At 51.5% G+C, this 285,449-nt stretch overlaps 2 protein-coding genes across 7 annotated transcripts in view; one reads left to right on the top strand and one right to left on the bottom strand.

The window, feature by feature from the left end:
• On the top strand, positions 66,264 to 269,331 carry TSPAN18 (tetraspanin 18). Of its 4 annotated transcripts, none has more exons than XM_018059206.1 (11): positions 66,264 to 66,559; positions 106,607 to 106,685; positions 201,496 to 201,636; positions 239,221 to 239,289; positions 244,427 to 244,499; positions 246,724 to 246,918; positions 253,196 to 253,270; positions 254,293 to 254,391; positions 254,929 to 255,111; positions 265,598 to 265,681; positions 268,075 to 269,331. In XM_018059206.1, the coding sequence occupies exons 5-11, from the start codon at positions 244,437 to 244,439 to the stop codon at positions 268,120 to 268,122; spliced, it is 747 nt and encodes a 248-aa protein (XP_017914695.1). In that variant the 5' UTR covers positions 66,264 to 66,559; positions 106,607 to 106,685; positions 201,496 to 201,636; positions 239,221 to 239,289; positions 244,427 to 244,436; the 3' UTR covers positions 268,123 to 269,331. The 4 variants fall into 4 exon arrangements, with proteins under 4 accessions (XP_017914695.1, XP_017914693.1, XP_017914696.1 ...); XM_018059204.1 differs by having other exon boundaries at positions 239,221 to 239,300; XM_018059207.1 differs by lacking the exon at positions 201,496 to 201,636.
• The window catches only part of TP53I11 (tumor protein p53 inducible protein 11), a 17,613-nt gene continuing 3,496 nt past the window's right edge, over positions 271,333 to 285,449 (bottom strand). The window contains exons 2-8 of one of the 3 annotated variants that reach the window (XM_018059209.1): positions 277,072 to 277,143; positions 276,116 to 276,275; positions 275,420 to 275,478; positions 275,191 to 275,239; positions 274,752 to 274,848; positions 273,935 to 274,036; positions 271,333 to 273,458 (exon numbers count right to left, since the gene is read on the bottom strand). In XM_018059209.1, the coding sequence (XP_017914698.1) occupies positions 273,325 to 273,458; positions 273,935 to 274,036; positions 274,752 to 274,848; positions 275,191 to 275,239; positions 275,420 to 275,478; positions 276,116 to 276,244 (570 nt within the window). In that variant the 5' untranslated portion in view covers positions 276,245 to 276,275; positions 277,072 to 277,143 and the 3' untranslated portion in view covers positions 271,333 to 273,324. Of the gene's footprint in view, positions 273,459 to 273,934; positions 274,061 to 274,419; positions 274,425 to 274,751; positions 274,849 to 275,190; positions 275,240 to 275,419; positions 275,479 to 276,115; positions 276,276 to 277,071; positions 277,144 to 285,449 lie in introns of those variants that run through there. The other 2 variants (XM_018059208.1, XM_018059210.1) reach the window with 2 other exon arrangements.

Below are 285,449 nucleotides of genomic sequence, written 5' to 3'. Positions count from 1 at the left end.
ACCATTTTGAAAGCAGTGATGGTTTCACAAATATATATCTCTGTAAAAACTCATCCAATTGTATGCTTTGTATGTGTAAAAGTTAATGGAGGTTATACCTCAATTAAGTTGCCCAAATAATCAGAAGACATTATGAACTTTCTTCAAATACATTTTTAAAATTATGTGACATGAATGAATTCTTAGAAAAATAAAACGAAAAAAATTGGAACCGGCAGAAATGCAAGGTACAATGATATCTCAAAAATTGTAAACACAGGATCCCCACCCCCTCCTCCTATCTGAATAGTTTTAGAACCACAGAAGACATGGAATCTGAAGTTTCAGACTTTCCAAATGCGAGACACCAGGCTAAGGCAACTTTATAGGCAAATTCTACCAAACAATCAAGTTTCAGATAATTCTAATTCCACACAAAATATTTCAGGGGACAGGAAAACAGAAGATAATCTCCAACTTGTCTTTATAAGGCAAGTTAAACATGATACCCAGGCCAGACACAGCACAGTGGAAAAGGAAGCTACTTCATTTGTGAACACAGAGATAAAATCCTGGACCAAACGTTAGCAAACGAGTCTTCTAAAGAATAAAAATGGCAGCACATCATGCCTTGTCAATTTATCCCAGGAATGCAAAGTTGGTTTGACTTTGGAAAATAGGTTAATGTAATTTGCTGCATCAGACAAGTCAAAGGACAGATGCTATATAATAATCTCAACAGATGCAGAAAAACTGCAGTAAACATCTCTTCATGACAAAAACTCTTAGAAACCTGGAAAGAGAAGAAATATTTCTTTAGCCTAATAAGTAGTATCTCAGAAACTCTAGTGCAGATTTCATAAAACATGAGAAGTGATGGAAAACATCCCCTTTAAAATGGGGTATAAGACAAACATACCTGCTAATGCCACTTCTAGCGCTTCCCTGAGGGCTCAGCAGGTAAAGAATCTGCCTGCAATGCAGGAGACATAAGAGATGTGGGTTCAAGCCCTGGGTCGGGAAGATCCCCTGGAGGAGGAAATGGCAACCCATTCCGGTATTCTTGCCTGAAAAATCCCATGGACATAGGAGCCTGGCAGGCTATAGGCCAAAGGGTTGCAAAGAATTGGATACAACTGAACAACTCAGCACACAATGCCACTTCTAGTTAGTATTGTATTGGAAGTTCCACTCAGCCCAGTAAGACAGACAAAAAGATAAAGTTAAGCTTCTCAAAGATTAAAGGATATAAATATTAGAAAGAAAAAATAATAACTCCTTGCAAACAATGTGATTATTTCATGGACAACCCAAAAGAATGCGTGGATATAGTATTAGGTTTGGTAAAGTGTCTACCTGCAGTGCGGGAGACCCGGGTTTGATCCCTGGGTTGGGAAGATCCCCTGGAGAACGAAATGGCAACCCACTCCAGTACTCTTGCCTGGAAAATTCCACGGACTGAGAAGCCTGTTAGGCTACAGTCCATGGGGTCACAAAGAGTCAGACACGACTGAGCGACTTTACTTAACAAGAAAATTTAGCAAGGCTGCCAGATACAAAATCAACACAGAAAAGAATCTATCCTGCTTATGTGTCTCAGTACATTGGAAAATGTAAATAATAAAAAAATATTTTTTACAATAGTTGCCATACCTGTAAAATGTGGATGGTAGTATCCACCTCACCATGTTTGTGTGGGGATTATTGAGGAAAGTAAGAAGTACCAGCAAGTGAAAAGTTACTAGGTTAATAAATGTCAGCTCCTCCTGTTCATCTCCAAGGCAGTGGATTAGGCACCCTTTGGGGACTCCATGGCAGGACTCAGCTCACATTTGGTCTCAAGAATTGCAGGAAGGCAGGGATGACCTTCACCCAAATTTCTATCAGGTACGACAGAAAATGACCAGAGCCACAGAGGCAAGGTGCCATGGGGTCAGAGGATGGAGGGAGGTGCTTTCTACCTGGGAAGCCCTTTACTGGGGGATTTGAAAGTGGACAGAATTTAGATACTCAGAGAGGAACCCAAAGGAGAGGACGGTGTGGTCAATAGCTAGAGGTGGGAACACGGGAAGAGACACGGGGTCAGTGTGGGCTGCAGCAAAGATGGGTGGAGAGGAATTCTGTGCACTGAGATGGATCCATCACCAATGGTGGAAACTGTGGTGTCATGTGAATGTCTGTGGGAGAACGGGCAAAAGGCAAGAAGACCTGGATGCAGCCAACCCTTGGGGTCACTCACCTCCTCCCCTGCCCTTTCCTGCACCCACTGCCGAGCTCAGCATGGCCCTCTGTCCCATTCCCGGGGCAGTTGTCCAGAGCTGGTGGCCTTCTGGCCCCAGGAGGAAATCTCTGCCAGGTGTTTACTGCAGGGACCCAGGGTGACCGCAAGTCAGGTCGAGTGCTGACCAGGGACACTGGAAGGAAGAGGGAAGGGGGCTTGGATGTTTGAACAGCTGGGGCAGATCAAGGGCTGCCACCCCCGGCCCTCCCCCCAACCAGTTTCCCAGGCTCAGGTCCCTTCCTAGCTGGGGTCTGGCTGGCACAGTCCACTAATGAGGCTTTGTGGCTGGAAGGTGCTCTCTGCCCTCAAAGAGACAGGCTACTGGGGGAAAGGAGTTTGTGCTTGGGTAGTGGGTAAGTAGTGAAAAAAAAAAAGTGAAGTCACTCAGTCGTGTCCAACTCTTCGTGACCCCAGGACTCACCAACACACAGGTGGAATTGTTCGCGGGGTTCCACGGAGCTTGGGTTGGAGACCCAATCCAAAGCAATCACACAGATATGTAAATTCGTCAGGGGTTACAGCAAACCTGGGCTCCATGGACGAGACCTCTCAGGAAAGTATACGGGAGCTATCAGGCCCCCTATCTCTCCTCATGGAGATGGGCCTGAAAGGGTGGTAATGGGGCTAGAGCTTGTGGGGGGCCCTGGAGAGAGCTTCCCCAGCCCTCTTTGATCTCCTTTCATACTTCCCCCCAAAGCCAGCATGAATCCCTTGTACAGCTGCAAGGACAGACTTCTACCAGGCAGATCTCTGGACTCTGACATCTACCGCCTGGCACTTTTCACCTTGCACGTCCTTCGCAGGGTGTATCATCAGGACTGGGCATCCCCATGGAGGGTCACTCTGCAGCCACGGTCAGTGACCACAGGCCCTGAGTTTTCTCCCATGTGACCAAGCCTGGGAGGGCTGACCTGAGAAGTTCTGTGTTCAGCCCATGGACACTGAATCCCCTGCGGTGACCAGTCACTCGAGCTGAGAGCCCTCCAGGAGCTGAGAGCCCTCCAGGAGCTGAGATGGAATTCTCCAGGAAACCTCAGAGGGGGTCCAGCAGATCCACTCAGGCCTCCCCTGGGGGCAAAGAGCTTGCCTCCAAGGTGGCCCAGAGCAAAGCAGCAGGATCACTTAGAAGGTTGTGACAGGGACTTCCCTGGTGGCCCAGTGGTGAAGAATCCCCCTGCCGATGCAGGAGACCCAGGGTCAATCCCCGGCCCGGGGAAGATCCCACATGCTGCGGAGCAAGTAAGCCCTAAGCCCACGCACCACAACTAATGAGCCCGTGACTGCAACGGGAAGTCTGCACACCGCAACGAGAGCGTAGCACTGGCCTGCTGCCGCTAGAGAGGGAAAGCCCATGAGCAGCAACGAAGACCCAGCGCAGCCACAGATAAAACAATTTTCAAAAAACTACTTAAAAGGTGAGTCATTCAAAAAGGAAGTAGTGACAGAGAAAACCTTGCAGCCACCCCTGGCTGGGTGGGCAGACTCGGAAGGAATACGAGTTTAAGCTCAGATCCCAACCACGGTTCTCCCCAGCTGCAAGCTCTCAGAACCTCTGTGCTTCCATCTGCAAAGCGGGGGGTAGCGACTCCCACCCACGAGGTTGCTGTGACAATCGCAGGAGACGAAAGGGTCCCACTGAATGACCAGTTCCCTTTCGCCCCTGTCCCCCCACCCCGACCCCCTGCACAGCTTTCAGTGAAGAAGCAGCTTTGGAGATTCCAAAGCTTGGTCCTGGCCCAGGAGCTGGGTTTTACTGCCTCCCAGTCAATGGCATCCTTGCCACTATTTTTCCAGGGCTTTCCAGCTTGGTAACTGCCCTGGGGCATGGGGAGGGGAAGGGTGGCTGGGGGCCCAGGCTGGTGAGTGGGGTGGGGGGGTGGATTTCGCTGACTTTGCCTTTCTCCTCCAGCCAGCCGGGAACGGATCACAGTGGGAGGAGGCTCCAGAGGAAGGAAAAGGGCCTCGTTCCCAGCCGGTCTAGCTTCCTCTCTCTTCACCTGCCAGAGGCCGCGGGATCCCAGGGACAGAAAACGGCTCAGAGGTGGAGGCCGTGAAATACAGGGGCAGGCGGGTGGCACCCCTCCCACCCAGATCAAGTTTCTGGGCCCTCAAAGAAGAAACTTAAAAAAGCTGGGCTCTGAATTGTTTCTCTCTGTGGCTGCTTCCCATCCCATCACCCTGTCCCCCTTCGCTCCCCTCTTCCCCATTCACTCTGCAGAGGGGCACCACCACAGGGAGGGGGGCCTACTTTCCCGCACCCACTCTGCATAGGCCCTGGGCACATGATGCTGGTGAGGCTGGGGGGTTCCCGACTCCCTTATGCCCTCCTGCTGAAGGCGCCACTGAAGTAGGTGTCCCTCTCATCAGGCAAGTTGGGATCCAAAGCTGGGGAGGGACTCCCACTTGGAAGCCTGGATAAGGAGGTCCCAGGGCAGGGGCTCCCGTGAAGCCAGGGTCTCTCCTGGGGGCCCTTAAGGCCAAAGAGGTGGTGGTCCTCATCTCTACGGAAGCCCTCTGTTTCTCTCCTACTCTGTCTGACCCACACGGCCCTCCTGGCCAGCGCCCTGGGGCCCAGACCTCGTCCCGTGACGGTTGAACTGTGCCTGTGGATGCCGGGCACTGCCACTCATGCAAGAACCGGACGGTGAGGGGAGCCGCATGGCTGGGGCTGGCCTCGGCCTGACCACTGCCCCGGGTGTACCATCTGGGACAAAGTGGTTAGCCTGTCTGGGCCTCAGCTGTTCCATTTGTCAAACGGCCCTGAAAATAGCTTGTGAAGTGAGAGCACAGGTATTTAGGCAGTGAGCCTCACAGCCTGGCACTGAGGAAGCGGCCCTATTGTCATGGCCTCAGCCCTCATCCTGGGTGTCTCAGGCACTGGGGAGGGGCATCTGAGAAAGCACTGCCATCCCCCAGGGAGAGCGCCCCAGGCTGGCCGGGCTATAGTTGGTCCTGGCTGCTGATTATATGTGGCCCGTCTTTTGGCCAACAAGGGACCTGCAGTATGCTTGGCCAAGACAGCTGCACTGACGGGCCATGTGAGCCAAAGAGGGGACCTCGGCTGTGGCAGAAGCCCTCCCACACTCCCACCCCCATCCGCGCCGAGCCTGGATACCCAGGTACAGGCCAGGGGCCAGAGGAACGAGGGGACGAAGGTGACTGCTTGCAACAGACCAGGCAAGTGCCTGTCACGTCCTCCCAATCAGCCTGCGATGTAAATATTATGGCACCTATTTTATGGATAAAAGCTAAGAGTTCAATGACACCTCCTCGGTCCCGCAGATTGCCTTGCCATGCTGGTGGCAAAGCCGGGCTTGCATCAGAGCTGGCGCAGGAGGCCCTGCCAGCACACAGCAGCCTCTTTTCCAGATGGTCTTTGCAGGCTCAGCTCCCACATATGAGACAACCGGGGGTGAATGGCACAGACCTGGTAACCCAGCTCCAACCGTCTTCTTGTCCAAAAGGGCCCCACCTGCCACCTACGCCCAGGCTCCCTCTTGGCTCACTCCATCCCAGGGTAGGGGAGCAGGTCATCTGGATGGCTCTGAGCCCTGGGTGTCCCACTACTTGAATTCCTCCCCTGGCCACATGCTTACTAGCTGGGAAGTCTTGGGGGAAATCATCTCATCTTCTTGATGTTTGCTTGGCTGCATCGGGTCTTAGCTGCAGCACCTGAGAGCTTCATGGCATCACGAAGGGTCTTTTGTTGGGGTGCATGGACCCTCTAGTTGGACTCACTAGTTGCGGCATGCAGCTTCAGCAGTTGGCAGCCGGCAGGCTCAGTTGCTCTGCAACTTGTGGGATCTTAGTTCCCCAACCAGGGATCGAACCCATGTCCTCTGCTTTGCAGGGAAGGTTTTTAACCACTGGACCACCAGGGAAGTCTCTCATCTCATCTTCTTGAGCTTCACTTTTCCGTCTGCAAAATGAGGATAAGCAAGGTGTGCCCCTGAGAGAGTGGTAGGGGTTAAATGAGATGGGGCATGTCAAGTTTCAGCCCCCAGAGCATGTTACATGTTCGCTCTGATTATCTGATTCCCAGATTCTCCTCCTCCCTTCCCAGATGCTCTATGGCCTGGACAGGGCTGGTCTAGGGCTGGGAAGGCAAAAGAAGGAGGTGTCCAGTGTGGCCTCCTTGGGCCTGGGCTTCCCAAGCTCACAGCTGGGGTCCTCCAGCCTTCCCAGAGGCTGACCACCTCTCGGCCTCTCTCCTGTTCTGAAGTAGAGATCAGGCCAGGAGGGGCTGAGTGAAAGCCTGAAGCTCTTTGGAAACGATAGACAAGGACGATGCCCTGTTAGTTCTCAGCTTTCTGGTGGGTCAGTGTCCACAAGCCAGTGGCTGGCAAATATTCTTTGTATCAGCCCTGGTAATAAATCTGGTCCAGGTACGTATATTGTTTCCCATTGTGTGTGTTCCGGTGTTAGGTTATGTGTGGGGATAAGAGGCGGGGGTAACAACCAAGGTAACTGAGAGAGCAGGCCCCTCACCCCACTTGAGGAGCCTAGAGGAAGACGATGGACAGACAGACTTGCAACCCTCTCCCTCAACACATCTTCAGACAAGGCAGAGTATGTGATATGTAAACGGGGAGCAAACACAGTTGTGTGGGAACAAAGGAAATAGTTTCCTCTTGCAGAAGGTGGTAGAGGTGGAGGCAATCTCAGAAGACCTCCAGAGGGAGGCATTCATGGAGATTGGTGTTGGCAAGTAGGTAGGATTTCTTCTGGTGGAGAAGAAGACCAGGGGTATTCCAGACTGGGGGAACAAACAGGAGTAAGTAAATCAGCCTTGAGGTGGAGGCTGTGTTTGATGGCATGCTGGGTGTGCCGGAGGAGGAATTTATAGGGAAGCCAGAAAAGGCACCACCATCTGATCCCCCGAGTGGAGCTAACGGCAGGGCAGAGACTCATTTCCTTCCCATGCCAGGGCCTCTGGCCCAGTTCCTCACTCATGCATAAAATGGGGGTAAATCACATTTTCCTCACAGCACTGCTGCTAGGAGCTTAAAAGAGAGAGAATAAGTAAGGCTCCTGGCTCACCGTAGGTATGCAGGAAAGCTGAGTCCTTCTAAGGTTTCTCTTCTGTCCACCTTCTCTGCAAGCACAGAATTAGTCCTGACCACCAACTTAGGAGACTCAGAGTTAGTTATGGAGTTCATTCTCAGGCTAGGGTAAGCTCCAAAGGCAGGAGCACCATCAGGTCCTGTCAACAAACACTGAGAGAGTGTCAAATCCTAACCTAGACCACCAGGGAGCAAACATTTCTTGAAAGACTAGGGCGTGCAGCATGCTGGCCCCCTGAGGGAACATGGCAGTAATGCCTGGTTCATGGAGAGCTCTCCAAAGCCGGAGAGATGGATGGAGAAACGGACAAATGGAAGGAGGGGTGGAGGAGGGCTGGAGAGGAAGAAGGGCGATGGAGAGAGGGCTGATGGTTAGAAAAAGGGTCAAGAGGGGCAGGAATGGGTGGGGGGAGAAGGGAAGACTAGAAGGAGAGGGGTAAAGGGATGAGTGGCGGGCTGGAGGAAGCGATGAAGGGATGGAAGGGTGGGCAGTGGATGGGAGAACGGAGGGCTGGAGAGGGAGGGATTGAGAGGTCAATGGATGGACGGGTGACTTGATGGGTGGGTGGGCGGATGCTTGGATGGATGGATGGTTGATAGGATGGAGAGAGAGAGAGGGAAAGATGATTGATTGGCTGGAATAAGCGATGGAAGTCTGAGTGGAGGAATCTGGGAGGGGTGAAGAGCAGAAAGAGGGAAATGACAGATGGAAAGACAGAACAGTAGAAAGGGACTGAGGAAGGAATCGAGAGGTAGAGAGAAAAGTGAATGGAGGGAAGGATAGCGAAAGGGAGGGAGGGAATGAATGGAAAAATGAAGAGATGGGTGTGTGGATGGACGATGGCGTGGAGAATGGATGCAGAGATGGAGGGCTGGTCATCCCCTAAGGAGCTCCCATTTACCTGTCTCTGCAGATCCTGACACTAGCTAGGCACCTGTTTGATTCCAGGCTCTGTAGATTTGTAACTGAAACCAATGCAGCTGACCGTGCTTTGGAAAGTACGCAGACCCTGTAAACACTGAAACTTCCCATTTTGTCTCCTCCATAGTCAGCAGTGGGAGGTCCTTCGAGGAAGGAAAAGGGAAGAGAGGCAGGGAAGTCTGCTGCGGGGAGGAGGAGGAGGAGGAGGAGGAGGAGAGGGTAGCTCAGCTGTTCAGTGGAAACGACCCATCCTGGTGGCATATGGGGAACATGTGGCCCCCCTCCCTCCTGGCACCGGAGACGCGTCATGCCAGGAGAGCTGGCAGCCAAGGGCATGGAGCGTTCCCAGAGGGAAATGCTGGCAGCCGGGCAGGAAGCAAAACTTGAAGCTACAGCCTGGAGCGGGCGCTGGAGTGGGCCCCAGGGGACCGTGGGAGGTTGGGAGGGGTGGGCTCCAGGCTGCTTGTCCCCTGGGGCTCTGAGGACAGTCGTCCTGCCAGGCCTCCAGTGGGGTGCAGGCCATCAGAGCCCCCGCTGCTCCCAGGAACCTGTGCTGTGGAATGAGCCCCGAACTCTGGGTCTGCTCTGCCCCTCACTCACCGTGGGATCCCAAACATATCCTTCTTTCTGGCCCTCGGCGTCCACTTTGTTCCAAACACCATCCTGCTCACAGCAGCGAGTCAGTGAGAAGGTTTTTATCCCCAAGGAAGAAATAAAAACACTGCATATTGAGATTTCCAAGAAGCCCAGCGTTTTCTGTATGAAGGACCGTCCATCATCTTGAAATCACACCTGCCCTTCCTCCTACATTTTGGAGGTTAAGTATTGCCATTTCTTTTATAAAATAAGGGCTGGTAATGGTAATTTTGTCAGACAACTCTCATTTATCTTTGTAATTTTTAACAGAGTACACAAAGATCCCAGATTGTGAACCACTGGACAAGATCATCCCTAAAGGGCCGTCCAGAGTGGAGTAGATTCTGTCTCAGATGTGCCCTCTCCCCGCACGTGCCGCCCCCCTGCCCTGCCTCCTGCTTCCTTCTCCCACCAGGGCCTGAGTTTGGAACCTCAATGCCTACAGTTTCCTTCCTGAACCTTCCACCTGCCCCTGGGGGCAGCAGTGTCCTTGGGGTTCTGATGTAGGAAAGGGATGCTCTCTGGGGCCAGAACACGGCCTCACTTTCAACAAGCCAGCTCAGCTCTGTTGGATGCTCAGTTCACTGGCCACCACCCACCCCCCACTCTACACCAGACACCCAGCTGAACTGGGACCAGTCCATTCCTCCGGTGATCCTGAGGGCAGACTCCCTAGAGGCACCCCAGGACAACTCCAGACAGGACACATGTGGGCTGACCAAGCCTCCCTGTGAACCGCACTGCATCCGGAAAGAGTCAAGTTCAAGTTCAGCAGGGGAGCAGCCAGTTAGGCTGGGTGGACCAGACCACAGGAGACATACTTGAGGGCTCGTGAGCCTCAGCACATGTGGACTGGCTGGTCCGCACCCTCCATGCTCACGGGCCCTGCCAGACGTGGGGGTGGGGAATTCATCAGAGGCGTCCACGTTGGGAGTGCGGGATTCAGGAACATTCCCAGGCCAGGCCAGAGCCTCGCTTCCAAAAGCCCTTCCTAGGACCCAGAGCCCCTTTCATCTTCTCTTCCTCCCGAGGTGCCCCCACCAGTGCCAGCTTTCCCAGTCTCAAGAATCACGAAAGAAGCATTCGGGCCAGCCTCCGTGGGACAGGCCAGCTCAGCGGTTTCTCCCTCTGAGCTGACTGCAGGCAGCTTGGAAGCCAGTGGAGCTGCAGACAGGCAGGGCCCAGCAGGCTCTCTGGTTTCCTGGATCTGAGAGCTTGAGCTCATTTATTATTTAGCAAATACGTCTTAATCACTAAGGGATGGGTAAGCACCCCAGAGGGCGCTGGTCGTATATGTGTCTGCGTGTATATCTGTGTGTGTCTGTGTGTCTGTCTGTGTGTCGGGGTGGCAGGGTAGGAGATGGGTGGAGAGGGGGTTTCCCAGATGAACCAACTGGGCTTCGGTGCCCAGGGGCCCTACTCTAGCAGGTGTGCCCCTGGGGAGGGCAGCACACCCACATTCGCAGGGACAAGTGCAGAGGGTGTTGGTTGAAGCTCCTGCTGCAACGGGTCCTGAGATGTTGTGTCACCAGCCAGGTGGCCCCAAGGTCAAGTCAGGAGGCTGTCCTTTCCTAAACAGACTCTGGCTCCTGGAAGAGGAGGAAATGGATTTCTAGAAAGGCTTACATTTAAAGTTCAGTTGTTTGGTTTTGTTGTTGTTGTTGTTGTTGTTCTTTTAATTGGTAATACAGGCACCAATCTCATTTTGAAAATTGAGATGCTTTGAAAGGATGTTGAACTAGCCTCCCACCCTCCCCAGCTGCTAGAGTCACGGGCTCCCCCGAATCAGCAGGAGAGGCTGTCACGCACCTGCCCCAGTGTGGTCCAGTAAGAGCATCCCGTCCAGAGGAAACTGTGCTGTGGACCCTGCAGAGCCGCAGGGGTCATCTCAACCAACTCCTTGCTTTCACTGACAAGGAGAGAGACAGAGAGAGTGGGAAAGTCACCTCAAATTCACAAGGCAGGTGAGGCCAGAGCAGGCCCGGACTCCTGTTACTTCCATCCAGCACTCTTTCTCTGACCCCGCTGCTTCCCCAGCTGTGACCAGGGGCAGGTGGGACTCCCAGGAGGACTGACCACATGAGCCACACACTTAGCAAGGCCTCTGATCCCTGAAGGCCTGAGTCTGAGCCAAAGCAGGAGCTGATGGCTGGGGCCCCCAGTCAGTCCTCCTTGAGGGTGGAGACTGGGGCGCAGCCCTGTTCCAACTGGCTCGTCAATGCTGGCCAGTGCGGCACCCTCTCTGGGGGCCTCTCTGTGGTCACTTCCGATATCAGGATAATCGCAGAACTGACTCACAGACCTGGAGCTGGGCCCAGATGCTCCTCTCAGCATTAAAAGGAGGAGGAACAGCATGGCCCCTACAGCAGTTACTACACCTACACCTGGGCCGTGTTTTCTCCACAGCACCGTCGGAATCTGATGGTCGGTGTAGTTTACTCACTTCTTTATCATTTCCATCCACAAGATGTGCCATGAGGAGAGAGATTTTTAATTGTTTTTGTTCCCTGCAAATTCCAGCACCCAGGGGTGGCCCGGCACAGAGGAGATGTCCCATAGAGATTGTGGAGTGAATGAAACAATGAGTGAATGAGCCAAGGAATGAAGTCTTTCGGTTCAGAACGTGAACACCCCATCACAGCTCCGGGAAGAGTTGCGAGGGGACTCCCCTGGCAGTCCAGAGGCTAAGACTCCCCGCTCACAGTGCGGGGGGCCTGGGTTCGATCCCCAGGGAGGGAACTAGATCCCAAATGCTGCGGCTAAGAGTTTGCCTGCCTCAACTAAAAGTCCTCTACGAGGGGAACTGAAAAAGAGCTGTGCACTGAATGAGGGAGTGAGCAGGAGGGAGGAGAGTGAGCTATCCCTGAGACGCTGAGAAGGTCTGGGTCCATGAAGGATGACAGGGACCCACCTGAGCGGAGGAGCTGGGGGAGGGCCTCCCGGTGTCCAGTTAGGTATCCAGGCACTGAGAAGGTAGCAGCCCCCAGGTCACTGCCAGGAGGTGAGGACAAGCCCCAGTGTGCCCCTGCAGCAGGACCCTGGCTCCCAAATGGTGGGGCTTCCCTGGGAAGGCTTTGGGCCCTGTGCCCCTGGGCCTCCTTGTGCTCCCAAACCTCCTGCACTTCCCGCTGCCGCAGCGCTTGAGCCACCAAGATCACTGCAGAGCACCTAGCTGCAGGTCTCCCCCATTGCCTGAGGGCAGGGTCCAGGGATGATTGGCTCTTGTTTATCCAGCCCTTAGCGTGGAGCTGGGCTTCCCGGGTGGCTCAGGTGGTAAAGAGGCTGCCTGCAATGTGGTAGACCCAAGTTCGATCCTTGGGTCAAGAAGATCCCCTGGAGAAGGAAATGGCAACCCACTCCAGTATTCTTGCTTGGAGAGGCGCATGGACAGGGGTGCCTGGCGGGCTGCGGTCCACGGGGTCGCAAAGAGTTGGACACGACTGACTAACACACACAGACAGCATGGAGTCAAGGTGTCGTCAGTACCCAAGGGATGTGGAAGGTGTGAGTGAAGGAGGGTGGGAATAAATCCCACCCTCCTTCACTCACCCCCACACTTCCGGCCCCCACCCGTCCCCCAACCAAGACGGCTGCCTCCACTCCGGTGCCATGCCGTCCGCCTCTAGTATCTCGGCCACTTACTCACTTGATGCGCAGCCTTCAGGAAGCTCAGATAGGCCCCTGTGTGAGCACAGACCCTGCATCTTCTCCCCTCCCTCCCTCCTCTGCACCTTTCAGGGTGGGTTTCAGCCCTTCTCCCTTCAGCTTCATTAAAATAAACATCCATTTGACGGGATTTCCTTAGGGCACCTCCTCCTCCCAGGGAAGCCCCAATCCTGGGCTTGGAAAGCTGGTTTCCCCTCTCTGGGTTTCCTTATAATTGTCCTTTCCCCTTTACTTGCTGAGGGGTGTTGAGGGTGGAGCTACGGGCCATTCCAGCTGTTTCCCCAGCAGCTTGAAATGAGGTGACAGCCAGCCCGCCCCCAGCCCCCACCCCCTGCAGGCAGGCAAGGATTAGGTTAACAGGCTGCCAAATGTTCTGGGGCAGCCACCCCTGACCCCTGGGCTGGGGTGCTTCCTGCAGCCAGCTGGTGAAGGGAGGGAGATGTGAGGGGGGCGCGGTCTCCCCCTGTCCAGAGAAGTGCTGAAACACCGCAGAGCAGGGATTTGGGGGCTTCCTTCCAGCTGTTTCCCACCACTACCTCTCCCTTGATCTTGTTTCTGCTGCAGTTTCAACCGCCCCCGGGGCTGTTCTGCTGGGTGACCTGAGCAGACCTCTAACCTCTCTGGCTTCCCATTTACCTTCTGGAAGGTGGGGCAGAAATAATGAGGCTGAGAGGGTGTTGGACTTCCTCCATTGTCAAAGTCCCTTTGGACTCTGAGTCCCATCCATCAGTCCTGCCTTCGGGCATTGATTCACTTAGCAAACATTTTCTGGGCTTCAGCGTGTGCCAGGCCAGGTGCTGGGGATGCAGGGGTGAATGAAACACAGAGCCAGTCTTCAGGGAGGCAGAGGGGGAGAAAACAAAGAGAATTCAGGGTGATCAGAGCTCCTGACAAAGGGGAGGCAGAGCCCCATGGGACACAGAGAAGGGTATCTGCTCCTGGTGCTGAGACCAGGGAAGGCTGAAAGACAACCAGCAGTAGCCAGGAGGAGAAAGTCCTCATCAGACTGAAAGCTGCCTTGTCCTCCGGCCAGCTCTGCTCCTGCACCTCTCAGCGGGGGCCCAGGCTTCCTGGTCTCCATTTTGCTGGATAATGGTTGTATTTCCGTGACAACCATCTGTCAGCTTCACTGGGGTCTTGAGTGTCCTGACTCCTAGTGTTAGTCGGGGTTCTCTGGAGAAACAGAACTAGTAAAAGACACACAGATAGATAGATGTTAGATTTATTATAAGAAATTGGTTTGTGCGAGGCTGAGAAGTCCCACGATATGTCATCAGCAACCTGGAGACCCAAGGAAGTCAATGTTCATTCAGTCCAGGTTTGAGGGCCTGAGCACCGGAAGCACTGAAGTCAGGAAAGGATGGGCATTCCATCTGAGCAATCAGGTAGGAAAGGCTGAATTAATCCTTCCTTTGCCTTTTTGCTCCATTCGGGCCGCGTGAACTGGATGCTGCCACTCACATAGGGGAGGGCAAACTGCTTTACTGAATCTCCTGATTTAAATGTTTATTCCATCCAGAAACACCCTCACAGACACACTCAGACATAATGTTTAGCCAAATATCTGGGAACCCTGTGATCCAGTCAAGTTGACACATGAAATGAACCATTATACCCTGGTATGTACTTCCTTTCTGTCAAGCACCTTCTCCCCCCCTTTCTTCTGTATCCAACGTGGGATCCGTGGTGATCTACCATGTCAATGATCCTCCGGCCAGCTACTGAATCCCCCTTTTCCATCTACATTTTGCACCCACCTACAAAACTCCAACCCTAGACAAGTTGACGCTCATCTTTCTCTTTACCCGCACTAGGACAGAAGGAGAAAATCGCCACCATGCCCGAGCCCCCGACTAGGGTGGGCTGTGCCCGTGAAAATGCAAGAGCATCCTAATACCCACAGTGCTTAGGTATCTCCGGCCCGCTCATCTCCCGAGCTCTGCAGCAGCTAGCTCAGTTCCTGTTGCTGCATAACGAAACACCCCAAAACTCAATGGTTTAAAACAACAACAGTTATTTAATTCACAAGTCTGTGACTTGGGGCAAGGCTTGATTCCAACTCCATCTGGCCTCAGATGGGGCAGCTCAGTGGAGACTGGGAAACATACTTCTAAGGCTGTTAAGTTGGTCCTGTTCTCAGTTGAGAACTTGGGAAAAATTGTGTGTGTACGTGTTGGGGTCAGGAGGTTGTGGAAGGGAGGTGCGTGCATGCTAAGTTGTTTTGGTTGTGTTCGACTTTTTGTGACCCAGACTCCTCTGTCCATGGGATTCTCCAGGCAAGAACACTGGAGCAGGTTGCCATGCCCTCCTCCAGAGGATCTTCCTCACCCAGGGATCGAACCGGCTTCTCTTGGGTCTCCTGCATTGGCAGGAGGGTTCTTTACCATTAGCACCACCTGGAAGCCCAGGTTTGGGTGAAGAATATTTAAATGTTCTTTGTACTATTTTTATTTTTTGTAAATTTGAAATTACTTCTAAATAAAAGGTTAAGAAAATAGAAGTGTATTACATAACTTCTAAACAGTTAAAAATTTTGTGGTTATTATCATAATTGATTTCACAATGGTCAAACACCAGCCTGTACTCTGTATTATTTCAATCTTTGGAAATTTTCTGAAACTTATTTTATGGCCTCAGCAGAATGCTTTTGGCAAATTCCATGTGCCTTGAAAATAATTCTGTCATTATTTGATATATACGTCAGGCATTGCTTAATTAAGTTATTCATATCATCTATATACTTGATTTTTTGCCACCTTGCTCTAAAGCTACTGAGGGAGATGTGTTAGAATCTCCCACTAAGGTTATTGATTTGTCATTTTCTGTTTGTAATTCTCTGTGTTTTATCTATGATTCAGTTCAGTTCAGTTCAGTCGCTCAGTTGTGTTTGACTCTTTGCAACCCCCTGAACTGCAGCATGCCAGGCTTCCCCGTCCATCACCAACTCCCAGAGCTTGCTCAAACTCATGTTGGATGGTGATGCCATCCTCTGTCATCCCTTCTCCTCTTACCTTCAGTCTTTCCCAGCATCAGGGTCTTTTCCAGTGAGTCCATTCTTCGCATCAGGTGGCCTAAGTATTAGAGCTTCAACTTCAGCATCAGTCCTTCCAATGAATATTCAGGACTGATTTCCTTTAGGATTGACTGGTTTGATCTCCCTGCAGTCCAAGAGACTCTCAGGAGCCTTCTCCAATGCCACAGTTCAAAAGCATCAATTTTTCAGCACTCAGCTTTCTTTATGGTCCAACTCTCACATCCATACATGACTACTGGAAAAACCATAGCTTTGACTAGACGGACCCTTGTTGGCAAAGTAATGTCTCTGCTTTTGAATATGCTGTCTAGGTTTGTCATAGCTTTTCTTATTTTAACTTCATGGCTCCACTCACCATCTGCAGTGATTTTGGAGCCCTCCAAAATATAGTCTGTCACTGTTTCCATTGTTTCACCATCTATTTGCCATGAAGAGATGGGACTGGATGCCATGATCTTAGTTTTCTGAATATTGAGTTTTAAGTCAGCTTTTTCACTCTCTTCCTTCACCTTCATCAAGAGGTGCTTTAGTTTCCTCTTGACTTCCTCCCATTAGGGTGGTGTCATTTGGATATCTTAGGTTATTGATATTTCTCCTGGCAATCTTGATTGCAGTTTGTGCTTCATCCAGTCTGGCATTTCGCATGATGTACTCTATATATAAGTTAATAAGCAGTTAATAAGCTTATCTATGACTAGGTACATGTAAAAAAAACAAACCGATATCAACATCAAAAATAATCCAGACAAAGCACCCTCCCACCAGTGTCCTCTCCTGCCTCCCTCACAGCCAATCGTCTCAAAAGACACCTACTTTCCTGCAGCTCAGTGTAGTCCGAAGACCATCCGCATTTGCATCACTTGGGAGTCTGATGGAGAAGCAAGTTCTCTGATCCAGCCAAGATCCGCTGAATCAACCCCCCTGGGGGTGGGGCCCAGAAATATGTCTGGACAAGCTCCGGCTGGTTCCCAGGCATGTTACACCTCGGGAAGCATTCAGCGTCATCGCTCCCCGTGTCCGCGTGGGGTGAATGCACATGTGCTCAGTCAAAGGAAGAATAGCGGAGTGGGTTCCATGCTGGCCTCCAGGCTCACCTTCTAGACCCAGGGATCAGGCTTGCCTCTCTTGCCTCTCCTGCATTGTCAGCTGGGTTCTTTACCAGCTGGGCCACTGGGGAAGCCCCTTGTGCACGCCTTCCATTTATTCCTCTGCCCATCCAATCTGGCTCCTGCCCCTCATTCTTCCAAAGTGACGGCCCCCAAATGGTCTCCTAGCTGCTGAATCCTAAGGATTTTATTCCTCGGCGGTGTTCCATGGGTTGACCATTTCCTCTTTGATTTTACAGAACAACTCCTTGTTTTCTGTAAAAATAACAAAATTCGTATTATAAAAATGAGGTACAGAATATAGACCTGAATAATGTTAAAAATCACCCCAAATCCCATCACCTAGAAGCAACTGTTATTAACATTTAATACAATTCCAGACATTGCTTTATGTGTTCTTATGGAGAGAGGGATGGACACACAGATAATAGAAAAATAGAGAGGTGTATTGCAATCATACGGGATGACAAAAATCCTATTTTAAAATAAAAAGTATTGCCTGTAATTTTACTTGACTCTAAAAGTATGAAAGCAAATTTAGTGGGGAAAAGGAGCTGACCTAATTAACTATGAAAACAGTTTTGCTTTTTTTCCTTTTTTTACTCAATACTAGAAAAAGGAGACACAGTGATCAAACACTATACTGTCACTGATCTGTTCCCAGGGATCCAGGGTAGTCATTCTCTGCACTAAAGCTATGCACATATATACATATACACTAGATAATGAGGGCCAGGTTTCTCACTGTCAAAGAAAGGTATTACAAACAAGTAAGGAGAGGCTAGAATGAATGCTGTAACGCTGGATTACGACCAAGACACCATGCTTACTGCGACATACATACCGAAGTAAACGCAGACACGAATATAGTTTTGTGTGTATACACACATTTCCTAGCTCTGTCTGCTGAGAGGATCTGGAAGCCAGTAACACTCCCATAACAGCAAGCACATTTAGCACTCAGATCTTGATTTCTAATAAAGGGAACTAGGACTCCCTGAAGAAGTGGCTGATTCTGGGACTGAGTTCTAAAAAAAAAAAAATACACACATATATAAGATGAGCCTGGAGCATCTTGTACTGTCAGAAAGAAGTAAGGAAGTGCTTCAGTTCAGTTCAGCCGCTCAGCCGTGTCTGACTCTTTGCAACCACATGGACTGCAGCGCGCCAGGCCTCCCTGTCCATCACCAACTCCTGGAGTTCACTCAAACTCACGTCCATCGAGTCGGTGATGCCATCCAACCATCTCATCCTCTGTCATCCCCTTCTCCTCCTGCCCTCAATCTTTCCCAGCATCAGGGTCTTTTCAAATGAGTCAGCTTTTTGCATCAGGTGGCCAAAGTATCGGAGCTTCAGCTTCAACACCAGTCCTTCCAATGAATATTCAGGACTGATCTCCTTTAGGATGGCCTGGTTGGATCTCTTTACTTACAAAGACAAAAAAAAAGGATGGAGATATATCAGTGACACAGGAGGATATCCATAATAAGTCATTAGGGAAATTCAAGTTAAAGCAACATGTAGACACCACTACACACCTGTTGCTGCTGTTGCTGCTGCTGCTAAGTCACTTCAGTCGTGTCCGACTCTGTGCGACCCCATAGACGGCAGCCCACCAGGCTCCCCCGTCCCTGGGACTCTCCAGGCAGGAACACTGGAGTGGGTGCCATCAACTTCTCCTTAGAAAAGTGAAAATCTGCAACATCAGCACCACCAAGCACTAGTGAGGATGTGGAACATCAGGAGCATCCACTCCCTCTAGTGAACGTGCAAAATGTTACAACCGTTTTGGAAGACAATTTGGCAATTTCTTACAGACCTAAACATAGTTTATCCAGCAATTGCGCTCCTAAGCATGTGTGCAATTTATCTGAAAGCTGTGTCCACACAAAACTTATACATGAATGTTCATGGCAGCTTTACTGACAACTGCCAAAACTTGGAAGCAAAGAAGATGTTCCAATAGGTGAACAGATAAGTGGATGGATAAACAAACTGCGGAACATTCATACAATGGAATATTATGTAGCAATAAAAAGAGATGAGCTCTCAAGCCACAAAGAGATGCAGGAATATTAAATGCATATAAGAGAAGCCAAGCTGAAAAGGCTAGGCACTCTAATTCCAGCTATGTGGCATTCTGAAAGAGGCAAAACCATGCAGACAATAAAAAGACCAATGGTTAAAAATATCAATTGCCTGGGGTTAGTGGGGAGGAAGGATGAAGAGATAGTACAGAAGGGACTTTTAGAGCAGTGAAACTACTCTGCATGTTACTACACTGGTGGATACATGTCACCATACATTGGTCAAAGCCCATAAAAAGTACAAAATAAAGAGGGAACCCTAGGACTTCCCTGGTAGTCCAGGGGCTAAACTTTGCACTCCCAGTGCAGGAGGCCTGGGTATGATCTCTGCTCAAGGAACTAGATCCTGCATGCCACAGCTGAGACCATGCGTAGCCAAATAAATAAAAATAAATAAATAGAAAAAAAAAAATTTGTTAAGAGTGAACACTTCTGTGAGCTATGAACTATGGACTTCAGTTAGTAATAATGTGTCAGTATTGGCTCATCAGTTGTAACAAATCATGCAAGATATTAGTAATGGAGAAAAGTGTGTGTGGAGCAGTGAAGAAGGGGAACTTTTTGCATTTTCCACCCAATTTTTATATGAACCCCAAACTGTTCCAAAACATAAAGTTTATTCAGTGAAAATTTAAAAAAAGTCGGGGAGGGGAGTACACTGGCCCCAACCTGATGAAGCTCTCAATGGCCAATGCTGGAATAATTTAGATAACAAAACAAATAATGATAGCATTGGTTATAACCCAAAGAATAAAAATGAATATTCATGAGTCCATACTGCTACAAACAAATGATTAACTAAATAAATAAATGAAAGGGACACATCTTCCTTAGAGGGAATTCCAAATAATAAATGAAGAAGGAATGGGGGGCAGTAGAAAATCATTTATTTGAACACAAGAGCAATAATTACTACAGGCAAGATGCACTGAATGATGTCCTCAAAGTCTCTCTCCAAATATGTCTATTCATTGCTGTGGTGGTTTTAATAAATATTCACAAATTCTTTCATACTCCTCCCTCTAGGAAGTGGGGATTAATTCTTTTCCCCTTGAGTAAGACTGGACTTACTGACTCACTTCTGTCCAATGGACATGAATTTGAGCAAACTCCAGGAAATAGTGAAGAACAGGGGAGCCTGGTGTGTTGCAGTCCATGGAACCGTGAAGAGTCAGACTTGACTTAGCAACTGAACGGCAACAGCAATCTATCTAATAGAGTATGGGAGGGGAGAGAGTTTCTTTTCACAGAAGAACCTGGGAGACACCACCATAACTGAGTGAAACCAAGTCAGTAGGGATCAGTAATAAGTCATGTTGATTTCATGTACTTCATGATATGATATGAGAAGGGGATTTCCACTTTTCTGATATCCTTCTCCAAAAACTAAACTCTCAGTCTAGCCATGAGGAAACATCAGATAAACTCAAACTGAGGCACGTTCTCCAAATGCCCAACCAGGACTTTCCAAAAGCGTCACTCGTGAAAGACAGAAAGACTGAGAAATTGTCACAGATGGGAGGAGATGAAGGAGGCAAGACAACTAAATGTAATATGCTGCCCTGGACTGGATCCTGGAACAGAAAATGGATGGAATCTGTGTAAAATCTGTACTTTAGAGAATGAAAGTGAAAGTCACTCTCATGTCCGACTCTTTATGACCCCATGGATGATACAGCCCATGGAATTCTCCAGGCCAGAATACTGGAGTGGGTAGCCTCTCCATTCTCCCGGGGATCTTCCCAACACAGGGAAGACCAGGGATCAAACCCAGGTCTCTGGCATTGCTGCTGCTGCTGCTGCTGCTGCTAAGTCACCTCAGTTGTATCCGACTCTGTGCGACCCCATAGACGGCAGATTCTTTACCAGCTGAGCTACCAGGGAAACCCAAGAATACGGGAGTGGGTAGCCTGCGCCTTCTCCAGCAGATCTTCTTGACCTAGAAATCCAACCAGGGTCTCCAGCATTGCAGGTGGATTCATTTCCCGCTGAGCCACCAGGGAAGCCTAGTACTGCTCCAATGTCAGTACTAGGTCCTATGTATTTCAGTGTCCTATGGTTGCTGATATTTACAACGTTATACTGTGTCCTATATTCCAAATTCCCAAAGATTTTTCTTTTGTTATTGAATTATGGATGAATTTTTATTTTTATATTTAAATGGGTTCAGTGTCGATGACCAGTGTGCTTTCTCTGGCTTCTCCACTCTGAGCCATTTATTTTGATAAATCCCTTTGTTGACTACATCTCACTGCACAGTAGTTTGTGGTTTTCAAGAAGGACTAAGAGGGAACTGTCATCCCCTATGTTCTTGGATGTTTGGGAATGTCTGTCTGAGGGCTTTCTTTGAAGGAAATTTATCTGGGTAAAATTCCTTGGGTCACAGTTTCTGTTCTTCAGCCCCTTGTCAATGGTATCGCCTGACCCTGGCACAGAACAGCTATAGAGAGATGTCTGCAGCCAGTCGGATTTCCCCTACTCGTGTGACTTGAGGTTTGCACCTTGATGCCCATAAGATTCTTTAGCCTTGATGTTCAGTAGCTTCATTAGAATATCGTACTTGATGCTGATGATCCTGAATCAGTGTTGTATCTCCACATTCGTATTTTTATTTCAGGAAAGTTTGGGCCTGTTGTCTGAATATTTCTCATCATTGTTCCATTTCTTCTATTTTTCTTTTCAGGAACCCTAAACTGTGCAAGTGTTTTATCTCTTGGGTTTGTCCTCCACATTTTTAGTCTTTCTGATAATTATTTGTTGGGCTTACCAGTTGGCTCAGTGGTAAAGAATCTGTCTGCCCATGCAGGAGACTTGGATTCAATAGCTGGGTGGGGAAGATCCCCAGGAGAAGGAAATGGCAACCCACTCCAATACTCTTGCATGGAAAATCCCATGGACAGAGGAGCCTGGCAGGCTACAGTCCATAGGGTCACTAAAGAGTCGGACAAAACTTAGCAACTAAATGACAACAAATAACTATTTGTTATGGGCTGAGTTGTATCCCCTCAAAAAGATATAATGAAGTCCCCGCAGCCAGTACCTCAGAAGGTGACCTTGTTGAGAAACAGAATTATTGGTATAATGAATTAAGATGAGGTGGGACTGGATTAGAGTGGGCCCTTTGTCCAGGTGACTCAGATGGTAAAGGCCTCCCTGCAGTGCAGAAGAACCAGGTTTGATCCCTGGGTTGGGAGGATCCCCTGGAGAAGGGAATGGCAACCTCTCCAAGATTCTCGCCTGGAGAATCCCAAGGACAGAGGAGCCTGGTGGGCTGCAGTCCATGGGGTCGCAAAGAGTCGGACACAACTGAGGGACTAACGCTCTCACTTGCACTTTCCGTTCAGCAGGACTAGTGCCCTTATAAGAAGACCATGTTATTTGTGATGATGAAGGCTGAGATGGGAGTGAGTTACAGCCACAAACCAGAGAATGCCAGCATGGCCTGCGGTCCCCAGGAGTTAGGGGACAGCTGTGACACAGACTTCCCCCCGCCCCCCAGAGTCCACAGAAAGAGCCAACTCTGCTGACACCTGGATTTCAGACTTCTGGTCTGCAGCACTGCGGTAGTAGGGAAAGTCGCTCAGGCATGTCCGACCCTGCGACCCCGTGTGGGAGAATACATTTCTGTTGAGGCACCCCATTGGTGTGTGTTTGATACAGCAGCCCTAAGGAAGCAACACGCTCCATCTGTATGCTTGTTCGTTCTTTCCTATTTACTTTTGTGTGTTTTTGTTCAGGTGCTTCATTCCGTGCCTTTTCTCGACTCCAGGCTTCTGTTCATTCTCAGTTGTTTTCCTTCTTTCCAATGTCTTTCATTTCTAAACGTTTGTACTTGTGGCTTCCACTTCTCTCCTGAGGGCTGCCAACTCACTCTCTATCTGTCTGCTGCCTTACAATCCCTTAAAAACCTTGACATCTTAGCTCATTCAGAGAGGTCCGACCGCCTGCAATCCGAGTCGGTGGAGAGCTGGGCCTGAACCCTCCCTCTGTTTTTGTCTGTTAAATAATTCCTCTTGTGCTGTAAGCTCTTTTGCTTTTTGCTTACTTCCATTTCCTCTTTTCCACCGCCAGTCCCAGGATGTTTCTTTGTGATTATCATTCATCTTGGAACAGGCCGGCCGTTTGTCAAAGGAGGATGTTGAAAGAAACAGCGTAGGTAATCCGGGAGTGATGAGGGTTTGTGTTTTCCGACTTGTTCTTACTAAATCCTTCATTTCCTTGTCTGGGAGCTCACAGGCCTTCAGTCTCAGACCTCAGGACTCGCTGACTCTCAGGAAAAGCCTCCGGGCTGCCAAGCTTCAGAGTTGCAATCTGCAGTTTCCGCTGTCTCCCTCCTTCCCCATCTCAGCCTAGCAGCCTCCTTGTGCTGGGAGGCGTTGGGTGCTGGGCAGGGAGAGGTGCTGGGTCTGCAAGCTGCCTGCCCACCCCACACCGTCCTGTGATATTGAGCTGGATCTGATCCAGAAGTGTCTGGTGCCTCCATGCTCTGTACTCAGCCCAGACCTTGTCATCCGCTGAGCAGACCTCACAACTGTGCCAGCTGGAGAGACAACCACTACCTCCTCAGACCTCTGTCTCCCCTCTTGTTTGAGGTCATCTTTTGTAGCATTCAGCGATGTACTTTCTGTTTAGTAAAAGAAAGAGGTGCACAGCAGAGGAAACCATCAGCAAAATGCAAGGAAACCTACTGAACGAGAGACATTATTTGCTAATTATATATCAGATAAGGGATAAATAATTAGCATTATTATTTTTATTAATTAGTTCGAATTAATGAACTCCAGGAGTTGGTATGGACAGAGAGGCCTGGCGTGCTGCGATTCATGGGGTTGCAAAGAGTCGGACACGACTGAGCGACTGAATTGAACTGAACTGAACTGAATGTCCAAAATCTATAAACAAATACAACTCAATAGCAAAAAAAAAAAGACAAAACCCAGACCGTCCCACAAAAAAAAAATCCAGTTGAAAAATGAGCAGATGATCTGAATAGACATTTTTCCAAAGAAAACATCTATACAGATGGCCAACGGACACATGAAAAGATGCTCAACATCACTAACTATTAGTGCCAATCACTCAGTCATGCCTGACTCTGTGCAACCCCACGGACTGTAGCCCACCAGGCTCTTCTATCCATGAGATTTCCCAAGGAAGAATACTGGAGTGGGTTGCCATTTCCTTCTCCAGGCCACTGACTATTAGGAAAATGCAAATTAAAACCACAGTGATTTATCACCTCACACCTGTTAGAATGTGTATTATCAAAAAAAAATAATGATAAGTGTTGGCAAGGATGTAGAGAAAAGAGAATCCTTGCGCAGTGTTGATGGAAATGTGAATTGATTGGTACAGCCACTATGGAAAACAGTATGGAGATTCTTCAAGAAATTTAAAATAGAGTTATCATTTGATCCAGCTATTCTGCTTCTGGATGTTTATCTGAAGAAAAGGAAAATACTAGTTTGAAGATACTATGTTCATTGCAGCGTTATTTACAACAGCCAAGATATGGAAGCTACTTAGGTATCAGTCAATAAACACACATACAATGGAAAGCTACTCAGCTATTAAAAAAAAAATGGAATCTTCCTATTTTCAACAACATGGATGGAACTTGAAGGTATTGAAAGTGAAAGTCTCTCAGTCATGTCCGACTCTTTGCAACCCCATGGACTGTATGGTCTATGAAATTCTCCAGTCCAGAATACTGGAGTGGGTAGCCTGTCCCTTCCCCAGAGGACCTTCCCAACCCAGGGATCGAACCTAGATCTCCTGCAATGCAGGAGGACTGTTTATCAGCTGAACCACAAGGGAAGCCCTGAAGGTATTATGCTAAGTGAAATAAATCAGAGAGAAAGACAAAGACTACATGACTTCACTTATATGTGGAATCTAAAAAACAAAAACAAAACAAAACTCATAGATACAGAGTGGTGGTTTCAGAGGTGAAGGGGCTGGGGGAGTGGGTGAAATGGGTTAAGGGAGTTAAGAGGTAGAAGCTATCTGATAAATCACTTATCTGATAAAACACTCATGGGACTACAAAGTAAAGCGCGGTGACTATAGTCAATAATATTGTATCACATATTTGAAAGTGGCTAAGAGCAAATCTCAGAGAAGGCAATGGCACCCCACTCCAGTACTCTTGCCTGGAAAATCCCATGGACGGAAGAGCCTGGTAGGCTGCAGTCCACGGGGTCGCTAAGAGTTGGGCATGACTGAGGCGACTTAGCAGCAGCAAGAGCAAATCTGTTCTGGGTGTTCATCACGGACTGATGCTGAAGCTGAAACTCCAATATTTGGCCACCTCATGCGAAGAGTTGACTCATTGGAAAAGACCCTGATGCTGGGAAAGATTGAGGGCAGGAGGAGAAGGGGAAGACAGAGGATGAGATGGCTGGATGGCATCACCGACTCGATGGACGTGAGTTTGAGTGAACTCCGGGAGTTTGTGATGGACAGGGAGGCCTGGCGTGCTGCAATTCATAGGGTCACAAAGAGTCGGACACGACTGAGCGACTGAACTGAATTGAAAAGCAAATCTCAATGGCACCCCACTCCAATATTCTTGCCTGGAGAATCCCAGGGACGGGGGAGCCTGGTGGGCTGCTGTCCATAGGGTCGTATAGAGTCGCAGAGAGTCGGACACAACTGAAGTGACTTAGCAGCAGCAGCAAGAGCAAATCTTAAAAGTTCATTTCACAGTGTACAAATATTAAATCATATTGTATACCTGAAAGTAAAATAATATGTCAATTACATCTCATTTTTTTAATTGTTAAAAAAAAAAGAGAGAGCGCGCTTGCTTTTTCCACCCCCCTTCTCCAAATTAACTGTTGCTTTTAGTGGTTTTGGGTACACAAAACAGAGTCAATCAGCCCTCGATCTGCCATTTTAGGCTCCTGCATTCTTTGAAAACCCTTCCCTTAGCTTCCAGGACCTGAAATACATGCCTAATATTCCTCTTTTCTTGCAGACCACTCCTTCTTTGTGGGCCTTGCTCCATCCTCCTGTATCCATGCGATGTGGGCAGGATGGAGGTGCCTCTGCAGGCCACACCACTGCTAAGGGGAGGAGCTGGGGTTCCAGTGTCAGGCACCCCTCCACCACTACGGGGCAGGGCTTCTTGGGTGTGAGCTCATGGCCACTGGGCACGGTCTCCCCTGTAGCTCCTGAGGAACCGCCATGCCATCCTTGCTCCCTTCTCAGGCCAGAGTCCCCGAAAAAACAACCAGAGGCACTCACGGGAAGAGGGATTTTTCCCACCTCCTTGCATCAGCCACAGGTCTGGGAGAGGGGTCTATCAGCGTCTGAGAATCCTGGATACGGACTCACCTGAAACGTCATGGAGATTGTAGTGACAGGAACAGCAGTTTCCAACTATAAACAAGCCCTCAGAAGCTGTCCCCAGCCACCTGGTGTCATGTATTGGGCTAAGCAATGGATAGTAGGGCCTCTCAGCAGTGAGGATGGGGGTGAACCCTAGACTCTACCATTGACTGATTTAGGGAGCACCTTGAGAATGGCCCCCCTCTTTTACCTCTGAGTCTCCATTTGTCCAGTGGGTGTGGTGGTCTGGAGGATTTCTGTGTCTTTGCCGCCGCTGAGGCTCCTGGATTTTGGACCCCCTCCAAGCCATCTCCCAGGGGCTCATCTTGCTCCTCATTCCTCCTGCAATTCAGCTTGGGCACCTGTCAGTCCATCAGTTCAGTCGTTCAGTCGTGTCCAACTCTCTCAACCCCATGGACTGCAGCACGCCAGGCCTCCCTGTCCATCAGCAACTCCCGGAGTTTACTCAAACTCATGTCTGTTGAGTCGGTGATGCCAGCTGAGTGGCGATCCTTCTCTGAGACTTCTCAAGGGTGTATCTGAGACTAGGGCCAGTGGGGCAACACTGGGATGCTCATTTCTGAGGTCCTCGGGGCACCACGATATTCACTCTTTCTTGTCAGTGGAAGGGGAGCTCAGGGCTTCTCTTCCTCAAGGAGCAACTTCATGGCTGGTCGGGCGGGATTCCGCTGGACCCAGGGAGCTGGTGAACTGGAGGTTGCCGGGGCTCTGAGGGAAACTTTCTGACCAAGGGCAGTTTTCTGGTTCAGCATTTGGCCCTCTACACTCCAAAGGAAGTCTCTACTTACTCCAGGGACACGGTCTCAAGTTCTGGGGGAGGCTACATTAGAGGGCATAGTTGAGAACTGGGCTGGGGTCAAAGGTTGGGTGACAAGTCGACTTTGAGTCTTGTTTCCAGTTGCTAAGACCTTTTGATCTTCCTGCCGTCCTGTCATTTCCTTTCTTCTAGCCTCAGGTTATGAAAGGAGAGAATAGACCTTCCATCCATCCTTCTATCCATCTATCCATTCAGTGTCCATCCGTCCATCCGAAGGCCATCTGTGCATTCTCTGTATATCACCCATCATTCTCCGTCTTCTCATCTTTTCAGTCTTTACCCATCTATCCATCCATCATCTATTGATTCAGCCTCTCCTCCCTCACTCTGAAAACTCCTTGTTCAAGAAACCATAGGCTTAATAACAATAGCAACAGCAGTATTGCTGTGGACAGTAATGGTCCCCATCTATTGAGAGCTGACAATGTGTTAGATACTGTGTTCACTGAATGATCTGTTAGATGCTGTGATCACTGAATGATCTCATTTAATCTATGCCTATCTAGTATCCACATTCAGTCTACTAATGCATTCAATGTTACACTGAGGAAAATAAGATAAATAATCAACGAAGTACTCCCTGAGGATATGAGGATGAAGATGCCAGATCTCTAACTTCCAGTTCTCACTGTGGCCTGAAGGAGACTGATCAGTGAAAATATAGGGTCTCCATAATGTCTAGAAGATAAAAATATACATTTATAACATTATAATTTTAAATTAATAAATTTAATTTTAAATTAATAAAGTTATAAATTATGAATTAAAATCAATAAATTTAAATTAATTAATAATTTTAAATCAATTAATAAATTTAAATTAATAAATTTAAATTAGTTATTAAATTTAAATGAATAAAATCATAAATTTACATAGGTAGTAATTATATATTTATACATACATGTGTGCTTTATATATTGAAGATGTCCTTGACAATCTTACATATAGTAAGATATATATTAAGGGTTCCATCTGGTGGTCCAGTGGTTAAGAGTCTGCCTTACAATGCCAGGAACACCAGTTGGATCCCTGGTCCCGGAAGATTCCATATACCCTGGTGGGCTGCAGTCTGTGGGGTTGCACAGAGTCGGACATGACTGAAGAGACTTAGCAGCAGCAGCAACAGGGCAAGTAAGTGCGTGGACCACAGCTAATGAGCCCTGCACGCCTAGAGCCCGTGCTCTCCAAGAGAAGCCGCCAAAATGAGAAGCCTGTGCACTGCCACGAAAGAGCAGCCCTGGTTCCCTGGTGGCTCAGATGATAAAGAATCTGCCTATAATGCAGGAGACCCAGGTTCCACCCCTGGGTCAGGAAGCGCCTCTGGAGAAGGAAATGGCAACCCACTCCAGTATTCTTGCCTGGAGAATTCCATGGACAGAGGAGCCTGGTGGGCTATAGTCCATGGGGTCACAAAGAGTCAGACATGACTTAGTGACTGACACTTTCACCATCTGGCTTGCCACAATAGAGAAAACCCATGCAAAGCAATGAAAATCCAGTGCAGCCAAAAATAAAAAAAATTAAAAAATAAGATATATATTATATCATATATTATACTATATATTATAGTTACAGACACTGTACTGTAGAAAGGCATTCTATGATAATTTTCAAAAAAATGTATGAATGCTTTCATTTTGATGATAAAATCTAAGAAATGAGTTCCAACACATAAAATATTAAGAATTATGGCTGATGCATAGTAAACCCTCCTTTCATGGGAGTTACTTTTAAGAAAAAAAAAAAAAGGCTATTGCCTTTTATCAAGGCAATGCCTCTCTTTCTAAATGATAAATTTGCAACAGAAAGACATTTTCCTAGGCAGACACTTTGGTTCTTGGGCCAGTATAAGTCAAATCAGGATCTGTGGACTTTACAGTCCTCAAGACATGATTTTTTCCCATCACAGGGCCTACATGCGAGTCTAGTTGGAATGAGAAACACAGATTCCAGGGCCCCGGGGAGCTGGGAATGTGGGCTCAGGGTATCTCTCATCCCTCCTCTCACCGCTTCCTCACAGTCTGGATGACTTGCCTTTTCCAGAGGCTGGCGGAGACCTTGGAAACACTCATACCTTTCCCAGGAAAATGAGTCCCCAGGGAGACCTCCCGGCCCACGGGCGCACTCCAGCACCTGTGTTTTGTAACGTAGCCCTAATTGAAATCACATTAACATTATGATTCCATTACAGGGAACAAGAGGCTGGCTGCAGGAACGTGCCCCGTGGGGCCTAATCAGCTGGACTGGATCATTTATAAAGGGCTGTACATCTGCTTGGAGTTCAGTGTTAAGTAAGGCAGACGGGGGCCTATTCATTATTAACAAGGCTTGATGCGTTCGGCCAGGCAGGACTGCAAAGCCAAGGGGCAGGTCTGACAGAGAAGCACTGAGGCACTGACTGCAAGCTCGCTGTCTGCCTGGCCCATCAGTGGAGCCCAAATGCCTTCACCCAGACACAGGTGATTCCTACTCCCAAAGCCCTGGCTGTGGCAACCCCTCCTGCCAATGGGAGAGATGAAGCAACTTGCTTGCGGTCCCAGATCTACAGTGTGCTGGGGTCACAATTTGAACACAGGCAAGCTGGGTCCAGAGCCTACAGGCTTAGCCAACCTGCCGTACACAGTCCAGGCCTTGGCAGCTCACTCCTATCCTGGGTTGTGGCATTGCACACTGGTGTTCTGGCAGTTCCAGGTCTCTGAGGCTGTGATGTAAAGGAAGGAGCCCCGAAAATCAACAAAGGAAAGCGGCAAATTGTGGCCAGAATTTGCTTATTTTATTCATGGCTCAAAGTTTCCACCTATTTTATTCATTATTTCAGTTTCAGTGCTACGATGGGCGCTGCGTTCATGCCACCATTGAAAAGGTGAGTGACATCTCGTCTTGCTCCAGGGGAGCTGAGAGCAAATTATAGTACAATGTGTAGAAACCGTGGCCAGAGAGACTCATGAACTCGAAGTATTCTACTGTAAGTGTATAAAATTAAATACTAAATTAACTAGATATGATTGGAGGTGATCTGTATCATGGTTAGGAGGAGAGTCTCTGGAATCTGACAAACCTCAAATCTAACCCTGGATTGGTGGCTTAACTGCTGCATTGAGCCTGATCGTGCTATTTCAGCTCTCTGGGTTCACCCCTGCCTGTTCCTTCTGCCTTGCCTCATCCTGGGTATGGGGGATGAGGTGGAAGGACAAGCAATATTGACCTCGTATAGGAATATTGACACAGGAAGAGGTTCGCATAGTGTTTACAGCGTTTGAGCTGGGGAAGGAAATTTTGGCCAGTAGAGTGTGGGGGTTGAGGGTACAGGCTCTGAAGGGTCTGGAAGGCTCTGAAGAATGGATCTGTTTCCCCATCACAGCTCTGCTCCAAAGGCTGTGTGACCCCAAGGCTGTCCTGCATTAGGAATCTCAGTTTCCGCACCTGTAAAATGGGGCACAATAGCAGCGCCTGCCTTGCCAGCTATGAGGAGGACTGGACGAGGTGACAGATGTGAAGCCCAGAGCGCCTGCTCTGAGGCACCGTACGGATTCAAGAGGGAACAAGCACTTCGGTTACCCTTTTAGAGGACTGCTGGGGTGTGAAGGGAGCATCCTTAGACTTCCACCAGCTGTGTGACTTAGGCAAGTCCCCTGGTCCACTTGAGCTGGTAAAACAGGGGTGAATGTGTTCTGTAGACAGTACTGTATGTGCGTATTAATCACTCAGTCAGGTGTGACTCTTTGCAACCCCCATGAACTGTAGCCTGCCATGCTCCTCTGTCCATGAGATTCTCCAGGCAAGAATACTGGAATGGGTAGCCATTCCCTTCTCCAGGGGATCTTCCCCACCCAGGGACTGAACCCGGGTCTCGTGCATGGCAGGCGAATTCTTTACCATCTGAGCCACCAGGGAAGCCCAGATGGTAACATGATGCACAGATGTGTATTTCTCCTTATTGAGCACCCATTGTATACCAGGGTAGAATGCAGATATGGGGGCCAGAGGAAGGGAGACCAAGTCTCCCTGCTCTCCGGCAATACCCAGGTGGTGGTGGGAGGCATCATGAAAACTCACACATGTGTGGGGTGTGGTACCCATATCTGTGATATCAACTGAACACACAGGCCCTTGGAAGGGATGCCCCACATGTTTACCCGTGTTGTCACAAATAACATGATTTCTTTCTTTTTAAAGGCTAAATAATATTCTATTGTGTGCATATGTGTATCTATTTTATTATATATCATATATTCTTGATTCATCATCCATGGCAGACACTGAGGTTGTCTCCACATCTTGGCTGTTGTGGCTAATGCTGCAGAGAGTACGGGAGTACAGGTCTGTTTTGCGATAATAGTTTTATCTCCTTTGTATAAATACCCGGAAGTCGAATTGCTGGGTCATATGGTAGTTCTATGTTTAATTTCTTGAGGAACCTCCGTACTGTTCCCCATGGCAGCTATATCCGTTTGCATTCCCACCAGCAGTGTATAAGCTCCCCACCACCTGCTATCCTTGCCCTAACAGGTGTGAGGTGGTAACTCCTTGGGGTTGAGGCTGCAGCCCTTGACGATTGCTGATGTTGATTGTGTCCCCCTCCACATTCCAGGGAACAGCTAGGTTGCCTTCCCTCCGGGATGCTAAGGACCCTAATCCTGTCCAAGGAATAACTTTTCTGAAAGCAACCACCCTTTACTACGAACCGAGCCCTACGTGTTTGCATTCAACTGTAACAGCTGTGCTGGGAGGATTCTTACGGATGAAGAAACCGAGGCTTAGAGAGGGGATATGACTTGTTCCAGTTTTCACAGCCTGTTAGCACAGCCTGTGTGATGCTGGAGCTCCAGCTCTTTTTCACGATGCTGAACTGACCAGCACCCCTTCTCTACCCCAAGGATGCACTTTGTGACCATAAGGGGCATCTTTCCATGCCATTTCTTACTCTGATGATGAGAGATGAAGGACCAACTTGGAAGGCCTTCAGCCTACAAGAGCCCCCTCCCCAGGTATATAGTCTAGACTCCATCCTATAGCAGCGACTTTGGGTTATTTGTTCTTTCATCCCAATCTTCTCATGAAATAACAACAGCAATCATCACAACAGCCGCCATCTAGCTGCTGCTGCTGCTGCAAAGTCGCGTCAGTCGTGTCCAACTCTGTGCGACCCCATAGACGGCAGCCCACCAGGCTCCCCCGTCCCTGGGATTCTCCAGGCAAGAACAGTGGAGTGGGTTGCCATGCTCACTATTTCCTCTGGCGCCGTCACTCTGCTAACCATCACATTAACCATAGGAGGTGGATGTCTCTCCTACAGATGTGAATGCTGAAGCTTAGAGAGGCTAAGTAAGCCTGAACCGGAATCCAGGCAGCCTTTCCCCGGGAGTTCACCTCCATCCCCTTTAATGCTCATCAAACACGTCTTCTGCAAGTGTCACTTGTGTTAAGCTTTGCACACACGGTTGCACTGAATCCTCAAAATGTCCCTGCCAGGTGGTATTATTGTTATCCCATTTCACAGATGAGGCATTTGAGGTTCTACAAGATTAAATTAGGCCTTCCCAGGTAGCACTAGTGGTAAAGAACTGGTTTGCCAATGCAGGAGCCTTAAGAAACACTGGTTCGATCCCTAGGTGGGGAAGATCCCCTGGCGAAGGAAATGGCAACCCACTCCAGTATTCTTGCCTGGAGAATCCTGTGGAGAGAGGAGCCTGGCTGGCTGTAGTCCATAGGGTCACAAAGAGTCAGACACAACTGAAGTGACTTTATGTCACATGTCAAGATTAAATTAAATATACAATTTAAGTGGCAGAGCTGTAGCTTGGACGTGCTGTTTTCTGAGGCCTCCACCTCCCCTGTCTACGTGGGAAGGGCTTCCGGTGACCTTTCTCATGCTGCGGCTGCAGTGGATGACAAGGCGAAGGCAGCCCCACGGGGAAGACCGAGGCAGAGCCTCCTTTCAAAGCCACCCAAAGCAACCAGTTGTCTCCACCCAACTGGCCCTGAATAAAAATAGAGTCTGCCAGCCTGGCTGCCCAGCAGCCATCCGAGATCAGAAAACATTTCCAGCAAGCTTGGGTCTTTTAAGTTATTTATCTGCCTGCATTTTTCATCATTTGCCATTGATTTGCAAGGGCCCTTCCCGAGAGCTCCTCTGGTGTCTGCCTGGCAGGGCAGCTGGCTCTTTTCCTCCCTCACCCCTGGGCTTCTCCCCATTTCCTGTAAAACAGCGCAGCACCAGCTGCCTGCTCAGTGGCCTCTGGGCTTGGCTCCTCTGCCACCAGAACTGTCTGACCCAAGGGTCTTTGTCTCCCCCGTTTCCTCACCTGCACCTCCTGACAACATGAAGCTGGGAAGCTCTAGAGCAAGCGGATCTGATCCAAAGTCCCCCTGCCCTCCTCTCACATACCCGCCCCTACTCCCACTCCACACTCTGCCCTTCCCTGACTGCCCCAGGGAGTTGATCTCTAAGGTTTGTATCCCTCAGGTTCCCTTATTCGCTCCATCACGGTTGGCCTCAGGTACTAGGAGATACTGATGGGAGATCAGAGAGTGGGGAGAGAGGGGGATATTTCCCTCGTGGTCTTGGCTGCACCCCTCATCAGGGGACGCTCCTGTGGAGGGTGCCTCCCAATTGCAGCCCTTGCCAGGCACTGGTGGGTGGGTCAGAATTCCCTCAGTCCTGCACACACCTCTGTAAAGTCCCTTCATTAAATCCTCCTCCAAATCCTCTTTGATGTGACTTCTGTTTCCTTCCAACATCCTAAGTGATCCACAGAATTCTTGGCTCCACAAAATGGGAATTGTAGACAGAAATAAAAGCTTTCAGGGTAAAGCTTCCAGGGACCCAGGAGAGACTCACGTTTACTCCCAGTTGGAGGACACGAGTTATGCACCCCCACCACATATCTTAGGTGGAATGTCTTCACCCCTTTCTCTCTCTTTCTTCATGGTGGATAAACGGAAAGTTTCTGTTTTCTCAATGCTCTTTTGATAGCTGCTTTGGCTAGGCAAGTCTGGAGGCTGGATTTGCACATCCTAGATGGAAAGGGCAGAACCTCCTGAGAGTGCAGTGGGCTTGGGTCACAAAGCCCCAATTTTCTGTGGCCTTCCGCTGTCCCTGGCCAGTGTGTGACTTTAGGCAGCTCTACCACAGATCTCTTGGAGTACCTCAATAGGCATGCTTTGCCTGCAAGTGATAGAAAGACCAATGAAAATAGCACAAATAATAAGAAATGCGTTGTCTTACTGAATAAGGTGTCTGGAATGAGTGGCTGCAGAGGTGGAAAGTTCAGCAACTCAGTGGAAGTGGGACTCTCACTTGCTTTCTCAATTACCTTCTTTGTTTTTCCTCATGGTCACAATATGGCTGCCACAGCTCCCAACAGCACAACAGGATCTAAAACAAGAAAATCCTGAGTCAGGCAGGTCAGTGCTATTACAAGACCCCAAATAGCAGTGTATTAAACAACATGGAGTTCTATTTTCTTGTCTCTTTATGGTCCAACACCAGTTCATCATTAACATGGCAACCAGTGGAATTGAGGACTAGATTTCTCTATCTTACAGCCCTTACCTGCACAGATGAAAATGATTCATCATCATGTAAGTATTCTAGTCTCAGGAAAGAAGAGACGAGGGAGGAGAGACCATATACCTCCTCTGGGCACAACCACAGAAGTCACACACATCGCTTGTACTTATATCATTGGTTAGAACTTTGCTTTGAGGCTGTTGTTCGGTTGCTCATTTGTATCTGACTCTTTGTGACCCCATAGACTGCAGCATGCCAGGCTTTCTTGTCCTGCACTATCTTCCAGTGCTCAAACTCATGTCCATTGAGTCAGTGATGGCCATCCAACCATCTCATCCTCTGTCACACTCTTCTCCTCTTTCCCTCAGTCTTTGCCAGCATCAGGGTCTTTTCCAATGAGCCGGCTCTTCATATCAGAACTTGGCTACATGGCCATATCCAGCTGCAAGGGAGTCTGGGAAATACAGTCTTTGGCTGGACAACCATGAGTCAGCTAAAAACTCCTCCTATATGGAAAACGGATAAAATAGTTGCATGCTACAAACTGTCTCCTCACAGGCTCTGTCCTTTGTCCCCTTTGAATAATAAGGAAAATCTTCCCAGGTACCCTCTGCCACTGCCATCAAACTCTCCCTCCATCTCACTGGCAAAGGTTCATACTGGATCAATCCCTGTCTTTAAAGAAGCCTGACTGAGATCCAGATTCTGCCAGGATGAAAGAAAGGCAAGAATGGCTGGAAAGCAGCTTCGATCTCATATTCTTCTCCCCTCCTCCCCCCTCCCCTCCTCCCCCCATCCTCCTCCTTTCCCTTTTACTCCTTCTCCTTTTTCTTCATCTTCGTGGCCAGCAGCAGAAACTGGTTCCCCTTAGCTAGGCCAATAAACATAAGTAGGGATGAATAAGCAAACAGTGAGAAGGCGGAGATGTCCCTGGTTCTCAGGGACAGAAAGCAGAAAATCAAATGCCAAGGGGCTCTCTGTCTTCTCTGCAGGCTATGCTTCTCCCCTCTCCTTGCAGACAGAGCCCTCCATGGGTAGACGACGTGGTCAGTTAGATCTCTGGGATCATATCCTGAAGTCCTCGCACCAGGCAGAACCGCTTCCTCCATTCCAGAGTGGAGGCACTCTGATTGGCCCAACAGAGATCAAATCCCCACCAATCAGCTGTGATCTTGGGATGAGGTCCTTTAAGAATAGGACCGCCCCTTCTCCAAGGACAGATGGAGTCGGGAGAGGGCAGTACCACCAGAAAGAAGGGTCAGGGTGGAGCCTGGGCGGACAAAACAATAGATGAGCATTTCCATTCTTGGGGAAGATCCGCTAGAAAGGTCTCTTGCCTGACCCCTGGGAGAGACAAGGAGCCGTCCATCTGCCACCCTCCCTTCAGGCCTCACCCCGGGGCCTACAGACCCCATTCATTGACTTGGCCCCAAGCCCCACCTGTCAGAGCCTTTTAGATGAGGCCTTTGACCTCGCATTCTGTCCAGGCTGCCAGACAAGGAGGGCGCAGGAAAGGGAAGCAGGGCTACGATGGGCCCAGACCTCCACCAGCCTCGGCAGCCACCGATCCTCCCCTCTGAGATGACATGGGTCAAGGGGAGGCCCCGCTTCTCTCCTCCACAAGCTGCAGCCTCAGAAACCTGACACTGCCATCTGGGTACTTTCTAGCTTTCTCTGAGTAGGTTCCTTTGACAGCCTAGTGCAGGATTTTACAAAGAAGAATCACCTGGGGCGCTTGTCAAAATTACAGCTTCCAGGGCCTCACTCCCTGGGCATTCTGACTTAGTGAGTCAAGGCAAGGCTCAAGAATCTGCATTTTACCAGCAACAAAGTTGGAGAGCCACATAACCATCGAGAATAAGAGGGCCAGTCCCATGTCAGGCTATGGATCCCTTCTGACCTGGGTTAGATGCTGTGTAAGTTTCAGTTCAGTTCAGTTCAGTCGCTCAGTCGTGTCCGACTCTGCGACCCCATGAATCACAGCATACCAGGCCTCCCTGTCCATCACCGACTCCCGGAGTTCACTCAGACTCACGTCCATCGAGTCTGTGATGCCATCCAGCCATCTCATCCTCTGTCATCCCCTTCTCCTCCTGCCCCCAATCCCTCCCAGCATCAGAGTCTTTTCCAGTGAGTCAACTCTTCCAATGAGGTGGCCAAAGTACTGGAGTTTCAGCTTTAGCATCATTCCCTCCAAAGAAATCCCAGGGCTGATCTCCTTCAGAATGGACTGGTTGCATCTCCTTGCAGTCCAAGGGACTCTCAAGAGTCTTCTCCAGCACCACAGTTCAAAAGCATCAATTCTTCGGCACTCAGCCTTCTTCACAGTCCAACTCTCACATCCATACATGACCACTGGAAAAACCATAGCCTTGACTAGACGGACCTTAGTCGGCAAAGTAATGTCTCTGCTTTTGAATATGCTATCTAGGTTGGTCATAACTTTTCTTCCAAGGAGTAAGCGTCTTTTAATTTCATGGCTGCAGTCACCATCTGCAGTGATTTTGGAGCCCCCAAAAATAAAGTCTGCCACTGTTTCCACTGTTTCCCCATCTGACAAATGACTTAACCTCTCTGGTTTCATCTGAGACAAAAAGGAAACAACAGAGTACCTGCCTCGGGGGAGCACTGTGAAGCCTGAGACCAAGCAGAGGCCTCTCGGGATCTGCTTGGTAAGCATCAGCCATTGGTAGTGACCATTATTCTTTTTGTTATTTTATTGCTAACCCCGGCCTGCACTAGTCCTTTGTGCTCCTTAAGTGAAGGGGGTGAGGGCCCAGAGGGCACCTGTACCAGCATCTACTCCTGTGTTTTGTCCCTTCCCAGGGCTCCAGGATGAGACTCAGCCCTGCCTGCCCATAGGGTCTGTTAATACCATCAGCTCTCTGGCCACACTCCCTCCTGCCACACTCAACACCTCCCCTCCCTGGAGCCCCATCAGGCAGCCCGCCTGTTTCTCCCATCAAGACTGCCCCCCCAGGCTGTGCCCTTGAGGGTGAAGGGAAGTCAGACCCACTTCAGGTGATGAGTGGAGAGCTGCTGCAGGCTCCTGCTGGGGGCTGGGGAGGGGATGTGGGCGGGGCAGAGAGTATGTGGGTGAGTGGGGGTCTGCCTGGATGGTCTCCAGTTCAGGGTCCGCCCTTCGTTCTGGGCCAGCGCTGAGTCCCAGACTCTCACCTGGGTGGTATGGAGGTTGGGAAGAGTTGCCTGAGTGGAGAGGAGCAAGATGGGGGGTGTCTAAGGAGTCCCACATGGGCCTGCCTCTCTTTCGCTCAGCCTGAGTGTGTGGGGTCTGAAGATCCGAAAACCAGATGTCTTTGCTGGCTCCACGGTTCAGTCTGGGTCCACAGAAGCATTGCCTCCACCAACTTCTCATCTCAATAGGATTTCCTTGGGAAGGATAGTTGCAGGCGGGCAGGTCTGAACAGTCCTGGCAATTGCTTTACTCCCACAGCCTCTAGGAACTATATTTCCCTGGTGGCTCAGTTGGTAAAGAATCCCTGTGCAATGCAGGAGACACCTGGGTTTGATCCTTGGGTCGACAAGATCCCCTGGAGAAGGGAATGGCAACCCACTCCAATATTCTTACCTGGGAAATCCCATGGACAGAGGAGCCTGGCGGGCTTCAGTCCACGGGGTCACAAAAAGTCAGACAAACTGAAATGATTTAGCACACAGGCGCAGCCTCCAGCCTCTTGTCCCCACCTCAGCCAATGGAATGGGAAAAGGAGGATACCCCCAGAGGAACTTGTAGAGGGGAGGGCTGCAGGCTGGGTGTTCAGGGGTCCTGGGTTCCAGTTCTGACTCCTCCTCCCCTCCCTCCTTTTCGTGTGTTCCGGGCATTGCCCACATCATCTGATTTAATCCTTGCATCGACTTTGTGTGGGAAGCTGGCTACTGCCCTCTCTCACAGCCAAGACAGCCAAAGGCTCAGGCAAGAGAAGAGACCTTCCCAAGGTCACATTAAGTGGGGTCAGGCAGGAGGGCTGCAGGATTCTAGAACCAGGGCCACTAAGAGTCAACTTGACTGACATGTTGACATTACGTTGGGGAATTCGAAGCCCAAGGAGGTTAGATTCCCTGCCCCAGGTAACAGCCCAGGACCGGCTCCAGGATGCCTGCCCTGCACACTCAGGCAGACCGAAGCCCCTCCGCCTCCGGTTTCTTTACCTATTTCCCTTCATGTCCTCATCTCACATGTAGACAGACATAGGATCCGCTTAGGAGCACGTGATGAGGCAGATGAGGTCTCACTGGCCGATGCTGAACACAGAGACTGGCGCAGGGAACATCTGGTAAAGCCCTCAGCAAATGAAGATTCTCTTTTTTAAAGATTATAATCTAGGGATGTGTTTCTCCATCTGTGACATGAGAAGAAGTGAAGCTCAGATGAGCTAAGGTGTATATCCATGCTCTGGAAATCCTAAGATTGAAAGAGTCACAGAAAGGGGCTTACTGCAAACCAGTGTTAGGGACACTGACCAGATGGGGCTCCACTCCCCATTCTGTCACACAGTAGCCTCTTGGGTGAATCCCTCAACTTTTCTGTGCCTCAATTCCCTCATCTGTAAAATGGGTGCAATAAAGTTGACATCTCCTATGGTTGTCGTGAGGATTTAGCAAGTTCACGTCTATGTGAAAGGCTTTGAATGGTGTCAGAAGCAGGTTAAGGATTTTATATGTATTGCTGCTGCTAAGTCGCTTCAGTCATGTCTGACTCTGTGCAGCCCCATAGACGGCAGCCCACCAGGCTCCTCTGTCCCTGGGATTCTCCAGGCAAGAACACTGGAGTGTGTTGCCATGTCCTTCTCCAATGCATGAAAGTGAAGAGTGAAAGTGAAGTCGCTCAGTCGTGTCCAACTCTTAGCGACCCCATGGACTGCAGCCTATCAGGCTCCTCCACCCATGGGATTTTCCAGGCAAGAATACTGGAGTGGGTCGCCATTGTCTTATATGTGTTAACTGTTACTAAACATGTGGTTATTAGCCTTCAATCTCTCCAGTCAATTGCAATTACAGTGTTAAAATAGAATGTGAATGCTATCCACCTTGCCAATGTAAAAACAAAATCATACCACCAACACAGATGAGGGATTACTCATTAGCTTCCTCACTTTCCTTGAAAGGTCATCAGGACAAAGGATGAAGTGCGAGTGTATCTTAACTTTATTTAGGCTGTCCTGGGCCTTCAGCGTGGCACACAGCCTCCTTCTCTAGTTGTGGTGCCAAGGTTTAGTTGCCCCAAAGCATCCAGGGTGTTAGTTCCCCAACCAGGGATTGAACCCACATCCCCTGCACTGGAAGACAAATTCTTAACCACTGGACCACCAGGGAAGTCCCAGGGGAGTGTATTTTTAAAAGTTTAGTTTGGACAAACAAAAAGCAAATGTAGAATGTTTAGGAAGGTAGAGAAATTCATTTTTTAATTATTTTTTAACCATATCATGTATTCCTTCCATGAGAGAAAAATAGTTTAACAAAATTTTAGGGCCATATAAATTAAATACATCCACAAAATGACAAGCAGTCTCGCTGCATGTGCTGTCTTGGAAAGAGTCCTCCAGACAATATTTAGTGGAAAAACAAACTGCAGAAGATCTGAGTCAAGGGGATCTGGGTTTTGTAGAGGAAACACAAAACTTAAGTGAGTGTATTGGGTGTTCAGCAAAAATGGGGAGCAGGGCACACACTCAGTGATTAATGATGCCAGCCTGCCTCTGGTTGGCAACAGAGAGTAGATGCCAGAAAGAATCCCACACTCCCATACCACTTGAATCGCTCAGCCTGCCTCTGGTTGGTTAACAGAGAGTAGATGCCAGAAAGAATCCCATACTCCCATACCATTTGAATTGCTCTGTCAGCAAGCATGAATTACCTGTAAAGAGAGAAATGTGGAAACGAAGACAATTGAGGCAAATGTGACAATTTTTGTTGTTGGAGGAAAGAGTGTGATACTCAGAACCACGACTCTCGCTTCCCCTCACCTCTGGCCAGACCCAGGAAGCCCCACTAGCATCGCTGGACATCGAAAAGGTCCGGAAGGTTGGACAATGTGCCTGGTTTTCTGGCTGGGCCTTCAAACCCAGGTGGCCTCTGCTCAGGGACCCTGTAGGCAGGACTAAATGCCTACTGAGCAACTTCCTGACCCAGCGAGTAGCTGGCCACCAGGACCAAGAACGTCTGTGCTTAGCTGCCCTCACAGAAGGTTCCGGGGGCTTCCTCGTGGTTCAGTGATTAAGGATCCACTTGCCAAACAGGAGACACAGGTTCAATCCCTGATCCAGGAGGATCCCACTTGCCTCAGAGCAACTCATGAGCCACAGCAATTGAGACTGGGCTCTGGAAACCAGGAGTCAGAACTCAAGCCCTCACCCCCTGGGGTCCATGCTCTGCAAAAAGAGAAGCCACCACAATGAGAAGCCGGCGCCCCACACTAGAGAGGAGCCCCTGCTCTCCACAGCTGATGGAAGCCCACGCAGGAACAAAGACACAGAGCAGCCGAAAATTAAAAATAAGCACATCAAATAGAATTATACAAAAGAGAAGCTTTGGAGAGCAGGCAGCCCAAGCAGGCGGTAACGTAAGGAGCGTCAGAGAGCCTCCTTCAGCAACAGGCCTCCAGTCACCTATTCCTTCTCCCACCAGACAGGCGCTGCGTTCTGACAATACTGTCTGAATTCTGACGGCTCCGTAAGTCTCTGTGTCACTGAGCCTCAACCTTCTCACACTCGACACCTCATTATGTTCAGATAGGTAACATCCTCTTTAATACTCTGAAATGAACCTCATATATCCTGTAACCTACCTACACACTCCTTTTTTTTAAAGTATCCATCTATAAGGTCCCCACTGTAATGCAAAGTGGAAATACAAAGAACGTTGTGCAAAAATCCACAGCTGCTCAAGAAGATGTAATGAAGTTGTCAGGAGCTCACGGTCCCTGCAGAACCACCGAGACAGTGGCTGGTCCAGATGTGGGGTTCAGAGCAGAGATTCCAACCCTTCAGAAGGGTCACCATCTGAAACTGCGAGCCGCTCCTGGCAAGTTCTGAATAAAACGAAATATAGACTTCTCTTGTCGTTGTCTTTAGTTAGTCGCACCGGTGGAGAATTCAGTGCGTATTCACACTGCGAAAAAATGCTTTATATTTATATGTAAAGCAAAGTTAAAGTCTAGACTCATAAAATCATAAACATCTTTCCTCCCTACAGGAAGGTCCAGCAGGACACGTGAAAGCCAAGTGGATCCTGAGACCATTCTCACGGGGCCTGGCTGTCCTGCTTTTTGCTCATAACCTGGCCTTACCCACCTACCAATTAGAATGGTGCTCCCTCCCCGTCCCCAGGTTTGTGACCATCCTAGATGCCCGAGGTCCTGCACCCCCTTTCCCCTCCCAACAGGGCTCCTCAGAAGGATCTCTGTCTTCATGATAGAAGTTAAACACCCTCAGTTGCCCTGTGATGTCCGCTGTCTGCCTTGAGTCCCAGCAGGCCCTGGAGACGAGCTGTCACCAGCTCCATCTCAACAGACAGGGAACCCGAGACAGAGGACGGCTGCGACTCAGCAAGCACAGAGCTGGGCAGAGGCCAAACCACGTGCTGTTAGCCCCCGCAGCCCCACGGGCGGGCGGCCCACACATCTGGGTGCCCTGTGCTGGCGGGGGGACCTGAACAGGGGTCCACACATCTGGGTGCCCTATGCTGGCAGGGGGGAACTGATTAGGGGTGTGGGGCCCTCCGGCCCTGAGCAGTCCACCTGTCCCTGGAGCCTCTGAGAGCCTAGCTCTCTCTCTCATACAAACACTCACGATGGGTGGGGGGCGAGCCTCTGCCTCTCTCTCTCTCTCTCTATCTCCTGGGGCAGGAAATGTGTCAGGAGAGATAAGAAGACAAGAGAGGAGGGGAGAGGCCTCTGAAAGGAGCAGGGATGGGGGCGAGGGCGCCACTGCCTCCCCGTGATCAGGGCAGAAGAATGGAAGGAAATGACCAGAGAGGCAAAAGTCGGCCTGGAGGTTATCAGCTATAAATAGCCCTTTCTCTAGGCTCCCCAGGAGCAGAGGGAAGGGGTCGAGACCAGAGGGTCTGGTCTCTGTGGCTGGCGGTGGGGGCAGTGGTCATTAGCGGCTGCCTGGGATTCAGATCAAAGAGCCAAGCGGCAGATAAGAGGCTGGACTCAGGACCCTCCCCCTCGCCTCTTGCTAGAGGTCGGTGCTCTGAACCTATAGCTGGCCAAGCACGTCCTGTATTGTTGCATCTTCCTTGTATTCCTGATCTGCGCATCCACCCACCCATTCAATCAGCCACCCATTCACCCCACCTGCTCATCCGTCTGTCTACACATCCTGCCCCCCTCCCTGTCTCTAAGCTTCCTACTAGCTGTTCCTTCTATCCACACACTCTTCCTTCCCTTTTGACTTCCCTAACTTGTCCCTTAGGTCCCAGCTGAGACACAACACCCCTCATGAAGTCTTCTCAGATCTCCAAGTTCAAGGTAAGGTATGTATCCCATTGACTCCTACAGTTCTGGTCTTCTGTTTCATACGGCGCTCATCACAATTATTTCATTCTTGCTTCCAGCTCCCCAGCTCTCTGAGGGGGCTTGCAGTTCCGCAGCATCTAGGATGATGCCTGGCACATAGTAGACGCTCAAGAAATTCACTGGGTGCATTTATGCCCATATCTGTCCCCTCTCTCTTCCCTCCCTCCTTCCTCCCTTGAAGGCTTCTGGAGCTCTGATCTGAGTCAGGTCTGATGGTTGTCACTGCCCCTGAGGATAGCTGAGCCTGGTGGGAGTAGAGGAAGCAGAGGAGAAGGGAGTGAGGCCCATTCACAAATCACATGACCCAGGTAGAAAGAGAGATGGACTTCTTAGACATCACGGGGGTGAGCTATCAGTTGGGGTCAGCGGATGAGGAGGTAATGAAGGTGGGCTTCAAGGAGGAGGTGGCCCTTGAGCCGGGACTTGACTGTGCAGACATGGCGGCAGGATGAAGGGTAGGCTCTGCTGGCTCAGGAGACACACAGGCAGGAGAGTGCAAGGTAGTGAAGGGAGTGGGAGGTGTCTGGAGGGCGTCTGCCTGAAGCAAGCAGGGCAGAAGGGGAGTGATGGAGCAGAAAAGAGGTGGGGGGCAGGGAGAGATTTGGGGGACATTTTGGAGAGACACAGAGGCAGAACGAGAGCTGTACCAGGACCCCCTAACATGCCAGGGGATGTGCTGAGAGGGAGGCCGGAGGATGGTCCAGGTGCCTGGATGTGGTGTGTCCTGCTTACGCCTCTGAGAGAGTGGACAGACAGCTGGCTCCTAATCTCTTCTAGAGAAGTGGTTACGGGCCAAAGGCCTCGATGGAGCCGATGACTCACAGCTAGAGACTGCGGCCTTGTCTGCCTGAGGTGTGGGATTCAGCCCATGCAGAGGACGTCAGGACAGCTCCAAGGATGGAATGCTGGAGCCAAGGCCAGGTCCCCCAAGGCCTGCTTACTGTCTGGGCACCCCTGGTGGGGACAGGCTGGCCCCCCAAAGAGAGGCCAGGCTGAGCCCATGTCTGAGCCTCTGGCTGGGCTGTGCCCTCCTCCCATGCCCGAACCCCTTCAGCTCTGGGACGGAGGAGGGAGGTCCCTTCCCCAAGAAGGGTGGGTTTCTGGGGGTGGGGAGGCAGGAGCAAGAATCCTGGGGTCACTCTGGGTGCAAACCGGTCCAGGACCCAGCATGTGATCAGCCACATCGTGAGCATCAACATGACCAGCAGGCCCTGGAAGGGGCAAAGTGAATCAGCCAGGGATATTCCTGTCCTCCAAGCAGGAAGGCCAATCCTGGTCTTTCAAGACCTAGATCTTAGCAAACCCATGTGTCCTTCGTGCTCAAAGTCCAGGGAATACAGCTTTCTCATTTGCCCTCTGGGAGGGCTTAATTATTAAAGTGAAAACAGCTACTGCTCTTTATTGAGAACTCACTTTGTGCCAGGCTCCAGGCTACATACTTTCTAGGAAACATTGTGTTTAATCCTCGGAAATGCCTATCAGTGGTATGACAAGTATTCTCTCCTGTATTAGTTATCTGCTTCTGGGTAATTAATTACCCCAAATCTCAACCTCTTAAGATTAGACACACTTATATCTTGAGGTTTCTGTGGGTCAGGAAGCTGGGCAGGACTTAGCTGGACTCTGCTTCAGGGTCTCTCCTAGGCTTCAGTCGAGCCATCTGCCATGGCCTCAGTCTCATCTGAAGGCTCAGCTGGGAGAGGGCCCACTTCCCAGCTCACTCGGAGGTTGCTGGCACAGTTCAGCTCCTTGTGGGCTGCACAGGGACTGCCTCCTTACACACGGGCCTCTCTTCATCGGAGTCTGCGTGTGTGTGCTCAGTCTTGTCCGACTCTTTGCAACCCCACGGACTCTAGCCTGCCGGGATCCTCTGTCCGTAGGACTTTCCAGGCAAGAATACTGAAGTGGGTAGCCATTTCCTCCTCCAGAGGATCTTCCCAAGCCAGGGATCAAACCCACGTCTCCTGCATTGCAGGTGGATTCTTCACCGCTGAGCCACCGGGGAAGCCCCAGAAAGCAGTAGAGAGAGCCTCCCAGCGAGATGGAAGTCGTGATCTCTTCTCACCAAATCGGGGACGCAGCAGCCTCAGCACTGCTGCGTTCTGTCGGTGAGAAGCAATCTGCTGGGTGGAGAGGATCACACAAGGCTGTGAACACCGGAGGCAGGACCCCGGATGCCGGGTCTGAGCCCATCTGCCGCCCCTTCGTGTTATAGAGGCAGAAATGGGGCCATGGGAATGTAGTCACCCAGGGTCATAGCTAACAAGTGGCAGGGCCAAGGCTGGGGTGTGGGTCTGTGGACCTCCAGTCTACAGGGAGGCCAAGCCCAGTCTCTGGTAAAAGCCTGGCTCCACCACTTGCTAGCGGTTTTCTTGCGCAAGTGAGTTACCACCCAAGCCTCAGTTTCTTCTTCTGTAAAATGGAAAAGCAACAATCCTTGTAATAGAAAATATGTAGCACTCCTACGAGGTGTATGAAGACTTCTGGGGGATTAAGGTACCTTATTCTTGCAAGCAGGCTTCCCTGGTGGATCAGTGGTGAAGAATCTGCCTGCAGCGCAGGACACCCGGGTTTGATCCCTGAGTGGGGAAGATCCCCTGGAGGAGGGCATGGCAGCCCACTCCAGTACTCTTGCCTGGAGAATCCCCATGGACAGAGGAGTCTGGCGGGCTACAGTCCATGGGGTCGCACAAAGTCGGACATGGCTGCAGCAGCAGCAGCATTCTTGCAAGCACTGTGCAGCGTGAGCCCTCCTGTCTGCCCACGGCAAATCACACCGTGTCTTCCCGCCACTCACACTCGTCAGTGGTTTCCCTTTCCACCTGAAGCGAAAGCCAACATCCTCTCCATGGCCTCCGAGGGCCCACAGGATCCTCGCTCACCCACCTCCAGCCACACTGGCTTCTGGCTGCTTCTCAAACCCGCCAAGCCCGTTCTTCTCCAGGGCCTCCTGCAGGCACAGTTCTGTCAGGCTGGAGTCCTGTTCCCGTGGACACGGCCCCTCTCCTTGGGCGCGCAGCTCCTCACCTGAGTGTCACCTCTCAGAAGGCCCTCCAGGACCCCTGTTCTCAGTACCACTCTGTCTCAAAGTCCATCCCCTGCCCTGCTTCTCTTTTCATCACAGCACCTGACATGACATTCCTAGAAGCACTGGTTGGTTTCTTTATTGTCATTCTTCCTCCCTAGATTATAAGCTCCCTGTGGCCAGGAACCACTGTATCACTGGAGCCCAGAATATCTCCTGCCCTGCCTAAAGGCGCTTGACACATGTTTGTTGAATGGATGAGTGAAGGATGGCTGGCTGAATGAAAGCATTCGGCCTTGAAGGGCATGGCCACGGAGGCACCTGTGACCCTCTGTTCATCCTGGCTGTCATCCCTCCTCCAGTCTTTGCCCTCTCCCTCCCAGAAACCAGCCTGTGAGAAGGAATCCTCTGGCAAAAGCTGAAAAGCAGCTCGGAGTAGGGATGCAGTCCATCCCCAGAGGGCCAGGACTGCTCAGGGACCTCCCACTCATCAGCCATTAGCTGCCATGCCTGATGCCCTGCCCAGAATCTGGTCTCTCCCACTGCCAGGACTGCCGATTCCCTTGCTGTCAAGTGGTCCCACTCAGCTATGACCACTCCAGGCAGAACCAGAAGGCCAGGGACAACAGGAAATCACGATGAGGTGGTCCTCAGGAGCAAATCGGGCAGGAGCCAGGGGCCAAGAACGCATCCCTGTCCCCTCGAGGATGCTAGCCCTGAATCCTACTAGCAGTGATTCCTCCCTGAGTTAGGATTTTGTCTGCAACGTAATATTTCTTATGCCTGTGTGCTAAGGCGCTTCAGTCGTGTCTGATTCTTTGCAACCCTATGGACTGTAGCCCACCAGGCCTCTTTGTCCATTGGGGTTCTCCAGGCAAGAATACCAGAGTGCGTTGCCATGCCCTCCTCCAGAGGATCTTCCCCACCCAGGGATCGAACCCACATCTCTTACGTCTCCTGCATTGGCAGGTGGATTCTCTACCACCAGCGCCACCTGGGAAGTCCAACATCTGTAACGTCTCTTACAGATGTTTGGTTTTGAACAGTTCAGCCAGAGTAGCCTTCACTTTGCGTTACAGAGATGCAGAATGCAATTGGAAAAAAAAAAGAAAAAAAAAAACCCAAACAAGTGTGAATGCAAATGCAAAAACACACACGAATAGCTCTTATTTTCTGAACTATTACCAGGTGTTATGAGCCGTCGTGTGTTTTCTCAAAATTTACACTGAAACCCTAACATATCCAGTACCTCAAACTGTAAAGTAAAAGTAAAGTCGGTCAGTCATGTCCGACTCTTTGTGGGTCCCATGAACTGTAGCCTACCAGGCTCCTCCATCCATGGGATTTTCCAGGCAAGAGTGCTGGAGTGGATTGCCATTTCCTTCTCCAGGGGATCTTCCCGACCCAGGAAACGAACCCTGGTCTCCCGCATTGCGGGCAGATGCTTTACCGTCTGAGCCACCAGGGAAGCCCCCTCAAACTGTGATCTTTCTCATCTTAAGGAGCAGAATTAGGCCATTAGGATGGGTCCTAACCCAATATGACTGGTGTCCTTATAAGAGGTGATTAACTGCTATATTTAAAACAGATAGCCAACAAAGGCCTACTGTATAGCACGTGAAACTCTGCTCAGTGTTATGTGGCATCCTGGCTGGGAGGGGGTTTGGGGGAGATTGGGTACATGTATATGTATGGCTGAGTCCCTTTGCTATTCACCTGAGACTATCACAGCATTGTTCACCAGCTATACACCAATACGAAATAAAAAGTTTTTTTAAAAATCCAAAGGGGAAAAAAAAAAAGGTTGGTTAGGACACAAACATGCACAAAGAGAATAGCAGGTAAGGACTCAGGGAGAAGACGGCCATCTCCACGCCAAGGAGACAGACTTCAGAGGAAACCCTGCCAGCACCTTGCTCTTGGACTTGTAGCCTCTAGAATTATGAGAAAACACATCTCTGTTGTTTAAGTCACCCAGTCTACGGTGCTTTATTATGGCAGCCCCAGCAATCTAAGCCACCAGGCCTGGAGCTAGAACATATGTGTAATTCTGGCCAATAGGATGCAAAGGGAAGTCTGATCATGTGCTTCTAGAAGGCTTTCCTCCTTCTTAAAAAAGGAACGGGAGGAGGAAGGAGCCCACTGTCTTCAGGTCTGTAGATGCTGTTCGAACATGTTATTCCTGGAGCTGCTGCAGCCATTTTGCATCATGAGGCAGGCATGAATGGCTGAGCAGAAAAATGGAGGAAAATGGGTCTTTGATGCCATCACAGAGCGTAAATTATGCACTCTCGTTCTAGACTCTGTTTATCTGAGAAAATGACATGTCCTTCCTCTTTAGGCTACTTTGAGTTGGGTTTCATATTATTTGCATGTGCACTGATGTAGCACCATAGCGATTGCAGAGGACCCTGGGCAGATCTGAGGCACACTGAATCTGTCTCAGGCAGCAGAGCCGCTCTGTGATGTTGTATATTGAGCTCCACAGGCATTTGGGATTCAGGGAAATGTCTGGGGGAAGGGATGGCTGGTGTTGAGTGATTGTTGCAGCAACCTCAGAGCTGCCAGCTCTCTGTGAGATGGGGGCTGGGCATGACTTGGGAAAGTTAACCAGCAGTGTCTGCCATAAGACACTCAGGAGTCAGAAAGAGATTAGGAAATTTGGAAACGTCTTCTATCTTTACCTTCAGCAGCTTCTTTAAATTAATAATCATCAAAGAGCTGCAAACTCCTGTCCATTTTAACTCCATCGTGTCCTCTTAGTTTGTCCCCTTCTTGTCCTCCCTTCTGTGTGGACTTGGGGCTGCAAAGGCCTGGGAACCTCACCAGCTCCGAAGCAGTCTCTCAGGTTCCTGCCCATTCCCCTTCATACAACAAAACTCATCCCGCACCTGCAATGTGTCAGGCACTGATCTAGGCATTTGGGGTATTTCAGTGAGCAAAACAAACAATCCCTGCCCTCATGGAGCTTACATCGTTACAGGCAGAGAAAGTGTTGAAAGTGTTAAACCTTCAGGCATGTCTGACTCTTTTACGACACCATGGAGAGTAGCCCACCAGGCTCCATGGGATTTCCCCAGGCAAGAATATTGGAGTGGCTTCCCATTTCCTTTTCCGGGGGGTCTTCCCAACCCAGGGATTGAATCCAGGTCTCTTGAATTGCAGGCAGATTCTTTACCATCTGAGCCACCAGGGAAGCCAGCAAGATTCTCAACAAACAAGTAGGTGTGACAGGGACCATACAGGATAAAACAAATGTAGATCCCGACGAGGAAGCTCAGAGGCAGGGCTGCAATTTAAAATCTGTGGACTGCTGGGAATTGCCTAGCGGCTCAGTGGTTGGAACTCTGAGCTCTCACTGCCAAGGGCCAGCGTTCAGTACCTGATTGGGGAACTAAGATACCGCAAGCCATGAGACACGGTTAAAAAAAAAATTTTTTTTTTCGGTGACTGTTATGGATTGAACTGTGTCCCCCTAGTTCAATTTGTTGACGTACATATCTTCCTCAGTACCTCAGAATGTGACCTTGTTGCAGATGTAATTAGTTTAGTTAAAGTGAAGTCAGGCTGGGTAGAACAGGCTCCTATCAGGTCCTTATAAAAAGAAGAAATTTGGACACACACATGCTCATAAGGTATTGAAGGCAAAAGGAGAAGGGGGTAGCAGTGGATGAGATGGTTAGATGGCATCCCTGACTCAAAAGACAGGAATCTGAGCAAACTCCGGGGGATAGTGAAGGGCGGAGGGGCCTGGTGTGCTGCAGTCCATGGGGTCACAAAGACCCGGACACGACTTAGTCACCGAACAACAACAACAATGAAGATATGGAGAACACCCCATGAAGAGGGAGGCTGAGATCTACAAGTCCAGGAATATGAAAGACTGTCATCCAACCACCCAGGCTAGAGGAGACCGTAGACGGGATTCTCCCTCGAAAACGATCAAGCCTGCTAACACCTCAGTGCTAAACTTCCAGCCTTCGGAGCCGTGAGACAATGAATTTCTAGATTGCATTGCTCTGTTACGCAGCCCTAGAAAGCCAATACAGTGGTCATGTAGACCTCATGAAGAAGGTGACCTCTGAATGAAGATGTGAAGGATGTGGGTGGGAAGATAGTGAGAGTGTCTGGGGGAATGGCACACAGGCAGAGGGAACAGCCCGTGCAAAGACCCTGAGGCAAGCACTTACCCGAAGTCTTTGAAGAAAAGTAAGGAGACCAGAAAGTAGTGAGTGAGGAGTGCAGTGTTTCAGGAGAGGAGATGAGATAAAGGGTCGATCCTGCAGGGCCCTGAGGCCATTGCACAGACTATGGTCTTTACTCAGCATGAGATGGAACCACAGCGGAATTCTCAGCCAAAGAGTGATGCAATCTGACTTACATTATAATAGAATCACTCTGGCTCCTGTGCAAGAAGCAACTTGGTAGGGGGAAGGGGGAGATGGAAGAGAAGAGGGGAGGGGAGACAGAAAGTTAGTGGGCATTGCAACAACCCAGGGAAGAGATGATGGTGTCTGGAAAAGGGATGGTGGTAGCGGAGGCGGGGAGAAGTGGATGGAGTCCAGGTACTTTTTTGAAAGTGCAACAGACAGGATTTCCTGAATGATCAGATGTAAGGGGGCAGAGAAGGAGCTGAGTCATGGATGATGCCAGATTTTAGCCGGAGCAACTGCAAGGGTGGAGTTGCCATCAACGAGGGGCAGAGAAAACCATGGTATACTTCCTGCTTCCTGCAGGTTTGAGAGAAGCTGGGATGGGGAAAATCACGAGTTTGGTTCTGGATCTGTCAACCTTACAAGTCCCAACCCTGGTTCATCTTCAAAATAGCTGCCAAAGTGATGGCTCTTTAAAAAACCAAAAAACAGGACTTCTCCAGGGGTTCAGTGGTTAAGAATCTGCCTGTTAATGCAGGGGATACGGACTCGATCCCTGGTCCAGGAAGATTTTAATGCCACAGAGCAACCGAGCCCGCAAGTCACAACCACTGAAGCCCACACATCCCGCAGTCTGTGCTGCAATGAGAGAAACCTGCAAAGAGAAGCCTGCAGGCCACAACTAGAGAGAGCCCCTGCTCACCGCAGTGAGAGGAAGCGCTTGCAGCAGCAAAGACCCAGCTCAGACCCAGATAAATAAACAAGCAAACAAGCAAATGAGCAAATGAACGAACAAGCAAAAAAAACAAACTCTAGGTGGTTAAGGCATGAAGTCCTAACTCTAGCATGGACGGGAAAGTCATTAATAGTGTAACGCTATATCCTCACTGATGTCCGACTCTTTGTGACCCCATGGACTACAGCCCGCCAAGCCCCTCTGGCCATGGAATTCTCCAGGCAAGAATGCTGGAGTGGGCTGCCATTCATAAAACCTGCCAAACGTATCTTTCCAGCTCTTCTTCCTCAACCTCCTCCACGCTCCTTATGTCTTCAGCCCCACTGAGCTTCTAGCAGCTCATTCATTCATTCAGCTCGTTCACTCACTCACTCAGCATGAGCATCCACTATGCGGGGCAGTGAATTAGACATCAAGGCTGCAGCCCTCGTGGAGCTCGCAGTAACTGCCACGACCACATTTTACACACTCAAGCTGTGTCATTTGCCTCAAATCCAGTCACCTTTCTCCTACCCCTATTCACCTCTTTTCCCCAAGGCCCAGCCATTTTCCTCTCCTCTGGTGACCTTTCCGATGCCCCAGACTCAAAGAGATGGGTGCTTCCAGAGCCTTCTACCCTGTTATCTGCAGGGTTTCCTCAAAGGCAGGGACCTGTCTTTATTCATCCCTCTATCTCCAAGTATTTGAATAACTGACTGAATGAATGCGGGTTAGTAAGGATTCCCCAGCTTTGATTAAAGTTGGCCCCCCCTTGGCTGATGGTAACTGGTCATGAGCTCAGCTGAGATGAGCTGGCCGTGGGTCTAACATCTCTTTGCAAATGAACTGTCAGCAGTTTTCTCTGGAGAACGGTATGGCCTCCTAGAGAATTATGGAGGGGTCTCCAGCCTGGAGTCTCCTGGACTGGAGGAGAGAGGTCTGTTGAGGAGGGGCACGGGAGCCAGGGAGGTGTTTCTGGTCCCAGCTAGTTCAAGCCACCAGCGCCAGCTGTCCCCTGTGGCCTCTGAGGAGAGCTGAGGTAACCATGGCAACCAGGCACCGGAGCCAGGAATGGATGGAGCCAGATCCATGGAGAGGCCTGCGGGCCAGGCCGGGCTCCAGGGTCACCGTGTGTGCGTGTGTGTGTGTGTGTGTGTGTGTGTGTGTGTGCACGCGTGTGTGTGTGTGAGGCACAGGAGGAAATGAAGGGGTGCTCCAGGACTGGCTGTGGGAAAGGGGCAACCGTAAGGCAGAGATTCAGGGCTCTGAGTTGGTTAACCATCATTATGCATCATATGGTACACAGTTCCCTGGGTCCCAGCCCCCTTCTCTGAGAACAGGAAAGAAAGATGGAGTGAGGAATATGGGGGGAGAAACTGATACTGGGAAGAGAGAGGCAGGAGGCAGAGAGGGAGGGAGAAAGAGAGATTATTAGGAGGAGAGAGAAAGAGGAACAGGGCAGATTCCCGCATAAAGTACCAACAGAGGACAGACAGACAGAAAGGGACACGGAGGCTGAGAGACACAGAGCTGCAGAGACGCGCGGAAAGATGAAGGAATAAAGCTAATAAGAGATGGAGAATGAAAGGGGAAAAAAAAGAAAAGGTGAGACAGAGCTAGAGGAAGGATTAAACAGAGAGAAGCAGAGGGAGGCTGGAGAACACTGGGGCATGAAATCAGAACCAACAAGAGGGTAACAGAGAGAAGGCAGGCGAGAGAGACCAGCAGAGGATAGAAAGGGACTTGGAAGAAACAGCGAGTGGCTTATGAGGAAAAGAAAAAGGAACCAGAAATAGAGAGATGAGCAGGAAAGGGGGCAGGAGATAGAGGCTGAAAGATGATCAGATTGGCAGTGGGTGTCCAGCCCCACCCCACTGGGATCTGAGCCCCAGCCATGGGACGGACCCGGGAGAACCTCGATCTGCCCTAGGAAAGGTCACGAGCGCTGTGCCCCTTGCTTCCCCAGGAGAACAGCCAATGTCCCATCAGTGCCCCCGGGCCCAGACACAAGGGGCCCGGCTGCTCAGTGGGGACCACTGGGAACAGCGGCGGTGACGATGCCGCAGGAGGCTGGCTGCTGAAGTGTTTCCTGGTGGAGGCTGTGTTCCCCAGTCTCCATATGTCCCGCGCATATGTTTAGCAACCTGCCTCCAAACTGGGAGCTGTATTTATGCCCAGGGCGGGTGACAGTCTATTGTCGGAGAAAGGAAGTTGGCAGTGTTTTACATTTCAAGGTGTTACTGCCATCTTTGCAGGTTGGGATTCCCGGGCAACCTGCAGCTCTTGCCTAGTGGAAAAATAAGAGCTACTGTGTTGCCGCCAAGAGATAAATTCCTCCCAGACAGCGGTGCCAGCAAGGAGATTTTTCTCTTTCAAAGAACTTAAGACGCCTTTTCCCCTCTGAAGATAAATGAGAGCTACACAACCTGGTTATCACGTTTTTGCCTTGGCTGCTGGGAAGCTCGAATCTAAATGGTCATAATTCATGCGTGTATAACCAGTTTCCAAGTTGGTGATTCTTGACTCCTTTGGATCACAAGGGCTTTCTACAGCCCCTGGTACTGTGCGTGAAATGATTTCATCTGCTCCATCACAAAGCACCATAGATTGGATGGCTTTAACCACAAACATATATTTTTCACAGTTTTGGAGGCTGGGAAATTTAAGATCAAGGTGCCAGCAGATTCAGTGACTGGTGAAGACCCTCTTTCTGGCTTACAGATGGTGCTCTCTCTCTCTATATATATATATAGATAGATAGATATAGATGTATTTTTTTTCTTCTGCATCCTCATATGACAAAGAAAGGAGGCTCTGGTGTTTCTTCCTCATACCGGGGCACTGATCCCATCATGGGGGTCTATATAACAAGCCTAATAATCTCCCAAAGATCCTACCTCCAAACACCATCACGCTGTGGGTAGGAATTCCACATGTGAATCTGGGGGGACATGTTCAATCTATACTGATTCCACTAATGTACATTTTTCTGCAGAGGAATTTTCAGCTTCTCAACATTCTCAAAGCTGTTCATGACCTTTAAAGAGTTAAGGAAAAGGGAGCAGGGACTAGCCTGGTGGTCCAGTGATTGAGACTCTGTGCTTTCACTGCAGAGGGCACGGGTTCGATCCCTGGTTGGGAAACTAAAATGGTGCATGCTGCAAGGCGTGGCCAAAAGAAAAAAAAAAGGGAGGGGGCAGTCAGGGTTCGGCTTATACCATCCCTTGGCTAACTAACCCTTTCTTTGAAGCCACACCTTCTGTGAGGTGGGGGCAACATGGTGGGAGTAGCTGATAATTGCTGTCATGAAGATGAAGCCAGCTGACACACACACAGCCCGGGGTAGAGCCGACAGCAGGACTTGATCACGGTTGGTTGTCCCGATTGTTTTACCAAGTTACCCGCTGGTGTGACTTCTAGCATGGTGCCTTGTATACAGCAGGCACTCAATAAACACGTACCTGCCTGCCTAATTTGCTATCTGAGCTTCTCAGTGTCCCTAGTGCCTCTACTGGGCCTCTGTAAATGTGGCCTGAACTAGAGGGATCTGAGAAGAAAGGGCATGTGCCAGAAGACTTGCAATAAATCCCGTTTCTGAGGCTTCTCTAGCTGTCCAGGGGGCGCAGGTTCAGTTCCTGTTGGTGAGCTAGGATGCTACATGCCACGTGGAAAAAATAGAAAGGAAGATAAACCCTGTTTCTGTCCAGGCCCCTCTCACAAAAGGACTCTCCCCTTCCCCCACTCCCATTTAGGCTAAGCAAGCTCACCTGTCTGTCTTTTCTGTCTTTGCATTAACTGTGCTGGCGGGACTTGAGCCCAGGTGGGGAGAAGAGGCTCCCAGAGGGCTGCCTCCTTCTGCTGGAAGTACCAGAGCAAATGATGAAGACAAGAGGGGCAGACGCATTAGTGCTTAGCAGCGTCCCTTTCCCGGGTAGAGGGAACAGCCGGTGCAAAGGCCCTGGGGTGGGAATATGTCTGGCATGCCGCTGTTGGAGCCAGTGTGACTGGGGCAGGATAAGTGAGGTAGGGAATGGAAGGAGAGGAGATAAGGCTGTAGCGGGGAGAACGGGTAAGCCTGCTGTTTCATTGTCAGAACTTCAGCTCTTACTCTGAGAAGCAGCGTGGACATGCTGGGCTGCCCTTTAATCTGTCCTCCACCTTGGTTCTCAGAGGGCTGCACTGGGCTGGGGATGATCTGCGGGAAAAGCCCTAGCAGAAGTGAACGCCCCTGTGGATGAGAGAAAGGCCTGGATCACGGGCTCTGGTAAGCCACAGGAAGGCCATGTGTGCAGAGCCCCGAGCCCGGATAGTCCCTGTGTCCCTGGACCACTGGCATGGGCATCTTCGGCCTTTGATTTCTGAGCCCAGTGGTGAAGGCTGGAGCTCCCTCCCAGAACCGAGGTTGGCTGAGTCTTTGGGGCTGGCTGTTGTGGCCAGTGGTTCCCTGGGGAGCTTGCTTTTGAGAGTGAGAGTACATGATGGAGAGAGACACAGGACAATCCGGGCAAAAGCAGGATCCTGAGTCAGGGGAAACAGGTAAAAGGCGTGGACAGCGCAGGGAACTAGAGGTATTTATACAGACACCAAGGTCTGAGCTGGAAGGGAATTCACAGCCCATTTTATCCAACCTGTACAAGTCAGAGAGGGCAAGGCCGTCTCCAGCTCACAAGCCTATCACTAATTCCAGCTAGAATCTTCATCTACTGATGACCAGGGTGACCAGACCCCTCCACCCCAACTCCCGTTGCCTCCAAGTTTTGAGCGTATTCAGGGCTCCATGGAGCCCTCTTTGGGCTTAATTATTCCCTTGAATTGTCAGTTTGTTTTAGAGGGTAGTGGTTCTGGGCTCTAGAAAGTGAAGTATGAATTGTACAGTGAGTTTTATCTCTATTAATAAAGTGGTAAGGCTCAGCTAAGGGTTGGACACGACTGAGCGAATTCACTTTCACTTTTTACTTTCATGCATTGGAGAAGGAAATGGCAGCCTACTCCAGTGTTCTTGCCTGGAGAATCCCAGGGACGGCAGAGTCTGGTGGGCTGCCTGCCGTCTACGGGGTCGCACAGAGTCGGACAAGACTGAAGCAACTTAGCAGCAGCAGCAGCAGCAAGGCTCAGCTTGGCCTCATAGGAAGTATGGGAGGGTCACCCCCTATTCCCAGAAGTGGCCTTGGGGTCTTTCCCTGCCGTGGACCATGAGGAGGGACTGGGCCACTTCTGCCTTCACTGGGCAGTCTCATGTCTAGTGAGTCCCAAGGTGGATAGCTTTTGCTATGGTCTGGGAGCATCTCAAAAGCAGGGGCTGCCTCTGTCAGGCTCACCTTTAAACGCCCAGTGTTTAGCCAGCTGCTGGCCCACGGGCGGAACTCTAAAATACTGACCGGATAAAGGAAACCTCTGAACTGAAGGATCTTTCCCCAGAATGCAGCACACTCTCTCTAAATACACGGGGCTCAAAGGCAGAGATTATCAGAACAAGATTTTTTTTTTTTGCCAGGATGAATATGCTATTTGTTATTTTCCCTTTAGGGGAATTTATCTTCTAATTCTGCTTTGCTAAAGCTAACACTTATTGATTTATTTGATTCACTCCTTCATTCACTAGGTATTTATCGATTCCTTACCAGGTGCCAGATGCTGAGAATTAGACAGTGGAAGTGAATGGTTTGCGAATCCTCGGTCGTGAGCCTCTGTGATCTGCTCTGGGGTAATTGTCTGAGTGGACCCAGGGTCTTGTTGCAAAGGCTGGCCTCGAAAAGAGGGAGCCAAAAAAAAAAAAAAAAGAAAAGAGGGAGCCAGAATGCAGACCTTCTGGGGGCACTTTATGGAGTGAAGCTGTTTATGCTGGGGAAGCATTTCTATAAACTGCACATGGAGCCTTTTATCCACCTTATAATTGGCTCGGGCTCCTCTGTAACTGGGGATAAATCAGACATAAGCCTGTCTCTAAGTTTATTAGAGGTTTACATATTTGGAGTAAAAAGTAAGGGATCTGGCAGGCAGTAGCAGAGAAAGAGAAAAACCTGGGTAGAAGGAAAAAACAGGAGAGAAGCTGGACCAATAGGGTTGACCCTCATCTGCAAGTCAGCAGATGAACTTGGCTTCCATGGACCTGCTGCGTTCTGTGAGGTTCCACAGCTGCACAGCAAGTCAGCTGGCTAAAATCACTTTTGATAAACCAGGAAATACTCCCCTTTACCTCTCCTCCGGGAGTTTTTATTCCCTATCTTCCTTTGCTAGCCTCTCAAACTTCCTCTTTTGTCAGAATGCTAGACGGAGGTCAGTAGACATCGCTGTGCAAAACAAGACAAAGTCAGAGAAAAGCTGACGGTTGCCTAATGCTTGTTAACTCAGGAATGAGAGCCACTCCATATTTTGTTGGTGGAAGGGTCTCGAAGGTCAGTTCGCTTATTGGCACATGGACTAGCTGTTCCCAGTAAATGAGTCAGTCACCATGTGAACATTAATTTGAGTAAATGAATCAGCCTCTCTCCGAGAAAGAAAAAAGATGCCATTAAGCAGTGTGGACGTGCACCAACACACACACTTACATAAGCACAAACATGTACTATCACACACACATACACAGATACATACCATTACATGTAACATATATATACACCGTAAGCATAGACGTGTCCCCCATACACACACACACACACACAAGCATGGACATGTACACACACAAGCACAGACAGATAGACACACACACACACTCAAGCGGAAGGCTAGCCAACCATCCCAGTTCCTTCCATCTCTGAGGTCCTGGGAGCTCACAAGTCCTGTCACTGTGACAGCCACGTGTGGATCTGTCCTTGGAGCTGGCCCGGCAGGGAGCCAGGTTTCTGAGCCCTACTCTCTGTAGCTATCTGGCACCTGAGCACATGGAATGAACATCAAAATCAAGGACCACAAGGCGGCTTCACCTTCTTGTCATCACACCCAGTACACAACCCGGAGGCCTGGGAGCCCTGCATGACCCCTGAAGGGTCACTTAGCTTCACACAGGCAGCCCTTCCTGGGTAGATGGAACTTGTAGGCCAGTCACCGGCCTGTGTCACAGAAGTCAAGGCCACTGCAGTCAGAACATTTCGAGGACTCTTTCTAGTTGGGCTGCTGCTCTGCTCAGTGAGTTACCCTACCTCCCTGACTTTCACTTTGCTCATCTGTAAAATGGGGATAATTCTAAAACCACAGGGTTATCAGAAGAACGGAGAGACAATGTGTGTGAAAGAGTGAGTCAGGATATAGAAACTGGACTCGGAATACGGCTGACTGCCTGGGTTCAAATTCCAACCCACCAGCCAGGGCGTCAAGGACATGCAACTTAATCCCTCTAAGCCTTAGCTTTCCCCTCTGTAAAAGGGGGACACTAATAGACTCTTGCATGCAGGTCAGGAAGCAACAGTTAGAACTGGACATGGAACAACAGACTGGTTCCAAATAGGAAAAGGAGTACGTCAAGGCTGTATATTGTCACCCTGCTTATTTAACTGATATGCAGAGTACATCATGAGAGAAGCTGGACTGGAAGAAACACAAGCTGGAATCAAGATTGCCGGGAGAAATATCAATAACCTCAGATACGCAGATGACACCACCCTTATGGCAGAAAGTGAAGAGGAGCTAAAAAGCCTCTTGATCAAAGTGAAACAGGAGGGCAAAAAAGTTGGCTTAAAGCTCAACATTCAGAAAACGAAGATCATGGCACCTGGTCCCATCACTTCATGGGAAATAGATGGGGAAACAGAAGAAACAGTGTCAGACTTTATTTTTTGGGCTCCAAAATCACAGCAGACAGTGACTGCAGCCATGAAATTAAAAGACATTTACTCCTTGGAAGAAAAGTTATGACCAACCTAGACAGCATATTCAAAAGCAGAGACATTACTTTGCCGACTAAGGTCCGTCTAGTCAAGGCTATGGTTTTTCCAGTGGTCATGTATGAATGTGAGAGTTGGACTGTGAAGAAGGCTGAGCGCCGAAGAATTGATGCTTTTGAACTGTGGTGTTGGAGAAGACTCTTGAGAGTCCCTTGGACTGCAAGGAGATCCAACCAGTCCATTCTGAAGGAGATCAGTCCTGGGTGTTCTTTGGAAGGAATGATGCTAAGGCTGAAGCTCCAGTACTTTGGCCACCTCATGCGAAGAGTTGACTGTTTGGAAAAGATTCTGATGCTGAGAGGGATTGGGGGCAGGAGGAGAAGGGGACGACCGAGGATGAGACAGCTGGATGGCATCACAGCTGCGATTCATGGGGTCGCAAAGAGTCGGACACGACTGAGCGACTGAACTGAACTGAACTGTAGGATTTGGGGAGGAACAGAGTTGCAGTGTTAAGTGAGATTCCTGGGCTTCAGTAAGAGCTCAATAAAGTTCTTGTCTGTGGCCTTTGCAGCTTGCCCTCCTTCTAAGCACATAGTAGGCTCAAAACACTTAGTGTATCAATGAGACTTGGTCTGCAAGGAAAATAAGTAGAACAGTCTTGAATACTTACCCTGTGCCTTCTAGAAACACTTTCCATGTACTATTTCAATGAATCTTGCAGAGGAGGAAACTGAGCTTTGGGGAGGTTAAGTCACAGCCCCCTTCTAATCTGTCTCGGAGTCCAAGAGTTGCAACATGCTGTCACTGCAAGGAAATTGACCTTAATCCCCATGACTTTCCTGTTGGCTTGAGTGTCCCAGATGAGAGGTCCAGGGCCCATGGGCAGAACTGCCCTTGGCCAAAGCCTGCAGTCTATCCTGGATATTGCCTCAGGCCCCCGGCTGACCAAGAATGTGCGTGGCCACATCCTTCTTCAGAAGTTGTTTCCATCAGCGGGCAGAAAGGGTGGACACAGGCTCTTCGTTTAGGGGGTAGAGGTGTGGGGGCCTGCTATTAGGTCAGAATGGGAACATGGTAGCCACTAGCAACTTAGGCGCTGAGAGCAGAAAATGAGGCAGGTGGTTTGGTCAAAAGAACACCAATTTGGAAACAGGACTCAAATTCGCCTAAACTCTGAAATCAACTTGCTGGCAGATGGATAAATGGTTGCTACCCACCCTGGGCTTAACGTCAGTGTTTTCATCTGTGAAGTGAGAAGTCTGTTTTACGGGTGAGTCTTAACTTTAAAACTTTTCTGATTGCATTGATGTTTCAATCATCTACGGAGAGGTAGGGACCACATACATTCTCTGTTCTTACTCAGGTTTGGATGTCCACGTATGGAGTCACTTCCTTGTTCATAGTTGCATCTTCAGGAATACTTATTGGATTGACTGAATTGTACCAGGAGGACTCTGAGTCCTAAACACGGATGATGAAGATGATTTAAAAAACCAAAACTTGGAGTTGTTACGTGCTTTCGGATTTTCAAAGCCGCTTTGCAGATGTCATTTTCTTCCATATTCACAACTGCCCCGTGGTGCAGAGCCTATCATCTTCCTTTACAAAACCACAGGGAGGCTCAGAGAAGTTAGGCCACTTGACCAAGGTCACACAGCCAGAATACTCAGCGCCACGACGACCCTCTTTCTGACCTCTTCCCTGCCTACCACTCTCTCCCTGTCTTCTGAGTATATGCCCCCAAAGGTGGTGAAAAGAGAAAGGTTTGAATTCTTGTGCATTTTTTTGCTGGGCAACTTATGGGAAGTCTTTGAGCTTTTCTCTCTAGCCGTCCCCATCTAATGGAATTGCTTGGAGGCTTCAGCGAGCTGGTGCTTTAACAGCCTTATCACAATGCCTGTCATACGGTGTACATTCCTCCTGTTAAAGATTAGGAGTCTAAAGCAGTTTCCCCATCTCTCTTTAGTCTACTCTAAAGAGAGGGAAAGTAACTTGCTCAAAGCCACACAGCTGGTACACAAAAGAGCCAGCTTTCGAACCTGGGTTTATCCAACTTTAAAACCCGAGCTTCTACTCAAGTAAGCACTCATGAATGGTAGCTACTATTGGGCTGGCCAAAAAGTTATTTCGGGTGTTTTACCCTGAGATCTTCTGGAAAAACCTGAGCCAACTTTTTGGCCGACCCAGTAGTATTGTATTACTTACTATCAGTTGATAAAGAAAATGCAGGTAATGCTGAAGGTTCAGAAGTATCTTTATCTGGCAGGATCTAGTCAAGGAGCTGCTTTCTGGAAAATTGGGCTACAAAATACCCAAAGGAAACTCAACCCTGGGCCCTTCCCAGTGCAACTATCCAGCGTGAGTGTTAGTCTCTAAGTTGTGTCCAGACTCTTTGCGACCCCATGGGCTGTAACCCGCCAGCCTCCTCTGTCCTTGAAGTTGCCCAGGCAATTCAGTGGGTAGCTGTTCCCTTCTCCAGGGGATCCTCCTGACCCAGGGACCGAACCCCGGTCTCCTGCGTTGCAGGCAGATTCTTTACCATCTGAGCCACCAGGGAAGCCCAGCTGCTAAGAATCCACCTCTTTCCCTGCAGAGGGTGGGGGAGGGGGCACAGGCCATCCCCTTTCTCCCAGCTCCCAGCCAGCAGCATTCCTAGGGGTGGAGGAAGACCTTGGCAGGCAGGCCCTCGGGCCTGGTGCTGAAAACTCTTAGAAAGACTGGCCAGTGTCTTGTGGGTAAGCTAGTTGGAGGCAGAAAAAGAGAGAAGGAATGGGGGTGGGGCGATCCTGTAACTGGTCCAGGCTCTGGAGGGTCAAAATCATATTCATCAAAGCTCTAAAGAGTGTTCCAAGGATGTGCAAATTCATTTCTATGAAGATCATTGCAAAGATAAACAAATTCAATCAGACTCAGTTGTACATTTAATGAACTGTCATTTTGGGGGAAATGATTGCAAATTACATATAAAAAGAGACAATTCAGGAAAAAAAAAATCAGGGAGGCAATAATTAAATATTTATAATGCAGACTGCCTTGGAAAGGCTGGGTTGGAAGGTCAAGATGTCTTCTGGGAAAAGGATCTAACCTGACTAGCGTTGGCTCAGCCAGCCATTCATACGTGAGGTACGCCTTGACTGAGCATTTGTTATATGCCAAGGGTTTTCCAGGAGACTCCCACAGCTACCCCAATTTACAACTGTGAATTGTATTTACAATTCCCATCTAGAAATGCATCAGTTCACTGAGGCTCAGAGAGTCCTGAAGTGGCCAGTTTAGGTGGCACAGGTAGAAAGTGGCATCCATGTCCCCTGAGCACTGATGCTGCCAGGTGCCAAGGGCCCGCAGATGAGCAAGGCAGGGCCCCAGTACTTGAGAAGCTCGCAGTCTAATCAGCCAAACATTTACAAGTGTCAGGAGCAAAAGGTCATCTCTTCTAGTGATTTCGAATTCTTTTCAAGTGAAGGACACTTTCTCCTTGAAATCTTAATGTGAGACACCAGCGTGCAAAACAGAGGAAAAGGGACCTTGCTTCTGGCTAAAGCCTGGAGGGAGATGTCCTTCCCTCTTCCACGGTCTTTAGGAGCAGGAACTGCCAGCCTGAACTGAAGCCCGCTGAGTCCCCCTAAACAGCTCATGTTACAGATGGGAACACTGAGGCCTAGAGAGGGAAGGGAACTGTCAAGATGGGCAGGACTGGAACTTGGCTCCATGGACTCATGTTCTGGGGCTCCTGGCTCTGCCTGAGTGCCCCCAGGATGTCAGTGTGTGGCTGCTCACTCCAGGTGTCCCATGCCCAGTGACTGGAGCACAATACTCAGGTTGCCCAACTGGCGACACTCCATGAGTTTGGGGCTTTCATGCCAATTCAACATTGTTTACAATGACAGAGAAAAAGAACATCTAAGAACCCTTTGGAGGAGAGGTGAGTATTTTCAGAAGAACCATTTGTACTAGACCCTCAAACACCAGGAGTGTAGAAAGGGCCCTGACCTCGAAGTCAGGAGGCTTCGTTCAGTGCCCAGTTCTCTGACCACGAGTGGCAGCTGGTCTGTGCTTCCTCCTCACTTTTCCCATCTATAAAATGAGTGGTTAGATTACAGGGAATTCTCCACAAGATTGCTGCCAGGGTGGGCAAACGAGAAATCTAGAACCTTTGGGGCCAGGCCACTTCTGGGTTTATAACAAGCACAGATGTGAGAATGGACCATAAAGAAGGCTGAGAGCCGAAGAATTGATGCTTTTGAACTGTGGTGTTGGAGAAGACTCTTGAGAGTCCCTTGGACTGCAAGATCAAACCCATCAATCCTAAAGGAAATCAACCCTGAATATTCTTTGGAAGGATTGATGCTGAAGCTGAAGCTCTAATACTTTGGCCACTTGATGTGAACAGCCGGCCCGTTAGAAAAGACCCTGATGCTGGGAAAGATTGAGGCCAGGAAGAGAAGGGGACAGCAGAGGATGAGATGGTTAGATAGTATCACTGACTCAGCAGATGTGAATTTGAGGAAACTCTGGGAGACAGTGAAGGGCAGGGAAGCCTGGTGTGCTGCAATCCGCCGTGTGAGAGTCAAACCCAACTTAGTAACTGAACAACAACAGGCTCCAGTCGGTCTGCAGTGGCCTTAACACCACCTTCACTCCTTCCTGGGGACTACTAACCCTTCTTCACAACCCCCCACCCCACACACATTTTCTCCCTTATTGGCCTCACCCCAACCCACTCCCTCTTCTTGGTGAAGCCATCTCTGTCTTCCAACAAGCCACAATCTCAGCTCCTCCCTTGCTTTCATCAAAGGATGATCTCAAAAGGGATCCTAGAAGCCATTTGCTCTGGCCCCTTGGGGTGCAGGTGGCGACCCTGAGGCCAGACAAGGCAGGACATCCCAAGGCCATCCTGTGAGAAGGAGCGAGCCCGGCTCTCTGGAACCCAGATCACTTTCTCTTGTCCAAGACTAAACTCTTGAGGTTCCTGACTTTTGCCAAAAAGTACTTTTTGCCTAATACATTTAGAATTGGGTTTCCTGATTATGGGACATCAGAGATTCTCAAGGAAACTTTACGGGGGCCTTTAATACCCCAATGGACCTCCCGGGGAGGAGGGGTGGACGTCCCTTTCCAACTCTCAGTCCTTTTGATCTGGAGTCTTGGTTTATTACTGCTGTGTCCTTAACACTTTTTTTTTTTTCCTTGTTAAGCTTTCTTTTTCAGAGACAGAGGGGCCTCTGGCTCCACACCTTCCCTAGGCATCAGTATCTTGTTGGAATTTTTTTTTTTTTTACTGTGGTTAAATATACATTGCTAGAATTTAATAACACTATTTTATTTTCACTGTATTCATTTTTATGGTTACCTCCTATTTATAGTAGCATGATGCCCGTTTTCCATTTATGGTAATGATATAACATTTCTTTGTAAAAACAAGCACATTTAAGTTTAAAAAAAAAGGGAGAGAGTGATAAAACAAACAAACAAAAAACCCAAGAGTTGATTTAAAGAAAGCTATTAAGCAAATGGTTCTGTCTAGTGTGCAGATATGGCCAGATTATCCATGGAGGCAGGAGAAGGGCTGAGGTCTGGGAAACTCTGACTTGGAACCAGAGCTCTCCTCCCAGCTGGGTGTCCGAATGTCCAAATGGCCTGCTCGGTCCTCCTCTCACCCCTCCCTTCTCCTGCTTAGCCCTGCCTGCTTCTGCCAATCCCCCCGGACCCTCAGAAACTCCATCCCTCCCTCCTGGTGCCTCTGGCCCCCACCTCCCAGGCCCCCAGCACCCTCATGGTAGGTTCACGCTTTCTTCCTCTTTAAATTTATGTGGCGCCTCGCATCCAAGGAGGCCCACACAGCCGGCCTCTTCCAAGAGCATTCCAGAAACACAGAGCCTATGGGGTTTCTCAGTGCAAAGGGTCAGCCTCTCCCCCAACCCTGTTTTGGCAGCTGAAGGGGTGAATGTGGAGCCTGAAGCCCTTTCAAGTGTTCTTTGTCCTTGTTTTACAGAAACTGCACTGAAGATTTTTCTTCCCTTGGGTTAGGCGTTGCTCACTCTGGGTCCATTTAAAAACTGTGGATCCAGGTTTGTTTATTTTTCCCCCCAGTCATTCCTCTAAGGTATTACCCTCCCCACGATTTACTCAGTGAAACAGTTTTAAGGACCAGACATCTTCGAAGTCCTTAGAAGGATGTATCCTTTTCCTGGAATGTGGGCAAGGAAAGGCAGTGACTTCCTGCCCCTTGCAAACATTGCCCGGTGGCCTGACATCATCTTGGACATTCCTGTCCAGGACTGGAGTAGGTTCAACTCCTATCAGTCACTCACTCCTTAGTGCGAATCAGTTGACCAAGGGGCCTCCCGCAGAGCTTGAGCGTTTTTGAATGTCCAGGCAGCCAGGCACTGGGTGTGGAAGCTTCTGAACTGGGACTCAAAAAATTGTTGCCCAGGGAAAAAGAGTTGGGCAACCCAGGCCCCCTCTCCTCTCGGGGGTTAGGGGGCACTTTCACTTGGGCTGTCTGCTTTGGTCGGCTTGCTTGCCCATTTTGTCCGGGCAGGGGGGGCCTTAGCTACTTCACAGAAAAGGTTCAGAGGTTAAATGTCTCGGTGAAGTCACGTGTCAGTGGCTGGAGCGGGGGCTGTGGCTGAGGCAGTTGTACAAAGATGAACAGATAAGCCCGGAGATGGAGACACAGGTCTGGCCTCTTGAAATCTAGTCATTTGCCTCTCGTCTGGGGGCCGCACCCCCACAGCCCCCCTGGACCAACCCCTCCCTCCTGCTGCACTCCCTCCAGGTGTCTCTGTTAGGGACAGTAGTCCAAAGCAGCCCAGGGACAGTGAATCCCCCTGGCTTTCAACAGGTCCTTCCAGGGCAGCGGGAAGCCGACGAGCGAGGTCCCCACGAAGGATCAGCCCACCCCCAGCCCTGAGGTCCGGTCAGGGACGTGGAGGGGGCAGCGTGGACGTTTCCCTGGAACACATCCCCTGACTAGGGTACCCCTCTCTCCACACTCCCAGCGGATCTCCTGAATTCAGACGAACCAAGGGCGGGGAGGCGGGCAAGAGGGAAGGAAGGGGAGAAGAGCAGGGAGAGGCCCCAGGGGCCCCCGGGGCGAGGCCGGGATGCCGTCCAGAAGGCAGGGACCGAGGCCGGGAGGGAGCGAGGGGGGCCGGGCCGCCGGCGGAGACGTGCCTTCGCGGCGGCGGTGGCGGCGGCTGCGGCGGCGGCGGCGGCTGGAGACTGAAGGGGAGGAGGTTCGGGGAGGGGAGGGCGCGCGGGCGAGAGCGAGGGAGGGACGGAGCGGCGGCGGGGAGGTGGGGCCAGCGGGCGGGCGGGCGGCTGCAGCTGCCGCCGGCGACTCCGGGGCTCCAGGCTGCGGGGCGGACGCAGCGCCGAGCGATCCACCGCGGAGCCGCGCGAGGCCGCCCGAGCCCCGAGCCCCGAGCCCCGAGCCCCGAGCGAGCGCCGCGGCCGCCGCGGCCGCCTCGCGCCAGTCTGTCCCTGGACGCGCTGCCGCCGCCGCCACCGCCGGGAAGGCAGCGGGCGCCAAGCAAGTTGCGAGCGCGCCTCTCCGCCCGGGGGAAAGTTTCCCCCGCGGCCGCCGACGCGAGTTGGCACGGGGTCCGGCCGCTGCGGCTGGAAGGTAGGGGCCCCGCACCTCTGTGCCCTCCGCGCGCCCCGCCGCCGCGCCCCCCAGGGGACTTGGGGACCCACGCGCGCCCCCCACCCCCACCCCGGCGTGGTGGGGGTGGAGGGTGGAATGGGGGGGCCCTCCCAGGATGGTCCTGGGGAAGCCCGGGAACCGAGTTCTACTTCGGCTATAGGCTGGGGAAGGGGCGGGGAAGACGTGCTCGCCTGCATCCGCGCTCCGAACCCGCCGAGGGCCGGCGGCGTCCCCCGGGGACAGGTGCACCACGGCCCCGCGCTCCGGGCCGGGTGAGTGGGGGGCGCCTGCAGAACGGCGCGGGGAGGGGGGCAGGTGTGGTTACGAGGTCTGGGGGCTCGGCGAGGGCTGAGTCCGGAGGGGAGGGGGTGCGCGCCACGCCGCTCTGTGAGGGGATGGGGAGGGGGCGCAGGTAGGGACTAGGGATTAGGAGCTAGGATCAGGGCTGTGGGGATAGCCCGGCCCAGCGGGGCCACTGAGGGCCGGCCGCCTTCGGGGTCCCTGGGAGCGGGCCGGGGCGGGGGCGCCACGCTTTCCTTCGGGGAGGGGGGTGGTTCCCCCTTTATTCCGAACGCGGTGTGTGCGGTTTGGGGAAGCCGAGACTCCGAGGTGCTCGGTGGATCCGAAACTCGAGCACATCCAGATTTAGGGGCGCAGCGGAAGAACGCTTGGAGGGTTGGCGGGCACGGGTGGGTTCGCGCCGGCTTGGCGTCCCGGCCGTATTGAGGGGAGTTGGCTCCCGCCAGGGGGCGCCCCTCTCTGGCCCTTTCACCCCTAGAAAGGCGAGTTCTGGTTTCAGCGAGACAAACGCACGGAAATCCAGGAGCGACAGACCGCAACCACAGACCACTCCTCAACACACGAGGGACCCCCCCTGAGGAGCACCGCACCCCGGCGGAAAGGGGGAGAGGGTCGGAGTGTGAAGCTGGGGTGCCCTCAGTTATAACTGTGCATAGGAAAGCTTGGCTTTCAAAAGCTGGTTTTTCTTGGGCGACCTGGCAGGATGTCTGGGTGAATAAAAAAAATTTTACCCCCAGAAAAACAAAAAGGAGGGGAACTTTACATTAACAGCAGATCGGTGTGAAATGATTGGATGGGAGAATTAACTTTCTGAGGTTTCTATGAAGCCTGAAACCTAACTGGCTGAATGCACCCTTTTTGTGAAAGTTGTACCTCTGTTCCAGGGATCTGGCCAGAGCCTTTTCTTGTGTGGGTGGGTTGAGAGTCTTGGGGTGGATCCTTTCTCTGGGCACAGGGTGGGGTTGATGGGGGCGCCTAAAAGACTTTAGCAGTCCAGTGGTAAATTTCTCAAACAAGAGCCCCTCCTCTTGGGGTCTGGAGTCCACAGGCCACATTCATCAGCTCATTTCACAATTATTGGTGGAAACCTGCTGTGTGTCCCACTGTGGGACTAAATTTAGGGCCCCTGTGTGTTGAACCTGTGAGTCTGTGCTAAGGCCTTGGAAAGGAGAAAACTGCTGGCTTCTATGAAGAGCATCCTCTTTGTCACGGGTGGGGCTGTTCGACATTGAAGGGACACTAAAGGGACTGTGGTCTCATCTTTCTCTAATTCTCTCCCTCCTCCCAGCGCCCCGAGTGAGTACAACTGAGCAAACCTAAGAATGCGCAGTGGCCTCGTAGCGGCCCGTGCAAGTTTTCATCTTTCTCTCGGCTCCAAACAGTGGCTCATGGGGCAGCCCTCCACCCACCCACCCCCAGCCCCCCTCCTCCTTCCTCTCATGTCCCCAGAGTCCCTTGCAAAGGTGATGAAAACAGGGTGGTCCTTGAAAGAGAGCTGAGGTTCTTGCTTTCGGTGTAGCAAATGTGTGTGTGTGTGTTTTTTTTAATTGGATGCTCTCAAATTGCTGTAGGACAGAGTTGCCCTGAAGAAAGAGCAGCATGGTTTTTATTTTGAATAGAAGAGGACATGAAGGGAGGAGACAGAGGAAAGGGTGGAGAGGCCTGCTGTCTCTGGGTTTGTCTTCAAGACATTCCACGGGGCCAGAAAACAAAAGGAGTTGTTTTGTTTGTGTTCAGTTTTGGTTTTTGACTCGTTTTTCGGTGGAGGGAAGCCTGCCCAGAATAGCCCTCCTTGGAACCTGGGAGTGAGCAGGGGGCCCCCAGAGGGCTGGCAGGTCTGCGTTCTACCTGTCTTCCCTGCCCACCCCCTTCACACCCAACCTGCCCCGGAAAGAGGAGGGGACTGAGACTCTGAGGCAGCGGACATCCATGTTTGAGTACCATGTGTGGGCTCAGCGTGCTCCCTGGGAAACCCTAAGATCTCTGATCCAGTAGAATTTCAGGTCTCCTGGTCCAACAGGCCCCAGATGCATTCAGATGGCAGACCTCTGGGGTGTCTTTACCCAGCCCAAGGCTGAAATGGCAGTATATGGACGAAAGTTCCAGACCACTTTTTAGAGGCATCAGTTCATCTGGAATAGGAATTAGGACATCTTGGGTTGGTCCAGCAAAAACTGCCCCCCGCCTCCTTTCAAAACTGCCTCGTCAGCCGGGAAAAAGCTCCCTGAATTACGGAATGAATTTTTAATGGTCTGGGGCCGGGCTGGGGTTGGAGGAGGCAGAATGGAGATAGAGCACAGGGTAAACCTGTAAGATGAGGGTGTCGGCCCAGGAGATTCCGAGGGGGGCCTTTGCAACTGACATTTCAGGGTGCTAGGCAACCGTCTGTCTTCCGTCCAGTGAGGGGCACCTCTTCTGGCCATGTCTTGCTCTGCTCTGCCCCTGCAAAGCAACGTGAACCAGGAGCCTGTCAGCCATCAGACTGTGGCTTGGGGACAGAGAGGGTGGTGTTGGTGACCAGTTCCTGCTGGGCTCCACATTTCTGCCTGCAAGCTTGTACACTACCTTTCTCTGGATGTCTGTCCAGCTTTCACTGTCTCCGTTTTCCTGGGAAGAGCAAATGGTGGCCCCTGTTAGGGACCCCTCTTTCCAGAGGGCTGCTTTCCTGGTCTATTTCATCAGCCATTGAGAAGGAAAACCAGGAACATTTGTTCATGCTCAGCTGGGACACAGCAAAGGGAGGGGGCCCTTTGGAAGCCAGCACTTTGGTCCCCCAGAGCAGATGATGGGTTGATGGGTATTTTCACAATCTGATGCTGTTAAGTAACCCACCAGCCCGGGCTCCTCCTGCTGCACGGGCTGCCACCTTGGACCCGCATCAGCGCTCTGCCCTGGGTGGTTGGGGGATAGAGTGTGCAGATAATGAAACGCTGATTAAGAAGAGAGGGAGAGAGACATGAGCCCCAGTGTTTGCAGCTGGCAAAGCAGATCTTTCATCTCGGCACTTGTTATCTTAAGGTCCAGCCCTTGCCCCTTGTTGGTACCCAAGACTACTGGTTTAATTAGTAATTAAACCACTTGGAGATGAGCAAAATCACGTGCACTAGTCGTATGTGTGTGTGTACTTACTGATTGGCAACAGGATGCAGTGGAAAGGGCACTGGACCAGCTGAATCAGAAGTAAGGAGACCTGTGGTCTAGCCCCAATTCTGTTACAGCTGGAGCTGTGGGACCTTGAATGAGTCACTACCCCTCTCTGAGCCTCAGTTTCCCCATCTTTCTAGATGCAGCATGGTGAGGTAGTTAGGCTGCTTAGGTTTGAATGTCAGCTTTCTTCTACTTATTAGCTGTGTGACCTGAGGCCATTCAACCTCTGGTGCCTCAGTTTCCTGATCTGTAAAATGGGACTAATAATACTCCCTCAGATTGTTGTGAAATGTCAACAGGATAAAACATGTGAAACAGCACGGTGCCAGGCAGGTAGTAAATGCTCAACAAACCTCCAGTATCATCACCGTCATTATTATTACTTCTGCTATTACTGTTATTGTGAAATGGGGGGCGGGGATCAACGTTGATCCTTTCCAGCTCTTATATTTTGGGGCATGGTATACGTGTGTGTGTGTGTGTGTGTCTACTTTTGAGATGGAAGACTAGGGTGAATATTTTTGTTGCTTGTTTTCTTTTCCTTCCTTTCCCTGCCTCACTGGAGGGACTCCTGAGTTAAAATCTTGTGCATGTTCTCATGATAGCCCCATCCTTGTGGCAGGAAGCCCAATGTGACGTCACTGAAAATATCCTTCTTTCTGGCACTTGAGGGATGATATTTCATCAGCTAGTAGATGCCCATCCTTTGTCTCCCACCCTTAACCATAGTACGAAGACCATATGTGCAGATAATGAGTTTAAGCTGATAAACAACTCCCAGATTCACCCAAATAAAAGGCCATCCTCCTAGAAGACACTTTCGACTTTAAAATAAATAATCTGGCTCCTTAGCTGCATTGCACTATGTCTGGCTGGCCCTGTTTCCCTCTCAGCGTTCTGCCCCTCGGTCTGTTGCAGGGACGTGGGCCGGGCCAGACCCGTGGTCTGGGCTATGTCAGCCATCCTGGCGGGGCAGCCTCTAGCGGCACTGCGGCCTCATCTCCCTCCAGCAGAGGCTGTTCTCTGAGCCATTCCAGCGATGATCAGATGGCAGATGTTTGGGGAGTGCTTACTGTTGGCCAGGACCTGGACAATGCTTCATCTCACCGCCAACCCTGAAAGCTGGTCCAGATATTGCACCCATTTCACAGATTAGAATGTAGGGCTCAGAAAAAGCAAGTCAGTAAGTTGTTGAGGGGGGGGCTGGAATTAGATCCTAGGTCGATCTGTTTCTCCCTTTTGTGCTTGAAACCATTCTGTGATGTTTCTCTCCCATCAAAACCGCCTGTGGAGCCCCAAAGCCCAGGAAAGATTTCCCTGAGATATAATCAGGCCCCTTTCTCCCTGCTTTTGCTCATCTTCCAGGCTCAGAGTGCTTTATGAGATGCTCTTTTTTCACCCTGTGTTGATTACTCAGCCATCCTGGGGACGCTGAGAGGTAGGAGTTTTTTGGGACAAGGCTGCTTATAGGAAGGGGATGATCTCATTCAGCCGCAGAAAGCTGTAGCTGACAGAGGATGCGTGTTGGAGTCACCGACGTGAACTTGCTTCTTCTGCCTGCCGTTTACGGGCTATGTGGCCTTGGTTTCCACTACCAAGTGAAGTAACACCAGCAACCACAGCAGATGACTCCAAACTCTCAGTGGCGTAACCCGTGGGAGCAATTCTCACTCATGCTACTCGTCTAGCATGGATCTCTGCTCCACACGGTCTCTTAGGGACCCAGGCGGATGGTGGCTACACTGTCGTTGTAGCTGCACATCCTGGGTGATGCGGCATCCGCAGTTACTGCAGGAGGAGAGGAGAGTGATGGAGAAGGAAGAGGCCCGGGAAGACTCCACGGCCTCAGCTGGAGGAGACACAGTCACCTCAGCTCTGGTGCACCAGGCAAAACTGTCACCTGGCCCCAAACCAGCTGCAAGGGAGGCTGCTATTTACCAGGCACTAACTCCTTGCGTTTCTATTTCCTGGATAGAATACTTTGAGGATTCACTGAGATGATGCATTTGAAGCTTCTAGCATAGACCTGGCACATAGTCAGTCCTTAAAACATGGACGCTTCCTTTCCTTACTGATCCTTGATGTGCATTGCTCTCGGAGAAGGCACCGGCGACCCACTCCAGTACTCTTGCCTGGAAACTCCCATGGACGGAGGAGCCTGGTGGGCTGCAGTCCATGGGGTCGCTAAGATTCGGACACTACCGAGTGACTTAACTTTCACTCTTTGCTTTCATGCACTGGAGAAGGAAATGGCAACCCACTCCAGTGTTCTTGCCTGGAGAATCCCAGGGATGGGGGAGCCTGGTGGGCTGCCGTCTATGGGGTCGCACAGAGTCGGACACTACTGAAGCGACTTGGCAGCAGCAGTGCCTTGCTCTTAGGAGATTACAGACCTGGAAACGAAGTGTTCCAGACGTGTACCTGGAAACGATCTCTGGGCAGATGATGTAGTGCCCATAATACACGGCAGAGAGGCAGGGCTCAGATAGGCCCAGGGACTGGCCCGTGAACACACAGCACGGGCGCGGAGCCAGGCCCTTGACCTCAGCCCCAGAGCACCCATGGCCTCCTTTGCCCTGCTGAAATTTGCTACTCTGAGGACTTCTTCCAAGACCCTCCAGAACCTACTTCTTCTTGTTTCCTCTTCCCACTCCCTAATGGGGAAGAGCTCTGTGTTCATCTTCTGTGTGTGCAGGGGCAGGGGGAGAGGAGGCTGGGGGAGACTGCAGGAACTATCTGGAAGCTGAGGCAGTAGCGCTGGGGCTTGAGAAGGCTTGGTTGTAAACACTCACAGTGAAAGCCTTAGGCATTTGGGCCCTGCATACACTGCTTTGGGAACTGCTGTGCATTCAAGCTTTGGGGTGCCCCCCGAATGACACAGAAAGTTACCTGGGCTTCCTGTCCCATCTCTGCAGCCTCCTGCTTCCCCTTTCACTCCTTGTGGGACTGAGCAAGTAAAGAGAGGGAGTCTAATGAGGCTTCCCAGCCCTGTTTTTCTGAGAACAGTAAGATGGTCAAACTTAGATTCGAATCCTGACTCCTCTGCTTTAGCATGAGTGCATCTTTCTAAGGCTCAGTTTTCTTCTCTGTAAAATGGAAAGAATGTAGAAAGCTATAAAGCTAATTAAGCGCCTGGCACTTAGTAGGTGTCAGGATGTTTGCGCATTGCTTCTCACCCACTTAAGTTAGAAGGGAGCGAAGCCTCTGGCCAGGGGCCAGCATCTGAGGCGAGGCTCCAAGTGCTCACCCCTCCCCAATGTCCCCCCCACCCCCCAACACACCCATCTTTCACTCCCGTCTCTTGAATGGAGAGACTCTGGGCTCCCATCCTGGGTGGCCTCGGGCTGGGCTCTTGTGTTGAACTAATACAGCTTCCATTTGAAATGGGAGAAGAATTTGGAGCCCCAGCCCTTGGATTTAGGCCCATCTTTTCATGTCTAATTACCACTGTGGGCGCAGGGCCTGGGGGTACTGCTGAGAGAGGCCCCCTTCCTTGGTGCTGCCTCTCCGGTTGGGACAGATTGCCGCGTTCTCGCTGGCCAAGAGTGCCTCAGCCTCCTGGGGGTGCGGTAGCCCGCCACCACCTGGTTCCTGGCACACAGGGCTCCCTCCCCAGGGCGAGCCCAGGGTACTCACTTTGTCTGCACTTTTAGCTCCCAGGGTGATGATGGGCTCCTCTAGCCAAAATATAAACACCCCTAGGATAATGGGGATTTACTGTCCCCTCCCTTGCAAAAGACATCCCAGGAATAGCTGGTGGACTGGACACTGGGGTGGAAGGGTCTTTGGGAAGGTTTGGCTCCTCAAGACAGGATTCAGAGGTGGCCTGTGTACCCCTGAGTAGAGGAGACAATTGTTCTGGGGGCACAGAGAGACTGGCTTTCCACTGCGGCTGCCACCAAGATGCTCACAGCTTCTCTGAGAAGCAGTGGGGTGTGGGGTGGGGAGCAAGCCAGTTAGGTTATGAGTCAGGCACTGTGAGGTCCCTAAAACACATCTCATTCACTCCTGCCCCCAGAGGTCAGCTGCTGCAGCCCCTCCCCACTAAACCCTGGGGCAGAGCTTTGGACCAGCTTTAAGAGCCCGACGAGGCTGTATTGGTTTCCCAGGGCTGCAGTGATAAATACCCTAAACTGGGAGCTTCAGACCACAGACATTCATGCTCTCCCAGTTCTGGGGGCTGGAAGGCCAACGTCAAGGTGTCAGCAGGGCTTCAGGGCAGGGTCGGTGTCAGCAGGGCTCCAGGGGAGATCCCTTGCTCCAGGGGAGAGTCGGTGTCAGCAGGGCTCCGGGGGAGGGTCCCTTGCTCCTGGGCTGTTGGCGGCTCTTGCTCGTCCTTGGTTTGTAGACGTGTCGCTCCAGTCTCCTCTTCTGTCGTCACAAGATGTTCTCCCTGGGTCTGTCCTTCCTCTTCTTATGAGGGCTCCAGTCACATTGGATTAGAGCCTAAGGACCTCATCTGAACTTGATGACATCGGCAAAGACCCTGTTTTCAACTAAGGTCACGGACCAGCGGGTTAGGATGGCAACACAGCTTTGGGGGGCACACAGTTCACTCCATAACAGGTGGGTATGTTATCACTCAAGGTCATTCAACTATACAATTAGTAACGGGTAATCTCTGTACATTTCAGTCTCTTTATCAATAAAGTGAGGATTTGCACCCACTTTGCCTAGTTAAAAGCATCGGAAGAGTCAGTGTCTGCATCAGACACACTCTTTCCACTGCTGACATTTGTCAGATGCTGCTTTCCATATTTGTTCCCTCCCAACAATCTTGGAGGGGCTTCCCAGGTGGCGCTATTGGTAAAGACCCTGCCTGCCAGTTCAGGAGATGTAACAGACATGGTCTCAATCCCTGGGTCGGGAAGATCCCCTAGACAAGGAAATGGCAACCCACTCCAGTATTCTTGCTTGGAGAATCCCATGGACAGAGGAGCCTGGTGGGCTACAGTTCATGGGGTCACAAAGAGTTGGAGGCGACTGAAGCAACTTAGCACACAGCACACAATAGGCTTGGAAGGGTGTTAGGTGTTCAATATGGGCTTAAGAAGCATCAATGCCTGTGGATTGCAACTAATTGCAGAAAGGATGTTTTCTACAAAGAATGATTTGAAAGGACTGCAAGAAAGGCACCCTTTACTTTTTTTTTTTTTTTTTTTGGTTTGTCTTTCTGGGGGGTGGGGTGCCTGTTGTCTCTATCTCCTCTCAGGCTAAGAATGTCTGGTCCTGATGAATTATCCTTGCTGTTTATCCTAGGTTCACCTTCAGCACCAGAGATCACTATGATGTTGGCAAGTTGGGTTCTTCTCCCCTGGGGGTGGTGTCCCAACTTCTCTGCATGAGAAGGGGGCCTAGGACGGACTAGCTGAGGCTCCCAGCCCCCGAGCCCATCCCACAGGGACCCTGGAGGGTTTGGAGGCTCAGCTGCGGAGGCCGAAGTTCAGATACACAGCTCTATCCTATGCATTGAAAGCAGAAGAGGCAACATGCCACGCAGGGTTAGGCGTTCTGAGCGTAAGGGCCCTGGCTCAAGTCCCAGTTCAGCCACAGTCCATGACTTTCAGTGGCCTTTAACCAAATACTTAAGTTCTCTGTACCACCATAAGGATTTTTTTGTTTAAATTGAGGTCTAATTGACATAAACCATTATATTAGTTTCAGATGTACAACATAATTACCCAATTTTTGTATGTTTTGTGAAATGATCATCATTTTATCTTTTATGAAGATAAAATAAGATTAAAATGCATAAATGTATCTTGTAGGATTGAGCGTGGCACCTCAAAAGTGTTCAATGAATGTTGGAATTATTCTAATTACTTTATTTATGATGTGTTTTCCTCAGTGGGATGAGGGCAGAGACTTGTCTGTCTCATTCTTCATGGTGCCCACAGCGTGTGTAACTCAGTGCCGGGGACAGAATAGATGGATGTTCATAGGTGTTCATACATGCTGAATGAATGAATGACTGAAATTCTTAGAGCTGTTTGGGATCTCATCTTTCTTTGCTGTGCACCGAGGCCTCTACCGGTAACCCCCTTAGGTGGGGGCACTGAGGATAGTATGGGGACAAACCCAGGCGGGTGGCAGGGGTGCCAGGAAAAACTCATGAAAGACAGATACATCTGGGGGCTTGGGCAGCAAAGGCCTCCCCATGGAAGTAAGTACAAGTTAAAGCTTGAGGGATGAGGAGGAGCTGGGGAAGAGGAGCCTGGAAGGTTGCGGGTGCCAGGAAGCAGGCTGTGTGGTGGCCGCTGGGGAGAGCCATGCTCACAAGCTTCCAGTGCCCCGAGACCCATGAGGGAGCAGACGGCCACCCCCAGCAGAGACACTGGCCCACACGCTGCCACACGGACGGCCAGTCCTCCTCCAGTATTGTTACCTAGCAGGGGTGCCTCACTCGAGGTGGCCGGATCTATGAGATGCCAGCTGGATCAGAGGCTCCTCATCCCATTTATAGACCGTTAACTCTCAGATTCTCATTCTTCCCTATCGCCTTAAAAATAAAATTCAATTTACTGACGTTCAACCTGCTTGCTTTGTTAGAGGAAACATCTGTTGTGTAATGTGATCGTGCTAGCCGTGTTGAACTCTTTTGGAAACCCTTTCCATAGATTCTCACTTGCGTTTATTTTAGCGTATGTGCTGCCGAAGCGAGCACCTCAGTTGCGTTTCTAAGACTTTCTGGCAACTTTTGCCCCTTCTGCCACCCAAGCCTACCACCCTCTGCTCCAGCCTACAACCACCTGGCTTCCTTCTCTTGCCCTTACCTGCTTTAGTCCCTCAGTTGTGTTCAATTCTTTACGACCCCATGGACTATATAGCCCAGCAGGCTCCTCTGTCCTGGGGAATTCTCTAGGCAAGTATACTGGAGTGGGTTGCCATGCTTCCTCCAGGGAATCTTCCCAACCTAGGGATTGAACCCAGGTATTCCTCACTGCAGGCAGATTATTTACCATCTGAGCCACCAGGGAAGCCCATGAATACTGGGGTGGGTAGCCTATCCCTTCTCCAGGGGATATTCCTGACCCAGGGATCGAACCAGGGTCTCCTGCATTGCAGGTGGATTCTTCACCAGCTGGGCTACCGGGGAAGCCCCGATGGCTCCACTATCCTCTTCTTAACAGGAAGTTGGTCAAAACTGGGTGATTGTTGACTTGTGTGTGTGTAATTATTTAACTTCCATCTCCCCATTCTAGTGTAACCCCTGGAGGGCAGGCACCCTGTCAGCCTTGGCCCATGCCTGGATTCCAGGCACCTGGCAGGTGCCCACAAAATGCCTTCCTCCATTCTTACCCTTTGCAGACTGGTCTTTTTCAGGTGGTTTCGGGTAATGAGTGTAGCTAGTGTGTATTGATCAGTTTCAGTGTGCCAGGCACTTACGAGCCCTATCTCATCCAAAGGGGTGGTTTACAGTCCCAACTCTGCCACTCACCAGCTCTGCAGGGCTGGGCAAGTTACTCAACCTCTCTGTTCGTTACTTTCTTGTCCATAAAATGGGACTAAAAATAATACCTTATTTATTGGGTTGTTGTGAACACTAAGTAAGTTAATTGCTATCTAATTTATTTTTTCGCAGTTTTAGGTAGAAGGATAGAAGTTCATGGTCAAGGTGTTGGCAGATTCAGTTTCTTCTGACGTCTCTCTCCTAGGCTTGCAGCAGGCTGTCTTCTCCCTGGATCCTCTGTGCTCATGTACCTCTGGTGTCTCCTGGGGATCCAATCTGGTGTCCCCTGGGGGTCCAAATCTCTTTTTATAAGGGCATTAGTTGGACTGGATTACGACCCACCCTAAAAGCCTCGTTTTAATTACAGCAGTACATGGTCTGTTCCCTGGCTCTGCTCCTCTGTGGGACACCGAGGTCTTCTCTTTTGGAGCCAGTTCGTGTCTTATCAGCCAGAGTGGGAGGAAATCAGGATCCAGGGGTCTGAGAGGCCTCTCACCCTGGCCCTTTGCTCCCCTCTGTTCCTTAATTCCTTTGTTTTGACAGCAGCTGCCAAACCTCTAAGGGAACTGGGGCCCATGGTACTGCAGGTGGGCTGAGAGGGAGGTGAGAAGGAAGTGGGAGGGTCCTAGGAAGTCAGGGGGATCATTGATTCTGGGTTTTTCCTCGCTCTCTATAGTTCGGAGAAGGCAATAGCACCCCACTCCAGTACTCTTGCCTGGAAAATCCCATGGACAGAGGAGCCTGGAAGGCTGCAGTCCGTGGGGTCGCTGAGGGTCGGACACGATGAGTGACTTCACTTTCGCTCTTCACTTTCATGCATTGGAGAACGAAATGGCAACCCACTCCAGTGTTCTTGCCTGGAGAATCCCAGGGACGGGGGAGCCTGGTGGGCTGCCGTCTATGGGGTCGCAAAGAGTCGGACACGACTGAAGCGACTCAGCAGCAGCAGCAGCAGCATAGTTCTTTTTCTTTTCTTTTCTTTTTTTTTTTTTACTTTTCAGAAGCTCTTTGAAATGAATCACTTTTTATTGGTAAAAGACCAGAGAAAAAATAATCAGAATAAACACAGTAAGAGAGTATAGAAATAGGACAAAAGCAGATTCATTGGAAACCGAGTTTTAAGCCCATCTCCTTACCCAGACCTGTTGTGAGCAACCCCCAATCCTGCTGAATTGTTTGCCCAGTAAATGAGCCCAGCTGTGTATATGGTGCCCGTTATTCCTATATACAGTAGGTCCCTTATGTATGAAGGAGTTCCATTTCCAAGAACACGTTCGTAAGTCCAGTTTGTAAGTCTAACAGTTAGCCTAGGTACCCAACTGTGTGTATATATGTCCTATATACAGTATAGTGAAGTGAAGTCGTTCAGTCGTGTCCAACTCTGCGGCCCCATGGACTGTAGCCCACCAGGCTCCTCCACCCATGGCATTTTCCAGGCAAGGGTAGGAGCCTCCAGAGTGGACTGCGGGGTAGGGAAGAGGCACGGCTCCCATGTCAGTGACTTGCCGCGTTTCCTTGGGATGGGTGCCTGGATACGCCTGTGTGGACAGCGTGATGCCTTTGCTGGATTCCCTCCTGCTGAACTGAATTGCTTTTCTGGGACACACCTCTTTCTCGCTGCTCCTCCATGCAGACAGTCTGTGGTGACCTCCTCCTGTGGAGTGGCCAGCCTGGGTCAGTGGCCATCTTCTCATTCCATGGTTCCTGGATCCTCTCTGGCCTCTTCCTGGCCCCTGCCCATCCCCACTTAGTCCCTACAGATGTCATTTTGACCCTTTCATCTCATGGGGCCGGGAGCCTGCCCTGGTGGGGTCTCTGAAAGACCCTGGGGCCCTTTGGAGAGCATTTGTGAGAGAGGGGTTAGCAGGTCACTCCAGAGAGTGGTTTCCACCTTCCCCCAGGGTTGGACGAGGACGTCCGCTGGCAGATCAAAAGGCTTTTTGTTGTTGTTTTATTTTCCTTTCCAGCGGCTTCTTGCTGGGGAAGCAGGCTGCGGAGCCAAGGCAAACAGAGCGACCTCTGAGGCTGCTGCTGCTGGTTCTGTGAGGCTGAGGAGATAGAGGTCAGGTTGCAGGGGCTGCGGAGGGGTTAGAGTGGGGGCCACAGGTGGTGGCTCTCCCCGGGGGAGGGGCCCTTCCCTCTTCTGATCCCAGAGACCAAATGGGGACTACGGGGGCCAGGGTCAGAACCTGGGATGGGCTCACGAAAGCCTGGGAATTGGGTGGGGGCACCAAGAGGACTGAGGACGCATGGCAACCCACTCCAGTATTCTTGCCTGGAGAATCACCACGGACAGAGGAGCCATGGGGTCGCGGAGTCAGACATGACTGAAGCGACTTAACATGCACGCACCAAGAGGGCTGGACTAGATCCAACACCTGAATTGCCGTCCTTACCGTTGTCCCCAACTGAAGAGGTGGGGCGAGCGCTGGACTGGGAGTCCAGATAGTCAGAACCTAGACCTAACCCTGTTTGGGCTGCAACCAGCGCTCGAGTCTGCTGCGGACCTCTGACATCACACCCACAGCCTGGGGAGCGCGACTGCTCCTCCTCCACGTGTCCTCTGACTCCAGAACCGCCCCTCAGTGTCTCCATCAGGGACTACAACCGAAAGGCCTCGAATCCCCTGGAGAAAAGCGCTCAGGAAGCCAAGGCGTGGTTGTTGATGGAAGCGGGGGTGTTGTTTAAATAAATTAAAAGTGCAAGAGGAAAATCCATCAGCAATATTCTCAATAGCGGGGATGATATGCCTAACATTTCCTCCCTTTCATTTGATCATTTTCTCTTCTCAAAATAGTTTGGAGAAAGAAAATGTCTGATGATTCGCCACACAATAAGCTCAAATAAATATAGTCTTTAAAAAAAAAAAGTGGTTGCTATGTAATTGAATTGAAATAATAGGCAATTTTTGTTTCTAAGTAGCCCTACCATTCACAAAGCTCTATTCAAACCTGTTGGAGAGGTGCATGTGTGTGTATTTGTGGGCAAAGAAAAATAAAGATCTCTGTTAAGGAATCTTTAGGCAAAGCAATAATAATGATAACAATATATTTAAATAAGGTTCGGTGCATGTCTGCTGGGGAGAAACGTACAGGATTAAAATTAAATGCTTTTCTAGAAGGAAGAGTTCCGAAGGCAGCTGTAGAACCCAGGTGGTATTTGAGTGGGGATGTAAAATAAGTAAGGGAGAGTTCCGGCTTCTGAATTCCACACTTCAGATCCTGACAGTTCAAATCCTCACCAGCTACCTGGCCTTGGCAAGTTTTTAATCCTAACTGAACCTCAGTTTCCTCATCTGGAAAAGAAGGGGACAGTACAAGCTGGATCCACCTGCTGCTGCGTGTGGCGTGACCTTCTACACTGGTCCTCTTTCCTCCCCTTTCCATCCCAGAAGCACAGCAGAAATTTTCCATGTTTCCAGTAGACACCCATGTATATGATCTCATTTGATGCCCAACAGTCCGATTGGGGTGAGATTTTTAATCCTTGTTTTATGGAAGGGAAACTGGAGGTGCTAAGATAATGGAATGCCATACATCACCCAGTTGTTTGGAGTGGTATGAGAAACTGGAAGGGTTTCTCTGAACCATTGCAAGGCCCAGCCTTTTCCATTGCAAGAGGATCCTTGCCTGGGAGGTCTGTTGAATGCAGAAAAGGGTTCCTGGTGTTGCCTGGTGTAGACACTCTTTCTTTCTTTCTTCCGCTGCGTGTCCAGTCAGCTCTCCACATCCGCAGATTTTGCATCCGTGGATTCAACCAACTGTGGATTGAAAATATTCAAAAGTAAAAATTTCAGAAAGTTCCACAACAAGCAAAATGTGAATTTGCCACACTCCAGCAACTATCTGGGCTGCCCCAGTGGCTCAGCGGTAAAGAATCCACCTGCAAATGCGGAAGATGCAAGAGACGTGGTTTCAATCCCTGGGTTGGGAAGATCCCCTGGAGTAGGAGGTGGTAACCCACTCCACTATTCTTGCTTGGAAAATTCCATGGAACTTGGAGCCCAGTGGACTACTCCACGGGATGGCAAAGAGTCGGACAGGACTGAGCAACTGAGAGAGAGAGAGAGAGAAAGAGCAACTATTTACATAGCATTTACATTTGGTGGTTCAGATGGTAAAGAATCTGCCTATAGTGCAGGACACTGAGATTCCATCCCTGGGTCGGGAAGATTCCCTGGCAACCCACTCCAGTATTCTTGCCTAAAGAATTCCATGGACAGAGGAACCTGTGCGTCTATGGAAATGCAAAAACTCGAACATGCCTGAGCAACTGATACTTTCACTTTTCCCTTCGGGTATTATAAGCAATAAGATGATGTCCAGGATACAGAAGGATGGTGTAGGTTGTATGTAAATGCTACACCATTTATATGCATGATCAGTGGATTTTGCTATCCATGGAGGCCCTGCAACCAATCTTGAGGGATGACTGTACTAGACTTTTGCTGAAGATTTGAGGTGGAGGGGGCTACATCCAGAGGTGTATAATCACCCAGTCCAACACTGGTCTTGAAGCCCCTGAACCACACCCACTGTGAGGAATTCTCTCCTGGGTCCCTGACTCAGGCTGCACCCTCTTGCCTACCCCTCTCCCCTGTCTCAGGTCCCCTCTGTCCCTCCCTCTGAGGACATGGAGTTTCTGGTCTCCTGGAAGATCCCCTGTTGCTTACGTGGATGACTCAGGCTTGGTACTGCTCTCACTTGGAGAATGATGGGGACTCAGCCTCTCCAGCACCCACCTCATCCTCCTTCCCTCCTGCACAAAGTTGCCCTTTGTCAGAGATTTTTTTTTACCAGTCCTGGCTGGGCTCCTGATGCTCTTGATTTTCTGAGACTATCTGTGCCTTGGTACCTAAAGGTTCTTGAGAGAATATTTTTCTTAAGTGTCCTCCCATGGGGAGCGGCAGGTCATCTCCCTTGCTCACATCTGTAGTCTTATCTCTCCTGCCAGTTAACAGGATGGTGTGAACAGAGGTAGTATTTATTCCCCCAAAGGAGAATTAAGGAGCTGATGTCACACCAATGCGTACACATGTGTGCACTTGGGTGGGTTTTTCTGGGCCCTGAACCTGGGCCTTGGGCTTCCCAGGTGGTGCTAGTGGTAAAGAACCTGTCTGCCAGTTCAGGAGACGTAAGACATGCAGGTTCAATCCCTGGATCAGGGAGACCCCCTGAAGGAGGGCACGGTAACCCATTCCAGTATTCTTGCCTGGAGAATTGCATGGACAGAGGAGCCTGGAGAACTACAATCCATGGGGTCACAAGCAGTCAGACATGCCTGAAGACACTTACCACACACACAAGAACCTGGGCCTTAAGGCATCACCAAGGGCCACATTGGAAATCAGTGCGATGATGAAGGCAGCAGATGACTGTGCCTTTGGGATGGGGACAGGATTAGGGCAAGGTCCATTCCAGCCAGTTCAGTAGTAATGGGATGAGAACCTTGTGGGGCAGCGGTCAGAGCTTGGGCCTGGGGTCAGGCCATCATGGGTAGATTCTGACCCTGTCACTTTCTGGTGTGTGTGTGTGTGTGTGTGTGAGAGAGAGAGAGAGAGAGAGAGAGAGAGAGAGCAAGAGAGAGAGAGCAACCTCGAGTTGGTTTCTTTTCATTCCATGTGAGACTAGATAACAGCAGTGCAGGTTGGTGGGAAGCTGAGTAACTCCATCAGGTCCTGCCATGAACACGAGTCCTCAGAAGTTTGGGGAGAGGTGTGTGCAAGGGCAGGAATTCCCCACACTTTGAGCTGGACGTCTCCCAAGCGCTGCAGGCATTCCGGGTCTCGCCTTCAGTCTCCGATGCAGATATGGGCGTGGACGGGCATGCTGGGTGCCTGCCTCCGCCCCGGGAGCCCCAAAGCTCTATAGAAGGTGAAGACTTTGCAGGTGAAGGTACAGCTGTTCCCAAGGGGGGAGATGCTGTTTTGAGACAATCCAAGGACTCAGTTTTTGGCACCTTTGGCTAAAAATGACCTGGAAAGGCAGATCTGCAGATGTGAGGGATCTTTTAGTATTTTTGAGCTTAAAAAAAAAAATTCTAGCATGAGCAAGGGGAGAAGAGCGAGAAGGAGCCATCTGGCCTGGTTGAGGGGAGAAAATGAAATTGCTTGGTTTTCATTTGCAGCAAAGCACACTGTGAGTTTTTCTGCAAATGTTAATAAAGACAGAAAGCGGTGGGACCACAGAGGTCCCCCCCCCACCCCCCCGGCTGCTGCTGGAAGCTTCTCCATCTTGGAGTCCCTCCCTGGGTTTGTGTGGATTATCGCATTGGAAAAGGACAATTTTCAGCCATGTTGGGTCACCGAACTCAGCTGCATTAGGGAAAATCTCTTTCTTGGAGCCCAGGGATCAGCGTGAGAATGACTTCTCGCCGGCTCTGGGCCGAGGCCTTGCCTCTGAGCTGAGATCCCAGCCCGCGGCCAGCCTGGACGCTGTCTCCACTGTTTACTGCTTAGCGGGGAAGAAGTGAACCAGATGTGACTGGTGCGGGATGAATGAGGTTACCATTGTTTTTCTGGCTTTTTCAGTAGTTCCTAATTGGTTCTGAGAGGTCCCCTGGAGAGAGTGAAAGAGCCCTGGATTAGCAATGGGAAGATGGTTCAAGTTCCCCTTGGGCAAGGCACTAGCCCCCTCTGGGCTTGTTTGCCACCCATAGAACCCGTAGCCAAAACCCCAAACAAACAAAAATCCCAGGGCAGAGATAAATTATCTTCATGGCAAGCTTCTTGGGTTGGCGTGGGAATCAGAATCAAAGCAGTTGAAGAATGGGGCCAGGCTTGGGTTTAGTCCGGATGTAAAAAAAGCTGAGCCACTTAAGTAAGGAGCAAGCATTTCCAGAGGCCAACACTGAAGAGCAGGAGCGTGTGCGTGCTAAGTCGCTCCAGCCGTGTCCGACTCTTTGCAAACCTATGGACCATAGCCTGCCCGGCTCTTCTGTCCATGGGATTCTACAGGCAAGAATCCTGAGTGGGTTGCCATACCCTCATCCAGGGGATCTTCCCCACCTAGGCATCTAACCCACGTCTCCGAAGTCTCCTGTACTAGGAGACGGGTTCTTAACCACTAGTGCCAACTGGGAGGGCCCAGTGGCAAATACATTTAATCTCAAATGCCAAGTCTGATCGATTAGTAGGGCCTGCTGAAGGGTAGATCAGGCTGGGTTACTTGGGCTCAGCAGGAAGGAGGGCCGAGATCAATTATTGATGTCTGCTATGGTTGGAGGAAGGTGGAGTGCTAGCCCACAGGGTAGATTTAGGAACCCTAGGGTGCTGGGTGGGCTTCCCAGGTGGCGCTAGTGGTAAAGAACCCGCCTGCCAATGCAGGAGACACAAGAGATGTGGGTTCAATGCCTGGGTCGGGAAGATCCCCTGGAGGAGGGCATGGCAAGCCACTCCAATATTCTTGCCTGGAGAATCCCATGGACAGAGGAGCCTGGTGGGCTATAGTCCAGAGGGTCACACAGAGTCGGACAAGACTGAAGTGACGTAGCACCTCCAGGGTGCTAGAGACGAGCTGCTGGGAAGCTGGGCGCTCTGGCTTCGTGCTCTATGTCCTCACACAAAGGTTCTTAATTAGGATACATTCCAAAATAATCATGCCTGGGTGTCTGTAGTCTCAGGAAGTCTGATCGGTACTAGCGCAGTGCTGGGCACGTGTAGTTTGAAAAGATTGCTCAAATGATTGCAATGTGTTGGGCTGGCCAAAAATTCTTTTGGGTTTTTCTATAAGATGTTACAGAAACACCCAAACAAATTTTTAGGCCAACCCAATAATTTTATCCTCATAGAGAACTATGGGTGGAGGTTCGTGACATTGTACAGGAGACAGGGATCAAGATCATCCCCAAGAAAAAGAAATGCAAAAAGCAAAATGGCTGTCTGAAGAGGCCTTACAAATAGCTGTGAAAAGAAGGGAAGCAAAAAGCAAAGGAGAAAAGGAAAGATATACCCATTTGAATGCAGATTTCCAAAGAAGAGCAAGCAGAGATAAGAAAGCCTTCCTCAGCGATCAATGCAAAGAAATAGAGGAAAACAATAGAATGGGAAAGACTAGAGATCTCTTCAAGAAAATTAGAGATACCAAGGGAACATTTCATGCAAAGATGGCCACAATAAAGGACAGAAATGGTATGGACCTAACAAGCAGACGATATTAAGAAGAGGTGGCAAGAATACGCAGAAGAACTGTACAAAAAATAGCTTCACGACCAAGATAATCATGATGGTGTGATCACTCACCTAGAGCCAGGCATCCTGGAATGTGAAGTCAAGTGGGCTTTAGGAAGCATCACTATGAACCAAGCTAGTGGAGGTGATGGAATTCCAGTTGAGCTATTTCAAATCCCAAAAGATGATGCTGTGAAAGTGCTGCACTCAATACACTAACAAATTTGGAAAACTCAGCAATGGCCACGGGACTGGAAAAGGTCAGTTTTCATTCCAATCGCAAAGAAAGGCAATGCCAAAGAATGCTCAAAATTGCACTCATCTCACACGCTAGTAAAGTAATGCTCAAAATTCTCCAAGCCAGGCTTCAGCAATACATGAACCGTGAACTTCCAGATGTTCAAGCTGGTTTTAGAAAAGGCAGAGGAACCAGAGATCAAATTGCCAACATCTACTGGATCACGGAAAAAGGAAGAGAGTTCCAGAAAAACATCTATTTTTGTTTTATTGACTATGCCAAAGCCTTTGACTGTGTGGATCACAATAAACTGTGGAAAATGAAAGAGATGGGAATACCAGACCACCTGACCTGCCTCTTGAGAAACCTCTATGCAGGTCAGGAAGCAACAGTTAGAACTGGACATGGAACAATAGACTGGTTCCAAATAGGAAAAGGAGTACATCAAGGCTATATATTGTCACCCTGCTTATTTAACTTATATGCAGAGCACATCATGAGAAACGCTGGGCTGGAAGAAGCACAAGCTGGAATCAAGATTGCTGGGAGAAATATCAATAACTTCAGATATGCAGATGACACCGCCCTTATGGCAGAAAGTAAAGAAGAACTAAAGAGCCTCTAGATGAAAGTGAAAGAGGAGAGTGAAAAAGTTGGCTTACAGCTCAACATTCAGGAAACTAAGATCATGGCATCCAGTCCCATCACTTCATGGCAAATAGATGGGGAAGCAGTGACAGACTTTATTTTTCTGGGCTCCAAAATCACTGCAGATGGTGATCGCAGCCATGAAATTAAAAGATGCTTACTCCTTGGAAGGAAAATTATGACTAACCTAGATAGCATATTCAAAAGCAGAGACATTACTTTGCCAACAAAGGTCCGTCTAGTCAAGGCTATGGTTTTTCCAGTTGTCATATATAGATGTGAGAGTTGGACTATAAAGAAAGCTGAGTGCTGAAGAATTAATGCTTTTGAACTGTGGTGTTGGAGAAGACCCTTGAGAGTCCCTTGGACGGCAAGGAGGTCCAACCAGTCCATCCTAAAGGCGATCAGTCCTGGGTGTTCATTGGAAGGACTGATGTTGAAGCTGAAACTCCAATACTTTGGCCATCTGATGCAAAGAGCTGACTCATTTGAAAAGACCCTGATGCTGGGAAAGATTCAGGGCAGGAGGAGAAGGGGATGACAGAGGATGAGATGGTTGGATGGCATCACCGACTCAATGGACATGGGTTTGGGTGAACTCCAGGAGTTGGTGATGGACAGGGAGGCCAGGTGTGCTGCAGTTCATGGGGTCGCAAAGTCGGACACGACTGAGCGAGTAAAATGAACTGAGCTGAAATGAGAGAAATACTCACTGAAGGACAGCCTTTGACGGCTAACTGAGGTCTCAGTCACTCATCAGTGTGAGTGAGTGAGGGGGAATGTTAGAATCTTCCCTACTGTATCCCATTAACTTGTGAGGCATGGCAGAAGATGGTTTGGCTGGTGGCCACAATGAATGAAGAGCAGAGGCCAAAGGTGCAACGTGAACATGGTGGCCTGCAGGCCAGATCCTAGCTGGAGATGTATTTCGTTTAAGGTGCACAATGTTTAAGACCTAAAACCGACTCAACGTTAAAATATTGGGTGTGCGTGCGTGCTTAGTTGCTTCAGTCATGTCCGACTCTTTGTGACCCAATAGACCGTAGTCCACCAGAATCCTCTGTCCATGGGATTCTCCAGGCAAGAAGATTGGAGTGGGTTGCCATTTCCTTCTCCAGGAGATCTTCCGGACCTGGGGATCGAACCTGTGTCTGCTGGCATCTCCTGCATTGCAGGTGGATTCTTTACCCACTGAGCCACGTAGGAAGCCCAGCTGAAGCATGCCTAGACCATGCATGCAGAGATCATATGACCCACCAATTCCACTCTTAAGTATGATTCCAATAGGAAGGCGTACATGTGCTCCTAAAAGGCATGTATAAGAATGTCCGTGGCCTCATTCTCCATGAGATGTGATACCTGGAAACAACTCAATTTTCATCAGTTCTAGAATGGATCTAGGAGTACGACACAGCAGAGAATGAATGAACTCTTGCCGCTGATGGCAATTTGGGGGGACATCTCGGAAAACTGATATTGAGCAAAAGACCTCAGAGGTGAAAACGAATACACAGAAGGATTCTGTTTATATAAAGTTCAAAGTCAGCAAAATGAAGCTGTGGTGTTAAGTCAAGCCATGATAGTGGTTCCATGTGGGCATAAGTCGGGGAGAGCCTGGAAGAGGGAACCGGGGCCTTCTGGGAGCTGGTTTGTTTCTTTTCGTGTTCTGCCTGCTGGTTTTACAGGTGTGTCCAGTTTGGGACTGTTCATGGAGCTGTGCATTTCAGATCCAGGTACTTTTCTGCTTATAGGTTATATTTCAATATATTGCATTGTTAACAAAACAGAAAACAGAATTCTAGCCAGTTGAAAAAGACGTAGCATAGAACTCTAGGTTTCTGCTTTCCTTGACAAAGGGGCGCCTTCAGGGCAAGAGCAGGCTGGGGGTGAGCAGGGGCTGCCCCCTCAGGGAATGTTGTCTGTTTCAGGTTGTATGTTGGGATTTTCCTTTGAAACGCTGCCCTTGGGGACGGACTCCCAGCCTTCTTCAGAGAGAAAGGCTTTGGGGGTGAGTGATGGGTGATGTAGAACGGGCAAAGTCTCTAGGTCAGGCTGGCTTCGGTCCTGACCATGCGGACACTTAAAATTTTGTAGACATTGGGGGAGTTATTTAGTCTCTCTGAGCCTCAGTTAACCTGTTTGCAAAGCCAGAAGAGTAACACCCACTTCAAAGGATTGTTCGGGGGTCGGGACAAGATTAAGATGAGAAAATGCGTGGTGTGCGTCGTGGCTGGGTCTGCCTGGCAGAGCGACATTTGCCTGGTGCTGTCCCTTCGTGTCCACTGGGGGCACGAGACGCTATGGTCCCTGAGATGTGGCCACCTGGACCCACGTCCCTTTGCTGAGGTCGATGAGGGAGATGGGAGACCTTCTCTCTGGTCCAGTCCTGTGCACCAGGGCCTGAGTTGCATGGAAGGGCAGGGCCTTCCTCTGGCTGGTCAGGGCCAGGCGCCCAGGCAAAGTGATGCCCACAGCTCCTAATAGCTAATACTGCCCATCACGGTGCCAGGCACTCCTGCAGAGGCGGGCATCTGCTTTGCCCTGTGGACAGCTGGGAACCTGCCATCTTCTCTCCCTTCTTGCTCCTGGTGCCTGCTTCTCCATCCTGCTTGCAGTGGCCAGAGCAGCCCTCCTTAAGGGGAGGGACCTCAGGAACAGAGTGCTTCTGGAAGACGCTTGCTGGCTGCATCTCAGCTGCTCACCAGGCTTCCTTATCCCAGGAATCACCCGGGTGAGGAGATGTAGGGACCAAGTGACTTCCCCTCTCCAAGCCTCAGTGGCCTGATCTGGAAAGTGGGTGTTGATCACACCTGCTCCTCAGGGCTGTTCAGGAATCTTAACTATGACTGTGAATGTTACCGTTGCTCTTACTGTCAGCCATGAGAATGCATCAGGTGGGCCATTGAGGGTGGACTTTGGGGTAAAGGATGTGGTTTGAAATGGGCTTTTTGTCTCAGAACAATCTGTTTTGGTTTATTTGACTGTGGGAATTTGAAAACGGCCCAAATGCTTTTCCTCCTCTTGTTCTCTCTCTCCAACACTCGGATTTCCCCTCACTCGCCCGTTCATTCACTCCCCGCTCAGAGCCCTCTTGCTCATGCTTGTTCACACTTCCCTGCTCACAGTCGAAGTGCAGGGGGGAGGTCAGATGCCCCAGAGGTTTCTCCTTCTCCCTCAGAGGCTCGTGCTCATTTTCACACTCAGACTTCCCTCCTGACCCTTGCTCCCCCTCATCCCCTTCACCCCCCGCCCCTCCAAGTCCCAGCAGAGCCTTCAGGTCAGGAGATCTGGTTCTCACCCAGTTTCTTTAACCCAAAGACTCTATGGCTGTGTGACGCAGGCAGAATCACTCAGCCTCTCTGGGCCTTGGTTTCCTCTCTCATACCAGAGGCAAAGCGACCAGTTTGCATTTAGAGGGATTGTCACTTTCTTCTGCAGTATCCCAGAGGCTCAGAGATAAAGTCCTTTCTGCATCTTAATTTCCCTGATGCTGCAAATGAATGGATTCCATCTCATTAGGCAGACTGTGCGCCAACCTGAAGTTGCTCTTTAGCCATTTCCCAGCGCTGAGGAGACATCGTTTTATTTAGAGCCTAGAACTTGAAACGAGGTCAGGAGAAATCAGAAAGTTCAAGACGGTGATTCATGCTTGACTTTGGAGAGACACAACGTCATAGCATCTCACTGGATCCCATTCCTCTTCTTCTTGGTGTCCCCAGGAGAGGTGACTAGGGAAACAGGGATGGTGGTCAGCTTGCCACTGCTGATGCGGGAAGGGGGTGGAAATCAGGAGAAAGATACTATGGTTCCTGCACCGAGCCCAGTGGAAGGATCTGTTTTACTTTGTGTCCCTGTCTCTGCCCCAGGTTATGGCAAATAATGGCATATAGTGTCCTCCTGAATACTTACAACAGCCCTACAGCTTATGTACGAAAATCATCCCCATTTTAAGGATGGTGAGACAGGAGCCTGGGAGGCATGGCTGAGTCTGTGACAGGGCAGCGACCTGCACTTGTGCTAAGCTTTGACCCCCAAAGCACACTGTCCTGAGTGGCCCAGTGGCGCCAACGTGGAGGGGGAAGAAATGGGATTTCAAGATGGGAGTCTGAAAGTTAATCCTCCTCTAGGTCAAGCTCATTATGAACCTTGGGTAAATCTCTTACCCTCTTTGGGGCTCAGTCACTCATTGTAAAGGATTCCTAGGGGGCTCACTGGGTGAAGAATCTGCCTGCAATGCACAAGCTTGATCCCTGGGTCAGGAAGATCCCCTGGAGGCGGGCGTGGTAACCCGCTCCAGCATTCTTGCCTGGAGAATCCCATGAACAGACGAGCCTGGCGGGCTACAGTCCATAGCGTCACAAAGAGTCAGACGCGACTGCAGCGGCCGAGCATGCATGCATGCACGCTCAGAGAGCCCATCCCAGAGTCAGAGGCATTCTGTCCCCAAGTGCTGTTACACACGGATCACCACGATGCCTTTGGATGAAAAACCATTTGCCCGTCAGATGACCTTGGAGTTTCTTAACCAAGGTACCATCTTCAGCATCCCAGATTCCAGACGCCAGAGTGAAAAGGGTCTGGGACGACTTGGTCCAGTGGCATTCAACTCACCTGTGGTCACAGACCTCAAAGAAAGTTCACCATGAAGCCTCCGAAACAACTCAGAGAGGAGCTGCCCTGGTGAAGCAGGCATAGGCGGCGGGTCCCCCTCCCCTCTCCCTCTCCACGTGGGTGTCTCCTGAGGAACCCCTGGGAAACCCATTCTGAGAATCACAGGCCATTAGGTGACAGTTAATGAAACTGAGATCCTGCAAGGGGCATGAACTCACCCAGGAATCAGAGGCTGACATGTCCGCTAGAATCATTTTCATTAGCAGTATCATTTCCCATTTTAAGAAGAGGGCTCTCCTGTGTTTCTTTTGGCCATTGATCTTAATTAATCACCTAGAGATGTGTCTTCCAATATTGACACTTCCTTAGCGGCTGACATTTCTGAATTATTCTCTTCTGCCTTTCTCAAAGTCATAGGTAGAGGTGGATGGATATTTATTGTTAAATCAAGGAAAATGGGGCTTTTGGCTTGGAATCTTTTGAAACAGGGTATTTATCCAAACAATCCTGCTCAACTCTGTAAACATATTTGGCCAAAATAAATAATAAATAAATAAATTGTGAGCAGAACGAATCCACAGATATGGTAGTTTGTCGGGGCTCTTAAGAGCCCTATGGAGATGAAGTATTTTCCTCACTCCCCCTTTTGCAGCCCTCCACCCCAATTTGGTTTTCCAGATCACAAGGTATTCTTCCCTCAACACCTAATTTCCGCACAGATTTAACCAGCAGTGACCTGCCACGTGAAGAGTGTTACTAAGAATCAGTAGGCGTGGGTCTCTGGTGTGTGCTCCACATCTGCTGCATATAAAACACCCCAGCAGCGGCAGCAAGATTGATGCTGGCAAGACATCGGGGGCGTCACAGCATAGCGGGTCCCCCTTGCCCATTTTAAGGGCAAGGCCATGGCCCAGAGCTGCTTGGTGGCTTGCCCAAGGTCACACAGTGATTTGGAGGCAGGAGCCCACGTCCTCCAGGATTCCAAGGCCAGGTCCCTTTCCAACGTGCTGAATCCCCTCTTTGCTGAAGCCAGGCTGCCCTTTGCTTTAAGATACAGGTAATAAACCAGCCTGTAGTGCCTATGTAGGCAAGGAGAGAAATGGAATGTGCTATTAATTAGAGGCTACCTTTTAGAGTCCCTGAACGGGGTTAGCTAGAAGAGTTGCCGTCAGAGCAGGGAGAGGGGTGTTCTGAGACATGTGCTGAGCATCCACTGAGTCCTGATGGGAGGTTCCAAGAATGGAGAAGAGCACTCCCAGCCTGCAAGTGTGGGAGAGACACATATGAATTCAATTCAAGGCTGGCGAGGTTTGTGCTTGACTTCCCAGCACATGGTGCTCTGGGAGTGGGTGGGAACACGGTCTTCTCCAAGCCTGACCCTGGCAGCCCGGCAGATGTGTTTATTTCTTCCTTTTCCACTTGGGAGGCAGGCGTCTGGCAGGGTGGTTAGGCAGGCAGGCTGTGGGGGCCAGGCTGCCTGGGGTTCAGATCCTGGCTCTTACTGTTGAGATCTGGGATCTGAGGCTAACTTGTATGCTTCCATTTCTTCATCTGTAGAATGGGGAGAGTAATGGTAGTTTTGGCGCGGATGGTGTGATGGTGAGGCCTTAATGAGGTGGTCCACTTAGGTGCTTAGAGCCCCACGTGGCCTCACAGATGGGATGAGCAAGCAGCTTGTGTTAGTTGTTACCCTGGGGATCTTACATGGGTGTGTATTTCTCCGTTTAAAAAATAATGTTTATCGCTTTTTTTCTGATTGTAAAAATCACTCATACACAAACACCAGTTCCCTAAAGATACCCACTGGTAACATTTTGCTGTAGTTTTTTTCCACTTTTACCCCATGCATTGAGTGCAAGTATGCATGTGTGTGTAATTGGGCGTGTACTGTCAAAGTATATTTTTCAAAAAATTATAAATCCTGAATCACATGTAAATCTAGACTGAACAAGGATCAAAGGCTGATTTAACTTGTAAGTGGGGGAGCCAACAGGAGAAGTTCGTGGGTAAAGCTGGTTCTCAGGAGAACTAGAGAGTCAGCAGTTATGTAGGCATGGGAGAAAGAATACTGGGAAAAGACGGCTGGATTGGATGCACACAACTTAATCCGCACCTTTGGGTTATCTTTTCTACCAGGCTAAAAATCATCTACGAATTCACCTGTAACCTCCCATGAGTCAAAATCACATTTCTCTAGAATCCTCTAGATCAGCGGCCCCCCCACCCCTTTTTGTCACCAGGGACCTGTTTTATGGAAGACAGTTTTTCCGCAGACCTGACTGGGGAGGGGGGATGGTTTCAGGATGATTCAATCTCATTACGTTTATTGTGCACTTTATTGCTATTATTATTACATCAGCTCCACCTCAGATCATCAGGCATTAGATCCTAGGGGTCTGGGACCCCTGCCCTAGAGAATCGCTCCTTGGGTGAGTCTGCTTAACAGTGCTCCAATGTGATGATGAAAGTTCAGTTATCATTTGTCCCACCAGTGTCTATATATTCTTCCTGATCATATCCTAGCTAACTGCACGCTTCACCTTCTATACTTAATATTCCCTCACATTCATTTTTTTTCAAAAGCAAGTTTTGAGGAAGGACCAGGAGTCCCCCAAGGGTGTGACTTGTCCTTCAGCCCAGCTTGATTGAGGTGCCCCCCACCCCCAACCAGGGAGGCTTGGCGTGCTGCAGTTCATGGGGTCGCAAAGAGTCGGACACGACTGAGCGACTGAACTGAACTGAACCGAATCCCCCCACCTTGGGGTCCCAGGGCAACTGCACTGGCCTCAGTCGCCTGCTGCATTTTCTTGTATTTGTCAATTTCCTTCTCTCTGTCTCCCCATCTAGACTGAGTTTCCTGAGATCAGAGACTTGTTGAGCCGAACCGCCTTCCTGATCCTTCTTTCCCAAGCGCCTAATAGGGGACACATAGTGATTCTTCTGCCATGCTTGTCGAGTGAGTGGACAGGCATGTTAAGAGGCCTGGCCTTCGTCAGTTACGAAAGATGAACCGTGCTGTGCCGAACTAGTGGGGCTCCTCCCAGGACTGGCTGTATGCTTCTGTTGAGTCAGAGAAGCTCCCAACCCCCACTTAGTATCTCAGCCTTCTGACCGACCCCCACCCCCACCCCCCGTGCCTGATTCTGCCATTTAATTGTGTTTGGAGGGCTCTACACACTCAGTCTAGATAACGCGGCTCTCTCTTCTCTGTAGCACTCTTGAGACTGAGCTGAGTTCCTTTCTTTTTCCTAATCAAGGTCTTAAAGGGGTAAAAAGTTCTTGGCCACCTCCAGCTGTGGAGGGAGAGGGGTGATGGAAGCATTAATCTCTGAGCGATGAATTTTAAAGCCCTCTTGTTCCACGTGTTGGGAAAAACCCATCAAAATGCTAATAGACCTGCCGTCTCACCTCCCGCAGACCCTTTTCTGCATTGGAATATATTTACAGGGAAATATATTGAGCAGGGAAGAATTACAAGGAGTTGGGGTGCCTTTTTACCCGATTCCACCACAGCCCTGTGGGTTGTAAAGGCTGAATTAATAGCCCCACTTTGCAGAGGAGAGCTGTGGTGGGCTGCAGGCTTGGCCCTTCAGTTATGAGTTCTCAGCTTTCGGCTTCCTGGCTAACGGCAGGGCGGCCGGTTTGGGAACATCGCTATTACTGTCATGTGGCTTTTTAATACTGATTCTCTCAGAGGCAGACTAGCCTCAGACAGGCTTTCCCGTAGGTGTAAAGCTGGCTGCACAGTGGATCCCCACTGAGTTCAGGGTCTGCAGCATGTTGAGACTCATTTTTGCCAAAGTCAGCTTCAGCACTGAGACGGTCTCAGCTTTTCTTGAACCCTATGCTGGGAAATGCTGGATTGTTCTTGAAGCCTTTGAAACGCCAGGCATCTTTGTCCAAACAGCCCAATGGCCTGAGAACTCAGATGCATCCTCTGGAGACAGGATACTCACGGGGCTAGCCTAATGCACACTGGACTCCGGAGAAGTGGCTCCAGAACTTTGGCCTAGACAGCACCATGAGTGCTGGTCCTCCCTCTGCCTGGTCCAGCTCTGTCACAGCAGACAAGTGACCTCTCTGAGCATCACTTCCTTCCTTTATTAGTGAAGAGGAGGATGCTGACCACTTAGTACAAGAGTACTGGGGCTCAGATCTTTCCCTTCTCTGTACTTCAGATGACACAGTGAAGCCGGGGCCAAGCAAGTCAGGCTCCATCTTCAGAGAAAAGTCCCTTAAACCCTTAGGGCTCCTGGGTCCCTCTGGGAACTTGTCTGACAGGTCTGCAGGAGCCCCAATCTCCTTGTGAGAATGAGTGAGCCTTACTTAGCAGACAGTCTTATTGATTCTTTTTCCCTTTCTCTAAGAACTAAACCAATGTTTGGGCTTCCCCGGTGGCACTAATGGTAAGGAACCCACCTGTCAGTGCAGGAGACATAAGAGATGTGGGTTCAATCCCTGGGTCAGGAAGTTCCCCTGGAGGAGGGCATGGCAACCCACTCCAGTATTCTTGCTTGGAGAATCCCCATAGACAGAAGAGCCTGGCGGGCTACAGTCCATGGGGTCGCGAAGAGTGGGACATGACTGTAGCGACTTAGCATGCTCGCAAACCAATGTTTACTTACATAAAAACCCTGTGGCTCAGATCACTTTCCTTACCTGTGAAATGGGGAGAGTGGTGAGTCTCTCCTTGCAGTGTGGGAGGAGGAGGAATGAAGATCAGGACCACAGTCTGCTCCAGGGGAGGCACAGCCTTTGTCCGCCCACCCCCTCAGGTACCAAAAAGTGCTTCCAGTCGGGAAAGACGGGGAGCAGACGCAGAGCATTGCCCGCTGGTGACAGGGCAGTCTCACCAGTTCTCCTTCCTCTTCTGCCAAGCATCGTAGGGGTGGCAACTGTCCGATGGATCCCGGTGCTATGCGGAGGGCACCGGAGACCCTGACCGGCATGTGCAGAAAAAGCTCCAGACCTGACAGCAGGTGCCGAGAAGGGGAGATGATCACTAATGACAGTTGCAGTGAGAATTAACAGCTTCACATGTTAATTTGTGGGGAAGGTACCTCTCTCTTCGGGGCCCTTCCACCCTCCCCAAGCCACCAAGAGCTAATGGGCTCAGATTGGGAGTCCCTCACTGACCAGGCAGATCCTCCTGGGCCCTGACTAGCAGTGCCAGCGCCCCCTGCACTGTGCCGGATGGCAGGTGCGGCCCTCCCCTCCCCGAGCGAAGATAAATCATACCTCCCAGTCTTTCTGAGGATGTCACGGCTCCCACTTTAGCCCCATTGAGACCCTGGGACACAATTAACAGGCTCATTCAGGGACGCATCATGGGAACAGAGGATGATGGGGCTGAGTGACAGGGCGGGCGGCCCTGGGAAGCGCTCTCCCTCCCCCATCGAGACAAGTGCAGGTGGAGAGGCGAGGCAGAGGCGTGATGAGCTCAGGCGGCTTCATTAGGGCTGCCCGGGGGATCTTTGAGATGCAGGACGCAGCAGGAACTCGTCCTGAACAAGCCTTGGCTCTTCTCCCTCTCCCCCACCCCCACGCCAACCCCCTGCGTTGCTAATTTAAAACAAAGCCAAACAAAGCCCCAGCTTTGCTTTGGAGCCGTAAACTGCAGAGCTTTTATCCGTCAACAAGCAATGCATCTGGCTGGCAGCAGCCCAGCCTGGATCCCGTGGCCTGGCATCGGTGTGGGGTGAGGGGGCCCAAGGCTGAGCTGGCTTCCAGGACTCACCGAGGATGCTGTCCTTTCTTGGGGCTCAAGACCCACAGTCCTGGTGATCACAGAACTCAGAAGGAAGGCTGGTCCACCTAGGGTGGCTAGTAGATAGGGAGGGAGAAAAACAGAGAGAGAGAGAGAGAGAGAGAGAGAGAGAGAGAGAGAGAGAGAGAGAGAGAGATTTCTAGCAGGAGCTAGCCAGGAAAAGGCTCATCATTGAGCTGATCACCTTCTTCCGTCTCTCCTTTTCTTGCTGCCTCTTCCAGGAAGACTTCCCAGCCCTCCACTCTGAAATCCTACTGACTTGGGGTTCTAGGATATCAAGAGGCTCTCAATCAGTCATCTTCAATATTATCTGGAAACTTAATATGTAATCAGTTAGAAAGTCTATCTACTGGGAATTAAAGTGGTAAGCTGTATATACAGGGTATAGATGCCACCTGTTCTGAGTGTAGACCCCTGAGGGAGAGAGGGCAGGGTCTGAGGACTATGCTTGGAACCACTGATCGTGGCCACAACCCTCTTTATAGAAAGTAGCAACAAGTTCTTTCATGTAATTTCTATGGCCTCTGAGGGCTTATTCTGTGCTGAGCACCGTGGGAATCACTTATAATCCCTTAGCTCATCTGAGTGGAGAAGGCAATGGCAACCCACTCCAGTACTCTTGCCTGGGACAGCCCCATGGTCGGAGGAGCCTGGTGGGCTGCAGTCCATGGGGTCGCTAAGAGTTGGACATGACTGAGCGACTTCACTTTCACTTTTCACTTTCATGCATTGAAGGAAATGGCAACCCATTCCAGGGTTCTTGCCTGGAGAATGCCAGGGACGGGGGAGCCTGGTGGGTGCCGTTTATGGGGTCGCACAGAGTTGGACACGACTGAAGCGACTTAGCAGCTCATCTAATCTACAGCTCAGGGCACTGAGGTAGGATTGTGGTGGTCCAGAATTTGCATATGACCAATGTGAGGTTTAGTGGGATAAGGAACTTTCTCAAGGCCCCAAGGGTGGCAGGTGGCCTAGTTGAGACTCATACCTAGGCCTGTGGGAGAGGAAAGCCTGGTCTCTTGACCATGGTACTTACTGCCATTCGATGCTGAGGGCACTTCACCTACCACCCACCCTGTTCCACATTGCAGAGGGGCAGCAGGCTCTAGTGGGGATTTGCCCCCTTAGAGCCTGCTCACAGGTAACCATCCAAATGTTTCTACACTGTCCGCTGAGCCTGACCTTTCAGCCATTTTGTTGTTGTTCATTCACTAAGTTGTGTGCGACTCTTTGTGACCCCATGGACTGTAGCTCACCAGACTCCCTGTCCTTCACTATCTCCCAGAGTCTACTCAAACTCATGTCCATTGAGTTGGGGATGCCATCCAACCATTTCATCCTCTGTCGGCCCCTTCTCTTACTGCCTTCAATCTCTCCCAGCATCAGGGTCTTTTCCAATGAGTCAGCTCTTCACAACACGTGGCCAAAGTATTGGAGCTTCAGCTTCAGCATCAGTCCTGCCAATGAATATTTAGGGTTGATTTCCGTCAGGATTGACTGGTTTGATTTCCTTGTTGTCCAAGGGACTCTCAGGAGTCTTCTCCAGCATCACAGTTTGAAAGCATTAATTCCTTGGCATTCAGCCTTCTTTATGATGCAACTCTCACGTCTGTACATGGCTACTGGAAAAAACATAGCCTCTTGGGGGCCACAGGAAGTTACGCAAATAGTTAAGGGTCTTTCATTCCTTGTCTTATCTCCATTAACCAAGTTCTGCCTCCCTACTTTTCATATAAAACCCGTTCTTTTGTAGGTACACTCACTTCCACCTGTGCTCCTATTCATTTCTCCGTTTACCTGTCCATCTGTCTGTCATCCATCCGTCCAGCTATGTGCATCATCTGTCGTCCATTCTGTCTCCATGCACCCATGCACGGTTGCATTCTTTCATCTGCACATTTCCTCATGCATGTATCCATCGTTCATCTTTCCATGTCTTTAATTATTCATCCATCTCTGCAACCAACTACAATCTAGTTCCTTTTTGTCTTCTACCATTCAGTTCTTGTGTAGATCCACTCTCTACCCATCCATATATTCATCTATCATAGCAACTATCCATTCACCCAACTATTATGTGCTGAGTCAGGAATTGAGACCACAGAGTGGGGAAGACATCACCCACATCCTTCAGTCTGATGGATGAGAAACATCACATGAACAAAAGCATAGACTGTGCTTCGATGCTGACTTTACTACCTATCTACGCAAATTGTCACAAGAGCCCAGAGAATAGTGATGAATCATGCCTGTGTACATCTGGGAAGGTTTCTCAGAGCAGATACGGAAGAAGGGTTTTTGCAGGATGAGTTTTCCAAAACACTAGTTTTCCTAGTGATTTGGGGATATGCGGGTGGGGCTGAAGTTCAGGATTAGGAAAGGCAGAACGGACTTCCAGGCAGAATGAAAACCAGCCAGATCCGACTGAGTGTGGTGGTGTGACATGAGTGTCCAGGTCAGTTCAGTTTGACTATGAGGTCTGTGCATATTGCAAGGACCTGAAGATGGGCTGGAAAGTCAGCCAGGGGTCAGATGATAAAAGGTCCTGGGTATAGGCAAAGGGAGGCCAGGTAACCCATTGAAGCAGGAGAGAAAGAAATGGGCTCTGTCTGACAGCAAAGGAGAGGGCATGTTGGAAGGAAAAGAGGCAGCAGGCTGGCAGACAAGAGGGAGCCTACTTGCAGTAAGCAGAAAGGCGACCTCGGGCTGTGCCCAGGCGGGGACCAGCAGGGAGCTGCGGTGAGGATAGAGAAACAGGGATGACTGGGGGGATGTGGGGTGGAAGAGAAGCAACGACTGGGAAAAGAGGGAAGTCTGATCTGGGTGTCCCATTCCACAGGGTGCTCTGCTTTTGAAAAGCCAGTAGGCTGTATACTCCTAGTGTATACACCACTGAATATATATATGTGTGTGTGTGTGTGTGTGTGTGTGTGTGTTTATATTATTTCAATTTAATATAGAGTAGAAAACATCAGGGTAGATATTTAAGTCTCTCATCTCGGTCTTATCCAGGATACTGAAGTGGCTGTCAGATTTTTTTCCTATATATTTATTTTAAAATGCAGATTTGCTTTGCTTGGATGAAAGAAGAGGAAGAAAATTAAGTTTTGAACCAGACCTTGCAAAATGGGAGTACCTGGCTAGTATCATCACTAACTAGCATTGACTAACCTCTTATTGCATATTTCACGGATTCCAAGGCACCCTTCTTTATATCTTCTGCTTCTGTTAGGTCCATACCATTTCTGTCCTTTATTGTGCCCATCTTTGCATGAAATGTTCCCTTGGTATCTCTAATTTTCTTGAAGAGATCTCTAGTCTTTCCCATTCTATTGTTTTCCTCTATTTCTTTGCACTGATCACTGAGGAAGGCTCTCTCCTTGCTATTCTTTGGAACTCTGCATTCAAATGGGTATATCTTTCCTTTTCTCCTTTGCCTTTCATTTCTCTTCTTTTCATAGCTGTTTGTAAGGCCTCCTCAGACAACCATTTTGCCTTTTTGCATTTCTTTTTCTTGGGGATGGTCTTGATCACTGCCTGCTATACATTGTCATGAACCTCTGTCTGTAGTTTTTCAGGCACTCTGTCTATCAGATCTAATCGCTTGAATCTATTTGTCACTTCCACTGAATAAGAGATTTGATTTAAATCATACCTGAATGGTCTAGTGGTTTTCCCTACTTTCTTCAATTTAGGTCTGAATTTGGCAACAAGGAGTTCATGATCTGAGCCACAGTCAGCTCCTGGTCTTGTTTTTGCTAACTGTTTACAGCTTCTCCATCTTTGGCTGCAAAGAATATAATCAATCTGATTTTAGTATTGACCATCTGGTGATGTCCGTGTGTAGAGTCTTCTCTTGTTTTGTTGGAAGAAAGAGGGTGTTTGCTATGACCAGTGTGTTCTCTTGGCAAAATTCTGTTAGCCTTTGCCCTTCTTCATTTTGTACTCCAAGGACAAAATTGCCTGTTCCTCCAGGTACCTCTTTACTTCCTACTTTTGCGTTCCAGTCCCTTATAATGAAAAGGACACCTTTAGTGTCCTAGTTAGTTAGTTGTAGAAGGTCTTGTAGGTCTTCCTTGAACCATTCAACTTCAGCTTCTTCAGCATTGTCGGTTGGAGCATAGACTTAGATTATTGTGATATTGAATGGTTTGCCTTGAAAACGAACAGAGATCATTTTGTTGTTTTTGAGACTGTACCCAAGTACTGCATTTTGAACTCTTTTGTTGACTATGAGGGCTGCTGCTGCTGCTAAGTTGCTTCAGTCGTGTCCAACTCTGTGGGACCCCATAGATGGCAGCCTACCAGGCTCCACTGTCCCTGGAATTCTCCAGGCGAGAACACTGGAGTGTGTTGCCATTTCCTTCTCCAATGCAGGAAAGTGAAATTGAAGTCGCTCAGTCGTGACCGACACTTTGCAACTCCATGGACTGTAGCCTACCAGGCTCCTCTGTCCATGGGATTTTCCAGGCAAGAGTACTGGAGTGGGTTGACATTGCCTTCTCCGATGAGGGCTACTCCATTTCTTCTAAGGGATTCTTGCCCACAGTAACTCTTAAAGAGATAGGAATACCAGGCAATCTGACCTGCCTCCTGAGAAATCTGTATGCAGGTCAAGAAGCAACAGTTAGAACTGGACATGAAACAATAGACTGGTTCCAAATAGGAAAAGGAGTACGTCAAGGTTGTATATTGTCACCCTGCTTATTTAACTTATATGCAGAGTGCATCATGAGAAACGCTGGGCTGGAAGAAGCATAAGCTGGAATCAAGATTGCTGGGAGAAATATCAATAACCTCAGATATACAGATGACACCACCCTTATGGAAGAAAGTGAAGAAGAACTAAAGAGCCTCTTGATGAAAGTGAAAGAGGACAGTAAAAAAGATGGCTTAAAGCTCAACATTCAGAAAACGATCATGGCATCTGGTCCCATCATTTCACGGCAAATAGATAGGGAAACAGTGGAAACAGTGACAGACTTTATTTTGGGGGCTCCAAAATCACTGCAGATGGTGAAATCATTGCAGCCATGAAATTAAAAGATGCTTGCTCTTTGGAAGAAAAGCTACGACCAACTTAGACGCATATTAAAAAGCAGAGATATTACATTGCCAACAAAGGTCCATCTAGTAAAAGCAATGGTTTTTCCAGTGGTCATGTATGGATGTGAGAGTTGGAATATAAAGAAAGCTGAGAGCTGAGGAACTGATGTTTTTGAACTGTGGTGTTGGAGAAGACTCCTGAGAGTCCGTTGGACTGCAAGGAGATCCAACCAAGTCCGTCCTAATGGAAATCAGTCCTGAATATTCACTGGAAGGACTGATGCTGAAGCTGAAAATTCAATACTTTGGCCACCTGATGTGAAGAACTGACTCCTTGGAAAAGACTTGATGCTGGGAAAGATTGAAGGCAGGAGAAGAAGGGGACGACAGATGGTTGGATGGCATCACTGACTCAATGGACATGAGTTTGAGCAAGTTCCAGGAGTTGGTGATGGACAGGGAGGCCTGGCGTGCTGCAGTCCGTGGGGCTGCAAAGAGCTGGAGACAACTGAGCGAATGAACTGAACTGAACTGAAGACACCCTTGTTAAAAAATATTTTAAGGTCTCTGAAATGGGGGTGCATCATACAAAAAGTGATGTCTCAATCAAATAGCTTCACAGGCACTGTTTTCTCTTTATCAGAAACCCATAAACTAATGGTGCAGTTATAACCCATGGAGTCTTACATTCAAGAAACAGGGTATTACGTGCCGGGCTCTTAGTTGAGTCCTATATGTACATTCGTCGTGTCATCCTTACATTGTATGAGTCATCAGCTGTTGTTAACCCTGTTTCCCAGATGAGGAGCTGAGGCGTGGAGCAGGAAGTTCATTTGCTCAAGGTCACCGAGCTTGTCAGAGGTGGACTCAGGATTCTACAGTTTGTTGTGATCCACATAGTCAAAGGCTTTAGCGTGGTCAGTGATGCTGCAGCTGAAAGCTCCAATAATTTAGCCACCTGATGTGAAGAGCCCACTCATTGGAAAAGCCCCTGATGCTGGGAAAGACTGAAGGCAGGAGGAGAAGGGGGCGACAGAGGACGAGATGGCTAGATGGCATCGCTGACTCAACGCACATGAGTTTGAGCCAGCTTTGGGAGATGGTGAAGGACAGGCAAGCCTGGTGTGCTGCAGTCCATGGGTTCGCAAAGAGCGACTGAGCAACTGAACAACAACAGGATTCCAACCTGTTTCACTTTAAAACTGCAGGTGGAGGGGGTTGGGGGGTGGATTTTTGGATAAAAGCAAGAGCAAGTCCAGGGCATGAGACTGCCTAGTCAACCACAGCCTCCATCACCCTGCTGGCCACCTTTCGATGCTGCCTCTTGTCACCAGCCCCCCGCCCTGGCCCCCACACTGCCGTCTTGGCCCTAAACCCTAGGATTCTTTTCCCCTCCTTGGAGGGCTCTGGGTCTAACATCTGTAGTGACTTTCCTCCCCCACAGAGAGGATGGGGCTGGGAGGAGATCTCAGGGGAGAGGGGAAGAAATTCCGAGCCCACAGCTGGTTTCCCTCACACAATGCAGATTTGCTTAAATGGGAATTAGGATTAGTGCCGGATTTCACCTCTCCTGGCAGGCTGGTAATAAACTAATCTCCTCTTAGGCTGCAGGAAGACAGAATTCCATTGAAGACTGAAGACAGCTTCGGGCTCAGGAGTGCAAAACCCGAAAAGTAATTTTGTTGTTGACGGGCCTTGCTCGCACCTCCTGACACACAGCCCGCGGCTCCTTCCCAGCATGGCTGCAGCCTTTAATTTTGTTAATGTGTGACATTCACCCAGGCTGTGTGGCTGACGGGCACACTTGACATTAATACGTGTTCCTCGCGGTCCCTAGAGCTCATAGAAGCTCATTATCAGTTCTGAGCCTGTAAATGTAGTTCCTGGGCTCAGGTGGGCCAGAAACACAGAGATGCTCCAGGGAAGTGGAACAGTGGACAGCTACGTAAGCCAAGGAATAAACTCGTGCCTCACCCAGGGAACACGACCTCCCAGGCCACCGGGAGGTAAGCAGAAAAGCAACTCTGAGTTCAAGTTTGCATTCAAGCAAAGGGGCTCCTGCCCTGCTATTTGAAGGGAGTTAATCCAGTATTGTGGGGCTTCTCTGGTGGCTCAGCACTAAAGAATTCGCCTGCCAATGCAGGAGACTTGGGTTTGATCCCTGGGTTGGGAAGATCCCCTGGAGAAGGAAATGGCAACTCACTCCAGTATTCTTGCCTGGGAAATCCCATGGACAGAGGAGCCTGGCGGGCTACAGTCCATGGGGTCGCAAAAGAGTCAGACACGACTTAAGCGACTAAACAACAACAACAATAGGGAGAAGGCAGTTTGTCAAATGTGATGTTTGCAGAGCCTCTGCCTGGCCGTCCACCTTTGAGGCATCCAGGCTTTGAAAGTGCTTGAAAGCATCCACACAGAAATGAGTGCATCAGCAGGACCATAGCCACACGGTGGTAACAGCCAGAAATGGAAATACTCACTATGCATGGTGGGCGAGGGGAGGGATTGTGGTCCACACCTACCGTGGATACTGTGCGACTGTGAAGAAGACTCCAGAAGATGCCTGTGCGCTCACTTGCAGCGGTGGACATGGTCTCACGGAGAGCTGGGGTGGTATAACACGTGGAGATCCCGCGGTCTGCCTGTGGGCCACCGTGGGTACATGCTTATCACACTTGTACACAAATACGGTGCTAGTGGTGAAGAACCTGCCTGCAGGAGACGTAAGAGACGCAGGTTCGATCCCTGGGTGGGGAAGGTCCCCTGGATGAGGGTTTGGCAGCCCACTCCAGTATTCTTGCCTGGAGAATCCCATGGACAGAGGAGCCTGGTGGGCTACAGGCCATGGGATCATAGAGAGTCAGACATGACTGAAACGGCTTAGCATGCACGAACACACATATGTGATTACATGGACTATAGCCTGGAAGGTCATATCACAGAGATTGCACAGTGAGTCTATCTGTTAAACAGGATAAATGAGTATGGAAATACTTGCACTTTTGTAGTTAAAAATGAAAGTTATGTACATATACGTCCTTATCCATATGTGTATGGATGCATATGGAGACGGATATGACTGTAGGTGTATCTGTACATGTTTATGTATCATGAGTTCCTCTGTAGCTTTAGTCTGGCCCATGACACTCGAGGCCCCCTGGGCTGACACCACTTGGGTGGATGTCTGAGGCATCCAAATAAATAGCCAAATTAGGTAGCCAAATAAAACGAGGTCATGTCCTCCAGCCAAGCCTTGTTCCCCATCAGTTAGCAGGGAGTTCCGAGAACTTCTTTTATGCATAGGTTGCGCTGCTGCTGGGACCTACAGGGCAGACCTTGAACTCATTGCTCTCCTTGAACTAGGCCTCCCCCACCATGGACAGGGCAGTTTCAAGGGCTTGACTTCCCAGAGTGTTGTCCCGGGTCTGTCCCTTTTCAGCAGTATGGCCATATGGGCAAGTTAACGCCTCCGAATTCATCGTGGTCTTCATTCCTAACGGGGCCATACTTTCTCATGAGATTGTTGAGCGCGTTGGGATCATTGTCATTATTATTTGAGGCAACATGAAATTTAATCGGGGCTTCTGTGCAGCCGGGTCATTGGAAGGCAGGGATGGGGGCCCCCGGCCCTCCCTGTTTCTGCTCAGCTGTGTCTTTTGCTCAGCTGGGCATGTGAACGAGCTGGTCCCCTGGAACCGGCCTAAGCCTTGGCTGACAGGTATGCCGCCTGGACGCAGTGAATTTGAGCCTTCTCCAATGACCTTCGAACTCTTCGTGAAACTGACAGAGAGGAGGTCGGGGGGTGTGGGGAGAGGCTGGATTTCTGGGTCCTGGGCTCTGGAGCTGAGTTGCTTTTCTCACCATCAGAGTGTTCTCCGCTTACTACTTACCTGTGTCTGAAGACCAGATCTTGAAAGTGTGGGTCTGCCCCAGAGCCTGCATTCATTAAGCAATGATTAATTCGCTTTCGCATTTTCAAAATGACTCAGAGAGCTTTTACTTCGCCTGAGGAAAGTGGAGTCCCCACACCAAGTTGATAACATTCTAGCTAGAAGCAAAGAGACGCAGTGTGGTGCTGCGATCAGCCCGCTCCGTGTCATCACAGGGCCGTTGTACAGGCTCCCAGGGTTATTTTGGAAGACTGAAAATATACCCTGAGCCCTAGGCACTGGGGACGCCATCCTGGGACCCTCGGTGGGGCTGGGTGCTTGCTTCTGTCTTGCTGGGCCCTGTCTGGCTTCTGTATCACCTCCCACAGAGATGGAAGGAGAGAGTGGGTGAACATCTAAGCGACGTGGCCCCCAGAAGCCGCATGCCCCCCATCCCTTGCCTTATTTGTTTATTTTTGGCGGTGCTGGGTCTTCGTTGCTGCATGGGCGTTTTCTCCAGGTGGGGCGAGTGGAGGCCACTGTCCGATTGTGGTGTGCGGGCTTCTCATTGCGGCGGCTTGTCTGGTGTGGACCACGGGCTCCAGGACACACGGGCTTCAGTAGTCGAGGTGTGTGGGCTCAGTAGTTGTGGTGCGTAGGATCTTCCCAAATCAGGGATCGAATCCATGCCTCCTGCATTGACAGGCGGATTCTTTACCCCTGAGCCACCAGGGAAGGCCCCCTTAGCCTTTTAAAATGTATTTCTCTCTGTCCTCCTTCTAGAGTTTATCCTGAAGCCACTATCGGAAAGAGACCTCAGGAGAATCTTGACACCCCAGACAGAAGACACCAGTTGAAAAAGGTACGGTTGGTGCCCTGGAGGCGTGGATCTCAACTTATTCAAATAAGAGGGTCGAATCTTCTCTCCTCTCCCTGCTCTCAGACCCTCTGTGGCTGAGTGAGAAAGCTCTCAGTTCGTGCTGGAGGCTGCAGGGCAGGCGAAGGGTGGCTTTCCTCTTGTCCTCACCCCCAGATGTTTGCTCCATGATGGGAGCAAAGGTGAGGGGTGAGGGATGAGGAGAAGGAGGCTGACGCTGAAGGGGGAATCTCACCAGACTGGGTGCTACCCCACTGCGGGGCAGAAGGTCAGGGTTGGTCCTGAGACAGCCAGGAGGTAAGGGTTGAAGGGCTGGAGGAAGTGAGCTGTCTGGGGGAAAGCAGAGTTCCTGGAGGCTCACAGAGGGTCCCCGCTCTGTCAAGGACCCCTCCCTCCCCTCCCCCACATGCCCCTCCCCAACACCTCCTCCACACCTCTCTCCCACACCCCCCTCCCCCACCCCTCCCCCACACCCACCATAATCTTGGGATTGTGGGAAGGAAATACCTTCCTAGGGTGATTTCCACCCCTGTCTCTCCCTTCCTCCTCTCCCCCATTCCAAGACTCTCTTTTTGGATAAAGTTTAAATCCACAAGTACTAGGATCAGTCATCACATTCCACGATGGAATTGGGAATGGAAAAGCCTTGGTCTGCTTCTTGGGTTCTGGAAGCTTCTTGGCTGCTCACCATCCCAGGTCTGGTGAGAGGCCGGTCGCCTCATTTTTTCCCTGAAGGTTCCTGAATGAGGAGCCAGGATGTTTGGCTTCTGGCTCTCAGTCTATGCCTTATTTCCTCATCTGTAAAAATGCGGCAGCAGTGACTCAAATCCCTGTTCCAACCACACATCCCCGGTTGCTGAGGTCTCAAGACCAGGGCTGAGCTAGAGGAAGGGACAGTTGGTGGTATCGGGGTGGGAGGAGCGGCAGGGAGGCAGAAGTTTGGTCAAGTCTGTGGCGAGGAGAGGGGATTGGAAAGCTCTGAGAGATCTGATTGCCTGTCTTGAGTAAAGGATGACGCAGACCCTCAGGGGAAAGAGCACAGGTGCAGACCACGGAGATGTAGACGGAACTGTGTTTGAGTCCCTGCTAATCAGAAGAGTCAGATTTACTAACCTTGACTGAAGCTTCTCCATGCCAAGTGCAAGGTTAAGTTGCACTTCCTGTGCCAACAGCCCTACTGTCACCTCCATCTTAGGGAAGAGAAAACCAGGCCTCAGAGAAGTTAAGTGACTCGCTCAAGGTCACACAGCACTGTGTGGCTGAATTTGAAGCACCTCCCTGAACTACCCGACCATTCTTGTGCATTTTGCTTACCGGTTCTATGACTTGAATCTTAAGGTCAAAAAATTCCTTGAAACTAAATCACATCTCTGAACTTCATTTCTTGAAAAAGACATGAACGTCTTTTAAACAATTTTTTTTTTAAAGTTTGGGTTCTTGTTAAAATCTCTGTGGGTCTTGGATTTCTGGTGCCCGTGATTGGGTTTGTACTTGGTCATTTTCTGAGTCACTAATCTGATATTCCACCAGTTTCCAAGCTTGTCCTGTCAACGGTGGAGTGTGCCTCCTGGCTGGCTGGGGTTATTTTAGGTTGAAATCCGAGGCAGGGTGGCCAGGTCCTAGCAGCAGATAAAGCAGGACCAGGTCAAGGGCCACCCAAGTGGACAATGCAGAGAGGGCACTGAGGCCAGGAATCAGGGGTGGAGGGCTTCTCTGGAGCCCCCACAGCATCTGTCCTGCAGCTCCCCGGGCTCCACCAGCCACCTCGGCTGTAATATTCTGTGTAAACCTCCTGATTCCCGCAGGAAGCAATCACCTTATCAGAGCCTGGATTCCTGCCTGATTTTCTTAATCAGGGGAAGGCGCTGAAGTGAGTCAGAAGTAGCTTAACTTCCTCAGGATCTTTCTTTAAGGGATGTTTCTCCATCAGGGGAAGCCTTGGGGCTTGGATGGGAGGAAAGAGTCTCTTGAAGTACAGAAAGAAAAACAGTAAGGAGGCTCTTGATCTTGGTTTACCATCAGCAAGGCTGCTGAGACAGCAGTGATCTCGCCTGGCCTCTGTTGTTAATCAGGAAACAGAAATGTTATAGTCACAGGGAGCACGTAAAGATGACCATCGGCTACGGGCAGACAGGCGTGCACTGTTGTGGGAAATGTTTGCCGGCCTCTCGTAGCCAGACTGACGGAGGCTGAGTCCCAGCTCTGCCCTTCAGTAGCCGTTTGACTCCAGATGAGTGCTTTGATCACCCAGAATGATCTCAGTTTTCTTGTCTATTAAGTGGGCAAATAGCACGCACCCCCACTGGGCGGTTGTAAGGGCCAGGAAATCGCCAGCACGATGCTCCTGTTTGCTTGGAACGAGGGTCGCTCCCTGGAATGATGTGGGTGGCCTTCCAAGGTGACCTCTGTGAAGAGGCTTGGGCTCTTGACATGAGAAAGCTGGGTGTTTGTGAGCACACAGTGGGGTCACCCTGGAGACACATACCTCTTTCTGGACGTGATCTAAAAATGGCCCGAGAGGAAGCGCCTGGGTTGTGTTAGCTCTCTGTTCTGACACTCCTGGGGCGTGAGGCCATGTCGGGTGTGAACAGTTCTTCCTGAGCCTTAATTCCATGGTTTACGTTTGACTCCCAGTGATCTTTCCTGGACCCTTTCTGGAGATAATCACGGATCCTCCCCACCTCCCAAGAGGCAGCGATTAGTAAGCTCTTTTTAAGGACAGTTGGGATTTTGGAAAGTGGTAAATTATTCTAGGGTTCACCTCTGAAAAGCAGCAAGGTTAGGACCGAAACCCAGGGTTCCTGCCCTAAAGAGAGCGTGTTTGCCATAGCACCCCACAGCACCCACAGCCCCCTCACAGGCACTCGTTCACATTTCCAGAGGCACACTGTGTGTGTCCTTAGGGACGCCACATAGCACTACAGTGATTCCCCGTTGTGCCCACAGAGGCACCTAAGATGTTCACGAAGCGGCCCCCGGACTCACGTCATCACCCCATGGCGTTCATGGTGGTCCCCACGTGGCTTAAGAGCGCCCTGCGTGCCTGCAGTGACGCACCGTGGCAGGCACCCACAGTGGCAGTGCTCCTGTGTTCTCCACCCAGGAAGAACCGGGAGTCCCTTGATGTTTTTATCTCCCCAGCCAGCCCTTTACAGCAGGCTGCGCAAATGAGTGATGGCAGCTTCCTGGAAGCCTCCAGGTCATCCTTCTGCTGAGATCTCCCAGCAGGAAGCAGGTGGCTGGTGGCTGGTGGGTGGTGGTGAAGGAGGCCTGGCTGCCACCGCCTAGAGCCTCTACCCACTTACCTATTCTCCTTTCTGTTGCTTGTGCTTTCGGTGTCGTGTCTAAGACTCCGTTGCCAAATCCAAACTAATAAAGATTCACCTCGTGTTTTCTGCTGAGAGGTTTAAGACCCTAGCTCTTAAATTTAGGCCATCGATTCATTTTGAGTTAATTTTTCTATATGGTTTGAGGTAGGAGTCCAACTTCATTCTTTGGCACTTGAATATCCTTGGACTACCATTGAAGAGACTGTTTTCCCCCATTGCATAGTCTTGGCACCCTTGTTGAAAGTTCATTGGCCATAGGTGTATAGGTTTGTTTCTGAATTCTCAGTTCCATCCCACTGATCTATTTGTTGTTGTTTAGTGTATAAGTCTTGTCCAACTCTTTGTGACCCCATGGACCGCAACACACCAGGCTTCCCTGTCCTTCACTATCTCCTGGAATTTGCTCAAACTCATGTCCATTGAGCCAGTGATTCCATCCAGCCATCTCATCCTCTGTTGTCCCCTTCTCCTCCTGCCCCCAATCCCTCCCAGCATCAGTCTTTTCCAGTGAGTCGGCTCTTCACATCAGGTGGCCAGAGTATTGGAGCTTCAGCTTCAGCATCAGTCCTTCCAGTGAATGTTCAGGGTTGATTTCATTTCGGATGGACTCGTTTGGTCTCCTTGCTGTCCTCTGGTCTGTATGCCTATCCTTATGCTGTTACCAGCTGTTTTGATCACTGGAGCTTTATGTGTAAATTTTAAGAAGAGTATTAGTATATTTTAAAACTCCCCAGGTAATTCCAATGTACAACCATGATTGTGCACTACTGGTGTTTTAAGGAAGATAAAGCACAGTCAGGGAGGCTGGTTGGGAGCCTGCCAGGATGATCCAGGGCAGAGAAGATGTAACCCTGAACTAAAGCTTCAGTCACTAAGGTGAAGAGGCCATGATAAGTTTGAAAGAGGTTAATGAGGGAGATATCCTGATTTTCCTTGATTCTGGAAAGGCTTCAGAGATGCCAAACAGAAGACAGTGGTCCAGGTGAGCCTGACTAACCTCTTACCCAACCCTAGTGTGATTTGGAGGAAGACCTGAGTCCCAGGCCAGCTCATCTGCCTGTGACTCATGACAGTAACCTGGTCCTTCTCTGCCCTCCAGGGTATTGCCCATACCAAACCTTTCCTTTCTTTTCTTTTTCAAGTTGTTTAAAATTTGCACAAGTTCATCCCAGGACCACACACACATTGTCCCTGTGTTTTTCCCTCTGAAATGTCCTCTCTCCCTGACCTGGTTGGCTGTGAGAACAAGGCCAGACCGACCCTTCACTCTGTGGGGTGACCACTCCTTCGCATCATGGATAGTTAATAATAAGTCTAAACTTCCTCATCTAAAAATAAGCAAAGTATTACTTTTTCTGTTCATGTAGCAAAAATGAGCATAACATGCCCTTAAAAGGTTTTATTTTTTTTTTTTAAGAAATGACATATATCCACACTATGAATCACAGCTGAAGAACTTTCAAATAGCAAGATGTGGCAAAGAGGGAGGGAGTATTCATTTTCAGATGCGTTTCAGCATCACAGAGGGGAAATGCCTTGCCCAAAGCCACAGAGCTTTGGAAGGAGATGGCCTTAGTGTGCAGGTCTTCTGACCTGGACTGGTGATCATCCTGCTGCACCCAGCCACCGTTTTCACTGGTTAACAGTGTAAACTAGGGCTTCCCTGGGTGGCTCAGCGGTAAAGAGTACACCTGCCAACGCAGGAGACACGGGCTCCATCCCTGATCCGGGAAGATCCCACGTGGCGCGGAACAACTAAGCCCGTGCCCCACAGCAACTGAGCTCTAGAACCCAGGAGTTGCAATCACTGAACTCAACATGCAGCAGCTGCTGAAGCCTGCACACGCTAGAGCCGGTGCTCCACAGCAAGAGAAGCTACCGCCATCAGAAGCCCACGCACCGCAGCAGAGAGCAGCCCCCACTCACCGCAACTAGAGAAAGCCTGTGCACGGCAAAGAAGACCCAGCACTACCAAAAATAATTTTTAAAAAACACGTGTAAACTAATGTATGTTCATTAATAGCCTACAAATAAAGAAAAAAGCCCAAATCAGCCGGCAGTGCGCCTTTGGTGGCCGTGGCAGTGTATTGTCTGCCCAGAGCTGCTGATGTGAGATGTGAATGGAGACGCTAACTGTGCTTTGGGGTTTGCCACGATGCCTTCCTTTTCTGGGCCATGGGCAGGGCTGTGTTATGGGATGGAGGCAGGAGAGTGGGGTCTGGACTCTGAAGCTGTTTTCTCTTTTAAAGGACACTTTGTTTTCTAGAGCAGTTTCAGATTCATAGCAAAATGGAGGGGAAAGTGCAGAGACTTCTCATATTCTCTCTGTCTCTGTGCATTCCTACACACACATGCAGCCACCCCCACTCTGACATCCCACACCCAGCGGTACATACATTACAGTCGAGGAACCTACGCTGACACATTGTTATCACCCAAAGCCCATAGTTTATGCTGTGGTTCTCTGCTGGTGTTGCATATTCATTTTATGGGTTTTGACAAATGGATAATGATGTATCCGCCATCACAGTATCATACAGAGTAGTTTCACTGCCCTAAAAATCCTCTGTGCTCCACCAATTCATCCTCCCCCCACTACTAAACCCTGGAAACCTCTGATCTTTCTACCATCTCTGTAGTTTTGCCTTTTTCCTACATGTCATAGAGTTGGAATCATACATATGGAGCCTTTTCAGATTGACTTCTTTCACTTAGTAATGTGTGTTTAAGGTTCTTCCATGTCTTTTCATGTTTGGATAGTTCAACTTCTTTTTTTCCCCTATTTTTAATTGTGGTGAAATATATATAACAGAATTTAATGTTTTAACCATTTGAAGTGCACAGTTCAGTGATATTAAGTGCATTTAAAATTGCGGTGCAACCATCCCCACCATCCGTCTCCAGAATGCTTTTCATCTTGTAAAAATAAACATTAAACAATAATTTCCTATTCCCTTCTCCTCCCAGCCTCTGGCAAACCCCATTCGTCTTTCCTGCTGCTGTGATTTTAACTTCTTTAAGTGCCTTAGAGGAGTGGAATCATCCATTATTATTATTTTTGTAACGGCTTATTTCACTTAGTGTAATGTCCCCAAGGTTTGTCCATGTTGTAGTGTATGACAGAATTTCCCTCCTTTTTAAAGCTGAGCAATATTCCTCTGTATGTGTAAACCACATCTTGCTAATCCATTCATCTGCTGATGGACCTTTGGAGTACATCCTCATTTTAGCCATTGCCAATAATTCTGCTAAGTTCATTTCTTTTTAGCACTGAATAGTATTCCATTGTCTGGTTGTACTACAGTTTATTTATCCATCATCTACGGAAGGATATCGGGCTTCCCTGGTGGCTCAGACGGTAAAGAATCTGCCTGCAGTGCAGGAGACCTGGATTCGATCCCTGGGTGAGGAAGATCCCCTGGAGGAGGGCATGGCAACCCACTCCAGTATTCTTGCCTGGAGAATCCCCATGAACAGAAGAGCCTGGCAGGCTGCAGTCCATTGGGTCGCAAAGAATCGAACATGACTATGTGACTAAGCACAGCACAGCTGGAAGATATGTTGTTTGCTTTCGAGTTTTGGCAATTATGAGTAAAGCTACTGTAAAACTTCTGCAGGTTCTGGTGTGGACGTAAATTTTCAACTCATTTGAGTAAATGCTAAGAAGCACAACTGCTGGATTATATGGTAAAAGTTTGCTCAAGTTTGTGGGAAACTGCCAAGCTCTCTTCCAAAGTGGCTGTACTAGTTTGCCTTCCAAACACCAGTGGATGAGAGTTGTTGTTTCACATCTTTGTCAGCATTTGGTATCAGTGTTTTGGATTTTGGCCATTTTTACAGGTGTATAGCAGTATCCAATTTTGTTTCAGTTTGTACTTCTCTGATCACATATGGTGTAAAGCATTTTTTTATATGCTAATTTTCCATCTGTGGATCTTGGTGAGTTGTCTGTTCAGGTCTTTTGCCATTTTTAAATTGAGTTATTTGTTTACTTATGGTTTGGTTTTACAACAAAGCAAGTTTACGAATTTACAAGTTCCTTGTATATTTTCGGTAATAATTCTTTATCTATGCCTCTTTTGTAAACATTTTCTTCCAGTCTGTGACTTCTTGTTCTCTTGACAATGTCTTTCAGAGACCAGAATTTTAAACTTTTAATCAAGTCTAGCTTATCAATTATTTCTTTCATGGATTATGATGCTGTATCTGAAAAGTCAATGCTCTACCCAAAGTCATGTAGATCTTTCTCCTGTGTTATCTTTTAGGAGTCTCATAGTTTTGTATTTTATGTTTGGGTCTGTGATCCATTTTGAGTTAATTTTGGGCATAGTTATAAGATCTGTGTCTATATGTGTGTGTGCATGTATGTATATATAGATTTTGCTTGTGGATATTCAGTTGTTCCAGCACCATTTGTTGAAAAGACTCTTCTCCACTGCATTCCTTTTGCTTCTTTGTCAGAGATCCGCTTGCTGTATTTATGTGGGTCTGTTTCTGCTCTTTATTCCTTTCCATTGATTTATGTGTTCACTGTTTTGCCAGGACCACACTGTTTTGATTACTGTAGCTTGTAAGTCTTGAAGGCAGTAGTGCCCATCTTACGACTTTGTTCTTCTCCTTCATTGTAATGTTGGCTAGTCTGGGTCTTTTGCTTCTTTATGAGACTTTAAAATCAGTTTGCAGGTATCCACAAAACAACTTTCTGGAGTTTTCCCTGAGGTTGTATTGAATCTGTAGATCAAATTGGGAAGAACTGACATCTTGACGATGCTGAGTCTTCCTATCCATGAGCATGGACTATCTCTCTAATCATTTGGTTTCTTCTCTGATGTCTCTCATCATAGTTTTGTAGTTTTCCTCATATAGATCCTTCACATATTTTGTTGGAACTATACCTAAGTATTTCATTTCTTTGGGTGCCAATGGAAATGTATACTTTTTAAAAAAATTTCAAGTTCCACTTGTTCACTGCTTGTGTATAGGGGAGCAATGGACTTTTATCTGCTAAGCTTGTATCCTGCAACCTCACTTTACTATAAATACTAATGAGTTCCAAGCAGTTTTCGGTCAGTTTTTTCAAATTTTAAAGATAGACGATCATGTCATATGTGAACAAAGACAATTTTATTCTTTCCTTCCCAATCTGTAAAATTAAAATACCCATAGAAAGTGGAAAAGTTTCCTTCCTAATACATGAAAATAAAAAAGCCTATGTCCTATTGTACTAGCTAGGACTTCCAGTACAATATTGACAAGCAATGGTGTGAAGGGATGTACTTTCCTCATTTCTCAATGGGAGCATTTCTAGCTTTTAACCATTAAGGATGATGTTAAATATGGGGTGTTATAGACATTCCTTATCAAGTTGATAAAATTTCCCTCTATTTCTCTAGTCTTCTGAGAGTTTTATCGTGAATGGGTATGGGATTTTGTCATGCTGTTTTTATATCTATTAATGTGATCATGTGATGTTTCTTCTTTAGCCAATTGATAGAATGGATTACTTTAGCTGGTTTTTGAATATTGAACCAGCCTTGTATATCTGGGATAAATCCTACTTGGCCATATCGTATAATTCTTTTTATACTTTTTTCAATTCTATTTGTTCATATTTTGTTGACAATTTTTACGTGTATGTTTGTAAGATATTTGTCTATAGTTTTCTTGTAGTGTCTTTTTCAGTTTTGCCATGCCAAGTCGCTTCAGTCAACGTCCAGCTCTTTGTGACTTCATGGACTGTAGTCCACCAGCTCCTCTGTCTATGGGGATTCTCTAGCAAGAACACTGAAGTCGGTTACCACTTCCTTCTCCAGGGGTTCTTCCCAACGCAGGGATCAAACCCGAGTCTCCCTCATTGCAGGCAGATTCTTTACCATTTGAGCCACCAGAGAAACTCAAAAGTCGCTCAGTCATATCTGACTCTTTGCAACCTCAGGGACTATACAGTCCAAAGAATTCTCCAGGCCAGAATACTGGAGTGGATAACCTTTCCCTTCTCCAGGGGATCTTCCCCACACAGGGATTGAACCCAGGTCTCCCACATTGCAGGCAGATTCTATACCAGCTGAGCCACAAGGGAAGCCCAAGAATACTGGAGTGGGTAGCCTATCCCTTCTCCAGCAGATCTTCCTGACCCAGGAATCGAACCAGGGTCTCCTGCATTGCGGGCAGATTCTTTACCTACTGAGCTATCAGGGAAGCCCTGTTTTCACTTTTGGTATTAGGTTAATACTGGTCTCATAGAATGAGTCAGAACGTATTTTCTCGGCTAGTATTTTTTGGAAGAGATTGTTGTGAATTGATACATTCCTCTTTAAATGTTTGGTAGAATTCACCAGTGAACCCATGTGTGCCTAATGTTTTCTTTTTTTTGACAGGTTATTAATGATTGATTCAAAATGTTTAATAGGTACAGGCCTATACAGATTGCATATTTCTTTTTGTAGGATTTTTGGCAGATTGTGTCTTTCAAGAAATTGGTCTGTTTCATCTAGGTTATCAAATTTATGGGCATAGAATCATTAACAGTATTCTTTGATTTCCCTTTTCATGTTTGTAGAAACTATAGTGATGTCCTCTCTTTCATTTCTGATATTAATAATTTGTATTTTCTCTCTTTTTTTCTTAGCCTGGCTAGAGGTTTTTTCATTTTTGCCAGTTTTCTCAAAGAACCAGCTTTTGATTTTGTTGATTTTCTGTATTGATTTTCTCTTCTTTGAAGCCTGTGTTTTAATCATGGATGTGTCACTAACTGACATGGATCTGAGGGGTCTTGAGGCTAAGTCTCTCCCATTCTTTGAGTCTCAGTTTCCACATCTGCAAAATGGGTGTGATGAAAGCAATGCTTTGCCCAGAGTTAGTCTGAGGGAAGATGTTAAATGCAAGTCCACTTTGTTGATTCTGTAAATACTGTTGAGCCTCTGGTATGTGTGTACCAGGTTCTGCTTTATATGCTAGGAATGTAGTATTGTGAACAAAACAGCAAAGTCCCTGCCCTCATGGAGCTTGGACTCCAGTTGGAGGAGACAGAGATCAGACAAATGAACTGAGTGTCAGACAGTATTACTGGCAGGAAGAGAAAGGGAGGGGCCAGGGATGTGCTCTTTCGGATAAGGCATCCCGATCAGATGTCATTTGAACAGAGACTTGCAGGGAGTGAGCCTGGACTTCATCTGTGGGAAGAGCTTCCTGGTGAAGGGAACAGCAGGAGTAAGGGCCACAATGGCAGCTGGCATGTTGGAGGATCAGCAAGGAGGCTGCAGTGATAGAGCGAGGGAAGTAAGGAGAAGGGGGAGGCCAGGAGGGAGCTGCCAGTCAGGTGAGGACTGTGGATTTGGATTCTAAGTGTGATGGGAAGCCAGTGTACAAGGAGGAGACAGGACCCGGTAAAATAATACATTTTACCAAGATCACTCTGACTGCCGAATAGAGGACAGATTATAGCGGACAAGGAGACTGGGGTAGAGACTGATCCAGGCCAGAGATGAGGTGATTTGGAAGGACAAAAGGGTGGTGGAGGTGCTTTGAAGCCAAATCATTCATCATCTGTTTGGAAAGTAGAGCTGACAGACTCACTGATGAGGAGGAAGAGGAACAGAGGCGTCATGGATGACTAGAGTTTTGTGCCTGTAAGTGGAGAAGCCTGGGTGGCTGGGCTTCAGTGAGGGATGAGGGACACGTGCATACCGAACTCTCTTTTGAGCCATTTTAAGGTGGGACATGGATCCATCCAAATGGAGGTGGCAAAAACACGAATGAAGGTATATACCTGGAGTTCAGGGGTGAGGCCTGTGCTGAAGAGACAAGTCTGGGACCCATCAGCTGACGAGTATTTCCAGCCTTCATCCCTAATGAGACCCCCTCAGGGTGAGTGTAGATGGAGAAGATGATGGAGCAGTGCAGGGTCTTGGAGAAGCTGTAGAAGGTGCCTGCTGCGGCTACCCAGAGCTGCCCAGAGGGCGGCCCGGCTGGGACACCGGGGCGAACAGATCTTAGTTTTGCATTGTCCAGGGGACTGTTGCGGAAGAGAAGCCAGCTGGGAGAGCAAGCCCAGGCTTAGCTTGCCCTGAAGGCGAGTGCTGTTCAACGATCAGTGCTCGACAGAAGCTAGAATGGGGCAGCCGGATGAGGTACCTAGGATATGCAACACCCGGGGAAGATGGCTTTTAACCCCTGTCATCTCTGTACAACAAAATTATTTTCAGTAATAGTGATGAAATAAAGCCAATTCTAATAACGGCCAGAAAAAGCGAAATGTTCCTTTCAATGGACTTTATATACAGAACCATGCCAGTCAACAAACGTTACAGCACCAAAAAAAAGCGGGGGGAGAAGGAATGAGTTCATACTTTTTAATTAAATTAATGGTTTTTTTGAAAAAAGAGAAGAAATTGCACAAAGGAAGTTCCAAAAGCGTGAACCCCGCAAGGCTGGGAGAATGAACAGAGGTGGCTGCCTTGGCAATAATCTGTTTCAATGCCCTTGCAGCCACCGCCCTGTCATTGCCTAGTTCAAGTCTGCTATTGAAGACTTGAAGATCTGGCATCTGTGAGAATGTCTAGTATCAAAGGAGCTGGTACAAAGAGAATGTGGCAGAGCACTAGTCTTGGAACCACCCCGTACGGACAGAACTCGCTCGGCTCTGAATCCTTTTTCTCACAATGAACTTGTGCAGCAGAATCGGCTCGTGTCGGCGTCTGCTGTACCAGAGGTTGTTCTCTGAGCTCACATCCGTGTAAGCACAATATTTATGAAAGGTCAAGTAATAAAAATGTGCTTATGTGGAGCTCCCACACATATTATTAAAACTCAGTCGTGATTACAGCAGTTGTTTAGAACTTGGAACAACAAGATTGTTTTTTTTTCAAGGCAGTACGTTTCATCATTGACGTTGTTTAGCACTGTCAGGTTTTAGCTGGTTTTATGTTTGTTTTAAATTTTCCTGCAGACAATTCATCCCCTATTGCCTACACCTTGTGCAGACTGCCCCTACAACCCGGCCCTTGGGAGATATTGCAGGAAACGAATGGGCCTCTTGTCCTGGGCAGTGGAGGGGAGGCCGGCGGAGGACTCTGAAGAGGTGATGCTGTGGACGGGCTCTGCTGTGTGACCAGCTAGTTTCCAGGTGGACATAGGTGCAGAGAGGCCTTGCAGGTGTCCTGTATACACTGAGGAGGACCCTGAGTAGGTTGGCTGCTGCTGCTGCTTCTAAGTCGCTTCAGTCGTGTCTGACTCCACGTGACCCCAGGCGCTAATTCCTGAAGGCCACCCTGGGTCTGAGGACATCTATGTACAGTCTAGCATAACAGAGAGCCGGACACAGAAAGCTGCCTGCATGGAGTGACAGTTTGCTCTGGTGGATATGAGCCGACATCCCCCCGGAGTTGCACCCAGCCCTGCTCAGTGGGATCCCTGCTCTCCTCCTCCCCTCACTCTCTCTCCTTCCCTTTCCTTTTTCTGCAGAGCAGTCCATGAAGACAGGCGTTCTAATGAAAAATCTCATAAATACCAGGAGATAAGCATCCAGGACCTTGGGTTTTTATTTCTGCCAAGACTCCCCGGAGAGCCTCCTTGGTAGGAAATATCCCTTCAGAGCTGAGATTTTTCTCCCGAGCTTCAAAGACAGTGCTGGCTTCTTAGGGATACAACATCTGTTTAAACTGAACTTGAACCGGGAGGCAGGCGTGTCTCCCACAGGAGGGGGACAGGGTGGAGCAGGAGGGTGCGGAATCTGCTCTCTGGCCTAGGAAAAGCTCCCCAGGCCTGTTCCTCCTTCTAGCGGTGCATCCTCCTGCTGGGGGTGGCTCTGGGTAAATGCAGAGCTCTGAGGGGGCGGAGGCTACAAGGGTCTCAGACCTGAGACTGGGCTTTCTTCTGCCTGTTCCCCAAATAGCCCCTCAGCCCACGACTGCCAAGGCCTCCACACCCAGGGGAGGGAGCAAGGAGACCCGGGTGACAGAGCAGCTTCTGCAGCCTGGGCGGTCCTCTGGGCCCTGGGAGCCCCTTTCCAAGCCCAGATATCCCAGCTCTTGGCATTTATACCAACAAATCCTCTCTCTCTCTCCCCCCACCCCCCTTTCTTCTTTCCCTTTTCCCTTCATCATTCGCTGAGCATCCTCTGGGATACAGGAATTAAAAATCCCCGGTCCATAACTTCAACGAGCTTGAAATCTGGTAGAACAACATGATTGCTCTCCAAGATAAGAAATTCGAGCGCTTTGTGTGCCTGGGCGGGCGTGCCAGCACACACTGTTATTGTTCAGGCCGTGAAACAACATTAGAGAGAGCTTGGGAAATGGAGGGAAGAGAACTCAGGCAGTGCCCCTCTCAGGACAAGAGGCCCACTCGCTTCCTGCTTTTGTTCCCACTCAGGCACACATACAGCAGAGATGCCTCCAGAAAGTTCACCGAGTTCGGCTTCCTGCTTTTCTTTGCGCGCCAGGTCCCGCTGCAAAATAGCCATGTGGGACTCCTTCCTGGGCAGTACCCGGCTGGGGCCCCCATTCTGGCAGTGTGCTTCCGATGTCTGCTAGTGCTCGATGCTAAATGCGTGCCTCCTGAAAAGGGTTGCTAGGTTAGCAGATCGCACTACAGGGTGCCCAGGTTAACTCGAACTTGAACTTCGTATAGCCAGCGAATTTTTTTTTAGTGCAAATGCGTTTCCCATCAGTAGGAGTCCCCTGATGGCTCAGATGGTAAAGAATCCACTTGCAATGCAGGAGACCTGGGTTCAATCCCTGGGTCAGGAAAACCCCCCTGGAGAAGGGAATGGCTACCCACTCCAGTATTCTTGCCTGGAGAATCCCATGCACAGAGGAGCCTGGCGGGCTATTGTCCGCAGGGTTGCGAAGAGTCGGACATGACTGACCAACTAATGCTTTACGCTCTTATGTTCCATCAGTAGCAGTCCCATGGACTATTTGGAACAAAAACTAAAACATTCTTTGGTATTTGTCTGAAATTCAGACTTCACTGAGCATCTTGGATTTTACCTGGAAGTTGTGTACCTGGAGAGTCTTGTTGCATATGTAGTCAAGGCTGCTTTATTGAATGCTACAGAAAACCAGCTGGTGATACGTTTCCTTTCCCGTTTTGTGGGGAACAGTCTCCCTAACTTGAATCTATCCCTGCTTTTTTATTGTGTCTCCCTGACAGCTCTGATATCCAGGGTTCTGTGGCTTAGCACACTTGGAGGTCAGTGAATTCATCCCCTGTGGTCCCTCTGAGTACATCTTTCCCTCAGCCTCTTTCTGGAGGCTGCCAATGACTGCAGATATTTGGTTTGCTTTACGGAGGGAGAAGGAAGGGCTGGTGGGAGGTGTATATTAGCATTCCCCCCTTGGGTCCATGGAGCTGCTTCCTTCAGAGCCCATCAGCTTCTCTGGCTGCCACAGATATAAGCAGTGTGCCCACCTTTGCCCTGCTGGAAGGAGCAAAGGTTTGAGGATGCTGGTCCAGGGCTGCAGACCCCCAGAGGTTTATGACATCTTTCTCCCCATCAGTGAACTTATTTTTCATTCTAAGGCAGCTTCAGGGAATAAAAATATAAATCGAAGTGGCAGACAGTAAAGGAAAAAAAAAAATGATTGACTAGAGAGTGGGAAGACAGAGTGATGCCTTGTGGTTAAATGGATTTTCTGTTTAACTGAGGGTTAAGTAGAAAACTCATTTTGATTCATCCTCTGCTCTTGCAAATCTTTCTGAAATGTATTAGCCTGCTCCCTGGTTTTCCTAAGTGCACCATAATGACCATAATTGAATCTCTTTGCTGGCAGAGCATCCTGTGGGGCGTCAGGGCATGCTGTTGTAAATGGCAGTCTTCTAGGTACAGTCAGGACCTGGGCTTTGGAGCCTGTGCCGTAGGCTATGTGCCATGCAGTGGCCCTTGCTTCACATCTGCCGCCACCTCATTCGGTCTTCCCAGCCGCCCTGGACTGGGGCTAAGGAAGGGACCCATTTACAGATATGGAAACTGAGGTCCATGACGTGAAGGACTCGCTTCAAGTCACTCTGGCTGGTAGAGGAAATGAATCTGAAGCCAATAGAAATGGTGGTGGTGAGTTGGTCTGGATTCAAATCCTGGCCCTCACTTTCTGTCTGGAAGAAGACCATTAAGCTTCATGAACCTCAGTTTCTCCATCTCTGAACTGGGCATAATAACCTTTCCTTACAGAGCTGCTGATGAGATGAAGTGAGGTAATTGTGGGTGGGCTGCACACCTGGGTCTTCATATACTTATTTTTTTTAAATAGCACATACACCTTCTTATCCCCAAATGTCCCACATGCTCTTTTCCTGGGACCCTGCCTCCAGCTTCTTTCTACTTTGCTGTCCTGCCTCCTTTGTGCCTTAATCCTTTTGCAAGACTGCAGGACCAGAATGTCCGGGTTTGAATCCTGACTTTTGTGTGGTTCTTTTTATGGGCCTCAGTTTTCCCATCTATAAAATGGGGATAGTAGTGACCTGCCTCCTAGGGTTGTCATGAGAATTTAAAGCAAAAGAGCTTGTCCAGGCCAGTGTTATGCAAGGATTTGTCATTGTCATTCTAGGACTTGATTAAGTGAGTCCAGGTTAAGTGCCCCAGGAGTTTTCACCATCAGTCTGGGGAGAAGGAAAGAGCTGCTCTTTCTTCCTGCCATTGTCTGACGGGTGTTTACCACTCCTTGAGTGCTCAGAGAAGTACACCAAGAGGGAGCCATGGGTAGGTTATGAGGGGCCCTACTTTGGCCCTGACAGGGCCCCTTGCCCAGAGGTCATCACCCTCCAATAGTTGGTCTGTCTGCGACCTTGGTGCTCCCTCTATGTATGTCATGGATCCCTAGCATTTCAAGAAGGCGTTTGTTTTTCTCTTTACCAAGGGATCCACCTGGAGCACAGAGGCTCTCTGTGTGTGACCTCTGAGCTCCCCCTGGGGTCCGGGCTGGAGGGCGGGGAGGACACTTCATCAAACCAAACCTAGGCCAATAAGGCCACCTGTTCTGGGTTTTGGCCTGCTGGGTCCACACCTCCATGGGTCTTGCAGGCAAATCTCCTCCAGCTCTGGAGTGACCGGCGCCAAGTCCTGCCTAGCCACCTATCCTTGCTCTCCGAGTCACCCACTCTGGACACCTTCTGGGATTCTTTGCAGCAGCTGAATAGTCACCCTGGTACTTGGGTACAGGAACAGCAGCCTGTGTGCAAAGCCCTGGGTAGGCTGGTTTATTTATGCGTTTATCTTTAATGGGAAGGCTGAGAGAAACTGCGAGGTTTGTGAATATTTACAGGCAAATTACTACAGGGAGGAAATGAATTCATTCCGTCTCCTCTCCCGCTGTTAACAGATCACTCTGCGGTTCCCCACCGCCTGCCTGCCGCAGCCCTCCCTGTGCTTGTAATTCCGTGTAGTCTTTCTTGTTTGTTTTGTCTTTTGGCCGTGCCGTGGCGGCATGTGTCGATTGAACCTGCAGTCCCTGCATTGGAAGCTCAGAGCCTTAACCGCTGGACTGACAAGGAAGTCCCCTGTGTAAGTTTTTACACCAGCTCCAGAAGGGGCAGCCCGGAAGATGCGTCAGTGTGATTCCCCATGCACTTACTGAGCGCCTACTGTATTCCATCCCCCAGTTCGGGTGCTGGGGGTACTGAGGTCAGCATCACGCCTGTTATCCCAGCTCTTCCTCTCAAGGGAGCCTGTGGACAAGAACAGCAGTGTCTGTTGGAGGAAACTGTTGTTTTGAGACCTGTGGCTGTGTGTGGGGGTGGGGGGGGGGGATGGGCAAGATGGGATCTGTCTGTATGACACCGGGGAAGGCTGGGCAGTAGCAAGGCTGCTTGTCCTGGGCCTGGAAGGACTTTTTCCCAGCGGAAAGGGTCTCTTGGGCAGAGCCTTGGAGGTGTGAAGGACGGCACTTCCTGGGGGTGGGATGGCAGGGAACCTTCTGGTGGGTTAGACATGGCACCTGTGGAAGGAAGCAGGAGGAAGAGGAGCTGGAAATGTGGGTGGGCTGGGTTGTTTCTGGTTCTGAGCTGGGGAGGGAGGGGACCTAGAAGGGAAGACAGGGACCAGGGTTGCCCAGTTTCCAGAGATAGCCAGGCGGAGCACTTGTCCTGTGGCTAAGGACTAAGTTGGTGAATAATGGCCTCTATTGAAAGAGGGAGTTTCCTGTCCCTCCCCACTCCCCGTCCCCTCCCTTCCCCTTCTCCCTCCCATTCCCCCTTCCCCTCCCCTCCCCCTCCCCCTTCCCCTCCCCCTCCCCCTGATCTGAGCTGACAGTCCTGTGATCTGTGGTTCTCAGAATCTAAAGTGTTGGGGTCAGCTTTGACCAAGGGCAGGGCTGGCCCAGATTGTTCCGGACAGATGGCAGTCTGTGCAGCCACCTGTCCAATGGCCAGAGGGCGTGGAGGTCCCTTGGGACATCGGGCTTGGTCCCTGGCCCACTCGTGAGGCCTCCCCACGGTGGCTGGTCAGATGCCCACCACATCCAGCCTGGGCAGTGAGAACCTTGGCTCAGGCTCTGGGTCCTGCTGAGCTGAGGGAGGAGCTGGGCTGCCCACCAGGGACTTCGTGGGGAGCTCAGGCCAGCCCCAGTGTGTCGGTCCTGGGAGACTGCCGTGGAATTGACTCTGGACTCTTCTCAGTGGGGAGAACCTTCCATCATGCTCACTTACTTCGCAGATTTGCTCATTCTTCCCCAGCCTGCCCCTCCTGGGGTGCCCAGCTGGCTGTGTCCTCAGTTTACCTGAGATCGGGGGCAGTAAGACCAACCGTTTGCCCTCAGGATTCTGAAACAAGGCCAGACGGGAGCACAGATTTCAGAACTGTCTAGGCCCTCCCCTGGCCTGGCTACCCTCAGACGCTAATAAAAGCCCTGTGTGTTTTTTGTATTCAGTGAGGGGCCCGCCTTGACCTGTGACAGGCAGGAGGGAGTGGGGCAGGCCAGCCGGTTCAGATCCTGGGGAGGGGTAGTGGGAGGCAGTGAGGTTCCCAGGCTGGGAGGTTTTGGGATCATGGCTGTGGTTGAAATTGATCACCCTGGGAGCCTGCACCGTGGCCTTGTTAAGACACAGACTGCCTTCAACTGCTTCTAATGGGCACACGCACCTGCCAGCCCCATGCCTTCATGCTCACCATCCTGGGCGCGTGCTGATCGCACACCTGTGCACACCTCCAACACGCCTGTATATACCTACTCACCCCCGCACGCACCCATTCATGCAAACGCCTTCACATCCTGGCCCGTGCCTCTGCTCCACGCTCACCCCAGCTCCCGCTTCCTACCCACAGCCTTCCTATACACACCCTGTCCTTTCCATAGGGCCCCCCCGACCCCACCATTCCTGAGCACACCCGCACATGCACAGCCTGCATCCAGACTTTTAGATGATCTTTCTTGTTTCTCAGCCTGCAGAACTCTGGATTATCTGGGACCCTTTTTACTCAGATGCTGAGCCCAGCAAGGGCTCCAGGGAGAGTGGGAAGGCTGAGTCAGAGAATAAGCCTGGACCCAGTGCAACTGCCCTGTGAGGCAAGTGTCCTGACTCCTCCTGTTTCACACATCCATCAGTCTATCCATCCACCACCCATCCATCTACCCATCCACCCATCTATCCATCCATCCATCCATCCATCATCTACCCTTCTATCCATCCATCCATTCATCCTTCATCTATCCATTCACCAGTCCAGCCATCTATCCATCCATCCATTCGCTTATTAAGCTACCCATCATTTATTCCAGAGCATACTCATAGTAGTGAACCAGGCATTTCTTTCATGGTTCTGAGATTTGTTAAGGAGGAAATGACATAGGGCCTTGATACTTGTTTTTGAAACCAGAAACCTTGGAATCTAGTTTCTGCCTCTTGCTAGCTTTGTGACCTTGGTCATGTCCTGTCATCCTTAAGCCTCAGTTTCCCCACCTGTAAAATGGGAATCATAGTGCCTCATCCCAGGAAGAGTCCTGGGCCCTGGGGATGGTAGCCATGAGCACTAACTTGGGGACTTCTGTGTCCATCATCAAAACCCTCCTTGAAAACTCTGATTCAAAAAGATACGTGCACCCCGATGTTCACAGCAGCACTATTTCCAATAGCCAACCATGGAAGCAACCTAAATGTCCGTTAATAGATGAATGGATAGGGAAGATGTCATCTATATACATACAGTGGAATACTATTCACTCATAAAGAAAGAATGCCATTTGCGACAGCGTGGATGAACCTGAGATGATCATACTAAGGGAAGCATTAACGAGTCAGACAAAGAAAGATGAATATCATATGATATCACTTGTATGTGGATCTAAAATATGACAGAAACAAACTTATTTACAAACCAGAACAGACTCACAAACATAGAAAACAAGGTTACCAAAGGGAAAAGGGCAGGAGGGATAAGTTAGGAGTTTGGATTAACAGACACAAACTACCATATAGGAAATAAACAAGGTCCTACTATACAGTACAGGGAGACACATTTAATGTCCTGTAATAAAACATAATGGAAAAAAATAAAAAATATATACATATGTATAACCGAATCACTTTGCTGTACATCAGAGACTAACTTAATATTGTAAATCAATTGTACGTCAACAAAAAAGTCAAAACCTGCCTTAAAACAGGTGTGAAACGAGGCAAAATAAACTCCCTGCAACCTGCAGCTTCCTAGGGTTTGAATGAGAAGCGGGGATGTGGGTCCTGGTGGATCTTTGGGTCTGTGTCCAGAATGCCTACATTTCAGCCATGGTTGGTCAGTTTCTATTTTTCTGTCCCTTTAAGAGAAAGACATTGAGAAAGGACTAGCTGTCACACACATTAAGGAAATGTGCTGCTGTAGAGGTTTCTGCAAAGGGCAGGAGGAGCAGCCAGAAACTGGTGGCTTAGCCATCAGGGGGCTGCACTGGAGGGGCCCCGGCAGTCTAGCTGTCTCTAGAGAGCAGACAGAGAAGCCTGTTGGGGGCTCGGGAAATGTCGCTGATGGTGGAAGGTTGGGCCTTGCTGGAGGGCAGCCCACAGTCTCCAGATCCCCAGAGAGACCCACCTGCCCCTCCCCAACCCTGGGCCTTCTTGATGCAGGTCCAGAAGTTAGAGCTGCCTAGGGCCTGGGGGAATGAAGAGGTGGCTACTGGCTGTGTTTTGTTTTTTGTTTTTTTCAACATTATTACACTTTTAAATGGTTCTTGGAAAATATGATGGCTAACTTCCTTTTTAAAAATACTATTTCTTTACTCATGGCGGTGCTGGGTCTTCGTTGCTGTGAAGGCTTTTCCCTAGCAGTGGCGAGTGGGGGCTACTCTAGTTGCGATGCGCGGGCTTCTCACTGTGGCGGCCCCGCTTGCTGCAGGGCACGGTTTCTAGGGCGTGCAGGCTTCAGGAGCTGTGGCACGCGGGCTCAGGAGCTGTGGCTCCGGGGCCACACGTTCAGCAGTTGCACCACATGGACTTCCTGCACGTGGGATCTTCCCGGATGAGGGACCAAACCCATGTCTCTTGCACTGGCCAGTGGATTCTTTACCACCTAGCCCCCAGGGAAGTCCCTGGCTAACTTCTTGAGAAGTGAGATACACACACACACACACACACACACACACAGAATGACTGTGAGCTCCCTGATGGATGGGACGCTGGCTTATCGGCCTTTGTTGCTCCAGAGGTCCTAATAGCACCCAGTAGGGGTAGCAGATCTCTGTTGGATGAGGAAGGAATGGGATGTTGCAGCAACTTGCCTGTACTTGCCTCTGTCTCTTCGCCGTCCCTGGCACGCTTAGTAACAATGTCAGACTAACGGAGCCTCTGGAAAATGGGAGAATAAAAGAGATGTCAGATAAGTGTCCAAACCTGCAACTAGGAGACAAGTCCTGGAGAGCTAATGCACAGAGTAGTGAGTAGGGACAACACTATTGCATTAAAGTCACTGAAGTTGCTAGGAGACTAGATCTTGATTATTCCCAGCTCAAAAAAGAAATGATGGGACTTCCCTGGTGGTTCAGTGGTTAAGAGTTTGCCTTCCAATGCAGGGGATGTGGTTCCATCCCTGGTTGGGGACCTACGATCCCACATGCCTTTCTGCCAAAATCCAAAGCATAAAACAGAAGCAATATTGTACCAAATTCAGTAAAGGCTTTAAAAATGGCCCACATTAAAAAAAAAGAAATGATAATCATGTAATATAATAAAGGTGCTATCACTATAATGGCACTACACATACATCAAATCAACTTGCTGGACACCTTGAATTTATACAATGTTATATGTCAATTACTTTGGCCACCTGATGCAAAAGAGCCGACTCATTAGAAAAGACCCTGATGCTGGGAAAGATAGAAGGCAGGAGAAGAAGGGGACGACAGAGGACGAGATGGTTGGATGGCATCACCAACTCAACAGACATGAGTTTGAACAAGCTTCAGGAGATGGTGAAGGACAGGGGAGCCTGGTGTGCTGTAGTCCTCGGGATCACAAAGAATCAAACGTGACTGAGCAGCTGAACAACAACAACAAATATGTCAATACATTTCAATAAATAAATAAGTAAACTTATTTTAAAAATAAACGAAATATCAGTAGTTGAAGGAATTATATATACTTTCATCCAGCAACTTTTTCCTCCCCGCCCCAGCCACAAAGAATGAGAAACTTTATTGGGGTACAATTTACATTCAGATCTAAAGTGTTCCATACATGCTGACCTTGTTTACACCCCTGAAATCCGAATTCCCAGCAAGACAGGAAACTTTTCCATCAGCCCGGGGAGTTTCCTCAGGCCCCCTTCCAGTTAACCATGGCTCTGCTTTGTATCACTGTAGGTTAGCTTTGTTCTAGAGCTTCCTAGAAATGGAATCACACAATTTGCTCTCTTGTGTCTGGCTTCCTTCCCTCAGCTTGTTGTTGTTGCTCAGTTGCCAAGTTGTGTCCGACTCTTTGCGACCCCACTGACTACAGCATGCCAGGCTTCCCTGTCCTTCACCATCTTCTGGAGTGTGCTCAAGTTCGTTGAGCTCGTTGAGTCATCTAAACATCTTGATGTTTCTGAAATTCATCCCTGTTGTTGGGAGCTATGTGGGAGCTCATTACTTTGTACTGCTGCACAATGTTCGATCTTATGTATACACAATATCTTGTTTATACATTCATCCTTTGATAGGCATTTGCATGTTCCCAGTTTCGGGCTATTATGTAATCAAGCTCCTATGAACATTTGAGTGCAAGTCTTTGTGGGGACTCCTGCTTTCTGTTCTCATGTGTAAACACTTAGGAGTAGAATGGTTGCATTAGAGGGCAAGTGTATGTTTAACTTAAGAGAAAGTGCCAAGCTGTTTTCTAAAATTCTTGTATCATTTCACACCTCCACCAGCTGTGTCTGGGGCTTCCAATTCCTCCACAGCCTGATCAACACTTCGTATGGTCAACAGAGCTTTTCGATTTTAGACATTATGTAGTTGTGTGACATGATTTCATTAGCGTTTTCATGTGTACTTCCCTGTTTGGCTAGTGAAGTTGAGCATCTTTCATCTGAATGTCTTCTTTTGTGGACGATCCATTCAAGTCTTTTGCCCATTTTTTATTGGATTGTCTTTTTATTACTGAGTTAAAGGAATTATTTAACTTTTGGAAGACAGCCTGACCGAATAGCTTCACAGTCTTGTAGTCGGCAGAAACGTCTGAGACAGGACAGAAAAAATAGGAACCATGAAAGGAAAAATAGACGAATTGGACGTCACCAAAATTTAAAACTTATTTCTATTAAGAAAAGTGAATCAGACCAGAAGAGAATCACAGCACATGTGCCCAGGATGTACCACAGCCATTTTATGAGGACTTGCTTCTAGCTGGCACTTGCCCCACCCTATGAGGTCCTACAGATCCCACTCGCCTAGAAGCCAGGGTGCCCTCTGTTGAAACGCAAGTCTAACCATGTTGAACTTGCAGCACCCACAGGGTAAGTCCCAGCACCCTGGAGGTGGCCTCAAGACTCCGCCTCCTGCCACTCAAGATCTTGTGTTCGTGCACTGGTCTCGAAGTGTTGCAAGGCTCGAAGCTCTGCCGAGAGCTCCCTTCACAAAGGCTGTTCTTGAAGAGCACACTTTTCCTGGAGGTTCACACAGCAGCCTCGCCTCCCTCCTCAGAACTCCTCAGAACTCCTAAGATGAGCCTTCTTGAGTGGAACTTCCCTGGACCCGAGAGGTGGAGGCTGCCTCATCACGGGGCTTGGATGGAGAGGAAGGGGTCAGGACTCAGCCCGCATTGCGGGGAGAGATTGAGGGGCGATTTAGGAACCCACCCCCATCCTTTGACTCAAGGGCAAAACGCCAGCATTTAATGACAGGTGGGTGCTGGTACTGACCAGCCAAGGTAGACCCTGGTCAGAGTGCTGAGTCGCAGAGGTCCTTGCGGGGAGCAAACACCCCTCCTTCAGCTGCTGGGGAGGGGCTGGGGGCTGTGGGGAGACTCTGGAGCCCAGAGCAACAGTTAATTATTAGCACCAACCGGTGCCAGCCTGTGGCAGGACTTCGTCAGATCCCGTGTGCAGGCGAGCTCTTGGCCTGTCTGATTGGCCTTCTGGTCCTGGCTCACGGTCTTGCCCTTACCCTGTTTTCTCTAAAGCCTTTTTATTCATGTCAACCCGTTATCATTCCAATAAGCCTTCAGATGATGGGACTGTTCAGACATCAGTGGCCCCAACAGACCTGTTGAACCCTTTGCCATAGCTCTCTGTGGACAGTGTGCTATCACTTTGCATATTTCTCTCAATGAAATGAGGCACTTTATAATGTTCTTTGCCCACTGTCTGCATCCCAGGACAGCAGCTGCTGAGAAGTCTTCTGCACACCCCCTGTCCTGTCCCCAGCACCCGGAGCTGAGCCTGGGATGCAGGAATTGCTCAATGAATTTGTCACGAATCAATGAAGGTTAACTAACAACCACCCGCCATGCTAGACAGCTAAGTTACTCTTGTTCTGTCCCGAAGCCATGTCTAACTCTACAGGATCCCGTGGACTGTAGCCCGCCAGGCTTCTCTGTCCATGGGATTTCCCCAGGCAAGAATACTGGAGTGGGTTGCCATTTCCTTCTCCAGGGGATCTTCCTGACCCAGGAACTGAATCTGAGTCTTCTGCACTACAGGCAGACTCTTTACCACTGAGCCATCTGGGAAACCCAGACAACTGAATACATTCCTCCATTTTCTCAGTTGGGAAACAGAGGCTCCAGGAAACTCAGTGGTTTGTTCAGGGTCTCACAGCTAATGAGAGGCAGAGTCACGAAGAAAAGGCAGATCTGGTTTCTGGCATTTTCTGCCCTACAAGGGCTACATTACTTCCTCCTAAGTTTAAACCCAATAATGGAAGAAAGTGGTGAATGCTATAAAAATGTGCAGTGCTATATAAATAAAAGGTATCATCAAAAATATCTATGTTGATTTTAATCATCCCCAACTACAATAATGAGACAAAGCATCTTTTGAAACATGAGCAGGATTAGGGCTAAAATGTAGATGTTTTTTAGGGTCTTGGTAGATCTCACGTGTGAATGCTTCTGTTGAACATTGGGATGCAAAGGATATTTGTCAAATAAGTGTAGGGGATCAGTTATAACAACACACTGAACACGTGAATACCCATTGCCCCAACCCAGAAACAGCAGAGGCTTCACCCGACCTGAGCCAGTCTCTTCCCAGCCCGGATTTTATGTTTATCCCCCTCTAGCCTTTTCTTTTTTTTATGACTTTTCCACATCCGTTACTTTAATATTTTCTCTTCATTGATACATTCATCGAGCAAATGCTGGTAGAGCTCTACTCTCAGGGGGAGCCTTACAGAGTCTCCCAGTCCCACTCCTGCAGTTTTCAAAAAGGAAGAAAGATAGATGATTTTTTTTTCCTCTGACCAAAGGAAAAAAGAAAATTCCTCCTGGTGCTATGTGTCTCCCACCCCCAACCACTCCGTGAAGCCAGCTTTTCCTCTCAAATGCCTCCTTTGCGTTTTGGCACACACTGTAGCCCTCTGTGAGTATTTTTCCACAAAATATTTGTGGCTTTGGCAAGGTGGTTTATACCATTAATAGTGTTCCCTTTGTCCAGAGGTTCCCCGGCTCTGCTCCACTCTGTATGCATCGGGTCATTGACTGGACCTGGCAAAGCAGAACTTTGCTCCCGGGCCCTTTAGTTCTATTTACGTTTTATTGATTTAAATTTAATAGCCATGTGTGGCCAGTGGCAGCCACAGTGGCCCGTGCCGTTTGGAGGAGGGGTTTCCTCCAAAGGGAGGTGTTAATCAAGAGCTGGTGGCATCTGGTCCCTGGCTTTATTTCTCCCATACCTGGAGAAGCTGGCCAGGATCGAGGAAGTCATGTGTCAGGTTGATTTCTACACGAATTCCCTCCCCTCTGCTCCAAGCAGAGAAGAGAGTAAGAGGAAGGAAGAACCCAGGCATCCGGCCACTTTTGCCTTTCTGCAGACGAGGCTGTGCAGAGCACCTGGGCATCCAGAGAGCGATGAGAACAGCAGAAGGAGAGAGATGTGTGGGTATTCAGTGTGTGACAACCTTGCCCCACCACCCTCGTGTCGGTGGCTGGGTTTCATTCACCCGGGGTGAAGGGAGTGCTATATAATTTCATCAATGAATTATTTTCACAGCTTATGAATGTTTGCACGAGGCAGGGCTGGGTTCAGCAGAAAAGCTGAGGTTCTCACTTCCCAACAAAAATAAGTCACGGGCGGGGAAATTAAAAAAAAAAAATCACCCAGTTGCAGGGCTTACAGGATTCTTCCCCTCTTTAGCCATCGCTGCCAGAATTAAATTGTCCAATTTGGAGCCTTGGGAAGGAAAATAGCTCTGTTGGCTTTTATATCTACTAAGAAAAAAGCTTTCCACCATTTGTCTGTTCCTTTGTGAACTTGCTGTGTGGCCTAAGACAAGTTACTTAACCTCTCTGGACCTCAGTCTTGCCATCTGACACAGGTGGGCAATGGTACCTCGCAGGGGGCTTCTAGGAATTTGCTGAGACAAAAAGTGGGGCTGTCATACGGCAGAGGGAGGTGTGCTCACAAGGAGCCTTCAAGGTTAGTGATGCTGGTTCAGGAGCAAGCCAGGGGTGGAGTGTGTGCCAGAAACCCAAAAATATGGTATTTGTGGAATGAAAAGAAAAAAAAAAATACCCCAGATCAGTGGGAAATGAATCTTTATTTTCATAGTCTGTCAGCAGGACACTGCAAGCATCGGAAAAGGAAAAACAGTAATAGTCCGTGTTTAAATGTAGCTCTGGCTCCCTCTGCCCACTCTTTGTGGGCCTGTGCATGGACCAGAAAGACCCCTTCAGGAACCCTCACCCCATGCCACAGCCCCTTGGTGAGTGCTTTGGGGGCCTGGGGTGTTGCTGGCTGGTATTCCAGGGAGCAGGGTCTCTTGGGATTTTATGAGATGTCAGAAGGACACCCATCATGAGAATGTCCTTATCCTGCCCCTGAGTCCGGGACCTCAGGCATCATAGACTCACAGGTATCACGTGGGCAATAACTTCACTGCTGGGCTATTGGGGGCCAAGAAGGTGCCTGGCTACACGCGTGTGTGTGTGTGTGTGTTCACGCACACCTGTGTGAATGCTTGCTCTGAGCTCTCAGAGAACAGAAAAGGTGATGGGATAGCAGACATCTATGGATACCCAGAACCTGGTCAAGCAGAATGCGGTACCCCAAACAGGGACACCACGAGGTGTTAGAGCCCTGCACTTCCCCCCAAGCCTCAACATCCTCATCTGGGAAGTGGGACCGAGGAAAGCTACCTCTCAGGGCGAGAGGACAGGTCGGTGCGGCGCCAGGTGCACAGTGGGAGCCAGGACAGGGTGGCCCGGTGACGGAGTCATCCTAAAGTGGCTTCCTCTCATGGATCCCCTTAGGAAAGGGCACTTTGTGTTACAGTGGGAGTTCTCTAGGCATCTAGGGCAAGGTCTGTCCTGAGCCCCTTCTCCAGGCCCTCAGGAAATGAAAGCTACTCTGGTCCCTGTGTGGAGGCAAGCAGCAGCCCCAAGCTGGGTACGAGGCCTTCTGAGTGAATCCATGCCCCATGAACTTTTGGAAACTGGGTCTGGGGTAGTCTGTCCTGCCCCCTGAGAGACTCACTACTGAAGCATACAACAGGGACTGAAGGCGAGGTCAGCGGAGTTGCCCCTGGCAATGCTCTGCCATTGGCCGACTCTAGCCCTGGTCTGGGGGGTGAGCAAAGGGACCAGTGTCATTGGACCCCTGCTTCTCCTGCTTTGGTGGGGGAAGGGATTCCCCCAACAAAGGGATCCCTGAAACATGTTCATAATGATGCACATTCAAACGTTTGAGCTAATGGGCTCACATGTTCAATTAATAACAACATATTGGGTCCCCCCAAAGAGGTTTCAGAGTTTGCATCTGGACCCCCAACGTGAGGAGGCTGGAAGCCTTGGCCATGATTGAAGAGCTGATGGGGGCAACTTTCTGTTCTGTGGAATACCTGCCCCTGCCTTCACTGGCCGTACCTCCTCAGGGCCACCGAGAGATGCTCAGAGGTGGCCCAGCCACGCCTTCTGTGGCCCATCTTCTCCTCCAGGCCCCCGCTGTGACTCCTGCCACGGAGGAGCCATCACCAGGCTCTGGGCGTCTGCTCTGGAAAGAGTAGACAGCCTCTGGGGACAGTATGCGGGGTGCGGTGGTACTGGCGAGGGCTCATGGTCAGGCTGGGCCCCAGGGCTGGAGAGTCAGGGTGTCCTTGGTCTATGTGGCCTTGGGCAAGTCATCTCACCCGGTGAACTTCAGTGTGTCACGGCACTTCCATCGAAGGACTGTTTCTCAGCAGTCAATTAGGGGCTAAGACTGTATTCATTCCTTCAAAAATATTTGTTGAGCATTTACAGTGTGCTGCAGCCACGGCTCTGGGTATTGGGATTATAGCAGTGAACAAAGGTCCTTCTTTTCTGGACATTATACTCTAGTGGGAGAGACAGACAACTAAATATATGGTCAATGTGAATCAATTTATAGGTTATACACATAGTATTCATTTAACTGTATGCCTGTGATTAAATATATACTTAATGTAGGCTCATATATTATACATAAACAAATATGTGCTTAAGGTAGTAAGAAAATCAGTGAGCAATGATGGGAGATGCTGTTTGCCATAGAGGGGCTAGAGGGGTTGGGGAGAGCCCTCTGACAGGGATGCTTAAGCAGAGACCAGAGGAAGTGAGGGAACATGCCCAGGGCCTCTGTGGTACACAGGGCTGCAGTCAGGGGAACCACAGGCATCAGGGGCTTGGCTTTCTAGGACTGGAGAGATGCGTGGGGGAGCGAGTGCGAGGAGGCTGGGAAGGCAGCTGGGGCGTCATACAGGGTCTTGCACATGTCGTGAGGACCGTGCGGCTTGTCTGACCGATGGCTTGGCACAGACTAGGTGGTACCTAAGTGTGCCTGCATTCGCTCATTTGGTGTTTGTTAGCACTTCCTCAGTGATGAACCCGAGCGGGGCGTGAAGATGCAGAGAGGATGTCTCAGTGACTGCCCTGGGGACACCAAGGACAGCTCCTTCAAGTTGGGGCTTTGGTGGAAGTGATATAGCCACAAGGTGGTCCCCGTGCCCCTCTGAGCCCCTTCAGCGGTGGCTCAGGCCCAGGGAAGGCCTCCTGGGCGAGGGGATGCCTCAGCCAGCCTTTGTAGGGTGCGTGGACCTCAGCCCCAGGGGAGCAGCCTGGGAAGGAGACGCCAAGCCGAGTGCACAGACCAACGGCACGGCACGTGCCGAGGCCCTGAAGTTCGGAGGAGCACGGCTGTGGGGAACAGCCCTCTTTCAGTGTGCCTGGAAGTCCAGGGAGCACGAGGGATGGGAAGGGCTGAGAGCCAAGGTCTGGATATGGGAACGGCTCCAACGTGACCCCCTGCGTGCCTGAGGCCAGGCTGCCCCAGAGCAGAGCCTGAGGGGAGGAGCCTGTGCCATTTGTTAAGGATCTGCCCCCAGGGGAACTGATGAGGGAGGGGAGGGGAGGGCGTCAACCCAGGGGGATCCCAGGCACCCTCCGGCAGACGGTGGCTTCCATTTGAGCCTGAGAGGAGCTCAGAACTTGTCCTAGTCTGAGGCCAGGGAACCGGGCTTTCCTGTTGGCTGTTGGCTCAGCACACCCCACCCCACCGCCCTCCTGCCCCCGGCGCAGAGGAGGGTGGCTCAGAGCACTTCTGACTGTCTGCGGGGGGAGCAGAGCATCTCTGGGATGTGAAGGAGAGTCACAGGTATAGGCATTAGAAACAAACGCACGGGAGGTGAACCCATCATCCCAGTTTGCCAGAGACCAGGGGTTTCCTGGGACGCGGGACTTTGAGTGCTAAAACCAGGATGTTCGGTCACCCAGAGCATTGCCACAGTGGCCTCTACAATGACCTCACCTCCTCAAGCCTCAGTTTCCTCTTCTGTAAAATGGGGTTCATAATTCTGCCAACTTCATGAGGCAGATGGTGGGATTCATCACAAATAACCCAAGTAGAGCCCGTTGCCCAGACTAGAAGCCACTTGAAGAATGTTCTCTGAACCCACCTTGCCAGGCACTAGGTGACCCCAAGACTTAGATGGATGGGAGCCAACATTTCCAAAGCCAGGGGTCCTCCTCCTTCTTCACCTCCCGCCACACTCACCCCCTACCCGCTCCCCAACCACTTGATGAGTGCCCGTGGACTGAGGCCCCGAAGAGGAGGAGGCTGTGTCTTTAAGTGTTCAGAACAGGACTGAAATGTTATGACAGTGCATCTCACAAGGGATGCAGTTTCCACGGCAACCCCACACTAAGATAAGCAAGCCGCCTGCATTTTTTTCTGAAAGGTTCAGGAACAGGGGGGAACTAGGCGATCTGTCAGCGGGTGGGACTTGAAAGCCAGAGCCAAGTCCATTAATCCCTGTGCTCTGATTGCGTTATCCAGCAATGAACGTGAGCCATTCCAGGAGGGAGAAGCGGGCCTCCTTCCCCTGGCGCCCCATCTCATGGGCCAGAGCAGCAAGAGGACGAAAGAGAAAGAGCCCCAGTCAAGTTCTGTTTGAGAAACTGTAACCCACTACCAACTCCACCCCTCAACAGTGTTCCTAGTTCCCAGAGAGCTAAAACCCAGTGTGTGTGTGTGTGTGTGTGTGTGTGTGTGTGTGTCTGGGGCGGGGAGGCGGTGCTGGTTAGTATTAAGGACTCATTCTCTGTGCTCACACAGACATGGGTTCAGGTTCTGGCTTTGCCAGTGGCTGGGGTATTTATTGGACAAGCTACTTAAACATTGGAGCCTCAGTTTCTCCATCTGTAAAATAAGAAAGTACCAAAAGTCACCTGTGTATTATTGTAAAGTAAATCATGTTGTACGCAAAACTGTGTCATGGGATAGGCATGAGGGTTTAATGAGAGAATGAATGTGTTGATGTGGAGCAGTGCTCAGCACAGTGCCTGGCACACAGTAGAAGCTTAGTACATGCTAGTTGTTGTTCAGCCATCCGGTCGTGTCCGCCTCTTCACGACCCCATGGACAGCAGCATGCCAGTCCTCCCTGTCCCTCACCGTCTCCCAGAGTTTGCCCAAGTACATATCCATGGCACCGGTGATGCCATCCTTCCGTCTCATCATGACTCAGATGCTAGCTGTGATCATTTATATTTATTAGCTGAACCAATGGAAGTCAGTGGTGCCGCTTTGGTTGATGCATGAAAGATGGGTCATTAACTGGCTTGGGGCAGAAATTGTTATTATCCAGGCCTGCCCCCTAAGAGCTGCTGCCCCATCTGCCATTGGAAGCCCCCTGGGATCCTCCCATCACACTTAAGGTAAGATCTAAGCCCATCCTGTGGGCGGGCTCCTGCCAACCTATCTTACCCTTCCCCTTTGCTGTTTCTACTCCAGCCATATTGGTTTCCCTGGGTTCCTTCAGCATACCAAGTCATTCTTGTCTTTGTACCACCTGCTTCTCTGCTGGGACCTCTTTCCTCACTGCGGGAGATGTTTGGCATCATCCAGCAGACACCACCGCCCAGTCCCCTAGTCCTGATATTGGCATCAGGTACGTTTAAGATGCTTGCCCTTTAGTCTTCCTATCTGAAGGAAACCCACAGTCCCACTTCACCTCTCCCAGTGAGCATGAGCCAGATCATTTCTTTAAACCTCAGCTTCCTCATCTGTAAAATGGGCATAATGATAACCTTACCTCTCCTCATTCATTCATTCTACCAAACAGTAGGGCAGAGGCCCCGGAGACTGGGTAGGCGGCATTAGTTCAAGCAGACAAAGGGTGGTGGCCAGGATCAGACATGCACCAAACCTCCAGTGAGTTCACACCCAGGAACTGCCACCTTCTGAGGCCTGCCACTTCTAGTGGGCCAGGCCCCTGCTCTAAGAGCAGGGAGAAAGGTGAGCTCTCTCACCAGACCCCTGGAGGAATCAGTCTCAGAATCTGATTAGTGCCCAGGTGGTTGGAGCCTAAGGATGCATCTGCTTCCTTAGTGGAGGCATGTGGGACCGCCCCCGGGTCCAGAGCCCACAGCAGACTTGCTCCAAGGGTGTTCTGGGGCTCTGGGGTGAATGAGGACTGGCCAGAACCCTTGCCCTTGGGCTTGCTGAATGTGGACTCACAGCCCACAGACCCGAACTGTCACTGCCGCTGACCACCCCAGACTGGGAGGTTCTGCCACAGCTGCATATACACCTGCCAGTCCTTTTCCGTGCCCCAGCCCACCGCCCTTGGGCCCTTTCCTCATCGCAGCCACCTCTCACTGTCTCAGTGTCCAGGGCACCCTTTGCCTTTGATCATCAGCTTTTGTAAAATAGCCAGCTAAGAACTCACGGGATGGCAAGGAGGAAGCTCCTGGTTCTCTGCTCATTTATTTTGACAACTGTAATTTCATTTTAATTATTTATGCTCGTGCTTCAGAGTTCACCAGCAAATGGCTGGAGGTGCGCGTTTCTCACGGTGGAGAAAGCACCAATGCGAGATTTAGTTTTTAGGTTTTCTGCTGATTCACAGGAAAAAGATGTCAGAATCCTCTCTTGTTCCCCACTTTCACCCCATGGGTTCCTCCACCATCCCTGGAGAAGTATTCTGCGTTCATACCAGGAGGTATAAAGCAAAATCCCAGGGTTCAGTGTACTATAGGGGGCTGAGCCCCCTGTTTTAGGCTGGGCTGCGCCTTCTTGGATTGTATTGCTGGCCCTCTTGCAGGAGTGGCTCGTTCATGGTGCCTACAGTGCAACCTGGAATATTAGAATAAGCAGAATGTTCGTGATGACAGGTCTTGCCCTCGTGTTTGTGCACAGAGGAAATAATGACCAGAGAGGGGCAGGCGTATCCTCAGTCACACAGCAACAAATAAACCCCAGACCTGCGCACCCCGGGTGAGCTCGAGCCCACCTTCCCTCCTCTGTCTGCCCCTGCGCTCCTGCCCCAGCTGCAGATGAAAGTGAGAGCGCGTAGTTCATTGACATGTGTATCCCGAGGTCCCAGGCCTGAGTCTACAGGGCACATAGTCCCTCTTGAGATACAGACTTGGTGTGGCCATCACTGGGGTTTCATCAGAGCCACCAGGTGGGTTTCTTCTGTTACCGGCTTTGGGGGTGCCAAGGATACACCCCTGGCCCCCGAGTAATACCCTCATCTCATTCCAGGTGTCACCAGACCTGACATTCTGCCATGGGAGGATCTGTCTTTAGGGATAAGCTTTACCCTTGGTATTCCTGCTCACGAGGATGCCCTTGGGAGACGCTGCCCCCTACGGCCACGAGGAGGGCTCTAATAATGCCCAGGTCTTTCGAGCACGTTGCACGATTGGCTCATCTGATTTCTCATGACTGCCCAGGAAAGCAGACAAAGCAAGGCTCACTCTGCCCATTTTACCAAGGAGAACCGAGAGGCTCCAAGAAGCTGACTCCTCGTGAGGCTCACAAACCAGACCCTGGACATTTGAGCCCTGCTGTACCCTGATGGGGGGTGGGTGTTAGGGAATAGGGGAGAAGGGGCTGGGGGGTGGTTGAGGGGTAAGAAGGGAGAGGAGGAGAGGCTTTGGCCACCACTTTTCCCTCCGCATTTTGGCAGTTAGAAGTTCCATTCACTCATCCATTCTTCCGACGGCACCCTGTTTTAGACTGAAAGATCTGTTACCGATCCCCTGCTTTACAGACTGGCTGTGTGACCTCAGCTATAATTAGAGAGATGAAACCTACTTCTCAAGTGTCGATGTGAAGGGTTTTAAACTTACTTCCAGTATGTAACAGTGCCTAGCTCAGTGCTTGCCCGCCATACCTGGCCTCAGCTACAACTGTCCAAGTGGGGCAGGCTTCTGGCTGTTTGCCCAGGACTTAGAGCCTGAGTCCCTGTCATCAGGCCTGTGGGTGATGATGTGCAGGAGTACTTTCTCAGCTGGACCAGGACCGGGATCATCCTTGGCAATGCCGCAAGCCAGTGACTGTTCTCACTCACCGCTGTCTGCTGAGCATTCTCCTTCACTCATGCTATCAGCAAATATTGCTGGGACACCTCCAGTGGCGAGGTCCTATGCTAGATACTGAGGCTAGAGCAACGCGTAAGGCAATCTCCTGCCCTCGGAGTTTCCTACCTTCTAGTTCAAGAAGAGAGAGAAAAGAAACATGGAAACAAATTAAACACAAAAGTTTCAAATGGAGGTAGTGCTGGGAAGGAGACAGGGAAAAGTGGCAGCACCTATGACCATCGGGATGGGAGGGGCTACTTGGGATGGAGTGGTCAGGGAGGGTCTCCTCACAACGAAGGTGGATGGTTAGGCAGACTCCTGACATCCGCGCGAAGTTCCAGAGGATGCGCGTTGCAGGAAGAGGGACCAGCAAGTGCAAAGGCCTTGGGGTGAGATCTGAAAGGAAACCAACCAGGCCGCAGGACAATGAGTGGCAGGGTGAATTGCATGCAAGATGGTGGGTAAGGCGGGATCATGGGGAGCTTTAGAAGGCAAAGGTTTTGGTTTAGTGTGAAAGAAAGCCATTCGACAGTTTGCAGCAGGCGGGTGGCATGGTCTGATTGCATTTAACTCATCTGCCTGCAATTCAGGAGATGCGGGTTCAATTCCTGGGTCAGGAAGATCCCCTGGAGAAGGAAACGGCAACCCACTCCAGGGTATTTTTGCCTGGAGAATCCCACGGACAGAGGAGCTTGGTGGGCTACAGTGCATGGGGTTGCAAGAATTGGACACGACTTAGCGACTACACCACCACTGTAGGGAAAAGGCCGGTGGGGCTAGAGGGAATCTGGAAGATCAGTGAGGAGGCAACGATAGCGTCCAGGCGAGAGATGATGGGGACTGGGACGAGTGCAGTAGTAGTTAGAAACGGCGAGCCATGATTAAAGTTGGGACATATCTTGGGGTAGATCCAGTAGGGCTTGCTGATGGAGGGGGTGTGAGGGATGAGGGGCAGGAGGGATGCAGAGTGGCTGGGAGTTTGGACCTGAGCCGCCAGGAGAAGAGTCCTGCCATTATCAAAAATAGGGGAGCAGATAGACATAGCTGCAGGTCTCCCTAATAAGACAGAAAGATTCTTGGGCAGGGCCTCGTGGGATGAGGTTCCCATGACTGGTTCATGGAGCGCAGATGTGAATGAGGGAGGAGAAAGCTCATGAAGGCAGGAAAGGGTGTGGCAGCATCCAGCCTTCCCCGCAAGTGGGTGACACAGAACACTCACTCTCGTCTCTAAAGGATTGTGAAGCAGAGTGTGTATTCTGCTCTCCCTTTCTGGAGATTCGAGATGCAGATTGGGCCCAACAAAGACTTTGATGAGTCCCTCACAAAAGATCCTATTTAACTTGGGTTAAGCCAGCATTTCTCAGACTTCACCGATCACAGGGCCTTTTATTGCTGATGCACTTAACATCTGAACACACTTCAAGAAAGGCTCTGCTGGCCGAGGGCCCCCCTCGTATCTGCTCAATCGCTGGCTGTCGCTGAAGAGGGTCAAGGGGCACGGTGCTCTCCCACACTTGGCTCTTGGGAAATCACTCCCTGAGGCTGAGGATTATTCTGAAGATGGTGCCATCATTAGCATCATAATAATGGCCATTCCTTACTCAGTCACACCCTGGACCAGGCGCCTGTGAGTAGTTCCCAGGGATCTTTCATTGAAAGCTCGGAATAGCCCTGGGACTTGGATAGTATCACCGCCATCCTCATTTTCAGTTCAGTTCAGTGCAGTCGCTCAGTCGTGTCTGACTCTTTGCGACCCCATGGACTGCAGCACACCAGGCCTCCCTGTCCATCCCCAACTCTTGGAGTTTACTCAAACTCATGTCCATTGAGTTGGTGACGCCATCCAACCATCTCATCCTCTGTCATCCCCTTCTCCTGCCTTCTATCTTTCCCAGCATCAAGGTTTTTCAAATGCAAAACTTGGGAGGATTCAGGTCCCAAGGTTGGAAAGTAGTCGAATCAGCAGGTAGTCACTGGAAGGTCTCAGAGCATGCCCCTCCCCCAGCCTGACCACTACCCTATCCTGCTAGGGGCTGGTACCCTCCCCCATCCATCCCAGGCCCTGGCCAAACCACAGTGATGGTAGTAGGCTTTGGGGGAGGGTGGGGGGAGCCCCCAGTTTGGTGTCTGCATTGTTAGCTGGCTGGGAAGCCCACCCTGCCCTGCCCTGCCCCCAGCCATCCCGGAGCTAACACGGAGCATCTCAGAAGCCTGTGGAATCGGAGAGTTTTAAACAGGAAGCTGGTATAATTTTGGTCAGGAGCTCAGGCAAGAGGGAGAATTCTGCCAGGCACAACCACGTCCAAAAGAAATAGAGAGGGAGGGTTTAGGGTTTCAAGTTTGTGCATTTAAGGGATATTAAGACAAATAAAGGACTTTTATTCAGCCCCGTCCGGGCTTGGCCATCTCCTGCTTTTCTAGGCTCTCCCATCCCTCGCTGAATTGAGGGAGACTGGGGTCGACCAGGGGACCCCAGTGCAGGGACGCCCCACCTCCCACCCTGGCCCCTGTGACTTGGCATATGGCGCCCCCTCCCTGCCCCCTCTCCCAGGCTCCGTCCCAACCAGTGTAGCCCCCCTGTCCTTCCCCTCCCTTGGTTTTTTGTTCTTCTGAGAGCTCCCCAGAGACTGGGCCACTGTGGGGCCTGCCGGTGCGGAGAGGACACAATGGAACCCTTGTGAGGCTGTAGACCCCCCCTGCCCCCTCCCCACGGGGCCTGTGGAACATTCCTCAGCCTTGCCCAAGACCTCCCTGAACCTCATCCGCTTGGAAAACTAGACTAAACCAGTCGGGGTGGGGTGGGGGTGCGGCAGATGGGTTTCTTTGCCCCAGGAGCCTGTCCCCCTACCCCGCCCCACTGTGCTTGCACGGTCCACACCCGTGGTCCACATAACAACCTCAACACAGCGCCAGGCTCGGATTTAGCCGTTTCATTAGATCAGCCAGTTCATTCTTCCCTTAGGTTTTCCCAACCCCTATTCAGTTGTATTCTACTTCCAGAAACATCTATTAGCCTCTCTTTGCGTGGGAGAACAACCGTGAGCAAGCAGTGACTCGCGAGTGGGGGGAGGCAGGGCAGGTGACTCTGCAGACTCGCATGGGGAGGAGCGTTACTGTGTCCTCATGATGTGCCGGCTATGATCCAGGCGGTCACAACACGAGAGGAAACAGGCTGCAGGGGTGATGCTCCTTGCTCAGTCCATGGGCAGCACATGGCAGAGTCAGGCTTCGAACCCCGGCAGGCTGCTTTCAGACCTGCTCTTCGAGCTCTTCGACATCCCCTGCATCTATCAGGAGGCCTGGTGAGTGTTCGTGGGCCGTGCACTGTCTCTGTCACCAAAGCAGCCTTTCTCGAGTGCGCACGCTTTAGGATTCTCTTTCCAGTTACGGTCTTCAGGCTGACCACCTGGGAATTACAAAGCCCGTTTTGATGATGGAGACATTGAGGTCCCAAGGGGTGACCGGAATTGCCAGAAGCGCCAGAGCCTGTGGATCCAGCATTGGAACCAGCCTCTCTAGCTCAACTGATTTTCACCCGAGTCCTTGGGGCAGGGTCAACCTGTGAATGAAAACCAGGTTAATGCAGGAGACCAGTGCATGGGTCTGGACCAGCCCCTCTAACCTGTGAGAGAACCAGCTGCCTCGTCCAGGGCCCTTCTGGACTGGCTGATGGGCTTCTGTGTGTGCAGTGTTGGAAACCGATCTCCCCAGGGGGGCTCTTCCTGGGCTGTCCAGCAAGACTCTGGGAGACTCCTGCCTGTGGAAGTTTCTGGTTTCCCCACTTGGACCAGATACGTCTCAGGCCACGTGTGGTCCCCTCCCCGAGAGGGCGGCTTCCCAGGACTGGAAGAGGGTGCCTGCTGTCAGATCCTAAATCAGGGCCAGCTGCATAGCTTTCCCCGCCAGAAGCGAAAGTGTTTTCAGGGAAGGCTGTCTCCTGGGAAAGGAGATTTCCAGAAGGCCACGATGGCTCTCGACCTCTGGGGGCTGCCGGGGCCTGACCTACAGCCTCAGGCCATACAGCTGGTCAAGGGCAGCTGCTGCTGCTAAGTCATTTCAGTCATGCCTGACTCTGTGCGACCCCATAGACGGCAGCCCACCAGGCTCCTCTGTCCCTGGGATTCTCCAGGCAAAAACACTAGAGTGGGTTGCCATTTCCTTCTCTGGTCAAGCGCAGCACCAGGACCTAAACTCAGATCTTCTGACCCCCCCCAGTCTGATACTTTTCCAGCTGCACATGCTTATTTATTTATTTTTTTGAATAGCGTCAGAATAAGGATGGCAGGATTGTTGACACTGAGTGATTTGTCCATGAGAATTCACTGTGGTATTCTCTCTGTGTGTATATTTGAAAATTTCCACAATCATGAGTTAAAATCTTAAACTGCATATTACCTCCTCAGAAAGGCCGTCTCCGAAAGAAAATATCAGATCACTCTTCTCCTCTGCAATCCTTCTTTGCTTCTTGCACAAAACTTAGGATGACTCGCAGCTCTTTTTATTTGTTTGATTGCTCCAGGTCTCAGGTGTGTGTGGCGTGGGGATCCTTTTTTTTTTTTTCAGCTGTAGCATGCAGGCTCTTTAGTTGAGGCCTGCGAACTCTTAGCTGCAAGGTGTGGGATCTAGTTCCCTGACCAGAGATTGAAGCCAGGCCCCCTGCATTGGGAGCGCAGAGTCTTAACCACTGGACCACCAGGGAGGTCCCCTAACTCACAGTTCTTTTTAGTATTTGTCTATGTCTTCTCTGTGTGCTCCTGCCTTGACCTGTTGACCGGTGCGTCCATGTCTGGTAGCACGGAGCCGAACTAAATGTAGGTCTTGGGAGTTTCCTCATTAAGAAAGGAGGGAGGTCCTTTGGTGAGTGGAGAAAGAAGTAGATGGGGGGAACCCTAGGGAGACCCCCAGGGTCTCTGATGGGTTAGGAACCCTTCTGGAGAGGGACAGCAAACACAGGGGGCCTTGGGATGTGTTCAGGGACTCAGAGAAGCAAAGCTTGATGTGGCTGGGTGAGTAGGGAGCAAGACTAGGGGATAAAGTCACAGGTGGGAAGACCATAGTCTTCGAAGCAGCGTTAGTCGCTCAGTTGTGTCCAACTCTTTGCGACCTCACGAACTGTAGCCTGCCAGGCTCCTCTGTCCATGGGATTCTCCAGGCAGGAATACTGGAGTGGATTGCCATTCCCTTCTCCAGAGGATCTTCCCGACCCAGGAATGGAACCCAGGTTTCCTGATTTGTAGGCAGATTTTTTACCATTATTCTAAGCACAATGAGACGCAATGAGGTGGTCCAGTGGTTACCACTCTGTGCTACCAATGCAGGGGGCGTGGGTTCCATTCCTAGCCAGGACACTAAGATCCCACGTGCCACCGTGGCATGGCCAAAACAATATTTTTAAAAAATAAAATAAGCACAATGAGAAACCTGCAGAGGGGTTACAGCATGAGTGCCAGGCCCTGATCTGCATTTTAAATACATCTCCGGCTGCTGCGTGGAGAGTGGATTACAGGGGCCAGAGCAGGAGCCGGGAATCTGGAGGGACAGAGACGGAAGTCAGGACTGCCCCACCCCCGCCAGCACCCCTGGGAAGGACCTGCTAGGGGTGAGCATTGCTCACACACACGCACACACACATCTTCTTTCAGGTGGGTTCAAGAACCTGGAAGAGAGGCCACTGGGGGTCTACAGATGGGGCTACAGGTCAGGGAGAACCCTAGCATCTAGCTGGGAGGTAGGGGCCCTCAGTTTGTTTAGACTGATCCTTGAAATAGTGGGAAAGAAGAGGAAATGGAGAGAGGAAAATTACACAGAGGATTTTATTAGGAGAGTGCCCCCGCCCACCCAGAGTATGCATGAACCTATTGATTTAATTATTGTTGTTGTTTATACATTTCATCTTATTATTCAAACATTAATTAATAAGAAATAATATTTTTAGTGTTATTTTGTAAAACATTTAAAAATACTATTACTTTGAGATTGAGCTGCTATGGGCAACTGGTACACCAGCTTCTTGATGGTAGGGGAGAGTAGGGAGGACAGTGTATGGAGAGAGGAACAGTGTAATTTCATTAGCCACCCATTCATTGGACCCTGGTGTTTTCTGGACCCTACTGGATATTAAAGGGTATTCACTAGTCCATAAGACCACGTTTTTGCCCCTAGGAATCAGCCTCATAATATTGACTATATATACAACTGAACTGCCTTGCTATATACTTGAGACCAACACAACATTGTAAATCAACTATACTTCAATTAAAAAAAATGAAATCTGTGCAATAAAATAACAGATTGTCTTTTTAAAAAAGAAAAGCAAGGGGGTAATTACAGACTGTAACACTGAAGTAGGGTATGAATGGTGCCAGAAGCAACATCCACAAGGATAGTTAAAGACTTTTTAAGAGGATAAAAGTGAAAGAGGCGTCAGCAAAGCCTTCATTGAGATGGCCTTGAAGGACTGGGGTTGGGAAGACGGCATTTCAGGTGAAGGGGTAGCGTTTGGCAACACTAGGACATGGGAAAGCATGGGGTGTATATTTTAAGCAAAGGAGGATCATCTCTTTTGATGACAGTTCTGGCAACATGTAGAGGAGTAGTGGAATATTAAATTGTAAAGGTAAGTTGGAATCAGATTATAGAAGTCCTTGAATGCTGAGTTTGGACTTAATTGTTCCACCTTTTGGAGGGTAGGGAGACTTTGAAAGTTTTGGATCAAGCCAATGGTCAAGGGGGACTTGCTCTGACAGGGCTACAGAGGGTGGACTGAAGAGGTAAGAGACCGGGACCTGTGCCTACTGCAGAGATCCAAGCAGCAGAATATGCAGACGTCAGGTAGAGCAGGGAGGCTGGGGTAGAGAAAAGGCAGCAAACGCAGGAAGCCATGGGAAGACGCTATAGGACTTTGGAACAAATTGCGGAGGAGCAGCAGCAGAAATGATGAGGTGGCTGGGAGATTGTTGAGGCTGCTAAGAAAAGCAGTGGGAGCTCAAAGGATGGGGAAAGAGAAAGTTGGAGACATCAGGGAGATGATAAACTCAGCTTTGAGCAAACAGCTATAATTCTTACTCCACGGCTGTTCCTATATCAGAATTCCATTCCAGCAGTACTCTCTCAGCCCTGAGATGGAAGTTCGACCAACCTTTACTAAGGCTTGAAAAGGAGGATAGAATATTGCCAGCCCGGAGCCTGACTGTGTGGTCTTTATCAGACTACATTGCTACTCATCTTTACTCTGTGCCTTTGACTCTGTTTCTTTCAACTCTGGCGGATGTTGAATTCATCTGGGGCCACAAGGCAGGGGCCATGTTTGTTCTCTTTGTACTCCTATGGACACAGAACATGTTGCTGTGTTTGGTAACAGAAGAGTTCAACAAGGTGGCTGGAAGGGAGGGAAGGAGGGAGGAAGGCCTTATTCATCTCTGTTGAGCACTGAGCCTAGCGCTCAGAAGCTTCTTAACTGATATTCACGGACCAGTGTGCAGTGGAGGAGTGATTCTTTGCAGGCTGAGGTTTCAGAGCTCCTCTCTGGTAGCTGCCATGTTTACAGTCAACGGTGTATTTATCTTTAAGGTTTGGATATAACTTTTCCTTTCAAGTCCAAAGGCATTTACAAACCTCAGCCTATAAAACAAGCGGACTGCATTTCTAAGGAGGAGGAGTAGTGGGGGAGGGAAGGAGGAAGAGGAGAAAACAAGAAAACTTCTCCATCCCCAACCCCCTGCCGATTTCTGGGATAGAGATTAGAGCTATAAAAACAGCCGGGGGTGTTTAAGTGGGGTGAGCCACCAGCCCAGCCCCAGGGGTGCTGGGAAGAGGAAAAGGGGAGAAATCAGTTTATGGAGGAGTAATAGACCTTCTCCTGGCTGGCTGCATTTAGCAGCAAAAACCACAGGAACCCTGGGGGAGGCAGGGGGAGTGCCTGTCTGGCGTCTTGGTAGTGGGAGTTGTTGAAGCAGCCCGGCATTGTCCACCCAGAAGAACCTGCTCTGGTTACTGCTTTTTACAAAAGTTGGGTCTGATCGATGCCTGGGTGGGGCCCCTTGTTAGTCGCTGGGTCATGTCTGCCTCTTTGCAACCCCATGGACTGTATACCAGGCTCCTCTGTCCATGGAATTCTCCAGGCAAGAATACTGGAGTGAGTAGCCATTTCCTCCTCCCAAGAATCTGCCCCACTCAGGGATCGAACCCCAGTCTCCTGCATTGCAGGCAGATTCTTTACCATCTGAGCCACCAGGGAAGCCCTTGGCAGAGTACAAAACCAGGTCTAATTAGGAGCCGTGGATGTGCAGATCTGTGCAGACAGCCCGTGAGAACACATGGGGAGACTCGGCTAATGACAGGTGGCATTTCTGGCCAATTTTCACAGCTCTTTGTGATGCAGAAGTAGACTTAAGAGAATGAACGTATGGTTACCAGGGGGGAAAGCTTGGGGGGGAAGGAAAATTAGGGAGTTTGGGGTTGACATGTACACATTGCTATATTTAAAACGGATAACCAGCAAGGACCTACTGTAGAGTACAGGGCACTCTGCTTACTATCATGTGGCAGCCTGGACAGGAGGGAGGTTTGGGGGGAAATGGATACATGCGTATGTATGGCCGAGTACCTTTGCTGATCACCTGAAATTATCACATCATCATTAATCGCCTATAAGCCAATATAAAATAAAAAGTTTTAAAAAAAAATAGCTGCTTCTGCTGAGGCAAATACAGTCTCAGGGATTTGGGAAGTTTGGAGGTAGGATCTGCCTACCTTGTGTGCTGGCAACTGGCTTCTAGGGTGCTCCTGTCTCTTTCAAGGAAAGATTAAGACCCAGCCTGGGAGGCTTGAGTTTCAATCCCAGGTCTCAGATTAAGGAATCGCGGGGCCTCAGCTCTCTCTGGGTCTCTGTACTCGCCTTCTGTGTTAGTCCTAGGGCTGCCAAGTGCCACAGAAAAAAGTATAGTCTTTCACATTTCTCAAGGATGAAAGTCGGAAATCAAGGGGCCAGCAAGACCCGAGCTCCATCCAGGGTTCTGGGGAAGAATCCTTCCTGCCTCTTCCAGCTTCTGGTGGTTGCTGGCATTTTGGGGTGTTTCTTGGCTTTGTAACTGCATCGCTCCAGCCTCTGACTCTGTCTTGCTTCTGTGTCTGTTTTCCTGTGCTTCCCCTCCTCTTACAAGGACGCAGTCATTGGATTTAGGACCGTCCCTAAGTCAGGATGACCTCATCCTAACTAATTACATGTGTAAAGACCCTTTTTCCAAATAAGGCCGCGTTCTGAGGTTCCCATGGTCTTTTGTTTGGGGGGAACACGGTTCAACTCAATATATCCTCCTCCTTTGAAGAGTTGTATTTTAGGGAGTTCAACATGCGTAGTTCATAAGCAGTTATTGAGTGCTTGTTGGGTTCAGAGTGCGGGGGAAGGAGCCTCCAAAGATGAGTAAGACACTGTTCTGGATTTGTCCGCTTCATTCATAACAAGTCCACGTCGGCTGAACTTGAGCTAGGCCTGTTGGTGGCTGGATGGGTTCCAAGAAGACAGGGCTTTTTCCCAAGAAATGTAGCTGCTTAACTACAACACCTGTGGTGTTTGCATTAGACAACCTCAAACTTCCTTGGACGTCTAAAGAAAAATGTCAGAACTATCATTTTTTATGTCACTTCTTCCATTATAAAACTCTGTCTCACTTGTCTTGGGGCTGAAAGAACATTTTCTGATTCCACAGACTCTCGATCCAACAATTGTTGGAATATAGACTGGATAGTCTAGGAAGTCTTGGCAGATCTAAGTCAAACAGAACTTTGCGAGTCTGGTTCCTTCAACACTTCCAGCGCAGGGAGAAAGGACGTCAGGAGTCAGAGGCCCATGACATGCTCGATGATTTTAGGTGGAACTCAGGTAAATTAGAGCACTTTTCATCTTAATGGTTATATAGCTATTAAACATCTCCAACCCATGGTTTTCTGGATAGTGTTGCTTAAGATCAGGTTTTAAAACCTAGATTGTTTATTTAAGTCATTTGAAAGAGCAAGATTCAGTAAAGAAACAAATGGGATATGTATATGATAAGATGAGTGAAGGGAGGTAGTATGCAATGTGTATGGGTTATTGCAAATACTGTGATGGGGTTATAGGAGCGACTCAAGTTCGGGGAACACTAGCTAAGTGGATTAGAGAGGCTGGCATTCATACCTGGGTTTGGGTCTTGGCTGTACCACTTACTGGCCTGGGAACCTCGGGCAAGTCACTTTATGCCTTTGGGCATCAGTTTTTCCATCTGATGGCAGAGAAAGTATCATCTCTGTGGAGCACTGGGCACGGAGGGAGAGCTGATGTGGGCTGGAAGTGGCTGTCCAATCAGAGGTGCCTCCGGTGGCATTCAGATTGGAAGACAGGTCCAAACTGCCAGTTGCCCAAGAGAAGGGGGCAGTGTGGGGCTGGCTGAGTTCCAGGGCTCTCAGCGGGAAGGGATCCCTCCAGCTCCCCAAGAATGCTTGACTCTAAGAAGTGATCCTGAGAAGGCAGCCTCCTGCAGTTTTGAGGCTAGAGTAGGATCAGGAGAAGAAACTAATTCAGGAAGCTTTAATTTGACTTTTTAATATATATATATATTTAAAGCTCCTACTGTGTGCCAGGTACTTCACTTGAATTTTTATTACTTCCAAAACAACCCCACAGGGAAAAGTGATATCATTCCCATTTTACTGATGAGGGGACTGAGGCTCACAGAAGTGAAGTAACTTGACCAAGGTCTTACAACTAGAAGAGGCGGAGGGAGGGTTAGAAACCTTCACTGTCTTTCTTGCTCCAACACCCTGGTCCTACCACCCTCAGGATGGGTGTTTCTGCATCTGGATGCAGGGAACAGCTGTGGTGACGGACAGACCTGGAATAGGAGAAGAGACAGGAAATTGACCAGAAAATCCTACACTGCTTTGTACCTAAGCATCCGCCAAGTAAAGGCACCCCCCAGGCTCATGCTCCTCATTTCCTCTGTCTTTCTAGAAAGGAGACACAGGGGATCATCACCTCATCTGAGGCTTTCACATTTCTCTGCAGCGCAAGACCCAGTAAAATCGTCCAGACGCATCCTCTAGAGACCATAGGGGCGGGGGGATGCAATCTCCTGGGATTAAAAAGCAATTTGAACACGAAATTACTCCCCGGGGCCTGGCAGTTGCACAGGGAGGGAGGTATAATTTGACATTTCTTGGAAATGGATAGTCTCACTTCCCAGTAGATCTGAATTTGTGGACTGTCTCCTGGGCTACATCTCTCTCGCCACGGTCATGATAGCCACCGATTGCCCTTATTCTTACAAGGCTCACACTGGCACGTGGACTTTCCCTTGAAAACAGGCCTGAGTTCGTTTGGCCTTTGGGTCTGTTGTGGCTCACCGGATGTCTGTCTGAACTTTGCGCCTTAATTTCTCCCCAAGCCTACACTCTGTACAGGCAGAGACCTGGGTGACGATAACAAGACTTCACACTAATCATGTAGCAATTACCACCTGTCAGGGCTTCCCTGGGGGCTCAGCTGGTAAAGAAGCCACCTGCAATGTGGGAGACCTGGGTTTGATCCCTGGGTTGGGAAGATCCACTGGAGAAGGGAACAGCTACCCACCCCACTATTCTGGCCTGGACAATCCCGTGGGGTCACAAAGACCTGGACATGACTGAGGGACTTTCACTTTTCACCTGTCAGGCCTTGTTCTAAGCATGTCTCATGTCCTCAGTTATTTAATCCTCAGCACAACCCTTTGAGGCGGCTACAGCTAGCCTCATTTTAGACGTGACACCCAGAGAGGTTAGGTGACTTGGCCAAAGTCACACAGCTCAGCTGTGATAGAAACAAGATTAGAACTAGAGTCTGCCTTCTTAGCACTTTGCCATGCATATCCATGCATGTCCAAGGAACTCATGGGAGTTCCAGCATATTCTGAGTAGAAGTCGATTACTGAGTTTATGATACTCAAGAGCACTCATTTATTTTCCTATTTTTCTCCACCGCGAGTTCCTTGAAGCTGGGGCCTGGGCTTCCTCAGTTCTGCATCCCAGAACCCAGCACGGCACTTGGCACATGGCAAATGTTCAATAATGTTGTTTTTGTTTAAAAAAATAAAGATTCAAAGTTGAAGTTCACACTCAGAAAAATTTACAACAGTGGGCGCCGAGAATTAGGAAAAGCCATTTGAAGAGGAAAGAGCCCATGGAGGCAGCTGGCTGGTGACACGTGGGACAGATGACCTGGCTCCTTGCTCAACACTGAACATTTGTGTGCAGACAAGGTGGGCTCGCAAGTCTGGAGGGGATGGTGCTTGGTGTTGACCTTGAGATGCTCTGAGGCCAGCAATAGCCAGCCTTCCTAAACAACAGTAGCAAGTATGAGGTGGGCGAGGCAGTGTGGTATCATGGTTAGCACAGCCTGGGCTTAACTCTGGCTTCCCAGCTCTGATTTTCTTTAAACTTCAAGTTCCTCATTTGTAAAATGGGTTTGCTTATGAAGACTAAATGAGAAAAAAAGGTGATACATGCTCCACACAGTAAGTGACCCATCAATCTTTAATAAATGTTTGCTTAATACATCTTACGTTTTCAGAATCACTTCCCCATCTCGCACCTGCTGGACCCTCACACAGCCTAGAAAGCCCCCTTTCTATAGAGGGGAAAACTGAGGCTGAGCAAACACAAAAGTGATTGCCTTAAGTTCCAGGGTTAGATAAGGTTGAACAAGAGTACCACCAGGGCCCCTGACCCGTAACCCAATACTACCCTGCATCAACCATCTCCTTTTTATCATGGAAAGCTCAGGGTTTCCTTAACATTTTTTTTCTTTTAAAAAAGATAATTTATTGAGATGAAATTCACATAACATGAAATTAACCATGTTAAGGCCAACAGTTCGGTGGCATTTGGTTCATTGACAATCTTGTGCAATTACCTCCCATTCTAAAACATTTATGTCATTCCACAGCAGTACCCCTCTCCCATTAAGCAGTTTCTCTCCACTCCGCTCTTCCTCCAGCTCCTCATACCTGCCTTCCCTCTCCATAGCTTTATCTATTTTGAACATTTCATATCAGTGGAATCCTATAATATGCAGCCTTTGTGGATGTAACCTTTCTTTCACTTAGCAGCTTGTTTTAAAGTTTCATCCATGTTGTAATACGTGCTGGTACCTCATTCCTTTTTGTGGCTGAGTGATATTCCACGGGCTGGATGGACCGCAGTTGGTCGTCCGTTCATCCGTTGTTGGGCATTGGATTATTTCCACCCTTTGGCTGCTGTCGATAGTGCTGCTGTGAACGTGCATGTACATAGACTTGCTTTATTACCTATTTAAAATCTCTGGGGTTTATAATACTTGCCTTAAATTTTAAAGAACTAGACAGATGCGTGCTGCATTGTCGTGTCTTAACGTTACTAAGCCAGCAGGCATTTATAATTAAAGAATTTGGTTCGTGTCTGTCTCATCCCCCCAAATAATAGACTTCCTGTCCTACAAATGTGGTTTAAATACAACTTCCCTGGTTCATGTTTTAAACACACAGCGTGTGTACACGCGCATACAAATACATGCCTGAGCCTTCTCAGGCAGTAGCCACTGCTTTTCCACCAGTTGCTCTCCAACTGGGAGGCTGTGTCTCTGTTGATGTTTATTGACATAATCTGATGTTTGGGTTTGAAACTGCCTCCATTAGGCACTCAGAGCCACTCAAAAGATGTGAGAAAAGAGGCGGGGGGAGAAAGCACAGCCACCAATTAGCCTTGGGGACGGACTCAGAAATGCAAGAACAATTCATCTTCCAGTGATAAACTGCTTGACGGCACATACAGTATTTTATGCTGTTTTTCTTTGGCTGCACATGTGGGGCGCTGCCCCTGTTCAGTTTTGATGTGCTGACAAGCTCCTTAATGAAGACAGCTGTGGGCGAAGTGAGGAACCCCCAGAAGAGCGGAGAAGGGTCGGTTCATTTCCGGGGGCGGCCACTGTCACTGTTCACCCCGTGAGTGGGCAGCGCCGGCAGCGCCACGTGCAGCCATCCGTTCGTTTCCCCTGGCGCGCCTGCTGGAAACGGCCCTCTCCGTGGTGGATCAAAGCAGGCCTCCCAGGTCGCCACCAGACGGGCCTCCAGGCTGGGCACGTTCTGTCCTCCGAGGCCAGGTGGGCCTAACCAGGGCCAAGAGCATGTACTTTGCAGGTCTGTAGACCTGGTTTCAGATTCCCAAACTGGCCACTTCCTGGCTGTGTGACCTCGGACAAATGACTCAACCTCTCAGAGGTCATAGTAACCAGGAAATGAGCCTGAGCTTCTGTGCTCGGTGTTTGGTGCGTATCAGGAACCCACCAAGTCCTACGATTGTTCTTACTGTGCCCTTTTCCTTCCTCCCTCCAGACTCCAGACACTTTCTGCTTCTGGTGTGTGATGGGAGCTATGATTCCTCTGCTGTCCTGAAGGGCAGTCCAGGGGGATGATATGCAAAAAAAGAGGACGTCTCCGGGGGTCCAGTGGTTAAGACTTTGCCTTCCAATACAGGGGGTGCAGGCTCTATCCCTGGTCAGGAAGCCAAGATCCCACATGCCGTTTAGGCAAAAAAGCAAAGCATAAACCAGAAGCAGGATTGTAACAGATTTGATAAACATTTTAATAATGGTCTACATTTTAAAAAACTCTTAAAAACACAAACAGCAAAACCAACCAAACAAACAAATGGAATCACGGAGGAAGTACCGTGCACTGCTAGAAATCCTGCTGGGGCCATGGACCCATCTTCCTGGGAGTGACTCCCTACTTGGCTCCCGACCAGCAGTCTGCCTGGTGGAAGAGCCGGGTTGGCATTCATTCCCAGGAGGGCCTAGCCCGGGCAGAGGCAGGGAGGTGTTTCAGAACAAGGTGAGCAGTGTAATTAGGTGGGTCGAGGTCTGCGGGTGTGTGTGTGTGTGTTTAAGGTGAGATCTGATAATACCTTACTGCACGCGTGTGCAGTCGCTCAGTTGTGTCCAACTCTTTGCAACCCCGTGGACTGTAGCCCACTAGGCTCCCCTGTCCTTGGGATATTTCAGGCAAGGATACTGGAGTGGGGTCCCATTTCCTCCTCCAAGGGATCTTCCTAACCCAGGGTTCAAACCCACATCTCTTGCATGTCCTGCATTGGTAGGTGGTTTCTTGAACCCTGGGCTACCTGGGAAGCTCAATGCCTTATTACATGAAGGCTAAGATGAGTTAGAAGTTAAGGCTGGAAGTTAGGGTCTGTCTTTGGTGTGTTAGGAGAACAAGGTGTGGTTCTTGTTCTCTGCAGAACTAGCTAATCCCAGCTCAAAGAGGGTACTCGAAGGAACCCCAGTGGGAAATGGGGGCTCAGCAAATGACGGGATGACCTCTCCAGCTGCCTCCCCACCCATCCACCCCCAAAGGATGTGGGGCACCATGATCATTAAGGCACAGGCCAGGTTCTTGCAATAGCTTCCCTGGGCTGGAGCAGGAGCTGGGGGATTCTTAGCCAAAGTGAGTCTCTGCAGAAGGGAGGGGGGATGTAGCTGGCAGCCCCTCCTTCAGCGATGCTGCTGCTATTGGCACTAGTGGGGCCTCTTGGGTTTGCAGAAATGCCAAGACCTATTAGTGCACACGTACACGCACGCACGCACACACATACGCGGAGCCCACAAAGGGGCCCAAATTACTTGTTTTGCCCTGTGACGGAGATAAATGCTCTGTGTGTGTGAGTTAATTAGTGAAATGACAGAGCAGAGCCATGTCTCTCTGCAGCCCTCCCCAGCACTAGCCCTGCCCTTTCAGACACCACCTCCGCCCTCCCGCACCCCTCACATGGCCAGAGCCTGCTGTTATTCGCTGCTCTGCTCCTGGTCTCGCTCAGAGTGGCCCGGAAGCCTTGATGTCTCCAAGTCTCAGATTTTCTCCAAGTCTGAGATTTTCTCCAGCCACTCCTGGCCTCAGCAGCCTGGTGCTTCCTGCTTCTGCAAGACAGGGTCTCAGCCAGGCTGTTTTTAGAGACACGACCCTATGCAGAAAAAGGCCAGCTGAGTGTCCTGTGGACGGGGACTTGCAACCATGACTTGGGGAAAAGACACAAAGAAAGAAGGCGGAGCAGATTCAAGCCGGATCCTGGCTCAGCCCCATCTCGGACTTCTCGTGTGATCGTGGGCAATTTATGAAACCTCCCATGCCTCAGTGTCCACAGACGTGAGTTGGGCTCCTGATACAGGCTTGCATCTGTGGTTGGGAAGATACCCTGAAGTGCCTGGCACAACCCCAGCACTCCACACCCGGGGTTAGGAACACAGGGTGAGCAAATTGGAGACAGGTTTAACATTTCTCACATCCGGGACAGGCTGCCAAAGGGCTCTTGAAATTTCCGTTCAACAGACGCTGCTGGGCGAGAGACCTCCAAGAACTGGCTTTGTGCCTTCCCTTGCTGTGTGACCTTGAGCAAGACCGCGGGTCACTCTAAATGAGGCTAAAAATGAAGGTAGGACAGCCACTCCCAGGGCCAGGGCCCCAGATGCATCCGCCGCACCTCAAGTGCAGTTATTTCGTGTTTTTTTTTTGCAAGATGCACAAAGTCCAGTGCCGAGAGGCCCTGGAAGCAGTGTGTGGGGCAGAGGGAGGGGTCACTGCCAGAGCCGCACGCAGCGCCGAGTTGGGCTAGCAGGGCACTTTCTTCGAGTCTGGCTCTTGCACACCAGGAGCTCAAGCACACCTAGGCTTGGAGGAAAGTCCAGCTTAGGGTCGGACTTCCCAGGCAGCTCAGCTGGTAAAGGATCCTTCTGCAGTGCAGGAGACCCCAGTTCGATTCCTGGGTCAGGAAGGTCCCCTGGAGAAGGGATAGGCTACCCACTCCAGTATTCTTGGGCTTCCCCTGTTGGCTCAGATGGTAAAGAATCTGCCTGCCATGTGGGAGACCTGGGTTCGATCCCTGGGTTGGGAAGATCCCCTGCAGGAGAGTATGGCAACCCATTCCAGTGTTCTTGCCCGGAAAATCCCCATGGACAGAGGAGCCTGGCGGGCTATAGTCTAGGGGGTCGCAGAGTCAGACACGACTGAGTGACTAAGCACAGCTTAGCACAGGGTTAGGATTAGGCTTAGGGGCTGAGATGTGACAAGAATCAAGGGCACAGAGGCCAAGGAACAGGGCCTTGGAGATCAGTCCTGAGATCATCGAACTCTATAAAGCAGTAAAACGACTTTTTCAAAGGAAGCTCAAAATAGGAAACAGACAAAAGCAAGGGAGTCTTGGGCAGTTTAATTCTTCATTGTTGGTGGAAAACGGCTCATTGTTTGGGGCATGTCAGCAGAGCACCAGGGTGGAGGGGCCCAGACTTCATTTCCTTTACCAATAAAATTACCAAAAAAAAAAAAAGATTCAGGACTGACATCTGCATCTGGTTGACAACCTCTTCCTGTTACAGAGTAAGGATGTTAAAAAAAACACAAGACAACGACCATCTCCCAGCACCGCTATTTCTCAGACGAAGGACTGACTCCCTCTCCACCCCAGTGAAGAAGGGCAGGGCTTTGCAAGGAGGACACCGTCTTCCTGAAACCTCACTGCCTGTCTGGAGTTTGCTCGTTGGTGGATTTGAAATCCGCAGCAGGAGCACTACCCGTGGGAGCCATTTCCAGAGGGTTTCCAGCCACACTGTTTGAAGAGTGTTGACTTGTCTTGCTGCCTCCTTGAACGGATGTAGAAACCAAGACCCTGAAAACAAGACAACTCCTTCCCTGGATGTTTCCTGAGGGTATGTTTCATGCACTGCCCCAGGTCCCGGGTCAGTACTGGGGCTTCGGAGAGAAATTTCACCGAGGAGGACTGGATCCCACAGGAAGAATCAATCACTCATTCTCTCGTTCTTTAATTTGTCAATAGCTTTTTGAGCCACCGCAATAGATCAGCTAACATAGAGTCGTTGCTACTGCTGCTAAGTCACTTCAGTCGTGTCTGACTGTGTGTGACCCTATAGATGGCAGCCCATCAGGTTCCCCTGTCCCTGGGATCCTCCAGGCAAGAACACTGGAGTGGGTTGCCATTTCCTTCTCCAATGCATGAAAGTGAAAAGTGAAAGGGAAGTTGCTCAGTCATGTCCGATTCTTCACAACCCCATGGACTGCAGCCCACCAGGCTCCTCCATCCATGGCATTCTCCAGGCAAGAATACCGGAGTGGGGTGCCATCGCCTTCTCCAAACATAGAGCCGTTAGGGACTGCCTAACGGGGTTTGAAGCCTAGTGGGACAGACAGATAAAAGGAAAGACTAAAGGAAGCAAATAAATAAGGTGATTCTGGGGCAGGGTGAAAATGATACATTGGTGATGGAACAGAGTGACAGGACGGAGTGACGATGGGGTGGTCAGGTGATGAGGTAATATTTGTGTGAAGACCTGAACCATGAGAAGGACCTGGTCATGCAAAGAGTTGGTGGAGGAACATTCCAGGCAGAGGAAGGGGCAAGAGCCCTGGTTCTGATGTGGAAGTGGGCTCGGTGTTGGGGAGAAGCAGCATGAAGTTGCAGAGTGACATCTCAGCCCAGCTCAGCTCAGTCCCTCAGGCGTGTCCGACTCTTTGCGACCCCATGAATCGCAGCACGCCAGGCCTCTCTGTCCATCACCAACTCCCGGAGTTTACTCAAACTCACATCCACTGAGTTGGTGATGCCATCCAACCATCTCATCCTCTGTCGTCCCCTTCTCCTCCTGCCTTCAATCTTCCCAGCATCAGGGTCTTTTCCAATGAATCAGTTCTTCGCATCAGGTGGCCAAAGTATTGGAGCTTCAGCTTCAGCATCCATCCTTCCAATGAGTATTCAGGACTGATTTCCTTTAGGATGGACTGGTTGGGTCTCCTTGCTGTCCAAGGGACTCTCAAGCATCTTCTCCAACACCACAGTTCAAAAGCATCAATTCTTCAGTGCTCAACTTTCTTTATAGTCCAACTCTCACAGCCATACATGACTACTGGAAAAAACCATAGCCTTGAGTAGACAGACCTTTGTTGCAGCTGGAGTTGGTGAATCAAGAGGGGAGAGGAGAAAGGAGTAAAAACAGGTGCAGAGGCTCCAGCTGCTGACCCTCGGGGCAGAAAGCCCAGGGACCGGGTACTCAGCTGGTGCGAGTCCAGGGCCCCCATGGGCCTCACCTTGGGGTCTGCCCAAGCTTTGGCTGGTGTGAAGATGGAAGCCCGCCAGGGTTCTGGGGCTGTCCCGCGAGGCAGCACTCCTGGGGGAACTTCCCAGCCCTCACTTGAGACCTGCTTTCTGTGATACATGATCTGGGTGCAGAGTGGGTGAGCCAGGAACAAGGAGCTGGTTCCACATTATCTCAGAGTTCTTCTCAGTCCAACTCACATCTGAAACCAAGGGATCACAGTAAACTGCCCTAGTCCCAGAAGTTGACTGAGAATGAAGAGGCAGAAGCTTGATTCCCCAACCCTACAGCTGGCCAGCCCCTCTGCAGAGGGGTGTGTGTGTGTGTGTGTGTGTGTGTGTGTGTGTGTGTGTGTTGGGATCTGGGTGGCTGGGATAGATAAGGTTCATTTGACAAATATTTATCGAGTACCTACTTGATGCTGGGGATCATTCTAGGCCCTGAGGATGCTACAGTGAAAAATGACAAGCTAAAGAAAAGGAAAGGAGACCGTAGAGCAGGATAATGGGGGCTGAGGGTGCAGCCACTTCAGAGCGAGGGGCCAGGGAAAGAGCAGCCTCTCTGAGAAGGGGTCGCTGAGAGTTGAGCTTGAGAGCCCTCCAGCCCTGGGACATCGGGAGGCAGAGGGGCCAGATGTGGGCCACTGCGTGGGGACTGTGAGATCCAGGAACATACAGATGGCTGGGTGGCTGGAGCAGAGAAAACTGGGGAGGGGGCGAGAAGACGGAGGGTCTCCCTGAGCCTCACGTGTCAGAGACTGATGAGACAGGGAAGACTAGTCCCTTCCTTTCCCCCAGGATGTCCAGAAAGCAAAGCCAGTGTCAGCGTGAAAATGCTGGTGCGGTGGGGGAAGCTGCGGAATCTAGAGACCTGAGCTGTTGTTGTGCTCCCCTGTGCTGCCTGGGGCAAGTCGATCACTCGCCCAGGGCTTCCGTTTTGTAAAAGAAGACTGCAGGACTGGACCACGGAGGAGCAGTAGGTTTTACTCATAGTACCTACTCAGACGACTGATAGCAGCTGCCAATGCCCTGGCCTGAAATGACTCTGAGGTTTCTTCTGTGTTGATCAGCAAAGAGTATTGTCATCGATTAGTGATGTCTGCCCCCTGTGGGAATTAGAAGGCACGATTAGTGATGTCTGCCCCCATAGGAATTAGAAGGCACGATTAGTGATGTCTGCCCCCATAGGAATTAGAAGGCACGATTAGTGATGTCTGCCCCCATAGGAATTAGAAGGCACGATAGTTACATGTGCGCTACATCTGCCTTTCCTGCATCGCTTGTGACTGAATTGGCAGGAGGCCGCTTTGGGTATGTTTGTGCTTGTAGCCATTTCAGCATCTGTGGGTTTTCCCCTCTGGTTCATCAGAATCAAGTGCTTTTGTAACCACCCTTGGCACAGACCAACCTCAGAGAATCAGTTCAGTTCAGTTCAGTTGCTCAGTCACATCTGACTCTCTGTGACCCCATGGACTGCAGCACACCAGGCTTCCTTGTCCATCACCAACTCCCGGAGCTTGCTCAAACTCATGTCCATCGAGTCAGTGATGCCATCCAACCATCTCATCCTCTATCATCCGCTTTTCCTCCCGCCTTCAATCTTTCCCAGCATCAGGGTCTTTTCCAAGGACTCAGCTCTTCACATCAGGAGACCAAAGTATTGGAGTTTCAGCTTCAGCATCAGTCCTTGAATATTCAGGACTAAGTTCCTTTAGGATGGACTGGTTGGATCTCCTTGCAGTCCAAGGGACTCACAAGGGTCTTCTCCAACACCACAGCTCAGAAGCATCAATTCTTCGGTGCTCAGCTTTCTTTATAGCCCAAATTTCACATCCATACATGACTACTGGAAAAACCATAGCCTTGACTAGATGGACCTTTGTTGGCAAAGTAATGTCTCTGCTTTTTAAGATGCTGTCTAGGTTTGTCATAGCTTTTCTTCCAAGGACCAACTGTCTTTTAAACATCAGAGAACAGTGTTAGCTAATGTATGACACTGCTTTAGAGTTTACACCAGACCCTGGTGCTCATAACCTGTGAACTCTTCATAGCAACCCTGGGGGTGGGTCTCAAGTCTTTCCTCCTTATTCTGGGTTTTGAGGCCCAGAGAACTGGTTTCTGGCCTTGCAGCTAGGAAGAGGCCTGGATTGGAACCCCTCTCACTGCAAACAACATGCTCTTTCTGCTGTAACTGCTGCCTTCTCAGAGAAGGGGAGGACCCTGCACACGTTTGGAGACTGTGCCCTGACAGAGACTCACGCTGGGAGTGAGACCATGGAAATAGGTGCTGACCGCCTGCTTCTCCTATGCCCTCCTGCTCCCGCTCAAGCCTGCTGCCTGCCAATCTAAGTGAGTGTAGATTTATTCAAAGGAGCTGGCTCCCTGGCTGCCTGCTGTCCAGGTGCAGGAGGCAGGTGGGCCCAGCAAGAACCTGACAACCTCCTCTTCTGACTGCTCTCTGCTCTTCCTCTCCTTCCCTTTCACCCGGGTCTGTCCCTGCCAAGGGCGAGTGAGAGGGTGATAAATCAGAGTGTCCATCCTGGTGAGGGCAACCTTTAGGGCAGGGGATCTGGTCCTGTGGGCAGCTGGGCTCTGGTCCCAGAGCTGGGGTTAGTGGCCTAGATACAGTCTGATGGGGCTACTCCAACCAACACCCCCCCACCCCATCCCCTGCTCAGGAAAGTGTGGGGCTGGAAGGGAGGATGTAGGGGTCTGCTTGGCAGCAACCCCTCAGGGGATACCTGGTGGGCATCACTGCCTTGGCCTGCTGGAGAGGCAGCTTGAGGGTCTGTCTCAGGGGGCCATCTTGGGTTTCAGCCCTAGCTTTGCTCTCTGCCAGCATCATGAGCTAAGCAAGTCACTTAGCCTCTCTTCCTCATAGTACAATGGGAGTTGCATTTGTTATCAATATAATGCCACATAACAAAAGATCCCAAAGGTCAGTGGCTTAAAGCCACATTTACTCTCCTGTTTGTGGACTGTGAGACAGCTGCACCTTGGTTGGGCTGGCTTGGACTTGGGCTTTGAGTCTGTACCACGTGTCTCATCCTCCTTAGACTAGCAGCTACTGCGGCTTGAGGTCTGCTCTATGCGTGTTTATCTGCAGGCCAGGCTACTGAGACATGTTCTTTTCATGGCATTTGACCAGTGCCCAAGAGGGCTCTCCCAGCCGTGCAGGGACAGCCATGCTCTGCTCTGACATCCTACTGGTCAAAGCAAGTCACTCACTCAGGCCCGAAGTCAAAGGGCGGGCGATCACTGCCCATGTGCGGCTGTGGCAAGGGTGTGGATGAGTAATTCTACTATGGGGGCGGGGAGGCTTGGGAACTCTTTATTTCACTCCAGCCACCACTGAGACGCGGAAGGACTCGCACAGCATCCCCAGTGCAGACTCAGCACGTACCCACATCATCCAGGTACGATGCAAAGTGCCTCAGGCACATCAGCTATGGTGGTGGCGGCGCTTCCCCATCCATCTCCTTCCCAGATGGAAAAACAAGGCCTCAGGACCTGAAGTCTCACCAGGCCACCCTTCCCTGGGTCCAAACCCTTAGCCACTGTGGTCCAGGCACTTCCCTCGGTGCCGGTCGCTTATATCCAACCTGCCAACGATCCCCAGAGGTACCTGCTTTGTACATGGGTTGGCTGAAGCCAGAGAGGGGAGTCCCATAGTGAGGTCATCCATCCATGCAAGAAGCCGGAGAGTCTGTCCACAGAGTTCCAGTTGTTTCCACGCTGAGTGCTCATATCTGTCCCTTTTAGCTGTAAGTATGTTTTAGGCTAGGAGGGCTGGAAGCAGTAGCCTGCCAGTCAGGATATCCAGGTTTTGCCTCTGGCTAGGTGTGTGATGTGGGCGAGTCTCTGTTGTTTGACTTGGCCGGTGCAGGATAGATGGTGAATGACAGGAAAGCCCATTTCCCTCCGCGAGCCCTGCCCAAGCAGGGGACGCTATTTCTATACATCCTCCAGGACACAGCTCTCCTGGGCCCTGACCCTGACCTTCCTCTGCCCAGGGCTCTGAGGCTGGGGTGAGCCTGGGGCCCCAGAGCTGGAGGATTTCCTGGCTCAGCCCCACCAGGGGGCCAGAGGGCACGTGGCAGGGCGCCCCACCCAGGCTCCCAGCCAGGGTTCTCTGTTTCCAGCTCATCAGGGCAGGTGGGGAGGTGGCACAGGCTTCTGAGGCATGGTTGGCCCAGTGTCCTGCATCTGGCTGAGACCCGGCTGGGACTCGAGAGGCCTAAGCCTGAGTCCTGGTCCTGGAAGCACATGGTTTGCCTTCCCTGAGCCTCAGCTTCTCCATTTGCCAAGTGGCCTAGCATCTCTCACAGCGGTCCTGACCCTGATATTCTAGAGACAGGCTGGAGAGGCCCCCCGTGAGCAGATGCCGCAGGCCTTTGCCTGTCTGAACAGGGAGCGTCATCTCAGACCCAGGTTCTGTGGATCGTTTAGAACACCCACCGTTATTGAAGCTTCTGGTTTCTAGATGTGAATGTGGTTCTGAAGATGAAGTCAAGTTTTGCTGAATGTCCTTCCTTCAGTGTTGCCTTAAAACTGGCTCTTCTCCTGAGTGGCTGGGGCTGGTCTTGCCAGAGGCAGTGGACAAGAGAACCATGCCACTTCCTTTAGCCTCCTGGTCTGTGCTCCTGTGTAGGAATTTGCGCCCTCAGAAGCATCTTAGTGCTAATTAGAGACCTGGGAGGAGCTGCTAATTATAAAGAGTGGGGTTGGGGTATCTTGACTTCTGGAGTTGGAGGTGGGGGTTACATTTCATGCTAATCACAGGGGCCCAGGGAACCCCGCTGTGTGTGTGTGTGTATGTGTGTGTGTGTCTTGGGTTCTTTAAAACTGCTAATTGTCAGGGTGAAAATATTTTCGCACATTCGCTCTCCAGGAGAACAGTTATTACTGAGCCCACTGGCAGTCTCGGTGAAGTCAAACGGCCACCGTCAACATGGAAATCCTAATTAATAGATGCTCATGCTGTTCTCGGGCACGGCAGCGGAAGTAATTATCGTGATTTAATTGACTTTTCTCCCCTCTGTTAGGCACTCTGCTTTTTCCATTTTCTTGAGCTAGGAAGGGTTATTAAAAAAAAAAAAGCGCCTCCTTTCTCTCTCTCTTTTTTCCCCCTTTTATACAGACTGTCTCTCACCCCACTGCTCTATTTGTCAAATCCTATTACAGTAAATATTCTGACAGCACAAATCTCTGTGTTACAGAAAAGTCCAGCGCCTGAGCCAATGGCTTTCTTATAAGGAGCGTGTAGGTTTTGTAATGGTGCCGGCAGACCCAGCAAAGGTGTCTGGCAAGCAGAAGGGGAGTTGGTTTGCTCAGAGGTGCTGGTTTAAGCTGCTTTCGGGGTCGGGTGGCGGGGGAACAGAGGACCACATGCCCCAGAGCCACTCGAGGGAGGAGGCTGTCAAGACGTATCCAGAGTTCAAGGCAATCTGAGGGGCCAAAGCGGGCCACTTCCAAGCTGCTAGATCCAGAGAAACATCTGAAGAATTCTAAACTCCCATCAGGCCCTTCAGGGCAGCGCTAAGCTCTCACGGCTTTGACCAGCAGTGGCTGCTGACTTGGACTCTGATCCTGGCGAGGGGACCCTGCGATCTCTTAGATTTCAGTCTCATGACCAAGGGCCGTTGGAGCTTCCCTGGGCGAGCCTGCCTGAATGCCTTCCCCAGCAGGCTGTGCCTGGTACTGCCAGTGGTCAAAGAGTGGGCTGCCCCGGGCCAGGCGTCCTTCCTGATCCACACCTCAGTGTGGACAGTGAGGTGGGGTCCTGTGGTCTGCCATCCACTCTTCAGAAGCTATAGGCAAAGCCTTTTGTGGATAGATGGGACTGTGGGTCTTGCCAACATAGCCCTTGAGAGCTTGACTGCCTGGATTTGAATCCTGGTTTCACCGCCTACTTGCTGTGTATCTCCTAGGCCATTTACTTAAACTTGGCTGCATCTTGGTATCCTCATCGATGAAATGATAGCCCTTACTTCATATGTTTGTTATAAAAGATATATGACCACTCTGTGTCACACTGGATAAACACTCAGTAAGATGTTCACTTATCAGTAGGGGCAGGTGGAGAGGGGAGGCAGCTCCTCCATCAGCAAGCAAGACAACGCTACAGAGTCACAGACACTGAAGACTGCAGGGAGCCTGAGTGACTGTTGGGTTGGCTCCTTATCATTCCCAAGGGGAGACTGAAGCACAGAGAAGGGATGTAACCTTTTAGTGATTTCACAATTAGTTAAATAATTTTAACAATATAATATTGGGCTACTTGGTATGGAGCTAAAATTAAAACATCTCCTTAGATCTCATTTGGGGCTGCTTAAGAGTGCTTGACTTTTATTAGAATATTACACATTATTATATTTTATTATACTTTATTATTAAAATAAAGTAGAAGAGAAGGTGAACCTGGGATTGTTCTATTTCTTTTTTTATGTCTCCATTTGGAAGTTTTGCTTTTAGTCTTTTGAAGGACGTACATCATCTTTGTTGATCTTCTTTTTCAGGTGATTCCTATGTGTTGGGTCAATGGGCAAGATGTCACAAATCAGCTATGTTATTTTAGACACTTAGCTTTTCTGAGCCTCAGTTTCCTCATCTGAAAAGTGGGGATATATTACCCTACCTGGACTGAAAGCTTCTCAAGGGAAAGGATGGTTTCTTTTTTACCTCTTCTTGCTTTCCTAGAATGTTGCCTAACATATATTTCTCGGAATTTCTAGAAATGCTGAATGATCTTTTGAGCTGTCATGAGGGTCAGAAGGAGTCGGCTTTGTAGACACGTTGTATGGACAGCTGTGCCTCTGAAAGGGGAGGCCATGTGATGCAGGACATGAGATTTCAAGAAGTCAAGGTACTCCAGACCTTGACGGGTATGGAGAGAGGATGTTGGCTGGTTCTCTTTCTTAGGAGAGCTGGAATGGAGGCGAGACTGGAGGGGGTTGAGAAGTGAGTGGAAGATATAGAAATGGTGACAAGAGGTACAGACAGCTCCAGTGAGAGGCATGGCTTCGAAAGGGAGGGAAGAATCATCGCTGTGCATGGGAGTGGAGATAAAGTAATGGGTTTACCAGAGAACTTTTTACACGCTGGTGAGACAGGGCCAGGCATAGGAAGTGCTCTTCCGGAATTAAACAGACTTCTAGCTGAACCCTTGGGGTCCCCAGGGTCTTTCCCAGCATTCTCAATAACGGTTATCGATGAGATGGTTGTAATAAATGAGAATCTAAGACTAGAGTAGTGGTTAGGGCAGTACTGAGTGCTATAAGAGGTAAAGCCTGAATTTCAGTAGTTTAACACAATGCAAAATTATTTCTTGCTCAGCAACAGTTCAGTGAAAGTGGAAAGCGGCTTACCATACAGAATTGAGGGCTGCTATTTCCCTTCTTCTTCAACATGTGGCTTCCAAGGTCACCATGGAAAGAAGAAGAAAAGGTAGAAAGGGTCTGTCTGCTTCCTCATCACACTGGACTAGGAGGGTTCACATCACTTCCACTCCCATTGGTGGAAATGACTCACATGGCCCCAAAGGTGCAAGGGAGCCTGGGAAATGTAGTTCCTGGTTGAGCAGGCTTTTTCTAGCCATAGTTCTTCACTCTAGAAGGAGAGCATGGGTGTTTGAAATAGCCAGTCTCTCTGTACTGGAATTGCAACCCTTTTCAGCTCTCTGAGGAGCACCTTCCAACAGCTTGAGGAGACAAAATCTAACTAACTGAGAAAATGTTAGATTCCAAATGAAGCCCAGGCCTTTCCCCTGAGGGTGAAAAAGAGTTGATCTGGGCCTCCGTTTACCCACTTGTATAATATTAAGTCCCGCCAGTCCCAGTTAACACTAGACCATCCAGGTATGACCTAAATCAAATCCCTTATGACTGTACAGTGGAAGTGAGAAATAGATTTAAGGGACTAGACCTGATAGGCAGAGTGCCTGATGAACTATGGACAGAGGTTCATGACATTGTACAAGAGACAGGAAGCAAGACCATCCCCAAGAAAAAGAAATGCAGAAAAGCAAAATGGCTGTCTGAGGAGGCCTTACAAATAGCTGTGAAGAGAAGGGAAGCTAAAAACAAAGGAGAAAAGGAAAGATATAAGCATCTGAATGCAGAGATCCAAAGAATAGCAAGGAGAGATAAGAAAGCCTTCCTCAGCAATCAATGCAAAGAAATAGAGGAAAACAACAGAATGGCAAAGACTAGAGATGTCTTCAAGAAAATTAGAGATACCAAGGGAATATTTCATGCATCTTGGGCTCAATAAAGAACAAATGGTATGGACCTAACAGAAGCAGAAGATCTTAAGAAGAGGTGGCAAGAATACACAGAACTGTACAAAAAATATCCTCATGACCCAGATAATCATGATGGTGTGATCACTCATCTAGAGCCAGACATCCTGGAATGTGAAGTCAAGTGGGCCTTAGGAAGCATCACTACGCACAAAGCTAGTGGGAGGTGATGGAATTCCAGTTGAGCTATTTCAAATCCCGAAAGATGATGCTGTGAAAGTGCTGCACTCAATATGCCAGCACATTTGGGAAACTCAGCAGTGGCCACAGGACTGGAAAAGGTCAGTTTTCATTCCAATCCCAAAGAAAGGCAATGCCAAAGAATGCTCAAACTACCGCACAATTGCACTCATCTCACATGCTAGTAAAGTAATGCTCAAAATTCTCCAAGCCAGACTTCAGCAGTACGTGAACCATGAACTTCCAGATGTTCAAGCTGGTTTTAGAAAAGACAGAGGAACCAGAGATCAAATTACCAACATCTGCTGGATCATGGAAAAAGCAAGAGAGTTCCAGAAAAACATCTATTTCTGTTTTATTGACTATGCCAAAGCCTTTGACTTTGTGGATCACGATAAACTGTGGAAAATTCTGAAAGAGATGGGAATACCAGACCACCTGACCTGCCTCTTGAGAAACCTGTATGCAGGTCAGGAAGCGACAGTTAGAACTGGACATGGAACAACAGACTGGTTCCAAATAGAAAAAGGAGTACGTCAAGGCTGTATATTGTCACCCTGCTTATTTAACTTATATGCAGAGTACATCATGAGAAACGTTGGGCTGGAGAAAGCACAAGCTGGAATCAAGATTCCCGGGAGAAATATCAATAACCTTAGATATGCAGATGACACCACCTTTATGGCAGAAAGCAAAGAAGAACTAAAGAGCCTCTTGATGAAAGTGAAAGAGGAGAGTGAAAAAGTTGGCTTAAAGCTCAATATTCAGAAAACTAAGATCATGGCATATTCATGGCAAATAGATGGGGAAACAGTGGCTGACTTTATTTTTCTGGGCTCCAAAATCACTTCAGATGGTGATTGAAGCCATGAAATTAAAAGATGCTTACTCCTTGGAAGGAAAGTTATGACCAACCTAGACAGCATATTAAAAAGCAAAGACGTTACTTTGTCAACAAAGGTCCGTCTAGTCAAGGCTATGGTTTTTCCAGTGGTCATGTATGGATGTGAGAGTTGGACTATAAAGAAAGCTGAGTGCCGAAGAATTGATGCTTTTGAACTGTGGTGTTGGAGAAGACTCTTGAGAGTCCCTTGGACTGCAAGGAGATACAACCAGTCCATCCTAAAGGAGATCAGTCCTGGGTGTTCATTGGAAGGACTGATGTTGAAGCTGAAACTCCAATAATTTGGCCACCTGATGAGAAGAGCTGACTCATTTGAAAAGACCCCGATGCTGGGAAAGATTAAAGGCGGGAGGAGAAGGGGACGACAGAGGATGAGATGGTAGGATAGCATCACCAACTAAATGAACATGGGTTTGTGTGAACTCCAGGAGTTGGTCATGGACAGGGAGACCTGGCGTGCTGCAGTCCATGGGGTTGCAAAGAGTCGGACATGACTGAGCGACTGAACTGAACTGAGTGGAGATCTTGTCTTCTGCATTTTCCATCCCTCTCTGTGACAATTAGAGAGGGTCTTTGGAGTCAAAGGAGCTGGAGCTGGGCAGATGGGCAGGGGGGAAAGAAGTCAGCCCCTGGGGGCTGGGTGTCCCCATCCCACTCGCACTGGAAGACCAGGCTCGATGAGGCGTGTTTCTTGCCTGCCTCTGACAGGCACAGGAGCTCTGCTCTGTGACAGTGGCTGTAAATCAATTAGAAGATGAGGCTTGGTGCTGAGCCCCACCTGCCACCCCTGCCTCCTGTCTTCTGGGTCTTCCCCCAGTGGAAAACCTACCTCAGCAGCTCCAGTCCAGGATTTGGAATTAAGGCCTCTGAGTTTCTCTGAGCAGCCTGAGTTCTAAGACAGCCGTAGACTCCTGGTGCTTTCACATGCCTTCTTCCTCCATGGACTTTCCCCTCTGCTGGGGGCGTGGGGAGGGCTGGGTGTGCCCCCTCCCCCAACCCCCCATTCCTTGCCCTTCCTAGGGGTCCTTATTTAGCATTTGAAGTTACCAGCCCTGGTTACTTATTTGGCCCGGAGCTTTGTGGCATAATCCCCACTTCAGCTAATCAGTTGGCTTCCTGGGGGCCTCCGGAGTGGACTACCAGCCAGCTGAGGTTGCGGGCAGGATCAGGGCAAGTGGAGGCCTCCCAGTTTCTGAGAAAACCAAGCTGTGACAGGGAGGGTCCCTGGGAAAGGAATGTCGCAGAAGGGGAGCTGGCCACTCTGCTCTGCCCAGAACCTCAGGCCGGCAGGGCCACTGAGTGACCTCCATACAGAGCCGGGCTCTTGGCCTGGGGCTGTGGGAAGCCAGGCGGGGACAATGGGAGGAAGGAGAAAGCAGGGAGATAAAGCCCAGGGCCCTGGAGTCTGTGCCTGGGATTCCGGAGGCCGGCTCCTCTCAGCCCAGTGAGAGGAGGCTGCGGTGTAAACACGGCTGGGCTTCCTGCCCTTACAGGGCCAGCGCCCTCTTTATTATGCAGTGATCGTGGAGATCTTCGTTCCGTTTCAGGAGAAGCCTGAGCAAGGACAGACTGCCTGTCTGATGCTTCCACAGGGACATTGCCGTCACTCATTCATCCATCATGCCACAGACATTTATTTGGCACCAGCTGGTACCAGAAGCTTTGCTTGGGGCTGGGAGTGTAGAATCAACATACACCCATCCCTGTCCTTAGTAAGCCCTTCTCTGGTCCTGGAGACAGACACCAAGCAGATCTTTGTGGTTCTGTGTGGCCAGCTGAATAATCAGAACACACCCAAGGTTTAGAAGTGATGCTGAGAATGAAGTAATACACTGCCTTTGAGGGGTACGCACTGGTCAGGGCCCGGCTGGGAGGTCAGGGGTGTTCTGATCTGAGCACCCTAGATGCCTGCTGAGTACCAAAACTGGTCAAAGAGTTCACTTTTTTATCTCTTTCCAACTCCAAACCAAAGGACTCTTAGAATGCAACCAATTAGGAGGCAGAGGTTTATCCAGCACCTTCCATGTATCAGAAATTGCTGTGGGAGCTTGTACAGATTATTACCCCAGTGATCGTTTAATCTTCAGGACACCTCTGAGATAGGGCTGACTTTTGTCCCCATTTCACAGATGAGAGGACTGAGGTCACTGGGCCTGTTCACATCACTGAGGAAGTGGGCGGCTGGGTGGTAACCCAGGTCTGTGGACTCCAGGGCCTTCACGCTTCTCTCTGGGTCTCGCTGCCTGTTGCAAACCTCTCCCTCTCTGGGTGCTCTCTGCAGGAGAAGGCTAACCTTGCCTGACCTGATGCACGCAAGAGGAATCCCCTTCTGTGGGGGGGGTCTCCCGATGGACACGAGCTGGGAGCAGGAGTCAGGGTCTTGCTGACTTATTTAAGGATTCCAGCAGGTCTCTGGATCAGCCCTTGAGCCTGATAGAAATGCGTCAGGGCGGATTGTCTGTGGCTTTCCATGTCACCTGGGGCCTGTATTCTTTTACAAGGCCATTTCATGGATTCTCAGCTTCCCCATTTGTACATGGAGCCCCTGCTGGACTTGTTTTTTCTTTAATATGTTTCGAGGTGAGTGATTTCTCAGCATGTCTTGCAGTGCGTGCAGGGCGAGGTGGCCTTGGAAATTAGGCTCTGCGCTCTCATCCTGTTCCTTTGCTGGCTGTGGGGCCTCTGGCCTGGAGCTCCGACACCTCCCTCCTCTGTTTCCCATCAGTAAAATGGAACAATGGTAAAAGCTCCCTTAACTGGCTGAACGAAAGACGGCAGGAGATAGGGGATATCAATCACTCTTTACATTCCAGAGTTGGAGGGATACAGCAGAAAGCAGGCTTTCCTGGAACAGAAAGCTAAACAAAAGTCTGCGTCCACCAGTACATGGAGTGCAGGTGTTTGGGGACTGTCCCCTTGTCTGCCGCCTGCAAATGTCAGCAACAGTAGCACCTCAGCTTCTGTGCACAGGGCTTTAGCTGCCTCACTTCTCCCTGGGTTTAGAGAGGAGGAAACAGATGCACAGAGTGGTTAGGTAACTTGCCCCAGGTCACACAGCTGGCAGGCGATAGAGGCAGATCCCGCGGGTCTGCCTCTTAACGCCCGGGTGGCCTGTGGCTGGACACACTCAGGCGCTTGTGTTCCGAGAGGAGCGGGAGTCAGCCGTGGCGGGGTGGGGCAGCGTCTCCCTGCGAGTCCAGGTGAAGGGCATGGCTTTACCCTCTGCCTAGGTCATTTCTCCTGTCTTCTTTTTCAGTGAGGCGGTTTGGGTCCGCATGCCTCTCCCAGCATTCTGTGCCCTCGCTGCACTTACAGTCAAACCCCTGCTCCTGTGGCGGTCTGGCCCTGCCCTCCCCCCCAGGTCCTTTCACCCACACCCTTCCCTTTGCCTGTCCCCTGCCACCCCTGCCCCCTCAACCCCATTCCAGTTCCTAGAACCAGGCAAGCCCTTCTCCTGCCTCAGGGGCCCCACAGAGGCTGTTCCCTGTTTAGAGCACTTGTCCAGTCTCTGCGCATAGCGGGCCCTTCTCTTTCTTCAGTGTTCAGCCTGCCTGGGAGGCCCTCCCTCGTCTTCTCTCGCATTCCACTCTATTTATTGCCGTGGTGGCACATGTCTCAAACCAGATTTTCAGATTGATTTGGATTTAATAATAGTGATTTGATTTAACAATGGTCTGGAAGTGCCACGGAGGCAGTGACATGTCCATTTGTTGTTCAGACGCATCCCAGGATCATGCCCGGCTCTTGGCATAAAGGTGTTGCTCGGCATTTATTTGCTGATTGGAGGATGAAGGGCTGGGCTGGTTTAGCCAGACAGGAAGGGGATGGAGAAATATTTATGGAGCATCAATTAGGTACCAGCCATAGTCTGACCACCTTCATTCCTCTTCTTTGATTTTAGGAGGAAAGATCATTTGTACTCTATAAGTGAGGAAACTGAGGCAAAGCGTGCTTAGACCAGGGATCACTCGAATTCCGACATGGACCAAGCAGCTAATGCAAATAAGGGAGTAGGTTGAGTGACGAACAAACAAACCGGGAGCCCAGGCTCAGTGATAATGGGCATTTAAACCATGACTCGATTGTCTGGGAGTGACTGCGGTGAGCTTCAACACACACTCCCTCCGAGGAGAGAAGCTACATTTTGGTTCCGATATTTTAAAAATCTTCTGCAAAACAAACAAACAAACAAACAAAGAATTCCAAAACTTGGATTTTTGAAGAGATATTTTCCAACTGTTAAATGTTGCTGACTCATCCATAGTTTTGTTTTTTAGTTTTAAATGCCCATGTGCTACCGCTGTGCTAGGCCAGCGGAGCTCTGGCTTCCCAGACACTGGGTTTCCACTCTAGTTTAGAGCACAGGAAACAGAACAGCCAAGCTCCTCGGGAATCTCAGTCTGTCCGGCCCCGTCAGACCCTTGAGCGGCTCTCTCCTGCCTCAGGAACGGATGAAGAGATAGTGTGCTCTCAGAGCTCTGGACTCTGAAGATGTAGCTGAAAAAAAAAAAAAAAAAATGTCAGGACTCCATGGCACACTAGCGCTGATGAGTGGTGGTACGTTTTCTGGTTCATCGCTCTCAAGGTCCTTCACCCAGGCCTTTGCCTTTGCCAGCCCCAGGGACCCGAGAACTTGGCTTTGGGACAAGCCAACCCACAAATCCAGACCTGACCATCACTGTGCTTCTTCACATAGCCCATTCCCCACTCCCTGGTCCTGCTGGGGAAGTCGGCAATCAGAGTGTCGGGGCCATTCATGTACTCACTCATTCATTCAGTCGCAACTGTATTTTTTTTTTAATCCCACTCCAGTACTCTTGCCTGGAAACTCCCATGGACGGAGGAGCCTGGTGGGCTGCAGTCCATGGAGTCGCTAAGAGTCGGACTCGACTGAGTGACTTCACTTTCACTTTTCACTTTCATGCATTGGAGAAGGAAATGGCAACCCACTCCAGTGTTCTTGCCTGGAGAATCCCAGGGACGGCAGAGCCCAATGGGCTGCCGTCTGTGGGGTCACACAGAGTCGGACACGACTGAAGCGACTTAGCAGCAGCAGCAGCAGCAGCAGCAGAGTTGATTTACAGTATCATGTTAGTTCCAGGTGTACAGCTTCAGATTCGCTTTCGTGATACATTATTATAAGATATTGAATACAGTTCACTGTGCTCCACAGTAAATCCTTGTTGTTTACCTATTTTATCTATGTCTGTGTCTTAGTCGCTCAGTTGTGTCCGACTCTTTGTGACCCCATGGACTGTAGCCCGCCAGGCTCCTCTGTCCATCGGATTCTCCAGGCAAGAGTACTGGAGTGGATTGCCATGCCCTTCTCCAGGGGATCTTCCTGACCCAGGAATTGCACCCAGGTCTCTGGCATTCCAGGCAGATTCTTTACCATTTGAGTTACTTGGGGAGTCGCATTTTATATATACAGTACTCTGTATCTGTTAATCCCATCCTCCTAATCTACCCCTCTCTCCACTTTCCTTTGGAGTAACCGTAAATGTCTTTTCTATGTCTGTGAGTCTGTTTCTGTTTTGTAAACAAGTTGATTTGTATTTTTTGTTTAGATTCCACATGTAAGTTGTATCATACATTTGTCTTTCGCTGTCTGACTTAGTGTGATCATCTCTGGGTCCATCCATGTTGATGCAAATGGCAATGTCTTACCCTTTTTGTGGCTGAGTAATACTCCGTATTACCACGTCTTCTTTATCCGTTCATCTGCTGATGGACACTTAGGGTGCTTCCATATCTTGGCTACTACACAAAGGAATGTTGATGTCCACTGTGTGCTGGGCAATATTCTCCATGCCGGGAAAACAGTGAACAAAGTCTGCATCCCCCAGAACTTTCCTTCAGGGAGTAACTGGTGGAGCAGGGAGCTGCCTGAGACACAGTGGTCCAGGAAGGCCTCTTGGAGGAGGTAACATCTGAGTAGAGACGTGAGTGAAATAAGGGAATGAACCAAGCAAAGATCCAGGATAAGAGATTCTTACCAGAGGGAGCACCAGTACCCAGATAGCCAGACTACCTGAGTGGAATGTCTTGGGGACTTTTTTCCAGCAGTGCCCCTTTGACGTTCACTAACCCATCTCTGCACTCCCACCCTATGCCTTTCCCCGCATAATGCCGTCCATCAGGAATGCCCGTCCTCCCTTCTCTGACGGCACAAAGCTTCCACATTTGGAAGACACCTCCTCCAGGAGGCCCGCCTACGCTGCTCCAACAGAAGCACCCTGTCTCAGCTTGGAGCTCCACAGCATGGTCTGCCCCTTACTGTTGACTTCTGCGCCCAGCTGTTCATGACTTAGGGCACAGGTCAGGACGTGTGGACCTGGGCTTAAATCCTAGCTTTCTTTCCTGTTGGCTTAGTGACCTTGGACAAGTAGCCAAACCTCTCTTACCCCATTCTTTCTTCTATAAAGGGAACTAGTAAGATTACTTTGGGGCTTCCCGGTGGCTCAGTTGGTGAAGAATCCACAATGTAAGAATCCACCTGCAATGCAGGAGCCCCAGATTCGATCCCTGGGTTGGGAAGATCCTCTGGAGAAGGAAAGGGCAACCCGCTTCAGTATTTTTGCCTGGAAAATCCCATGGACAGAGGAGCCTTGCAGGCTACAATCCATAGGATCACAAAGAGTTGAACGTGACTGGACAACTAAACCACTACCATCACCGCTTTTGTGAACTGGGCCAAATCATTAATCATTAACCAAGATTACCTTGCTGGGTTCATTTAATGATTAGAGGCTAGTGAGGCCCCCACCTCCATCCTGGCATGCCACAAATGGTAGCTGCATGATAATTACTCCTCCTTTGCTTTTGCCTGCCCTGACCCCAAGGGTGTTACCATCCCCCTCCTCCAGGAAGCCCTCCCTGGCCTGCACTTCTTTCCTCTTACACACCCCAGCACTTCATTAATGACCGATTTTCCCCCTTAGAACAGTTGTTAAATGCTCTTATCTTTTATGCTAGATTCATCTTATGAGGGTGCATGACACAATCTTAAATCATGGTGCTTTTCTATGGTGGCTACATTTGCTGTGGATCCTGGTAAACCCAGAAGGGTGGCCAGCAGGGAAGAGGAACTGGAAGCATCAGAGAAGGTGCCGTGTGCAGACCTTGGCCCTGATCCACACCTTACTTCTGCCTTGATTTTTCCTTCTTTAAAAAGTCACCTGGGTCTCTGGGATGCGGGGACTTGCGGAGAATAAAGACTCCTCCTTTCGTGATCATCTGAGAGTGCTCTCTCTCATCTACAGTGGAGGCTGATTTGCCCATCATCTGCCCAGATGGAACCTGCTGGGCAGGTAAATAACACACAGAAAAGGATTTTATGACGGCAGCTGGGAGATCATTAATTACTGCTGCGCCCCCCGCCCCCCTTCCCCACCCAGCCTCGTGCAGCCCAGGGATCAGCCTTTGTTTCCAAGGTTTAAACCCAGGTGGGTCTCCAAGACTAGAAGCAAAGAGGGACCTGTCTATGATTTTTTTTTTTTCTTTCTTTCAAAAGGACCCCGTGGGGAGATGAGGGGACCAAGGCACTGAAGAGCAAGTTATTAGCCCCTTCCTAGCCTTGTACCTCAGCCCCTCGGACACAAGCAAGGACCTGCCAGCTGCCACAGCCCCTTAGAGCCCCCCTTCTCTGCTGAGAAAGCAAACCGCTGCCTGAGCTGGGCCTTGCGGTGGCTGGGAGGGGAGAGTCCAGAGGGTTTCTTCTCGGGAAATGAGAGAAGCAGCCCCAGAGAAGGCCTGGCAGATGGACTTCAGATCACCCTGCGTGCCTGAGCTGGCGAATGACGAGTCTGGTTTGTTTGTGTTTGCTTTTTACTTCGATGAAGCCCAAGACCCACAAGGGCTTTTCACCCGTCGTCCTTTACTAGATGTCTCTCCCCAGCCCTCTTCCTCCACGTTCTCACATCTCCAAGGGGTTGGGGAAGCCATCACACAGAGAAGTGGGGAGGCCGGAATGCCTGGTCTCAGACTGACGGCTGTTCAAATCCCACTCGGCCACTTACTCACTTTGTAACTTGGTTGCTCTTCAGTTGCTCAGTCGTGCCTGACTCTTTTCGGCCCCAGGGACTGCAGCATGCCTGGGTTCCCTGTCCTTCACCATCTCCTGGAGCTTGTTTAAACCCATGTCCATTAAGTCAGTGATGCTATCCAACCATCTCATCCCTCTGTCATCCCGCTCTTGGGCATATTGTTAAACTTCTTTGGTCCCAGTTTCCTCATCTGAAACGTGGGAATCATCACAGCATTCACCTTGAAGGGTTGATGTTAAATGAGATCACATATGTATCCTTGTCTGGATGCCCCAGAAGTAGACTTCGAGATAAGCATTTGTGAATAAGGGATTTATTCAGGAAGAAACCAGTAAGAAATGGGAGCAGAATGGGGAAGGAAAAGAAGCTGAGAAAGGGAGCAAAGACAGGCTGAGTCCTGCAGAGGCTGCTCCCCGACCCCACCGGCAACTCTGGGGTGTAGATTGCATCTCTGAGTCTGTCTCAACCTGAGACAAGAAAGCTGGGCTCACCTCTGCCCATGCCCTCAGACACTGGCTGAGGGCCACCCAAGCATATGGGGGAGGATGTAAGCTCCCAGACATTTCTGGTTCCAAGGGCTCTGGCAGCCCAAGTGCAGTCTTCTCATGAGGGTGGCAGGTGCAGGCCTTGGGAGGAAGAAACACACAAAAAGGGGACCTTGGAGGAGCCCTGACAAAGCTTCTGCCATATGTGACGCTCTTAGCTAGCGCTTAGGGTGCAGACTGTGGTACCAGGGATCAGAGTCGCTGGACATGTAATGAAGGTAAGGGTAAATCCACCTGCCAATGCAAGGAGTTCAAGCCCTGGGTCAGGAGGATCCCCTGGAGAAGGAACTGGCAACCCACTCCAGTGTTCTTGTCTGGGAAATCCCATGGACACAGGAGCCAGGAGGGCTAGAGTCCACGGGGCTGTAAAAGAGTCGGATTCGACTTAGCAACTGAACAACGACACAACCACCAAAATGGTCACAGAGAGGCTTGTACCTTGACCTGTAGACGCACAGCACACTCGTGCAGGGAGTCAGTAAATCCTTTGTCAGACCTCACAGTCCTTTGGAGTTCTAAGCTGATCTTACTCTTATTTCCTGAGAGCTCTTCTGGGCCTTCCATGGGGTCTGGATGGCTGTTGGGGGTCCTATTTTGCTGGGAAAGCCATCTACAGCCCAACTCTGATCACACTGGGTCCATTTCCCTGGGTGGGTGGTGGCACCTAGACGCATCCCCTCCACTGGTGGTGAGCCTCCGAGAGGAGTAGCCGGCAGAGTAATGAGCCCCCAAAGATGCCCACGTCCTAATGCCTCCTGGAACCTCTGAATTTATTTTCTTACGTGGCTAAAGCAACTTTGTAGGCAAGTGAAGGGTCTTGAGATGGGAGATTATCCTGGATGATCTGGGTGGGGTCAGTCTAATCACATGGATCTTTAAAAGAGGCAAAGGGGAGTTTGTCTACAGAGGGGAGTGTTGGAGGATGCAGGCTGGCCTTGGCTGACGTTGAAGACAGAGGGACTGTGAGGCAAGAAACACAGGCAGCATCTTGAATCTGGAAGAGGCTTCTCCCTCGTGTTTCGAGAAGGAACACAGCCCTGCTAACAGCTTGATTTTTGCCGAGTCCCATTTCAAAGGACTTCTGACTTGCCAAACTGTGAGGGAATAACCGTGTCTTGCTATAAGCCCCTACATTTGTGGTAATTCATCAGAGCAGCCAGAGGAAACCACACAAGGTGGTGTGATGTATCAGCTTGGCAGGGCTGTCGTACCTGGTGACCGGAGCTAACACCATTCGAGGTGTTGCCCTGAAGGTCTTTTGTGGAATTGGCTAGACCATCTGCAATCCGTTGACTTTAGGTGTGTAGAAGGGCCTTATCCAATCAATTAAAAGGCCTTAAGAGCAAAAACTGAGGTTTCCCAGGAAAGAAGGAATTCTGCCTCGAGAATGCATCAACTCCCATCTGAGCTTCCAACCCACCTTTTAGATTTGGGATTTGCCAGCCTGACAACAGCATGAAGCAGTTCCTTCAGAGAAATCTCTCAGTGTATATGCACACAGATATATTACACATATGTAATATTGTGCATATATGATGTGTGTGATATCATCTGTATGAGATACATAGATATACACATGTATATATAAAAAACTGCTCTTGGTCCTGTGTCTCTGGAGAACTGGCAGGTACAGGTGGCTTCCAGTGCTCTTGGCTGTTGTGGACCGTGCTGCCGTGAAGGTTGTGGTGGCCACGCAGCTCATTTCACCTCCAGGGCAAGTCCCCGTGGTTCAGAGCATTAGTGTCCCGGACTCGGGTCTGTCGGCTCCCACCCTGCCCTCCCTCCATGAAAGCTGCCTCCCTGGCCTCCTGCAAGGGGAAACCACTTCCCAGACACCCTCTGGGACGAGGCCAGCTGCATGAGCCTGAGTCCGCTGAGGCTCTCCGTCCCCTTTTCCTGGGGCCTCTGGCCCGCCCTTCTCCCTCCCACGGGCTCCTGGGGAGTCCTGGCATCTCTGTCTGCCCTGCACATCCTCTCTCGAGTCCAGATCCTCCTGCCTCTCTCTCCAGCCAGCCTGCCTCCTCTGTCTCCCTCTCTCCCCATCCCCTGGAGTCTGTCTGCCCCAGGGTCCCTTTCTGCCAGCTCTTCCCCCCACCACCTGCCTTCTCTCTGCTTCAAGAATCTTGTCTAATGGCTTACGGAAGCCAAGACTGGCACCATCAGAAGTGAGCATGTGATGGGGGGAAGGGTGACAGAGTGATGCCCCCAGATGCTCAAGGGCCGTTTAGGAGTGGAGGTGGGGAGAAGCCAGGGGGCAGGCTGGGCCAGTGAATATCTAAGGAGGCCAAGGTGAACGTGATGTGTTGAGTCCCCAGGGATCCCCACGCAGGAAGGTCTTCCTGGGACCCAGAGCTGGGTCCTGCGCCCCCCCCCACCCCCCAAGGCACACTCCTCTTTCTGTGTGCACAGACCTAGGTGCCACACTCAGGGTGGGTTACTGTGCTTGTTCCCTTGCAGAGTGGAGCCCATGGCCAGTGCCTCCCCGTGTGCAGGGCCAACTCGGGAATGAGCAGTGTCCCAGGTCACCCTGGACCTCGCTCTACAAGAAACAAAGGCGCCGGCTTGGCCAAGTCCTCCACGGGGATAACACTTCCCCATGACACCCAGGGAAGCTTGAGCAAGATTACTTGGGGCTCAGTTTATCATTGTTGTTCAGTCACTCAGTCGTGTCTGACTCCTTGTGACCCCATGGACTGCAGCAAGTCAGACTTCCCTGTCCTTCACTGTCTCCTGGAGTTTGCTCAAACTCATATCCATTGAGTCAATGATGCTATCTTACTATCTCATCCTCTGTCGCCCCCTTCTCCTCCTGCCCTTAACCGTTCCCAGCATCAGGGTCTTTTTCAGTGAGCCGGCTCTTGGCATCAGGTGGCCAAGGGATTGGAGCTTCAGCTTCAGTATCAGTCCTTCCAGTGAATATTGAGAGTTAATTTCCTTTAGGATTCACTGGTTCAGTTTACCCATCTATTAAATGGGGCTGAAGGTGATGCAGAGGGCACTGCTAAGCGCATAGGAGACTGCTTGAGAGGGTGTCCCGCAGTGCCAGGCATGCCGTGAAGGCCCTAAAGCCCAGCCAGCTTGTTGCCTGGGGGTGGAGTGAGTATCCTTGCCTGTTTCACCTACAGGGGCCTCTCTCTCTCTTTGGCGGAGAGCTGGAAGCTCTCAGAGCTGGAAGCCACAGGACATCAAAAACAACATTTGCACAGTGCTTTGGAAGGAATAAAGCCCTTTTCATAGGTGATCGCTCTTAATGTTCTTAACTACTTGGGCAGGGTGGGGGAGTCGGGGAGGAATTATTCTTCTCATTTTGCAGAGAAGACTCAAGTTCAAAGACATGTATCATGCGCCTGAGGGCACTCAGCTCTGAGCTGAGATGCAGCAGGATTCCAATCCAGGGCAGTCTGACTCCAGAAGGCTCTCTTTCCCCTCACTGCATGCCTGGGGGAGGGGCAGGCGCAGACTGACGGGCAAAGCAAGCCTGCGTTTCAACATCAGGGCAGCTGCCTGCGGTTGCCAGTGTGCAAAGCGTCCCCCCTTAATTATCCTGCTTGATCAGGACACAGCTTGCAGCACGGGCAGGAGGCCTTAGCCCCACCTTACAGACAAGAAAAGCACGGCCTGGAGAGATGGAATCACCCGCCCACAGATGGCGCAGAGCCATCTGTGTCCAAGCTCAGGGCTTCAGGTATGTGACTGTGGGCACATCTCTTCACTGCTCTGAGCCTCAGTTACCCAACTAATCCTGTCTCTGAAGGCTCTAGTGAGAATTAAATGACACAAGGATACAGAGAGACTGGCATCGTCACAGTACCTGCTGGGTCCTCTATACCTGAACATTTTCTTTCTTTGGGAAATTCTGACATGAGCTTCTGAAGGCAGCAGGAGCTCTGGAGTGCTGCCTGAGAGGATGGGAAAAAAAAATGCAGATATACACGGAGTGTCTACTCTGTATATGTCAGAGGGTTTAATGGTGACAGACACCGTGGCTGACCACATGGAACTTACACCGCAGTGCAGGAGACAGAAAACAAGAAAACCCCGACTTCCTCCAATGATTCCATGGTTTAATCAGTGGAATGAAGGTAGAAAAAGAAAACACAGGGAGGGACTGCTTCTCTGCTCAGGGAAGGTCTTTGAGGAGCAGAGCTCTGAGTCAGGGTCCTGAAACAGGCACAGGTTGGCCATGCAGAGCTAGGGAGAGGACAGTTCCGAGGTAAGAGGGCAGGATGTGCAAAGGCCCTGGGGCAGGAATGGATCTGAGCGTTGTAAGCTGGAGGGAAGAACATTACAGCTGGGATCTAGTGCCAGATGAGAGAGAGGTTCAAGCCAAGGCTGGGGAGGTTGGCAGGGATCTAACTATGAGGATCTGATCATGGATTTGGACTTTTAAGTTGAATAAGAAGCAGTAGATAAGGTTTTAAGCAAGGAGGGACATAGTTTAATTTTGACTTTAAGAAGTAAGCAGTTTACAAGCTCATAAACATTTCTCCCTGGAGAAGGAAATGGCAACCCACTCCAGTATTCTTGCCTGAAAAATCCCATGGACAGAGGAGCCTGGTGGGCTGTAGTTTATGGGGTCGTAAAGAGTCAGACACAACTGAGCTATTAAGCACAAACAACTCTGGCTGAAAGGATCTCTAAATAGGATCTAGTTCATCCATTTATAGTACAGTGGGGAAACTGAGGCTCTGGAGGTGAGAAGTTGGTGGGCAATGTTATACAGCATTTGGAGGCAGAAGCAACCCTGGAACGCAGGACCCCAGACTCCAGCTTCAGTTCTCTTTCCCTTGAAAGGTTAGCAGAAGCCCCAGCCCAGGAACTGCCTCTGTCTCCTTCAAGGATGAGCCCAGCTCGATCCTGGCCAGAGAGCCTGTGGATCACGCTAGCACCGGTGCTTTCCCAGGTCAAACCAGTGGCTGTCCGTTTCCCATGATGACTTTTGTTCCATGACCACCGTCTCTAGATCCTCAACACCGAAGAAACACACATGGGCCAAGTTTGAGTTTTAAACCACACCCTCGCTGTAGTAATTGCAATTCTGCCTGAATGTACTTGACCCCATGCAAAGAGACATCTGCTAGCAATTCTGGGAATGCATTTAGCATTTTTGCTCTGTGATGCTCAGAGCATTTCCCGTGCATGACCACGTTTCTCCCTCTTGGAGGGGAGTCCTGGCAGCACGACCCTCTCTTTTTTTGCAGACGGGGTGATGAGGCCAGGAGCGGCCGACTGACTGACACAGAGTCAGGGAGGGAGAGCGAGCCAGAGCGGGGGCCTCTCTCGGCAAGTGAAAGGGAAGAGAGAGAATAGAATGAACATACCACCTTCAGATGCTAGCATCAGACTCTAAGAATCATTCTCCAGGCTCCGAGAATCCTAAAATGATGGAGCTGACATGCCTTAGAGATGGCTGGGTCTGGTGGGTCCTCTGGCTATTTGTTTATCTGGCTGCACTAGGTCTCCCTTGCGGCATGTGGGACCTTCCACCTTTGCTGCGGTGTGCAGGGTCTTTAGTTACAGCAAGTGAGATCTAGTTCCCTGACCAGGAATCAAACCCCGCCTTAGGCTCGCTGCCTTGGGAGTGTGGAGTCTAAGCCACTGGATCACCAAGGAAGTTCAATCTTTTGGGAATTAAAAAAAAATCCTTTTAGGGATGATACATATATAGTAAAACATATCCATCTCCAGTATACAGCTCAGTGATTCTTTTATGGACTGAATAACTGCCATGCAGACCAAACTAGAGGTGAAGCCTGGCCATGCAGAACTGGGGAGAGGAGGGTTCCGGTTTGAGATGGCAAGATGCGCAGTGGCTGGGGGCAGGGATGGATCTGAGTGGGGAAGGATGGAGTGAAGAGTACCGTATGGCCTCGTGACAGATGAGAGAGAGGCTCAAGCAAGGCCAGGGAGGTTGGCAGGCACCCATCCCACCAGCCCAGAGGCGCTCCTGCGTCCCGTCCCAGTTGACACTCTCCTTTCCTCAGCCCCGCTTACCCACAGGTACCTAATGTTCTGGCTTCAGGCACAATCAAGCTGTTGTTCTTGTTCTTGAACTTCATATAAATGGAACCATACAGCTTGAGTTCCTCCAGGCCTGGCTTCTTTCGTTCAACACAGTGAACATGATCCTTCCATGTTGCTGCGCATGACAGTAGTTCTTGATTTTAACTGCTGTGTAATATCCCATCACACACACACACACACACACAGAGACACACACACAGAGACACACACACACAGACACACACAGACACACACACAGACACACACACACAGACACATACACAGAGACACATACACACACAGACACACACACAGACACACAGACATACATACACAGACACACACACAGAGACACACAGACACACACACACAGACACACACACAGACACAGACACATACACAGAGACACATACACAGACACACATACACAGACACACAGACATACATACAGAGACACACACACAGACACAGACACACACAGAGAGACACACACACAGAGACACACACACAGACACACACAGACACACACACACAGACACACACAGACGCAGACACACACATAGACACACACACATACATACAGAGACACACACACACAAACACAGACACACACAGACACAGAAAGACACACACACAGAGACACACACACACAGACACACACGCACACAGACACACAGACACACACACACACACATATGTTTCTTCGGCGGCTCGTCAGTAAAAGAATCTGCATACAATGTGGGAGATGAGGGTTCGATCCCTGGGTTGGGAAGATCCTCTGGAGAAGGAAATAACAACCCATTCCAGCGTTCTTGCCTGGGAAATCCCATGAACAGAGGAACCTGGTGGGCTACAGTCCATGGGGTCGCAAAGAGTCGGACACCACTTAGTGACTAAGCCACCACCACCATACATATGAACAATTTAGCGCAGCACATATATAAATTATACATGCATTACAACTGGTTCATCTATTTTTCTGTGGGGGCATCAAGTTGTGTCCCATTTGGGATGCTTATAAATAGAACTGCAACAAATATTTTGTGATCCAGGTCATTTTGTGGGCACGTGCAGGCTTTTCTCTTGGGTGTGTAACTGGGAGTGGAAATGCTGAATTGTCATGGGTTTGACTTCAGTAGACAGTACCCAAAAGGATGGCTGTGCCATGTGAAGGTCCTGCCACCTGCGTGTGAATGGTCTAGTCTCTCTATCTCCTCACTCATGCTTGCTGTCATCCCTCTGGTCAAATTTAGTCAACCAGTGGGTCAGTATCTCATGGGTCAGTATCTCATGGGTCAGTATCTCAGTACCACAATGAGACACTCTGATTTTTATTTGCATTTCCTCGGTGAGTAATGATGCTGAGCACCTTTTCATATACTTATCAGCTATATGGATATCTTCTTTAGGGTGGATCTTTTCAAGTCTTTCACCCAATTTCAACTGGATTATTATTTTCTTATTGATTTGTAGGCATTCTTTACATATTCTGGATACAGGCCTCTGTCATACATATGTATAATAAACACAGCTTTCAGTCTGCGGCTCTTTTTTCCTTACTCTCTAAATGGTGTCTGGGGATAGTTTGGAAAGGAAGGGAATAAATACTGTGGAGAGCTTCTGTTGTGCCCATCCAGGTGCTCTGCACATCTGTCTCACCTTTGCTGATGCTCATCACCATTCAGGGAGGTGAATATCACCATCCCATCTCTCCAGGCCCCCACACCACCTGACAATAAGGGATTTAAGGAACTGGCCCACCTTCTTAGCGTTGGCAAGTGTCTGGGCTGAACTTCTCTGGTCCCAAGCTGTCTCTTTCTCTTTTGAGTGTCAGTTGGAGAGGTGGTCGTTCCCTCTACCTCCCACCCCCCACCCCCATCCTTAGCCTGTCTTGCCATCAACAGCCAAGTGGAGAGAAAGATCAAGGAGGTGCATATCTCTTTGCCTTTCCTGGAATGAGGACTTTCTAATTTGGCCGCCTTGTTTTATTTGAAGCGAATTTCTTGGCATCTTTAGCTAATTCACATTCCATTGCAGATTCAAAAGAGCTTCCAAAAGCATCGTGAAAAGGTTGGCACAGCCTGGTGTTTGGGATTATTCTTAATGCCAATACCTTAAATGTATATAATTCGTTTAGTTTAGAAAGTGCTTCCATGATGAATGCCTTATTGCATATTCATTAGTTAAGCCAGTGAAGTAAGCAGGGCAGCAGTCATTAGTGAGCTCACGTTCAGAGGCCAGAACTGATTTGTCCTGATCTGCAGAAGCTGGGGCTGGAGATACCTCGGGAAACAAAATATCAGGACTCAGTCGGGGCCTGGCTGGTCCCAGGAGCCCCAGGCATTCAGCAGAAACAGCTGACTCCGGGTGTGTGCGTGCTGGGCCAACGCGGCCGGGAGGAAATGGAGTTGCATTTATTATAAACTGTGAATCAAGACAGGCTTCCTGCCCAGCGGGAGGACAGGTAGGGAAGTACCTGCTTGTCCGGGAGTTTTCTGTCTCTACCCTTGCATTCCACAACTGTTTGAGGAGTTCCGCTGGGAGCAGGGTCTGTGCCAGGGAAGCAGAGATGAGCCAGCAGGTTCAAGTCCTTTCGCAGTGAACCCGGCCCTGTTAACAAGCACCATTGATTGAGCGCTCTCTGCCTGCCAAGCCCAGAGTGGAGAGCACCGTGGGCATTCATGTCCTTTACCCCTCACCAGGACCTGTGAGTGTGATGACCCCCTCAGGCTGTGGGGGAGCCAGGGAGAGGCCTGTGCACTGCGAACCCTGCAGGAGGCAGGAGGCAAGGCTGACCCAGACAGGGCACAGGGCCAGGGCCTCCAAGGAGAGAAATCAGGAAGGCTTCATGGAGGTGGTGACTTTTAACCAAGGCCCTTGAAGAATGGGTAGGATTTTGAGGGCAGAAATGGGACAAGGGGGCTGTGCTGGCCGAGGCAACAATAGAGGCAAAGGCCAGAGATGGGAGAGCAAGGTCAGGCAGCTGAGGATGGTGGCCAAGGGCATGCCCTGCAGTCTGCAAGACCCAAGTGTGAGCCTTGGCTCCCCACTCACCTGTTCTTTGATCTTCAGTGAATTGTGTCACCGTCCCCCTTGTCAGTCTCCCTCAGCTTTTAAAAAAATTTGAGGTGAGAGAATTCCCTGGCAGTCCTGTGATTAGGACTCAGCGCTTTCACTGCAGGTGCCCAGGTTTAATCTCTGGTTGGGGAATTAAGATCCTGCAAGCCACACAGCACGGCCAAAAATAATAATAATAATTACAACTTCATTTCATTAAAGAAAATCGAGGTGAAATCCACATGACATAAAATTAACCATTTTAAAGTAACAGCCCAGTGGCATTTAGTCCACAGTGTTACGCAATAACTGCTTTTATCCAGTTCCGGAACCTTTCCTTCACCCAAAAGAAAACCCCAGACACATCAAGGGTGCCTCCCTGCAGCCTCTGGCAACCATTAATTTGCTTTCTGTGTATATGGACTGACCTAGTCTAGAAATTTTATATAAATGGAATCATACAACACATGGCCTTTTGTACCTGACTTCTTTCACTTAGCATAATGTTTTGGAGGTCTATCCATACTGTTGCATGTACTGGCACTTCCTTTTTCTGAGAGAATAATATTCCATTGAATGGATCTATTACATTCCTATGTTTATCCATGTAAATACTGGTGAACATTTGGGGCATTTCCACCTTTTGACTACTGTGAACAGTGCCACCGTCAGCATTTGGGTCCAAGTGTCTGTTTAGTCCTGTCTTCAGTTCTCTGGGGCACCGAGGAGTGGAATTGCTGGGTCATAAGGTGGCACAATGGTAAACAATCCTCTTGCCAATGCAAGAGATGAAGGTTCAATCCCTGGGTTGGGAAGATCCCCTGGAGGAGGGGATGGTAACCCATTCCAGTATTCTTGCCTGGAGAATTCCATGGACAGAGGAGCCTGGCAGGCCCAAGTCCATGGGGTCTTAAAGAGTCAGACACAACTGAGCGACAGAGCTTGCATGCACACACATGGTGATTTTATGTTGAACTTGTTGGGGATACTGTATCATTTTGAACCTCAGTTTCTGCATCTGTAGAATGGGGATGATAATGATACTTTCCCATACGAGGTCGATGGAACACGGTTTTTGAGGATTAAATGAAGCCCAATGCCCAGGGTAGCCAGGGCTCAGGGTGCTTTGGGAGAGCTCCTGTTGCAGAAGACTGAAGGGTGTGGGTGGGAAGGATGAGGGGCTGGGCTCAGCTGCATCCCCAGGCGGTGGGCTGACTGAGGCATTCTGCCCTTTCCTCTCCAAGATGGGGCAGAGTGAGCAGGTGGCTGGTGCTCTGGGAACCAGAACCCCGTCCTGCTCTTGTATCCAAGGAGGCTAGCCTGCCCTGGCCTCACTGCACCGCCCTCACTCAGGGGCCTGGCTGTCGGATTCATGCCTGGGGCCTGGGGCGGGGGAGCCGCCACTGCCTGCAGGGGTAATTTTCCCCCATTTGCCTCCTGCCCCCTCCCCTCTCCACTCCTTTCAGAGCCTGACATGGAGCTGTTCGGGCTTGGCCAGCAGCAGGGGCTCAGAAAACGAATTAGCAGGTAAAAATTCCCATTCTCTGCCTGTTATCTGCCTGGCTGAGCTGCAAGATCTGTGTCATAACAAGAATTGGGGGAGGGGTGGAGAGGAGCCTGATGGGTGGGAATCGTTTGAGAGGGAGAGGCCCCCAGGCTTGTGATGTGGGAAGGGCCCAGGACGGCAACAGGGAAGCAGTCACCGGGGGCCCACACTCCCTCTCCGCTGGCGAGTTGCCTCCCACTGCCTGCCGTCCTTGAGCCGGAGGTGGCAGAGGGGAATAGCCAGCTATTCATGCATCCCTGGGTCATGCCCCAGGGATGACCCTAACCACTGGGAATCCCTGCTCTCCATCTCAGATGTATTCAGGTCCCCTCTGTGAGTGGGAGGCAAGCCCTGGGGTCCAGCAATCAGGCAGAACTGAGGTCAAATCCAAGTGTAGCCACGTAGGAGTTGCCAGTGACCCTGGGCAAATGATAACCTCTCTGAGCCTCAGCACCATCTATCCAGTAGGAGCTAAGGAAACTTCTTGGCTGGGCTGTTGTTGGTGTTCAGTGATGTCAGAAGGGAGTGGGGTCACCCGGCATGTCTGAAGCGCCTGATGCCCAATCCGGTAGGGGAGCGGTGGTCATGGTTGAAGGGCCCGTGTTGCGGTCAGTCTGTGTCTCGGGTTTGACTCCCGCCGGGTGCAGACTCCCAAGAGGGTAGGAGCTGCGTCTGTCTTCCTTGTGACTTAGGTTGGGTTGTCTAAAAGCACAACATGAACCGGGACTGTTGTGCAAGTGAATTATCGCGGGAGGATACTCAGGCCCAAGGAGAAGAGCAGGACAAGGCAGAGAAGAAGCTAAGCAGGCACGGGGTTCAAGAGCTTTCTAGCCTCAGCTGGACCCCAGGGGAGCTCCAGGGTGTGAATGACATTGAGTTTGTGGCCAGCACGCTCTGCCGGGGGCAACGGGCTGTGCCTGGGGGTGGGGACAGGGCGGTAGCTTCCCAGGCATCACCGAGCAATGTGGACCCGAACAGCCAGCGCCGGCAGTGCCCCCAGAGAAGCGGCACGTGGCGACTTTTGCCTCCATCATAGCTGCAGTCAAGGGAGGAGTGCGTCCTCGAGGGGGCTCCCCCGTGGTTCAGCCTTAAAGAACCTGCATGTGGTGAGGAGATCCAGGTTTGATCTCTGTGTCGAGAAGATCCCCTAGAGGAGAGCAATGAAACCCACTCCAGTGTTCTTTCCTGGAGAGTCCCATGGACAGAGGAGCCTGGCAGGCTGCAGTCCATGGGGTCGCAAAGACCTGGACACGACAGAAGCAACTGAGTATGCACGCACTCACACGCCCTCCAGGGAAGGACGCCCACACCTACGATCCCTTCCTCTGGAATTAGAAAACACCGACTGTGGTGCCTGGCAGACTTAGGTGTGAAGCCCCTTTCTACCATTTACTGGAATCACCCCCGTCTCTGGGTCTCCATTTAGAGACCCCTCCATGGGCTTCCCGGGTGGGGCTAGTGGTAAAGAATTCACCTGCCAAAGTAGCAGTTGCAAGAGACGCAGGTTTGATCCTGGGTGGGAAAGATCCCCCGGAGGAGGAAATGGCAACCCACTCCTGTATTCTTGCCTGGAAAATCCCATGGACAAAGGAGCCTGGCGGGCTTCAGTCCATGGGATCGCAGAGTCAGACACAGCTGAGCATCTGAGCACAATACCCCATAGGGTACACAGGAGGACACATCAGATGCCACGTGGATGGCAGCTCCATTGTAGCCCCCGGGCATCTCTTGGGTGGGTGGCGTCAGGCTTCCTGCTCTTACCGTCTGCGTGGAGGCCGTCCCAGGACCAGTCTCTCCTGCCTGGCCCCGCCTGCGGGAGCTCCTTCCCTCCTCCAGACTGGAGGTGGACCAGTGATCTTTAGTAACCCTTGTCCCCAGGGCCAGGAGTGCGGAAGGCCATTGTTCTTAGCTCCCTTCCTCCAGGAATGAGAAACACAGCTGGAGCTTTCAGCATCGGGGTCAACCAAGGCTGGGATTTCCCCAGAGATGTTTGTCCCCAGATGATTGAGGTATTCTCATTGGTATTTAACAATACTTGGAGACATTCCCCTCAAGAATAAAAAGGACACATCTCAGGGGAGGTTAGAAGCCCTAATGGTGGGTTCCTTTCTCCAGAGCTCTGAGAAGTGGGCGCTGTTTGTCCAGAAAACTGACGTTAAGTCCAGAGCCGTGTTTGCATGTGGCCAAGGTGTTGTAAGGCAAGCACCCCTTCAGAGTGGGCTAGCAGGGGTTTGGGAGGGCTGTGCTCCGTCCTGTGAGGACCAGCCACTTCCCAGAGTCCCTGCTGGCCTGAGGGCAGCACAGAGCAGTGAGGGAGCTGCAGCTGGGGTTTCCCCCAGATGTGATGTGGCTGGAGCTGTAACTGTAATACTAACAAAAGCTCCCACTTACTGAGGCTAAGTGGGCCCAGACACCGTGCTGGGCAATCTCTTTGTCTTCTTGTTTAACTTTACGAATGAGAAATGTCATTGAACCCATTTTACAGGTGAGGAAACTGAGGCTTAGAGGGGTTCACATAAGGTTTCCAATCTCATAATGAACCATGGGCTCAGCCTTTGAATTTCATCTCACCCCCCACCCCCAGTGAAGCTGTAAGAGCCCCAGATTGTTGAATCTGTCAGCACCTGGCTGGCTTTCTCCCAGGTACAGGGCATGTCACCCCAGGGACTCAGGCTCTTCAGATTCTTCCTCATTTCACTTTTGCCCATCTGCGGGGACTTGGCCCCCTTCCATTCACTTGAGCATTGAAGATCCTTGTACTAGTGGTTAAGAGCCTGCCTGTCAGTGCAGGAAACTTAGGAGACACTGATTCAGTTCCTGGGTTGGGAAGATCGCCTGGAGGAGGAAATGGCAACCCACTCCATTATTCGTGCCTTGAGAATCCCACGGACGGAGGAGCCTGGCAGACCACAGTCCATGAGGTCGAAAAGAGATGGACACGACTGAAGTGACTTAGCACACGCGTCTCATTTTGTAGAGGAGAAAACAGAAGCCTAGGGTGCACAGCAAGGCTGTCCCAGAGCTGAGACTAGAGCAAAGGTTTCTGCCTTGTGGTCAGCATTCTCGACGTTTTTGACCTCATTACTTTAATCCAACGCCGGAGTTTGCCTTGGGTGTTGGCACGTGCGTGTGCTTACATGTGTGCATGTGTACATGTCTGTATGTGTATGTGTGAGTGAAGAGCCAGAATGGGTCGGGGGAGGGAGGGGGCCCAGGAGGCCCACAGGGCGAGGAAGGAAACCTCTGTGCTCCGCCACCTTCATCGTGTATAGCTGAGTGAGTGCCAGCAGCGAGCCCGGCTGGCTCTAAGCAAGGACAACTGCACCCTGGCTTTGCACGCCCCTCCCTTCATCTGCCTGGAGCGTCACGCTCCCTGTGTGTCCTCTGGGTTAGTACTGCATCCGTGGAGGCTGGTGGCCAGGGCACTGGCCCCGTGGCCTTGCCCTGTGGCTGAGTGGGGAGCTTTATGTAAATTCCAGGCAAGAGAAATATTCGATCTGACGTGCCCTGGAAGTGTTCCCATCAGCTTCCTGGGAGGGAGGCTTCAGAGCTCCAAAGAACAAGGCTTGAACTTCAGACAAAGAAGGAAAACCCTGGACCTGAAATGGCCCCCATCAGCCCCGCCGTGAATTCCCTTTGGCTCCCCGCTAGCCCAGGCTTTGCCGCCGCAGCGGTGACCACTGGCTCCCTCTCCTCTCCCCTTTCACGTCTCCGCCCGAGCACAGCCTGCTGGCTGTTCCGTCCACTTGTCATGCAAGGGAAGGCCCCTGAGCCACTGCCTGGGCTGTGCCCTCTGCCTTTCCTCTTTTTCACCTTCTCCTTGGACCGGAGCCCACTCATCTAGGAGCTATCTCCCACACCTTCATCCGTGTTGTCATCCATCCCATCCAGCACCTGGGGATGGCCAGCAATTTGAGCCTTTGGAGGTACAGTCGTGAGTAATCTTAAAATGAAGGTTTGAAGCGCTTCCCAGCCTCTGCCCTCCCCCAGCTCCCTGTAAACTACATCTGCCACGTGACCTCTGCCCTCCCCTAACACGGAGACTTATACAGTCGGCACTCCGGGAGCATTTGCTAAATGAATAAATGAATGACAAATATCCCTTTCCTGCCTTCTGTTGTAATGATTCTGCAGGAACTTCTCCACCCAAAGGTCTAGAACTACATGCCATGTTCTGCTTTAGACACTGAGTTTCTATATGTTCTCAGGGTTTACTATTCTTACTGAGGTTTAATCACTAAGTCGTGTCTGACTCTTGTGATCCCATCGACTACTGTAGCCCACCAGGCTCCTCTGTCCATGGAATTTTCCAGTCAAGAATACTGGACTGGATTGCCATTTCCTTCTCCAGGGGATCTTCCCAATCCAGGGATTGAACTCGGGTCTCCTGCATTGCAGGCAGATTCTTTACCATCTGAGCTACCAGGGAAGCCCCATTATTCTTACTAATAATAACAAAATAGCTAACACTGTCTGGCTCGTCCCATATGCCAAACAATGTGATCAGAGTGTGCGTGACCTTCTCACGAGAATGCTATTGGTAGGAGCTATTATTAGCCTCACTTTGCAGCTAATAACTGAGGCTAACCCTTGGACAGCAAGAAGATCAAACCAGTCAATCCTAGAGGAAATCAATTCTGAATATTCATCGGAAGGACTGATGCTGAAGCTCCAATAATTTGGCCACCTGATGTGACGAGCCAACTCTTTGGAAAAGACCCTGATGCTGGGAAAGATAGAGGGCAAGAAGAGAAGGGGACAACAGAGAATGAGATGGTTGGATGGTGTCACTGACTCAATGGACAGAGTTTGAGCAAACTCTGGGAGATAGTGAAGGACAGGGAAGCCTGGAGTGCTGCAGCCCATGGGGTCACAAAGAGTTGGACACAACTTTGCAACTGAACAGCTGAGGCTAATAACTCAGAGAAGTTCAGGGATTTCCCCAAAGTCACATAGCTAGCCAGAGGTGGAGACAGAATTCCACCAGTGGGCTGACTCCGGAGCCCAGAGTTTTATGTTTACTAAGTAAATGAACTCTAGCCTCCCTGGTGGCTCAGACGGTAAAGTGTCTGCCTACAATGTGGGAGACCTAGGTTCAATCCCTGGGTCAGGAAGATCTCCTGGAGAAGGAAAGGCAATGGCAACCCACTCCAGTATTCTTGCCTGGAAAATCCCATGGACGGAGGAACCTGGTAGCCGACACTCTCCACGGGGTCGCAAAGAGTCAGACACGACTGAGTGACTTCATGTCTCACTTCAAGTAAGTGAATGACTCACAGTTCTTGATATTTTTGTAACTGAAGGAGTTAAGTCACATGAGAAGCAGCTCCGTTGGTCCTGTCTGTGCAAAGCAAGGTGTGCCTGATGCACACCGGACACAGCTGCACACACAAGCACACCGCCACCACCCCTGGGCTCTCTCTTGTGCCATCTGCGCTGGGTTTGCCACCATGTCCCTTGCACTCACCTCTCAAGCAGACCACACACTGGCCCCTGCATCAGAGGTTCCTGATAGAGCCTCTGCTCAGCTGGACCTGTGGTTTCTGTGTCTGAAAATATGGATTTTTATTTTTATTTATTTTTTCTTTATGGATGTGGTTGTTTTTATTTGTTTCGGGGGTTTTGTTTGCTTGTTTTTCCTTTTTCCACACTGCGTGGTATGCAGGATCTTAGTTTCCCAACCAGGGATTGAACCCGCGCCATCTGCGGTGGAAGCCCAGAGTCTTAACCGCTGGGTCTCCAGAGAAGCCCTGAATCCTTCTTAAATGCAACTGGTTTGAAGATTTTTGTGGGAGGAGAGGGGAGGGGAAATAACTAGTGAGGAATAAACCCCAGATTCCAAGATAAACCTAAGTCCATGGAGATATGCAGGCTCATAAAACGTTCTGGGGCATCGCAGCTTGGTGGGTGTGAATGCCTGTCAAATCTTGCAAGACATTCAGTCCTTCATTCATCCTCAAAAGCTTAGGTGCTCATGCAACCAAGCAATGATGGGATTTGGAGCACTGGTGACCATCCAGCGAGGGCAGGTGGCTTAGGCAATAGTGAGTTACAGACGGTTGTTGAGCAGGGGAGTGGCATGGTCCAAACTCTGCTCCCTGAGGACCTGTCTCCTTGCCCAGTGGAGGATGGAACAGGGGGAGGGCAGCAGGGAGATGGCGTGGAGGTTAATGGCCGTGGACCAGGAGAGAAAGGGTAAAGGCTTGGATTTGGGAAGTGGGGCCCATGGAGGTGGCCGGGAGAAGGAAAGGGCAAGGTGGGAAGATGTTTCCTAATAGATGGGACCGAGCTCTAAGTGAAGGATTGAGAGTGAAATCCAAAAACCTGAATGTTTCAGAGGCTCTCTGATTGGGAGGAATCCTGGAGAGGCCATTTCTGGGTATATAATAGCTGTGTGTTAGTAGTTCAATCATGTCCAACTCTTTGTGACCCCATGGATTATAGCCTGCCAGGTTCCTCTGTCCATGGAATTCTCCAGGCAAGAATACTGGAATGGTTAGCCAGTCCCTTCTCCAGGGGACCTTCCCGACCCAGGGCTTGAACCCTTGTCTCCTGCATTGCAAGTAGATTGTTTACCATCTGAGCCAGCAGGGAAGCCCAAATAATAACAGCAGTAGTTATAATAGATATTACTGGAGTGTGACTCTGTGCCGGGCTCTGTACTAAATGCTTTATGTTTTCTATCATATGCAATACAAGACCCCTCTGAAGTAATGACTATTCCGTTTCCATCTTGCACCTGGGGAAACTGAGGCATGGTTGACCCGACAGAGGTGTCACAGTGAGTAACTGGTAGAGTTGAGACTCGGCTCTAGGCAGCTGCCTGCAGAGCACCCCCATGTAACCCCTGCCGGCCGCTGCCTCTCAATCCACAGGCCGGTGGGAGGCCAGCTTCGTTTCTGCAAAAGACGTGGATTTCCAAGCTGGAGAGCTGAGCAGAGAGGACCAGGACGAATGCTGCTGCAGCTGCTAAGTCGCCTCAGTCGTGTCTGACTCTATGCGACCCCGTGTACGGCAGCCCACCAGGCTCCTCTGCCCACGGGATTCTCTAGGCAAGAGTATTGGAGTGGGTTGTCATTTCCTTCTCCACAGGACGAATGAGGATCACATTAAAACCAGTGCCAGCGCAGAAACATCACTGCAGGGAGGAGGCCGGGAGCCTGCCTGGGCTCCTCGCTCTGCCTGGTGGGGACATCGGCCCGGAATATTAATGAGAGGGCAGGGGAGGAAGGAAAAGGAAGGAGAGAAGAAAAATCGCTGCCCGTCATACCTGTCCTTTGGCGAGGCCGGCTAATTATCAGACCCTCGGCAATAAAATATTTCGTTTCGGTGTAATTGCAAAGTAATTATGTGGTATGGGTTGTGTATTAATCGTGTTGATTAATAACACTCAGGTAGTAATTAAACATCTGCTTCATAATCGAGTGTGGGCTGAAGCTTAACATACATGCGTGCACGCATGCGTGCCTGGGCCACATACAAAGCTCCTTCGTCCCTGTGGGTGTGTGTGTGGGTGTGTGTGTGTGTGAGAGAGAGAGAAAGGGAGGGAGAGCCTGGCAGAGTTAAGCGACCCCTCCCCTTCTAATCATACAATAGGCTTTTGTGCCCTCTGCTCACTGAAACACGGGGAGGAACTGACCTGGGCCTGGGCTGTGCCAACCTGCAGCCACTCTCAGAACAGAACCCCAGGCCCCCACTGTGTCTCTTTCGTGGCTGAGCTGCCTGGCTAGCAGGGTGGGCAAAGGGACTCAAGGGTTCCATACATAGCAATGTGCAGAGGGTCTTAGAACACCCTTTGCTATCAGTATTGGATGAGTTGGGCTTTGAGGGTCCTTTCTTGAGCAGATTACTTTTCCCCAGAGCTAGGAGAAAGTTCTTATTACAGGATCACCAGGACGAAGGCCCAGGTAACAGCCTTGCACACCCTGGATTTAATAATCTGATCCCAGACAATGCATAGACCAGAGAGGGGTGCTGACCCGCGTGCAGAGCCCGGGGTTCTAGCCTGGACCCTCCTACCCTGACCTGCTGTGTGATCTTGGGCAACTAGTTCCCCTTCCCTGTCCCTCTGGTTCCAGGCCTATAACACAAAGAACACTGAGCTTACATGTCTCCAGGGGCCTTTCCAGATCTGCCGTACTCGGATTCTAATTTGGTTTGTACTAATTAGGAATCAGAGACAATTTAAATTCAATACATATGATCCTCAGTGGGTAAACAGTTGGAAATGATTCCTTCCTTTATGACTTCTCAAAGGCTCACTCATGAGCAATGAGAACCCAAGCTAAAATCAATAGCTTTTATTTTTAAGGCAGAGAAACTGCAGATTCCTTGAGCTGCTGGGCATTGCAGTTCATTCTTGTATTTAAAAATTTTATGTTTATGTTTATGGACTGCCATTAGGTAATATGGATCCGTTCTGAAGGTTGATTTTTTTCATTAACTTGACTCATTTTACTTATTAGTTCACATTTATAGCTTGGGTTTAATAACACACGGCACAAAAGTCATAAAACAGCCCTTTTCTTTAGCAATATTTTAAAATCAAGACTCTTCTCTGAGTCATCCCACATTTATTTGCTCATAATTTGCTTTTCCTGTGATTGGAGGCCCAACACTGCCAATTCCAGCCACTCCTTTGACCTTGAACTGCAGCGTCTTCATTTGTAATAGGGGATGGTCACCACTAATTAATAAAAGCAATAAATGCTTACCTTTTAGAAAGCAAGCCTACAACAGTCACTTCCTTTGTTCAGAATACCTCTCATAGATTCTCTGGTTGAATTCCACATCTCTCTATTTTTTTCAGTTTAGAGGGGAGGCACCTGAGGCCCAGAGAGATAAACTGACTTGCCTGAGAGAATGCATGAGGACAGCGCCAGAGCTGGGATGCAAACCCAACATGTCCTAATCCAACCATCATCTCCCTGCACACACCTGTGTCGCTTCCCCACAACCCGCCAGTTTCAGTATCCCCCCCACCTTCCCCTTGCCTCCATCAACCCTTCACCCACCTCCATCCCCACCAATCCCCACCATCAGGCCCTGCCCTTCCTCCTCCCATCCTCTCACTGTCTGTGTCCACTTGCCTGGTCTCCTTGCTCTTTTCAATCTCCTAAAGCATGTTCCTGTTCATGACTTCAGTGGCTCCCCAGTGCCTTTGAATAGAGTTCATCGTCCTTGGTCCTGCATTCAAGGACCTAAATCATCCAGCCCCTTCCTGTCTCATTTCTCATTCTACCCCTATGGACAGCTTTGCCTCTAGTCCTGAATACCCACTGCACACTTGAGAACCTCCCTGCCTTTGTTTACCCCGGTCCCTTTGTCCACCGTGCCCTCATCTCCATGCATTCAAATCTGCCTCCTCCTCCAGGAAGGAGTCCCTGGGGCCAGAGCAGGAAGGGGCCCCTCCTTCTTCTGAACTGAAAGCAAAGTGATGAGACCCCTAAAGCCACTTTGAAGTATGGAGACCTGGGCATGGTCACTCTTCCCTGTAACAGGAGCTCTCTTTAAGGCAGAGTTCTTCACCATGATTCGCTCATGGGCACCTCACCTGGCACCCCCAGAGTCCCAGTACACAGCAGGTGCTCCATTAATGCTCACCATTAGTGCTCCTGTCCCTTGAGGTCTCCAGGAACTAGAACGCCTTGTGTCTTCTCATTCAGGGCCAGCCCAGTGCAAACTTGGCGAGAGTTTGTCCCAGTTCTATCAGCTTCCAGCAGCTCTGCTTCCCTCTGTTCCTGCATGCTTCCTTCTGTCTGCTCAGAGTCATTCCTTCTTGGTCAGTGACTTGAACGTGCAACCATGAAACCTCTCTCCACCCATCGAAACTTTCCCATCTTGGGCCGCAGTTACTCAGCTTACTGCTGCATGAAGAGCCTGCTGGTTTCTGACAAGTAAAATCCCGCCGTGACCTTAACAGCGAATCATGGTGAAGAACAGTAGACATGGAGGGGCCGAGCACTACTCCGTATCTGAGCCTGAAGACCCTCTGCTTTATGGATGGGGAGACTGAGGCCCAGGAGAGGGGCAGGGGGCCTTAACATAAAGGCCTTGGCTGGATTCCCAGTCATTGCTCCCTCGGGAACTCTCCACTACTTCCTAGGTTGCCTGGGCCACCACAGCCCTCTCTGTGGGCTCGAACGTTATGGTTTGCAAGCTTTGCCCTTAGGCGGTCATCTTAGCAGCTCAGGGGGGAGTCCCTGAGGTCAGAGAGGCAGGCTGCAGCCGCGATCACACAGCCAGTGGCTGGTGGCTGGAGTCCAGGCCTGCTGGTCCCCAGTGGGTGCACGGTGCCACTCACCTGCTGGCTTCCCCGCTCGCTGGCAGCAGCCCCAGGTGTCTACCAGGCTCTGTCTGCAGGATCTGTCCCCAGTTGGGGCAGGCAACCCCAGGGGCCATGGCAGAGAGTAAGCAAGAAAGAGGCCAAGGGCAAGACATGCCACCCTCCTGGGCAGCAGTCAGGGGAGCATGGGATCCGGGGTAAGTGGTGCGGGCCAGGCCGCATGGCAGGACCTGTGAGCACAGGCCCAACTCGTAGCCAGCAGAGCAAGGCTTCGGGGGCCACTGTGGGGTGGCCCGGGCCCTCTGCCTGCCCACTCCCCAACCCCATTGGCCACTTGGCCATGTCCTCTCCATTTGGCATTTCTGGACCCCGGCTTCGGACAGCAACTTCATTCAGCAGTGACCCACCCACATTTACAATGTCCACACGTTCACACATGCAACTCCCCCCACCTTGTTATATGACACAAAGGCTCTGAATTTCTCTAGTGGTCCTTCTATTTTAAACAGTCTAGACAGCAGCTTCCCACAGCAGTCAAGAGCTTCTGCTCTTAAATCAGCTCTGAAGTTCAAATGCAATTGGTGCTGTGACTCTGTCCATTATTTAACCTCTCTGAGCCTCAGTTTCTCATCAATAAATTGGGAAAGCTAGCAATGTTAGGATAAAGGGGAACACGTGTGGAAAGCACTGACCACAGGACTCTTCCATCTCATTTTCCACCTCATGGGCAGCTTTGGCTCCAAGTCCTTCCCTCCTGCTGGGTCTCCCCATGCCTTCGCTCATACCCTGCCCTCATACTCACACACACACACACACACACACACACACACACACACACCTGCCCTCGCCTCCAGATAAGGGCATTGGAGGAGGAGGAGCCTTGGGCTTCCACGGTGCTCCAAGATTTGAGACTTTGAACTTCCCCTGCAGAGGGCAAGAGTTTGATCCCTGGTCAAGGAATTAAGATTCCACAAGTGTGCAGCACAGCCAAAACAAAAAGAGAGAGAGAAGGAAACTTACATTGGCATCTCTGCCTGTGAGTTGCTTGAGGTGGGGTGGGCGGTGGTGGTTAGAGCTGACTTGGAGAGATTGTTGGGACTGGTGGTGAGTCTGACACCCTCTTTCACAACTACAGAAGCTAAGAATCCCACGAAGGGGAGGATGTGTCTGAGTGCTCAGGGCAAGTTAGCTCCATGTTGGGGCTGGAACCCAGAACTCCTGCCTGTGGATCCAAGGAGTCCAATGCTGCCACCTCCTTCTGGGAGGGAGGACGCCCCCCCCCTGCCCCGCCACTGCCATGTTAATTGAGGGGGTGGCCTACTTCTCTCATTAGGTTTTAGGGAGCGCGGGCTGGGATGGAAATGAGAGGGTGGAGGTTGAGTGTCCCTCCTATGAGCTTCTTCATCAGTTAGGGGAGGAGGTGGAGGCCCAGAGAGGCCGAGACACATCCATCATCCAGATGGGGGTTGAAGCAGGGGCCACAGGCGGCCATGGTGAACCTGGAGAAAGCCACAGCTGCAGAGAGGCTGCCAGAACGGTCTCCACGGTCACCTCTTTCCTGCAGCCATTCATTTAGCTCTCCATCATACCCTTATTGGGAAAAGCTGAGAACACCACCCCTCCTGGGGAATTCGCCCCCACCCTCCAGCCCGCCCCAGCTCTCATGTGCCGTCTGGTGACATTAGCTCACCAGCTTGCAGCGAGCTAATGACATTTGCATTTTGCTGGCTGGTGAAATGTGGGCTGGGGTGTGGGGAGCCAGTGGGTAGGGGGGGAGTTGCAGCCAGCAGGGAGAGGCAGGTACACTGGGCTCGGGCCTCACACTGGGCTGTGAAGGGGGAGACAGGGATGGACAGTGGGAGCTGAGATCATGAATCACTGGCAACATCGAGAGATTTTTTTTTGTCTAAAGACTTGCCAAGGGCGCAAGGCACCTCCCAAGTCCAATGTTCCGACTCTCACAGACCCTGCTCTGGGTCGCCTCCCTAGCTTTTTGGGGTGATGGCTATGAGCCAGATGCTCTGCCGTGGCCCCACAGACTTAGGAGAGTCGTTTTCACTCCCTGCAATCCTTCAAGAGAGATGCTACTTGTTTTCTCGTTCTGCAGACTAGGAGGCTGATGCTCTGAGAGGATGCCTGCTTCCCGCAGGGTCTCTCACTCCTGGAAAGAGGTTGCCCCGACATGTGACGGAGGTCCATTTGCCTGCAAGCCCAAGCTCCCAGCCACCGTGAGCACTAGCTCCCATAGCTTGTCCAGGCTTGGACGCAGCCAGAGAAACACTCTCCGTTCAGGCCTGTGAGCAGCATTCATCTGTCAGGCCGGGAGCAGAGCCCACGCTGCTCCAGCGGGTGCCCGTCTGACAACCACAAGGGAGGGCATGGCCCGGGAGAGGGCACCCAGCCATCGGTTAGGTGAAACCTGCAGTTTTGGCTTCACTCTGCCACCAACTTGCTCTGTGACTTTGGGCAAGTTGCTGCCCCTCTCTGGGTGTGTGTGGGGGGGTCTCCTCATTGGTAAAACGAGGCCATTGGTCTGGCTGGATGGAGCATCCCAGGAGTGTATTTTCACACGAGGAAAAAAACTCTCTCCACCAATGTGCGTGAACTCTTCAGTTTCCTCCCACTCACTCAGACATATAAAATGATGTTTCACATCAAAGCAAATCAGGAGACATTCATCAAGCCTCCCGCTCTGCAAAGGGCGCCGTGCTAGACACAGTGGGCGTGATGCTTGCATATTTCTATTCAGGACGTACACACACAGGCGTATGCATATCTTTGTGTCTTGGAATTGTTTGCAGGCAAGTTCAGCTGGGACCTGGAGGGTGACTCCCCAGTCCTGAGGCCCAGGCCCAGGCTTCCACCTGCCAGCCACCCTTCTCACTTTCTCCTCAGGGCCTGGAGTGTATTTTTTTTTTTTAATGACCCCGCCCCGGAGTGCATTTTAAACAAACAGACCTTGGGCAGTGTGAGCTGATGGGGTCCCCCACTAGCAGTCATGACTGGTTCTGCTTGTCTGTCATAGGTGGGCATCTCCTTGGCAGCCGGGGCTTGCAGGGACCAGAACTTCTGGCACTGTCATCAAAGCAATGTGAACCCTTTGCATTTGAACTCCTAAAAACGTGGGCACAATCTTTTTCCAGACTTCTCAACTCCGGCTACCCAGGTAAGGGAGCTCAGGGTGTTCAGCAGCTTTTGCTGGTTTTGTTGCTGCTGTTGATGAGGACACCCTAATCATTCTTTATCACTGTATCTTGTATTCCCTTCGTTAGCAGGAGAGCCCAGTGGTTAAGGCTTTAAAATCGAACAGAGTTGGGTTCCAATCCTGAATCACCAGTTACTAGCTGTGTGACCTTGGGCAGGTTTCTCAACCTTTCTGTGACTCTGCTTCCTCCTCAGTCAAATGAGAAAGCAAGAGCACCCCTCTCTTGGGTTTCTGGTGAAGATAAAATGAAGTAATATACGAAAAGCCCTTAGAACAGGACATGTAGTAAGCTTAGAACACAGAAAACATTAGCTGTTACTAATAGCATCACTGCACTTGTGACAGTCTGTAATTAACTCATCCTCATGTTGAGTCCTTGTCTGTCTCCTGCAATAGAATATGGACTCCAGAAGACAGGGGATTTTGTCTGTCTCGTTCCTAGTTGAACCTCCAGATCCCAGCAGAGTAAGAAAGTGAAAGTGAAGTCGCTTAGTCGTGTCCGACTCTTTGCGACCCCATGGACTGTAGCCTACCAGGCTCCTCCATTCATGGGATTTCCCAGGCAAGGGTACTGGATGGGTTGCCATTTCCTTCTCCAGGGGGTCTTCTCAACCCAGGGATCGAACCCAGGTCTCCTGCACTTTGGGCAGACACTTTACCACCTGAGCCGTCAGGGAAGCCGGCAGAGTAAACTGGCTGTTATTTGCTGAATGAATGATTGAGTGAGTGAAGCTGTTTTACCTATATTATGCATAATCCTCAGGACAATTCTTGAGGGTTCCTGCATTTATAAGGATAATCACTTGGTTGTATGTGATAAAAATGCAAACTAAAGTTCCTTAAGCAAGAGACAGGTTGATTTTTCTCTAAGGAAATTTCTAAGCTAAAGAGATCCTTTGACACAAAAACATTAGGGACCCGAGTTCCTTTTGTCCTGTGGTTATATCCATCACTTGTCTACATGACCCACGAGGGCCCATGACAGTCTCTCCATTCTGGTTGGCAAGAAGGAAGAGATCAGGAAACGAGACGGTGCCCCTTCTTTTAAGAGGGTGCGTGCATCACTTCCTCTCAGGTCCCATTGGCCGGAATGGAGTCCTGTGGCACAATTAGCTGCAAGGGAGGCTGGGAGTTAGAGTCTTTATTCTGGGGGATTATCTGTCCAGTTATAATTCTATTAAAAAGAAAGGAGGGGGAATGGACATTTGGACTCTGTGGGAGAGGGAGAGGGTGGGATGATTTGGGAGAACGGCATTGAAACATGTATACTATCATGTAAGAAACGAATCGCCAGTCTGTGATCGATACAGGATACAGGATGCTTGGGGCTGGTGCACAGGGAAGATCCAGAGAGATGATATGGGGTGGGAGGTGGGAGGGGGGTTCAGGATTGGGAACTCATGTACACCCGTGGCAGTTTCATGTCAATATATGGCAAAACCAATATAGTATTGTAAAGCAAAACAAAGTAAAAAATAAAAATAAATAAAAAGAAAGGAGGGGCAATGGGTACTGAGGGACCCTCTGCCTTGCCAGATGATATGATTCCCCTTTCTTCACCCTCCATGCCTTCGCCCCCAGAAACCAGCGGTCCTTTTACTGCCTTCTTTGTGCCGTTTCCAGAACATCATGTAATGGAATCATATAGTAGGTACCATTATCAGACTGGCTTCCTTCACTTTGCAGTACGCATTCCTCCATGGCTTTTCATGACTTGATGGCTCATTCATTTTTGTCACTAAATAATATTCCACAGAAGGCACCACAATTTGTTTATCCATTCATCTATTGAAAGAAATTTTGGTTATTACCAGTTTGGGGTGATTATGAATAAAGCTACTATAAACATTCATGTGCAGGTTTTTGTGTGGACATAACTTTGCAATCAGTTGGGTGGATATGTAGGAGCATGCTTGCTGAATTATTTGTAAGAGTATATCTAGCTGTTTAAGGAACTGCCAAGCTGTCTTCCAAAGTGGCTGTTTCCCTTTGCATGCCCACCAGCAACAAGTGAGAGTTCCTTTTGCACCATCTCATCACCACCAACTGGTGCTGTCAGTTTGTAGATTTTTGTCCTTCTGTCAGGTATGTAGTTCATGATCCCCACTTAAAGTTGAGGATCCTGCGAGAGAGAGAGAGCAGCTTGCCCAAGATGACACAGCAGGTAAAAGATCGAGGAACTGTCCCCACCAACTGAGCCCAGTCGTACCCCACTGCCTCTGCCCCCAGCGGGTCTCTTTGAGGCATAGATCAAAGCCACGGGGTGACTCCTCCCACCCCGAGCTCAGGAGGGCCCTCATTCACTGTGCGTTATCTGTTTCTTGCAGCAGAACTGAAGTTCAGTGAACAGAACAAGGAGGGATGGGGTGGAGTGAATGGATCTGAGTCCAGGTTGGAGGGGTCTCATTAGATCACCCAAACGAGACCCCTAGGTGGGGCAGCGGACAGAGTGGTGGGGTGGGGTGGGGTGATCATCGAAGTATTAGTTTCTCAGCCGTGTCTGACTCCTTGTAGCTCCATGGACTAGAGCCCGCCCAGGCTCCTCTGTCCATGGAACTCTCCAGACAAGAATACTGGAGTGGGTTGCCATTTCCTTCCCCAGGGGACCTTCCCAACCCAGAGATTGAATCCGGGTGTCCTGCGTTATCAGACAGATTCTTTACCATCTGAGCCACCAGGGAAGCCAGGCAAAGCCTGAACTGAGGTCAGAGGCTGCATCATCTGGGAGCCAACGCTCATTTCAAACCTGATAAAGCAAGAAGATACGCAACGCATTCATTTTCGTTTGTTTGTTTTGTTTTCCAATATCATGGCAATCTGGGGCCTGTTTATTGGTGTCCAAGTTTCAAGAGATGCCCAGGTCTGTGCCTTCTGCTTCCTTCCTTGTGGGATTCAGTCCCTAGTAAGCACTCCCCACGTGGCATAGGGCAGCGGCCAGCAGCTCCAGGCTGACATCCTATTCATGGCAAACCCAATGAAAGGAGAGCTTCTATTTTCCAGGAGTGAACTAGAGCCCAGGTTGGAGGGATCTCACTAGATCAGCCAAACACAACCCTAGGTGGGGCCAGATAGCTGGGAACGCTGGGGTACGGGTAAGCCCCACAGGCTACTGGCCTGTGCGTAGTCCTTGGGTCTGAGGGGAAGGCTAGAGCTGCTGCCCAGGTCAGAAGAACCAGTGACGGGCCGGAAGTGAAGGTCGGTTGCAGGGAATAAGGAAAGTCCCAGAGTCAAAGCTTATTGGCTGGTCTTGGGTCACATGACCACCTCTGACCAATCACTGAAGGAGAGAATGTGCTCACTGACCAGAGGTCTTGGGTCACATGACCACCTCTGACCAATCACTGAAGGAGAGAATGTGCTCACTGACCAGACTAGGTCGGTGCTGAGTGGTCTGTGTTTGGAGGTGTGTGTGTGTGTGGTGAGTGGAAGGATTCAGCCTGAAAGCGTGAGAGGGCTGGTACCCCAAAGGTGAAACCTGGGTGCTATTTTCAGAAGAAGGAGGAAGGGATGCTGAGCAGATGCAGCAACAGGTGCTCCCTACTGGTGCCGTGACAGGGGGTGGGGGCTGGTTTGTCCTAAACGGACTCTTCCTGTGGCTTACAGCACGCAGGTAGCTTCTCTCTGACAAATGCACTCGGTTTCAGTGGATCTGGTATCTGAAAGCCACACACACACACACACACACACACACACACTCTGCAGGTGGTGCTTTAGTTTCCAAAAGCATAGTCCAGAAAGCAAACACGTCCTAAATTGAGTCCTTGTGTTCCCTAGTAACCACCACACTATTTCAGTCCTATTCAACTCTTTGTGACACCATGAACTATATACAGTCCATGGAATTCTCCGGGCCAGAATACTGGAGTGGGTAGCCTTTCCCTTCTCCAGGGCATCTTCCCAACCCAGGGATAGAACCCAGATCTCCTGCATTCCAGGTGGATTCTTGACCAGCTGAGTCACAACAGCTACCGCTTACCTGGAGGCTTTGGGTTGCCCTTCCCTTGCTGGGAGGGCCTTTCGCTTTCTTTCCGCCACCCCCACTCCCTCATCGCTGGGGGAAGTTTCTTGAGCCACTTTAGCATTTGTGTGTGTGCGTTCTAAGTCGCTTCTGTCGTGTCTGACTCTGTGTGACCCTATGAACTGTAGCCCACCAGGCTCCTGTGTCCATGGGATTCTCCAGCCAGAATATTGGACTGGGTTGCCGTGCCCTCCTCCAAGGGATCTTCCCAACTCAGGGATCAAACCCGTATCTCCTGCATTGCAGGCAGATTCTTTATGGCTGAGCCACCAGGAAGCCCACTTTAGCATTTATTTACCCTAAATGGCCTCCCAGAAGACCTGGCCTATGACAGCCCAGAGAGGGCCCACAGCCCTCCCCTCAACCACCTCCTCCCTGGGCCCTCTCAGAGGGATGGGAGAGGAGAGGAGGAGGTCACTGGTTGAGCTGGAGGGGCCCCAGGAGTCCCTGGGTTTGCAGGTCAGCCTCGTAGCCCCAGCTGACGTCCACCGTGGAAGCTCTGTTATGCATTTATGGTACGGTGTATGATTTCATTTGAAAAAAGATTGCTCTGCAGAAAAAAGATGGAAAACCACAGTGTTTGATGCTGCCTCCCAGGCAACTGTGGCCAAGTGCTTTTTAAGATCTGCCCTTCGTTGATTTCGGTCAACCACAAACCTCCTGGCCCTGTACCCGTGTCTCTCTCTCTCTCTCTCCATCTCTTTCCCCTGTGAATTCTGCAGCTCTGACTCACCGCACAGACCGACTCAGCGTTCAGCACCACCCTGCCTTATATGGGATGCTCACTGCTCTTGGGTCAATATGTATTAATTCATTTCTACAGCCGTTCTCTTTTGAGCTCCTACTGGGTTCCAGGCACTGTTTATTTGCTGGGGATTAGGAGTGGGCAAAGTCAAAAGGTCCCTGCCCTCAAGGATCCCTCCCATCTCCTCTGTGAGATCCACTGAGGGCAGGATCTTTCCTCTGGGGTTTTTGCCCCCAACCCCTCATATAGTGTCTCATTCAATGCCAAACTGTAGTTGGACTTGGCGGATGTTTGTCACAATTATCTTCCACATTATTTTTTAAACCCCCACTTATGACTGATGCTGCGCTGGAATGATTTGGTCCTCACCCTCTAGGACTGAGAGTTTAAGATGAAGCTGGCGATGGGCCCTGAAGAGGAAGGAAGGTTAGAGAACTATATGCAAACACGGCCAGGGGTGTGCCTGAGTCAAGAGTAGGCCAACCTCTCCACTCCCAGCCAGCGCTGGGGGCCCTGCTCCGAGCCACCTGCTAATAAGGGAGATAGACATGAAAGTAAGTCCTGTCATTTGAGGTGGAGAATGGGAGGGTTTGGAGCAGAAATATGAAGGAAGGCTAGGAGGTTCAAAGACGAGTTCAGGCAGACTCTGCTGGGTGGTGATAGCGGTGGGAAATCAGGGGAAAGCAGTGTATTTGATCTGGGCTTTGAAAACTGGGTAGGACATGGGACAGGCGAAGACGTCGAGGGGAGGGCTTTCTAGGAGAAAGAACAGTGAGAGCTGAAGCCTGCCGGCAGGAGCTCTGCAGCTGGGAAGACTGTACCAGGCAGGAAGTGAGGTGAGGGCAGTCAGCTTCTTCTGCGCAGTCCTCCAGGCCTGGCCGCGCAAGGCCGCCTTAAACCACAGGCTGGGTTTGGAGCTGAGTGGCTCTTCTATTTTCTCCTTTTCCCTTCCATGTCCAGGAGAGGGAGTTTTGGAGGGGCCCTTTAGAAGAGACAGTGCTGTACACCGACCAAGAATAATTAATCTTCCCATCTCAAGGTTCTTTGCAGAACTTCGGAACCATGATCAGGGACAGCAAGCAGCCGGCCTAGTGGCTGCTGAAGGTAGGGGCACTCTCAAGTTCTTGGCCCAGCTGTGCTACTGAGGACCTCAGCCTCCCTGCTGTAGTTTTGCTTTGTAGCATGAGGGGTGAGGCCCCTTCCAGCTTTAAGCTTGTATTCTGAGTCAGAATAATATTCTGGCTGCAGACCCCAACTCTGCTACTGGTACTGGCTTGGCCCTCTGAGCCTCAGTTTGCTCATCTACAAATTGGGGCTAATAATACTGTGTATCTCACAGGACTGATGTGAAGATGCAATGAAATAACTAAGTGAGATAATGTGCTTGATAGCACACCTGCCGGAGCTCAGTACTCGTGATGTAGCACTGATGCTATTGGCGTTAACATTATTTATGTTTTCAGCTGTTTAACTCTGTGGGAGGAATCCTCAACAGACTCTTTGTATAGGTGCCTGAAAGGCAGCCTATGTCCTTGTTCCCAAAAACTGGGTGGTGGGGTCAACAGTCACACCTCTCCTATCTCCAAACGGGCACATAGCTGCCTTCCTCAAAATCACATTCATTCATTCATCCATCAAACATGCCGTGTTCCGAGGTCTCTGAGAGGCACGTGGGATCCTGTTGATCTTGTTGAATGGGGCACCCACGCTGCCTGCTCTCAGCAGCTCAGACTGTGCTTGGGGCAGTCTCTGCCCTCCAGCTGGCCCCGTTGATACCACTGGCCAGAGGAGCTCATGGCAGCATAAATGCACTCAAGTCTGCAGGTTGGAACCCGGGGAGAAATCCCATCCTGCCTCCTGCAGTTCCTGGAGCTGTACATGACTCCTTCCTTTCCGTCTTGGGGCTGATGGATGAGATGCCATGGAATCCGCCACATCTAGCTGGTCTGGTGCATGCATGGACTGGATTGCCAAGACCAAGCTTGGCATTAGGCACAGGAGGGCCTTTGGGAGAGAAAGGCCGGCAGCGGGCCTGGGTTACAGGGCTGTGTTCTCCTCTCACTGCCTGTAATGCTTGTTTGGGTCCCAGATTGCAGGGTTCGGGGTCCTGGAGGACACAAACCTGGCAAGTTGGAGGGTGCTAAGGGCTCCTGTCTGCCTTGTGCTCACCCGATCCTCTGCTGGTAGCTGAGGGCATCTCACGCTCTCCGGTCCCCAGCGTCTAGCACAGAGCCAGCCAGGCACGCCAGGCTTCAGTCAGGGGTTGGGGAGTGGTTGGACGGATGGGTGGATCACAGTGGATTCACACACACTTTCCTCGCCTCGGCCCAAATTTCCAAGGTGATTTGGTGATACCAGGTCCTGGATTTGCTTTACTTTGACAATTTGATTTGGGTTCCTGTGCAAAACCAGTGGTTTTCAAGTAGCAGAGTAAACATGAAACACAAAACAAATGGCTTTGGGGGCCTGCCAGTTTTTCAGCTTCAGTTGCAGGAGGCAGCGTGGTGTGTACCCTGATCTAAGGACGAAACCTGAGATCTGTCAGACCTTACATCTGTCTGTCAGACACGCGAAAGTTCAGACCCCTGCTCCAAGGGAGGGTAATCTCGGGCATGTTATTTAGCCTGAATCAAATTCTGTTTCTCATCTAGAAAATGATAATATTAATAGCTTCCAACTTGTAGTGCTGTGATGAGCATTAGATTAAATAATGGGTGTTACAATGTGGAGTAGCGCTCTGGGCTCATGGTAGATGCTCAAGAGAGGATGATGATGTAAGCTTCATCCTTAAGCTATTGTGGCATAGACTTCTCCCTTCTGAACACATTTTTGCAGAGTGCTTTGCATTGTTAAGACAAAAATTATTTTTGAAGGTTATTGCTTTAGAAGTAATACATGCTCCTTAAAAATTCAAGCGAAAAGATTTGAATATAAAAGCCAGTACCCCCCACCCACTGTCTGCCACCTTCCAGCTCTTTCCCTCCCCTTCCCCAGCAATATTCTCTTAGAATGCGGAGCTTCCCAAGCCTGGGAATTTTCTCCTTTTTTTTTTTTTTCTGCCTTAAGGGCAGATAGACAGTCAGAAGGGGACAGTGGACAGTTGGCCATTGCATCAAATGGCCATCGGGGCCCAAAGTGCTGCGGTCAGTGCCAGTGGTCCTGTTAGAGCCAGGGCAGCCTGCGTGTCCTTGGCTCCAGTTTGCTCTGAGCCTTGAGGGTCTCCAGTGTTGTGTCCTGGAGTCCTGGGGCGGTAGCCTGAGGGGTCACATTCCTACCAAGCTTGAGGTGGGAAGCTCGTAGACACAAGTCTGGCCGTGTGGTCAGGCCCTCTTTTGTCACCGTGCCCCAGGGCTCAGTCCAGCCCATGCTTCCATGTTCCTAGCAAGACACTTGCTCGTTCCTGTCCACCTTCTGACAGTCTGCTCTCCCCTGTGTGTGTTCTCTGATGCCTTCCAGAGGATTCTGATGCAAGATCAAGTTTGAGAACAATAGGCTGGCAGCCAAGCTCTAATGCACTGTGGTGCGGTCACACTTAGAGGGGGTGAAGGAGCCCATGCTGGGGAAGGGGCAGGTTCTGGGGAAGGCTTGGATTATGAATGACTTATAGGTGGACAAAGACATCTGTGTGTGACTTAGGGGAGGGGAGTGGATTCCTGGCTGAAGGATCAGCCCTTGCAAAGTCCCTGGGGCGTGATAGAGGCCCGGCATTCAAGGAGCTACGAGGGGTGCTGCTGGGCGTGTGGGAGGGGAGGGCACTATCAATAGGCGTCTTGTGCTCTGAGTTTGGGCTTTTCCCCAGGAGTGCCTGGGAGCCAAGGAAGGGTTTATGCAGAGGAAGGATGGTGAGGAAGACGGATGGTTGCCTGGGGCTCCTGGATCACAGCAGGGGGCAGGCTGTCTTCTGGAGGGCATGGCTGAGCCTGCAGCGGATGAAGAGAAGGAGCCAGTGTGGGGCTGGGCTGCCCTGAGTCGTGGAGGAGCCCGGCTCCATTGCTAGAACATTCTCTCAGGAGAGTACAAGAGCCCAGGTAACCATCTTTGTCCCTGTCTGACTTAGGACATTGAAAGGCTGCTGTAACTGTCTTGGACTGCGATTAGTCTGTGCGTTCATGCCTCCCATCCCGTCTCCAGACACTGTTTCTGGGGTGAAAGTGAAAGTGAAAGGCGCTCAGTTTCGTCCAACTCTTTGCGGCCCCATGGGCTATACAGTCCATGGAATTCTCCAGGCCAGAATACTGGAGTGGGTAGCCTCTCCTTTCTCCAAGGGATCTTCCCAACCCAGGGATCAAACCCAGGTCTCCCACATTGCAGGCAGATTCTTCACCAGCTGAGCCACAAGGGAAGCCCAAGAATACTGGAGCGGGTAGCCTATCCCTTCTCCAGGGGATCTTCCCGACCCAGAAATCGAACCTATATTGCAGGTGGATTCCTTAACAACTGAGCAGAAAAGACTGAAGTGCCTTCTGTACATCTGGGATCTAGGTCCAGAGGGAGGCACCAAGAGAGGGAAGAGCAGACAGAGATCCCCTCTGAGGGTGGAGCAGGGTAGAGGCTGAGGAGGCTGGAGGGCCCTGAAATGGATGCCGGTGTGTGTCCAGAGGGCCCCTGGCCTTCCCAACCTCAGTGCTGGCCTGGGGAGCCCCCTGAAGAGGAGGAGGCAGAGGAAGCCCCCAGCCCAGCCCCCTCCTCTGAGGCCCAGCCTCCCTCGCTGTCTTCCAGGGCTAGGCCGGCACTTGAAAGAGAGCCAGGGCCTCTCCCAGGCCTGGGGCTCCTGACTGGGAAGGGGCCTCTGCTGAGCTCATCCCGTGTTGAGTCCAGAGCTGGGAGGATGCTGAGTCCTCAGGGAGGCCAGATCCGAGTGCCCCTGTAGGGTAGAGGTGGGGCAGCTATGAAGCAGGTCTCTGGCTAGAGGGCCAGACAGGGCCCTTTTGCCCAGCTGGGCAGCAGCCTTGGGATGGCAGCTCCTGCTCTTTCTGCCCTCACTCCCAGGGCTAGTTTAGGATGAAGTGCTGTTGCCTGGAGCCTGGTGACGCTCGCCCCAGTCCAGCCAGTGTATTCGAGCATCATGTTAGCCCCAAACAGCAATCAGCAGTGGAGTGTGGCAGGAGCTCAGAGGAGCTATGGTTCCAGCTGAGGACGTACCAGCCAGGCCCTGCCCTCTACACCCCTCCCCCTCCCTCAGGGGTTCAGAAATGGCCGTGGCTTTTCTACTTTCCTCTCAGTCCAGTTTTAACTCTCAAGGAAACTGACCAGCACGGATTTGTGGACTCCCAAGCTAAGTGGAGCAGGAGGGCTTCCAAGGTCATCTGTTTTGACTTCTTGAGGTTAAGCCTCTGCTTACATACCTCTAGTGATGGGGAGCTCACTAATAACCAAGAATCTGCTTTCATTCAGATTGCTTTGAAAGTTATTCTCCTGCTGGACAAAGATCTTGGGTTCAGATCTTGCTTCTGCCACTTCCTGTGCAGTCTCAGGCAAGTGACGTAGCTTCCATCGCTCTGGTTTTCTTTTATGTTAAATGGGTCTGATAAATATTGCTGTGTAGTTGCTCAGTTGTGTCCAACTCTTTTGCAGCCCCATGGACTGTAGCCCACCAGGCTCCTCTGTCCAGGGGATTTCCCAGACAAGAATACTAGAGTGGGTTGCCATTTCCTCCTCCAGGGGATCTTCCCGACCCAGAGATTGAGCCTGTGTCTCCTGGATTGGCAGGCAGATTCTTTACCACTGAGCCACCTGGGAAGCCAAGGTTTGGTAAATACTGACTTCTCACTTATATTTAAACTAGGCAGCTTTACAACCATAAGCAAGTCAGATCTGTCCACAGTGCATATGTCTGGTGCCCAGATAAGACTTCGCTGTGGGTCTGCAGGTCCCCAGCCAGTCACATCACCAGGGTGAATGCCCACCCTCCCCAGCATATAGTAGGAGCTCAGCAGATAACGGGTTGTGTCTTCTCCTCCCTCAAGTGGACCCAGCAGTGCCTTAAGACAAGGCCAGGCCAAGTCCTTGGCCTTTATCCTAACTCAGAGACCCAGAAGCACAAGATGCTCTGAGCTGCCACACAGCACTGGTCTCTGAAGTCTTCCAGGAGGCCAGTCTCCTACAGAACTCTGGATTCCTCAACCTTCTGCAGACCCACCTCCTCACATCGCCTGAGGTTCTCTGCAGGCTTTTAATGAGGTTGGCCAGTGGGTCTGTTCCATTTCCTTGCATTTTACACAGCAAAAGATAACAAGGAAGTACTCAAGCGAAGCCACAGGTGGAGGAGGCGGGAGGTGACCTCAGGGCTCTTGACCTCTGACCTCAACCTGCTACCACCTTGCTTCCTGTGGGGCGTGGACATCACCCTCCACCACCCCACTGGTTCCTCTGGAATCCTGTTTTATTGGTGACTGTTTTGGTTTTGTTTTTAACAGCTTTATAGAGGCAAAATTTATGCACCATAAAATTCTCTCACGTTAAGGGTATGATTCAATGATTTGTAGTAAATTTATGAAGTTCTGTAGCCATCACTACAATCTAATTTTAGAATATTTCCATCACCCTCCAAAAGAAACCTGGTTCCTATTTTCTGTCAGTCCCTGTTCCCGCCCCCTGCCCCAGGCAACAACCAATCTACCCTCTGTCTCTGTAAATTTTGCCTTTTCTGGACATTTTTTATAAAGGGAATCATGCATTGTGTGGACTCCTGTTTTTCATAGCCTGGTGGAGGCGGGTGGAGACCATGTCCACTCTTTCCATAGCTGGCCAAGGCCAAGTCGTAAGTGTGATTTTAGAGAGTTGTAAGAACTCATAAGGACACTGCTGAGTACAGTCTTTATTTCAGTGCAAACAAGAAATCCTCCGACCCTGATCCCACACTCAGACTCTGACATCTGCTTGAATACACCCAGTGCCAGACAGCTTACTACCTCCACCACCTTACTGCCTTCCCAGAGACTGAAGGAAATTTGCATATCCTGATCACAGGCCTAGTGCCAGTGGCCCATACACCATATTGTATAGCCAGATATTATTGATATCTTTCGTCTTTGGTTTCATCCTCTGAGATGAAATCATTTTACAGCTGAGGAAATAGTAGTTCAGAGGGATTGAGGCACTCCCCCAAAGGCAGGAAGTGGCAGATACCAGGATTTAAACCCTAGGCCTCTCTGACTTCACAGAGATGGGAGATGCGTATCACTGTATCAAGATGAACTGTGTCTCCCTGTAACTGTCCCATGTCATTTCTAGTTTTGCCCGTTAGACTCATGCGTGTGGGCGTGCTAAGCCGCTTCAGTTGTGTCTGATTCTTGGCAACCCCGTGGACGGTAGCCTGCCAGGCTATTTTGTCCATGAGAGTCTTCAGGCAAGAATACTGGAGTGGGTTGCCATGCCCTCCTTGAGGAAGCCTTCTCGACCCCGGGATTGGAGCCAAGTCTCTTTCATCTCCTGTACTGGGAGGCAGGTTCTTTACCACTAGCGCCACCTATGAAGGCCCAGTAGGACCCTCCCATGCCGCCAACCTGGACATGAGGAGGTCGGAGGGAGAAGGAGTTAAGGAAGACTTCTTGGAGGAGGTGATATCTGAGTTGGGACTTGGAAAATGAGCAAGAATTAACAGGCAGAGCTGGTCAGGAAGTGTTTTTTCCAGGGACTCTTAAAACTGCTGTCCCTTCTAATATTTCACAGCTGCTTGAGGCTGGAGAGAACTATTGAAAATATCTACTCTTGCTGTTCGTATTGTATGAAAATATCTTCTTGCTGTTTATTCTTCCCCAAACATCACTAGTAAATAGAGGTCCAACAGCAGTGCTTGAATACCTTCAGGGACAGGGAGCTTACCACCCGACCTGGGAGCCTTTTCCACTGTAGAACTGCTCTGGCTCTAGGCCAGGCTGAAGACGATTCCCTGTAGCCACAGCCAGCTTGTAGTCACACAGGATGTGGTCAGCCCCTCTCCCTACCACCAGCCTTCAGATGCTGGGCATAGCAGGCAGGTCTTGGAAACAGCCTGAAAGTCTTGGCCGAAATGTGCCCCGTTCCTCCACCCATGCTCCTTGATATAGACTATCCATGCTGCTGGGGTCTAGCCACCTACTTCTGGGATGCCCAGCCCCTGCCCTTGAACTTGGAGGCAGGTTCAGGTAGAGTGTGGACTTGGTAGCCAATGCCTGGTTCACAGCCCAGCTTTGCCACTCACCAGGTATGACCTTGGGGCAAGCCCCTTAAGTTCACCAAGCCTCACTGTCCATGCATCAAATGAGATTAAGAATAACATTACATTATATTAGTCAGCTAGAGCAGCCATAACAGAATAGAACAGTCTGGGGGCTTAAACAGAAGACATTTGTTTTCTCACAGTCCCAGAGGGTCAAGAAGTCCAAGATCAAGATGGCAGAAAGTTCAATTTATGCTGAGGCCTCTCCTCCTGGCTTATAGACTGTGCCCTCACGTGGCCTTTTGCTCTGTGTGTGCCCAGAAAGAGAGAGAGAGAGTTCTCTGGGGTCTCTTCCCTTCTTATAGAGACACTAATTCTGTTGGATGAGGGCCCCACCCTTATGACCTCATTTAACCTTAATCACTTCCCTAAGGGCTATATCTCTAAATAGAGTCACACTGGGGGAATTAAGACTGCAACATATGAATTTGAAAGAACACAATTCAGTCCATAACAAGCACCAACCTCAGAGGGTTGCTATGAGATCAACTGGGCAAATGTGTGTAAAGCGTTAAGAGCAGTACCTGGCATGTGTTAAGGGATATGTTGTGGACACTGCTATTGATGCTGTTAGCATTAAACACAGGGAATGGAAGAATCTGCTATTCTTGCTGCGAGTCTAGACCCTGTGAAAACCTAATAAGTAGACACAATAATAATAGATATCTATATTCAGCCATAAAAAGAAGGAAATCTCAACATTGAAACAACGTGGATGAACCTTGAAGGCATTATGCTAAGAGAAATGAGTCAGAAAGACAAATACTGTGCGATCTCACTGATATGGGGAATCTAGTGTAGCTGAACGCCTGGAACTAGAGATCAGATTGGTAGTGGTGGTTCGGGAAAATGAGGAGGTGTTGGTTAAAGGATACAAACTTCCTGTAAGATTATTGAACTCAACAGATGTAATGAGCAACATGGTGACTATAGGTAGCCATACTCTATTGTATACTTGGAAGTTTTTAAGAGAGTAAATCTTAAATGTTATCACCATGTGCTGTGTGTGCTATGCTTAGTCACTCAGTCGTGTCTGACTCTTTGCGACTCTGTGGACTATAGCTTGCCAGGCTCCTCTGTCCATGGGAATTCTCCAGGCAAGAATACTGGAGTGGGTGGTTATCACCATAAAAAAAGGTTTAAAAGAGAAAAAAAAGCAGCATCTATTTATATCATGCTTCTATCCCAGGCTCCATCGAAGTGTTTTATAGAGCAGATATAAACTTCATGTCAGCCTTGTGAGATAGATATTCTTAGTATCCCAACTGTGCAGTGAAGAGACGGAGCCACAGAGAGGTGAAGTGACTGGCCCCAGGTCACACAGCCATCAATTGCCCAGTAGGTGAATAGCATTGATGCCATTATTTATTTGAATAGTATTTATTAAGCTTCCTGGGTGGCTCAGTGGTAAAGAATCTGCCTGCCAACGCAGGAGACACAGGTGCAATCCCTGGGTTGGGAAGATCCCCTGGAGAAGGAAATGGCAACCCGCTCCAGTATTCTTGCCTGGGAAATCCCATGGACAGAGGAGCCTGGCGGGCTAGAGTTCATGGGGTCGCAAAAGAGTCGGGGCATGACTTAGCAACTAAACAATAATAACCACAGATTCGTTAAGGGTAATCTGACCATGCCGAGAACTCAGTCGCTGAACTCTGGGAATTCACAGGCTGGTGGAGGAGACAGACCCAAGGGCAGGTCGTGGCAGTGCTGTGTGCCGAGTGCTCTACTGCAGCAAACCCAGGACGCTGTCATGGAGCTCATAACATCACGTCTGTGCTGTGGTACCTAGCAAGGCCCAGGGAGACACCAGGGAGGGCTTCCTGGAAGAAGAAACATTTAAACTGAGGTCAGAAAGAACATATCCTGAATACAGAGCTGGGAATGAGAGTGTGCAGTTGTGGGTTGTTGGAAGATCCATAAGCTGAGCATTTCCATTCTAAGATATTTCAGAGGTTCTTTGGTAGCCCAGGGTCTCTGATATCGCCTAGGCATCCTGGAGCAGTCCAGCTGCATCCCCTCACCCATTGAAACCTGGAGGTTCCATACTGGTTCAGGGAACTATATGGTAGCCCCTCAATTTTTTCTGGTGCTCAGGGGACCTGTGTGGTCAGCTCAGTGTCATAGCCCAGGGATCTGGACACTCCCAAAATCACTGTGGCAGCTTCTGTGGGTTCCAGATGGTTTGAACCTTGGGGATTCTGTGACAACCCCGAGGATTGTGTGTCGTCTCTGGCATCCCCTAGCCTTACTCTTTATGTTTTCAGAAAGAAGAATATGCAGACTCAGAGTAGGCAAACTTTTTGATGGGGGGGAAAGGAAACATGGAAAGATCTATACCTGGATATGCATTTACAAGACTTGTGCCAAGTCACTTCAGACGTGTCCAACTCTGTGCGACCCTATGGACTGTAGCCCGCCAGGTTCTCTGTCCATGGGATTCTCCAGGCAAGAATACTGGAGTGGGAATCTTCCCAACCCAGGGATAGAACCCATATCTCTTATGTCTCCTGCATTGGCAAGTGGATTCTTTAACACTACCGCCACCTAGGAAGCCCTTTACAAGAGTTAAACGGGTGGAACATCTAAGGAGATGTGGCTAGAAGACCTCTGCCTCCAGAAGCCTGGGGGATTCAAGGAGTCTGGATTCTTTAGGGTCTATTTCCTTCCGGAAAGCTGAAAATGAGCCCTTTGGGAGGTCTGCAGGAGCACTGTCCTGATGTGCAGACCTGTGACTTGGAGAGAACCAAGGACGCACCTGTTGCCTGGATATGCAGGCGCTGCTCCTCCAGGCCCTCCGAGCATGTGCATCGCGCAGGGCTGTGGCTTTCCGGGGGCGGGGGCTGCACACTGCACTCATGGACACCAGCCCTGGCCCCTCCAGGGGCTCCTATGAGCTGAACCTTGCCAGACTGGCACCGCTGGGTCCATCCCAGCCCCATTCACTGCTCCCGGCCAGCTGGGAGACTTGCCTGGGCCTCGGTTCATGCCTGTGGAGTAGGACTGATACTCCCCACTATTTCACGGGGGGCTCGAGGAGCCAAGTAGGTAGGGGAGAGCCCTGAATAAAAGCACGAGAACACGGTCCTGCTTCCCCACAGGCGCCGTAAGCTCTGGGGAAAACTCCTTCATACCACGGGATTTCCTTGGTTTCCTCATCTGTAGAAAGTGGATGAGAGGAGCTCAGTGCAGGACGCAAAATGGATCCTCAACCAGTGCCAGTTCCATCCCCTACTCCTCCACCTCCGAGAGGAGATGGGAGCCAGGTGCCCCGGGTGTGGGGAAGAGGGTGGTTTCTCGAGTGGAAGAGCCCGTCTGCCCCCAGGAGAGTCAGCCGCCTTGGTACCTCTGCCTTTTTTTCATCCTGGGCAGAGTCAGCTGAGAGCTGCCTTTGCCAGGTCCTGGGCTAAGAGCTGGATACTCATGACCTCATGTAGTCCTCCCTACAACACTGTGGATGGTAGTGTGGTAAGCCCATTATACAGACAAGCAAGCGGAGGCACAGAGAAGGCAGCCAAGTTGCCCCAGGTAACCTGATGGAAACAGGGCAAACCTTCGTATCCAAGTCTGTCTTGACTGCAAAGCCTGGACACTAATCACTTCTCTTCCCAGGTATCTTTCTAGAAACAGCCAGGGGAGAAAGGAAAACAGTGAGATGAGAAGCAGCTGGAGAACTAACTGGACATTTGGTGCCTGGGTGGGTTGACCTGGCTGGGTTGGACCCAGGCTGGCTCCTTGAACCCCTTGAAGAGTCCCTTCCTTCAGTAGACTGGACCCCTCCCCTCTAGTGGCCTGGTTTTAGAGAAACTGCCGGTGGAGGGTGTCAGAGCTTCTGGTCTGAACAAGAACCAGTTCTATCCACACTTCAGAGGTCTTCCTCTTGGCAGAAGGGAAACAGACATGGTAACTGAAAGAGAAGGGGGTCTGGTGGCCCACTGACCCCTTTTGCTTTTCCAGCCAATTGAGACTTGGCATCACACAGAAGGGCAGGATTCACTTCCTCATCCCCACTGTAGCCAGATCTGCGGTGGTTCTGGGATCCATGGGAAAGGGGGACCCCAGGAACCAGCCCCTGTGCTGCGGCCGACGTTCTCCCCCGGAGGGCTCCCCCAGCCCAATGTGGCCCTGAGAGCCAGACAGCCCAGCCCAGAGCCAGCCTCTCTGATGCCACAGCCAAATACCAGACCACTCATCGGGCTTTTCCAGGGAACCAGTGTCCCCAAGCAGAGCTGCAAGCCTGCAATTAGGAGAGCAGCAAAGGGCTTAACTTTCTCTGGGCTGCGGGCTTTTGAGTGGGAAAGATAAGCTTGGTCTGGATTAAGCTGGAGGGTAAAATAATATTTACTCTCAAACAGCACTCTGTCTCGGGGCGAGTCTGGGCCCTGGGGCTTCGAGGGATTGGGGTCGCCAGGAGGTCTGCCAGGCCCTGCCAGGTCCCCAGATGTCTCGCCTCCCCACCCACCATCCACTGGGCGGGCTCCACAAGCCAGTTCCCTGCAGCGCTTGCACTCATTATGAAAAGAAAATGAGAAGAAGCTCTTATGTTCAGTGTGTTATTATCTGCAGAGCAGTTGGCCTGTGTAATTATCTCCTCCAATCCGTGAAACTACCTTGGGAGTTGGGCTTACTGACCCCCAAATAGATCCAGACTCAAGTCCCAGCTCAGTTACTAACTCTTGACCCGAGGGGAGTGACTTCATTTCCTGTGAATCTCAGTTTTTTACCTGTACAATGGGAGTGCTAATAGCTTCTTCAGAGTGTGGTCAGGATGAGGCACAGTGTCTATGAAACACCTCACCAAGGCCCCCAATCCCGGCAGCTTAATAAATGGTAGGTTGCTTTCAGAAATAAGATGGTACTACTGGTAAAGACCCCGCCTGCCTATGCAAGAGGTGCAAGAGACGCGGGGTTGATCCCTGGGTCAGGAAGATCCCCTGGAGGAGGAAATGGCAACCCGCTCCAGTATTCTTGCTTGGAAAATCCCATGGACACGGGAGCCTGACAGGCTACAGTCCATAGGGTCCCAAAGAGTCAGACATGACTTAAGTACCTTAGCACCTAGCACTGGTACAAGAAACCTCAGAGAGGTGAACTCCCAGCTTTTTTTCAGTGGTAAAGCTGAGATGCACACTTAAGGCAATGAAGGCATGGCCTTGTGTGAGTCTGGCCTCTAGCCACTGAGCCAGGGAGGGGCCCAGGGCAGGAGCCGGGTGGGCAGGGGGGCCCTGGGAGAGGTGGCCTTTCAGACACAGCCTCAGGGTCCAGAGCAGGAGGAGAGGCCCCAGTGCTTCCTGTCCCCCATCCCCTTTGTGGAACAACAACCAGCCCATTCTCTGCTCCTCATCCCGGGCTTCACTGATTTGTGCCCCTGGAGGCAGGGAGAAGAGCACCCTGGCTCATTCCAGAGGAGAACAAAGCCGGAGGTCAAGGCCAGCTCAGACGGGGCAGGCTCTGGCTCCAGGGAAGAACAGGGGACTGAGAATGAAGCAGGGTCTGCACTGACCTCCTTCCCCTCTCCCCCACCCCTGCTATAAGAGGAGCCCTTCTGGGTCCTGGTGTAACCTCAGCGCCCGTGACCTAGCTGTGAGACTGGTGGGGAGACCCCTGCCCTTCTCTGGGCCTCACCCTCTCATCTCCAAAACGAGGGTCTCAGAAATAAACAGAAGGTTAGCAGATGCAAACTAATGTGTGAAAGTGAAAGTCGCTCGGCTGCGTCCGACTCTATGCGACTATACAGTCCATGGAGTTCTCCAGGCCAGAATACTGGAGTGGGTGGCCGTTCTCTCCTCCAGGGGATCTTCCTAGCCAAGGGATCGAATCCAGGTCTCCCACATTGCAGGCGGATTCTATGCCAGCTGAGCGACCAGCAAAGCCAAACTAATGTCTACGGAATGGGCCAACAGCAAGGCCCTACTGCATGACACAGGGAACTACATTCAATGTCCTGTGATAAACCTGAGCGGCCGAACAACAAATATGTATGCATAACTGGATGACTTTGCTGTAAAGCAGAAATTAACACAACATTGTAAATTAACTATACTTCAATAAAATTTAAAGAAAATGTAAAATTTAAAAATTTTTTAAAACTTAAAAAAAAAAACTGCCAATGCTGGAGAAATCAAGGAAGGCTTCATGGCTGAGGAGCCATCAAGCAGGGCATTGAAGGGTGAGAAGTTCTCTAGGCGGACAAGGAAAGAAAAGCTATTCCAGGCCCAGGTTGCAATACTTACAAAGACCCAGCAGCTTCAGAGTGTGGAGGAAATTGCCCCTTTGCAATGATTTGTTTTAATTAGATGAATAATACATGCTCCTAGTAAGGAAAAAAAAAAGTCACTGAATATAAACAATAAAAGAAAAAGTCACTAAGAGGCAGTTTATGTTCGATACTGTTTCAGCGCTTTTTAATATGGTTAAGTAAGGGGCCTTTAAACTCACTAATAAATGGAGAATCTCAGAGTCTGGGCAGACAGGGAAAGAACAAAGACCTGTCCTCTGGAACTGGAGCCAGAACCCGAGCCCTGCACGGAGGGACAGCGTTTCCTGGGCGTGGGGGCTGGAAAGATCACAGCCTGGTGCGGGGGGAGGCGGACGCCCAGGCAGACACTCGGGTGAGGGGGACAGCGCTGGCGCCTGCCCCCACGACCCCGCGTGGTGCAGGGCCTGCAGCGGGACCACCGGGGCCGAGGTGGGGAGGCCAGGCGATGGTCTCGTGAGTACAGTTGGGGCTCGTGGCGAGGACCAGAACTGCGGTTCCTGGGATGCCCCTGCCTCTGTCAGCTGGCAGAAGTGGCCCTCCCACTGCTAAGCAGCTGAGAGGTCCCTGGCATGGCTCAGCTGTGGTTTCCTAAGCTGTCTGTCTGCAGCCTGCGGAGGGGCCTGATGACACTGTAATGTCACTGCTGTGATCTTGCCAACTCTTCAGGGCCACCTTTAAAGTATGGTTCATCTTAATGGACTTGGAGCCCCTAGAGGGGCAGCAGCGGGGGGTGTGTACTCAGGACAGGTGGCCTGAGCTGGCAGTGGTGGGTCAACATCAGCGCTGGCTGGTCTGTTCATTCCTCGACCTCCAGGTCCAAGGCCAAACTTGAAGTCTCTTCCCGAGTACCGTCCCATCTTCCTGGACTTCTGCCTCATTTCTCCCAGCTCCCAACACCAGAGAATTTTCCCCAGAGGCCTCACCCAGGGCACCTTATCTACTTGGCACGACTGAAACAGTTCATGACGGAGATCTTGGTCCCACCCCCACCTCCAGTATCCTATCATATCGGGCAGTCTGGGCACCTAGGATCCCTGGGGGGAGTCGCACAGCCTTGAGGCTGGAGCAGGGGGACGCAGTGACCACCTGAACCGTCGTCACCTTGGCTATGGGTCTAGGATGGGGTGTTCCATTTCCTTCACCGCCCCTGTGAAATCTGTTAACAGTAATTATGAAGTTATGGGGAATTCCCAGTCCTCCTAATTAGTGTTAATAGGGGCTGGGTGAGCTAGTCATGGGAAAATAGATGTCTTTGTTTGCGTTGTCGAAACTAGAGGGCTGCGTCCTGCCTTTAGATGTGATTCGGCTACATTCTCTTCTCTCCCCCTGCCTCTTAGTCCTGTACCCGGCGCCGTGAATGTACACAGAGTGTGCACACCCGCCAGCCGTCGTATTCACGGTGCACACATGTACGCGTGCACACAGGTACACACGCACACAGCTGCAGCAGCCCAAGATCCCAAGCTGTGCTGCTGGATTTGGATGCCGGATTAAGACATCATTTTGCAAAGCAGGCCCCAAAGCCAAACTCCCAGCCCTTCTTGGCAGTACCCTCAGAAGCCCCCACCCCCGCGCCAAACCCCCACCCCAGAGACCCCTCTGAGCCGGGCTCCCCAGATTAGACCGTATTAACAAACCATTACACATTCCAATTAGCATGGCGAGTGAAGCTGGCTGGCTGAGCAGGGTAATAATGCTCTCCTCTCTGTTAACAGGCTGAGGCGTATTTCCCCAGGAGGGAGGATTGCCCCCACCCCCCCATCCCCCATTCTCTGTTGTGAAAAGGAGATCTATGTGAGACTCCTTGCCATCTGGGTCTGGGGCCATCCTGGAGATTTTACCTGGACCAGGCAGGAGAGAGACAATGCGTGAGGAGCTGAAACTAACATGTATTGTGCAGAGTGCTCTGTTGAACCTGTGCGAGGATCTTCTATGGAGGTGCTTTTTCAGCTGAGGTGTGGGTACCCACAGCCCCTGGGGTATTCCTCCCCAAGCCAGGGGTTGCACAGAATCTCAGGACTAGCTCTGTGTGTCCTAATGGAACATCAATGCACTCAAAGATTTGGAAGATAATACCTTATCTTTTCATTAAAACAATTGTGGACATACTTTGCAGTCGAATGAAAAAAAAAATATATATATGACATGAATATGTGAGGTGAAATAGATTTACAGGCAATTTTGCTCTCCTACTTTCTTCTCTGGGCTGGGTTCCCTGATTTCCAGGTGTGTGGGGATAACAGGATTCCTTCCATAGCCACTGAAAGAACTGAGGAGGGGAGAGTTTGCAAGTTTCTAAGCCATAGCACAATGCTCTGTGATGTCGGACAAGCCACTTATACCTCTCTGATGCTCCCATCTCTGAGCAGCACTAGGGAACCGGTAATAACGCTCCTCAGGGCCAGCTTCAGAGGTATGCAGCCTGGGCAGGGGCCCAGAGCCCTGCTTGGCTTCATACTACGCTGTTGCCATCTTGTAAGTCATAACAACTTTTGAATGAGACACCCTCATTTTCACTGGGCCTCACAAATTACGTAACTGGTCCTGCGTCTTCCGATACTGTTTTAGCAAGAGTCAAATCAGAATCGTGTGAAAGAGATTTATTCCTGCTTGCCTCTCTCCCTTTTTTCCTTCCTTCTTCAAACGTCCATGAGCCCTCCTTCTGTGGCAGGTACTGTGTCAGAGGCTGGGATTCAGCCATGAAGCCGACGAACAAGGTTGCTGCCTTCCTGCATTCAAGGGAAAAGGACAGAAGACAAATAACTGCACGAGAACTTTGTTGGAGATGAGCGTCAGCAAGGAGATAGATGGTGACTGGTTGTTCTTGTTCGGTCACTGAGTCACGTCTGACTCTTCGTGACCCCATGGCCTGTAGCACGCCAGGCTTCCCTGTCCTTCACCGTCTCCCGGAGTTTGCTTATCATGTCCACTGAGTCGGTGATGGTGACTGGGGAGAGGTGCTATTTTAGGTTGCTGGGGAGCAGGGCTGGGTGTGTTCAGGGAAGATCTCCTTGCAGAATTTGATCAGAGACCTGAATGAAGTGAAGGAATACAATGTGTAGAGTATCGGCAGGAGAGTCCCAGGCAGAAGGACCAGCAGGCGCAAAGGCCCTGAGGCAGGTGCGTGCTTACCGTGTGGAAGAGACCTGGGTGACTGGAGCTGACTGGAGTTGGGGGAGGGAGGAGGATGTAGCCTAAGATGAGCTTGGGGAGGGGGGCCTTGTCAGCTGTTGTGAGGATGCTAAGTATTCAGTTCAGTTCAGTTCAGTCGCTCGGTCGTGTCTGACTCTTTGCTAAGTATGGGGCTGCCCAAAATTTCATTCAAGTGTTTTGTGTAATGTTAAAAAAAAAACCTGAACACACTTTTTGACTAACCCAGTAAATGACCCGGGGGTAGAGGATTCCTGCACCAGTGCTGGTTGCTTCTCATCCCCTGCAGTTAGTACTTGGAGGCCAGAATGGCAGGGGGAAGGATGAAGGTGTCCCTTTGTCCTCTGGAAACTCGGTGACACATTGTCCCTGGGCAGGGATGAATGGCAGGCCCTCTGGTTTGGTGAGAGGTGATGACTCCTGCCTTAGATCTCTGCCTCAGATCTCTGCCTCCTCCCCAGGCCTCTGAGGCTCCATCTCTGTGCAATCAAAAGGCCAACATGCCCCTGCCCCAAAAATAACCATGCCAGCCCAAGGCACCCTGATGCTGTATGTGCCAGAAGTGCCCCCAAGGCAGCCATCGTGGTGCAGCTTCATAAGCCTTGTCCCCTTCCTCCAAATGAACTCTGAGATGGATGGCGTGAACGCCAGGGAGAGTGGCAGCTCAGCAGCCTCAGGTTCCAGGTCCCGTGGGCAGAGCTCTGGAAGCTGTTCTGTGCCGAGCATGTGGGTGATCAGAGACCCTTCCTCCCTGCCAGTGGCCCCAGGGCAGAGGCCCGCAGCGTCTCTTCCTCCAAGCTCTGTGACCCTGGGGAAGGGATCCCATCTCCTCATCTGTAAATGAGGATACTAATAGTGGTGTGAGGATCAGATGAGAGGGCAATCGAAGCGCATGGAACATGGGAAGTAGTCATTCCCCGAGACCCTTTGGGAGTGGGGTGTCAGCCTGAGTGTCCCCTCTGAGACTCAGCAGCCAGCCACAGGCGACCTGGGAAGCGAACGGCAGAGGGTGAAACAAGCTGAAGACCAACCCGTAATGCTGAGGCTCTTCGGGACATGCTGTGTGACCGGGAGCAAGTCCGCAGAGCCGTCATCTGTACGATGAGAAGGACGGACTCTAGGACCTCGGGGGCCCCCTCAAGGCTTGGCCTTCTCTAAGATGGGAAAGTGATGGAGTCCTCCGTGAGACCCCATTCCTCCCCGTGTGAGGGCAGCAGACGGCAGGTCCCACATTTGCCCAGGGGCCCTTCAGGGACGGGCCTGCAGGCTGAAGGCTCTAGCCATCAGCCTTTGTGCAGCAGGCCTGGGGCCCCTGCTATCACAGATGGGAGAAAGGCAGCGTCAGGCCTTTGTTACAGGCCCAGACCCTGGAGTCAGCCCTGCTGCTTTCTCTCTGTGCATCCTCGAGCAAGTGGCTTAACCTCTCTGAGCCTCGGTTGTCCCAGCTGAAAACTGGGGATAATAAGAGCATCTACATGGGACCGCGGAAGCCAATGAGAACCGCGTCTGGCCCATGCAGCTTTGTGGACAAGCAACATGTTCTTGTTATTCTTTCTCTCCTTGTGAACTGGTTCCTCCGCTGAGGGCAGGGACACTCCTCCCCAGACCCTGGCCTCTCAGACCCTTGCCACCCTCTGGACCTCTGCCTGAGGACCAGTCCCTTCCGGAAGCAGCTGGACAGATGTAACCTCATGGGGACAAGATAACCTGGGAAGAAAGGATCTCTTTGGGCACCACTGATGAAGTTGAACAAAGGACCCCGAAATCCATATTTTGGAGGGACACGTGACTTAACAGGGTGTGAAGTGATTGAAAAGCAGCAGAGAGAAAGCCGCAGGTCGGGGCTTTAGAACTCACGCAGTTCAGCCCTAACCCTCTCTCTTCTCTGCTCTCTAATCCTTCAGGGTCTTCATCCTAGTCTCCTCCTCCATGAACTAAGGGTAGTCGCAAGGCATCAGAAAGCTTCAGTGGGATGTTTGTGAACATCTATTCTCTACCCAGCGCCAGGCAATGTGTGTGGGCCTTCCCTGAGGCCCCACTCTGTGCCAGGCCCCGTTCTAAGCACCTCCGTGTTTCCTTCATCCCAATTCACCAGGAGGCACTGGTTGCCCCAGGGTGGAGCTCGGAGGTGGTTTATCCCCTCCCTGTTACTTGACCTGGTTTATGGATCCAGGTTTTCCTTGCTTCCTACTGGAACACTGACCTTGGAAAGTTCAATATGAGGCTTCTACAGAAGAACCCGCCTGCCAACATGGGAGACGTAAGAGACTCAAGTCTGATCCCTGGGTCGGGAAGATCCCCTGGAGGAGGGCATGGCAGCCCGCTCCAGTATTCTCGCCTGGAGGATTCCATGCACAGAGGAGCCTAGTGGGCTACGGTCCATGAGCCACAGAAGAGTCAGACACGACTGAAGCGAATGGGCAGTCGCGCACAGAAGATCCACTTCCCCACAGGGTTTCTCCTCCAGTAACATTTACTGTTCAGAATTACACCCAGGAAGGGGCAATTGGTGGAGTAATGGCCTGAGACAAAATGCAGACCCTTCTCGCCAACATGCCCCTTAGCTCCCGGCAGAGCCCTGCCGCTGACGTCTGCCTGGAGGTGACCCACGTCTGCACAAGTGGTCAGGGCCCTCGGGGCTCTGGAGTCAGCTTCCAGGGGCTCAGAGGTGCCTGTTCAAGGTCACACGAGCACCTAGGGGTAGGCTCAGAGGGTAGCCTAGGACGGCCTTGTCCTAAAGCCTGTTCTGTACCCCCGCCCCCTCCTCACCCCCACAGGGTCTCTGGGAAACCCCAGCTTGCCCCCTGAACTCGCTGAGTCTTCCTCTTTCTTAATTAGTGGGCAGCTGGGGGGAAATGAAACACCTGCCACGTTCTTCCTTTTCCCAGCAAGGAGGGTCCCCAGGCTCCCCGCTCCCAGCAGGGCCCCGGCAGTCCTCAGGCTACCTTGGGGAAGCAGGCTTGCGCGCAACGGCTCACACATGCAGAGCCTCTAAATTAAATGTGGCTGCCACCCGCTGGGGGTCACAGTCCCAGGGCAGGGCTAGGGGATTTCTGTCCAGGCCCCGGAGGAGGTGGGCTTTAAGAGGAAAGGGTTCTAGCCACCATCAGCAGGCAGCCTTCCACCCCTGCAGGAAGGGGTCACAGTGTCTGTGTGTGTGTGTGAGCATGCGCGTGCTCTCGTGCATCCAGAGAGGGGAGAGAGCGCAGACAGAGCAGAGAAATGAGACTCGAGATGGAGAGACAGAGGGAAGCCTGGTACACAGAACCTAAGACAGGGTGAGAGGGGACTGGTCCAGCCACAGAGCTAGCTGGTGGCCGTAAAATCCCAAACGGGATTTGATATCAGAACCCTAGACTTTTGATCCTTATATCCGCTGGAGCTGTGGATTTGCCCGAGCCGCGCCTGTCTCCATCTAGGCCCTGCCCCATCCTGCCCGCATCTTCCTAAAGGGCTCCTAGGCACAGCTGGGATGATTTTTTACGGGGAGGAAAGAATCTCTCTGCCTCCTGCCTCCTCCTCTTCTCAGGCCCCAGCCCCGATCTTCCCTGGATTCATTTCCTCTCAGGATCTTCTCAAGCCAGCCAGGACTCTGCCATGAGCCCTCTACTTCTCCGTTGCTTTCCCTCCATAACTTCAACTCCAGGTACCTGTAGTCATTCCTCTAATGGGGAGGGGTTGTGGCCCTCCCTAAATCAGGCCAGATGACCAGAAGCATTGCAGGTGCCCTGGGAAGACCGGGTGTCTCTAGTATTTACTACCGAGTGAATGTAAGTGGGGCTGTGTGCCCGGTGGGTGTGAGGCTTGGGTGGGGCTTGGCTCCGTCTCCGGTGACAAGTCCTGGTCCCTGGGGAGTTGGAGGAGACTTCCCTGGGATGAAGGATGCTCAGAGGAGGAGCAGGCAGCCTCACCAGCCTGCTTTCAGCACAGGAAGATCACTGTCTCGGGAGGGAGTGTGCCGTTTGCCTCTGGCTGGAGGAGCTTGTTGGGATCACCCAGCTTTGAGAGGCCCCCATCCCTACGCTGCACGCGGGCATCACTCAGGCAAGAGGGAGGCGAGCCAGGCACAGTGTGGTCCCTGGTCCCCTCACTGACAGGCTGAGGTCCAAGGAAGCTCAGAGGCTGAGAGGGGAAGACAAAGCGAAAATGGTAGGACACTGAGAGCACCTGGCAAAGCTCGAGAAGCTGTGAAATCAACAGCCTGCATCTGGGTTGCAGCCCAGCTTCAACAGGGACTGTGTCATCTCAGGCAAGCTCCTTAACTTCTCTGGGCCACACTCGCCATAAAATACTATAATCATCTCTGCTCTGCTTTCCTCGCTGGACGGCTGTAAGGGTTAAATAAGAACACAATACAGGAGGGTTTTGGGAGCTGTAAAGCAGGGTATTGATGGTAAAAGTTGCATTGTGATTAATGTAAAAGTGAAAAGTGGAAGTGTTAGTCGCTCAGTCGTGTCCGACTCTGCAATCCCATGGACTGTAGCCCGCCAGGCACCTCTGTCCATGGAATTCTCCAGGCAAGAATACTGGAGTGGGTTGCCATTTCCTCCTCCAGAGGATCTTCCCCAGGGATCAAACCTGAGTCTCTTGCATTCGTAGGCAGCTTCTTTACCATCTAAAGCAGGAATTTGGTTAGATGTCAGGAGAACTTCCCTATTTAAGGAGGAGACATCAGAATGAGGTTATGGGATTTGTCCTCCTTCCTGAAGAGCTTTAAAAATAAGATCAGATCAGTTTGGCTGTTTAAAATAGCCTTGAGGTTGGCAGAGGCACTGGCCAAATGATTTCGGATGTCTTTCTCCTTTCCTGACACTCTAGTTAGTTCACTCAGGAGGAAAGTGATCAGAGTCCATCTGTGTGTGTGTGTGTGTGTGTGTGTGTGTGTGTGTGTGTGTGCGCGCGCGCCGGTGTTTGCACCCACATGTGCACCCACATTTGCCTATGGGTCTGTGTCTCGTAATGTTGACCTAGCGTGCGTCTGTGTGTCTCCGAGGCTATGTCTACACTGTTGTCTACGTGCCCATGTTTTATGTGTAGAGTAAGTGACTGAAGCCAAAAAACCCCAAGGTGACTCATCTTCATTACTGAGTGGTTGGGAGAATTCCCTCTTGCCATCCTATCCATCTTGGGAGGACATGGACAAAGCACTAGCGTGAAAAGTCATTTTGAATTTGATTTTTATTTATTTGTTGTTTCTGTTATACAGCATTCTAAATTTGGGCTAAGAACTAGATGAAGGGCACTGGCTCAGGAGTGTCCTGCTGAGGCTGGAATAGAGGCTTCCCCACGTCCCTGTGATCTTGGGGTCTGACCTCCCCTCTCAAGCCCTCAGTTTCCACATCTGTACAATGGGGGCAATAACACCTCCCTCACAGGGCTGTCATGACGAGTTGAGCGCATTAGAGCCTGTAAAGCCCTTAGCACAGCGCCCGGCCTGTAGAAAGGGCTTTATGCACCGCCCCCTCTGTTACAGGCATTAACTTTCAGCAGGATTTCCAGCCTGGCTCCCGATAGATGCGACAGAAAGCGCACTGGCCATGGAGCCACCTGGCCTTGGGTTCCAGTGTGCCTCTCGGCAGCTGTGTGGCCTTGGGGGAGTCACTTCACCTCTCTGATCCCTGTTCTCACTTGTAAGTTGGAACCGATAACATGCCTGTCTCATAGGATGATAGTGACCTCAAAGGGGAGAGTGTAAGACCAGCGCAGCGTCCCCTGCGCTGTAGTACTTAAGAAAAAAAAAATCCACGTGTGACAGAGAGTGTCCCCTCGGAGTCCCTCCCCTTCCGTTACCCGCTCCCCTCCACCTGCTTGCAGCAGAATTCTGTGTCTGGGTTTCTGTCTTATCCCATCAGACACTTCAGTTCAGTTCAGTCGCTCAGTCGTGTCTGACTCTCTGCGACCCCATGGACTGCAGCACACCAGGCCTCCCTGTCCATCACCAACTCCCGGAGTTTACTCAGACTCATGTCCATCGAATCAGTGATGCCATCCAGCCATCTCATCCTCTGTCGTCCCCTTCTCCTCCCGCCTTCAATCTTTCCCAGCATCAGGGGCTTTTCAAAGCCCCCTGTGGTGGGGGTGCTGTTCTGGCAGGAGCTTCCAGGGCTCCCCCACCCCCTTTCCCCAGCTCAGACCTGTGCCCTTTCCCACCCAGTTCCCAGGACCCCTTAATACCCAAGAAGCCATTAAATATTTAAATCTGGGCTATGTGGCAGCCAGGTTGCCCCGGCAACAGTTCTGCATATTTTGGGATGGATTACCAAGTCTTTCAAAGGGTCTCCTGCTGCTCTGGCCCGAAGGGGGATGAAATGTGGGAAGAGAGAACTGTTGGAGGGAGGGTGGGAGGGCTGGGGGCTTCGGAGCCCCACTGAGACTTACAGAGACCGTCATCATGGGAATCAGCCAGAGGACTGGAGGGTCAGAGACAGGGCAGGATTCTCCCCGGTTTTCCAGAGTCTGGGCTTGAACCCAGGCCTCACGCCTGCCAGCTTGTTCTCTTTACTTGTCTCCACCTTGTGGGCGTGTTGTCAGGATTGGGGTCTGCACGCCGGGTCTGCCCTCTGCAGCTAGACTGCCGTGGGAAGCTTACCTTCTCTGGGTCTCCGTGTACCCCTGGGGATAATTCACTCACTTCAGATGATGTTGGAACATTGTTCAGCACGGCTGCTGGCCCACGTGGAGCAGGAGCAGTTATTATATTGATGATATTGCATGCCGGGGCTTCCCTGTGGCTCAGCAGTAAAGATCTGCCTGCCAGTGAGGGAGAAGCGGGTTCAATCCCCGGGTCGGGAAGATCCTCTGGAGGACGAAATGGCAACCCACTCCAGCATTCTTGCCTAGGAAATCTTATGGACAGAGGGGCCTGGCAAGGTACGGTCCATGGGGTCGCAAAGAATTGGATACGACTTAGCTACTGAACACCAGCCACCCCTGTTTGCGCTAAGGGGACTCCAAGGAGGTGGGAGACACAGCCCCGGCCACCAAAGGGTTATATCTGACGGGAAGGTCTGCCAGCGATGGCAAATTCTGAGGTCGTGTCCAATGTTCCCTGTCCCCTCCAGTCCCAGTGTGAGTCTACCTGGGAGTTGCCTGGCGTGCGTTTTGAGCCGGGCCCCCAGCATACGGCAGGGAGCACCCAGGCTGGGAGCTTGGGCTGTGCCGTCCAGCCGTGACTCTGCTGTGCGTCCTTGGGCAAGTCCCTCGCCCTCCGGATGCCAGTCTCCTCGGCTGTGGGATGAGGGTGACTGAGTCACTTTCCGGGGCAGCCCCCCTTTCCAGCTGGCGTGGAGGCACCAGCCACCCATAGAGATGGCGCGTTCCCCACCCCCCCCCCCATCCTGTGATGCCCCTTTAGGAAGTGAGCCCGAGAGGATGAGGCCAGCCCTGCAAGCTCCTTGCGACCTCCACTTGGACTCTGCTCTCTAGCCCTCAAAGCGCCTCCTTCCTTGTATTTTCTCCCCTCTGAAACCCCACTGCTGCCTCCCACCCCAGCCCCAGGTCCCTCCAAAGGCAGGAGGATTTCCAGAGAACTAACATCTCCGCTCCAGACGCTCCAGACACGTGCTGGCTCGTCCCGGTCAGAGGCCAGTGGTGTGGAATCATTGTCCGCTTCTCCGCGAAGGGGAGGGGCTGAGTGGGAGGCCCAGAGGAGGCCAGGAGCCACATGCTGGAAGCTGGGCTATGTCAGGGAACCTGGGCTGCGGCTGCCCACGGTGATGGAGGAGGAATGCCGGGCATCGAACCGGCAGACGGCCATTGGCTGGTTGCACCGATACCCTTCTAGATTTGGGGAGCATGATTTTCAGCTGGCCGGGGGTCCCAGCCTCCTGGATAGACCTAGGGGGGAGGAGGGAATCTCACCTTGAGGACTTTGAACCTGACAGTGTAGACGCCCCCAGGGATGGATCCAAAGGAAAGGCCTACGGGTAGACCCCTCCTGGATCCCGCAGAATCCAAATCTCAGGGCTGGAGCCTGGAAGTTTGAGGGCTTATTAACAAATTCGCCAGGGGCTTTGCAGACAGGCTGGCTCCCTGGCCGCCCCTTCCACCCCAGCTGGTGGGGTCTGCTCCCAGGGGGAAGGCGACCACATTCAGCTACGGTCAGTTTAGGATTCTGATCCTTGCATCCCACTCCCCGCCTCTCCCCTGCCCCTGCGGTCCCATCTGCTCCTGCTGTAAACTCGCTGCCCCTCTGCTGGGGGCAGGGGCTGAGGGGAGAGGGCAGCCTCTGTCTGGGGGGAGGAGGGGCGCGAGGGAGATGGAGATCAGAAGTAACAAACTGGGTTAATGAGCTACAGACGGGGAGGGCGTCACCGTCGGGGATGATCTACGTCTAAGTCAGGAGTTCCCGTCCCAGGGTCCACGGATCACATGGAACTCGAGAAACTGGCGAGTTTGGGGGAAAAAATTATCTCTTTACTTTCACTAACATTAACTGACATTGAGCATATCCTCTCACTACTGTTGTTGCTGTTCAGACACTCAGTTGTGTCCAGCTCTTCCCGACCCCATGCACGGCAGCACACCAGGCTTCCCTGTCCTTCACCATCTCCCGGAGTTTGCCCAAACTCAGGTCCATTGAGTCAGTGACACCATCTGACCATCTCATCCTCTGTGAGCTCAGGCAACAAGCTGTAGTATTATTAGCTGTACTCGTAATGTTGCCATCAGTAGGTGGAAGCAGATATTTTCACATCGCCCTCAAACTGTTGCAGATCTTTTGAAATTACGATAGCTGTCAAATCTATCACTAGTTCTTGAATTTAATGAGTTAATGAAGAAGTATTTGCCTATAACAAACATTTTGAAAATATTTTGATAACATTATTTAATATAATTGGTTTAATCCTGTGTATCTTATTTTATGTAGGGGTGGGGGGAAAAGAGCTTAACTTTAGGATCAGGCCAGGGGAATCCCTAAAAGGCAGCCTGCTCACTGTCTCTGAGCCCGGTTCAATCACAGGTCACTGGGGGAGCAGACCCACTTCCTAGGACTCTTGTGAGGATCTGTATGCTGTTAGTTCAAGGCCAGATATACAGTAAGAGTTAACTCTGGGTAGCATGAAGTTTAACACAAGCTTCCAGGAGGTGCCCTGGAGAATAAGGAGACTCAATTAGGGGAAGCAGAGGTGTTACCAGAAGCCACACTTGAGCCAGGCTGGGCAGGGAGAACCCACGTGGGGAAGATGGTTGCCAGAGTCTGGGGACACAGTGACATTTCCCAGCACTTCGTCCCACAGGGTTGGGGGTTACTCCAAAGACCTGCAGTGCTCACTAAAGGGAGAATGAATGAAAGTCTACATGAATGAAATGCTTTCTGATGTAAATTACCACAAGAATAATGTTTGTCTGGGAGGGAGTTTGTTCTTTGCCCATCCAGGTGGGCCCTGGGGTAGACGCTGTCTGAATTCCATGGAAGCAGCCAGGCTGACTACCAGCCTTTGGTGGAGGGTGCACAGCCTTCCCAGAGGCCTTTGCACATGGGTCATCCCAAGTGCAAAGGCAGGAAGATGGAGCCATGGCCCCGTCCAAGGCACTGTCAGAGCACCTTCTGTGGTTCTGAGTCCAGTTCAGGTCCATGGGGCAGGGGATAAGGATTGTAGCAAGGGCCACTCTAGGGACCGACTGCCCAAAGTCCCTGGGCCACGCCTGTGAAGGATGACCAGGGCAGAAGGATGGGGATCCTGCTTTGTTGCCCCAGAAATTTCCCCAACTTCAGGCCAGGGGTTTCTCTGGGCCTCAGCTTCCTCTTCTATAAAGCAGGAGTGCCTATCTCTGGGGTGATTGAGAAACTGTGTGTGTAAAATGCTCTCTGGAGTCAAAATAAATTGAGATGTTAGTCTCAGGAGGCTGCCCTGAGTGATGGGAAGGGTGTGTGTGTGTGCTAAGTCTCTTCAGCAGTGTCCGACTCTTTGCAATCCCATGGACTGCAGCCCGCCAGGCTCCTCTGTCCATGGGATTCTCCAGGCAAGAATACTGGAGTGGGTAGCCATTTCCTTCTCCAGGGGATCTTCCCAACCCAGGGATCAAACCCGCATCTCTTACATTTCTTGCATCAGCAGGCGGCTTCTTTACCACTAGCGCCACCTGGGAAGCCCCAGGTGGGCAGAGCAGGGGGCTTAAAATCAGGAGTTCCTAATTCTGGCCCTGCTGTGTGACTTTGGACCAGACTCTGCCCCTCTCTGGGCCTCAACATGCCCCCAGTGTGAAGAGAGAATTGGAGTCAGGTCTCACTAAGGCTTCCTTCTCTGAAGATCCTCCGAAGGCAGAGGAGAGGGCTCATGGCAGGAGCACACAGTGCCCAGAGCTGGTTCAGCTCCCAGATCAGAGACTGTGCTCTCCAAGACGCTGCAGCCACTCTGCCTCCGAGACATTCAAGATTCAGCGAGAGCAGGGCCAGCGAAGGCTGTCGCTTGGGATCTGCTACATCCACTACAGGCTCTGCCCCCAGGAGCCTAATTAGATGTTTCCCCCATCAGCTGTGCCCATGTCCCCATGTCTGTGCCATTCACCAGGTGCGCCAGGATTTGGGGCCAATTGCTTGTTTATGAGACCGTCTGTCTTGAGATGAAGCACAGCAAGCACCACCAGTGAGCAAATAAGATCCTCCCCCCTCGGCTTGGAACCTGATGAGAAGCATCGTCCTTATTCCAGCAAGTCTCAGACCCAAGTCCTTACTTTTTTTTTCCCTTTTTTGGCCAGACCGCTCAGCACATGGGCTCTCGTTCCCAAACCAGGGATCGAACCCGTGGCCCAAAGGGCAGAGTCTTAACCATTGGACTGCCAGGGAAATACTGCCTTGCTTTTTTTTTTTTTCTCTAAGCCTCAGTCCCATGTCCTGAGGAAGGAGCACAGGGGTCTTAGAGTCAGGCCGACTTGAGTCAGCTCTGGCTCTAAGGGTTTTCAAGCCCCATGGGGCCTTAGTTTTCTCTTCTGTAAAAGGGAACAATGGCAATTCATCTAATTTGCAGATCTCTTTGGAGGATCAGTAAGGTCATTCATTATAGGTAAATGCCCAGGACACAATGCCCTGCAGCATCACTGAGACTCAAAAGTGCTGGTCCCTGCCAACAAAAATGCGTGTGCTCCCCACACACAGGCTCCCAGGCTTCCAGGCTGCCCCTGCCACACCCCCCGTCACCCCTTAAGGCAGTCAGCGCCAGTTTCCCTTCCTGCCCGGCATGCTCGTGGTCCATGTGGCTGTTAACAGTTCTGAGTAGCAGGTTATTAATTCTCAGGAGACTCAAGTCCTTGAGGGAGGGAAGCTGCTGGCCTCCGTGCCTTGGACGCAGCCCAGTGCTGGCATAAACACACAGGAAGGAAGCAACGCTAAAGTGCTTTCACCGACACTATCTCTGAATCCACGCGCTGACCCTGGAAGTTAGATGTGAGAATGCCCGTCTCAGAGGTGAAGCCATCCGTGGAGGCTCGGGTGATGAGGAGGCTGGCCCAGGCCTCCCAGCTTGCTGGAGGCAAGGGTGCTGGTTGAGACCCAGGTGAGGCTGGTCCCCTGGGACTCCCAGAGGCTCCGCCCTGCACCACAGGGCCCTCACCTGGCAGGAGCGAATACAAGACGCTTCTTAGCTCCCACCAGCCCAAAGCAGACCTACCTTTGCTTCCTCCGATGGGCATTTTGCCCTGTCTGTCCACGTGCTTTCTTTTCTCTCTCTCCAGAAAGCACGCCCGGTGGGAGCTAGAGGCGGTGAAAGTAAAAGGAGTGATTTATGAACTGAGCTGTTCTTCTTCATCACAGAACCGCTGCTGGGCCTGCTCCGTGCAGATGGAACTGAGCGGCTGTCTGGGGGCGGTGGGAGAGGGGAGATGAACAAAGCTGTCTGGCCCAGGCCGGCGCCTGCAGAGGAGATCGCAGCGGCGCTGCTTGACCTCGCCCCGCGTCTGCCCCTCCCTGGGCCTCGGGGCTCCCATCTGTCACGGGATGGCAGGACGGGGTCATCACCCAGAGGCCTGCAGCTGGCATGGGGGAGGATGCTAGCTGGTCCCCGGGGCGCACTCGCCTGGTTGCCTGACTCTGGGCTGACAGCACTGGGTTAGAAGCTTTGGAGACCAAGGCATCACACTCCTTTCTGGCAAGCCGTGTCCATGGACCTTACCGGAAGCTCTGGTTTGGAGTCTAGCAGACTTAGGCTTGATTTGTGGCCAAGTCTTACTAAACATGTGATTAAAATCCAGGCCAGTTAATTATATTCTCTGAGCCTCAGTTTCCTCATCTGTAAAATGGGTTGACAATGATACCCACCTCCTATATGAAGACTGAATAAAAGAATGTGGGAGAAATGCTTAGCAGAATCTGATACATGGTAAATGCTCAATACTACCAGTTATTATAAGGTTCAGTTATCACAGAATTGGAGCAACAAATTTGACTTTGGGGCCACTAAGAGGAAAGATATATATATCAGATATATATTATATATATATATATCCCTCTTGACCAAGCCAGATGTCCACGGTCTGCCCCACACTCACCTCCATGGATAACTGGTGAACATGGTCTGGGCATCCACCTATTTTCAATATCTGAAGATGCTGATAATAATAACTCCTCCTGGGAGCAGTGATTTGCAGTTTTCCAAGTGTTTTCACATCATATCGCTTCATTTCATGTGCCTCGCTGCACAAATTCTTACAACCACCTCCGGCTTCAACGTTGAGAATCGCAGTTTTCAGAGGAGAACCCAGCATCTCAGGGAGGGCAGTGACTTTCCGAAGGCCTCCAGGGAGCTGGCCGAGTCAGGGGCCGTCCCAGGCTGTGCAAGGCAGTGGTGATGGCTGAGCGGGCCGGGCCTGTCCCAGGCCATCTTTTCCCCTTAGTGCAGATATTTGCTGTGTCAGAAAACAGCTGGGGAGGGGGCATCCTGGCAAAGAGGAGGGCAGGAGATGTCAGAGATTCATGCGGAGTTCAGCACCTCCTCCCTGCCCCTGGGGTGGGGGGTGCCTTCTGCATCACCCAGGCCTTCATCCCAGCCTCAGTGTCCAGAGGAAGATGGGTCACATCACATCCAGGACAACCACCAGCCTGAGATGCTGGGCAGAAAATGGTGATATTGGCGCACAAGCTGGGATGGGCCAGGGGAAGGACAAGGATAAGAGAAAACCGTGACCCCCTCCTGCTTCCCTGAGCCCTGAGGTCAGGCATGGGATGCAGCCCCTGAGCTAGACTTTAGAGCTCCCCTTCCTAAGGCTACAGATACCTGAGTTTTAAGGGGAACTGAAGTTGGCTTCATCTTGTCCAGGAAGCCACCCTTGGACAGGGTTCCAGCCCCAATGTCCTTGGCCCCTGCCTAGACCCGTGGGTTTCTCACCGCAGATGTCCACCTGGGTAGCAGGGTCCTATCTGGTAGTGATGATGTCCTCCCTTCCCCACAGCCCCCAGGGCCAATTTCAGGGGATCCCTCACTGCTCAGATGGGGCTGGGCTTCTGCCCTCTTCCCCACTTCTGCCCCCAACACAGCTTTTCTAACATCTTGCCTGGAGTTTCTAGGAGAAAGAGCTTAGAAATCTCAGGAGGATGCTCAGCTTTGCCACTTAAATTTCTAAGGCTCAACTTCCTTCTATAAAATGGGGCAATAGTCCACCTCCCAAGGCCGTCATGAGGACTCACTGTCATCACGTGGGTGGGTGCACAGCCCTGTCCACGAAGGCTGGCTTTGATTCTGACTCCTGGGTGTGGATCCCCGGTCCGTAACTTACTAGCTGTGTGATGCCGGACAAGTCTCTTTCTTCTCCAGGTCTCAGTTTCCATTGTAAAGTGAGGGTGATGGTATGATATCTACTTCCTAGGCTTGTTCTTGGCATCTAATGAGCTCATGCATGTAAGTGTGTAGCCCAAAGCCATACAGCAGATACCGAGGAAGGCGGCTGAAGAACTTCCTACGTGTTTATGTTTAGGGCATAGTACCAGCTCCCAGGGCCTCCGAGAGCTCGCAGGAGGGAGGCCCCTTTTCCTGCCTTCCTTCCCATCTGCCCATCCCCACCTCTACACTCCCTCCCAACCTACTCCCCTGCACCATCCCCTTCCCAACTGAAAGCTCCCCAACTGCCCCCAGTGGAGTTACCCCAGGGGAGAGTTTGTCCCCCTTCCTGTGGTCCCAGCCCTATTGTCATCCCTTCCCTTGCCCCTTCCAGTCTCCTACCCCGACCACCACCCAACTGTGAGTTCATGCTTACCTGCATCTCTGTTCCCTAATACAGCACCCAGCGCAGAGTGGATGGGTGGGTGGAAGGAGGGAGGGATAAATGGAAGGAGAGAGTAAGGGATGTGTTGTGTTGCCCAAAAAGTTCATCCAGGTTTTTCCATAACATCTTATGGCCAACCTAGTATATGGATGGATGGACAGGGAGGAATCTTTCATCTACAGCCCAACCCCCGCCACCACTGATGAGCCTGGAAAGGAATCTGAACAGTACCCGAGGCCCAGAAATCCCCGCTTCCTGCCCACGGGGATGCCTGTGAAGCCCAAGCACCCCAGGCCTCGAGGTTTCCCGGCAGTGTCCTCCAGCCCAGTGTTTGAGCAGGAGCAGCTGTGGAATTCCCCACACGTGTGATCGGCCAGGCTTCTCCGTATGGATGGGCCCCTGCGACTGCTGAAAACACACCCTCATTTCCACTGCTGGGAGCTGGCAAGCAAAAGGAGCCTTCTGGCAAATTCTTAGGCAAAGCTAAGGAACCCTTTCCAGCATCAAATTTCTCTACCCTCTGGGAGTCAGGGTTTCTGGGGAGGGTGTTTGATTTCCAGGGCCCCGCTGGCTCTCTCTCGTCTGCAGGGCATCACTGCAGACGCCCAGGGAGCAGCCAGGTGGCATCCTAGGGCATGGGCCCCCCAGCCCTCCTCCCGGTTCACCCGCTGCTTGCAGCAGGGTGTCAGCAGGGATGAAAGCTATGCCAGCAACCGCAAGTCTCTTGGAGATGAGGTTCCCCTCGCAGCCCCAACGAGGGCACCCGGCAGCTGCCATGCGGGCAGAAGGCGGGCGCGGCGTGTGGGCCACCCAGCTGGAGTGCCCCAGGTGCCGAGAGCTTTTCATCAGCGCTAATGGGCCCAGATCAGCAAGGCACTTGCCCTGAACGTGTGTGTCCGAAGGGCGGGCAGGTGTTCATGTGCACTTCCCGAAAGTGGCCGCTCCTTATTTCTAGAGTAATTGAGTATTTTCTCTTACAGGACAAGCTGGGCCAATAAGGGAGACTGATCAGGAGACGCTGTCCTGCTGACGTCGGAAGAACTGTCCAGGTGACAAGTCGGTAATTGCTCTCCGTGCCCCCTCCCTGCACCAGCCATATCCCTGACTCCACCCCGTCTCCCCATGAGCTCTCAGTCTGTCCTTTCCCGGATCCCTTCCTGCCATCTCTCTTTCCCCGTACCTCACCTCGTCTTTCTCCATCTTCCCCTCTCTTTCTGACTTTGCTGATCTCTCTGATTTACTGGGTCTCTATTGTTCTCTGTGTCTGCTTTCTCTTTTCCCACTCTCCATTCATTCCTTCATCCAGACAGAGAAACTGAGGACCTACACGTGCCAGACACTGCTCTGGATGCTGGGAACATGGCAGTGAACAAAATAAGCCCGTGCCTTTCTCAGCACACATTCTAACAGGAAGGTGTGTGCTGCCGAAAGAAAGAAGTGAAACATGGAGAACAGCCACAGGCACTGGCCTAAGCTTTAAGAAACGGGTCTCCAGGCCCAGACCCCTCGCTAACTGGTTTTGTAACTTGGCTACACCTCCTTTCCCTTTTGCAGTCTGTTTTCCCATTTCCCCGGTGACGTAAGTTATGCAAGGGCTGGACTCTAAATCAGTTATTACACAGACAGAAGTGTCGCATTATAGTTCCCCTTAAAGCCCATAAACACCTTTGGCTTTGTTATACATGTAACAGCCAGTTGCATCCAGGGTCACATTGAATCATAAAACACCCATCCGTGAGCTGGGAAGCCTCAGCGTCCAGGAGCAGGGGGCGCTGTGACAGGCACAAGAGACTTGAGACCATGAGACTCATGGCAGCAAGTGCAGAGCCCCCTCTCAGGCTCACCCTGGGGCAGGCACCTCGTGGAAGGGCAGCCAGGTCCACAGCGCCTCAGCTGCCTTCCCAGCACCTGTGAGATTTGAGCTCATGAATGGTGCAGCGGTAAAGAATCCGCCTGCCAACGCAGGAGACCAATGCAGGAGGCTGGAGTAGCAAGTGGCAACCCACACCAGGCTTCTTGCCTGGGGAATCCCACAGACAGAGGAGCCTGGTGGGCTACAGTCCCTGGGGTGGCAAAGGGTCAGACACGACTGCGCGACTAAGCATACAGTGAGGGAGGCGTGAGAGAGGCAGGCTGCATCCCTGGGTCAGGAAGATCCCCTGGAGAAGGAAGTAGCAACCCACTCCAGTGTTCTTGCCTGGAGAATCCCATGGATGGAGGAGCCTGGTGGGCTACAGTCCATGGGGTCGCGAAGAGTTGGATACCACCAAACTGACCACACACGCACAAGGTGAAGTTTGCCTATGATACTGACTCTTGCATTTCATCTTTCTGGGCCCCAAGATTTAAACGACTTTTTTGGCCAAACAGCACTGCCTTTACCAAGTATGTTTCTTCTTACTGTGGCCTCATATGTACCTGGTACATAGGACTTCTGAACAACCTGAGAAATAAGGTTCCCAACCTGGGTGGTTGAATTGCTCCAAAACCAAAGACACTTGCCCCATGAATTAGCCGGTGCTGAGGGGATGATTTCTAAGATGTTACCCCAAATCCTGAAAATGGCTCTAGGAGATTGCTAGCCTAGAGGAACCCAGTGTGAGAACCACAAGAGACACAGGTTCGATCCCTGGGTCAGGAAGATTGCCTGGCGTATAAAATGACAACCCGCTCCAGTATTTTTGCCTGGGAAATCTCATGGACGGAGGATCCTGGCAGGCCAAAGTCCATGGGATCACAAAAGAGTTGGACATGACTGAGTCCTTGGGCAGAGGAGGTGTGAAGACAGGCCTGAATTTGGGAGAAAAAATGGATGAATGTGGCAAGGGGATTAGCATTCACTGAAAACGAGGATTAAGAGCTGTGCTTCCAGGGACTTTCCTGGTCGTCCAGTAACTGGGACTTCACGTTCCCAATGCAGGGGGCCCAGGTTCAGTCCCAGGTCAGGGAACTGGATCTCACACACCACAACTGAGAGTCTGCATGCCAAGGCTAAAAGATGCCACATGCTGCAACTAGAACCTGGCACAGCCAGATAAATAAAAATTAACTTTAAATTTAAAAAAAGAGAGTTGAGGCTGTAGATTAAGACAGACCTGGTTCAAATCCTGGTTCAGGCATCTCCATGCTGCGTGATCTTAGACAAGCCTCCTCCGAGGCTTAATTCCCTCACCTGAAACAAGGGCAATGTCATTACCTACCTCCAGGAGCTTTAGGGAGACTAAATGAGGCTGTGCGTGTTCCTTGACACACAGTAAGGCTCCAGGGGAGCCGGATGTTGCTCACTGCGCTGTTACAGTCTACCTTGCACCAAGCTCTGTGCTCTGTATTTTCCATGCATTATGAGGAAGGCATTATTTTTATGCTAATTGTACAGACGAGGAAATGTAGATGCTCGCAGAACAAGAACTCGCTCGAGGCCACCAGCTGGGCCTGGCCGAGCTGGGGCGTGGTCCTCCATCAGGCTCCCAAGCCCTCTGTCCACTCGGTTCCCGGCCCTGGAGCTGGGCCCAGGCCCCCCTGCCTCCATCCGCCCTCCAGCTCACATCGTCTCTCCCTCTGCCTTCCTCACCTTGGTCAGAGGCTCTTCCCAGGAGACACGTCGTCTTTTATTGCATTCGTCTGGGAGCCCAGCACTCCACAAGCTGCCCATTAGATGTAATCTCTAATGAACGTGATACATAATAAATACAGGTAGCCCGTTTGTGAGCTGCTATGTTTATTATGCCCCTTAACTGCCAAACAGTCAGAGCCAGCTGAAGCCAGATCCGACCCTGAGGACTAGGCTTTGCCTGGGTGGGCAGAGGACGGGGCCCCAGAGCCTGCCTCCTGCAGACTCTCTCAGCATCTCACAGGGGCGGTCCCTCCTGCCCTCCAAAGGCCCGTCCAAGTCAGAACCCGATAGCAGGAGCTCACAGGCCGTTAAATCCGTCTCCATCATTTTGCAGATGGAGACGCTGAGGCTGGACAGAAGTGACTTGCAGAGCTGGAGCTTGGGGCTCCCGGCTCCCAGTCCAGGGGTCCTTCTGCCCTTCTGTCTGCCTGATCACCAGCCCCCGGGACAGGGAGAGTGCAGAATGTGGAGTGGGCCGAGGGGCCCATGCACAAGCTCCAGGAGGTTAAGGCCACCTCATTGCCCTGAGCCTCAGTGTCCTCACTTCTGAAATGAACACGGTGCTTCCTGCCTATGACACTGTTGAAAAATTCAGGGAAGTCCCTTCCTGGAGCTGGCATGTGGCTGGCAAGGAATCCGTCCTCGGTGCCTGCTCTTTCCTGTCTTCTTCCCCCGTCCAAGGAGCATGGGGTCTCAGCAGATGTGTGGAGCTGCATCGGCCAAGTGCCCAAGGGAGAGGGGTCAGCGTGCAGTGCCTGGGGTGCAGGTCATTATCCTGGGGTCCTGATCTCATGGGCCACAACAGCCCAGGGAGTCACCTGTGACTGTCAAGTTAGGTGTGTTCCTAGTAAGAGCTGTCCACCCCTCGCTGAAGCAGGTTCTGTGGGGAGCCCTGATGCAGGATGTCTCATTTAACTCTTACAACATGCCATGACATAGGTCCTAAATACCCACTTTCATGGATGAAGAAACTGAGTCTCTAGAGGTTACATCATTTACCAGACACAGAGGTAGAGAGGTGTGAAGAGCCGGGATCGGAGCCCAGGTGTGTCTGGCTTCAGAGACCCTGCTTGGAGCTGTCGTGTTCTGATGCAGGTTAGATGCTGCTTCTAGAAGGTCAGAGATGGTGGAGTTGGAGGAGGGTGGCTGGCTTGGTCTGGGGACCTGCACTGGAGGTAGAGAGCCTGGGCTTGGAGATGATGCAAGAGACAAGGATGATCAATTGCCAGGGACGATGGTTTAACAACTGATGGGCATGGCGTGGACCAAGAGATGCTAGCTACACAGGCCTGCCATACCCACAGGTCCCCACTGCATCTCAGCCTTCCGCTGGCTGCTGGGAGGACAGGGCCTGGAACAAGGATCCTCCTGGGCCTGCCATCCTCTCCCCAGGGCTGTCAGAAAGAAAGCCTGGGAATACTGAATATGGTGTACTGAACATGCCCACGACTTATGAGCACCTTGAAGGCTGACTTGTAACAGCAGATGCCATCTGCTTCCCCCGGGCACAGGGAAAGCCTGGTTTTCAAGCTGCAGTGCCTGGCATCAAGTCATTGCAGAGTAAATGCTGGCAGAATAGAATTGTATTCAGTCTGTCCAGCTGCCATGGATGTGCTTAAGAGTCCATAGGGACCAGGGAGGCTCCAGGGGGAGGTGGGATGCTATAGATCTCATGATGGAGGTGGTCAGGGTCGGGGGAGTGTCTGGGGGCTTGAGGCCCCAGGAGGCGCCAGCAGCTCTTTCCCTGTAACACCGCTTCCTCTGGGGGCAGGTCCTTCTGGTCAGAGGGCATGTGGGGTGGTAGGAGGTTTGTCAGGCCTGGGTCCCGCTCCTGCTCCATGACCTCCTCAAGTCCTTCTCGGCTCTGAGTCTTAGTTTCTCATCTATCAAACGGAAGGCTCACGCCTGCAATCAAGTAATATCATGACGTCATGCCTCTGAGCATCCGCCCCGTGGTGCCAAGCATGTTTATGCATTATTCCAGTTAATCCTCCCAGCACCGCTGGGGAAGAAGCTTCTGTTTTTAATCTCCCTTTTCAACTTGGAGTGAGCAGGACTGAGAGAGGGGGCGTCATCTGCCTGAGTGCATGCGTGCGTGCTAAATCGCTCCAGCCGTGTCTGACTCTTTGCGACCCTACGCACCATGGTCTGCCAGGCTCCCCTGTCCATGGGACTCTCCAGGCAAGAACACTGGAGTGGGTTGCCCTGCCCTCCTCCAGGGGATCTTCCCGACCCAGGGACTGAACCCGCATCTCTTATGTCTCCTGCATTGGCGGGTGGGTTATCTACCACCAGCGCCACCTGGGAAGCCCCCGTTTGCCTGAGACCACGCAGCGCATGAATGGTAGAGAACCCAGGCTGGCTGGCTCACAAGTCCTCGCTCCCAACTCCAGCCCCCCAGGGCAAAGCTCTGTGATGAGGACACTGTGATCAACTGTTCTCTCCCCCTATCAGCTCCAGAGGCAGACTGGCCCCTGGGACACCTCAAGGGGGAGGAGACGGAGGACGGGCAAGGGTTCCTTCTAGATGGAGTCCCCCAGCGAGAGGACTGAAGGGGCCTTGCTGTTTTGCAGGGGGATCACCATGGAAGGCGACTGTCTGAGCTGCATGAAGTATCTGATGTTTGTGTTCAATTTCTTCATATTTGTGAGTATTCCTGGAACGTGTCTGGGGTTCTCCCCAGGCCTCAGCAGGGTGGGGGGAACTGACTGATGCTTGGGAAGAATCATGTTGGGCTGAGGTCTAGGGGCCAGTGCTAGAAGCTGCCCAGCCTGCCTGGCTGGGGGTTCATGGCGGGGAGACCCCGAGTAGTGCCCACCCCACTTGGAGAGCCTGCCATCACAGGAGAGACGTTTTGCACAGCCCAGGGATAGTTCAGCTGTTCTAAAAGAAAAGGGGGCAGAGGCTTTAGCCCCAGCTACTATCCTGGGATCTGACCCCTCTTAGGGAGTTGAGGTGAAAGGGAAGGTGGAGATGATCAGAGGGTAGCAGGGGCTGCCACCAAGCCGGGACTCCCTGAGCAGCTGTGGACACCGGAGCAGAGCCAACGTAGTCACCTGATGCAGTCTGAAACCTCTCCGGGTCTGAGGCACCTGGGTTCACAGCCCAACTCTGCACCTCACCCGCTGTGTCATCTAAAGCACACACCACCTCCCTGAACCTCGGCATCGTCATCCCTTAATCTTCTACCTCAACAGATTCTTTGAAAATGAAGCAAGATAAGGATGTGCCTGGAATGTATCGGCTCCATCCCCATCCAACTTATGGATTCTATACATGAAAGGACAGCATCCCCAAGGGCTCAGGGGGCCAGCCCTGCACCCTGCCACAGCCCACCTGCTCTGCTCAGACCTATGGCCTCTCCTGGGAGCAGAGCCACACTCATCAAGTGACCCCACGTCAACCTTTGACCTTAGCACAGCCAAGACCTGGATGAGTAAAGACCCACTGAAGTCCCCCAGGGCAGGGTCACTAGGAAGGAGAGGCCCCTTCCGGTCAAGACTGACTCCATCTGTCTGTCTGTCTCCATCTATTCTGTGTACACTTCAGCAGCTTTCCTGGATTTCCTTCCCCTGCCCCTAATTTTGAAGAGCAGGCAACTCCACAGACTTGAATTCTAGACCTGACTTCCAAGCGGGGTGACCCTGGGCCACTCAGTTTGTGCCTGAGCCCCCCTTGAAGCAGAACTCAGCACGCAATTGTTAAACTCCCAAACCTCCAGCAGCTGTGAGGAAGGGACATGGGTTTTCCTGGAAGTTTTGTGGGGAACCAGGGGGAAAGGCAGGGCACAGCAGATGGCAAAATGTTGCTTCTGTTGTTGGCTGCGCCTGGGTCCCCAGGCCTCTGCGCCCCACCCCTCCCCCCACCACACCTGAAAGGACCATCTTTTGCCCCAAACTGTCCAGCTCTTCCTCCACTCACAGATCCCATCAGCCGGCATTTACGTCATTTCTCTGGTCTTCCTGCCACACGGGGATTTTAAGCCCTTCCCAGTCTTTAAAATCCACGATGCCAAATGAGTTCTCCTGCAACATATCTGTTTCCAGTAGACTGGTCTGTGCCCAATACCAATGGAACGGATGTCTGTTGAACCCTGCTAGGCACCTTCAAGTCCTTGGGAGGTGGGAAACAGTATCTTCGTTTAACCACGAGGAAGCTAGGGCTCAGAGAGGTTAAGGCACTTGACCAAGGTCTCACAGCGCACGCGTGGCACAGCCCTTTCTCTGGACTAAGCTGCCTCTCTCCAGAGATAAGTAAGGCCTGGAGAGGTGGACCGTGGAGAGGAAGTCATGAACAAGAAGGCTTTCTAGGAGCGGATTTGAGAGTGGGGAGCCTGCCCCAACTGAGAGCTCCTGTGAGGACAACGAGGATGGCTTTGGTCTGTGTTTCCCAGCGTAGGCGTCAGCACGTTCACGAACTTGGGGAGCATCTTGGGGCTGGAGTCAGGGGGACCTGGGGCTCAGCCCTGGCTCTGATATGAACCTACCGTGTGACCTTCGGACACGTGTTGGCCCCCTCTGGGGCTCAGCGTCGAATCAGAGGGTTGGACTGAACGACCTCAGTGCCCAGCAGCTCTAACACTTAAGGAGACTAGGAACGTGGCAGATAGACTCTGCAGGACATGGTTCCTGGCGGCCCAAAGTAGAGTGTTGGTCAGAGACGGGCTCTGGAGGATGCGTGATGCACCCTAGGTCAGAGTTAAGGAGGGACGTTCAAAGCAGAGGAAGACACAGAGGGAGTTTCTGCCCAGCTCACTCGGCACCTCCGCCCCAGGGCCTCGAGCAGGGAGCTGGTGTGTGTGTGTGGGGCGTGTCTAACCGCCGTGTCTCCCCATGTCTTCTCCGTGCTCCTGCCTGGCCTTGGGGAGCAGCTGGGCGGGGCCTGCTTGCTGGGCATCGGCATCTGGGTCATGGTGGACCCCACCGGCTTCCGGGAGATCGTGGCCGCCAACCCCCTGCTCATCACGGGCGCCTACATCCTCCTGGCCATGGGGGGCCTGCTTTTCCTGCTCGGCTTCCTGGGCTGCTGCGGGGCCGTCCGGGAGAACAAGTGTCTGCTGCTGTTCGTGAGTATCCCATGGGTGCCCTGGGGAGGGGGTGGATGGAGCCCTGTACCCGCACTAAGGGGGACTCACACTGGGGTCTGAGCCAGGTAGGCTGGCCTCCAGGAGCGGGAGAGCCACCAACCCTTGCCATATGCATCCATGCTGGCCTGGTGCCTGCTGCCTGGGTGAGCCGCCCCCAGGCGCGCGGTGGCCTCGGCCTCCAGGTCCCAACGGCCAGGCTTCCCCACCGCAGGGTCAGCTGAGAGCACTGAGTCGTGATGCTTTTCGACTTGCGTGCTTCCGAGAACTCAAATAAAAGACCGAAGCTCTTTCACATGTCCCCTTCTAAAATGGAACTGATATGATCTCGGTAGGTCCTTTATTCATTAGCTGAATGGTCTTTGACCTGCTGTCACGGGCCACGTGATTCGCTGGTGCTATAGGTGCTTGAGGGCTGAGTGACCATCCATAGTCATGTGGGGGGTTGGGGGGGCAGGCGAGCCCAGGAGGATGAGCTGGGTTTGTGTGTGTGACCTGCTCTGTCTCATAACAAACAGTGTGACTCTGGTTTAGTTTCTTAACCTCTCTGAGCTTTAGCATCTGCTGGTGAAGCGAGAGGCCAACTCGCTTGGCTGTAGACAGGAGTCAAACGAGACCAGCAGAGGATTCCCGTTCCTGGGGTCCTCTGCATTCACACGGACTGTGGCCCTTTCTCTCCTCACTTGTCTGGCTTCCTCCCCTCCCAGGTCCTGTGCCTTCAGGGTTAGGAAAACTGGGTTGAGCGCAATCTTGCCGGAAGGGAAGTTAAAAACAGCCCACCTTGGCTGCGCAGCTGGGCCAACTTGCAGACGCGCCTCACGAGCGAGCCGGCGGGTGGGTCAGGAGTTAAGCGATAGGGAGGCGGGGGCCGGTCAGCGATGCGTCCTCGCAAGGCGTCTAGCGCCCCCTGGTGGACAGCTCCTTGCAGTGTCCAATGGTGCCGGCGGTCTGGGCTTGGGGAGCCTGGGACTCAGAGGATCTGAGTATGGGTCCCAGGACACACCAAACCCACCTCCACCGCCCACCCTGCGCCTCGGTGCCTGGGGCTCATCCAGCATGAACGGGCTCATCCAGCATGAACGGGCTCATCTCTGAAGCCAAGATAGAAATCACGCTGGCGCTCTGGACCAGGAGCAAGCTGGGCCTCGCAAGCCCTCTCCAGCTAAGTGGCTCCTTCAGAGCCTGCCAGCTGGACGAGGCATCGCTCTCCCCAGTGCCTAAGGGAGAAGGCTGAGACCCAGGAGGGGGCTGACTGCAGCTCTCCCCAGAGAGAGGCTTAAGTCCTGGCTGTGGCTGGTCTGCCACCAAACCTTAGAGTCTCCCCTCTCTCCGCCTCCTCCTCTGCGGTCTCCCTCCAGCCTCTGCTTCTCCCCTTCTTTTCTCGCTCTTCCCCTGCCTCTGTCTCCCTCTCTCTCTCTGCCTTCCTCCTGATCCCTTGGTTTCTGTTTCTGCTGTGCCTCCTTCTCCTTCTCCTGGACGCCCCCCTGTCTCTGCCCCTCTCTCCCTTCCCCCCACTTCCTTGACTTTCCCTGCCTCCCCTCTCCTCCTCCCCTTCCCTCTCGCCCAGTCCGCTCCACTATCCTCTCTGTCACAAGCCTAAGGCACACAACCCGAGGTCACAGTGCAGGTCAAAGGCAGGGGATGCTTGGACCCGGGTCTGCTGTCTCAAGAGGGACTGGTCCAGAGGCTCCTCCCCTGGAATGCACTCAAGCGGTTCAAAACTCAGCCAAAATTATATGCAAAATATTATGTCTGGGCTTCTGTGTGTGTGCCTATACATGTGTGTTCTGTGTGTGTGTGGTGTGCATGCTTGCGTGTTTCTGGGACTCCCACAGCTTCTGGAAGGTTTTCAGATTGATTCATGATCTTAAAAGTAAGAAGAAACACTTTTTTTTCCCAACCTGGACTCAGCCATGCAGGGTGGTTCCAGCACTGAGTATCACCCCTCCTTGGTTGTTAAAGAAGCCTGAGCCGCCTCGTCACCCTTCGGGGAAGAAGCAAAGACTAGTCTTGGGAGAAGCCAAGAGAGTGACTTCAGTCCCCTCTGGAACTGGGGCTCAAAGGCCCGTAGAGAGAGGAGGCCTGGAGATGGAGGTCACCTGGGGGACCCCTGCCCCTGCTCGGAGGCTAAGCCCTAAGGGGTTCCAGTGACCCTTAGCCCAGGAACAATGGTCCTGATGTCACTTAATGACCTACTTTTCTAAAACATTTTTCCAAACAGTCCTGTTGATCAATTCGAGAGCATTTTCCTGGACCACAAGACAACTTCAGCCTATTAGTGACATTTCGTGGCATCCCTTTGTGCCTAGCTGCTCACCTATAAACAGTTCAAGGAATGTTTCTAACCCATTTATTGAAAGCTTCACATTTTCAAAATATTTGATAACCAAGGCATGCTAAATTGGAAAAGAGAATAGCAAAAAGGGAAGAGTATAATTTAAAAGCGATAAAACGAGCTGAATTGTACAACAAGTATGTAAATTTGGTAAATATTATTAGAAATGAGAGCGAAAAGCAGATGTATTGTAGGCAGATGGGTTAGAAAAGTCTGGAAATGCTCACAAGTAGGCAAAATAGCAGCTTTCACCCCTTTATTAATCGCCTGATCCTAAGCAAAGCGTTGTAAATTTGGTGTTGATGAATTACTGGCAAGTGTGCCCTCAGACAAATGGGATGAGGTCAGATAACTCAAGAGAAACACACTCTGGGAAAGGCCCTGGTTCAGGGGAGCCCCAGAAAGCATCAGCCCTGTGGCTGTGTCCAGGCGGGATCCCCCTTCAAATAACCAGGAGTAATCTCGTCAAGCAGGAGGCAATTGTTTCATGCTGGAGATGCTGGCAGAAGTGATCTTGTTACTCATGTTGGCCTCACAGCCCTGCACTTTCCTCCAGGTGGCTTACACACTCATGTCACCCGCTCCGTGCCCAGGCTTTTGGGGGGCCCTGCTTCAGGCAGGAACAGTGGCCAGGAGATCCGCGGACCCTCCTCCTCTGGGGAGACCTGCTTTCCCCATCAATGAGTTACGGGTTTATTCTTTCATCTCATCTCATGACTTATGCTTTTCATCTCGTGGATTTCATTTCATGGATCATGAATCTTGGCTCAGTGGAAACTCCATCAGAGTGGGGATCACATCGCCCTTGTGTGGATTTGTTTATCAGTACCTAGCACAGTGGGCTTCCCGGGTGGCTCAGAATGATAAGGAATCCACCTGTCAAGGCAGCAGATGAGGGTTTGATCCCCGGATCAGGAAGATGCCCTGGAGAAGGAAATGGCAGCTCACTCCAGTATTCTTGCCTGGGTAGTCCCAGGGAGAGAGGAGCCTGGCAGGCTACAGTCCATGGGATTGCAGAAGAGTTGGACACGACTTAGCAACTAAACCACAATGACCTAACACAGTACCTGGCACAGAGCATGTGCTCAGTAAACAGGCCTGGACTGAAGGGGCAGAGAGGGGCCTGGGCCAGAGCATGGCCTCTGCAGTCAGAAAAGCCTGGGGACAAGCCTGGACTGAAGGGGCAGAGAGGGGGCCTGGGCCAGAGCATGGCCTCTGCAGTCAGAAAAGCCTGGTTCTTATCCCTCCCATGCTACTTCCTGGCTGTGTGACCTGGGGTCAGTCACTTAAGCTCTCTGAACTTCAGATTCCTCATATGTAAACTGAAGATAATAATACCACCTTACCAGACATAATACTGTGATCAGCATTCAATAAGAAAATGTACATCTTGCTTAACTCTGCTCCTGGCACATATAAGCATTTGATAAATTGAAAACGAAAGGATTGGTGTTGGTCCACAAGAGACCCTGCAGGCCAGCTGAGTCTTAAAACCTGGGGCTCTGGTTCCGACAGGTCAGGAAGCAGACCTGCAGTAAGCCTTGCTGCAGTCAGCTGTGTGGGGTAACCTAGGACTGAAGTTGGAAGGTAGAGCTCCCCAGCCGGAAAGAAGAGTGACAGAAGGCCTCCTGTACCCTGGGCAGCCTGCCCCTGGCCACAGTGCCCATCCCATCCCCCTCCACTTCCACGAGCTGGTCCTTGGGTTAAGAGGTATGTTCCCCGCCTCTGCAGCCTCTCATCCCTCTGACAGTGATGAAGGGCCCTGGCAGGGCTCCTGGCACCTCCATTTGGCTGGTGACAAATGGTCATCCGATTCTGTTTCACAAGGCCTCCATGGAGCCCCGCCCTGCCCTCTGCCCTCTCAGTGCAGTTGCTGGCAGTCCTCAGGCTGGCATAAAGAGCAGCCTCGGAAATGATTTCCACCCCAGTGATGTGACGGAGCTGTCTCTGCCTATCGATCTCAGCTTAGACAGTTATAAACTATGGATGAGACGGAGCTCGTGAACTCCGCGTGCTCATCACTCTGGGAGTGTGCGTGCACTTTCCGGGGAACTTAGCACCACATCAGTGAGATAATGCAGTGGAGCGCTGTGCACAGCGTGAGAATGGCTCAGTGGTGGCTCAGAACCAAGCGCGAGCATGGCCTTCCTGGAGACAAGCACTGGCATGGGTGGTCTCTGGAAAACGCATGATAACTATCACCTGTCCAGCACTTGGCGCTTCCTGGGTGGCACTGCTGTTAAAGAACCCGCTTGCCAACGCAGGAGACTCAAGACACGCGGGTTCAACCCCTGGGTCAGGAAGATCCCCTGGAGGAGGGCGTGACAACCCAGTCCAGTATTCTTGCCTGGAGACAATCCCATGGACAGAGGAGCCTGGTGGGCTACAGTTCACAGGGTCCCAAAGAGTCGGACACAACTGAAGCGACTTAGCACTCACGCACTCCCTCCACATCCAGCGCTTAACACCTGGGCATGGATCGTACATGAGCCATTTCACTGAATCCTCTGGGCAGCCTGGCAAAGCAGCTGCTGACCATCAACACCCTTGTTCTATTGATGGAGAAACTGGAACCCAGACACGGTAGAACCTGACGGAGCCAGCTCAGCCGGCAAGCGGCACAGTGGAAAGAAACAGGGGACCTCCGATTCTAGAACACGATCCTAACACCATGTTATCCTGGAGCCCGGGAAAGCCTCCAGGTCTTAAGACTTTCAAAGCAAGGCAGGGGGGGCTGAAGTGCTGAGGACAAGCTCAGGACCCTTCGCTTCCTTCCAGCCTGGGCACGCAGGGCGCACACTGGAAGTTTGGAGGACTTTGGCCCGAGCGAGGGAGCAGGTCCTGGGGCCGCCGTGCGCATGTGAGGCTGGGGCTTCAGGGCCCTGCTGGTGGTCTCCAGGTGGGGTGGCAGCTCCAGGACGGTCCCAGTGCAAGCGGACAATGCTGAGTGATGAGGACACAACCATCCACCCACAACAGTGCCCATGATGGCCCGCGCCTGGGGATAGCAGATAGCAAGGTCATTACGGTGAGCTGGTCACTCGTGGATTCATTTACTCATCGGAGAGCCGTATACCATCATCGGTGCTGTCCGGGCATCAAGAACATTGCCCGCTGGATCCCAGCTGATGGTGGTGATCCGGCGGGGCGCAGCGGCTGCAGTACACACTTCTGCAGGGCCCTGGGATGTGGGGGAGCCAGGAACCGAGTCTGGAAAGCAGGGTGCTGGTGGGCAAGCAAGGGCAGGGCCTTCCAGGGAGCTCAGCATGTGAGGTGCCCGAGGCAAGAGGTGTCGTGGCGAGTTTGGGCAACATGGAGATATGCAGAGAGTAGCAGGGGGTGGGGGTGGGGTACTCTGTTAGATTCCAGACTCCCAGCCCCTGGGTTTTCAGATTTTAATAGACATACCACCTTCCCTCCAATCATGCTCCTTTATTGCAGCTGAAAAGTAACGTCACTTCCCCCACTACCCATGGGAATGAGGGGCAGCCAGGCAGGGAGAGGTGGCCTGGGCCTGATAGGGTGGGGACAGCCAGCCAGGGATCCCCAGGGACTTCAGGATTCCCACTACTTGGACAGTCCACCTGGGGGAGGTCCAAACAAGTTTCAACATCGATCTTCTTCAAGGGCTGCCAAGTACGGTTGCTCAGAGCGCCCACTGCACAAGGGCCCTCTAAAGAGTGCCGTTTGCACAGAAGACGTATGTGTATGTTTATTTGTTCCATGTTTGTATCACAACCTTGTTGGCTCCAAAGATGGACTTTTATGAAAAATGTCTGGTTTATGGCAGGTAAGTTCCTCAGTCTTATGAAATCGGTACATTGCCCCATCATGTGACAGATGGAAGGGTGCCTCAGAGAGCGGTCAGCTGTCCGCTTCCCACCTGCCCTCAGGACTCACAAGGCTGCCCCCTTCTCTCTACAGTTCTTCTTGTTCATCCTGATCATCTTCTTGGCAGAGCTCTCAGCAGCCATCCTGGCCTTCATCTTCAGGGGAAATGTACGTACCTGGCCTCGTGTGCCCTGGCCCATTCGTGGCCAGCCCCTCCGTCCCCAGAGGGTCTCACAGAGTCAGCGTCCTCCCCTCCAGTGTTTCCAGCTCCAATCACAATCCACCACCTCACCCAGTGAAGCCCCACAGCCCAAAAAGAAACCTGCGACCCTGTCCCTGCAAGGGCTTTCCCAGAAGGTCAGAGTCAGAGGGCCCTTAAGGGCCTCTGCTCTTTCCAAGCGTCTGGTGCAACCCCATCCCTGACTCTAGAATCTTCCATTCTATGCCTTGCCCAGCACTGGCCCAGCAGCAGTCGTTTCATAGTCCAAGGATAGTCAGAGAGGCTTCCCACCCCCCAACCGACCCCCAGCCCCCACGCAGAATCTGCACCAGGCAGGAGAACAGGGCAGAGCCCTCCTGGATGAGGCCCTGGCAAGTATGCATTTTGGGCCACTTACCCCAGAGACCATCTTATCCCAGAGGCTCCAACCACCGAGGGCCCCACCCTTCCCTGCAGAGGGGAGCAGGGTGATCAGGCCTCCGGGGAGTCTTTTGAAGGTAGCAATGACTTCCAAGGGCCTCTGGAAACTGCAGCTCTGCAGAGATGTCTTGCTGCACGCACAGTGGCTTCTTCAGGGCCCAGGACACAGCGCACCTGCTCGGCTCTGTCTGAGGAACAGCTCAGGGTTAGGGAGTGGCAGGAGGGGTGAGCCCCCCAGTGTGGACCAGCCACCCTCTAGAAAGAGCTGCAGTACCGGTGGAAGTTCCCCGGTGGTTGCTGAGGGCTGTGCGGGTAGTCTGCGTGTTCATGCTGGGGATCTGACGATGCAGGGAGGCCACAAGTGCTTAGAGGTGGGGGGTGGACCCCAAGGGCCCGCCCCAAGTCAGCTGCTCCCGAGGAGGGTCCCTGGCACTAGGGCTCAGAGGCCTTCCCCCACCCTCCCCCAGAGCAGATCAGTGGAGAAGCCAGGGAAGGGGGCGCCGTATCTAGCTGCCATGGCTCTCAGTCCAGCCCCTCCCTCTGCCTCCAGCTCACCCGTGAATTCTTCACCAAGGAGCTCACCAAGCACTACCAGGGCAACAACGACACGGACGTCTTCTCCGCCACCTGGAACTCTGTCATGATCACGGTGAGTGGCCCCAGGGATGCTCAGAGCCCTGATGCCCAGGGGAGCCATTAGCTGGCCTCCAGAGCCTTGCTCTCTGCGCCTGTGCAGATATCAGTGATCAATCAGGCGCTGATCCGCCCGGCCCAGGCCCAGCCTCAGAACCGGCATCCATCCGCACAGCATCTTGGGCAGCCGTTGCCCATCAGCCACAGTCCGAACTCAGGGTGAAACCTGTTTGCCCTCCCTGTCTTGAATCCTCGTGCAGTTTTAACTGTCATCAGTGATAGTAACCATAGCAACTACTTATTGAGTGCTGAGTGCCGGTGAAGTAGGAATTGTTACCACCTCTCTGATTTTACCGATGAGGACACTGGAGGCTCAGAGAGGCTGAGTGGCTTTCCCGGGGTTGCACAGGAGCAGGTGGAGCCAGCTCCCACTCGGATCATGACTGCCCCCCCTGCGCCACCTCGCAGTGGCCTGCGGATAAGCTTTGCGTTTGTCTCCTCACTCTCATGCCTGGCTCCAGCTCCTACCCCCTCTTCTCTTTGCTCTGTCTAGTTTGGTTGCTGTGGGGTCAACGGGCCCGAAGACTTTAAGTATGCATCAGTTTTCCGACTCCTGACTTTGGACAATGATGAGGTGCCAGAGGCCTGCTGCCGGAGAGAACCCCAGAGTCGGGATGGGGTCCTGCTAAGCAGAGAGGAATGCCTCCTGGGAAGGGACCTGTTCCTGAACAAGCAGGTACCAGGCCCTGCTTCCCCTGGCAGGGGAGACCTGTCCATCAGGAATGGCGGCTGGCCAAGCTGGGTGGGTGGCAGTGTGAGCCCAGAAGATCTGGAGGCACTCAGGGAATCCCGTGGAAACATTGGCTGTGGTGTGGGACTCCTGAACGGGGGCTAAGGAAGGCTCCACTCATGCCCCTGAGATCCAGCCAAAGGGGTTAAAGGATGAGAACGGCAGACAGTCCATCAGTGGCACAGACCAGAGGAGTGGGCATTTTGACTGGGGTTCAAGGGTAACTAGGAGTTTTCCAGTGTTTCAAGTAGAACACTCCCTGAGCTTCTGGTACTGCAGGTCTCAAGAAGGAAAACCAGAGTTACACAGCAGGGCCCCTCCTCAGCTGTGCACTCTATCTGTGGAGAACCCACATTGGTCATGTGGAAGTGCCCCCAGGCCCCAAGAGAATAAGATTTCCCTGACCTTAGCCTCCAAAGTCAGGGAAGCTCCTAGACTTCTTGGCTTCTCTTGCAACCCAAGGACTTCATCTAAGTCTCAGAAGAAGCCCTTTCCCATCCTGCTATGTCCCCTCAGTGAGACACACAGTGCCCTTGACCTTGATCCCCCTTCCTACTTACCAGTCCCCACACTCCTCAGGGGAATGTGTGAGGCCAGGCTGGGGAGGGCGGGGCAGTGCAGGGAGAATGAGGGTGAACCGAGCCCCACACCCCGTGCTTGATTCAGCCTTTGATGAGGCTCCCATGGGAGAGCTCCAGGTGCTGGGAACCGCAGCAGGGGACAGGAGGCAAAGGCCCTGTTCCTGCAGGGCCTACAGTCTGGCTAGAGGAAGCAGATGATAAGCAAGCAGCAAGCACATAAGAAGTCATAATCTCACAGGAAGTAATCATCTCACTGTAAAGAAAATAAAACCGGATGATGGGCTAGAAGGGACTAGGGTGGGACGGGGGTAGGGCTTAAGGCAAGGGGAATCCCCCTGGGGAAGGGGAGAGTTGGGCTGAGGCCTGACCCGGCCATCTGATGAGACTCTTTCCAGCTTCAGCTTTGCCTCATAAACTCAGCACCCTCTTCTCCTGCACCTGCCCACGTCATGTCAAAGGATTCCCAGGCCCAGAGAGTCACGTTCCTCCATCCCTTATGGTCCTGTGTCCCTGCATTGAGTGAAAAAGACTGAAGTACAGAAACAAAGGTCCTGGGATGAGGCTGCTGTGAGCTGGGGGCAGGGACAGCCACCCCAGGAGTTAGGTCTCAGCCCTGAGGAGAGGCTGCCAAGCATGGGGAGGGGGGCAGTTTCAGGCTTTGATGGCAGGCAGACCTGGGCTGTCAGCAGCCACGTCACCTCGGCCAAAACTCACTCTCTGGACCTCAGATTCCCCATGCAGTGGCAGAGGCAGCTGGCTGCCCTCGTGTTCGGTTGAGGCTTCCTCCTTGGAAAGAGGAGGTTTATAGACCCAGTGACCACCAGGTTGACCCGCTCTTCCAGCCTCCCGTGCAGCTAGGCCACGTGGCATGTTCTAGCCAAAGGGAGGAAAGTAGAGGTGATCTGTGCGCCTGAGCCATTTCCTGAAGAGAAAGTGCTGGGCCCACCCCTTCTCCCTCTCACCACCCCCACCCCCAGCTCATGGTTGAAGCCATCTCAGACCTTGCAGGGGAGGGTGATCCCCTAGAATATCCAAGCATCAAGAGAGAAGGTGCTTGGGCCACCGACAACCATATGGAGCAGAGCAGCCAGCAACTCAGGGGTTGATCAGTCAGTTCAGTCACTCAGTCGTGTCTGACTCTTTGCAGCCCCATGGACTGCAGCACGTCAGGCCTCCCTGTCCATCACCAACTCCCAGAGTTTACTCAAACTCATGTCCATCGAGTTGGTGATGCCATCCAACCATCTCATCCTCTGTCGTCCCCTTCTCCTCCTGCCTTCAATCTTTCCCAGCAACAGGGTCTTTTCCAATGAGTCAGTTCTTTGCATCAGGTGGCCAAAGTATTGGAGTTTCAGCTTCAACATCAGTCCTTCCAGTGAATATTCAGGACTGATTTCCTTTAGGATTGACAGGTTGGATCTCCTTGCAGTCTAAGGGACCCTCAAGAGTCTTCTCCAGCACCACAGTTCAAAAGAATCAATTCCTTGGTGCTCAGCTTTCTTTGTAGTCCAACTCTCACATCCATACATGACTACTGGAAAAACCATAGCTTTGACTATGGTTTTGATGAATACAGGGTTTGATAAAGACAAACAAACTTCTACCAATAGGACTGCTTGCTGCCTGCAGCCAAAGCTCTTCCCTAAAGCCACTTGAGAATTGCTCAGGGAGGTTTCCCATGGGCCCTGTTCTTTTCTGGCTTCATCCTCCACTACACTGCCCCCTCCTTCTCCCAGGCGTGGCTTTGAAATCAAAGCTCATCAGAGAGATCCCTGGGCAGATGCATTAGTTCCGTGACTCTTCCCCAGCTCCTCATTAGGACTGCCTGAGACTGACTTCTGGGATTCCTTTTCTGAGGCACAGGCATCCCCCCGAGCACTCTTCCTTTTAAAAGCTTCTGCTGAGGGGCTCACTCTGTTTCTTCTCCAAAGCCGAGCTCCCTGAAGCCCGGGATGCATTTCTGACTTTGCCTCACTTCCTCATCACAATGTTGAGTCAGTAGCAACATATTTGAAACTGAAAATCTACACCTAAGGCAAATGCCTCTGTGTTTCACACGCAGTAAGAATTCTGGAAGATGGTGGCTTCTTTATTTATCAGTGGCTCCATCATGTCAGCCAAGGCCTAGTCTCTGTAATCCTTGCAGCCTTTCCTTGCGCTTAGTACCTCACGGTGGCAAAATGGCTGCCATGGCTCCAGACATTCCACTTGTTGAAGATGGGAAGAAACTGAAAAGGCAGTGCCAGCTTCTTTCCCAGAAACCTCCCTAAGACATCCGCTTAGGTCTCATCGGCCAGGACTGTCACATGGCTGTCAGGAGCTGAGACAGAGGGCACTCGTCCATGGGTACTGAGTTAGTCCACCAGCCCTGTTCATCACTGAATGCCAATGAAGAGGAATGAGGAAGTCCCCAAAGAACGTGATCCAAGATGAAAAATCAGGCTCCTCCATTGGTATCAGCTGACCCCACCATGGCAGATTCTCCTGCTCATTCCTTGGCCTTCCCTGGGTTAAGATAGTCATATGGGCAAGTCAAGAATGTATTTCCCTGCTGGAAAAAAAAAAAGTCAGGGGTTGTCCCAGGAGATGGTGACCTAGCTAGACCCTGACCCAAGAGGAAACCATCTGTTTCCCCCACTTGTCAGGGTGGTCTCAAGTCTTCTCGCCCCATAGCATCACTGATTCTCTGCTTTATCCTCATGGCTCCGCACCTGCTTCCTGGGTGGTTGTGAGTACGGGCGATGCTGTGACTCTCAAACATAAATTTCTACACTCTTATCTTCTTGACAAGGGAAAGGCACTCCAGCCAGAGAGTGAGATCAGCCTGTGCAAAGGCCCTGGGGTAGGAGGGAGCGTGGTGTGTCCCAGCACCAAGGGAAGGCCAGTATGGCTGGAGGACAGTGAATACGCCAAGACTAGCTCCAGGCGAGGGTATCAGCAGGGCCAGACCATGCAGTGCCTGTGGGCCCAGGGCAAAGTTGCTAGACAAGCAAAGAAGCCCAAGTTCTACGCGGGGCTGTGCCCCTGTTGGCTCTCTGGCCACTTACTGGCCAGGGGTTAGAGATGGGCCTGAGTAGACAGGAGGAATTAGAACACTGGTGCCAGTGAGAAATGAGGATGGGTTAGACCAGGATGATGGCAGAAGAGACACAGAGAAGTGTATGGATCTGAGAAAGGAATCAGGAGGTAAAACGGCGGCAGATTGACTCTGGGGAACGGAGGATGAGGCTGTGCTGGGAGTGACTCCGTAGGTTCTGGTTGGGGAGGACCTCGGATCTGCCCTGGGGCGAGTGGACTGTCAGCTGCCTTTGGGGCCTGCAGGCAGTGGGCAGCTGGACTTGCAGGGCTCGGCGGAAGGTCTGTGCTGGACGTAGAAATGTGGCCGTCTTCGTGGTGGCCCCTCTGGCCTGTCAGATGAGGTTGCAGGGGGCGGGTGTCTGCAGCCGGGAGTCAGGGTGGGGGCCTGTTCCCTCCCTGCAGAGACGGAGGGGAGGGGCTACCAACAGCAGCACAGCTCGGGGACGCACAGTCTGGTGGCAGGGTGGGGAAGATGGTCCCTGTGGTGTCTCACTGGGCAGGGGAGAGGTCGGGGTGGCATCCATGCTGGGAGGGAGAGGTGATACCCAGGGGTACTGGCTGGAGTTTGGGCCCTGAGCCAGGGACCCCGCCCGGATGAGCAGGAATCAAGGCTTCCTGATGCAACTGCTTCCCTTTAGAATAGAGCAGAGAAGAAGCTTGCACTCCCCTTAAGACCAACCTGTTTCCCTGCCTCCTTGGCGGTGACCCTGAGCCAGTGGTCATCTGCCCCCTCCTTCCATTCCTCTTCCTCGAGGGGCTGGAATGGGGTCCAAGTCAGAAGAAGCACATGAGGCCCCAGCAGAGCCTGGCCAGACGGGACACTCACTGAGTCCTGGCGGCATCTTCCATCCGCCCTCTGCCCTGGCTGCTCTCCCTGAGGGCTTCTCAGTAGCAGGGCCTCCGTCAGCCAAGCCATCTGCTTGGTTCAGCCCAGGGTGAACCTTTGGTGTCAGAGCCTGACAGAGGGCAGATGAGCAGTTAAGGCCCCGGGTGCCCCACCTGCAGCAGGCAAGGGGTGCAGGGACAACTTCGCTCGGCCAAATAAGGCCCCCTCCAGGCCTAAGAAGGCCCTCCAGGCCCAAGTGAGGCATGTGAAAGTCAACATCAAGTTCAGAAGGGGGTTACTGCTTCTCCCATCCCCTTATGGTACAGGGGTGCATGCGTGCGTGTGGCGGGGGGGTCCACTGCTCCCCGGTTGTAGAGGGCAAACCCAGTTCTGCACTCAGACATCTCCCACCCCCAGGCCGTGCTCTGAGGGGCCCAGAGAGAAAGCGCATGGTCCTAACGGGGCTGAGGGGTGGGTCCCTGCCAGCACTGTTCGTGCTTTATCCGTAGCATCTCATCTTAGCGTCACACCAGTCCTAGGAAGTAGTTAGCCTACACAGGCCCCAGTCTTTGGATGGGGCAAAGGAGGCCAAGAAAAAGTAAGTACGGGCACACCTTGGAGAGACTGAGGGTTCGGTTCCAGACCATTGCAATGGAGCGAGGGACAGAAAATTTGTGGTTTCCTAGCGTCTATAAAAATTATGTTCACGGATTTCCCTGGAGGTCCAGTGGCTAAGACTCTGGCCTCCCAGTGCAGGGGCCCAGGTTTAATCCCTGACTGGGGAACTAGATCCCACATGCCACAACTAAGGCCTCGCACAGCCAAAGATATAAGCAAATGTTTTTTAAAAAATGGTTTTTACACTACACCTCAGTCTGTTATGTGTGCAATCACTTTACATCAAAAGAAAAAAAATCAGCATGCCTGCCACAATTTTAAAACGTTGTATTGCTAAAAAATGCTTACTGTCATCTGAGCCATCAGCAAGAGGCAGTGTGTGCTAAGCTGCTCAGTCATGTCCGACTCTGCAACCCCATGGATTGCAGCCCACCAGACTCCTCTGTGGAGAAGGCAATGGCACCCCACTCTAGTACTCTTGCCTGGAAAAATCCCATGGACAGAGGAGCCTGGTGGGCTGCCGTCTCTGGGGTCGCACAGAGTCGGACACGACTGAAGCGACTTAGCAGCAGCAGCAGACTCCTCTGTCCCTGGGATTCGCCAGGCAAGAACACTGGAGTGGGTTGCCCTGCCCTCCTCCAGGAGATCTTCCCGACCCAGAGATCGAACCCACATCTCTTACATCTCCTGCGCTGGCAGGTGAGTGCTTTATCCGTAGCATCTCATCTTATCCTCACACCAGTCCTAGGAAGTAGTTAGCCTACACAGGATACTTGCTTCCCCTAGTCCCACCTGGGAAGCAAGAGGTAGCAGTCCCATCAAAGATCGCTGATCACAGACCCCGTGTTACATCTGATAAGAATGAAAATGCTGGAAATACGATGAGAATTACCAAGATGAGACACAGAGGCGTGAAGTGAGCAACCACTATTGGAAAAATGGCACCAATGGCCTTGCTCAGTGCAGGGTTGCCAGAAACCGTCAATTTCTAAAAACATACAATATCCGTGAAGCGCAATAAGACGAAACGTGCCTGTAAGTTCACCCAGTAAGCAAGTGGCCGGTGTTACCTGCGTAACCACTTCTCCCCAGGTTACTGGTGCTTCTTGTCTGGCTGGCCCCTCAAAGCACCGTAAGTCCAGGCTGTGTTGGGTAGAGGTGGGGGGGTGGAGTATTGGTGGCAGGAGGCGGACTCGGGGGTGGCGGGAGGAGATGAGTGGCAGCCTCAAGGAATGATGGGAGGCTGGAAGCTCTCCCAGGCCTCTCCCAGTCTCCTTCCCTTCCCTCTGGAGCAGGCCCGCTTGCTGCTGCTCTTCTATATGTCGGGGTTCTGACGCTTTAAAAAGAGATAAACAGAGCAAGGGTTCCCCAGGTGGCGCTAGTGGTAAAGAACTCACCTGCCAATACAGGAGACAAAGGGTGATACAAAGAGCTGAGAAAAGAAGACAAGCGAAAGGCAAAGGAGAAAAGGAAAGATATACCCATCTGAATGCAGAGTTCCAAAGAATAGCAAAGTGAAAGTGAAGTTGCTCAGTCGTGTCCGACTCTTTGTGACCCCATGGACTGTAGCCCCGCAGGCTCCTCGGTCCATGGGATTTTTCCAGGCATGAATACTGGAGTGGGTTGCTATTTCCTTCTCCTAAAGGACAGGTGAAAAAGCCTTCCTCAGTGATCAATGCAAAGAGATAGAGGAAAACAATAGAATGGGAAAGACGAGAGATCTCTTCAAGAAAATTAGAGATACCAAGGGAATGTTTCATGCAAAGATGGGCACAATCAAGGACAGAAATGGTATGGGCCTAACAGAAGCAGAAGATATTAAGAAGAGGTGGCATGAACACACAGAAGAACTATACAAAAAAGTCTTCATGACCCAAATAAGCACGATGGTGTGATCACTCACCTAGACCCAGACATCTTGGAATGTGAAGTCAAGTGGGCCTTAGGAAGCATCACTACAAACAAAGCTAGTGGCGTAATGGAATTCCAGTTGAGCTATTTCAAATCCTAAAAGATGATGCTACGAAAGTGTTGCACTCAATATGCCAGCAAATCTGGAAAACTCAGCAGTAGCCACAGGACTGGAAAAGATCAGTTTTCATTCCAATCCCAAAGAAAGGCAATGCCAAAGAATGCTCAAACTATCACACAATTGCAATCATCTCACATGCTAGCAAAGTAATGCTCAAAATTCTCCAAGCCAGGCTTCAGCAATATGTGAACCATGAACTTCCAGATGTTCAAGCTGGATTTAGAAAAGGCAGAGGAACCAGAGATCAACAGAGATTGTCAACATCCGCTGGATCATGGAAAAAGCAAGAGAGTTCCAGAAAAACATCTACTTTATTGACTACACCAAAGCCTTTGACTGTGTGGATCACAACAAACTGTGGAAAATTCTTAAAGAGATGGGGATACCAGACCACCTGACCTGCCTCCTGAGAAATCTGCATGCAGGTCAGGAAGCAACAGTTAGAACTGGACATGGAACAACAGACTGGTTTCAAGTCAGGAAAGGAGTGCGTCAAGGCTGTATCTTGTCACCCTGCTTATTTCACTTATATGCAGAGTACATTATATGAAATGATGGGCTGGAGAAAGCACAATGAAGACTGCTGGGAGAAATATTAATCACCTCAGATATGCAAATGACACCACCCTTATGGCAGAAAGTGAAGAAGAACTCAAAAGCCTCTTGATGAAAGTGAAAGAGGAGAGTGAAAAAGTTGGCTTAAAGCTCAACATTCAGAAAACTAAGGTCATGGCATCTGGCCCCATCACTTCATGGCAAATAGATGGGGAAACAATGGAAACAGTGAGAGACTTTATTTTGGGGGGCTCCAAAATCTCTACAGATGGTGACTGCAGCCATGAAATTAAAAGACGCTTACTACTTGGAAGAAAAGTTATGAACAACCTAGACAGCATATTAAAAAACAGAGACTTTACTGTGCCAACAAAGGTCTGTCTGGTCAAAGCTATGGTTTTTCCAGTGGTCATGTATGGATGTGAGAGTTAGACTATAAAGAAAGCTGAGCGCCAAAGAATTGATGCTTTTGAATGTGATGCTGGAGAAGACTCTTGAGAGTTCCTTGGACTGCAAGGAGATCCAACCAGTCCATCCTAAAGGAGATCAGTCCTGAATATTCATTGGAAGGACAGATGCTGAAGCTGAAACTCCAATACTTTGGCCACCTGATGTGAAGAACTGACTCATTTGAAAAGACCCTGATGCTGGAAGGGATTGAAGGTGGTAGGAGAAGGGGGTGAAAGAGGATGAGATGGTTGAATGGCATCACCGATTTGATGGACATGAGCTTGAATAAACTCTGGGAGTTGGCAATCAACGGGAAAGCCTGGCATGCTGCAGTCCATGGGGTCGCAAAGAGCTGGACACAACTGAGCGATTGAACTGAACTCAAAGTGATACAGGTGTGATCCCTGGGTCAGGAAGATCCCTTGGAGGAGGGCATGGCAACCCACTCCAGTATTCTTGCCTGGAGAATCCCCATGGACAGAGGAGCCTGGCAGAGTCGGACCTGACTGAAGTGACTTAACACAAACACAGGCAAACAGCAAGGGGGTTGGCGATTTGAGTTCCGCCCCAACACGGGTCTGCAGGCAGATCCAGGATGGCCCCAGGCCTGGCCGGCTGCATGGGACTTCCCTGCCAGCTCTGAAGCCACCTCCAGCCACTCTGGGCTCCAGACCAGTTGGCCTGTGGGAGGGCGCCCTTAGGGCTTCAACCACACAGCGCTTGGCTGGGCTCCCAGTCAGCTAAGGCCTTCTTTCCTTGTCGTCCTTGCCAGGCCTGAGGTGTCTCAGTCTGACCACGGCACAGGCCTTAGAAATCGCCTGGGGCACCTGCTCGCCACGTAGGTTCCTAGGCTCCGCACCAGATCCCCCTGATCCAGGGTCCTGGGGGTGTGGCCTTGGCGTGTGTATTGTTAACTACTTCCCAGGTGATTCTGACATACCTTCAGCCCCAAGAACACTGCGGATCCAGCTCACCATGCTGGGGGCTCTGTTCATCTGGGTGCATCCCGTATGTTTGTGGGGTGCTCAGACAGGGGCCTGTGGGGGCCTTCCCTGCCCAGCCCCCACCAGCCTCCAGCAGGAGGGCCCATGCCATCCGCCTGGCCGCTCTGCCCAGGTCAGGTCCTGCTGTCCACCTGCCCGAGCGCAGCCTCACGGTGTATCATTTCCACTTCCGGCCAATGAGGCAGAGCTGGGTGACTGACAATGCGTGTGAGCCCCCAAGAATCACCTAAGAAGCACCCCCAAATATCAACAGGACCCAGACACAGCCACTGTCACCCAAAAGGGACCAGGCGTGATTCCCTAACCCCCACCCTGGCGACTCCTTCCCTTGCCGGTCCTCTGGCTGGGCCTGAGGAACGTGCGGATTCTCCTAAAAGAAAAAAAATTCTCTCTCTTTAAAAATACATTCCTTTCAAAGCAAATACCACGCATCAGTCTCCGGTCAGCCTGGTGCAGAGAGAGGGCGCGTGGGCACAAAGACGACCCAAGACGTGAGGCACTCAGGGTCAGATGGGGTGGCAGTCACATGCTGGTATGCTGGCCCTCTCTTTCTGGCTCATCTCTCACTGGCTCCATCTCTGTCTCAGTCTGTATATCCTGAGGACTGCTTGAGAAAGCAGTAGTAGCACAGGGATTCAATCCATTTAGAAGGGGCACTGTGAGAGCTGAGCTGGTCCTGGAAGGCTGCCTGGAGGTGGTGAGGTATGTGCTAGGTCTTGAAGAATGGGCTGGCTTTCCTTAGGGTGGAGGTTGCAAACCAAAATCCTGCTGCCGGGCTGGTAATGGGGAGGAGTAGAAAGGGTGGGTGTGGGATGATAGAAGATGGTGGGGACTGCGAATCCCCAGGGAGCACCTGTCCCCAGGGAGAGCCACACAGAAATGATGGCCTACCTTACTGGATCTTCTGATCTTTTTGAGAGCAGATGGGAGTCTAGACAGTTACTGGAAATTTTCCAATATTCCCATCAAAAGAGAAAAAAAGGTCTGTGTCTGATTGAGCAGTAGTCAAGCTGGCCATTTTCAGCCTTGCCTTAGGGGCTGGAGGGCCAGGTGGGTCTCTGGTGCGTTGCTGCCAAATTGCTGGGTCTATGGGCTTCCTCCCTCCCAGCCCCTCCCTGCTAAACTCTCCCACCAGCAGTGGCACAGGGCAGGCCGGCTGCTGCCTGAGCTCTGGGGCCACATGCCAATGCCTGGGCTTCACTCCCCAGCCGGGAGGCTGGCCCCCGACCCCTGTCCCTCCTGGCTTTGGCCTCACCTCTGGTCCTTCTCTGCCCCTCCCCACCACCAGGGCTGTTACACGGTGATCCTCAACGCCTTCGAGACTTACGTCTACCTGGCCGGAGCCCTGGCGATAGGGGTGCTGGCCATCGAGGTAAGTGAAGGCCCCCACTCCTGCAGTTCCCCAGAAGCAAGACACCCTCACAGGGTCCGGGGCAGACACTCCCCTACAGCCTGCACCCCCAGCCTATCTCCACCTCCGGATCCCTGGCTCAGGACCCAATGGGACCCCGCTTCAGGAACTACGGGGTGATAAGCCCAGCCGTGCCTGTTTGCTCCCTGAGTTGTTATGGGGCTCTGGACACGTCTGAGCAAGTCTCCGGGCAATGGGGATAGACAGGCCCTGAGAGTCACTCGCCCCCAACCCAAGGTCCAGAGTGAACTCTGAAGCATCAGTGCAGCTGATCTGAGGGAGGGGCTACAGCCTTTGCTGCTGCTCCTGCTGCTGAGTCGCGTCAGTCGTGTCCGACTCTGTGAGACCCCATAGACAGCAGGCCAACAGGCTCCTCTGTCCCTGGGATTCTCCAGGCAAGAACACTGGAGCGGGTTGCCATTTCCTTCTCCAATGCATGAAAGTGAAAAGTGAAAGTGAAGTCGCTCAGTCGTGTCTGACCCTTAGCGACCCCATGGACTCCTCCGTCCATGGGATTCTCCAGGCAAGAGTACTGGAGTGGGTTGCCATTGCCTTCTCTGCAGCCTTTGCTTCTGGATCAGGCCTTTTCTCTGTGGGATGTTCAGGGCCCTGGGGCCTTGTTAACCTCATAAGTTGCAGATGGAGTCCCAGCAGTGAAGATCAGAAGGGCGCTGAGCCCCCTTAAAAGGAAGGCCTCTGCAGACGCTTAGAGCCGCCACTAGGTGGCGCTGTGGCCAAACGGTGGAGCTGCCCGCTTCCTTCTATTCAGCCCTGTCTGCGATCTCAAATCTCTTGTCCTGGAAAGTTGCACAGTTTTACCCACGCCGGTTGATCTGAAGAAACGGGCCGCCAGTCCTTGGCCAGCGGGGAAATGAAATCAGGAAACGCAATCCTCAGCCTCCTCCTCCCACCTAGCACCACAAACCTGGACTTGCTTAGCCCCTTACTGTGTCCTTTGCTCTGTTCACTCACTCAGTTGTGTCCGACTCTGGGACCCCATGGACTGCAGCCCGCCAGGCTTCCCTGTCCTTCACCGTCTCCCGAAGCTTGCTCAGACTCCTGTCCATTGAGTACTGTGTCCTGCAGTCCTAGAGCAGTTTGGTGGAGACTTCCGAGGATGGGGAGATGGATTTATTCATTCACCCGTTTATTCACTCATCAAGCATAGATTGAGCCCCAGCTGTGCACCAACACTGTTCTAGGTGAACAACTCCTCTCCTGGGAGGAAGCCATGATCAAGAAACATAGATCAGTACCAGGCCCCCTGGGAAATCGCAGACGTGCTACCCTGCCGGAAGAACAGGGGCTTCCGGAGTTCAGCTCCCAGCTCTGCCTCTCTCTGCGCACAGGATGCCCGAGCCAGTTTCCTCATTTGCAAAATGATGCTAAAAGCGGGCTCCTACAGCACTGTGGACGTCAGAGGTGGCGGGACCCTGAAACAGGGGCTCATTAGACAGTGTCTGTGCTCCCAGTCTGCCACCTTCACGCCCAGCGCACAAGCCCAGCTGCGGCCTCTGTTGGGGGGTGGGGGACAGAACCTCAGCAGGGACAGTCCCCATATGCCTCGCTTCCCCCACCCAGCGCCCCTCCCGGAGGTTCGGTCAGGAGCCTGTGGTCGGGGGACTGTTCTTTCTGCTACTTGCAGGAGCTCTGGCATCGGGGTACAAGCCAGCATGAATAAATAGGCATCCCTGAGTCGGGGTCTCTGCATATCCCACCCTCCCAGGGCCCTTAGATTGGTGTTCAGAGGACTGTGCTCCTAGTTTGGGGAAGGGCTACATCTTTCTTGCCTGTCAATAACATTCTTGGAAAGTTTTAATTTAACATCTGCTATATAACAGGCCTCCTTAAGTTGTTAATCACCTTAGACTTCCCACCTCACCCCCCTCCTGTGAGCTAGAAGGCGGCGAGTGCGGGGGCTGTGAGACTGGCCCCTGGGCTCAGAATGCCTGTTGCTGTGTGATCTTAGGTGGGTTCCTTGACCTCTTGGGTCTCACTTCCTGATCTGTGAAAATACTTCTGAGAAAGCATTGAGAACTGTGCCCAGCACATGGTAAGCTCTAGATATATACTCAGGCCCAGTTTGCTGACGGCAAATAAGGGAGCTGGATTTGAACCTGTGGCCAAAACCCCCTTCTTTTCATGACCACACCGCATGAGGGGACAGTGGCTGGCAAGAGGGGCTTACCCCCAGCCCAGGGCAGTATCAGGAGTGCCTGCAGCAGAGCGTCCCAAGAGTGACGGGTGAGCCCCCTTTCTGTGCCAGGGCAGGCAGCCCCGTATCCTCAGGGTGGGACAGCCCCCTGGAGGGTTATGAACCCAGACTGACAAGCCAAATCCTACTTTCTTTGCAGCTATTTGCCATGATCTTTGCCATGTGCCTCTTCCGGGGCATCCAGTAGATGGTGTGGCCTGAAGCTTGAAGACACACCCCGCCCACCACTGCCCAGCACCCAACGCCATCCCCTCCCCCGCACCCCTGCCCTCTTGGCCCGGGGGGAGGAGGTGAGGCCATCATGAGTGGCCAGGAAAAGGGGCAGAGGAAAATAGCTATTTTTTTAACAAAACAAAAAGAAGACAAAACTATGGACTGATACAGCCCGTCTGGACTCAGAGTGGGCACCGCAGGTTCTCTGCATGGAACCACGCACACCCAGGAGGCAGTCTGCACTGGAGACCAAAGCGACAGCAGGGCCAGGCCCCCTCCTCGGCCCAACCAGATCCGGCAGCCTGGGACCTGGGCTTCAGGACTGGGTGCCAAGAACATTGAGGATGTCGGCAAGAAGGAAGCAAGAGGAGATGGTGGAGGAAGGCTGGCGGAGCCCAGGGGCCCCCAGGAGACCTGGTCACCACGTCCTCGAGGATTTGAAACCTCCTCGGAATCCCTGGTCCCCCGAAGATGGAGTTGTCCTGCCTCAGGCTGGGGCCAACATTAGGATCCAGACACTGGACTGAAGAATGTCCCGGCTGGTCGGGTCCACGCTTCCCCATCTGTCGGACCAAATAATCTGGAAAGTCCAGAGAGGGGCAGTTTCTCATCCACAGTCACACAGCACACGCATGGCCGTTCCGAACAAGAGCCCCGTCTCCCCGAGGCTGCCTGTCCTCCCAAGGGTCTGCTGGTCCCAGCAGATCTGCTCTCACAGCTCCCTGGCCTCCGCATCCTGGTTTCCCCAGAAGAGAGAGGGCACGCTGCTCAGGAGTTGCCTCCTCCCAGCTACACAGCTAAGACTGTTCTGGACTCTACCCTCCCTGCTCTCCACACCCCCACCTCCCCACTCTTCTCGAAGTCCCAGGAACACGCACACACACATGCACACACGCACCACAGCCCCTTTTCCACACTGCCCACCTTTCCCCACAAGGCCCTCCCTGGGCTCCACCAACCTCCTGGCTCCAAGGGCTGAAAGGAACCCCCGGGATCATCTGGCTCGCCTCTCCTCACTCAGAATTGCCACTTGGATGCCTTCCACAAGACCCCTGCCAAGACTTCTCCATCTTCTTCTTGCAGACCTCCAAGGACAGGGAGCTCACTACCTCCCAAGACAGGCTTCTTTTTGGACTGCTCTGACTTTAGCATCAGCTCAATACACGCAAGAGGTTTCTGTTTTTCTGTGGTTTTGTCCACGTCATGCCACTCGCTCTCCCCTTCTGTCCCAAAGTGTGAAGGCCACACATGGTCCCCCCCCGAGCCCCTTTACCCTCAGGCTGAAGAACCCCAGGCCACCTCGTCAGTTTTGCTCTGACACAGTTTTCCGGTCCTTTCACCATCTGTAGCACACACTTCTGAGTGTTTCCTCAAGGATCTGGCAGGGGGAGGTTTCCTCACAGACTCACCCACACCTACACAGCACCCACAGATCAGCCCCTTATGTACGCAGGTCTCAAATTCTAGAGCAGTGTTGACAACTGCATCGCAAGATGTCTCGACCCTGACCAGTCAGGAGTGGCAGCTGTGCAGAGGATCTGAGCTCTGGTCAGGGCTCAGTGGGCAAGGACAGCGTGATCTTGATTAATGATGTCTGCCAAGCAACTCGGGCTGGATCGGTGATGTCTGCCACAGGCATGGGCGTGGAAGGGGCAGTATGTTGCCTCGCTCTCCTTCTATCATTGTCCCTCCTTGGGGTCTGGGAAGGACCCTTTCTGTCTCACAGGCCCTATGCCAGCTTCCAGCCTCCCCTCCAGCCTCCCAGCCTCCAGGAGACGGAGCAGCAGCCTAGAGTTCATGCCCCCTGCTCTGCCACCTGATACCACCAGAGCTCGCTGCCTGCTGTAAAGACTTGGTTTGACCCTCCTCTTATTGCCACCTTCCCGCCTGGCACCCTCCCCGCCGTCCTCTCTGGTCTGAATCTTTCCATAGTGCTCCTGTACCTGGCACCTCCATAAATGATGTTATAAACCCCCTAGAGACCCGGCATCCCCAGGACCCCAGAGGCCATGCAGCCGGCACCCTGGCCAGGTCTCTAGACCCACTTGGCTCCAAATTCCTGGCAGAGGCAAAGGGCTGGTATGAGGTGGACCAAAAAAACAAAAAAGGCTGGGGTTAGTCAATTTGGGCAACTATGTGGCTTCAGTTTAGGGGTGCCCTAGGCATCATGGCCCCATCCAGTCCCCACTGCCCAGGAGAATTTGGGGCCTTCTAGGTAAGAAGAACCAGGCATCAAGCACCACCCCCCACCCCCAGGTCCCTGAGATAAAAGACTGGTCATGGAGGAACACCTGGGGGAGACGATGGGTTTGAGGGTGGATGTGAGAGTCCCTCATCACCAAGCGCTTTCCATAAAGGGTCAAGGAGCCCGGATCTGCCCCCACCAACTACATTCCGGGGCTGAAAAGGGGAAGCAGGCCTCTGCTCTGCAGCATTAACGCAGGCTGGCAGCTATTTGCAAGGCTGTCTGTGGCCATTCTGAACAGGCCTGAGAAGGCAAAGCCCAGCCCCAACAGCCCTCAATGGGTACAAATGGCAATTTGGGGGCTGCTGGGGTGGGGGTGGGGCTCCCTAGGTGGCACTAATGGTAAACCAGCTGCCAGCCAATCCAAGGGAAGAGATGCGGGCTTGATCCCTGGGTGGAGAAGATTCCCTGGAGGAGGGCATGGCAACCCACTCCAGCATTCTTGTCTGGAGAATCCCATGGACAGAGGAGCCTGGATGGCTACAGTCTGTAGGGTCATAAAATCAGGACATGACTGAAGCAACTTAGCGTGGGGCGGGGCATGGAGTTTCTTTGTTGAGACTTCCGGAGCCTGAAAATAGACCAGGAACCAGGGAGACTGTGCAGCTGGTCACATACCTTGCCCAGTACTGAGGCCACCTTCCTGCTCAGGGGCCGGGGGCTGGGACCCTGCCCAGCATCCCATGCCCCTCCTCTCCTCTCCGCGCCTAAGAAGCCCAGGCAGGATCCTCCAAGCCAGCTGAGGGCCCAGCCCCCCACCTCCCTAGAAGACCCTCGTCCCTCCCCTGGTGGGTCCTGTAAGTCTATTTTGGAAACTGTCCATGTTCCCTGCCGTAGGTAGCAGAGCTAATTTATCATGTTTATCCCCCCTGAGCCTCCCTTTTTTATATTATCTATCAAGAGGAGTTTTTGTAATATAAAACAGGACGCCCACACTGATGGTTTTGCACTGGTTTTTGTGACTGTTTCTTACAAAAAGGAAAAGGAACGAAGAATAAATAGTGACCGTGAGGAACGGTGGTCTTGATCGGAGGTGGGGACGGAGGAGGCTGGGGCCGGGGCAGGAGCTTGGCGGGAGTGAACTGAGTAGGGCCATCTTGGTTGATCTTCTCGAACTTTTAGGACGGACAGCGCCGTCCCTGCGGGTCCTCGTCCACCCTCTCTGGAGCCAAGGCCGTGCCACCCACCCCAGCTTGGCCGGCCCGGCCTGGCCCTGCTCCGGCACCCCATACTTCCCCCTTGCATGCCAGCCTCCCTCCCCTGCTCAGCAGCTGGTTCTTAGGACAAACCGTCCATCACTTGCTGGCGCATTAGCCAGGCCTCAAAAAGCATGGGTCAGCTTCGACACAGTGAGGCCGGGGGGCATGGCCCGCCAGCCACCACCACCTCCTCCCAAAGGCTGCACTGGCTCTGGGTCTGCCTGGGACTCGGTGGAGGGGTGGGGGCGGGTGGACAGGATTCTATAGAGAGACTAGAACCTCAGCCCAAGAGACAGAGGCCAGGCGGGAATGGCCCATCCTCAGGGTCCCGCTTCCCCTGCCCTCAGCCGCAGTCAGCAGCCTTGGACTCCTGACCTGCCAGGCGGGCCTCAGTTAACAGCGATGGCACCACTGGGCAAAGGCCATGCGGCCGGGTTTGTGGCCACTGGGACAGCTGTGGGCGTGGGGGAGGGCAGTGAGGCCCAGGGTCAGGTGTGGGGGGCCCCCTATGTGGCAGCAGCCGGAGCTGGGCTACACCTCAGGACCAACCACTCTGCCCCTTCAACACAGTGCTGAGACAGGAGGCAAGTCTGGGGCCCAGCCTGCTTCCCTGCACACGCGTCCCCAGGACACGGGGCCACCAATCCCCGTGTGATGGAGCGAAGGAGGGCGTCAGGTGAGGGACACGTGGTGGGCGGTGGGCACAACGGTGTTGGGCCTGCAGGGGGCTCAGCCCTTCTGGGGCACTGGGGGAGATGGGTGTGAGTGGAGGCGGCCTGCTGAACTGTTTCTTTTTGCCTTGCTGAGCTTTGAAGGTTACCCAGTCACACACACAGCCAACCCTCCATGGCAAACCCAGGACAGAAGGCCAAAGGGCAGCACGCTGGGGAAGGGAGGAAGGTGGACGAGGGGGCTGAGTCAGGTGTGCCGCAGACCCCAGAGCACATGCCCAAGTGAGGAGGAAATGCTTTTCTCTCTGCCTGATCCCCAAGCCCCATCACTGACAGGTGGCCTTCATCTGGGGTTACCTGGGTGTCCGTCTGTCAGGGCCGGCCTGGGGCCGGGGCAGGGAAGGGGCCTCCACGAGCTGGGGCCAAGGCAGAGAAGCCAAGAGTGAGGCCGGGGCTGAGAACAGGGCCCTGCTACCCCCAGGAGGCGGAAAGGGAGGTGCTGGATCAAAGGCAGCCCCCCACAGGGCTCCCTGCCAGCCCACAGCTGTGCTGGGTGTTTAGGGGGCACAGGGGCCCCTGTGTGTGGAGAGGGCCTGCATGGAAGGAAAGGAGCCCAGGGTCGAGGTCTCGGGTTTTCCAAGCAGGGGCGGGAGTCAAGTCTGGCTGCTTGGGCATCATTGGCCGGGGGGTGCGGGGGACGGACAGGGAGGCGGTCCACAGCCTCTCAAGAAAGAAGGGTCTCATGATAGGGGAAGAAGGGGCCTGGCCCGGCCGGAGGCCCGTGACTCAAGCTTTCCCGTGAGCTTCTGTCCAGGGGGATCCAGAGGCCGGGAGACCCATAAGAAGGAGGCGTCACCGTTGGGGGGGCAGGACGGGGTAGAGGGACCCCATTCCCTCCCCAGCCCTGAGGGCCCGAGAGATCACAGCATCCAGGGAGGAAGGGGAAGGCACCCGCCCTGCCTGCCCAGGGCAGGGTGCTTACTGCCTTCCAGAACCAAAGGGGACCCGAGGGCGGTCCCAGGGCCTCCCTGCCCCAGAGGGGCCCCTGGCCCGGCGGGTGGCTACACCTTCTTGGGTTTTCGGCCGACTTGGTAATAGTAGTAAACGCTGATGGCGACAAAAAGGAGGCGGCTGGCCAGCAGCAGCAGGATCCCCTCAGACACGAGCCCCGTCTCGGCTAGCGTGGCAGTGACCACTGGGAGAGAGGCAGGAGGGCACAGGGGTCAGGAGCGCTGTTCCTCACCCCCCAGCACGGGATGCCAGGGGCCCCGGGGCAGCTGCCTGGCTGACCTCACCCTCGTCCTGAGCTGGGGCGTCCGGGCAGCCACCCAACCCCGCAGGTACGTCTGCTGTGAGTCCCCCACGTGGCAGGGACGGGGGCAAGCATGTGGGCACAGCTGGGCGTGTGTTGTCCCCCCCTGTGCTGGGGACACAAGGGAGCAGAGGGTGGTGGGTGCACGGACGTGCATTCAGGAGGGTACAGGCACACGTCAGCCATGCGGGCACACAGGTAAACGCGGCCACATGAGTCCCTCCCCCTCACACAGGTTTTCATCACTTCCCGGAAACCAAGTGGCAAGAGCTGGGAGGTCAGGGACCAAGCTACCGGCACGCCATCAGCAACCCGCCATCACCCCTCCACACCCCGCAGCTGTCCAGCTCAGGACTCACCCAAGAACTGGACCGAGAAGTAACAGGCTTCAGTGAGCAGAGTCCATCGGATGATGACCTTCTCGGCCGTGTAGAGAGCATTCCACATGATCAGGGAGATGCCTGGGGGGAAGGACAAGGAGGGGACTGGGCGCGAGGCGGCCTGATCCCCGCCCCTTGAGATGGGGGCAAGGGGTCTGCTCCTTTTCCCTTCGGCAAAGTAGCCAGGACCCCAGGCATCCCCTGCCCCCGCTCACAGGCAGGGAGCCAGGACCCCAGGCATCCCCTGCCCCTGCTCACAGGCAGGGAGATTTTGGAAGGGAGGCTGGATTGCACCCCACAGATAACCCTGAACATCAGACTGGGACTTTAGCCTGCAGGTAATAGGGAGCCATAGAAAGTTTTGGCGACGCGGAGGGACACCACAGGCGCTGGTTTTAAACGTCATTGAGTTTCCTAACAGGCACTGCTAGAAGTGGCGAGGGTTTTACAGACGCTGTGCTGACTTCGCCTCCTCTTCTAGGCTGTGAGACCCTGGAGGGCGGAGCCTGGGCTGCCTTCATCTCTCCATCCCAGTGCCCTGGTGGAGCACTGCACACAGCAAGCGCTCAGTAAGTGCTTTGTCTCAGATGGTGGTTCGGAACAGCCCCGAACCACGGGCGATGTTCCACCAGCGGCCGCAAGATGGCACCACACACCCAGCAGAGGCAGACCCGGCAGCTGAACGGGAAGCAGAGCGCCAGCACAAAGAACAGAAAGGCCCCCCAGGTTTCCCTCGCCCTCCACGCCCCGCCCCAGTTGCTCATCACCTTCCCAGCGTCCGCCCAGCAATACTCACTGAGGAGGGCACCGCCATAGAGGCGGATGGGGGTCTTGCTGGTCACCTGTGCTCCGTCGAAGACCGCATCGTAGAGCTGGTCGGGAAAGGCAAGGGCCTGCGGACAGCGGGCGGGAGGCTCGGGGTGAGGGGCTCCCTGTGGAACCTTCCCCTTGGTCATCTCCCTTCTTTCCCCAGCAGCAGCCCAGGGCCAGGACCCTGACTGCCCCCACCCCGTCCATGGCAGCAGAGGTCTCAGGTTCCAAGGACAGAGTCGGGACCATGGACCAGGGGACCTCGGATGCTCTAGGGCAGGGCACAGGGGGATGAGCATCTGCACAGGTCAGGGAGGCAGCCAGAGGGCCTGGACAGCAGAGGCGCCAGCATGATGGCCCAGTGGCCCTGTGGGGAGCGGCAGCAGGGGGTCCCGGGGCAGGGGAGGGCGCCGGGTCCCACTCACCATGATGGCAATGCCGGAGAAGAGCACAGCAGAGACAAACTGCCAGACTCTGGGGAGACGCGGAGAGGAAGGTCAGAGGCAGAGCCCTCGCTGCCACCCCCAGGCCCCAGCCCAGACCCTCCCCGCTCCAGGCAAGATACCGGTCTGGAGGAGGGAACCAAGGACAAGATTACACAGGGCCCCTCCCCACAGCCTTGCCCCCAACCAACACTCACAAGTCAATGCTCACCTGAGCCCCAAAGGCTCTCGAACAGCAAACTTGATCTCATTGCCTAAGACCTGGCTGATCTGTGGACAGAGAGGGGTCAGAAGGCAGCACTGTCTGCCCAGGTCACTCCCTACCTCCCAGAGCCTGCCAGATGCCCAGGAACCCACCTGGGTGCCTCTGCTTAGCCAGAGTCACCTAGGCTGGGAGGGTCACACTGAGGCCACTCTCTACCTCCTCTCGATACCAGGGCCCAGCGGAAGCTGAAAATATGGGGGCTGAGAAATGTGAGTTCAGGCATCTGCCCGCTGTGGACTCGAAGCCTGGCTCTACCATTTATTGGTGTGGTCCTGGACAAGTCTTTAATCTCTCTGAGCCTCAGTTTTCCTCATCCATAAAATGGGTTAATAACTGAACCTACATCTCCAAGGGCTAACAGGAAGATTAAATAATGCTTATAGAGCAGCTGGTGCCATAACAAGCAAATAATCAGCACTCAACTAATTCCAACCATCCGTTTTCATTATTGCTGCTATTCCTCTGACATATCCATTACATTTCCAGAAAGTATGAGCTGAATCTGGGGGCCCCCTGCAGCTATATGGGTCTCAGCTACTCTTCTCCCCAAACAGTGGGCCAGACCCGCCTCCTCAAATTGGTGCTCAGAGGCAGACCCCCATGTGTGGTTGGTTCAAGGCCCCTCCTCCGACCCCGGCCCACCTTGGAGCGGTGGACCTCCCCGTCGTCGTCCTCCCCACCCACGCCGAGGATCTTGCGGGTCTTCAGGCGGCTCACGAGGTCCGTCTGGCTGTGCTTCTTCATGAGAGGCGGGGGCTGCTTGGCTGCCATCTTGTCCTGGAGCCCGGCCTCTGCAGCAGAGCTGCAGGGAGACACCAGTCTCAGCCACCGACCTTGACCAGCATCCAGATCTCAGAAGGCGGCCAGACCCAGCCTGGGGCCTGGGGGAAGCCTCCCCGTCAGCCTGGGGCAGCAGGTGGTCACCAGACGAGGACTCTGAGGGCCTGGGCTTAGTTCTGGGCTCCCTAATCACCCAGCTGTGGGATGAAACGGGCAACTCACTGCCCTGTCCTGGCCTCAACTTCCTCATCTGTAAAATGGGTTAGAGCAGATGGTCTTAAGGCCTTCCAGCTCTATCAGCCCGTCTGGCCTAAATGGATGTGGCCTACCCCCAGTGACCAGGCTGGAGGGAGCCTTACAGACAGTCCTAGGGGAAGTGCAGGCCTAGGACTAGGCATTCAGGCCTAGATGGAGACCAGACCCAAAGATTCTTGGATGCAGGGAGTTAATTGGGGCCTGGGTCAGCCTTGCCAAAAAAGGGAAGGGTCTGCCCAAGCCTGGGTAGGGGTCCTGAGTGCTGGGGTCCAGGCCCCCACTGAATTTTTGCCCAGACAATTCCTACTGCCCAGCAAGCCCTCCCACCCACCCACCCACACTCCCAGACAACCTCCACTCAGCCTGCCAGCACTGGAAAGAAGGGGAGGGGGGACCCCAGGACCCAGCCAAGCCAGAGGAGGGCCGGCCAGGAGGGCTGGCCGGGCTCAGGGGCAGCAGTCCGGCCTTGCCTCTCCCTGCTGTCCCCACCCACCGCCCATAAGCTGCGAAGGCCCCCAGTCGCCAGCCTCCCCCAGCTCCACCTCCGGCCGGATCTTGAGCACCTACTGTGTGCCGGGCGATGGAGACACTGAGATGGGTTGAGTGGCCGTCCTCACCTTCAGTCAGCACGAAATCTATGCGGAGACAACAGTGTAAGCCACAATGAGGTCAAGGTGTCCAGAAGTTGGCCTCCTGTGACCACAGCCATCCTGCTAGATGGGTACCGCTTGTACCCATTCTACAGATGAGGAAGCCAAGTTCAATGAAGTTCAACAGAGACCAGGTTAAAAAAATGGAAGCAGCCCCCACCCGAGTAGGTGCCCCACCCATGCCAGGTGCCTCCCACATTCCTGCACCTCATTCCCACCCACAGTAACTCCAGCAAGGCGGGAGAACCACCCCCCGAAAACCGACAAGGCTCAGAAGTGGCCTGTGTCTCCGCCAGGGACCCGAGGTGGGCTTGCCAGACGCCCCTGACCAGGCCTCAGACGCAGGTCTTCCTGTCGTGCGGCCCCAGCAAACGTCTCAGCCTCCAAGCCGCAGCCAGGGCTTCCAGTGGGAGGACACAGACATATCCCCAGGTCACCTCCAGTCCTCCAGCCTCCCGGTGTCTCAGAACAAAATAAAGCACCCAGAAAACAAACCTCAGAGCAAAGACTCAAACGGAGGGATATTCAGATACTGTGGCTTTAGACCGGATGAACTGGGCACGGCGCACACCAGCCCCGAGTCTGGAGATAATGGTCATCCAGTTTCAGTTCAATCGCTCAGTCGTTTCCGACTCTTGCGACTCCATGAACCGCAGCCCACCAGACCTCCCTGTCCATCACCAACTCCCGGAGTCCACCCAAACCCATGTTCATTGAGTCGGTGATGCCATCCAGCCATCTCATCCTCTGTCATCCCCTTCTCCTCCTGCCCTCAATCCCTCCCAGCATGAGGGTCTTTTCCAATGAGTCAGCTCTCCTCATTAGGTGGCCAAAGTATTGGAGTTTCAGCTTCAGCATCAGCCCTTCCAATGAACACCCAGGACTGATTTCCTTTAGAATGGACTGGTTGTATCTCCCCGCAGTCCAAGGGACTCCCAAGAGTCTTCTCCAACACCACAGTTCAAAAGCATCAATTCTTTGGTGCTCAGCTTTCTTCACAGTCCAACTCTCACATCCATACACGACCCCTGGAAAAACCATAGCCTTGACTAGATGGACCTTTGTTGACAAAGTAATGTGTCTGCTTTTGACTGGAAGTCTTTTGTGAGTGATGTCCAGACCCAGCAGCCCTCCTAAGCCCCGCAGCCTAGCGCCTCATCTGTAAGAAGAGGGTAGCTATGCTCTTCCCTCCCGTGTATACACGTGCTCAGGGAGTGGATGGTGGCAACTGGCGGTGACCTGGAAGGCAGCCCAATGCCCAGTGCCAGTCAGAGGGGAGGTGGCCGCCAACCCCAGCCTGGGGAGCCAGGGTGTAACTGGGCTCCTCGGGGCAGGACGGCGGGGGGAGGCGGCCCAGGCACTGTCACAGCCCAGTCACTTCCCACCACCTTCTTGGAGATCCAGGTAGAAGGTATAATTAGACTTGCATCCCTCCTGATGCCAGATGGGCCGCTGGAGGCTGCCCACGGGAGTCAGTGAGCCACTGCGAGGAACAGCCCAGGCCTGGCCCCAACCCGGCCCTCCACCAAGGAAGCACCTGGCAGCCACCCTTCCGCTTCCAGCCTCCCCTTTGGTCTTTTGTTTATTTGCATACAGCAAAATGGACCTTCTCTGTGGTCTGTAGTGCTAAGAATCGTAGCGCAAGGACAGGTAACCACCCCGTCCACATCAGGACCCTCCCCTCGCCCTAACCCCTGGCAACCACCCATCTGTTATCTGGCATCTGTCGCCATAGTTCTGTTTGTGCACACGTGTTACATAAATGGAATCATACAGTGTATAACCTCGGAGACCCGCTTCCTTCTTTCATCCAGCATCGTGCCTTTGAGACCCATCCACGCTGTGCGTATGGACGGTCCCTTCCCCTTGGCAGGAGAGTGGTATTCCCAGATGCCAACTACCAGTTCATTTCCCCCGTCACTCACTCACTGACGGACATCTGAGTTGTTCCAGAGTGAAATAGAACTGCCATAAACATTAGTGTGCAGGTTCGGGGGTGACCATGAGTTTTCATTTCTCTAAAGTAAATGCCTGGGCGTGGGATTATATTGAATTACAACATACAGTAAATCTACAGTCAACTCTAGGAGAAAGTGCCAGACTGCGTTCCAAAGCAGCAAACCGTTTACGTTTCCCCACAGTGCATGCGTATTCCTGTTCCTTCACGTTCTCCCCAGCATCAGCTGTTCTCAAACTTGACTTTGGCCCTTCATATAGGTCTCCCTGGCATTTTAACCCTTCTCACCCAGACCGGCCAGGCTGCCTGACTCAGTCCTGCTGTGCCTGTTACTAGCTGTGTGGACAAGTCACGTAGCTCTGAGCCTCGGTTTTCCCCATCTGTGAAATGGAACTGTAATTCTCAGCTCCTAGAGATCCAGGGGCAAAAAGGGAAGCTTGGTCCCAGCACACAGCAGACCACCTGCATGTTTACATGAAAGAAGTGCGTTTAGTGAGGTTTAGCTGTGAGCCGGGCACGGGGTGGTGGCACCCGGCCTCTGTCCTTAAGTAGCTTACAGCCTGGGTGGGGGTGGGGAAGCTGATCTGTCAGCCACCAATCAGAGCAAGTTGCTTCTCTGAGCCCCAGTGTTCTCATCTGTGAAATGGAAACAAGAATCCTTACATCTTCCCTAGGGCTAGTCAAAGGAGGCAAAATAATGGCCAGAAAGTAATTTGTAAAGGGCCAGCTAACTGCTAAAGCCGGAAGAGCTTAGCTGCCGAAGCCGTACTCTCCGGAGTTCAAAGCCCAGGTCTACCACTTCTTAGCTGCGTGCCTGTGGGCAAGTCACTTAACCTTTCTGGGCCTCAGTGGCCCCATCTGCAGCTGTGAAAGCCAAAGGTCTTCCCTCACAGGAATGCTGTGAGAAAACACGCATGCGGAGAGCGTAGGGCAGTGCCGGGCCCACGCCAAGGGCTCGGCTGAGATGGGCACTGATACACAGACACCCCCTCCTCCCCATACCCCTCCATGCAGCAGGGGCTCAGATGGAGACCAGGGAGGATCAGGAGACCGGCCGAACTAGCATTTCCTAACATCTCCACCCGCTGGACAAAGCCCCAAGAGCTCAATCCCATCGCCTAAGGCTGCCGCTCCAGGCCAGGTCAGCGACCCCTGCTGGCAGGGTTGGCTGCCTTCCTCTGATCCCCTGTGCCCTCCCCATCAACACAGCACAGTGCTTCCCTTGGCACCACAGGCCCAGGGCTGGTACGGACGGCGGCGGGCGGGGGGAGTCACAGCGTCCTGGGCACTATCAGAAGTCCAGCATCGCTGAGGTGGGATAAGCCTTATCCACAGACACTGCTGTCAGGCAACTGGGCAGGGGGGACCCACTGTCGCCACCCCTGGACCCCAGGGCCCAGCCCCGGCAGTGAGCTCACCACCGACAACGGGCCCTGCAGCCTCCCAGGGAAAGTGAGATCCTGAACTTTATCTCCAGGGAGCAAGGTCCCCAGCAGCCGGCCGGCCCTATGGAGCTAACTGCTCTGAGCACTGAGTCCTGGGGCTCTTTCACCCCAGGACTAGGCCCTGTCCCCCAGGGAGGGCAGGTGGGGCAGCTCTCACCAACCCTTAAGCACCCAATCCGGAGACGACCCCACACACCCCCATCTGCCCGGGAACTGTCCTCCCTTTCAAGGCCTCTCCAGGTATCTTTTTTAGGAGTGGCCCCACTTTAACTTAAGAGGATGGAGGGAGTGTCCCCCGCTCCCTCGCTGCACCCCAGCTGGATACTGGCTTTGGGACAGCCAGACCTGGGTTCGAATCCTGCTTCTGTAAGGCACTGCAGCTCTCCCAGTTTCTGCCCCTGTGCTAATGAGAAGGGGCACTCTGCCGAAGTGCGGGGGAGGGAGGGAGAGTGTACGGGCAGGTGCCAACAGCAAAGCGCCCTTCCTCCCTGCCCAGGGCCAGGCCAGGCTGAGCTCCTCCACCTCCTCTTTCCTCACCCAGCCGTGCAAGTGGAAAAAGCCTGCCTGTCACAGCTGTCAAGCTTCCGTTCCCAGGCCCTGCTGCCTCCTGAAGGGCCCCTAGGGCTCCGCCGGGGAGTGCCAGGCTGCCCAAGGCAAGTGAGAGAGGGGCAGGAGGAGGGCTGCCTCTCCACCAGCCAGGAGAGGAGAAGGGGAAATTCAGCTTGCAGCCCCCAGACCCAGCGTTCATGACCTTTTGCATGCTGCCCCCAGCCAGCTTCTCTGAGCTCAATTCCCAATAAACCAGCAAATCACGGGCCTTCAAACAGTTGTTCCCCTTTCTGAACCACTGCCCTCTTCTCCTCCCACCCCGAGGTCCCCGGCTCCTCAAGGGCTTTGCAGCACCCCTCCTCCAGGGCACCTGCCTAGGGCACAGTGCCCTCGCCACTCTGAACCCTCAGTGGTGGCCACAGGCCACTTCTGGCCCATCCTTCAGCGTTTCAGGGCCAGTTGGCCTCCCCAGGACCCAGCGATCTGAAGGTAGAGCTGGTAATCTCCCCACCTGAGAACCGTCCCGCGGGCCCCCGGACACAGAGATACTCAACAGCACAAACGAAGGCCAGACAGTGGGGCCAAGGCAAGCAGGCCTCCCTCACCCCACCCAGAAGACTCAGGATCACTCTCTGAGCTGGCAGGGCCCGAGGGGAGGCTCTGATCCAAACACTGGCAGGACAAGGCAGAGAGCTGAGGCCCAGGGCGGGCAGGCGCTGCCCCGGCCATGCCTGAGCTGGTGACACAGAAAGGGCAGGGAAGGGACTCTGTGGTCAGGCAGAGCTGGGTTCCAATCTGGCACCTCCTCCGGCCAGGCAGCCTTGGGCAAGCAGGTCAGGGGTGCTGAAGACTCCCCGAGAGTGGCAGGGGTTTTCCCTGGCATCTGGGGTGCCCAGGAAATGGGTGGAGATTGGATGAGAGCGTGGGATGAGACCCCACTCCCCGGACCTCAAAAAGCCACAGCCATCTGGAGGGGAATGCCACAGGGCAGGGCTTACTGACGGTTTTGCTCACAGGGCTTGGACAGCTCGGGGGTGTGGGAGGAGCTCAACAAAAATTTATGACAAAAGTTGGGGGGAAGGGTTTTGAAGCCCCCTGCTGGCCAAGATCAGACCCCCTGTAGGTCCTTCCTCCTTCCTTATCCGAAAGAACACCCGCAAAGAGCTCCCGGAGCCTGAAAGATGGAAGGGGCTGTGATGGGACAGAGGCTGAGCAATGCCCCAGAGACTGCGCCAAGAGAGAACGGCTCACTGGGGCGGGGAGTGTTGTGGGGGGGTGTTACAAGGATCGGGGGTGGGGATGGGAGGGTGGGTGTATACTTAATGATTGGGCAAACTTGGGTTCAAACCCCCAACCCTTTCTCTCAATTGTTCTGTGATGTCAGGAAAGTTGCCTAACCTCTCCGAGCCTCCTCATTTGTGAAACCACAGGACGAATTCTTAGCTCACCGGGTTTTGATCAGACAGACTGAGAAAAGGCAGTGGAGGGGCCTGGCCCCCGGTGCTCCCCAAAAGACAGCAATGACCAACACTAACGGGCAGCTGTCCAGGCCCTGCCCCCACAGCAGATCCGTGGGGCTGGGGCATCACTCCCGTGCCAGTCTTGCAGGACCTCTCTTCCAACCGCCCCCCGCCCCAGAGCCTTCCCGGGAAGCCTGGTTTCCATAGAAACAGATGGACTGCAGAGCAGTCCCCTTCGTGGAGACTGTGCCCCCAAGAGGGCTGGCTTAGGAACCTAACCGGCAGGGGAGGGGGCCCAAAACACCCACCAGCTGCCAAGCCTCTGGTGATTCAGTGGGGAGTCACTGCTGCTGAGTATCAGAGCCAAGAGCTGCTTCCTTTGCAAACATGACCCTCTGCAGGAGGGCCAGCGCACCTGTAAGGAGAAACGCCCCCCGATCATCCACCCCAGGAAAGGAGGCAGTGGACAAGTACTTCTAGACCAGGAACTCCGCGCTCACCCCCAGAGCCCAATGAGAATGGCTGTATTACAGATAAAGAAACTAAGGCCCAACTGACTTACGTACATGTGTGTCTCTGGCTAAGTGACAAAGCTGAAATTCCAACCAAGTTAATGGTGCCTAATGGATATTCAGACAGGAGCTCATGTGTGTGTGTGTGCACATGCCCATGTGTGGGCTGGGGGTGTGGTGTGGCGAACACGGCATCCAACAAGAACCGAGCTCTAAGCTTTCTTCCCCATCACATCTCCCCTTGAAAGTCCCTGGCGGGTTGCCAGCATCTGAACCCCCACCCTGGGGTCCAGCCTCCCTTGGATGAAGGCCTGTGACTCTGGCAGGACCTGGGGAGGGCTGCAGGGAGACCCATTGTTCTGTTATCAAGTTGGTACAAAATAGCTGGAAATGGGGACTGGAACCTGCAGCGGAGGAGCGGGGGAAGTGAGAGCCGGAGTCTCCCGGCTCTGGGCAGAGGGAGGGGAGGCGGGGAGAGCCCCAGCAAGGGCACCTCGGGGGCCAGGAGGTCCAGAGCCAGCCTCATCATTCTTGCAGTCCTTCCCTAGGGCACCCCATCAGCCCCTTGGGCAAGAGGGGGGTCTAAAGACCCCCAGCCCCGAACCCTCCGCTTGGTTAGGCCCTCAGGCAGAGTGAGTCTCCAGTCTCAAGGGTCCAAGTCTCTGGGCTCTGCCCCACGAGTCCTGTGCCTTTGGGCAGATTGACCTCCTGGAGCCTCTGTCCCTTGATTGTTAACACGGTGGCAACGCCTGACTTACTGGGCTGCCAGCAGGGTCACCCTGTGCATCACGGCCACGATCACGGTGGCCTCTGGGGTGCAGGTTTGCGCCAGGGTAGGGGGTTTTCTCAGTGCACACAGGCTAAGGGCAGAAGCCAAGGTGAGGGTACCCCGCGGCAGGACTTCCTTGCAGCGTGTCCCTCGAGAGCAGAGCGCAGTTATTCTAAAGGCCAGCCCGCCTCGTCTCACAAGTAGCTGGTGAGTCAGGGGAGGGCGGGGCCGCCTCATCCACCTCTCGGGTACCAGCTTCACCACCCGGGCTAAGGATGTGTCAAGGGCGAGGACAACATAGTAGAACCGGCCGAGGAGAGGAAAAAACACGATTTGAATCCCACAGGGACATAAACCTGCCCCCATGACAAGGCTCGGTAGTCAAGAAAGGGATTCCACGACCCATTTCCAAGAACCTCCAGGAACACAGGAGCTGGCAGCAGAGGCTTTGACAGAAGCTGGAAGGCTGAGTCCTGAGTCACTGGGCTGGGAGACAAGACAAGTGAGGTCAACAACAGACTCTGCCCCCGTGGGAGAGGGTAAGCCGGGGCCCGATCTTGGGACTCGGTTTCCTCCGTCTCAAAAATGAAAGTGTGGTTTCCAGGGCCCCTCCTGGCTGCGATATTCCTGACTTGGTTTCCAGACCCTGTCACTCACCAGCCACACTCCAGTTCCAGCAAAGAATCCAGCACAGGTTGTCCCGCCCCCAAGTCCCACCAGCACCTCGCTCATTGGCTCTGGAAACACACATCCTTGCTGGCTTTCTACTAGCTCTCTTTCTTTTGAAGCTACAGAATTTCCAGGACAGAGGAAAGCCCACATTTTCGTCACGAACATCTCTACGGCCTTAGGAACAGAAAGAAAACAAACATCCCCAGCTGTGGTGGAGAGGGTGCGAGGGCAGGGCAGGCAAGGGGCAAGAAGGAGGGGACACGGGAGGCGGGGGCCACAGTGGGGGGGCAGCCCTTTGATGGCCATCCAGCGCCACTCAGGAGTCACTGCAAGGGGCATCCCTGTCCCTACCCTCATAAAGGGCAGAACACACGGAGAATTTCCGTCCTTTTCAACCCAGGAATGGGCCAGCCTCCCCCTTGGCCCAGTGACCACGTCAGGGCCCTCAAAGGCAGCTGGTGCTTCCAGGCCCTGTGGGGCCAGTCATCAGGACAGTCTGGCTTCCAGAGCCCACGAGTCCTTATGAGAAGGCAGTGGACATATCCCTCGCCCCTCCGACTCCTCCCATCTCCCTTGCCCCTGAAGATGCTCAGAAACTTGGAGGGGAGGAGAAAGGGAGTTTCCCTGAAGAAATGCTCCACTATTTTGAGCCAACTTTTTCATAAGCAAAAAGCTATTTGCCCTTTGGGTGGGTTGGGAGAGGGAAGCAGAAAGGTCCCAGTACTTCTCCTGGGGCCTGGATGGGCCAGAACCACAGACCAGAACCGACCACCTTCCCCAGGATGTGGGGCTCCGGCATGACTCAAAAGACCTGTGCTGACATCTGCTCCATCACTCGCTAGTTGCATGGCCTTGGGCCTGTGACACCATCTCGGCCTCAGTTTCCTCCTCTGTCATAATGACACGCACCTCCCACCGATGAGAAGC

This window comes from Capra hircus, chromosome 15 (genome assembly GCF_001704415.2).
Source record: "Capra hircus breed San Clemente chromosome 15, ASM170441v1, whole genome shotgun sequence".
Taxonomy (NCBI): Eukaryota; Metazoa; Chordata; class Mammalia; order Artiodactyla; family Bovidae; genus Capra; species Capra hircus.
This window is presented reverse-complemented; position numbering and strand designations above follow the sequence as displayed.

Excerpts from the sequence above, each read along its gene's own strand:
- TSPAN18 (XM_018059207.1), top strand. The coding sequence starts at position 244,437 with ATGGAAGGCGACTGTCTGAGCTGCATGAAGTATCTGATGTTTGTGTTC. Across the intron at positions 244,500-246,723 it reads TGTTCAATTTCTTCATATTT|CTGGGCGGGGCCTGCTTGCT; the intron begins GTGAGTATTCCT and ends CTTGGGGAGCAG. Across the intron at positions 265,682-268,074 it reads TAGGGGTGCTGGCCATCGAG|CTATTTGCCATGATCTTTGC; the intron begins GTAAGTGAAGGC and ends CTTTCTTTGCAG.